A 288,358-nucleotide genomic window follows, 5' to 3' on the forward strand; every position below is an offset into this window, starting at 1 on the left:
TTCATGTCATTAGAGTTCCAGAAGGAGAGGTGCTAAAGTGTGATGTAGAACATTTTGAGGAAATAATGGCTGAATATAAAAAAGAACAAGATCAAAATTAGCTGGGCAGGGTGGTGGGCACCTGTAATCCCAGCTACTCAGGAGGCTGAGGCAGGAGAATCATTCCAACCAGGGAGGCGGAGATTGCAGTGAGCCGAGATTGCACCACTGCACACCAGCCTGTGCGACAGAGCAAGATCCATCTCAAAAACAACAACAACAACAACAACAACAACAACAATAACATCATGTCCTTTGCAGGGACATGGATGAAGCTGGAGGCCACTATCCTTAGCAAACTAACATAGGAACAGAAAACTAAATATCACAGGTTCTTATTAGTGGGAGCTAAATGATGAGAACACATGGACATATAGACGGGAACAACAGACACTGGGGATTATCAGAGGGTGGAGGGTGGGAGGAGGGAGAGGATCTGGAAAAATAACTAATGGGTACTAGGCTTAATCCCTGGGTGATGAAATAATCCATAAAATTAACCCCCTCGACAGAAGTTTACCTATGTAACAAACCTGCACTTGTACACCTGAACTTTAAATAAAAGTTAAAAAAAAAGAGAAAGAAATAATGGCTGAAAATGTCCTGTTATGGTGAAAGCTACAAATCCCAAAGCTCAGAAAACCTCCAAAAGGATAAATCCTGACAAATCTATTCTTAGACACACCATAATTAAATTACTAAAAACTAAACCAAGAGAAAAAAACAAACAAACAAACCTTGAAACGAGCCCAAGAAAAACAACACATTACTTAAAGAGAAACAATTATTTGAATGACAGCAGATTCCTCATAGATACCATGGAGGCCAGAAGTAAGTAGCACAAAATTTTTTAAATGTTTGGCAAAAAGAGACCTGTTAATTCAGAATTCTGTCCCCAGCAAAAATATCTTTCAGGAATAAATGTATGGTAAATACATTCTTCTAAGAAGGAAAACTAAGAGAATTCAGTGCCAGCAGATATGCTTGTAAAGAACTGCTAAAGGAAATTATTCAGATGAAATAGAAATGACCCCACATGGAAACTTAAAACATCAAGAATCAAGAAAGAACAGCACAAATGGTTAAAATCTGTGTAAATATAAAAAATTACTAATCGCTTCTTGAGTTTTTAAAAATATGTTTCATGTTCAAAGTAAAAAACTATGATAACGTTTGATAGGATTTTCAATGTATGTAAATGTAATATATTTTTTAAAACTACAATATAAAAAGTGGAGGGTAAAATAACTTATATGTTTAGAAAGTTTCTACATTCAATTTGATGTGATAAAATATTGATTCTAAGTATACAGCACAAATTTAAGTATGTTTAGTACAATCCTTAGACTAATCATGAAAAAACTATACAGTGTCATAGTCTGCTGTGCTGCTATAAGAAAATACTTGAGACTGGGTAATTTATAAAGAACAGAAATTTGCTTTTCCCAGATCTGGAGGCTGAAAGTATTGGCAGGTTCAATGTCTGGTGAGGGCTGCTCTCTACTTCCAAGATGGTGCCTTGTTGCTATATTCATTGGAGGGGACAAATGCTATGTCTTTTTGTGACAAAAGGCACACAAAGGCAGGGCCTAAGCTAGTTCCTTCCAGCCCTTTTATAAGGCACTAATGTATGCATGAGTGCAAAGTTCTCATGACTTTATCCCTTCCCAGAAGGCCCCACCTCATAATAACAACACAGTGAGGATTAAGTTTCAACTTATTAAATAATTTTGAATTTTGAAGGGGACACATTCAATCCATAGAAATAGTACAATAAAAAAGAAAAGAAAGAAACACAATAGATGCATTTAAATGGAGTACTAAAAGTATTCAGAAAACTCAAAATAGCTGAAAAGAAGGCAAGAGAGGAAAAACAAAGAAAAAAATTAACAGAGGAAAGTAACAGAAAATAAATAATAAAATAGTAGAACTAAAGCCAAACATATAAATAATGACATAAAATACAAATGGCCTAAAAACATTCAATAAAACACAGAGATGATCACAATCAACAAAAAATGAATCAACTATATGCTGTCTCAAAGGAATTCACTTTAATGATATAGGTGGGTTTAAAGCAAACGTTTGAAAATAATATATAGTGCTTACTCTAATCAAAAGCTGAGGGGCCGGCCGGGCACGGTGGCTCACGCCTGTAATCCCAGCACTTTGGGAGGCCGAGGCCGGTGGATCACGAGGTCAGGAGATCGAGACCACGGTGAAACCCTGTCTCTACTAAAAATACAAAAAATTAGCCGGGCGCTGTAGTGGGCGCCTGTAGTCCCGGCTACTCGGGAGGCTGAGGCAGGAGAATGGCGAGAACCCGGGAGGCGGAGCTTGCAGTGAGCTGAGATCACACCACTGTACTCCAGCCTGGGCGACACAGCAAGACTTTGTCTGAAAAAAAAAAAAAAAAAAAAAAAAAAGCTGAGGGGTTGTATTAATATTAAACAAAATATACTTCGGAGTGAAAAGTGTGGCAAGGGATAAACAGGGATATTATCTAATAATAAGAGGGTCAATTAATCCTGACAGAAATATCTTCAATGTGTATACAACTATTAGTTTGGTGCAAAATTAATTGCGGTTTTTGTCACTGCATAGCAACAAATCTTCAAAGTATATGAAACAAAAATGACAGATGAAATAAAAATAGTCCACAAATTTAGCTGGAGACATCAAGATTCCTCTTTTAGGAATCAGTAGACTCAGATAGAAAATAAGAATGTAGAAAAACTGAACAATACAATCAACCAACTGTATCTCATTGGTATTTATAGAACATGCCACCCAACAAGAACAGCAGAATATACATTCCATCAAGTGCACAAGGAAGATTTACCAGGGTATACCATATACTAGGTCATAAAAAGACCTTCATAAGCTTAGAATATAATAATTTAAATCTCTAATTATAATATAATTAAACTAGAAATCAATAACAGAGGTATAACAGGAACATTGACAAACACTTGGAAATTAAGAAAAAAAAACTCACAAATAATCCATGGGTCCAAGAAAAAGACTCAAGAAAAATTAGAAAGTATATTTAACAGGATGAAAATTAATAGATGACACATAAAATTTTGTGGGATATGAGTGCTTAGAGAGAAATTTATGCTTTTAAATGGTTATATTGGAAAAGAAAAAAAATGATCTCATACCAATTACCTCAATTTCAAACTTAAGAAACTAGAAAAAGAAGAGTAAAATACACCAACCAAGACAAGACAGGCAGACACAAAGACCCCCATCCCAGAGCATTCATATAGATCCTGATGACCTCATGCCAAAGGAAGATAGAGAAAGAATGCTCCAGTGGTAATCTCTTATTATTTTGGGAAAGTATCCCATCCATCAAGCATATTAGAGCAGTGTTATTGCCTGAATTGTGTCTCTCTACCCGCTACCCAAATTCATATGTTGAAACCCTTACTTCCAATGGGACTGGGTTTAAAAATAAGGCTTTTTAAGTAGGTGTGATGCTTAATACTGAGTGCCAACTTGATTGGATTGAAGGATGCAAAGTATTGATCCTGGGTGTGTCTCTGAGGGTGCTGCCAAAGAAGATTAACATTTGAGTCAGTGGGCTGGGAAAGGCAGACCCACCCTTAATGTGGGTGGGCACCATCTAATCAGTTGCCAGTGGGACTAGAATATAAAGCAGGCAGAAAATCACGAAAAGACTAGACTGGCCTAGCCTCCCAGCCTACATATTTCTCCCATTCTGGATGCTTCCTGCCCTCAAACATTAGACTTCAAGTTCTTCAGTTTTGGGACTCAGACTGGCTCTCCTTGCTCCTCAGCTTGCAGACAACCTATTGTGGGACCCTATGATCCTATGAGTTAATATTTTTTATATATATATATATCCTCTTCTGTCCCTGTAGAGAACCCTGACTAATACAGATTTTAGTACCAGGAGTGGTTTTAGAGGAACCGAATATTACGAATGGAGTTCTTTTGTTGGTTTGGGGTTTCTGGAGTTGGCCGCTTAATATGATTAGACCCAAAAATGCTAAGGACTCTACTTCTAATAGTATGGAGAACACTGATAGTCCTTGGTGTGAACTGTTTAGAGAGGTCTGCAAAATAAATGCATTTGTCAAGGCAGGTGGATCACATGAGGTCAAGTGTTTGAAATCAGCCTGGCCAACATGGTGAAACCCTGTCTCTACTAAAAATACAAAAATTAGATTGGGTGTCGTGGCACACACCTGTAATCCCAGCTACTCAGGAGGTTGAGGCTGGAGAATCACTTGAACCTGGGAGACAAATGTTGCAGTGAGCTGAGATTGCACCACTGCACTCCAGCCTGGGCAACAGAGTGAGACTCCGTCTCTAAAAAAAAAAAAAAATGCATTTGATACTCTTGACTCACCGCTTGTGAGAGGCAAGGAGTTTATTGACTCTATACATAATGCATTTGACCGTATGTGGAGAACAAAGGAACATAATGAAGCTGGTTGGTTGCTCCTAACTTCAATGGACAAAGTGATGAAAGAAGATGATGAATTCAGATATTCTGTCTCCCAGCTTCAGAAGCAGATACTGAGCATTAAATCTATTAAGATTGTCCTGAGTGAGAGTCTTATCTCCTGTAGAGAAAGAGCTGAAATTGTGGAAAAACAGACACAAGCTCTTATCATGCGAGTGGCTGACTTGCAATGAAAGGTGCATGCACAGCCTCATCAGGTGTCTACTGTTGAAGTGAAGGCATTGATTGGAAAAGAATGGGACCCTGAAACTTGGAATGGGGATGTGTGGGAGGACCCTGATGAAGCGGGGGACACCAAATTTGTAAACTCTGATAAACTTTTTTGCCAGAAGAAACAGCTTCCCCATCCCCAGTACTGGCAACATCCCCTCCCTGACCCACGCTGCCATCAGCCTTTCCACCTTTGTCTGAGGAGATAAACCTTGCTCTGCCTGAGGCAACAGTGATGGTTTCCCCTGAGGCAGTTGTCAGGCAAGATAATGTTGATTCTCCTCAGAAGCCACACCCAACACTTCTGTTTACTTCTAGACACATAACTAGACTAAAGTCCTGGTGGGACCCTAGAGGTGAGGTTGAAAGTGTGGCCCATGAAGAGGTGCACTACACTTGAAAAGAACTGCTTGAGTTTTCTAATTTATATAAGCAGAAATCTGGAGAACAGGCATGGGAATGGATATTAACATTGTGGGAAAAATGGTGGAAGGAACATAGAATTGGATCAGGCTGAATTTATTGATTTGGGCCCACTAAGTAAGTTCTCTGCATTTTATTTATTTATTTTTCCATAAGTTTTTAGGGTACAGGTGGTATTTGCTCACATGAGTAAGTTCTTTAGTGGTGATTTGTGAGATTTTGGTGCACCCATTACCCGAGGAGTATACACTGCACCATATTTGTAGCCTTTTATTCCTCGCTCCCCGCGACCCTTCCCCGCAAATCCCCAAAGTCCATTGAATGCTCTTTGTGCCCTCATAACTTAGCTCCCAAATATCAGCAAGAACATCTGATGTTTGATTTTTCCACTCCTGAGTTACTTCACTTAAAATTATAGTCCGCAATCTCATCCAGGTCACTGCAAGTGCTGTTCATTCATTCATTCATTTTTATGGCTGGGCAGTATTCATATATATATATATATATATTCGTATATATATATATATCACAGTTTCTTTATCCATTCGTTGATTGATGGGCATTTGGGTTGGTTCCACGATTTTGCAACTGTGAATTGTGCTGCTATAAACATGCGTGTGCAAGTATCTTTTTTGAATAATGGCTTCTTTTCCTCTGGATAGATACCCAGTAGTGGGATTGCTGGATCAAATGGTGGTTTTACTTTTAGTTCTTTAAGGAATCTCCACACTGTTTGCCATAGTGGCTGTACTAGTTTACATTACTACCAACAGTGTAGAAGTGGTCCCTGATCACTGCATCCATGCCAACATCTAATATAATAGATATATTTCTATTTTTTCAATTTTTTTGATTATGGCCATTCTTGGAGGAGTAAGGTGGTATCACATTGTGGTTTTGATTTGCGTTTCCCTGATCATTAGTAATGTTGAGCATTTTTTCATACGTTTGTTGGCCATTTGTATATCTTCTTTTAAGAATTGTCTATTCATGTCCTTAGGTCACTTTTTGATGGGATTGTTTGTTTTTTTTCTTTCTGATTTCAGTTCGTTGTAGTTTCTAAATATTAATCCTCCCTCAGATGTACAGATTGTGAAGATTTTCTCTCACTCTGTGGGTTGTCTGTTTACTCTGCTGACTATTCTTTATGCTGTGCAAAAGCTCTTTAGTTTAATTAGGTCCCAGCTATTTATCTTTGTTTTTATTGCATTTGCTTTTGGGTTCTTGGTCCTGAAATCCTAGCCTAAGCCAAAGTCTAGAAGAGTTTTTCCGATGTTATCTTCTAGAAGTTTTATAGTTTCAGGTCTTAGGTTTAAGTCCTTAATCCATCTTGAGTTGATTTTTGTATAAGGTGAGAGATGCGGATCCAATTTCATTCTGTTACATGTGGTTAGCCAATTATCCCAAGGCCATTCGTTGAAAAGAGTGTCCTTTTCCCACTTTATGTTTTAGTTTGCTTTGTCAAAGATCAGTTGACTCTAAGTATTTGGCTTTATTTCTGTGTTCTCTACTCTGTTCCATTGGTTTATGTAGCTATTTTTATGCCAGTGCCACACTGTTTTGCTGACTATGGCCTTATAGTGTAGTTTGAAATCAGGTAGCGTGAGGCTTCTAAATTTGTTCTTTTTGCTTAGTCTTACTTTGGCTATGCAGGCTCTTTTTTGGTTCCATATGAATTTTAGAATTGTGTTTTCTAATTCTGTGAAGAATGATGGTGGTATTTTGATGAGGATTGCATTGAATTTGTAGATTGCTTTTGGCAGTACGGTCATTTTCACAGTATTGATTCTATCCATACATAAGCATGGGACGTGTTTGTATTTGTTTGTCATCTATGATTTCTTTCAGTAGTGTTTTGTAGTTTTCCTTGTAGAGGTCTTTCAACTTCTTGGTTAGATATATTTCTAAGTTTTTGTTGTTGTTGTTGTTGTTTGTTTGTTTGCAACTATTGTAAAAGGGGTTGAGTTCTTGATTTGATTCTCTGCTTAGTTGCTGTTGGTTTATAGAAGAGCTACTGATTTGTGTACATTAATCTTGTATCCAGAAACTTTGCTGAATTCTTTTATCAGTTCTAGGCTCTTTCTGGAGGAGTCCTTAAGGTTTTCAGGTAAAAGATCATATCGTCAGCATACAGTAACAGTTTGACTTCCTCTTTACCAATTTGGATGCCCTTTATTTCTTTCTCTTGTCTGATTGCTCTAGGACTTCCAGTGCTATGTTGAAGAGGAGTGGTGAGAGTGGTCATCCTTGTCTTGTTCCAGTTCTCAGAGGGAATGCTTTCAACTTTTCCCCATTCAGTATTATGTTGGCTGTGGGTTTGTCATAGATGGCTTTTATTACATTAAGGTATGTCCCTTGTATGCCAATTTTGTTGAGAGTTTTAATCATAAAGGATGCTGGATTTTGTCTAATGCTTTTTCTGCATCTATTGAGATGATCATGTGATTTTTGTTTTTAATTCTGTTTATGGGGTGTGTCACATTTATTGATTTGCATATGTTAAATCATACCTGCATCCCTTGTATGAAACCCACTTGATCATGGTTTATTATCTTTTTGATATGTTGTTGGATTCGGTTACCTAGTATTTTGTTAAGGATTTTAGCATCTATATTCATCAAGGATATCGGTCTGTAGTTTTCTTTTTTGGTTATGCCCTTTCCTGGTTTTGGTATTGGGGTGATATTGGCTTCATAGAATGAATTACAGAGGGTTTCTTATCAGACACTTATCAACTTTATTAGACATTGAAAGATAGTCAAAGGTGTATGTCAGTCAAACTATAGCTTAACCAGATAAATGGCTACTGACATCTTCTTTAGGAAACCTTCGTGGCATTTTAACATACCTTGTTTAGTCCACATCCCCAGGAAGGTAGCAGCATTGAAGATCACCGCTTTTGTTCCTAGTGTAGGTTCTTGGTTCCAGATGAAGCACGGCTGACTTTATTCCTAAGGAATTGTAGTTATTAGTTCATCTTTAATTGGGGGAACTCCTAAAGACTGATATAGGAATTTGCCTTTGTTTTGCCTAACTTGGAACTTTCTCAATTGGAGATGCAGCTACATGAAGCACTTTCCTTTAAAATACTAAAAGGCAAATGAACAAGCTGCTTATATCTGGGACAAAATGTGAGAGTTGGAACAAACAATAGGCACACAAGAAAGAAAAATGGGGGAGATAAGATACTTTGAGGAAATGGAGCATTGAAAAGGTCCCACATATCCCAGAATATGTAGAAAGTCAAGTGAATACTCAGAACCAAGGGCATGCTCATATAAGACCTGAGAATACCTAATGCTTTCATCTCTTGCATGACCATTAGGCTCAGCACAACAGGAAATGAAGAATAAGGAAGAGTTTTGAATAACCTGGGCAAGCACTGAAGGAGTGTCACAACACAGAGCCAATCTGCAAAGACCTTAAGAGTCTTTTCTTTTCCTTTTTTTTTCATTTCTTTTTTTTCTTGTCTCCAGGTGTTTAAGGAAATCTCTGTCAAACCACTAGCTAAAGAAAAGAGACTTCACAGATGACACATGGCAATGAATGCAATCTTTAAAAAAATTTTAGAGAAGTCACTAAATGAACAACCAAAACTCGTAGAATGAGTCAACAAACTTTGGGGAGGGGAGAAAATCTGATTATCAGAGTTACCACATTAAAATATTCATAATGTCCAGTTTTCCACAAAAAATAATGAAGTATGCAAGGAAACAAGAAGGTATCATCAATACATAAGAAATAAATGAACAGAAACTCTCCCTGAGGAAAGAAAATGCACTCATTTGAAAAAGACTTTAACCAACTCTCTTAATTATGCTCAAAGAGCTAAGGAAAATCATGGGCAAATGACTACAGAAAACCAGGAGAATGATTTGTCAACAAATAGAGAAATTTAATAAAGATAAATTATGAAAAGAAACTAAATAAAAATTGTAGAGCTAAAATGTACATGAATAAAATAAAAATATTTCTACAGAAGTTCAACAGGAGATTTGCACAAGCAGAGAATAGAATCGATGAACCTGAAGATGGTCAACTGAAACCATCCACTATGAGGAGTAGAAAGATAAAAGAATGCATAAAAATGAACAAAGTCCAACAGACTTGTGGTACAGAATCAAGTGTACCAGTTTATACATACTGGGAATCCCTGAAGAGGGGAAACAGAGAGAGGGACTAAAGAATTTTAAATAAATAATGGCTGAAAACCCCCCCAACTGGATAAAATTCATAAATTTACATATCCAAGGAGTCCAAGTAACTCTCAGTACTTACAAGCACAAAGAGATCCACACCAAGACAAATTATAATCGTACTGTCAAAAACCAAAGAAAAAGAGGAATCTTGAAAGTTAAATGAGAGAAGTGACTTATTATAAGAGGAAAACAGTAAGATTAATAGCCAATTAGTTATCAGAAACTATGTAAGCCAGAGGCAATATGGCATATTTTTTTTTTTTTGAGATGGAGTCTCGCTCTGTCGCCCAGGCTGGAGTGCAGTGGCGCGATCTCGGCTCACTGCAAGCTCCGCCTCCCGGGTTCCCGCCATTCTCCTGCCTCAGCCTCCTGAGTAGCTGGGACTACAGGCGCCCGCCACCGCGCCCGGCTAATTTTTTGTATTTTTAGTAGAGACGGGGTTTCACTGTGGTCTCGATCTCCTGACCTTGTGATCCGCCCGCCTCGGCCTCCCAAAGTGCTGGGATTACAGGCTTGAGCCACCGCGCCCGGCCCAATATGGCATATTGAAAGTGCTTATTGAAAAAGTACACTGTCACCCAAGAATTCCACATCTGGCAAAACTATCCTTTAAAAAGGAAGGTGAAATTAAAACATGCTCAGAGAAACAAAAGGTGAGAGTTTAATGCTAGTAGACCTTCCCTACAATAAATGCTAAAGGAAATCTGTGATTCAGAAATAAAAGTATTCTAGACATTATCTTTAAGCCACCCTAAGAAATAAATAACATTAATAAAGGTAACTACACAGGAAATATAAAAGCAAGTATTCCATTTTTGGTTTGTAACTCCTCTTTTTTCCTATACAATTTAAAAGACAAACACACAAAGCAATAATTTACACATGCGTAAATGGGCTTGCAACATATAAAGGTATAATTTTTAACAATAACAATACACGTGGAGAGGAATGAAAATATATAGAAACAAAATTGTTGTATACTATTGAATTCAAACTGGGCTGTTATCAGTTTAAGCTGTTAATTGCAATCCTCTAGGTAATGACTAAGAAAATCACTGAAAAAATACACAAAGGGAAATGAGAAGGGAATTAAATGGTACACTATAAAAATCACCTAAATACAAAAGAAGGCAGGAATCTAGGAATTGTGAAGCCAAAATAGGGCATATGTAAAATAACAAAATTACAGAAGTAAGTTATTTCTTATCAATAATTATTTTACATGCCAATGAATTAAACATTCTGATTAAAAGACAGAGATCTGCAGCATGGATAAAAAAATGATCAATCTATATGCTGTGTAGAAGAGACTCACTTCAGATCCAATGACACTACTAGACTGAAAGTGAAATAATGAAAAAATATATATATTCCATACAAACAATCACAGAAAGAGAGTGGGGTAGCTATAGTAATATTAGAAAAAGGTAGATTTTTAAGCCAAAAACTGTTATAAGAAACAAAGAAGAGCATTATATATTGATAAATAGGTCAATCTGTGAAACAGATATAATAATTATACACACACACACACACACACACCCCTAACAACAGAGACCTAAAATGTATGAGGCAAGAATTGACGGATTTGAATGGAGAAATAGACAGTTCTACAATATGTGGAGACTTCTATCCCTCACTTTCAATAATGGGGAGAGCTACACAGGAGAGCCATAAGAAAACAGAGCACTTGAACAACACCATAAACCAATGAGAACTAACAGACACGTGTAGAACACCTTCCCAATAACAACTGGCTATGCATTATTGTCAAGTGCACTTGGAACAATCTTCAGGATAAAAGATATGTTAAACCACAAAACAAGTCTTGAAAAAATTAAACAGACTGAAATCATACAAAGTATATTCTTTAATCACAATGGAATGGAACTGAACATCAATAACAGAAGGAAAACCAGAAAATTCATAAATATATGAAAACAAAAGAACACATTTTAAATAAACAATGGTTCAAGAAGAAATCAAAAGGGAAATTAGAAAATGCTTGAAGACTAACACAAAAACACAAGATGCCCAAACGTTTGAGATGCAATGAAAACAGTGCTCAGTGGACAATTTATGAATGGATGCCTACATTTTGAAAAAAGAAGAAAGATCTCAAATAATCTAATTTTATAACATAAAGAACTAAACTAGAGGATCAAACTCACCACAAATCAAGCAGAAGAAAATAAATGATAAATATTAGAGCAATGAGAAACAAAATAGAGAATAGAAAACATAATAATCAACAAAACCAAAAGTTGGCTCTTCAAAGAGAGCAATAAAATACACTCATGAAGAAAAAGGAGACAAGACTCAAATAAGTAAAATTTGAAAGGAAAGTGGGGACATTATTATTGGCTTAACAGAATTAAAAAGGATTATATGAGAATATACTATGAATAATTGCATGCCAACAAATAACCTTGGCAAAATAGACAAATTCTTAGAAAGATACAAAGTACCAAAATTGACTAAAAAAAAAAAAAAAAAAGAAAAGAAAGAAAATCCTAATATACTTATTACAAGTAAAGAGATTGAATTAATTATATAAAAACTACCCACAAAGAAAAGGGCAGGACGAGAAGTGTTCTTTGTTAAGTTTACCAATGTTTTACCAAATATTTAAAGAATAATTGGTCAGGCATGGTGGCTCACACCTGTAATCCCAGCACATGGGGAGGACAAGGCAGGAGGAGTACTTGAGCCCAGGAATTGAGACCAGTCTGGGCAACATAGGGAGTGCCCATATGTACAAAAAATTTAAAATTATTTAGACATGATGGTGCATGCTTATAGTTCCAGTTACCCAGGAGGCTGAGGTAGGAGGATCACTTGAGCTCAAGAGGTTGAAGCTGTAATAAGCAGAGAATGCCACTGCACTCCAGCCTAGGTGACAGAGCAACACCCTGCTTCAAACAAACACAAATTAACATCAATTCTTCTGAAATTTTTCCAAAAACCAAAAGAGGAAGAAACACTTCCTAAGTCATTTTATGATGCCAGCATTATCCTGATACTAAGATATCACAAGGTATCACAAGAAAACCACATACCGATGTTCTCTATGTAGATGTAAAAATTCTCAATAAAATACTAGAAATTAAATCCCAGCATCATATTAAAAGAATTCTACATCAAAAAAGTGGGATTTAACCAGGAATGCAAAGGTGGTTCAACATAAGAAAATCAGTGTATATAACTCACAACATTAATAGAATGAAGGGGTGAAATCCACATGATTATCTCAATAGTTGCAGAAAATATATTTCTCAAACTCTATACACAAGAGATACAATCTTATAAATAGGAAATTTTAAAGAATCCACAAAACCAAATTGAGTTAATAAACAAATTTAGCAAAGTTTCAGGGCACATATAGACAAATATTAGCCATAGACAACATATATTATATAATAGAAATAAACAATCTGAAACAGAAATTAAGAAAACAATTCCATTTATACTAGCATGAAAAAGAATAAAATACTAGAAACAAATTTAACCAAAGAGGTACGAGACTCATGCAATGAAAACCACAATACACGACTGAAGAATTCAAAGACCTAAATTAATGGAAACACATATCATCCTCATGGGTTGAAATACTTGGTATAGTCAATGTGGCAATACACCTGAAATCAATCTCCAGGTTCAATGGGATTCTATCAATATTACAAAGGTTTTTTTTTTTTCACAAATAAAAAAATCAATCCTAAAATTCATATGGAATTGCAAAAGACTCAGAATAGCCAAAATAATCTTGAAAAACAAGAATAAATTTGGATATGAAAAATCCACAGCCAACATTATACTGAACAAAGAAAAGTTGAAAGCATTCCCCCTGAGAACTGGAACAAGACAAGGATCCCCACTTTGACCACTTCTGTTCAACATAGTACTGACAGTCTGAGCCAGATCAATCAGGCAAGAGAAAGAAAGGGCATCCAAATTGATAAAGAGGACGTCAAACTGTCGCTGTTGGCTGATGACATGATCATACACCTAGAAAACCCTAAAATACTCACCCAAAAAGCTCCTAGAAATGGTAAATGGATTTAGCAAAGTTTCCAGGTACAAAATTAATATACACAAATCAGTAGCCTTGGTATACACCAACAGCAACCAAGCTGAGAATCAAAAGAACTCAACTCCTTTTACAATAGCTGCAAAACAAAACAAAACAAAACAAAACCAAAACAAACAAACAAACAAACAAAAAAACAAAAAAAAAAACTTAACCAAGGAAGTGACAGACCTCTACAAGGAAAACTACAAAACACAGCTGAAAGAAATCATAGACGACACAATGGAATACTATGCAGCCATCAAAAAGGATGAGTTTGTGTCCTTTGTAGGGACATGGATGCAGCTGGAAACCATCATTCTTAGCAAACTATCACAAGAACAGAAAACCAAACACCGCATGTTCTCACTCATAGGTGGGAACTGAACAATGAGATCACTTGGACTCAGGAAGGGGAACATCACACACAGGGGCCTATCATGGGGAGGGGGGAGGGGGGAGGGATTGCATTGGGAGTTATACCTGATGTAAATGATGAGTTGATGGTTGCAGCACACCAACATGGCACAAGTATACATATGTAACAAACCCGCACGTTATGCACATGTACCCTACAACTTAAAGTATAATAATAATAAATAAATTTAAAAAAAAAATAAAATAAAAAAAGATTAATGATAGAATGATAGACTACAGATAAAAATGAATACATATATATTCACTGAACTTTAAATTACCATATAATACACAGGATTCTTATTTGCTAAATCTGACGACAAAAACTGAAAAAAAAAAAAAAAAAAGTGAGCCAGAACCATGCAGAGTGCAAACATTCTTTAAAATGATTCTAACAATTTCTGTTAATATTTTTATGCTATAAATACTTGTGTTATGATTATTACTTATAATAATTATATTGTGGATTTAAGATTGCCATAGGGAATCACTATCATAAGTAAAATATTATTAAAAATCTTTTTGTTATTTTTATTGCATGATAATGTGATGTAGTGTTTTGAAAACTGAGACTCCTAGTTTTAAAACATGGGCCACCCCTTATTAGCTTGTGTGACCTTGACTAAATTACCTAATATCAAAAAAAAAAAAAAAAGAAAGAAAGAAATCATAGACGACACAAATGGAAACACATCCCATGCCATGGATGGGTACAATCAATATTGCAAAAATGACCATACTGCCAAAAGCAATCTACACATTCAATGCAATTCCCATCAAAATACCACCATCATTCTTCACAGAATCCTAAAACCAATGAGAGAAAAGATGCAAATAACATATAAAGGAGCTCCACTTGATCTGGTAACAGGCTTCTCAACAGAAACCATACAGGCCAGGAGGGAGTAGAATGACATTTTCAAAGTGCTGAAAGAAAATATGAAACAGAGATAAAGTATTACCCGAAAAACAAAGCTGACAGACAGAATTCACTACCACTAGACTCATCTTACAAGAAATGTTAAAAGGAGTTCTTCAATCTAACAAACAAAAAAACAAACAAATACAGAAAAAATTCCACTAACTTGCACACAAACAATTAGGCACACAGACAAACCCAGAATACTGTAACACTAAAACTGTGGTGTGCAATTCACTCATAACTCCAGTCTGAAGCCCAAAAGACAAATATACCAAAACCAATAATGGCTAGAGCAACTTGTTAAAAGATAGGTAATACAAAAATATGTAAATTTAGACAATTAGAGTCAAAATGTGGGGGAAGATTAAGTTAAAGTATAGAAGTTTAAAATTTTTTTCTTTGTTTCTATTCTTCGTTATCTAAGATAAAACTCATGATTTCTCCAAAATAACTTCCTATATCTATAAGATGATTGTTATAAGCCTTGTGGTAACCATAATGCAAAAACCTATAATAGATTCTCTCAAAATTGAAAACAACAAATTAAAACTACCAGGAAAAAAGTCACCCAACCACAGGAAAGACAATAAGAAAGGAAGAGAGGAGTAACAAAACAACCAGAAAGTAAGAAATAAAATGGCAGTTGTAAGTCCTTATTTATCAATAATAACATTGAATGTAATGGACTCGGTTCTCCAACTAAAAGGCATGGAATGGATGAATAAACAAATAATTGAGTCTTATACAACTGAGGCCACAGAAATACAAAGAATCATTAGAGATTATTATGAACAATTATGTGCCAACAAATTTGAAAACCTAGAAGAAATGAATAAGTTTCTGGATACATACAACCTACCAAGATTGAACCGTGAAGAAATAGAAAGCCTCAATAAACCAATAACAAATAATGGGATCAAAGCCATAATAAAACGTTTCCCAACAGAGAAAAGCCCAGGATTTAATGGCTTTACTGCTGAATTCCACTGAACATTTAAAGAACTAATACCAACTGTGCTCAAGCTCTTTTAACAAGTTGGAGAGGAGGGAGAACTTCATAACTCATTTTATGAGGTCAGCATTACCCTGATAGTATGACCAGACAAGAGCACAGAAAAAAGAAAAAGAAAGAAAAATAAAACTATAGGTCAATATAACTGATGAGCATAGATACAAAAATTCTCAACAAAATACTAGCAAACGAAATTCAACAACACATTAAAAAAGATCATTCACCATGATCAAATGAGATTCATCCTAAGGATGCAAGGATGGTTTAACATGTACAAATCAATAAATGCTATACATCCCATCAACAGAATCAAGAATAAACACAACATGATTATTTCAATAGATCTTAAAAAAGCATTCTATAAAATTTAACATCGTTTATGACAAAAAATTATTAAACTGGATATAGAGAATATATACCTGTAAATTACAAAGGACAAATATGACAAACCCACAGCTAACATCACACAGAATGGGGAAAAATTGAAAGCATTTCCTCTACAATGTGGAACGAGGCAATGGTGCCCACTTTCACCACTTTTCTTCAATATAGTACTGGAAGTCCTGGCCAGAGCAGAGCAGAAAGGAATAAAGGGCACTCAAATTGGAAAGGAAGAAGTCAAATTAGCCTTGTTTCCATGTGACATGAACTTATACTTTGAAAAACCTAATAATCCCACCAAAAAACCTGTTATAACTGATAAACAAATTCAGCAAAGTTACAAGATACAAAATCAACATACAAAAATCAGTAGTATTTATATTCACCAACAGTGAACAATCTGAAAAACAAATCAAGAAATCAATCCCATCTGTAACAGCTACAAAGAATATAAAATATGTAGGAATCAATTTAACTAAGGAAGTGAAGGGTCTTTATAAGAAAAACTCTTAAAAGACTGATGAAAAAATTGAAGAAGACACAAAAAATGGAAAGACATTCCATGTTCGTGGCTTGGAAAAATTAATATTGTTAAAATGATCATATTACCCAAAGCAATTTACAGATTCAATGCAATCCCAATAAAAAACCCAGTGACATTCTTCACAGAAATAGAAAAAACAGCCCTAAAATATATATGGAACCACAAAAGACCCAGAATAGTCAAAGCTATCCTAAGCAAAAAAGGACAAAACTAAAGAATCACATTACCTGACTTCACATTGTACTACAGAGCTATAGTAACCAAAACAGCATGGTACTGGTATAAAAACAGACTCATACAAATCCGTGCATTTATAACCAACTCATTTTTGACAAAGTTTCCAAGAATATACAATGGGGAAACGCTAGTCTCTTCAATTAATGGTACTGTGAAAACTGGATAACTACATGCAGAAGAATGAAACCAGGCCCCTATCTCTAACCATACACAAAAATCAAACCAAATTTGATTAAATACTTAAGTCTAGAACTGAAACTGTACAACTACCTGAAGAAAGCTTATGGAAACACTCCAGAACATTGGTCTAGGTAAAGTGTTTTTGTTTGCTTGTTTTTTGAAATGGAGTCCTGCTCTGTAATCCAGGCTGGAGTGCAGTAGTGTGATCATAGCTCACTGCAACCTCAAACTCTTGGGCTCAAGTGATCCTCCTTCCTCAGTCTCCCAAGTAGCTGAAATAACAGGTGCACACTGCGACACCTGGTTAATCTTTTTTTTTTTTTTGTACACACGGGATCTCACTATATTGACCAGGCTGGTCTTGAACTCCTGGCCTCAAGCTGTCCTCCCAACTCGACCCCCCAAAGTGCTGGGATTATAAGCATGAGCCACGACGCTGATCCTTGGGCAAAGATTTTTTGTGTAAGACCTCAAAAGCACAGGCAACCAAAGTGAAAATAGACAAATGGGATTACCTCAAGCTAAAAAACTCTGCACAGAAAAAAGCATCAACAAACTGAAGAGGCAACCCATGGGATGGAAGAAAATATTTCAAACTACCCATCTGACAAGGGATTAATAAGAATATATGAAGCACTTAACCCAATAACAAAAAAGCTAATACTCTAATTAAAATATGGGCAAAAGATCTGATTAGAAATTTCTCAAAAGAAGACATACAAATGGCCAGCAGATATATGAAAAAATGTTCGGCATCACTAACCATAAGAGAAATGCAAATAAAATCTACAAAGAGATACCTTCTTACCCCAGTTTAAGTGGCTTTTATAAAAAAGACAGGCAATAATGGATGCTAGCAAGGATATGGAGAAAGGGGTATTCTCATACACTGTTGGTGGGAATGTAAATTAGTACAGCCACTATGGAGAACAGTAGGGAGGTTCTTTGATAAATTAGAAATAGAACTACCATAGGATCCGGCGATTCCGCTATTGGGTATGTATCCAAAAGAAAGGAAGCCACTATGTCAAAAAGACATCTACACATCCATATTTATTGCAACACTAACCACAGTAGCCTAGATATGGAATCAACATAAGTGCCCATCAGTGGATGAACAGATTTTAGAAATTTTATATGTGTGTGTGTGTGTGTGTAGTGGAATATTATTCAGCTATAAAAAGAATAAAATCCTGTTTCTATTTGCAGCAACATGGATGGAACTGGAGGGCATCATGTTAAGTCAAAAAATAAGCCAAGTACAGAAAGACAAATATTGCATGTTCTCAACTCATATGTGGGAGCTACAAAATGAATCTCATGAAGACATGAGTAGATTGGTGGTTACTAGAGGCTGGGAAGGGTTGAGAGGAACAGGGGAATAAAGATAAGTTGATTATTCTATACAAATACATGGTTTGATAGAAGAAATAAGACCTGGATAGATCAGTAGGACAACTATAGTTTAAAATATTCTATCGCATATTTCAAAATAGCTAGAAGAGGAAAATTTGAATGATTCTAGTATAAAGAAAAGACAAATATTTAAAGTGATGGATATCCCAAGTACACTGATTTGATGTTTTCAAATTATATGAATGCATAAAATTATTACATGTATCTTGAATCTATGTACCTATATTATGCATCAATAAAAATATATACATTAACTCTTAGTTTCATTTTAATAGGCAAAAATTACAATTTAGTTAAATTAATTAAAAATTAATAGGCAAAAATAAAATTGCAAGGAAACTACTTTCTTTCACAAGTATATATACATATTGTTTTTTTTTTTTTTTTTCGGTGACATCAGGGTTTCCTCTACTATTGTTTTCCAGCTCTTGTGTGCTCAAGTACAACCTTCAGTGGAATCAATATTCTATAGTTACGGGGGTTCTGTGGATCCTGTGAGTTCTGTTACTCCTTTGAATGTAAGTTATTCTCAATAAACCATATTGTAGCTACAGTGTGTGTTGCTAGCATTGTAGGTCCCCATTCAAATTGCAAGATAGCAATTAAAAAATTGGGAGATACCATCAAAGAGAAGGATAGCTGTAGAAAGTAATTTCAGAAACTTTGGACTGAATTGAGAGGAAAAGACAAGGAAGATCAGCATCAAATATTCTAATAATTATTCAATAAGTTTCAGGATGAAACAGCTTTTGTAGGCAGCAATAAGTACTTGTCTGTATCCTTAAAGGAATACGGCAGCAAAATTTACGGGACTAAGGCTCTAAAGAGAGGCATAGCAAAGATGAATCATGTTAAAGGGAATCCAGCCAGGGAAATAATAGAGTCTGGTCCTTAGTTAAATGTTGCTTTGATGGGAAAGTATCTCCTGCCTATGCAATTTAGAGAGGTGAAAGTGGACAAGATTTCTCTGCATAGTGGATGCTTTTGGAAGAATCACAGCTTATGTTTCATATCACTCACAGAGGATGACCCCACAGCACAGAACCTAGGATGATGTCTTTTTAAAAAAATGTCTAAGACAGAAAGCAAAGAGAAAGTAAAAGGAAGGAAGTCACTCAGAGTCAAAACACAGATAAAGAGAAGGGAGAGAAAACTTAAGGAGAAAATTCAACTGTTAGAATCTTAGCTGAGCCTTTCTGAAAGTACTAGAGAAGATGATGCAACACTTGAAGTATACTCCACTACTGCAGAAAACATACAGCAATTCAAAACCTGGAATCTTCAAAATATTAGGTAAAAATAATACAGTAATTAACATCATTGTGAGAAATTTCTTCCAATTGAGTTGTCATTTATCCCTTCCAGGCCTTTGTGCTTTTGTTATCAAGTGTTTTACTTCTACATATGTTACGCATCCCATTCTACAACATCAATTATCTTTTAAAGAGTTTTCAATAATAAGAAATCAAAATATCTTATGTATTTACATTTACCCATTCTGTTATTTTTGTAGTGCTCTTCATTTTTTGTGTATAGACCCATATTTCCATCTGGTATCATTTTTCCTTCTGCCTGAAGAAAATGCATTAATATATCTTGTGGTGTCAACTCTGGGTTAGACTGATTGAAGGATTTTCTTTTTTCTTCATTATGGGTTATATTTGCCTGCTTCTTTGCACACCTGGTAATTTTTCATTGAATGCCAGACATAGTGAATGTTGCTTTGTTGGGTACTGTATATTTTTGTATTCCTATAAATATTCTTGAACTTTGTTCTGGGACACTTTCAAATTACTTGGAAACAGTATCATCCTTTTGAGTCCTGCTTTTATGATTTGTTGGACAGGTCCAGAGTACTGTTTAGTCTAGGACTAATTCTTTCTCATTGTTGAGGCAAGACCCTTCTGAGTACTCTACCCAATGCCCTGTGAATTATGAGGCTTTCCAGTCTGGCCGGTTGAGAACAGGCACTATCCTCGCCCTGTGTGAGAACTAATCTCTATTACTTCTAATTCTTTCAGCTGGTTCTTTCTATGGTCTTTGTTATTTTCCTGACATGCAAGTGTTGATCAGGAACTTACCTACTAACTGCTAGGTTAATCAAGAGAGACCCTCTGCAGATATTCAGTTCCTCCCCGCACCCTCCCCCTCCTCCCCACCCCTCCAAACTCTCTGAAGCTCTCTCCTCTCCACTACACTGGCCTGCTACTTTGGTCTCCCAGGACTCTAAGCTCCATAACCTTAATTCAGGGAATCTGCCAGGCTCTGACTGCACTCTCCCTCCTGGCACCATCTGGAAACTCTCTCATGGCACTGAGTTAAAGCAATCATATGGCCAATCTCACTTGTCTGCTATGTTGGGAGGATCCCTGTCCTTTGTTGCCTAATGCCCAGTGCCGTGAAAAGCACTGTTTCATACATTTTGTTTGGTGTTATTGTTTTTCAGGCAGAAGGATAAATCAACCCCTTTTCTCCACCTTGGTCAGGAGTAAGTAGAATTCCCTGTTGAATTTAAGTTTGTAGGTCATCAGACTCTAATTTCTTTGAACTTTAACTCATAAAATCTAGAGAATTCTATGTCTAATTCTAATTCTAATCAATATTTACCTTTTTGTACTTAGACTTTTAAATTTTTTCTAGACTCTTCAAAATGGAAGGAGATTTGCATTCCAATTCAGAGCATCTCTATGCTGTTGGCTCTTCATTTTGATGTTTAATCTCATTGCACAAACTCTGGTGAACTATAATGCTTACCTGACTGGATACAATTTTTTGAGGGGAAATAGAACAGGTTTTAAAGACTTGGGGACTGCACATGGTGGCTCACGCCTGTAATCCCAGCTCTTTGGGAGGCTGATGTGAGAGGACCTCTTGAGACCAGGAGTTTGAGACCAGCCTGGTCAACATAGTAAGACACCATCTCTACAGAAATTTTAAAAATTAGCCAGGCACAGTGGCGCACACCTGTAGTCCCAGCAACTGGGGAGGCTGAGGTGGAGGATTGCTTGAGCCTGGAAAGTCAAGGTTGCAGTGAGCTGTGATTGTGCCCCTGCACTCCAGCCTGGGCAATGGAGTGAGACTCTTATCTCGAAAGAATAAAAAATTAAAAAAATAAAGCCTTGGGGCTTTAAGCCTCCGGCTCATTCATATATGTATACATGTGTAAATATATATTTGTATATATGTAAATATATTTGCCCCATATATACATATATGTATATACAGCCACATATATTCATACACCTATATATTATATACTTATACATATACGTATATGTCTATATGTATATTATGTCTATATGTATATTACATGTGTGTATATATACACACACATATATATAATATACATATAGACATATACGTATATGTACAATATACATATATAGGTATATGTATAAATGTGACTGTTCTCTCCTTCCTGGAACCATCTGGAAACGCTCTCATAGCACTGAGACCAGTCATATGGCCAATCTCACTTGTCTGCCATCTTGCAAAGATCCCTGTCCTTTGTTGCCTGATGCCCTTTGTTGTGAAAAGCACTGTTTCATATACTTTGAAATGTATGTTATAGATTTCATGTATCCATATATGTATATATGGATATATATTTGCCCCTCTTATATATGTATACAAACACACATATATATATGAGGGGCAAATATATATTTACATATATACATATATATGTGTGAAATATCTGCTATGTGCCAGGAACTGAAGATGAAGCAGTAAAGACAGAGACAAAAATCCCTGCCCTCATGACTCAAGTAGCTTGCATTTTGGGAAGAGTAGTCAGAAAATGCTAATAAGTAGGACAAATGAGTAAAATATATAATGAGTTACATTATAATAAATAGTAAGTAGAAAGAAGAACTGGGAGGGGGGAATAGTTCCATTTTCAATATGGTTTCAATATGGTGGTCAGGGAAGGCTGTACTTAGTAGGTGACACTTAAGCAAAGATCTGAACAAGATGAGTGAGAAAGAAAGCCAGGCAGTTGTCTGGGAGAAGAGTGGCCCAGGCAGAGGGAACAAGAATTGCAAAGAAGTGGGGGTGAGGCTTAAGGTGTTTGAGGTACAGCAAGGTGGCCCATGTGTCTGGAGAAGAGTAACTAAGGGGAGGAGCAGTCACAGATGATGGCAGAGAGGTAACAGGGAGTCAGATCATGAGGGAGATGGAAAGCCATTGGAAGCTTTGAGAATAGGAGTCATTTAAGTTTTAACAAGATCACTTTGGCTATTGTGCAGAAAATAAACTCTGGCAATGAGGGGGCAAGACAGAAGCATAAAGACCAGTTAGGAGTTTGTTGTAATAATCCAGAAGAGAAAAGATGGTAGTGTCAACTTGAGTAGTAGCAGTAGAAGTGGTAAGAAGTGATTGAATTGTAGACATCTTTTGAAGGTAGAGTCAATGAAAATTGCTGATGAATTATTTTTGTAAGATGTAAGGGAAAGACAGGAATCAGGATGACTCCAAGTTGTAAAGGGCCTGAGCGACAGAAAGAATGCAGCTACTATTACTGAGATAGAAAAGACTAGGAAAAGTAGATCAGGAGATTTGGACATGTTACCTTTGAGTTTTCAACTAGACTATCCAAGCAGAGATACCTAGTAGGTGGTTGGATATATGCGTGTAGAGTTCCATAGATAGTTCTGAGCTGGATATATAAATGTAGGTGTTATCAGCATGAGTAATAGCAGTTACAAAAGAGAAGTGGTTCCAGCATTGAGTCTTTTGCAACCCCAATATTTAGGGGCCAAGAAAATAAGGTGAAAATGAGCAAAGACATTCGAGAAATAACAGCAGAGAGGTAGAACATGGTATCTGCAAGTCAAATGAAGAGAGAATTCAAAGAGGAGAAAGCCATAAATGTTGTCAAATGTTGATGATAAGGTCAAATAAGATGAGAACTGAGAATCAATCACTACATTGAGAAGTCATTGATGACTTTGATAAACACTGATTGGAATGGGCTCATGAGAGAACGAAAAGAGAATAATTGGAGACAGGGAATATAGATCACTCTTCCAAGGAGTATTTCTGCAAACAGAAGAAAGCTCAGGCAGTACACTGAAGGAGGTAGTACATAGAGGGAGGGGTTTTATTTTGTTATGTTTTTAGGATAGGAGAAATACTTGAGTATGGAAAAACTCCAGTAAAAAAAAAAAAAAAAAAAAAAAAAAAAAAAAAAAAAAAGGAAAATAAGTGACATAGAAGAGAGAACAAAGAAATATTGGAGTAATGTCCTTGAATAGGGGAGAGGACATTGGCTCACATGTACAAGGAAAGTACCTTTGCTAGGAGCAGAAACGCGATGGCCATAGTAACAGGAAAGAAGGCAGACCATAATGAATGGGCTAGTAGGTGTATACATATAATGGTATGGGCTTATGAAAAATCTCTTCTGAGTCCTTCTGTTTTCCCAGTGAAATAACAAGCATGACCATCAGCTGAGAGTAAGCATGGGAAAGGAGTTGTTGCAGTGGGGGAGAAGATAGGAATAGTTGTCTGCAGGAGTGGAGAATGAATGAGCTAGGGAAATGTGTCATGACTGGCAGCAGAGGTAAGGAAGGGCCCACTTGAAATTCATTGCCATGAAGATAAAGTGAGATAAGATGTGTTTTTCTCTAGCCATTTCATCTCAGTTTCAGGCTTCATGAAATTAATGTATGGTTCTTAACCATTTCTAGAAGAAAAAAAAAAAAAAAAAAAAAAACTACATTGCGCACCAGTAACCCTAGTAGAATATTCCCAATGAGACCTGGTACTGGGCAAGTGGCCTCACAAAGGAGGGAATCTCAACAGGCCATTGATCTCCTTTCCCAGAGGAGGAGTCATATCCCTGGTTGGCCACATACTTAATGATTAAAAGAACAAAAAGCTAAGGTAACTTGGAGGGACACTTAACCCCCACCCTTCATGGCTCCATGTAAAGAGATTGCTTAACCACTCCTAGCCTCTTTCCTCATCTTTTACTCATTGTTCCCCACTGGAGGAGTGCCTTAATTAACCAGCAATGGTTGATTAACCTGGGTATCTCTGCTTTGCCCTCCTCTTCTCTTTTGGGATGCTCTCTGGTCTACTGGCTCCATGTTCCCAAAGGCTCTGTGGGGCAGGACATGCCTCTGTGGAGTAGACGTGAAATTTTGTGGGGGATATTTTCAATTAAGGGAGAGAGGGATATATAGCATCGGTTAGGTCTTCAAAGCTAAGCTATGTTAGCCCAACAGCTTTAGAAATAGTAAAGCTGATTATTTTGATTTCCATTTGCTTGACCCCTGGCTTTATCTCTCAGTTGGTTGTAACCTCAGGTAGGAAGCATAGAAATATTTATTAGTTCCCTCATACCCCAATACAATTGTTTACGTTGTTCAAAATCAAACTGATTATTTAAGGCAACGGGAAATCAATAAAACCATACATTGTGTAACTATGTAACTGTATGATGAAGTAGAAAATTACAAATCTGCTTGAAACACAGTGGGTGCTCATTATATATTATTTTATTTTATTATTTCCATAGGTTTTTGGGGAAGAGGTAGTGTTTGGTTACATGAATAAGTTCTTTAGTGGTAATTTGTGAGATTTTGCTGCATCCATCACCGAGCAGTATACACTGTATTCAATTTGTAGTCTTTTATCCTTCAACAACCTACACCCTTTCCCCCAAGTCCCCAAAGTCCATTGTATCATTCTTATGCCTTTGCATCCTCATAGCTTAGCTCCCACTTATAAGTGAAGACATACAATGTTTGGTTTTCCATTCCTGAGTTACTTCACTTAGAATAGTGGTCTTCAATTCCATCTAGGTTGCTGCAAATGTCATTATTTGATTCCTTTTTATGGCTGAATAGTATTCAATGGTGTGTATATAGATAACACAATTTCCTTACAATTGCAAATTGTGCTGATATGAACATGCGTGTGCAGGTATCTTTTTCATATAATGACTTCTTTTACTCTGGGTAGATACTCAGTATGGGATTGTTGAATCTTCTGGTAGTTCTCTACTTTTAGGTTTTTAAGGGATCTCCACTCTGCTTTCCATAGTGGTTTTACTAGTTTACATTCCTCCCAGCAGTATAAAAGTTTTCCCTTTTCACTGCATCCCCGCCAATATTATTTTTTGATTTTTTGATTATGGTCATTCTCTTGCAGGATTGAGTTGGTATTGCATTGTGATTTTGATTTGCATTTCCCTGAAATCATTATATATATTTTGAATCAATTTTGTATAGAGGTAGAGATAGCAGTTCGACCAGCTCAAGATTTACTACAAGCCTCACTTTGGCTATGAACAAAGCTTTAGGGGTATATTTTTACCTTGTTGCTAAAAGTTTTGCTGCAAATAAAAATTATAAATAGTTTTTTCCACAACCTTACTTTATAGTAAATATATAATTAGGTATATGCACATGAAGGGCCCTGATAATAATAGTGATGCTAGTTTTAATGAGAATCCCAGTAAGACCTAACGTGTATTGAGTGCTTGTTTTATGCCATGTGCTGTTTTCAGTGTTTCACATGCATTAGCTCATTTAATTCCCACAACAACTATATGAAGAGGGTATTATTTCTATTTTGAAAATGAAGGAACTCACACAAAGATAATTAATTTGACTAAGATCACACTGCTAGTAAAATGGCAGAGCAGTAAGTAAAACTCAGGACCTCTATTCCAAAGCATAGCTTCTTAACCATTAAATTATACTGTCCAATATATGCTTCCTAGTTACAGCAAGATTGCCAAAGTACATGCCATGAGGAGTTACTGAAATCTGAAAAACAAATCCTGGTTTTCAGTGGAATTTGTAATCTATGCTAAGCAACAGGAATGTACATTCCATGGATAACAAGACAAAGTATGCTCATGCTCACTCTGTCTTTCCTTGTTAGATAGGCTCAGAAATAAATATTTTTTGACATGGATTTAAAGAGACTCTAACCTCTCACCTTTAGTCATTAAAGTGACTCCTAATCTCCTTAATTTATAAATCAGCAGTGACTGAGAGGGCAATCCTAATCTTAGGATGTTGGTCAGCTGAAAGTACAGTTTACAGTACTGTATCTGGGAAAATATACGGAGACAGAAATCCTGTTAATGCTTCTGGGTCCATGGCAACATGTTCCCAGAACACAAGCTCTTCATGGTCTAGAGTGTGCACTGCCTTTTGCACTTTCAGCAGCGAATGGAAGCAGTATTACTCTTTTAAAAAATTATTTTACTGGTTTCTTTTAAAAGTTCTGGGATACATGTGCAGGATGTGTAGGTTTGTTACATAGGTAAACATGTGCCATGGTGTTTTGCTGCACCTAATAACCCATCACCTAGGTATTAAGCCCAGCATGCATTAGCTCTTTACCCTAATGCTCTCCCCAACACTGCTCTCCCCTGACAAGCCCCAGTGAGTGTTGTTCCCCTCCTGGTGTCCATGTGTTCTCATTGTTCAGCTCCCACTTATAAGTGAGAACATGTGGTGTTTGGTTTTCTGATCCTGTGTTAGCTTGCTGAGGATAATGGCTTCCAGTCCCATCCATGTCCCCGCAAAGGACATGATCTCATTCCTTTTTATGGCTGCATAGTATTCCATGGTGTATATGTACCATATTTTCTTTATCCAGTCTATCATTGATGGGCATTTGGGTTGCTTCCATGTCTTTGTTATTGTGAGTAGTGCTTCAATGAACATATGCATGCAATGTATCTTTATAATAGAATTATTTATATTCTTTTGGGTATATACCCAGTAGTGGGATTGCTGGGTCAAATGGTATTGTTGGTTCCAAATCTTTGAGGAATTTCCACACTGTCTTCCACCGTGGTTGAACTAATTTACATTCCCACCAACACTGTAAAAGTGTTTCTAGGAGAGAGATTCCAAGATGGCTGAATAGGAATAGCTCCAGTCAGCTCCCAGTGTGAGTGACACAGAAGATGGGTGATTTCTGCATTTCCAACTGAGGCACCAGGTTCATCTCACTGGGACTTATCAGACAGTGGGAGCAGCCTATGGAGCAGGGTGGGGCATCACCTCACCTGGGAAGCACAAGGCGTTGGGGAATTCCCTTTCCTAGCAAAAGAAAGCCGTGAGAGACAGTACCCGGAAAATCGGGACACTCTCACCTTAATACTGTGCTTTTCCAATGGCCTTAGCAAATGGCACACCAGGAGATTATATCCCATGCCTGGCTCGGAGGGTCCCACGCCCACGGAGCCTCACTCACTGCTACCATAGCAGTCTGAGATAGAACTGAAAGGTGGCAGTGAGGCTGGGGGAGGGGTGCCGGCCATTGCTGAGGCTTGAGTGGGTAAACGAAGCAGCTGGGAAGCTCAAACCGGGTGGAGCCCACTGCAGCTCGAGGAGGCCTGCCTGCATCTGTAGACTCCACCTCTGGGGGCAAGGCATAGTTGAACAAAAGGCAGTAGAAACTTCTGCAGACTTAAACGTCCCTGTCTGACAGCTTTGAAGAGAGTAGTGGTTCTCCCAGCACGGAGTTTGAGATCTGAGAACGGACAGACTGCCTCCTCAAGTGGGTCCCTGACCCCTGAGTGGCCTAACTGGGAGACACCTCCCAGTAAGGGCCGACTGACAACTCATATAGCTGGGTGCCCCTCTGAGACGAAGCTTCCAGAGGAAGGATCAGGCAGCAATGTCTGCTGTTCTGCAATATTTGCTGTTCTTCAGTCTCTGCTGGTGATATCCAGGCAAACATAGTCTGGAGTGGACCTCCAGCAAACTCCAACAGACCTGCAGCTGAGGGTTCTGACTGTTAGAAGGAAAACTAACAAACAGAAAGGACATCCACACCACAACCCCATCTGTACGTCACCATCATCAAAGACTAAAGGTAGATAAAACCACAAAGATGGGGAGAAATCAGAGCAGAAAAGCTGAAAATTCTAAAAATCAGAGCACGTCTTCTCCTCCAAAGGAATGCAGCTCCTCGCCAGCAACGGAACAAAGCTGGACAGAGAATGATTTTGATGAGTTGAGAGAAGAAGGCTTCAGATGATTGGTAAAAACAAACTTTTCTGAGCTGAAGGAGGATGTTGGAATCCATTGCAAAGAAGCTAAAAACCTTGAAAAAAGATTAGACAAATGGCTAACTAGAATAAACAGTGTAGAGAAGTCCTCACATGACCGGATGGAGCCGAAAACCATGGCACGAGAACTAGGTGATGCATGCATAAGCTTCAGTAGCTGATTTGATCAAGTGGAAGAAAGGGTATCAGTGATCGAAGATCAAATGAATGAAATGAAGCACGAAGAGAAGTTTAGACAAAAAAGAGTAAAAAGAAACGAACAAAGCCTCCAAGAAACATGGGACTATGAGAAAAGACCAAATCTACGTCTGATTGGTGTAACTGAAAGTGACAGGGAGAATGGAACCAAGTGGGAAAACACTATTCAGGATATTATCCAGGAGAAATTCCCCAACCTAGCGAGACAGGCCAACAGTCAAATTCAGGAAATACAGAGAAAACCACAAAGATACTCCTCGAGAGGAGCAACTCCAAGACACATAATTGTCAGATTTGCTGAAGTTCAAAGAAGGAAAAAATGTTAAGGGCAGCCAGAGAGAAAGGTCGGGTTACACACAAAGGGAAGCCCATCAGACTAACAGCGGATCTCTTGGCAGAAACTCTACAAGCCAGAAGAGAGTGGGGGCCAATATTCGACATTCTTAAAGAAAAGAAATTTCAACTCAGAATTTCATATCCAGCCAAACTAAGCTTCGTAAGTGAAGGAGAAATAAAATTTATTACAGACAAACAAATGCTGAGAGATTTTGTCACCCCCAGGCCTGCCTTACAAGAGCTCCTGAAGGAAGCACTAAACGTGGAAGGGAGCAACTGGTACCAGCCACTGCAAAAACATACCAAATTGTAAAGACCATCAATGGTAGGAAGAAACTGCATCAACTAATGAGCAAAATAACCAGCCAGCATCATAATGACAGGATCAAATTCACACATAACAATATTAACCTTAAATGTAAAGGGCTAAATGCTCCAATTAAAAAACACAGACTGGCAAACTGGATAAAGAGTCAAGAACCATCAGGGTGCTGTATTCAGGAGACCCATCTCACATGCAGAGACACACATAGGCTCAAAATAAAGGGATGGAGGAAGATCTACCAAGCAAATGGAAAACAAACAAACAAAAAAAGCAGGGGTTGCAATCTTAGTCTCTGATAAAACAGACTTTAAACCAACAAAGATCAAAAGAGACAAAGAAGGCCATTACATAATGGTAAAGGGATCAATTCATCAGGAAGAGCTAACTATCCTAAATATATATGCACCCAATACAGGAGCACCCAGATTCATAAAGCAAGTCCATAGAGACCTACAAAAAGACTTAGACTGCCACACAATAATAATGGAAGACTTTAACACCCCACTGTCAACATTAGATAGATCAATGAGACAGAAAGTTAAAAAGGATATCCAGGAATTGAACTCAGCTCTGCATCCAGAGGACCTAATAGACATCTACAGAACCCTCCACCCCAAATCAACAGAATATGCATTCTCCTCAGAACCACATCACACTTATTCCAAAATTGACCACATAGTTGGAAGTAAAACTCCTCAGCAAATGTAAACGAACAGAAATTATAACAGACTGTCTTTCAGACCACAGGGCAATAAAATTAGAACTCAGGATTAAGAAACTCACTCAAAACCACTCAACTACATGGAAACTGAACAACCTGCTCCTGAATGACTACCGGGTAAATAACAAAATGAAGGCAGAAATAAAGATGTTCTTTGAAACCAATGAGAACAAAGACACAACATACCACAATCTCTCGGTCGTATTTAAAGCAGTGTGTAGAGGGAAATTTATAGCACTAAATTCCCACAAGAGAAAGCAGGAAAGATCTAAAATTGACACCCCAACATCACAATGAAAAGAACTACAGAAGCAAGAGCAAACACATTCAAACGCTAGCAGAAGACAAGAAGTAACTAGGATCAGAGCAGAAATGAAAGAGATAGAGACACAAAAAACCCTTCAAAAAATCAATGAATCCAGGAGTTGGTTTTTTGAAAAGATCAACAAAATTGGTAGACTGCTAGCAAGACTAATAAAGAAGAAAAGAGAGAAGAATCAAATAGATGCAATAAAAAATGATAAAGGGGATATCACCATGGATCCCACAGAAATACAAACAACCATCAGAGAATACTATAAACAACTCTATGCAAACAAAGTAGAAAATCTAGAGGAAATGGATAAACTCCTGGACACCTACACCCTCCCAAGGCTAAACCAGGAAGAAGTTGAATCCCTGAATAGACAAATAAGAAGTTCTGAAATTGAGGCAATAATTAATCGCCCACCAACCAAAGGAAGTCCAGGACCAGATGGATTCACAGCTGAATTCTACCAGAGGTACAAAGAGGACCTGGCACCATTTCTTCTGAAACTATTCCAATGAATAGAAAGAGAGGGAATCTTCCCTAATTCATTTTATGAGGCCAACATCATTCTGATACCAAAGTTTTGCAGAGACACAACAAAAAAAGAGAACTTTAGACCAATATCCCTTAGGAACATTGATGCGAAAATCATCAATAAAATACTGGCCAGTCGAACCCGGCAGCACATCAAAAAGCTTATCCACCATGATCAAGTTGGCTTCATCCCTGGGATGAAAGGGTGGTTCAACATAAGCAAATCAATAAATGTAATCCATCATATAAACAGAACCAAAGACAAAAGCGACATGATTATCTCAATAGATGCAGAAAAGGTCTTCAACAAAATTCAACAGCCCTTCATGCTAAAAACTCTCAATAAACTAGGTATTGATGGGACGTTTCTCAAAATAATAAGAGCTATTTATGACAAACCCACAGCCACTATCATACTGAATGGGCAAAATCTGGAAGCACTCCCTTTGAAAACTGGCACAAGACAGGGATGCCCTCTCTCACCACTCCTATTCAACATAGTGTTGGAAGTTCTGGCCAGGGCAATCAGGCAAGAGAAAGAAATAAAGGGTATTCAATTAGTAAAAGAGGAAGTCAAAGTGTCCCTGTTTGCAGATGACATGATTGTATATTTAGAAAACCCCATCGTCTCAGCCCAAAATCTCCTTAGGCTGATAAGCAACTTCAGCAAAGTCTCAGGATACAAAATCAATGTGCAAATATCACAAGCATTCCTATACACCAATAACAGACAAAGAGAGAGCCAAAACATGAGTGAACTCCCATTGACAATTGCTACAAAGAGAATAAAATTCCTGGGAATCCAACTTACAAGGGACGTGAAGGACCTCTTCAAGAACTACAAACCACTGCTCAATGAAATAAAAGAGGACACAGACAAATGGAAGAACATTCCATGCTCATGGATAGGAAGAATCAATCTCGTGAAAATGGCCATACTGCCCAAGGTAATTTATAGATTGAATGCCATCTCCATCAAGCTACCAATGACTTTCTTCAAAGAATTGGAAAAAGCTACTTTAAAGTTCATATGGAACCAAAAAAGAGCCTGCATTGCCAAGACAATCCTAAGCAAAAAGAACAAGGCTGGAGGCATCATGCTACCTAAATTGAAAGTATACTACAAGGCTATAGTAACCAAAACAGCATAGTACTGGTACCAAAACAGAGATATAGACCAATGGAACAGAATAGAGTCTTCAGAAATAATACCACACATCTACAACCATCTGATCTTTGACAAACCTGACAAAAACAAGAAATGGGGAAAGGATTCCCTATTTAATAAATGGTGATGGGAAAACTGGCTAGCCATATATAGAAAGCTGAAACTGGATCCCTTCCTTACACCTTATACAAACTGGCTAGCCATATATAGAAAGCTGAAACTGGATCTCTTCTTTACACCTTATACAAAAATCAATTCAAGATGGATCCAAAACTTAAATGTTAAACCTAAAACCATAAAACCTAGAAGAAAACCCAGGCAATACCATTCAGCACATAGGCATGGGCAAGGACTTCATGACTAAAACACCAAAAGTAATGGAAACGAAAGCCAAAATTGACAAATGGGATCTAATTAAACTAAATAGCTTCTGCACGCAAAATAAATTACCATCAGGGTGAACAGGCAACCTATAGAATTGGAGAAAATTTTTACAATCTACCCATCTGACAAAGGGCTAATATTCAGAATCTACAAAGAGCTTAAACAAATTTATAAGAAAAAATCAAACAACCTCATCAAAAAGTGGGCAAAGGATATGAACAGACACTTCACAAAAGAAGACATTTACGCAGCCAACAGACATATGAAAAAATGCTCATCATCACTAGCCATCAGAGAAATGCAAATCAAAACCACAATGAGATACCATCTCACACCATTTAGAATGGTGATCATTAAAAAGTCAGGAAACAACAGATGCTGGAGGGGATGTGGAGAAATAGGAACACTTTTACACTGTTGGTGGGAGTGTAAACTAGTTCAACCATTGTGGAAGACCGTGTGGCAATTCCTCAAGGATCTAGAACTAGAAATACCATTTGACCCAGCCATCCCATTACTGGGCATATACCCAAAGGATTATTAATCATGCTCCTATAAAGACACATGCACACATATGTTTATTGCGGCACTATTCACAATAGCAAAGACTTGGAACCAACCCAAATGTCCATCAGTGACAGACTGGATTAAGAAACTGTGGCATATATACACTATTGGAATAGTATGCAACCATAAAAATGGATGAGTTCATGTCCTTTGTAGGGACATGGATGAAGCTAGAAATCATCACTCTGAGCAAACTATCACAAGGACAGAAAACCAAACACAGCATGTTCTCACTCATAGGTGGGAATTGAACAATGAGAGAACTTAGACACAGAGTGGGCAACATCACACACCAGGGCCTGTCGTGGGGTGGGGGGATGGGGGAGGGATAGCATTAGGAGATATACCTAATGTAAATGATGAGTTAACAGGTGCAGCACACCAGCATGGCACATGTATACATTTGTAACAAACCTGCACGTTGTGCACATGTACCCTAGAACTTAAAAAATAATAAAAAAGTGTTTCTATTTCTCCACAACCTTGCCAGCACCTGTTGTTTCTTCACTTTTTAATAATAGTTGTTCTGACTTGTGTGAAATGGTATCTCATCGTGGTTTTGATTTGCATTTCTCTAGTGATCAGTTATGTTGAGCTTTTTTTCATATGTTTGTTGGCCGCACGTATGTCTTTATTTGAGAAGAGAAGTGACCTTATTCTACATCTCCGGACACTGCAGAGTGATGTAGCATCACTATGCACATTTTCAACACTCCACTGACAGTAATTTATGGCCACACAAAGAAGGGGAAAAGATAGAAACGGAAAAGAAGAGGAAAGTAATAATTGCTGAGTTCCGTCATTATGTTACATGTTTCTTTTATCCTCTCTCATTTAATGAAGTGGGTTTTATCTCTAATTTACAGATAAAGGACTTGTGGCTGAAAAATGTTAATTGATTTGTTCAAGATCACACAGCCACCAAATAGCAGAGACGTGAATGACATCTGCGTTTATCTGTCTCAGAGCCTGTGTGTTCTCAATACTGCCTCTTTGAAGGAGCCTAAGACCTAAACAGGTCCAATCCCCTTACTTTAAAAATAGAGAAATTGGGGCCCAAAAAGTGAGTCGCCTTGCCCAGGGTCACAAATTTCACTAACTTTCTTGTGGGTATACTCTAGGAAACAGAATGAGGACCTTGCCAATCGCTTCAGGGCCCTATGCAATAAGAAATGTTGTCCCCTTCATGGAGTGCACATTAACTTCCTTGGCCACTAGAGTTAGAGTATAGTGGAAACAACACAAAGTATCTGGATGCCCTTTGGAAATAGTTTTTCACTGCAGCATGATAAACACTTTCCATGTATGACTCACAGGCCAGTATCTTTTCCTGAAAAGATACTGTGTGACTTGAATCAAATTTTAAGTAGAGAGTCCTATTTAAACTGAATTCCCAAGGTATGGGCATCTCTGAAAGACCAGAGCATGCAAGTTAGTTCTTGTTCCAAACTGGAAGAGAAATGAATGACAATGTAGGACTGTTCCTTCTTATTTCTCCCACTCCTCCAAGTCAAAATGTTTCATGCAAACAGTTTGCATGGGCCTTGCTGGAACATTCTTCGGGATTTGTGAAATTCTCTAGAAATGGATCTAGGAAAAAGGTTTTATAAATCTGGGCCAGAAAATTTTTTTGGCCCCCAGTGAGGACCAGGTTGATCAGTATCCATGGTTTCTTACAGAAATCCGAAAATTCAGTCGTTACTTAGGAACCAAGCACATACCATGGTTCCCATTACATTTATTAGTAAGTGGACATATGGACTTCACAGTCAGTGGGCCAAAATGCATTTATTGAGTGTCTACTTCGTTCCAGGATCTTTGCTATTAGACTGAGGTTATATGATGGTGAATATCACAGATGTGTTCCCATCATCATGGAGCTTCGTGTGTAGCATGGTGATCACCAGTAAGACAACTAGGAAGCCCCTTGCTTGAAAGGATGATGGAACTAAACTCAGTGGAGGCCCGTACAGAGAGATTAAAATGCTGTGCAGAGAAAATGAGGTCAATAAAAATATCAAGAAATTGATTCAAACTGGAATAGCTGAGGAAAGCAGTGAGCTAGGGAGTATTTCAGAAAGGCCTTAGAACAGGAAGTGGCTGCCGGACACAATTCCGGCAGGCTAAGAAGAAGACCCTAAGAAGAAACTTGTTAAGAGATGCTGGCAGAAATGTTGGAATGACACAGCCATGGAGTTGAGTTTAGCTTATCACCTAATGAGCAGTCTTGAACTGAAACTCAAACGGTGTGGCTGGAGCTGGCCTAGGAAGAAATGATGGGAGTTTCCCCAAAATTAGGAGTAAGGAACAGCCCACTAGCATGTGTGGGAGGAGTGGAGCTAGGTGAGTAGAACAAACTATTTATGGTCAGAACCTAATCATTGTAACCTGAGCTAACCTGAGAGGGGTCAGGAGACACACTTGTAATAATGGACTTTTTTCCGTTATCCCATCCCTCTGGCCCAGAATAGCAAAGAGGATGGTTCTCCCTGTAGTTTCATGAGGTCAGAAAAGATGCTAGTACTTGATATAAATAAAAGGAGATTAAAGTCCAAAGGTATGATGTCTTTTATGGAGAAACTTCTGGCCCCTAAGTGGAAAAGGAACCTTATCTGCAGATTACCCTAGCTGTAGGTAATCTGGGTACATCTACACCTGGGAGGCAGGGAAGCAGGCTTTGCTCCGGAGTCATCCAAATACTTCTGATAGTGTAAGCATTGTTTCACTTGCCCCAAGAATGATTTTGAAGCACAGACTGTCACAACTGGAGGGATCATTATAAATCATCTAGAACAGTGGTTCTTAACCTAATGACTCTTATTGATTTTTTTTAATGAAATGAACTCCTCCCATTATCCTGAAATGAAAAACACAGGTGATTCACCCTGTCTACACGAGTAATTTAAAAATAAAAATAAATAAATGATGGCCTGTGATATACAGGAAGTAAAAAAGGAAAGAGCTTTATTATAAAACAACATTAAAGACTTGGCACAATGACAAGAGAAGACAAACATGCTCCCCAAAGCCTCTTCTATGGAGCAATACTGTTGAGAATCACTGCTCTGGAATGACCTCAGTTCACACATGGACAATCTGCATCCCAGAGAATGAAAGGATCAAGTCATGCTGCCTTTCTTTCACTGGGCCACTGCAGCCTTTCAGTGGGGTCCACCTAGATTTTCTAAGCAGAAGTGTTCTGGAACTCCAAGCCTAGTATCAGGAAGCTCATGCTCTCTTTGGCAACTCTCACTATCATATAGTCTAATGATGAAAAGCATGGGGTTTAGAGGTAAAACGTTTGCATTTTGGATCTGCCACTTGGCAGCTCTGTGAACCTGTGTCAGACACTTAACTTCTCTGTCTCTCTGTTTTCTCATATGTAAACTGGAGTTAGTACTTACTCCATAGGACTAGGATAATATACGAAAGAGTCCTGATACATAGTAAGCCTCAATAAATGGTAGTTATTACTGTTAGTATTTCTGGCACACCATCAACTGCTTTCAACACTCTGTTAATGCAATTGTCACCATTCCATTGATGCTATCATTGTCATCATAATTGTTACAGGGATCCCCAAAGGGGAATATCTCTTCCCTTCAGTGAGTAACACTCTTGGTCAGCCCAATGTGGTCTATTCTCATGTTCACACTATCCTTTATTAGGAAAGAGACCCTGACTATTTTGGTTTTGTTCTTCCCTTTCTATGGAACTTATCCCATAAGGTCTGAGGGATGAGGCCAGAGGGCATATGAGAGTCACCATCTAGTCTCCCTCAAGTAAATTTCTCAATGTCCCCAAACCACTGTCACAAGAAGGAACCCAGGAACCTCAGTTCTCTCCTAATTTCAAGTGAGTTTCTGTCAATCTCCGTCAAATAGCCTTTGTCTCCCCTTCTTTGTTCACATTTATCCCAGGAGGCCTATGTGTTCTTATGCAAATAAGACTCCTGGTGGCCTACCCTTCTGATCACAAAGTTCCTGAAATAAAAAATTAAACGTGGCCCCCATTATGATGCTTGTCTCGGTAATTTGCATAAACTATATGGTTCCTTTATACAATAATGAACCTGCGATTTGGGGCTTAGCCAGCCTGCAAGCCTGCCAGGCTCACTCTCACTAGTCTGGAGACTCAAAACAATGGGAATTGGGGGCAGTACACTCAGACATATGTAGGGACCCTGTACTTTGGCAAACAACTGACTTCCATGAGCAGAGCATGTATGGCTCTCACACAGCTGTTGAGACACCTGAACACACACTCTTTTTCTCCTCCAACCCTTTCTGTCCCTCAGGTGTAAGCATATTTCCCCAATAACAAATATAAACAAAGGTCCTTGGGAAGTGTTTATAAGGAGTATGTGGGAGTGAGGGGTACTAGGTCTCATCCTTTCCAATTTATCCTGAGGTTAGATACCTGAGTGAATTTTACAGCAATCTATATGATACCCCCTAAGGGCCAAATAGATTAAAAACAGGTTTTATTCAATATGATTTCTCAAGTTTCTTTTTCACAACTCTAAGAAAATCACACAGCTAGCAGCCCTCAGGGTACCTGCTGGCGTCCTGCTGGGGGCTGCTCTGTGATGTTTCAATCACAGCAAAGCACAGGAGGTGGGGGAAGCAAGCACATGTGAGCTCTTGAGCGAGCACAGGCAAGCACACACACACACATCCACACTCACACACTCAAAACCCAGCATAAAGCATAGTTCTCAGGCCTATATTCAAAAGCAGCTTTTCTAAATCCTTAGGCACTCTCAGACAAAGGAACCTCAAAAGTCAGTTTTCTTACATTTGAAATATGCAAATCAGCATTATTAGAACCCCTTAAGCATGCAATACCATATACATTTGAACCGAGTCTTGAATACAATTTTCCTATCAATAGGCATGTGTGCAACCCAAGAGAAATAAGCTGAGACACACTAAACAAGCACACATGTGCACACATGCACACACGCACACCCAAATTGTTACCCAAATTTTGTGCCAATGGAACTCAGAACTGCATGAGAGAATGTTTAAAACCAGAGAATTAAAGTTAATGTAAATTGTACTTGAGCAACCAGGAGAAGAACCTAACTATAAAGTCAAGACTCCGGTGAGTTTGGTAAAATCAGGACATCAACAGGAATACTGAAGAACATAATCGCAGGAGGTAGAAGAGTTGGCTCCTTTAAATCCACATCAGCCACAGAATAGCAATTGCCACTTTAGACTCAGCAGTCCCATCTCTAATCATGTCATTCTTCCATGCTGTCTCCATCACTCCTTGAAGTTACTGAACTGGTTCTTCACCCTACCTGTAATATCTAATCACCCAGTACTTCCCATTTCATTTGAATCATGAACACATGATATGGTCACAACAGCCTCTCTTCCTAGGTCACACTCTGTAGTTAGCTAATTTAATGGTGCTCTCCTCACTACCTTGGAGTCTCTTCCCATGACTTTCCACTAAGCTCATTCCAACAATTTAAATTCTTGGTTATAGGAAGCAGCAGCAGCCCAGCATGATGATAACGAGTTAAGGCTTTGGAATCAGACAGAACTAGATTTGAAACCCACTTGGTAGCTGGATGACCTTTGGCAAGTTACTTAACTTCTCCAAGCCACAATTTTCTTTTCTAAAACATGGAGGTCATAATAGCACTTAGATCACAGGATTGTTGTACGAGTAATTGTATCATTCACGTGAAGTGCCTGGCCCAGAGTAGGCATAATTATCATTCCTGATTTCAGTGTGATGAAACTGTCCAGATAACTCTTACACAGAAAACTCCTTCCGTTTAACTCCAGGACATTCTGCTTCTAACATTCATGAAAGTAAAGAAGCTTCTTCCTTTTATCCTCTGATTCTAAGACTATAGATTCATTTAAGTTGCTATTCTATGCCCCGAGTTATGGTTATGCAAATCAATTCCCCAATTTTTTCTGGCAGTGACTATACAGAGTTCGGGAAAGCAAGGTTATGGCTCCTTGGGACACTGTAATGAAAGGTAGGCACTGCCTCCCACTAAGACCACATACAATACAGGAGTCCCCCAAAAGAAGGCTGGCAAACTACTTAGAAGGAGGAGTTCGGCTGGGCGCGGTGGCTCACGCCTGTAATTTCAGCACTGTGGGAGGCCAAGGCGGGTGGATCACAAGGTCAGGAGATCGAGACCATCCTGGCTAACACGGTGAAATCCCATCTCTACTAAAAATACAAAAAATTAGCCGGGCGTGGTTATGGGCGCCTGTAGTCCCAGCTACTCGGGAGTCTGAGGCAAGAGAATGGCGTGAACCTGGGAGGCGGAGCTTGCAGTGAGCCAAGATCGCACCACTGCACTCCAGCCTGGGTGACAGAGCAAGACTCCGTCCAAAAAAAAAAAGAAAAAAAGGAAGGAGGAGAAGGAGGAGGAGTTCAATATTGAACAGAAAAACCATGGCAAATGTCTACTACTTTAAAATACAGTATGAAAACTGCTGATGTAGATCTTAGGAACATAAATCTTAATGTTGGTCAACCTGTCCCTTCTTCCCACTATCCCTTATTCACATTGAAGAAGAGGAACACAGCAAAAGAGTCATAACCTTCTAGAATGCTAGGAGCCAATAGTCTGCTTCTTTCTTGTGATCTCCTCTCCTGGCAACCTCTCTTGCTTCTGTGAGGTCAGATAGGTAACAACTCTGTTTCTGTTTGCCTTCTTCTTCTCTCTCTTTTGGCTTGTTTCCTTCGGTGAGGTAGGAAGGTCAGAAGAGGATAGAGACGCAGAAAGACAGGGGCCAGTGTTTCTAGATATAGGGGAAAATGCTCTTGTTTTGATTCTCTGAACCCCTCTTTCCATTTTGCCCCTAAGATCACTCTCAGCTGTTAGATTTTACTATTCTGGTACCAAGAAAATACATGTCAGTGAGAAGATTAAGACAACAGAGTAAGAGAGCCAGAATCAGAGCAGCGCTGAACCCCAACCTTAACCCAGTAGCCCTGCATCCCATGGAATAAAAGCCCATTTGTGCTTCTCTTGGTGTAACAGGTATTGTTAGAGCCCCACCCATATCCCAGGCAAGTTCTAACTGCATTACTCCTTGCAGGCTCTTTTCCCAGAGCTGCAGAAATCTTTGTTGTCTATCTGTACAGCAATCTACAAATACCAGTGAATTAACAGCCCCCAGGAGCAGTGAGATGTGATTAATGAACTGATGTATAAATACCCAAACTCCAACCTGGGCAACATAGCGAGACCCATCTCTAAAAATTTCTTTTTGAAAAATTAGCTGGCCATGGTGGCACACACCTGTAGTCCCAACTACTTGGAAGGTGGAGGCAGGAGGATCACTTGATCCCAGGAGTTGGAGGCTGGTGAGTCATGATTGTACCACTGGATTCCAGCCTGGGTGAAAAAACAAGACTCTGTCTCCAAAAAATAAAAATTCCCAGCTCCCTTGCTCCTCAGGTGGGATAATTCTGACGTGCGTGTTTTGCACAATTTCCCAGAGTTTCCACATATGAATGTCAGTCCTTCACTGTGGTAGCTGGCTTAAAAGCACACTCTATTGACAGCCTTCATTTTCTTTATTGCTATTCTACCCACTTAGAGGTGTTACCTGCAATTCTCAAAGAAATCATTTTCACTGGAATCTTTGTCTCAGGATCTACTTCCTGGAGAAGCCATATAAAGATACCATGTCAATCTTGGGCCAGTCCATAAGGAGCCCTGAATGCGACAGAAACTTTTTTGAAGTGCTTTTTGGCATTTGGTCTTATAATAATCTCTATAAAGAAACTTTGGTTCTTAGATGATAACCTAATGAGAACGTATTAGCCCAATGGGATACAGAGAGAGTAACTATAGATCAGAGATAGTAGAATATGCTTAAATACTTTCCTCTTGATGATAGCAATCTTCTAAATGCAAGGGATATGGAAAATCATCATTTTAGTGTGGAGTAAAAATGTTAGGATCAGGGTCATTTTCACAAATTGAAAAATTAGAGGGATTAGGAAAAGCCACTCTGATCATTGAAAAATGTAAACATTTTCTGAATAATGCAAATGAATACTCAAATGCTTGCCAAGAGTTGTTTGAAAAATATTAACGATTAAGATTTCTGGAACAAGCTGAATATATTTTTAAAAATTAAGAACAAAGACTTCTGGAAGAAGCTGAATACATTTAAAAACAATTAAGGATAAAGATTTATTGAACAAGCTGAACGCAATTTAAAAGAAAGTATAACTAGAAGAACATGCTATCAGCTTCAACAATACATGAATGAGAAAATTAACAACAAAACTGTCATTTTTGAGTACTTATTTAAGTATAGACAATTTACTGTATATTTCATGTACACTATCTCATTTAATCCTTACAATAACTCTGAAAGTTATTGTTTTTATCCCCATCTTATACACAAGAAAACTGAGGCACAGAAAAGTTAGTAATTTTTCCGGGGTCACACACCTAGTACTTAGCCTAGATAGGGTTTGAAATCATGTTTTTCTGACTCTCAAGCTCATATGTTTTCTACTTTCATATATACTTTTATTACTGCATTTTTATTTCTCTTCGTATGCACCTATTACTTTCAATAATCAGACCATATGTCTGATGTGAGATTGATAAAATATAATTGTTATGTCGATAATGGGTCAACACAGCATCATATGCCCAATCAGGTCTATAGATTCTATACACTTGGCTTTTTGACAGAATCAAGTCTCGCATGATTTGCATACTTGATATGGCTTGTGAGTTCCAAATTGTCATTTTTCTGATTCAGAACCTAGCAGAGTGCCTTGCAAATAGTAGGCTCTCAATAAACGAATAGAAATAAATGATTGAATTGAGTCCCAAGTTTCTTTCGGACTGGTTTCCAGGCTTAAGCCTCTCACTTAAGCTTGAAACTATAATCAACTCTATCACCAAGATTTGAAGTAATTGCTTCTTCCCTCTTAAGTCAATGATAAGAAGCTCTTTCCTTTACACCCACCCCATCCCCTTCACAGCTTTGGACAATTTTCAAGGTGTTCTCCTGGGTCTTGAAGCTTGATTCCTGGGTCATCAGGTTTCTTCTCCTATTTTCCTGGGCACTGACAACAGATCCTCCTTACTCCTGAGAAGTGCTTCTTTCCTTCCTGCCTCTTTGCCTTTGTTCACAGTATTCCCTTGGACTGGACTGGCCCCCTCCCCCATGGCTTGGCTTCTGTTTGGCTCTAGTCTCAGATTCCTGAACCTTGCCTGAACCAGGTACAAATGTAATTTCAGCCCCAGTCTCCAGTCCCTGCTCTCTAGACCAACTAGGGGTACTTGTTTCAGGCTACTCGGGTCTCCAACCTTGACCTGACCCCTCAGATCTGGTGGCTGGCCTGTGTGCGCCTGATAAGGAGGCAGAGAGCCCTGAGAGGTCACCACCAGTCTGTCTTCGTCAGCTGGAGGCCTGGATTCCAGCATGTTCCTGCAAATATCTGACTTATTTACTCATCTTGCTTTTTGTTTGAGCTCTTTCAACACAGCAGTTTCCCCCAAATGATTTCAGACAGCACAGAAAGAGCCCTGCCCTCATCAGTCCATGAGTGAAATGACAAGTCAGGCTTGTAAATAGATTCCAGCCTTTTCTGAGGCTCAACTGCCTGTGGAGACATGCAGCCCCACAGCACATCATCACAGAGACACGTGGTACCAACTGGAGGTGGCAAGATGAGTATTGATTTGGTTTGTGCACCTCTACATGTATGATTCCATTTAAAACGGAGGCTAGCCACTTGGTGAGAGTCCTGTTGACTCCATCAAGGAGAGCAGTGATGTGATGTATTGTAATGAGTGTCCTGGTTGATAGGTGGCAATTTAGGAAATCCAGTCAGCTGGACTGAACCATGCCAACCCTCCACATACATTGGAAACACTATTTACACTTTCTTCTTTTATTGTCTTCAGAAAACTGAGCATGTTTTATAAACACTTCTAGAATATAAAAAGCAAAGCACTTATGTATTTGCCTGAGGTACATTTTCACCCATGGTCAGTGAAAGATAAGTCTGAGACCCTCTTCTTGCTACACTTGCAACTTCAGCTGGAAATTAGCTCTCCAGGTTGTTGGAACCCTAACCCTCCCTGTTAATGGGCCAGCAGAGCCCAGCAGAGGGGCTTCTTCCTTTATTGTGCCTTTCCAGGAGTACGTGTCATCACTTGCCTGGATGGTTGTTGTTTTGTAATTGCCTGATGTTGACTATCATCCTCTCCCTTCCTCACCAACTCTTCAGCCTCCTGCAGTCCTCACCATAGTCCAGACTTTCATCAGTGCCATTTCAAATGACGATAGCTCATATAAAATGATTTCTTTCAGCCCTGTAGAAACATTTCTACAAGTAAACGGAGGACAGCCTTTGATTTCATTTGTTTCCAGTACATTGGCATTTTTATTCAATACTCTCAAATTCTATTTGTTAATGCTGCATTACTGTCTTTATTAGAAATACCAGGAGGGCATGTTCTCTAAAGCCTCCCTTCACACAGTAAAGGACAACTCAAATTGGATTAGTTTATTTAGCGAATGTGTCAACTTTTCCCAGATATCAGTGCTTCTGAGACACCTCCTTCCATTTTAGGTTACCAAGTTTCTTTCTTCCTTTTATTTTTTGTCAACATGTAATAATATAATTATTATCACATGAAAATATTACTATATAAAAATATGTATAATATATACAATTACATATTGTATATGTTATATAATATATAGCTATAATATATAAATATGTATAATATTTATAGGCTACAGAGTGATTTTTTAATACTATATATAATGTGTAATGATCAAATGAGGGTAATTAGCATATTCCTCACCTCCAACATTTATCAATTATTTGTGTTGGGAACATTCAAAATCCTCTCTTTCAGCCCTTTGAACATACACAATAAATTATTGTTAACCATATTCACCCTAAAGTGTTATATAGAACACTAGAACTTATTCTTCCTACCTATCTGTAACTTTGTAACTGTTCTTGAGAAAGTTAAGATTCTTTTGAATAATCTGAGATGTGTGAAATAAGGTTAGTCACAGGATTTCCTGCCACAAGAGTTCACAAACAAACTTTCCTCACTTCCTCTTTTTTAAAGTTCAATTTAGGCTCACTGATCTAGTTGCTTTTGTTTTAGTGGTTACAGTCTCCACTCTGTTACCAATGGTTAAAAAGGGTCAAGAGAGCCTCAAGTGCTTGCTCTCAGTCTCTGTTTCCCTCTCTCTCCCTCTGTCTCTCTCTCTTATACACAAACACCCCAAAGGCTTATATTAAAATGGCAGACATTCTATCCACTAGAAACTTAGAAAACTTAGATTCCTGCAGTGTTGGTTTATTCCTCTCTCCTCCTCAGACATTTTGCTATCTGTCTTTTAATCCACAGAATCAACTATTTTCCCACCCTAACCCTTCTCTTGCCATTTTTCTCCCACTTCCCCAAGTGCCTAAGTTGTTAAATTGTCATCCCCCATGGAGCTCCAGGCTCTGAACTTTTCTGAGCCCCCAGCAAATTCTGTCTCTCTCTATCATCTTACCTCGTCGCACCTACACCGCTTTATAAGACAAATATTTCTATACCATCCTCATCTAAGGCCATGGGCTCAGCTAAACTGTGAGCTTCTTGAGGTTAAGGATTAGGTTTTATATATATGTGTGTCCCCTAAAACAGTGCCAGACCCTCAATATCTGTTGAATAAATGACAACAAAGCTAATGAATCTGAGAAAGTGTTAAATTCCTTGCAGGTAACAAAATTTTAGTTCAATCAAAATATGTTTTCACAAGGCTATAAAAGAACCAATCTAAGGGTGGGAATTTAGACCCTAAGGAATGGTTTCTCCCTTTTGGTATATCACTGGTTCTTAATATGTCATGTGTGATGGGAAAACGAGATCTCTTTTCTCATACATGTAGGTTCCCTTTTTTTACTAGTTTGTCTGGATTTTTTAGTAGCATTCCTCTCCTTTCACCTTGTCAGCTGAGGACCAGCTTAACAAGTATTTTGGATTTATAACTAAATTTTTCTGCAATATAAAGAAATTCCAAGCTATGTAGCTGTACAGTTTCTCCCAAGTACAAGTCACATGACTCACTTTGCACAGAGATAAGCTCTGGGTGGAACCTATCCGGGATCTATCTTCTGGCATTCCTTTTAAATCATAGGCCTTAGAGTGATGGGGATTCTGGTTGGTTCACTTTACTTCCACCCTCTAGTCCAGGGTGGAGCTATTGCCTTTGGGTCTCATGCTGGTTGCTGGAAACATAAGGTTCTGTTTTTGTTTATAACTTAGATGGAACACATTTGCTTCTAGGAGAACTCATTTCTGCCTATGCAGTCTGCACCTTCATCACCAACACAACTGATACATTCTGACTACTCTGCTCCAGAAATTTTGCTTCTTTTCACCTTCCTGTCCCACTCCTATGACACAGGTCTTGTTCTCTCTATGAGCTTTCCTATATATCTTATACTTTTCTTTTTTTGAGATGGTCTCATTCTGTTGCACAGGCTGGAGTGTAGTGGCATGATCATGGCTCACTGCAGTCTCGCCCACCTAATTAAAAAAAATTGTAGAGACAGGGTCTCCCTATGTTGCCGAGGCTGGTCTCAAACTCCTGGACTCAAGCAATCCCCCCACCTTGGCCTCCTAAAGTGTTGGGATTACAGGAGTGAGCCACTGTGCCTAGATTACTTTTCTATTTTAGGAAGTTTTGCCCAGTGTTACCCATTACTGTGTATCTAGGTTCCTCTGCTTTAGATATTCCTTTTTTTCTTTCCTAGCTCTTCAGCCAATCTCTTTCCCCCAGCCTACATTCTCCTATCATAGCTTGTAGGCTCTGTTAGTTTTCTTTAAATGCCCCAATTAATTCTTTATAATGCACCAACTGGGGATTAACTTCACTGCCTCCTCCCACTCTTGATTTAGCTAAGGGATCCCTGTACCACCTAACTAACAATTTAGGAGCAAGAGATGGCACCATTCCAAGATGGCTGAATAGGAACAGCTCCAATCTGCAGCTCGCAGCATGATTGACACAGAAGACAGGTGATTTCTGCATTTCCAACTGAGGTACCTGGTTCATCTCACTGGGACTGGTTGGACAGTGGGTGCAGCCCACAGAGGTGAGCCGAAGCAGGGTGGGGCTTCACCTCACCTGGGAAGTGCAAGCGGTCAGGGGATTTCCCTTTCCTAAACAAGGGAAGCTGTGACAGACTGTACTTGGAAAAATGGTACACTCCCACCCAAATACTGCATTTTGCCCAGGGTCTTAGCAACCGGCAGACCAGGAGATTCCCTACCATGCCTGGTTCAGTGGGTTCCATGCCCATGGAGCCTTGCTCACTGCTAGTGCAGCAGTCTGAGATCCACCTGCAAGGCTGCAGCCTGGTGGGGGGAAGGGCCTCTGCCATTGCTGAGGCTTGAGTAGGTAAACAAAGCTGCCAGGAAGCTTGAACTAAGTGGAGCCCACCACAGCTCAGCAAGGCCTACTGCCTCTATAGACTCCACCTCTGTGGCCAGGGCATAGCTGAACAAAAGGCAGCAGGAACTTCTTCAGACTTAAACATCCCTGTCTGACAGCTCTGAAGAGAGCAGTGGTTCTTGCAGTATGGTGTTTGAGCTCTAAGAATGGACAAACTGCCTCCTCAAGTGGGTCCCTGACCCCCATGTAGCCTAACTGGAAGAAACCTCCAAGTAGGGGCCAACAGATAACTCATACAGGTGGGTGCCCTTCTGGGACAAAGTTTCCAGAGGAAGGATCAGGCAGCAATATTTACTGTTCTGCAATATTTTCTATTTTGCAGCCTCCACTGGTGATACCCAGGCAAACACGGTCTGGAGTGGACCTCCAGCAAACTCCAAAAGAACTGCAGCCAAGGGACCTGACAGTTAGAAGGACAACTAACAAACAGAAAGGAATAACATCAACATAAAAAAAAAAAAAGGACATCCACACCAAAACCCCATCTGTAAGTCACCAACATCAAAGACCAAAGGTAGATAAAACTACAAAGATGGGGAGAAACCAGAGCAGAAAAGCTGAAAATTCTAAATACGAGAGTGCCTCTTCTCCTCCAAAGGATCGCAGCTCCTCACCAGCAATGGAACAAAGTTGGATGGATAATGACTTTGATGAGTTGACAGAAGTAGGCTTCAGAAGGTTGGTAATAAGGAACTACGAACTTCTCTGAGCTAAATGATCATGTTCTAACCCACTGCAAGGAAGGTAAAAACCTTGAAAAAAGGTTAGACAAATGGCTAACTAGAATAATTGGTGTAGAGAAAAATCTTAAATGACCTGATAGAGCTGAAAACCATGGCACGAGAACTTCATGATGCATGCACAAGCTTCAATAGCCAGTTCGATCAAGTGGAAGAAAGGATATCAGTGATTGAAGATAAAATTAATGAAATGAAGCAAGAAGACACGATTAGAGAAAAAAGAGTAAAAAGAAATGAACAAAGCCTTCAAGAAATACGGTACTATGTGAAAAGACCAAATCTACGTTTGATTGGTGTACCTGAAAGTGATGGGGAGAATGGAACCAAGTTGGAAAACACTGTTCAGGATATTATCCAGGAGAACTTCTCCAGCCTAGCAAGGCAGGCCAACATTCAAATTGAGGAAATACAGAGACCACCACAAAGATACTCCTTGAGAAGAGCAACCCCAAGACACATAATTGTCAGATTCACCAAGGTTGAAATGAAGGAAAAAATGTTAAGGGCAGCCAGAGAGAAAGGTCGGGTTACACACAAAGGAAAGCCCATCAGACTAACAGCGGATCCCTTGGAAGAAACCCTACAAGCCAGAAGAGAGTGGGGGCCAATATTCAACATTCTTAAAGGAAAGAATTTTCAACCCAGAATTTTATATCCAGCCAATCTAAGCTTCATAAGTGAAGGAGAAATAAAATCCTTTACAGACAAGCAAATGCTGAGAGATTTTGCCAACACCAGGCCTGCTTTACAACAGCTCCTGAAGGAAGCACTAAACATGGAAAGGAACGGCCAATAACAGCCACTGCAAAAACATGCCAAATTGTAAAGATCATTGACACTATAAAGAAACTGCATCAATTAACGGGCAAAATAACCAGCTAACATCATAATGGCAGGATCAAATTCACACAAAACAATATTAACCTTAAATGTAAATGGGCTAAATGCTCCAATTAAAAGACACAGACTGGCAAATTGGATAAAGAGTCAAGACCCATTAGGGTGCTGTATTCAGGAGACCCATCTCATGTGCAAAGACACACATAGGCTCAAAATAAAGGGATGGAGGAAGATCTACAAAGCAAATGGAAAACAAAACAAAACAAAAAGCAGGGATTGCAATCCTAGTCTGATAAAACAGACTTTAAACCAACAAAGATCAAAAGAGACAAAGAAGGCCATTACATAATGGTAAAGGAATCAATTCAACAAGATCTATCTATCCTAAATATATATGCACCCAATACAGGAGCACCCACATTCATAAATCAACTCCTTAGAGACCTACAAAGAGACTTAGACTCCCACACAATAATAATGGGAGACTTTAACACCTCACTGTCAATATTAGATAGATCAATGAGACAGAAGTCTAACAAGTATATCCAGGACTTGAACTCAGCTCTGCACCAAGCGGACTTAATAGATGTCTACAGAACGCTCCACCCCAAATCAACAGAATATACATTCTTCTCAGCACCACATTGCACTTATCCTAAAATTGACCACATAAATGGAAGTAAAGCACACCTCAGCAAATGTAAAAGAACAGAAGTCACAACAAACTGTCTCTCAGACCACAGTGCCATCAAATTAGAACTCAGGATTAAGAAACTCATCCAAAACCGCACAACTACATGGAAAATGAACAACCTGCTCCTCAATGACTACTGGGTAAATAGCGAAATGAAAGCAGAAATAAAGATGTTCTTTGAAACCAATGAGAACAAAGACACAACATACCAGAATCTCTGGGACGTATTTAAAGCAGTGTGTAGAGGGAAATTTATAGCACTAAATGCCCACAAGAGAAAGCAGGAAAGATCTAAAATTGACACCCTAACATCACAATTAAAAGACCTACGGAACAAGAGCAAACACATTCAAAAGCTAGCAGAAGGCAAGAAATAACTAAGATCAGAGCAAAAATGAAGGAGCTAGAGACACAAAAAACCCTTCAAAAAAATCAATGAATCCAGGAGCTGGTTTTTTGAAAAGATCAACCAAATTGATAGACCACTAGCAAGACTAATACAGAAGAAAAGAGAGAAGAATCAAATATACACAATAAAAAATGATAAAGGTGATATTACCACCAATCCCACAGAAATACAAACTACCATCAGAGAATAGTATAAATACCTCTATGCAAATAAACTAGAAAATCTAGAAGAAATGGAGAAATTCCTGGACACATACACTCTTCCCATGACTACACCAGGAAGAAGTTGAATCTCTGAATAGACCAATAACAGGCTCTGAAATTGAGGCAATAATTAATAGTCTACCAACCAAAAAAAGTCCAGGATCAGACGGATTCACAGCCGAATTCTATCAGAGGTACAAGGAGGACCTGGTACCATTCCTTCTGAAACTATTCCAATCAATAGAAAAAGAAGGAATCCTCCCTAACTCATTTTATGAGGCCCACATTATCCTGATGCCAAAGCCTGGCAGAGACACAACAACAAAAAAAGAGAGTTTCAGACCAATATCCCTGATGAACATCGATGCGAAAATCCTCAATAACATACTGGCAAATCGAACCCAGCAGCACATCAAAAAGCTTATCCACCATGATCAAGTCGGCTTCATCCCTGGGATGCAAGGCTGGTTCAACATATGCAAATCAATAAACGGAATTCATCACATAAACAGAAGCAATGACAACAACCACATGATTATCTCAATAGATGCAGAAAAGGTCTTCAACAAAATTCAACAGCCCTTCATGCTAAAAACTCTCAATAAACTAGGTATTGATGGGACGTTTCTCAAAATAATAAGAGCTATTTATGACAAACCCACAGCCAATATCATACTGAATGGGCAAAATCTGGAAGCACTCCCTTTGAAAACTGGCACAAGACAGGGATGCCCTCTCTCACCACTCCTATTCAACATAGCGTTGGAAGTTCTGGCCAGGGCAATCAGGAAGAGAAAGAAATAAACGGTATTCAATTAGTAAAAGAGGAAGTCAAATTGTCACTGTTTGCAGATGACATGATTGTATATTTAGAAAACCCCATCATCTCAGCCCAAAATCTCCTTAGGCTGATAAGCAACTTCAGCAAAGTCTCAGGATACAAAATCAATGTGCAAGTATCACAAGCATTCCTATACACCAATAACAGACAAAGAGAGAGCCAAATCATGAATGAATTCCCATTCACAATTGCTACAAAGAGAATAAAATACCTAGGAATCCAACTTACAAGGGATGTGAAGGACCTCTTCAAGGAGAACTACAAACCACTGCTCAACGAAATAAAAGAAGACATAAACAAATGGAAAAATATTCCATGCTCATGGATAGGAAGAATCGATGTGAAAAATCAATGTGTAATTTATAGATTCAATGCCATCCCCATCAAGCTACCAATGACTTTCTTCAAAGAATTGGAAAAAACTACTTTAAAGTTCATATTGGACCAAAAATGAGCCTGCATTGCAAAGCCAAAAGAACAAAGCTGGAGCCATCATGTTACCTGACTTCAAACTATACTACAAGCCTACAGTAATCAAAACAGCATGGCACTGGTACCAAAACAGAGATATAGACCAATGGAACAGAACACAGGCCTCAGAAATAACACCACACATCTACAACCATCTGATCTTTGACAAACCTGACAAAAACAAGAAATGGGAAAAGGATTCCCTATTTAATAAATGGTGCTGGGAAACTGGCTAGCCATATGTAGAAAGCTGAAACTGGATCCCTTCCTTACACCTTATACAAAAATTAATTCAAGATGGATTGAAGACTTAAATGTCAGACCTAAAACTATAAAAACCCTAGAAGAATATCCAGGCAATACCATTCAGGGCATAGGCATGGGCAAGGAGTTCATGACTAAAACACCAAAAGCAATGGCAACAAATGCCAAAATTGACAAATGGGATCTAATTAAACTAAAGAGCTTCTGCATGGCAAAGGAAACTACTGTCAGAGTGAACAGGCAACCTACAGAATGGGGGAAAAGTTTTGCAGTCTACCCATCTGACAGAGGGCTAATATCCAGAATCTATAAAGAACTTAAACAAATTTATAAGAAAAAAGAAACAACCCCACCGAAAAGTTGGAAAACGATATAAACAGATACTTCTCAAAAGAAGACTTCTATGCACCCAACAGGCACATGAAAAAATGCTCATCATCTCTGGTCATCAGAGAAATGCAAATCAAAACCACAATGAGGTACCATCTCACACCAGTTAGAATGGCAATCATTTAAAAGTCAGGAAACAACAGATGCTGGAGAAGATGTGGAGAAATAGGAACACTTTTACACTGTGGGTGGGAGTGTAAATTAGTTCAACCATTGTGGAATACAGTGTGGCGATTCCTCAATTATCTAGAACTAGAAATACCATTTGACCCAGCCATCCCATTACTGGTCATATACTGAAAGGATTATAAATCATGCTACTATAATGACACATGCACACATATGTTTATTGTGGCACTAGTCACAATAGCAAAGACTTGGAACCAACCCAAATGTCCATCAATGATAGGCTGGATTAAGGAAACGTGGCACATATACACCATGGAATACTATGTAGCCATAAAAAAGGATGAGTTCATGTCCTTTCCAGGGACATGGGTGAAACTGGAAACCGTCATTCTCAGCAAACTATCACAAGGACAGAAAACCAAGCACCACATGTTCTCACTCATAGGTGGCAATTGAACATTGAGAACACTTGGATACAGGGCAGGGAACATCACACACCAGGTCCTGTTGGGGGGTGGTGGGCTAGGGGAGGGGTAGCATTAGGAGAATTACCTAATGTAAATGACAAGTTGATGGGTGCAGCAAACCAACATGGCACATGCATACCTATGTAACAATCCTGCATATTGTGCACATGTACCCTAGAACTTAAAGTATAATAATTTAAAAAACGAAAAAAAAAAAGCAAGAGGTATGCTTTATGCTTCAGTTTCTCACACACAGCAATAAGCACAGTGTTTCCCCATAACCAGTACTCAATAAAGATTTGGTGATTTGGTTTTCTTGAATAATATCCCCTATATTGAGCTCCACAATGCACATCTGTGTGTCATTCTTTAAAAAGGATAACACGTTTTGTTTTCTTCTGACTCCATGGGCCTAACGTTCTTTGCAGCAGGTACTTAAAAACGATCATGATATAATGTTAATATCAGAAGAAAATCAGTGCAGATATTTCAAAATAGTTGCACCCTCCAAATTACTTCTTTTACAAATTGGATGCAGATGTTACTCAGTTTCTTTTGCCAGAAATCGTTTCAGTCTTTTCTCTATTCCCCTCATGTATTTTTCCCAAATGAAAAAAAAAAAATCAGCAAATCCTATTTGTTACCACTTGTAATATTAAATATTCCTCCTCTTTGACCTCCGTTCTATCACCCTGATGTAGAACATTCTGAGTTTTCCTGGATAACTACAACTGTCAGCTGTCTAGACTCCTTGACTTCATCCTACTGCATTCCCAACAGTGTTTTAATGATAGAAGAACTTTGGGACTATGAATGAACATGACATTCACCTGCTCCAGGCTATGCCATGCTCGTATGCTAAAGAGTTGTCACTTCTTGGGTTAATAGATGTGTTGCCTCATAAATATCTTGTTTCTAATATTGGAAAATAGGCTATAAATCTCAAGAAAACTGTGTGTGGTAGGGTGGTGGTGATGTGGAGAATTAAATGTGATTAGGAGACCAAAATATTCTCTATGACCAGCACTTCATAATTTCATCAACTTGAATTTGACTCCTCATAGCTGATTTTGTCTACTTTTTTTTTTTTTTTACTTCGTATAAGAGCAAATTTAACAGATGTTTAAGTAACATATAGGAAAATTAGTAATACAAATTTGTGGAGAATGCAAAACTCTTAAGCAAGTACTCTGCCTTTTACTCTACATTAAATGAATTGGTTAATATTCCCACTCTTCCATCTTAATTCAGGACTTATCCATTGGGTAAACTTAAGAGCTTAGTGATACAATGTACCAATCCAAGTGATGCTCTTTTTTTACATTTTTATTTTAGGTTTGGGGGTACATGTGAAGTTTTGTTACATAGATAAACACGTATCACGGGGGGTTGTTGTATTAGGCTGGTGCAAAAATAATTGCAGGTGTTGCTATAACTTTTAATGATGAAAACAACAATTACCTTTGCACCAACCTAATACATATTTTACATCACGCAGGTATTAAGCTTAGTACCCAATAGTTATCCTTTCTGTTCCTCTCCCTCCTCTCACCATGCTTCCTCAAGTAGACCCCAGTGTCTGCTGTTTTGTTCTTTCTGTTCATACATCCTTATCATTTAGCTCCCACTTATAAGTGAGAACATGCAGTATTTGTTTTTCTGTGCCTGCATTAGTTTGCTAAGGATGACAGCCTTCAGCTCCATCTATGTTGGTGCTGCCTTTTCAAGATGTAGAAATATATGTTAACAGAAATAATATGTGGAAATGAATAGGCAATTTGAGACATCATTTTTATTTCTACAGAATTTGAAGCAATTATTCAATATATACTAAACATTTATACAAAGTCTGACATTGGCAAGTGTTGAATGAGGTTAAATGGAAAAAAATCAGAAGAAAAACTGGACAGTGCCCATATTCCAGGAATACATTTTTTACTTTAGCAATTTAAAAAAAAAAATTAAAAGAGAGAAAAAGAGAATGGGAGAGAGAAGAGGGAAGGAAGTAAGGATGAAGGAAATAAAGGCACAGGAACAGAATAAAAGAACATGATGGGGTTGATGACTTTTTAAATTATTTATTCATGTACTTATTTATTTATCTATTTATTTTATCATATCACTGTCTTTTATTCAGAATGGGTATAGTTGAAATACTTTCTTCTATCATATATTTACTTAAAGAAGGAGCAGATTCAGATGTGTTATGTCAAAATGATTTTGGATGGATACTGCACAGCCAAAGAGCAAAATGTAGTCATGTAATCTTTCTTGCTCTCCCTATCATATATATATACATATTTTATATACTGATGTTTCCCAACTTACAATGCTTTGACTTATGATTTTTCAACTTTACAGTGGTGTGAATGCAATACACATTCAATAGAAACCATACTTTGAATTTTGATCTTTTCCTGGGCTAGCAATATGTAGTAGGAGACTCTCTTGAGATGCCAGGCAGCTGCAGCTCCCAGCAGACACATGAACATAAGGGCGAACAGCTGATACTGTACAGTGTACTGTGTTGCCTGATGAGTTTGCCCAACTCTAGGTTAATGTAAGTGTTCTGAGCATGTTTAAGATAGGCTAGGCTAAGCTAGGATGTCCAGTAGATTAGGCGTATTAAACTCTTTTTTGACTTATGATATTTTCAACTTACAAAGGGTTTATTGAGACATAGCCTCATCATAAATTGAGGACCATTTGCATATATAATATGTATCATATATATTTTATATACAATTACATATTTGATATATGGTATATGCGCTATATGGTATACTTCATTTATATACAATAATATATGTAATATATATGTTATACTTTCTCAGTTATATATGTTAGGTTGGCATATACTGTTGACATGTGTACTACTTTAATTTTAAATTTTATTGTGGTAAGAATATTTAACATGAGATCTACCCTCTTAACAGATTTTTAAGTGGACAACATTGTTCATGATAGACACAATGTTGTACAGCAGATCTCTAGAACTCGCTCATCTTGCATTACTGAAACTTTATGTCCATTCAATAGCAACTCCCCATTGCCCCCTACCCCTACACCTTGCAACAACACTGTTTTTCTCTCTGCTTCTATGGGTCTATTTTAAATACCTCATATAAATGAAATCATGCAGTATTTGTCCTTCAGTGACTGGCTTTTTTCACTTAACATAATATCCTTAAAGTCCATACATGTTGTGTATTATAGAATTTCTTTCCTTTTAACAGCTGAATAGTATTCCATTATATGGATAAACCACATTTTTAAAATCCAGTCATCTGTCAATGGACACTTAGTTTGTTTTTATATCTTGGCTATTGTGAATAGTTTTGCAATGAACGTAGTATGTTAGTATCTTCTGATTTCAATTCTTTTGGATAAATACCCAGAAGTGGGATTGCTGGATCATATAGTAATTCTATTTTTAATTTTTTGAGGAACCATCATATTATTTTCCATGGCAGCTGCACCATTTTGCATTCCCACCAACAGTGTATATGAGTCCCAATTTCTCCACATCCTCTTTAACTCATCTTTTTTTTTTTTTTTGATAATAGTTATCTTAACAGGTGTGAGGTGATACCTTGATTTGCATAATTTTGATTTGCATTTCTCTGATGATTAGTGATGTTACACAGCTATGTTTTAAAGACAATTTCAATTTACTTGAACTTTACTCGGCAAATACTTAAGGCCCCACACTTATACATGAAAACAGTTACTTCCAACCCTTTGTATTGATGGTTGGGGACTGTTCACAATCACTTTTGAGAGAAATTAGTTAGCTAACTGATAGTAAAGAGAAATATTTATACAGGTTGTGCTATATTCTTACAGAGAATGCAAGCCAGAAGCAGAAAAGCCACTGGCATACATTCTGCTTGAGTTCACTGGCAGTACTGACCTGGGAAATGCAGCCCAATGGGCACCACCAAATGTCCACCCTGATTTATTCAAACTTTAACTGGTTAAATGCAGCTTTATTCTCTTCAGTGAAGATAATGAACATGAATTCCCTTAATAAATGTATTCCAACAATGTCATATCCCAGACAGGTAGAATTATTTCTCCCAACACTAGGAGGCATTTACTTTCAGTTTCCGTGTACTTTTCTTGAGTCAGCCTCCTAGGAGATAGGACTCTCCTAGGGAGACTCCTAGGAGTTCTCCCTAAATAACATAAAACAATTTCACCTTTAGAAGGGCTTGGGTTTATTAAATCTGATTTACAATGAGTACTGTGACAGTTGCCAGATGGCAAATATTCAATTGCTGTTGGCCTTTCATAAGTAATCATCATTTCTAAAGAAAGAGGTGCCTTCTTAGTTTCAAATCTTCTGAACTGCTATAGACTTTCAGTCAGTACTACACAATCTCGCAGTTCTGAAATGTTTTATGCTGTTCCTTAGCAAAATGAATTATATAATTCTCTTTTCAGTAAGGCTTGGGCCTACCTCACTACATTTTATAGAGCTGAGCATATAATAATAGATAATCATTGCTTATAAGTTTGATGTAATAAACATTTTTTCTTACTCCCTACTATGTTACAAACACTGTGCTATGCAGACAGGCTTGCTATATGTTTCACAAAACATATCTTTGACCCTTATTTCAGAGTCTTGTGGGTCAGATGAATATGTAAATCAATAGTGACAACTAAACCTGTGAAATGTCATAGCAGGAGTTTATATAAAGGTGAATGGAAGCACTAGATCAGGATGAGAAAATCTCACTAAAGACATTTGTTATAAACTGTTTCAATAAAAGAAAGTAAACAACAGGGGAAGAAGTTTTTCCAGTAGAATGAAAAACATGGAAACAAACATCAAGAGATGTTCAGGGAAGAGAAGCACACTAGTTCTTGTCAGAGCATAGGGTGTGTAGGAAGAAGATGGGGAAAGGGGTGAGGCAGGGCCATGTTAAAGAATTTGGATTTTATTCCAAAGAAGTTGGAGGGCCACTTAAAAGTTTTAAGCAAGAGAGGGTCATGTTCACATTTGCACTTTTACATAGCCCACTCTAGCAGCAACATGGAGCACAGTTCAGAATATCATGAGCGGACTAATTAGCAGACTATTGGAATAATCCAGGTGGGAAACAATGATGGCTTATACTAGGATCATGGAAGTAACTACTGGAAGTTCAATAGTGATAAATTTGAGAAGCATTATGGAAGTAAAATAAACAGCATCTCATGACTAATACAGGAAAGAGTTTGAAGGAGAGGTGAGACAAAAGGTTTCTAGACTGGGAACCCTGGTAGATGGAGATGGTGTTAAATCAAGATTAGGTATGATGCCAAGAAGCTAGAGTTTGTAGTATGAGCTGGAACATTCACAACTTACCAGCTATAAGGTTTGGAGCAAGTCTTTTCCACCTGGGAAACTGTTTCTTCACAGAAGGAAAAATAGCTACAACTCACCTCACAGGTCTGTTGTAAAAATTAAATGCAATCATGTATATAAACATACATCATATGCAGGAAGATGAAGATGCTAAATACAAATGTTAATCATTATTCTGTTGACTTGAGAACTCACATTTCTTGAATCTAGCAGAATCAAACAGTGACTTTGCTCCTAAGAACCAGTTACTGATACTATGTCTCTCATAATTAAAGAAAATGTTGCTTATGTAGGACAGGTAGGCAGAAGGGATTATTCAAGTCATAATGATGAGTCAAAATGACAAGTCGATCACCCACACTCCCCAGCCCTCTTCCCTATGCTGCCAAGCAGGAAATGGTTGTCAGAGGTTACTGTGCAGGTGACAGTTAACAGCCATACTTTTAACATTCCATCAAACCTGGCATTTCAACCTGCTTTTAGTCACATAGGTAAGGATTCTACTTAGTCCTAAAAAAGCAATAGTTGTAACTTAGTAATTTGAGATTGTTTATACCTGCTAATCAGTGGATTCTGAACAGAAAAATGCCCTCAGGTTCAAGGAGGACACAAACACAAATGCTTTGAACACAAAATTCTTTGAACTGTCAACGAAAATTCTACATAAATAATAATTAACGTGACCTTTGACTTGGTCATCAGTGATGTCTTGCCCTCAAACTCGTATTCTGAAAAGGGGTATACACTTTCATTCTCTTCCTCTAAATTGTTCTGTGAAGGAAACATCATCTTGTCTTTACAGGTTGATCAGAGATCATGCAGAGTTTCTGGGTGAATAGGTAAGATTTGCTTTTTTCCAGCTTTGTTTCATCTGTGGATCTTCTACACTCCTCCGAGTTCTCATTAGTATTTATTCAGTTGCCAGCTATCTGCACTTGATTAGACCTCATATTTTCTATAGTATGACTTTCAGATTTTTGTTGGAACAAAGGGACCCTTCCATTTTCATGTATTTCTTGGGTCTATTTGTTGTATTACTTTGACCAGGATTATTTCCTTCAGCATCAGAAAAACTTGCTTAAGTGATTATTTTGAGGTAGCATAAATCTAACTCCACTGAAGCAATCTTCCACTAAAAATATATACACTCAAGAACAAGAATTCTTAAATTTCTATTTATATAGTAATAGCTAACATTTATTGATCACTTACTCTTTACCAGACATCCTACTAACTGCTTTACATGAACTATCCCATTTAATACTCAAGACAACCCTGTAAGTTAGGTACTACTAGTGCCCTAAATATTAGCAACTCAAGGTTCAGAGAGAAGAGTTGCCTAAGGCCACACAGCTAGAGAGAGGCAGAAGTAGAATTTGAACCCAGGTCTCCCTGATGTCAGAACTTGGCTTCTTAACTATTATAGGATACTGTCGATATAATACCATTTCATATATTCGTATTACTTCTGGCTTAAAGCCAAACAGGAATGTAAGAGAAGTTTGTCTTCTGATACCATTCTACTTCTCTTAACCCCCGTGAGTCCTATCCTATGCCTTTAGTGTGTCCTGTGACCAGTCAGGATGTAACCTAAGTCTATTCTTTGTGAATATGAACATTTGCCTCCACTATATTCCTTTCAAAAGGTAGCAGTTAGGTGTCTTCCTTAAGATACCACTTTTAGTTAAGTATTAGGCGGAAGGACTCTGATCAATTAATTCATACCTAGATAATAATGACTGACAATGATTTGTTACTCCTTTCAGAAATATTTGCATACAAACAATGGATTCTCGTCTTGACCTAGATAAATAAGAGGGAATCTTAAAATTTCAGATCTGGGTCTTCTCAGGGCTACTACACAGGTAACTTGCAATGCCATCTGTATAAAAAGTTAAACCTGATACTTATCACATCTTTGTGAATGAGAAAGCTGGTATTATCTGGAAAATATTGCATTATTCATTCAAAAGAGGAAGTAGAAGCTAATAAGTAGAATTATTATGGGACTTACCTGAAGCTCCATTAGTAATTGTTACCTAAGTCATCAGCAGAGATGGAACTAGCATTATTAGATGAGAATTGTAAAATTAGGAAACTACTACTGGAATAAGATATTTATGAACCATTTTTGAGGATCCTCACAGTACCATTTTGGAGAAGCATGCCATCTCCTTTTGACAAGATGATTGTTACTAAAAATTATCTGCATAACTGCATATACAAAAACCTATACAATGTTGTGGAACTCCAAGTATATTTACATTTTTAAGTAATAAAGATGGAGTCACTTTATAGACGTATCCATATTCTATTATCCAGGTTCCACTGGGATCTGCAATTGTAAAATAGCTGGCTGAGGTTAGGGTTACAGACTATGTCCATGTAACCTAATGCAACTAACTTAAACAAATGGGAATTGAACCACCAACTTTGACTTCAGTTACAACTTACCAAGTTACAACTTTAGGACATAAGTAGAATCCTTACCTATGTGACTAAAAGCAGGTTGAAATACCAGGTTTGATGGAATTTTGACTTTGACCTCCTAACATTTGCAGTTTAAATTTGTTTTAATTGCAAGCTGTAAACATTTGTGATATACCAGTATTCAAATAAGACTTAATGAATTGATTCTTTGGAACTGAAAGTTTAAATTTTCTTTAGGAGTACTTAATCTATTTACTTAGCCAAAGAGATCTAATACGTATGTAATGTTTAATATATCTACCTCTTAATATGTATCATTTACTATACATAAAAAGTACACTCTTCAAACATAGAGATAAAATAATATCTAATTCATATGGATTTTTTTTTCTGTTGCCAGGCTGGAGTACAGTGGTGCAATCTCGACTCACTGCAACCTCTGCCTCCTGGGTTCAAGAGATTCTCCTGCCTCAGCCGCCCAAGTAGCTGGGACTACAGGTGTGCACCACCACGTCCAGCTAATTTTTGTAGTTTTAGTAGAGATGGGGTATCACCATGTTGGCCAGGATGGTCCCGATCTCTTGACCCAGGTTGTTGTAAAATAGTTATATAAAAGCTGTGAAAATAATCTAAAGCACAATATAGATGTAGTAGATCAATATTATTGCCCTAATTAGAAGAATCTATCTTCTAAAAAAACCAGAATCATATGTATGATAACAACCAGTTATATACATGGGAATGAAAATTGTTAAGAAAGGGAATAACATGATCAGATCTGTATTTTAGAAAGATTACTTCTGGAACAGTGTGGAAAACGGATTGGCAGGGGATGAAGGTCATGGAACAGTGGAATGGGGGAGAAGGAGAAACTGGCGGCAGGGGCATTGGTTATTAGAATACTGTTGCAAACAGCTCAAGCAAGGGATGACGGGTTCATAAGATATTACAGAGGGCAGAATTAATAAGTCCTGGCAATCAATCAATGGGTCGGTTATTGGGAAAGATGATTATGAAGGACAGAAAGAAAGAAACAGTAATTTTTCAAATCAGAGAAGTAAGGACTACTAAATAGTTTATACTACAAAGCATCACCTTTTATTCTCATGTACTTCAGAAAATATAGAAATTCAGTTGGCTCTTCTGTCTGCAGTGATTGGGCAACCAAATTCCTTCCTTTCCATTTGTCTTCTCTTCTTCCAAAAGTGGTATCAAGAGGCTACAAATCTCTCAAGTCAGAGTTCTGTTCCCAGGACTGAGTGTACTAGGCAGGGGAACCTTCCACAGAGAACTGTGTGAAAGCATTAGGTCCCAGGAAACAGGCTGGTCCCGTTGGAGCACTCTCCCACGGATGACGGCAGTGTAGCCAACTGGAGAATCTGATTACTGGCCAAAGAGGACTGCAAAAGGTTCGAGTTGGAGAAGTAATACCAAGTGCCAGCCCCTAGCATGAGGCCAGTCAGTAGGAGGAGAAATGAGTCACGAGGTCAGAAATTAGAACAGACTGAAGAAGAGTTAGGAATTGGAGTATGAGATAAGCTGGGGTGAATGGTTCAGGACAGAAGACATGAATTCTGAAAGAATTCTGAAAGAATGAGGGAGGCCTGCTTTCATGTAATGTGGGCAGGTTGGTACAGGCAAACACCTGATAGCATAATGGCACTGAACAGGCCCAGGCACCCTATACGGAATCCCTAAGCCAAAATATCTCTGCCTCAGGAGCTTAAGAACCTTACATTCTTATAATTACAGTAGCTTCACATTTGTGTCTGTTTCCTAACATTTGCAGTTTAAATGTATATTCTCATTAATATGTGATGCCACAAGTTATTTCACCCCTTTGATATTCATGGGACAGATGATTTCTAATCCAGAAGTCTAAATCCAAGGCTATTTTTCTTTTTCTAATGGGTTACTATTTTCAAAGATAAATCCTCTAATTTATAAACACAGACTTCTTCATTAACTATGTTTAACAGGTAGCAGAGGCTTAGTTACTGACAACTGCCAGGTGGTGACTTGGAACACAGCTCTTGTTTTTCAAATTTGCTGTAACACGATACAGAGCACAGAGCACATACTTTACTTCGACAGAGATGTCTAATTTTGCTCAGTTTTTTTAGCTCAGACTGTCATAATCTGTGCATGCTGCTCTAGGCTCTCCAAGAGGTAGATGCTGGCATTGAGGTTGACAAAGACTAAAACAAGAGAGTAGGAAAAGTACACATAGAAAATATGATGAATCCTTCCCACATATATCCCACCCCCAAAATATAGTCATAGGTATAAAAGGGATAAAAAGCTTAAGCAAGAAAAAGCTTGTGAGGGAAAATCAAATCTTGGAAAGGCTCAATAATCACAGTTGTCTCTGATTCTTTCCTGTCTACGTTTTGCCCTTTGTTTTGCTCTAAGACCTCTACCCAGTCTTCCAGCTGGGGCAGTTGTTGTCACCACCATCCCTGGTTTTGAGCAGCCCTCTGATAGCCATAGCTCTCCTGGACCAGTTACAGGCAATTCCCCTTATTCTGCCAAGACATAGGTGGAATTTTTAAAGTGGATTTTTACTAAGAAAGAAAAAGAACCCCAAAGCAACGAAACTCTGATGCCTAGAACTGAATAAGACTATAGTCCTGAGATTCTTTATTCTAAGACAATGATGCTCAAAGGGGGCTTTCTAGACCAGCAGCATCAGCAACACCAGGGAATTTGTTAAAAATGCAAGTTCTCAGGCCCCACTCCAGACCTACTGAATCAGAAACACTAGGAGTGGGGCCCAGGTAGCTATCTTTGAATACGCCTTAAAGAGGATTCTGATACATGCTTGAGTTTAAGAACCACTGGCCCAAGTAAACTGCAACCTAGTCCTGGGTAGCCCCGACGGGTCCCACCTTGCAGAGCATATAGCCTCCTCTTTCTTTCCTTGTTGTCAATCGTGTTTGGTTCTGTTTGTCTCCGGCCTAGTCACTAGTGACTAACTCTACCTTTGGGCCAGTGGACTCCATGCTCTGGGCTAACATGTGTGCCAAGTGTTAGTATTACTACTAATCATTTCGGGAGCTTCTATATATATTTTTTGTTTCCCATGTGCTCTGCATTGCATTAACAACCCACATTGTATCTACTGTTGCACTTAATCCTCACAACAGCTCTACAAGCTAGGCGTTATCTCCATCTTCCAAATGAGGAAATGTAGACCCAGTGAAGGTGACTTGCTCAAGGAATGCAGGCAATAAGGAGCAGGGCCAGGATTCATACCTGGGTTTCTGTGGCTCCAGAGTCTGTACTCATAACCTTGATCCCATACTACCTCCTCATAGCCACATGGCTCCTGTACCTGGCACCATCGTCTGGGGAGCTTCTGTAACCGCATGCCAACTCACTGTCTTGGCTAGCTGATTTTCCCCTTTGTGCACTGGCCCTTTCACATATTATCTCAGGACAAGTTGCTTAACCTTGCTGAGCTTCAGTTTCCTTGTCTGTAAAATAGGAGTAATAATTATCTCAGAAGGTGGCTGTGAAAATTAAATAGGCAAACGTATGTGAAAGTGTTCCAAACTGTAACAGAAGGGAAAGGTATGATCTTCAGTTTACAGAAGAGGAAATGTAAGCTCAAAGTGGTTACCTGGCTTAAAAAAACCCTGCTGGCCTTCCACCTGTTATTTGAGGGTGCAAAGAGACCTCTGCCCCCATTATATCTCCATTGGCTACTAGAAGTAGAAAGCAATATTTAAGAAGTATTAACTTACTCTCTTTTAAGATGAAAACATTCTCAGTACAGGGCAACAAAAGGTCACAACACAGATACATTTTGATAAACGTATATAAAGGTGAGAACAGGCACTGCCTGGGGGAGTACTGACTTAGCTGCTAGCCACAGAAATGGACTTTGGGTAGCCTAGCCAGAGGACCCAGAATCAGAGTGAGAGGAGTGAGGGGAAGGCAGAAACTCTGCTCCAAGGAGTAGGAGAGCACAAGGATTGACAAGCTTCATCGTTTTATGACCCAACTACCCATATTACCATTTAAAGCCACATTTAATCCTATCTCCCTTTTTCAACAATTTTTCAATTGAAGTCTAACATGTTTACAGAGCAATCCTATCTCTTTTTTTAATTGAGACATAATTTGTGTATAGTAAATTGCACAGATCTTAAATGTGCAGTTCGATGAATTATGAGAAATGCATAAAACCATGGAATCTACCTCCTCATTAAGATAAAGAACATTTCCATCAACCCAGAAATTTTCCTCATGTCTCTTTTCAGTGAATTCTTGCTTCCAGTTTATAAAACACCTTCTTATATTAGGTTGGTGCAAAAGTAGTTACTTTTTTTTTTTAAGTTCCAAGGTACATGTGCAGGATGTGCAGGTTTGTTACATAGGTAAATGTGTGCATGGTGGTTTGCTGCATCTATCAACCCATCACCTAGGTATTAAACCCCGCATGCATTAGCTATTTTTCCTGACACATAGAGCAATCTTGTCTCTTTGTGTGTCCTTTTTCCCTTCCTCTGGAGGTTTCTGAACTCTCCAGTATCTTTCATTTTTCTTTTTGTACTTCCTTTCCAAAGATAAGGTTAGTTCTCTGTGAACTAGATGGTCATTCTTGCTCTTTCTTCTCTTCTGTTTCTTTTTCATGGTTTGTCCAGAATACATACAGTGTTTCAATTAGGGTAAAGGTCACAAAGCCAAAGGAGGATGCTAGTGTATTTTGTGGAAACCACCAGTGTTAGAAAAACAAGACAGAGGCAGCTTCAAGCAACACCAGATGAGTCTACTCTTGGGTTTCCTGAGGACTGAAGCCACTATGTGAGTTTTACATGGGGATTCTCTTTTAAGCTAATCTCCTATTTTCCTGACATGAAATGTATTTTCTCTGAAATGTAATTTCTTAAAGAAATAAAGCCATGAAGTAACCCCAGATAAATGCTGACTAGGTGATAGATGCCAAAGGGAAAATCCTCTACCTGCTTTCTTTCTGGCAATTCATTCTTCAGCAAGTCATTTTTCTGAAAGATCCCATTTCTACAGAGTACAAAGCTTGCTTTAAATAGGCTTCTGTGGAATTTAGGCTATCAATTAAAACAGATTCAAGCAGAGCATAAATTACAACCATCTTGAGATACCCACAAAGAATTCATGTACCATTCCCCAACTTATGTCGTAATTAAAAAGAAAAAACCACACTTGGCCAAATTTCTGGTCCACCCAGCCCAGAATTTTTATAGGGGGACACACAAACATGTTGGCAATGGGAGTGGAGAGGGTGTGGTTGTCCTCCTTAATGACGACCTCAAAGGGTAAAGACATTTTGGAAAGATAGCTTGATTGTATCTTCTACAAATCTAGTCTGACTCCTTTTTGAATATCTTTACAGATCAACTGCTACTGTTGCTCGAGTTGGTGTGTTCTGTAGGTTTTACTGCCTACTGTATAAAGTCTCACTTCCTTTTGTTTGTCTTGGATTGGACTCTTTTGAGTTTAAAGGTCTGTGCTGAGCTCTAGCCAGTAAATAGCTTTGATCACTATTTACTCCATACATACCCTTCATGATGCTTTTATAATGAAGAAAATAGTGGGACTTACCTCATAGGGTTGATAGGTACTGAAGGAGGCAGTGCATATAAAGTGCTCAGACCTGTGCTGGGCTCAGAGTGAGTTCTACACAAGTGATCATTATTAGCAGCCCTAGTATCAGTATTCACTTTGGCCATTGCCTCTATCTTCATCTCTTTGGTTTAATGAATGCTAATACTTTGAAGTCTGTTTCTGTAGAGCTCCTTCTCATTCTCTCATTTTTGCTGCCCATCTCTATGCCTGCTTGAGCTCCATTTTGTCTTTCTTGATTTGTGACCCCTTGAATTAAACATTATGTTCCAGATTTTAATCTTTTTTTTTCAAATATAGGACATGTCACGTTATTTCTAGTCTACTTTCTACTTATGCACAGAATTTTGTTGACCTTTCTGGCCAAAATGGCACAGTAAGTTGAAATTGTTCCAGAAATAACCTACAACTCCTAGATTCACTTTCTGGGGCCATAAGTAACAACAGATCTAATGATTTGTATTGTGCAGCTACTTTACTTAGTCTGTAAATGTTTTATCTTACTAAGATGATTCACTATTTCTTTTTCCCCACTTCCCCTATTTTGAGAGATTGTCTTGCCATTTATCCTATGTCAGCTTGGCATCTCACTACTGAGAAGAGCTTACTTAGTGCCAGGTAGAAACATAGAAATACCATTGTGTATGCCTTAGTGTAACCCGCTTATAATACTTCAACAAGCCTGGGCCCATGGTAATCTTAGCGCTGACACTGCTCCATCCAGAGCAATTCATTCATTCCGTAAGTTAGCTTGTTTTCCATGAAAAAACCTTTCCCCAATCCACAGGGAGTCATTGAATGACAACAAAAAGTCAACAATATAAAAGCTTGTGAAGTGCCTTTTAAAAAGTCTTTGTAGAACTTAAACAAATTTACAAGAAGAAATCAACCCCATCAAAAAGTGGGCAAAGGATATGAACAGACACTTCTCAAAAGAAGACATTTATGCAGCCAACAGACACATGAAAAAATGCTCATCATCACTAGCCATCAGAGAAATGCAAATCAAAACCACAATGAGATACCATCTCACACCAGTTAGAATGGCAATCATTAAAAAGTCAGGAAACAATAGGTGATGGAGAGGAGGTGGAGAAATAGGAACACTTTTACACTGTTGGTGGAACTGTAAACTAGTTCAACCATTGTGGAAGACAGTGTAGTGATTCCTCAAGGATCTAGAACTAGAAATACCATTTGACCCAGCCATCCCATTACCGGGGATATACCCAAATGATTATAAATCATGCTGCTATAAAGACACATCCACACATATGTTTACTGAGGCACTATTCACAATAGCAAAGACTTGGAACCAACCCAAATGTCCATCAGTGACAGACTGGATTAAGAAAATGTGGCTCATATACACCATGGAATACTATGCAGCCATAAAAAAGGATGAGTTCATGTCCTTTGTAGGGACATGGATGCAGCTGGACACCATCATTCTGAGCAAACTATCACAAGGACAGAAAACCAAACACAGCATGTTCTCACTCATAAGTGGGAATTGAACAATGAGAGAACTTAGACACAGAGTGGGCAACATCACACACTAGGGCCTGTCATGGGGTAGGGGGATGGGGGAGGGATAGCATTAGGAGGAATACCTAATTTAAACGACGAGTTAACGGGTGCAGCACACCAACACTGCACATGTATACATATGTAAAAACCTGCACATTGTGCACATGTACCCTAGAACTCGAAGTATAATAATTTAAAAAAAGTCTTTGTAAATTATATTCTTTGGTTCCTCCCTGTCCATATGTTATTTACTCTCTTGAGAAGTGCTAATAGTATTGTCAGACATGATTTTCCCTCATGGAAACCCTCCTGCTTTCCTTCCAAAAGGTCATGTTTGACTGTGACTCTAGATTTATTATTTGGCTATAAAACAGTGGTTCCAACATTTCCAGATTTTGCTTTTTAAGATTTTTTTTTCGTGGAAACACTAAATGTCAGTGCTGGCCCAATTCCCTTCATTTTATAATAAGAAAACTGAGGCCTAGAAAGGCATCTGCCAAATTTGTTTTTCTTATTAGTTTGTTAACAATTTGAGTAAAATTCTCATTCTGCATCATGCTGAAATGTTTGGGCATATGTTTTCTTGGATGTCTCAAATGGAGTGTATTTTTCTTAGCATGGAATACACAATAGATATCATTTATGGAAGGAAAAATGATTCCAAGAACCTAATTTTTGAAAAAACAAATAGGCTTGTTACATTTAGCTTTATTGTCATAGGCTTTACCTCAGATATTTGCTTTTGGTTTTATTACTCTTATTAAGAATTCTAACCCCAAAACATACCTACTTTCTTGTTACTGTTAACATCACATTGCCAAGCTTATATAGTGTTTACAATATGCCAAGCATTGTTTAAGCACTGTATGTAGATCCTCATTTAAAGTTCAAAAGGAGGCAATATGAATCTATGATGACTGAAGACAAGGAAGTGGATAACTTTGGGCTGGGGGAAGTAGTGACTGAATGGGAGCATCGAGATGACTTCTGGGGTACAAGTTTCTTTTTCTTGATCTAGGTGATAGATACATGAATGTGTTCACTGTGAAAATTCATTGGGCTGTTGGACACTTATGATTTGTACCTATAGAAATAGGTATCTCATGCTTTGATCAAAGTTTAAAGAAAAAATAAGGTTCATTTAAGCTCTTAAATCAATTTGATTAGGTAGTTCCTTTTATTATGCTCTTTAACAGGTAAGGAAAGGGAGGTATAGAGAAGTTAAGTACCTTGCTGATGATCACAGAGCTAGTATGTGGACAAAACTAGGATTTGAAGCTAAGTAGTCTGGATTCAGAGTCCATGTTTTTCACATGTACACTATATATCACCTCTCAGAATTGATTTTTTTCTGTAGCAAAGTTAGTTGCCTTCTAATCTTATGATCACTTTGTATTTAGTCCTAACTGCATTTACTTCTGTATCTCCCCTCATTATACATCACCACCCCCTGCTTCAATGAACTTGCACACACATACATACTTAGAGGAGAAAAGTAAGGAAAATGCCTTAATTACATAATTTGCCTGACTTTGGCATCTATTTTTGTATCTCTCTGTGTCCCCCAAAGATGCCCACGGTGAATCTCCCCATGAAACTAAATTATATAAATATCAACCTGAAAGTCTAAGAATATTCTCAGTGTTTTTTTTAAAGGCACCCTGAAAAATCCTTCCTACTAATCTCTAAGAGCACAAACAACACTGTAGTCTTTTGTTCTAACCCAAACATTTTAGGGATTCAGAAAATCACAGGAGGAAAACATTTTAGGCACTCTCGATTCCAACTGACTTTACCCCTGATTGTTGTGTAACTTTTGGACAAGCCAGAATGCTTTAGTAAATAAGGGTTAGATTTTTCAGAGATTCATGAGTGTTGCTCATAAATGGTGAGTAGTGGAGGCTCAGGTGAAGGGGCAAATAGACAGAGGAAAGGAACTACCACTATTTGTGAAGTGTCAAGTTTGTACCAGACATCATATTAGAGTGGTTTATATTCATTAACTCATTTAATCCTTACCATCACCATTTGGAGTAGGTAATAATAATTCCCATGTTGCACATGAAGAAAATGAGCCTCAAACATCAAGGTTACACAGCTAATAAGGTCTGTCTGGCTTTGAAACCCATGTTCCCCCATTACATTGTAATATCTTTCAAAAAGTAGATGTCATGTTGCCTGTTTTAGAGTAAAAATATCAAATGAAAAGAGATGACAACATGAGTAAAACTATATTTTTCTTTTAAAAAGCTCTTATTGAAGGAAAGCTTTATAAACAACATGTAGCTCTTTATAAACAACATGTAGCTGCTTTGTGATAATAGGGAAAGGTGTTTTGAACAACAGCACTGATCAGTTAATTCCACTCATGACAATGGATCATTACAGTGAATCATACTTTTTCTTTAATCTCTCTCCTTGGAAAGCACTGAAGGAAAAGGTGATTCAAAACTATTATAGATCTTATCACTTTTAGAACAAAGAACTCACTAAAAATACTGTGACCAAATGTTATTAACAATTAGAGCAAATTAAATTCAAAGTTATTATAGACCTATGATCCTGCCCATGAGGCTTAACTGTTAGTTGTGATTTAAAAATAAAAAACACTCCAGATATGGATAATGAAGCACTCAACTCTGCATTCCTTTTTTTTTTTTTTTTTTGAGACAGAGTCTTGCCCTATCATCCAGGCTGGAGTGCAGTGGTGTGATCTCAGCTCAATGCAAATGCTGCCTCCTGGGTTCAAGCAATTATCCTGCCTCAGCCTCCCAAATAGCTGTGATTACAAACTTGCACCGCCACACCCAGCTACTTTTTGTATTTTTAGTAGTGATGGGGTTTCACTATGTTGCCCAGGCTGGTCTTGAACTCCTGATCTCAAGTGATCCACCCTCTTCGGCTTCCCAAAGTGCTGGGAAAACAGGCATGAGTTACCACCCTTGGCCTCTGCCCTCCATTTCTTATAATCAGTATAGGTATAGGGGTTAGAGGCTACACTCCCTGAGTTCATATTCTGGCTTCACCCCGAATAACTTTGTTACTTTGGCCTGTAGGATTGTCACATTTAGCAAATAAAAATACAGGGCAGCCACTTATATCTGAATATCAGATAAACAACTTTTTAAAGTATAAACATGTCTCCTGCAGAATCATTCATTTATCGAAAATTCAAATTTAACTGGCATTCTGTATTTTATCTGGCAACTCTACCTTGGACAAGTTACTTAAGCTTTTTGTGCTTCAGTTTCCTCATCTCTAAAATGTAAATGATAGGATGATAGTGGTACCTAGCTCATTAAGTTGTAGTGAGAATTAAATGAGAATATATGGAAATTGCAACTATGCCTGACACACAGTAAGAACTATATACATGATACCTATTAAATAATTCCTCTATTTGAATTAATTCAAGTTTGGCTTGGGCTTCTGCTTTGAAAAATAATTACTTTATATCTCATATGCTATGTGCAGAACCAAAGTAGAGAAGTGATACTGAAGCACTTTACTAGGTATACTCACTTTCCATACCTTGCAATTTTACTAGGAAACATACTCAATAACCCAGCATTTTACAACCCAGACATAGTTTCTTCTGCTATTGTTCATATAAATGACCTTTCCATACAGCAATAACCTTTTAATGCTTTTAGAGTCTGGAAAAAATAGGAAAATGTATATTTTTAAAAACTATATTTCATGAACTAAATCCATCCTTCACAACATAGTAGGCACCCATTTCTCTATATTTGCATAGCAAGAATCTGTATATTGTCAGATGCTAAAGTAACATTAAAATTTAAGAGTTGGTACATTTCAGTTTCTTGTAACACTTGAGAAAAACCCAAACACATAATAAAATGCAGTGTACAAAACATTTGAAATATAATTTATTTGTATCTGCTTTCATGATCTCATACTGTAAATGTCTACCACTATTTTCACAATTTATATAGAAAGCATGATTTATCTATGTTAATTTCAAGTTGGCATTTAGCCATTTGAATGCTTACCTTCACACATGGTAAACTATAAGAATGTGTGAAGTTTCATAAAAGGTCAATAGCACAGAAAGAATGGAAGAACCAGAACAGTATGAATGATTTTGAAAAATTGGAGGAATATTAACTAAAGTTGCTATGCACTTTCACAGCAGGCAAATATCATGGTTTTGCCAGTAATCTGTGCTTTAGATTGCAATAAATTGTTCCTGTTTTTCTTTCCATTGTAGAAGACACTCACTTGGCTTCGTGAAACCAGGCATGCATGTCATCTCCCACCTCATTTTCTTTTGAGTGTAGGAAGGGAAATATAATACAAACTGTTCTGGTGCACAATAATCTATTTTACAGTTGCAAGCAAGAAAACCGTACCAGAAAAGCTGGCAACGTAGCATTCAGATCTCTTCACATGATTTCTGTTCTTTACTCCATTCTTTTCTTTACTGTCATTATCGTGCATTCAAAGGGAAATCTATGTATGCAGGAACACAGCAGAAATATTTAGTAACATGATCTCACTGACATGAGATTAACAATCATTACTCTGAAGGAAACGGTAGCCTTTCTGAAGATAGATATGATGCCAGTAAACACAGGACACATTTGACTGGCCCAAAACGTAGGACAATTATTTAAGAAGTAGTTTTCTAAATGGGAACTGAACAGTTCCAACTTGGTTTCTATTTTTTATGTCCTTTATTGACATCTTGACATGAGGTTACAAAGGATTTCTCTCTGCAGTTCTCAAATCTATATTTGCAGTCTGATCTCTTGCTATTTTCAACTGTCTTTTGGATATCTCCACTTAGAGGTTGTACAGGCACTGCAGACTCGGTGTACCCAAACTGAATTCCTTATCTTTTCCCCAATCCTGGTTCCCCTTCTACATTCTCTGGTGAAGTTCCAGTCGTTAACATTTATCCAGTTCCCCAAGCTAGATGTCACTGGTGTTTTAAACCTCTCCCTCTGGTGCTGTCCACATCCAATCAATTGGATGCTGTTGATTCCAACCGTAATTTGTTTCTGGAATCTATCCTTCCTCTTCATTCTCACAGCCATTAATTTAGTTCAGTCCCTCTTCTGTGCTTTTACAATGGCCTCCTAATGGTCTCTTAATAGGTCCCTCTGCTTCCAATCTCTCCCATATCCAATCTATCCTTTATGTGCTAAGCAGAGTTTTATTTTGAAAAAACAAATCTGGATCAAATTCCTTTCTTCCTTAAAGCCCCAAAAGACTACTGGGAGCCTAAGGGATCAAGTATAAACTCTTCAGATTGCCATACAAGGCTCACAGTCTGGCCCTAATGGATCCTTCCAGCCTCACTGTTAGGACACCTCATGTACTCTGTGTTTCTGCCTGTAAAATCAAATCAAACTATCAGCTAGTTCTAGAGGTTCTTAACCAAGAGTACCCAACATTATCACCTGGGGAGTTTTTAAAAAATAAAGTACAAGTGCCCTTTGTCTACCTCAGATGGACAAATTCAGAAACTGGATAAATGAACTGCAATAACTGTATTTTAACCAGGTATTCAGGTGATGGGGGAATACACAGGCCTGGTTTAGGCATTTGTTTATGCTGTTCCTTCTGTTTAGAATGGCTTCTTTTCTCCATCCCATATCCTCAATTCTCTACCTGGCTATCTCCCATTCATTTTTCAAGGTTTAGCTCAATATCACCTCCTCTATGAAGCCTTCCAGGATCTACAGAGGTAAAATGAATTGCTCTCTGGTGCCTGTTGCTGTAGTAATAGACTGCTATTATCATTTATTGCTGTGAATGCTCTTTGTTTTTTTGTGGCATTCTCCTGTGGGAAAGCAAACTCCTTGCATTTCTTTATATTCCGAGCACTTACCACAGCGCAAGAAATATGCGAGAAAAAGAAGAAGAAGAAGAAGAAGAAGGAGGAGGAGGAGGAGGAGGAGGAGGGAGGAGAAAGTAAGGGAAGAGAAAGTAAGGGAAATAAGGAAAGGTGGTGTGGAGTAGGCTGGACCTGGGGCAAAAGTGAAAGTATAAAAAACATTCTATCTTCTATTTTTCAGCAAAAATTCCCATTATAGTCTACAGTTGGACCCTTGCGGTGAGCCTCATGATATAAGATACTGAATGTTAACTAATCTTAACTATTGATGTGGCCCAGGAAAAAAAAGGAGGATGGGAGCTTTTCTTGTTTACAATGTTGAATTTCTGCCCCCACTAGAAACTTATGGTAGTCCCTGATAACATTCCTGCAAGGGGTGCCTGTTATTCCCTTATTCTGTTCACATTCTCTCAAGTACTGCAGTAACAAAACCATGGAAGTTTTTACCACAGGGTGACAGAGCCTCAGCCAAGCAATTGAAGGGTGGTAATTTTACACAACTGCCTTTCTTAGAGGTCCTGGCAACTTCCTTTTCCTCGGTGTGAGCTGATGTCAAAGTCACTTCCTATTTGGTCTCAACTGCCAGTTTTTTCCTGTTTTTAACTGCCACCTTTGACTAGAACTGTTTTCTTGAGAAGCCTACAAATGCAAGAACAAGTGGTCAATTCAATACATTTAAAAAAGTCAACTCAAAGTGGAAAATACCATTCAAATGGGTTGTTTAGCATCATGACACATGAAAAGCTCTCCTGTGAGTAAAAACTGCAGACCTGGAGAGCACAAGGGAACTTACCTGACCTCCTTACAAAGGGCCCAGGCCTCCAAAGAGTCTCTCCCAAGAAACTCCCCAGTCTCCTCAGGTACCTGTATGGCAAAATAAACTACCATTTTAGGATGGATGGTACAGTGGTTCTCTCAGCATTGAAGAGACTGTGAGTGAGCCTATGCATATTTCTGAGGGCCTTCACCTTAGGTCCAAGGCATCTAAAGGTCAACAGTCTGATTCTGTAAGTGAGAGTTTAGGCAGAGGAGCAAAACTGGAATCAGGAAGGGAGCTCTTCCATCTTTTGACTCCTGCCTCTACATGCGAATGAGTGTCCAGGCCAGCTTATCTCTCTTAGGTATGTAACCAATTGATAAAGGCCAGAAGTTATGAGTTCGATTCTTTTGGTACCTAAATGCAAACATTTCAAAGCAAGTAAGCATATATGTAAAGAAATGTTATAAGCAGGAAACTACTTAAATGGCAACTGCTTCCACCCACCTCCTCTGTTGTTCTATTCTGCTCAGCAGCATCAGGAAGTAAAGCTAGAGAGAATATTCAGCAGGGATGTCTTGGATAGCATAGCTTCCATTACATATAATACTACGATAGCGTGTTGTGCAAGCCACAAAAGGTACAAGGTTATTCAGGAGAATTCAGAAATCACACAGGTTTACTGTTTAATGTTCCTTGACCAGGGTCTGATTCAATAGGTTTCTCCTCGGGAGGCTATGCTGGAACAACAGCAACGATACATACAACATCTGCAAGAACTATCATAACATGGTTTCCAACTTGATGCTCAAAGAGAGTAAAGAGGAAATTTGAGGTATCATCTATGCTTTTATTAAAATAAAAAATGGCCCTTGAATGTTGTCCTTCCAAATATCAGTAGACTCCACGGCCTGAATCATAATATTCCCATCACTGGATGGTGAGCTTCTAGAATTACTCAGATAATTTTGTTTAGTTTCAAGTATTCAGGTAACTATTTCAATTTGCCATTATATTTGATACATATCTACATTTTATCCATTTCATCATAGTCACTAGGCTCAAAATGTGTAAGTCCAAAATGTGAAATCCTATCTTTAAGTTTTGTAAAGTAGAATAAGAGGTCAGATTTATCATGATGAGTTAACATATTTGAAGGCTAGGTAATGTCTGGTATATTGGAACATGCTCAGTGATTAATTTTTTAAAAAGAAATCATTAATTTTTTACCTAAAGTTATTTTCTGTTCAACATTATTTTTCATTAAGTTGTATTCACTTTTAGGGGGCAGACAATCTATGGCTCAGTGCAGAGGTAAAATAAGAATACTGCTTTATTTCCATTACCCACTTGATGTGGCCCAATATCTTATGAGTCTTTTCTTTATTTGGTCCCAGCCACAACACTGAGCTAAAATCTTCAGAACAATGATTTTCAAGTCTGTTTCTTGGTTAGTAGCTCCTAACACAAAAACTGTGTGGAGCATGGTGCCTCAAACCTTATCATTATTGACATTGTGGACTGGAGAGTTCTTTGTTGTGGGGACTGTCCTGTGCGTTGTAAGATGTTTAACAGCATCCCTGGCCTCCACTCTCTAGATGCCAGTAGCACCTCCCTTCCTATTTGTGATACCCAAAAATGTTCTCCAGGAAGCATAATTGCTCCTAGTTGAGAAACATGCCCTTATCTCACTGTCGCCTATATTAAAGTTTGGCTATTTCCATCTACCTACACTTTAGCTAAGAACCAGTTAATTCAGTAAATATTTGTAAACACGGGTAAAGTTAAATATTTAATACAGGTTGAGCATCCCTAATCTGAAAATCTGAAATCTAAAATGCTCCAAAATTGGAAACATTTTAAGTGCTGACATGATGTCACAAGTAGAAAATTCCACACCTGACACTTTTGCTTTCTGATGGTTCAATGTATACCAACTTTGTTTCATGTACAAATTAAAAATATTGTATAAAACTATCTTCAGGCTATGTATATAAGGTGTGTCCGAAGCATAAATGAACTTAATGTTCAGATTTGGGTACCATACCCAAGATATTATGTATATGCTATTATTCCAAACTCCAAAAATATCCAAAATCTGAAGCACTTCTCATCCTAAGCATTTTGCATAAGGGATACTCAACCTGAATAGAGGGTATGACATATGTCAGGAAATTGAAACCAGATGCCAAATTTAAATTATTAAGTTTTGAGGCCTCAAGAACACTGTCTAACTTGAAATTCATTACCCTTACCTAATCTGTGTATAATGTTACTCAAAACCTTACCTAATCTGTGTATAATCTTATTTTGTTTATATGGTTATTAAGTATTCACAGTCATTCAGGTCACACCAATCAAGCAGGTCCCAAATCCTCTCTGAGGTGCTATGTTACACTCTACGTGTGACCAAAATGCATAAGTTGTGTCTCTCCTTAAGAAACGTTTTCCAGTAAACTATGGGAATACACTATAATGTATTATCAGACTCTGGGCTGACTTTTTTTTTTTTTTTTTTTGGAGATGGAGTCTCGCTCTGTGGCCCAGGGTGGAGTACAGTGGTGCCATCTCAGCTCACTGCAACTTCTGCCTCCCAGGTTCAGCAATTCTCCTGCCTCAGCCTCCAGAGTAGATGGGATTACAGGCACACACCACCATGCCCAGCTAATTTTTGTATTTTTAGTAGAGATGGGGTTTCGCCATGTTGGCCAGGCTGGTCTCAAACTCCTGACCTCAGGTAACCTGCCCGCCTCAGCCTCCCAAAGTGCCAGGAAAATGGGTGAGCCACCGCGCCTGGCCTGCGCTGACACTTTGAAGTAAAATATTTAAGTTTCCTTTGTGTGTGTGTGTGTGTAACAAAAGCATACTTGAATTTCTTGTCATTTTATTTAAATTAAGAATTTGAGAAATAATGCAGTTCAAAGTGGAAAAAAAGTTTCTAATGCTCATAAAATTTGAATTGTTTTCAAATTTTGACACCTCCATAAGATTTAGTTTATACATACACACACACACACACACACACACACACATATGCACACACACAGGAAAAATCATTTAAAAGCCCACAAGCAATCCCATGCAAAAACTCAAGTGATCTCTATCAATTATAACAACAACTGATGCTTTATTTAATAGCAGTAAACCTAAATAAAGGATAAAAAGCTCACTAAGATCTCACAAGTAATGTCTTTTAGGAAATGTCTCAATATTCCAGGCCTCAGCATTAAGCTTTCATTCTTCCACATAGTTACATAACTCTGGCCCAGAATGATGTCAGAGAAAGTCGTTTCTCTGATATGCTTAATTTACTTATCTATCAAAATTATACAACTAGCTCATAAGTAGTTGTGAAATTAAAGTAGCAGGAAAGAATTTTGGAGACTAAATAATGAAAGATGTAACACACGATAAACTGAACAATTTAAATGTTCAGTAAGGTCAATGCCTAGGGGTTTAATCTGACATCAATAAAATATATAGTGTACACATTATGCACCTAGTAACCTCAGTGGAGAATTCAAAAGAAGTTCATTCATTCATTCAACAATTATTTATTGAGGGCCTACTATATGCCATGAACCTAGTCTCTGGGGATACAGCAATGGACAAAATGTATAAAAAGCTTGCCCTCCGAGTCTTGCCATCCTACCTGAATCATTCTCATGTAAGAGAGGCTGGATCTCTGGCCTCAAGGACCTAATATGGGCAGACAAAAGAAATGAAATACATGAAATAAGAAGAAAGAACTACAGCGTGAGCGCTGCTCACATTGGAGGAGTTTGAAGGAGGGCTTGGAGCAACTAGGAAGGGTCGATGGAGGTGAGATTTGAGACAGGTCTTAATGAGGGAGCTTGATTCAGACCCTTGCAACTTAAAAGTGTGATCTAAACATCATCACCATGTGAGAGCTTGTTAGCATTGCAGAATCTTAGGCCCACTCCAGACTTGCGAGATCAAAATCTGCGCTTTTGAGGGATCAAAAGAACCCTCGGATTTCTATGGACATTAACAGTTTAGGTGGTGCTGCAGGTTTCTGGTCAGGCTGGCAATGTTGTGAGCTGGACTGGTGGGAAATCGAGACTAGATTGGAGCCTAGCATTAGGTTAAAAATAGGGAAGGGCTGGACTTGAGGAACCAGGAGTAAGGAAAATGCAGTTGTACCCTTTATCATAATTAAACACAAACAGAAACCGTAGAGAAAGTAGTAAGTTTATCACCAGTCAGCGGGACCTGCGTCTGAATTTTCCAGCTGTACCATTTCTTAATTGTGTGACATTTAGGTCAAATTATTTAACCTGGTTGAGCCTTTTTCTTCATCTGTAATATGAGGGGAAATCTATAAGACTCCAGAAGGCCCTTGTAAAGGTTCAGTGAGGTATTAATAACACATAGAAAGCACTTAGCAGTCCCTGGCACAATGAAAATGACATCCATTAATAATATCGATATTGATAAGAATCATATACTATTCTCTGAAAAAGATTTAAAAGGAAGAAGAGAAACTACCGTTTACCACTAGAGGCCCCCCACAATGTGGTGCGTAGAGACCCATAACAAATTTCAAGGTAAGGAACTTCATCTTCATTTAAAAGTGGCACGTGACTATTCCGTTTTTAAAAAGTAATTAACCCCTTACGTGTTCCCAAAGGTGCCTTCATAATGAAATTCCTGTTGCTATTATTACCAGTCTTACTGTCGCTACTGTTAGAGTACTCTCAAAAGAGCCCGTCTCCCTCCTGAAGTGGAACTTAAAATGGGGCGGAGGCAGGGAGTTACCAAAACCACTGCAGTGTATGCTGAATTCAATAACCTGTACTGCTAACGATCCAATCTCATTTCCCAAACCTCTACTATCCTCATTAATTTTTCTGCCGACATACCGTCTGTTTTCCAATTTCCCGCTGCCTTACACGTGCAGAACTTATGGTAGAGAGAAGCCCCAGTTTGGCAGTTCTGCAAGTGATAGCCCAAGAGGTAGGGGGAATCTTAAGTTGAAGTCACCTGAAGCATGTCAGGGGTCAGGGAACTCGGAAAGCAAGAGTGTGGCCACGGATCTGCCAAGAAGCGCGACTCCCAACTGAGGAGACCAGATGGCGGGAAAAAGCGGGGGTCCACCGACTCCGCGGCTATCTGTGATCCTACCCTTGGCCAGGCCGGGGAGCCAAGAAAGACTTCCAACACTCCCCAAGTTTCAACTCAAGTCGTCTCCGAGGCTGCATGTGCCCCAGCCTCGCACGCCTCCCTGCAACGTGGCCGCATCTGGGGCGCCCTCATACCCTCAGGGTTTCCCAAACTCTTCCATTCTCTTCCCAGGCGCAGCCGTGTTCCAGGTCTCCCGGTCCCCGGGTTCTCCTCTTCGCGTGCCGGGAGAGTCTCCAGCTTCTCAGACTCCAGCAACCCCAGCCAAACCCCTTCGTTGCCTGGAGCCTCGGCTCCCGCGACACCGCCCGACTGCGGGGCGGGGGCAGGGCCAACGGCGGAACCGCCCCCAACCGCCTCCCCGGCCAGGCGAGCAGGCGGGTGGCTGGGGCGCCTCCACCTCCTCTTCCTAAAGCGGCGAGGCGCAGAGGAGCGGCATCACTCGAGCCCAGGTCCCAGCCACCACCACTCACAGCGCTCGGCGTTCAGGAAGAGGAGCAGCAGCGGAGGCGGCTGCTTCAGCGGCGGGCGGGCGCCAGAAAGGTAGACTGAGTCCCGGGCAGCTGCGCCGCGAACAGCCCACCTCCTAGCCCCGGGCTACGCGCCGCCAGCCCAGTAACCCCACTTTTGTGTGTCCTTCCAGGCCCCGATCGAAAAGCCTGGGAGGGCCGCCGAACTACCCCCGGAGGAGGAGCCAGTCCGAACCCAAGGCGCCACCGCCGCAGAAGCGGAGCGAGGCAGCAGTTGCCTCCATGGCCCACTCACCGGTGGCTGTCCAAGTGCCTGGGATGCAGGTGAGGAAGCGCAGGCCGCCCCCGCCGCCCACGTGACTACTTGGGAGCCCGGTGCGCTCTCGGTGCTGGGCACCGGCGACAAGGGACGGCCCCAGGGCTCCCCTGAGGGCAGGGCCGGTCACTCTGGCCAGGTGACCTGGGAGTAGGGCTCGAGGTGTTTCCTGGTGTGTAGGCTAAGTAGTGCTCTTCGCTGGGAAGGCGAGGCGGGACTGAGGCGCGCAACTAGGTGGGGATTGAGGGCGGTTGGGGGTATAAAAATAGGCCAGAGCCACAGACACCTGCGCCTGCTGAGCTTGGCACGGTTGGGGATGGGGGGCCGGAACTTAATCTGGGAGAGATGGAAGTGCCTTGGAATTTGTGGGGTAAAACGCGAGTAGTGAGTGACCTACACCCCCCACCCCAAACACACACTCAAGTTGGGGCGGGGCAAGACCAGGGGTGGCGGCGGCGGCGGCTTGCATTGGGCTCTTCCTGTGTGCGTAGGGTTAAGAGAGAGGTGACCTCTTTCTCTCTTTCGGTACTGCTGCTTAAGGGCAAAGTTGTAGCTTGCTCCCCGACCCAGGCCAACCCATAGTGTGGCGTGAGAAGTGCTGGTTCTGTTCAGAGTCGCTGAGGTGATGACTTCTCAGCCCCCTCTGTGCCTTTCCCACAAGATGACTGTTACATGTGGTTAAAGGAAGCTTTTTGTCTTGGACAAGGGACTACTGCATGGAACCCAACTTGTTACTCGAAGTCTACCCAGCCCAACCCCCTCCCATTATATTTTCATTTTATTAAAGGTAAGCTATGTCAGAAAACTTTTTATGCTGTTATGTTTTTAAATCGGTGCACTTTAGGCTATCTGCTAAATGTTACCCAAATCTACTAACTTTTTAAAGCGTTCATGTTCTATTTTTTTCCTTTGCTAGATGGCCCAAACAACCCATTTATGAATAGTTTAGAGGCTAAAACCACTAAAGCCTCAGTCCCTCATGATCTAAAATGTGAAAACAACCTTTTTTCAAATTCGAAAATAAAATGTTTAGTAGTAAATAGCTTATATTTCTAGTAGAAATCAAAGAGTTGTAGACTGGGGCCTCAATTTACTTGTTGATGCATGGAGTTCTTTTTTTGTTTGTTTTTCAGTGTTCTCATTTTATGAATGGCCACAAAAGTGATTTTTGAATTCTTTCCCAAAAAGGGATTATTTGTGCACCTAGAACTCCTGGTGTGTCCTAAACACCAGACATTTCAGCTGCATTTAGGGCAAGTCTGGGTTGAGTCTCAGGAAGTTAGTGTATATTAAATAAAGAGAGAGAGAGAGAGAAAGGGAAATAGGAAATAGTAGGGCTTAAAAAAGAAAAGATTAATCCACTCAAGCCTTGCAAAATGCCTCAAACTTTCTTCCTCTCAGGCGGCCTCCCCCCTCCTTCCCTCCCTCTTTTCCCCATGCACCCTGCCCCACACCCCATTCATTCAGTTCTGCCTTTGATTGTATCAAGGGAATTCATAGTTCGCAATACTAGTACAGTTTTGCTGTTTGATCTGGGAAAAAGTGACATTTTCTCACCGTGCTCTTCTTTCCATTCTGTGGAGAGTAAAACGATGCACATGTGAAGTTTGTCTGTGAGGGTCTCCATGCTTCTGGCTCCATTGTGTGCGCGAGCCTGCGTGCGTGCGTCAGCAGAGTGAGTGCCTCGCGTTCATCAAGTTTGTGATTCTGGGGAACTCTGTGTGCTGAGGGGAAAATAGTTTCTGATCTTTATTTTGTCTTGACCTTATTGAATTTATGTGGTTTAGGAACTGCTTGCTGTTCAGTATTTCTGATTGCTCCCTGCTTTAATTATCTGAGTTGCCTATCTCCTGAATTTTAAAATCTTAATTAATGTGGATTCGAATGTGAATCACATACTTTAAATTACAAATTCTGCCTTTCACTCTATGCCCTCTGAGTTGTGATTACTTTGTCCCACCTAATTTGAGTAGGGCAAACATCTCAATGTTAGCAAAGAAGAGAGGAATCTTTTTTTTTTTTGGTCATTCTCTTCATCTTAATGAAATGGTAAATTCTTAACTTCTTATTTCCATTTTCTTTCTAATATAGTTCTTAAGCACTTTGTGCAGCACACAATTTTTTCCATAGTTGAAATTGTACAATACCTAAATAATAAATTTGATAGCATGCAGTGTGACTCTTGAACCTAGACTATTTTTATTATTGTTATGTAGCAAAATATTGCGGATGAGATGCAGAAATCTATTGTGAGCTTGTAAAATTCTCCTAGAGTTTTATGAAAGCGTCAGGAGCAACTTTTAGACCTTTAGAAAACTTGAGTTAGCCATGTGTTCTTGAAATTACTGTATAGTGTTTCCACAAATCAGGGTGAGGTGGCCGACCAGCCTATAACTTTTTAACAGTTTATTTTAGAGAATTATGTAGATTGATGGGAAAAATGATTTTTCCAGAAATAAAAACAAAATTGCTTTCTCCACAATTTTTTTCTCCCTCTGAGGAGAGATGTGGAGTAGAAGCTCAGCTACCTGTTCTATCACTTAAGACTTCCAGCATTCCTGACTTTCAAACAAAGAAATTGCTGTTGCCACTAGTTTAAAATAGAAAAGAAACTTGGAGTGAAGAAAGAAAACCCAGGATTTGGTCCAGTTCAAATTCTTCCTTTTGAATTGTTACTCAAACTCATATTGTTGATATTTCTTAATATTGTAGTAATGAATATTTTTGCCATATTACACCAAATGTTGAGGGTATGAAGTTTTTTGTACTTAATTTGTGCTACTTCTTTAGTGTGTAACTAGAGGAATTTTCCATAGCAGTAGCTGAACTCTTCAAACTATTTAAAGTACACCTTAAAAAAAAAACCCAATAAACCTATCTCTTTCCACTCAAATATTTACTCTTTAATGATTCAAACCTGTTTTCTTTGAAGTTTTCAGTTATAAATCATACTTAAGTTTAAGATATTTCCCCTTAGAACCTACAATAGTATTTTTGAGGACAAATTTTCATTTAGAATATTGTTAATTGTTAAATATTTCGTAAGATGTAGGTGGGAGAATAAAGTTAAATGTTGAATTAGAGTACTAAATGTTATGCTTTATCCTGTGCCTCTTGTTAAAGAACTTTTAAAGCTTCTGCTAACGAACTTTAAAATTAGCCTTCATGTATCTTTAAATATGACCCAGGTGGTACAGTTTAAATCTAGTTGTCATTTGAGATGAGAAGCAGAAATGAAGTTTAACGATTAATGAACACTTTATTGAAGACTTTTATCTAAGTGGTGGGAAACATTGCCCAATGTTGGTGAACATAATCACTGGGTTCTGGGAAGCACAGTAATATATATTACATGTTCTGCCCTTAAAGATCTTAAAATCTTGTTGAGTTGTTAAAACTAGCACATGAAATATCAAATAATGCAAAATCTGTGAATTCACTGTAAGTATAATAGAAGTGTCAGACTGGAAGCATTGAAGGCTTCCAAAAAGTAAGCTGACCCCAAAGTCTTGTTAGGATGGACACCGAGCAGGGCATTTCCAAGCAAGGAAAAATCCCCAGCAGAGGTAGACAGACTAGGATTTTTCGACTTGACAATGGTACTCACACAACAATTCTGTTTTTCGCTTTCCATACAGTATTCAGTAAATAACATGAGATAGTCAACACTTTGTTATAAATAAGCTTTGTGTTAGATGATTTTGCTTAACTGTAGGCTACTGTAAATGTTGTGGACACATTTAAGGTAGGCTAAGCTATGATGTTTGGTAGATTAGGTGTACTGTATTAAATGCCTTTTCAACTTACAATATTTTCAACTTATGATAGGTTTATTGGGACATAACCACATTTTAAGTCAAGGAGCATATGTATACAATACAGATAAGGAAGGGTGCACTGCATTTGTGAGCGCATGCACACACACACATACACACACAATCTTTGAGAACAGGATAAAGTCATTTGGGCTGTCATAGAGAATTCCTCTAGAAAAATGATGCACTATAATATCAGAAAACTGGATTGAGTACAGATCATGATTGTCCTTAAATGCCAGGGAAGGATTTTGGCCTTTGAACTGGCCATTAAACAGTTCTGAGTAAGGGAGACTCAATGTACCAAGTTATATATCGGAAGGGAAATCTCAAAATTGGATGAATGAATCAACTGGAGGATTGAGAGATGTAAGGGAATTTGATCTACAGAGGCTATTTCTTCTTTTTTAACTTTTTTTTTTTTTTTGAGACAGGGTTTCACTCTGTCACCCAAACTGTAGTGCAGTGGCACGATCACAGCTGACTGCAGCTGCCACCTCCTGGATTCAAGCAATCCTCCCATCTCAGCCTCCAGAGTAGCTAGAACTACAGGTGCATGCCACCATGCCCGGCTACTTTTTATGTTTTTTTTTTTTTTTTTTTTTTTTTTTTGTGGAGACAATGTTTAGCGGTTGTCCAGGCTGGTCTCCAACTCCTGGACTCAAGCAATCCATCCACATTGGCCTCCCAAAGTGCTAGGATTACAGGCGTGAGCTACTGCGCCTGGCTACAGAGGCTATTTCCATGGGTCAATCATAGTTATACAGATGCAATGGGCCTTCCATGGGCAGGTTCCCTTCCATATGTTTAGTACTATGAAGAAAAATTAATTACCAGGCTTAATAATTAGCTAGTTTCAGAAGGAAAAGTTAAAGACTTTGTGGTGTTGAATATGAGGGAACTGGGAGACTTATGATACATCTGAAAGAAATTGGAATGTAATGGAGAAGAGCCAGATCTGGTAGGAAGTTAAGGATTTCTGTTCTAGACTTGTGAATTTTGTGGTAACAATGGGATGACAAAGTACATATGTCCAATAAGTAGTTGAAGATGTAGAACTGAAGCTTTAGTCATTCATCAGATATTTACTGAGCATCTACTCTATGCTGGGCACGTCACTTGAAAATGAAGGACTAGAGACATCAAGGAGGGAGAGGTTCATAATGCCAGAAAGAATATGTGGAAGTGAGGGCCCTCATGAGACAGGACACATAGGTTGTAAGAAAAGGAAGGATGGCTTTAAGATGTATGAAAAGATGAAAAAATGTGTCAAGTTGGAGAGTTAACTGGGGTGGGGTGCGCGGATTCTTTATTTAACAGTCATCAGGAAACCTACATTGGAGAAAGAATTCAGGTTGGTACCAGAGTCCAGTATGTGGAGTTCATACCTCCCTTACACCTCCCTACGGGGATAATCAGATTCGCAATTTGAGGTTGAAAGCATTGCTTTGCATTGGTGAACCCGAATTATTGTCCTTGTTGTTGAGTAGTTAATGCAGAGGTGTTGAATATGCTAATGATAATGGCAGAAGACCAGCTGGAACAAAATAATCAAAGACTGTTAGCTGAGAGAAGCAGGGGGGCGGCGGGGGGATAGTTAGAACTTTTAACACTAGGGGAGTAGGGACTGTAGGGAGAATAAACAGAAATTGGGTATGATAGGACATGTGCCTTCAACAGTAATCAGAGTTTAGAAATGGCACGTGAGTACAAAGGTCCATCATCATGTACTTCCCTTGCTTGAGTCCCAGAAAATGAGAGAATATAATTTAGCTGGTACTTAGGAACCATTGAACATTGTGATGCTGTATTTTTTATTCTGCTTTTCATTTATTCAGTGACCTTGAGTAAATCATCTACAAAATGGGGAATAATAAAAGCTGCATTTCCTTTGCCTCAATGAGAGGTTATTAGGATGAATTAACTATCATCTGTGGAGCTGGAGCTCCTTTGTAAAAGGTGTTATGATGTATGGGGGCAGTTCATCCTGCAAAACAATGCTTGGCTAATCACATGAAAACACTGTCATTATCTCATCTCTCTCCTTGATAACCCACATTTTTCTTTTGAAACCCAATCACCACCCCACACCACCCCAGTGAGACCCAAAGCCCTCTGCTCAGTTTTCTATACTTTTTGTTATATGGCTCGTCTCTGTAGATCTACACTTAGTTCCCACTACTTCCCAACAAGAAATCCCATTAATTCTACCATGCCAGTCACAGTTCAATAATCAATGATTGGCCAAATTCTACCTGATTTTCAAGGTCTTCCATCTTACCTTCTTTGTGAACTCTCTCTGAATGTCCCAGGCTATAGAAATCTCTTCTGTTTCCAAGCACCTATTCTGTCTTTTGTCAGTAGTAGATACTCTTGTCCTTAATGTATATACTGCCTTAGATTTTCTCTAATTATATGTGTTATACTTGTCTCCCAAATGAGGTTGTACATTTCTTGAAATCAGGGACCATGGATTTCAGTTTTCTTTGTACCATTAGGTATGAATTATATGTAAAAGTCTTGGCTAATCACTGTACTATAGAGTGGATGTGTCTCATTGTTTAAAATTCTGTTTCTTTAAAAATATTGTACAGTGCTTGAACTTTGTACGCCTTAAAGACTAATTTATGTGTGTACAATGTAGACTTTCTATACCTATTTAAATGATTTTCATGTATTATGTGTAATATGTCTAGCAAAATATTCTTGTAACTAATCATCTGTTCACACACACTGAAGCTCTCATTCTCTTGCCTGCCATAGACTTTGAGAGAAAAATGAGCTTCATTGCTTTCTTAGTAACCATGGCTGATTTCAGACAAATTTGTGTCTCCCCTGATCTCTTCTCCTTTTCTCCTTCCTTCTACTTGTTCTTTCCCATGGCTCTTCAAGGTCCTCTCACTGGTGATTTGGACCTATCTACCTCTTATTTCTTCCCTCTGCCCTCCCACTCCCCAAAAAACAAACATAAATAAAAAACTGTTTTACTTTCCTGTCTGAACTGTCACATTAGAAAGAATCTGATAATTTCACTCATACTAAGATGTTTTTGATTAATGGCTCAGTGCTTTACTTCTCCATGGATATTCACATTGTACAGGGAATTATACCTTAAGAAATGGAAATCTAATAGTAGAATTTCAGACATCTTGATAGCAATTTTGACTGAGTTCTGTGTTCTGAAAGAGTGGTGGTTTTACTGGTTTTATTTGTTGCTAGAAAAATGGTGTTAGGTGAACAAAAAATAACAGTATTATTAGCTATAGTACAACAAACTCCTTTTCATTTCTCATAATTAAGACTCAAAGAATTTCTACCACAGGCACATGTAAAACAATGTCTCTGAAGGAATGGCAGAATGTAACTCATTTTTTTAAAAAAATCAATTAAATACACAGAACTAAAATTTTGACCACTTCTTTCTTTCCTTTTATTTTAGTTGACATGTAATAATTATACATATCTATGGGATACAGAGTAATATATTTTTTTGTGAGACAGGGTGTCACTCTGTCGCCCAGGCTGGAGTGCAGTGGCACAATCACATCTCACTGCAGCCTCAACCTCCCAGGCTCAGGTGATCCTCCCACCTCATCCTCCTAAGTAGCTGGGACTATGGGCAGTCGCCACCGTGCCTGGCTAATTTTTGTATTTTTTGTAAATATGGGGTTTCACCATGTTGCCTAGGCTGGTCTTGAACTCCTGGGCCCAAGCGATCCACCATGCTTGGCCTCCCAAAGTGCTGGAGTACAGGTGTGAGCCATCGTGCCCAACCGAGAGTAATATTTCAATACATGTATATGATGTGTAATGATCAAATCAGGGCAATTAGCATATCTATCACCTCAAATATTTATCATTTTTTTATGGTGTGAACATTCCAAATCCTCCCTTCTAGCTTTCTGAAAATATACAATAAATTATGGTTAACCATATTCGCCCTACAGTACTGCAGAACAGAATTTACTCCTATCTAGCTGTAATTTTGTGTCAGTTCACCAATCTGTCCACATCTTCCCCTCCTGCTTCCCTTCTCAGCCTCTAATACAATTCTATCTATTTTCTCATATGAGTGAGAACGTGCAGTGTTTGTCTTTCTGTGCCTGGCTTAACATAATGTCCTCCAGTTCTGTCTATCTTGCTGTGAATAACAGGATCTCATCCTCTTTTTACAGCTGAATAGTACTCTCTTGTGTATACATACCACATTTTCTTTATCCATTCTTAACCCTATCTTCTGTGCATTTCTCACTTGGTCATCCGCCATTTTAGACTAAAGTGTTAGATGACAGGAACGACATCTTTGAATTAATGTTTGTAGAAATCAAATATTTATTGAAGATACTAACTAATTTCTCTTAATACTCCTATAACATAGAGTGATTCTGTAGGAAAATGCCTTCACATTTGGATTTAAACATAAAACTAAGGGCACATTGACAGCCAACTCTACCCATGATCCTCTTTGTTGTCCCTCCCTAAAACCACATATGATTTAGGAAAATCACCTATCTGAACATTCAGAGAAACCGGAAGTCCTATATATGGAACATATACCGTCCTCCATTCCTGCCTGCCTCTCCCCACCACCCCTCACTAGCATATACCTTGCTGGGGATAGAGCTACAGGATGCACCTAAAAACTCCCCCTCAGGCTGTTCTGGACTTGTTCCAGCCTTCCCGACAGCAGCCTGCTGGCCTTTCTTTTCCTCCATTTTTCATAGCATCGTGGATGAGAATGATTTGTGTCTCAAAATATCAGATTAACCACTGGTATGTCTTAGCTTTGGATAGTCTGGCAAAATTAGAACAAAACTGTGGTTCATACTTCCTGAGCCCCAAAGTAAACAAAATTGTAGATCGCTTAGATGAAACAGGTGAAAATAGTCTAATTATCTTTTTTATATGTTCACTTTCTCTTTTTTTGGTCAAGCATCTTAAAAAATGTGCCATTGAGGAAATCGAAGCCATTGTGTTTTTGCATTTTTCTCATGAAAAATGTTTACAGAAGAAGTTTTCAGCCTTTCTTTGTGATCCTTGTAACAGAGATTATGTATTGTCAACAGTGTTTTAAATTTTTCCCTCTCCTTCTATTACCTCTTAAAGAAAAAGTGGGGAAAAGAAATCTATACAAGTACAACCTTATTAACTTAAAATACAAAGGACTGAAATGCATTGAGTTCAAATCAACCATCAATGGGTTTTTTTCAATTTGTTTATTATGGAACAATAGGGTGTCTAACCAAAGAATTAACAGTTGCTTTGAATTATAGAAAAAGCTTCCCAGTATCAACTTAGTGAAGTTTTACTGAATTTGAAATCCATACTACACTAGATGTGTTAGGAAATTTCTAAGCATGCTAGTGAATTACTCTACCAGGTTTCAATCGTGCCTGGTAACACAATCCTAGGAGTGAATTTTTGGCAAGTGGAGGAAATAATTTAAGAACATCTAGAAGCATCCAGATTTTTCTTTGAAAATGCATTTTTGAGTTGCTCCGTTAGTCCCTTTTTAACCCTTCTTCCCACCCTCAGCTTTCCACTAAACCATTGGCTTTGAGACATATCACTTTACAGTATGTTATATTAAACTAGGTTTGACTGCTTGATGCACTATAGTATGAATAACAGAGCAGTGGGTGGTAGGGGAGGGATGGGCAATATAGATAATCAGGTGGAGCATAAGCTGTTATTAATGCAAGACAATTTAGGGGAGCTGAGCCAGTAGAAACCATAAAGTCAGAATTTCTTCCCAAAGCCTCTGGCTCATCATTATCGCTGCCCACTAGAGCTGGGAAAGTTTCTAAACTCCCTGATCTCAATTTCCTGCTGCCTGCCTTAACTTTAAGCAGAAGCACAAATGAAACCAATCAGCAAAGTACGCACACATGCTACTAAAAGTATGGTGACAGAAAATAGAACTTTGACCTGTTGTGGTTAAAGAGACTAAAGTCAATGTATCTGACAGCCTTAGGGAAATACGCATATTTCAAATGTATGCTTTTTAAGTGCTACTGGCCCCACGGGAAGAACACTTGGCAAACTCATTAATTAGGATCCTGTTTGAATCTCTAGTTTTAGTTCAAATCTTTTGTTTGAACTTAACGGTGAGCTTTCTTAAGTGCTTGTCAGTAAATGGTAATATATTGGACTTTACCAGCTTGGACAGTGGTGACCCAGGTTTTATATTTTTACACACAGAATCTACGAGGTTTGATTTAAGCCAGAAAATTATTAGCAGCAAAGTTTGGAAGGCCTACTTTGGGTAGGACAGAGTGCTTGCTGCCTATCTTTGAAATACAAAAAGTATTAGAGAGTTCTTGAGTTCAAGAAGTTTATACTCTAACCAGAGTGACTAGACACCTACACATTTAGAAATCTAACAATGCAGAACAGTAGTAATGAATCCCAAATAAGATAGAATCTGATGTAGAAGCATCCATCCCAAGGAAGCCTGGAGTAAGAAAGGAAACTATCCATTATAGAATACCTTTCTGCTAGGCATTCGTGTTTTGCTACTCCACTACATCGCTTCTCGGCAGGATGGCCTTCAACAGACCTTTAAAAGAGAGTAGGAGGCAAGCAGGGGAAAAGGCCCAAGGGGACACACACAGGCTCCTTGTATAAGAGAGATTTGAGGTAGGTACCTGTTGGTATGAATTGTGAGGGCTACACTGTAAAAGGCCTTGAATGCCAGATTGATACATTTATTCTTCACTCAGTCCATAACAAGGAGTTTTGGGTTTTTATTTTTTTATTTTTTAGCAATATAGTGAAATGATGGAATAACGTTGTTTGTTTTGGAAGATTGCATTAGGCTGTTGGAAACCTAACAGGGTAGGCTGGAGATAAGGGAAGGCTTAATTGATAAGGGTTTAATCTAGGGCAGTGATGGTTAAACTGGAGCATGTATGGGAAGCACCTGGAAGGCTTGTGAAAACACAGACTACTATACCCTAGCCCCAGAGTTTCTGATGGAATAGATCTGAGGTGAAGCCTGTGAATTTGCATTTCTCATGAGTTCTCAGCTGCTCTGCCAATTTGGGGAGCACTTTGAGCACCACTCAAGGATGACTTTAACAGACATTGGCGACCCCTTAAATGTGAGAAGGGAGGAAACATGATGAGAGAGTAGAGTCAGAGATAAGGCTGAGTTTGGAAGAAAATTGGTACAGTTTTGGGAATGTTGAATTTGAAGTGCTGGTCACACATCCAAGCAGAGGCAATCAGTAACACGTTTGTTGAAGAGAGGAGATGGAGATTGGTGAATCTTATGTGAAGATAGTAGATGAAATTGTGAGAGATGAAAACAAGAAGATTTCCAGTTATCTTTCCAAGAAGCCGAACTCAACTTTGTGTTAAGTTCTACAGCTTCCAAAATCTCATGGTCACCCATGACTTCTGTTTTCCTTAATCTAGGCAGGTTTGTGACTTAGCAAACACCCATCCTCATCATTATATAGTTACCATTGGCCCGTGTGTGCTGTTAAGTAGCCTACTTCAGTTTTTATTGATTGATTTAATTTTATTATTGTTATATAATTTTATTATAATAAATTTTACAATATTAATTTTATTGTTTATTTTGTTATATTTATTTTTATTGTTTTGGTCTGGATAAGCCCCTTAGATGACAAATTCTTACAAATAGAACCTTTCTGTGGAATGATGTTACCATGCTCAGTGTGGTTAGGTATTTACTGTAGTAAACAGTTCATTAATGCTTTTATCTTCAAATGCAGACCCTTATTAAGAACATGAAATCTGTTTATGCTTATAGTTGCTAAAATGCAACTTGGCTAAAGCAATATAAATGGCAGTATCTTAAATTCCAGTAAGTAGCAATATTTCCCCCACAGGTAGACATTTTTAGACTTATTATATCCCCCCTCAAAAAAAAAAAAAAAAAACAAAAAAACACAAAAAAACAGACTTAGTAGCTCTGGCTGCATATACACCACACACACACACACACACACACACACACACACACACACATTCACAATCCTGACATTTCAAAGCCGATTTGTATTTATATATGTAAATTCCTGGAAGGGAGAGGAAGTCACTTCTGAATCATTAAAGAAATATCAAACCACTTCCTAGATGGCCTTTCTGCTCTCTGAAATATTCTCGATACCTGTCAGATTCATATATTATCTTTTGCCAACAGGTACCCATAGGAAAACTCTGAGTTTAGTTCAAACAAAGGATTAGAACTGAAAATAAGAGAAGCAAGTAGGGCAACACCAAACAATGTGAGCAAACTTGATTTACCCACCTCATTCACCAACTTTGGACCTAAATCACTTTTCAATTTCTAAAATGAACACACAGCCAACAAAAATGAATCCATCCTTCAGAATCAAAGATTTGCTACCAATGAGGATGTGCAAAAGCATGTGAAGAAATATTCTCTTAAAAAAGTTTGGCTGGGCTCCGTGGCTCATGCCTGTAATCCCAGCACTTTGGGAGGCCAAGGTGGATGGATCACTTGAGGTCAGGAGCTTGAGACCAGTCTGGCCAACATGGTGAAACCCTGCCTCTACTCAAAATACAAAAATTAGCTGGGTGTGGTGGCGCATGCCTATAATCCCAGCTACTCATGAGGCTGAGGGGGGAGAATCGCTTGAACCTGGGAGGCGGATGTTGCAGTGAACTGAGATCACACCACTGCACTCAAGTCTGGGCTACAGGGTGAGACGCTATCTCAAAATAATAATAATAATTTAAGCTGTATTTAATTATCACTAGAATCCCTAAATGACTTGCTTCCTCTTCAGGGAGTTAAATTTATTTGGATGTAAAAATGCTGATATGTTTACCTTATACCTCACACTTTATTGTGAAGATTTGTTGGGGATAATGATAGATAAATGGATAGATGAATGAATGTATATATGCACCCTCAATGTGTATTGCACATGAAGTATATTTTACATTTGAAAATATTTTTAATCTATTTTTTAAAAATAAGGCTCAATATTTGCCTACAGAGTTTTTAATAAACTATACTAATAGTAGATACAACTATGTTTTAAAAGTAGAAAAATTCATTGTCAAAATAAAAATGAATAACAGGATGGTCACTAAGTTCAAGGAGCAGAAAAATATCATTTGAAAATGTCATTTAAGAAGGTCTGCAAATTAAAGGAAATCAATGTAATTTATGTAAAAATATGTATTCAGTAAAAATTGTGGTGTCCATGGACTTGCTAAATATTTTTATTATATGAAAATATATGGAAAATACATAGAATTCTTTACCTCATTTAAAGCCTCATTTACTGGAAGGTAAAAACATGTGAGTATGTACCTATGTCTAAATATATAATAGCATTGTCAGTATTTTACACATGACGCACTTTTATTGTAGCACATGTTGCATGTTTATCGTGGCTAGTTCTTTCTACCTTTGATATTTAAACTCTTAGTATTCCTGAAGAAATTGAACTCACAGCAGTCTATAACATACAGAGTACAGATCATGGGAAATGGTTTTTAATGAAATTCAATACCAATGTTAAGCAGTTTTAGTGAATTAGGATTGAATTGAACATTATCTAGGATTATATTTATCAAGATTTTCAATTCTTTGCTTAATTTTTCCTGTAGAATAATTTTGCAGAGAATCATTGCATTAAAGGAACTGTTTTGATATATATTTGTTTACTTGTTAGTAAAATCAGAGATATTTGGACAGTAAACGAATGACTTCTACTTCACAGAAACTTGTCATCATTGTCTAAGCTCTTATTTTGAAGCTCAAATTGTTATAAGTACTTAACACTATAGATTCTAAGGGATAGAGAATGGAAGGGACTAGGCATTGAATTCTGTTTCTGTGACAAAATCTTGTACCCGGAGAGCTGCGTTCTTTTTTTTTTTTAACTATTTATCTCTTCATGAAAAATGGTGACTGTCACTGAAAGATCTTTTTTACTCTGTCACAGGCTTCTCAAAGGGCACATAAAATGAAAACGTGGGATTCAGCTAGTTAAATAATGAATCAATTTCGAGGTTTTAGCATAGGTGACACCTCCATGGTCGTCTTTTTGGACTGTGATTTCTGGTAATAGCAAGTGAAAAAAAACTATTACGGCCGTTGCTATGGATCTTCTATCTGCTGAGGTTCAGGCATCGTTTTTGGAGGCTGCGGTGTAAACCCTGCTTAGGGAAGGTAGAATTTCATAATAACAGAGGATTACTGCTGCCTCATGAGCAAACAGAAAATGTAGGTGAGGGAAAAGGTGTTGGACTCTGGAAGAACAGAAAAACAGTATTTCCAAGGAAGGGGAAAAGTAATCCTTTGCTTTAAAGATTGAGAATTCTTTCTGTATTTTTTTAGAATGGGAAATTTCTCTACTTTCTGCAGAGATGAGAAAAAGCTAACAGAAAAGGAAATTGGGGAGGTAATAGTAATTCGTTTTTTCTTGTTGTGTGTGACTTTTGTGATAAAAGTGACATTACATAATTAATTTGTTATGGCAAGAAAATGTCTAAAGAGCCTTTTTGTTTGGTAGAAAGCTTGTGCAAGATCAGGGAAAAGATCTAACATAATGGGAATGGTGATTACAGTTGCTTTTCTATTTAAGATGTGCAATTTTGGTAGCATGTGTATTGGACCAATAAATTGTTTCTAGACACTTGGAGTCATTTTGGGTGGCTTTTTTTTTTTTTCCCTTGGTAGCCAAAATGAATACTTTTCATTAATAAAGAAAGATGCCAGAATATCTCTCACTTGATTTTACTTGGCTAATTTGAACTGCTATTTTGTGGGGAGTGGGGGGCTAAAGAGGAGGCTCATTTTAAAATGACTGGACTTAATATCATTGTTATTTTTCCAGTAAGTTCTGGCATTAAACGTCTCCCTTGGGGAATGATTAAAACAGTTCTGTGGAGCATTTCAAGGCTGAGTAGCATCTCATATATGCTCTAAAATAAGTTTGCCTAATGACTTTTTAGCACCACTTGATTTATGTTTTGGCTAAGAGTTCTAAATAGTAGTAGTCCAATTACTTTTTTCTAGGAATATTTGCAGATACTACATACTGTATTGTTTACATTATTAACTTTTAACTTTACAGTAGTTTAAAAGGTATAAATGTCTTTATGCTTAAAACAAACAAACAAACAAAAACACTGTTTTCTCTATCCTATTCCAAGATAGAGACAGTTCTCTCCCTTTGTCCACCCACATGCCTGGATTCTGGGTCAATCTGTGTAACTAGAAGTGTTTTAATTTGATTACTCTGGGGTGTATTTTTGATGGTAGTGCATCATGAAATTATAGTATAGGTGTGTTCTTGGTTGAAAGATAAAGCACATTTTAGGTATTTTTTAAAAATTTCTTTACCTGAAAAGATTATCTGTTAATTGTGAAAGAATACTTTTTATTTAATATGGCCAAGTGGCTCCAGAGCTTGATACTTTATTTTTTTTTTCCCTGATAGGACACTAAATCATTTCCTCCTACTAGAATGAATGAAGAATGTAGTGTATGCTGTTCCACTATACTGTGAAATTGCCTGTGTGCCTCTCTGCAAATGTAAAGTAAAGGGATTGCATAGGTAATCCTTAAGCTCTAAAACTGAGTTTTGGAGATTCTACTCAGGAGTTGGGACTAGGTTATTATTTGTAAAAGACAGGGTACACACAACATTTTATATATTGAAGGGATCAGGTACTCATTCCAGGCAAATTTTGAATTTGATGTAAATAATTTTTAACTGAAGCAATGAATGTGTAATTATGCTTTTACTGTGTGTAACGAATTTTCTGCTAAGAGGTAGAAAGGCTATAATGTTTGGCTTATGCTTTGGACAAAAGGAAAGTTCTTTGAAATTTTGGATTGTTAGGTTCTCCCTGACAAATATTTTGATTCCCTGTATTTCTGGAAAATAATGATCATCTACCATCTTCCAGTAGTGCTTTTGGAGCTTTGTTAATTGAATGCAGTCTTTCTCAACCAGAATTCCTCATCTGAACCATAAAACAGAAAATGATTTTAGTTACTGTCTTCTCAATTCTCTCAAGAAGGACATATAAGGAAGCCCAATTCTAGATGCACCATAGAGCAGTTAATTTTTTACATACAAGAATTCTTTAGGGTAGCAGTGGTCAAACTATATCTAAGGGCCAAATACTGTCTGTGACCTAGTCATGTGAGGCCTGCAAGCTAAAAATATTTTTTATATTTTAAAAGGGTTATTTTAAAAAGATGTGACAGAGACTCAGAGACTGTAAAGTGTACCTGACCCACAAAGCTTGAAATATTTAGTATCCGGCCCTTTACAGGAAAGGTTTGCCGATCCCTGCCTTGGGGCATTAAGACTGAGAATTGCTGATCTAAAGAAAGGAAGCATTTTATAGTACTTTCACTGAGGTTGTGGATATAGCATGACAATAGAGAAGATTTTCACTTTACTAAGGTAACTGACTTGCCTATTGCTTCCATTATTGTGATGCTTAATTCAAGGAAAGACCTCAGATCAGAGTAAATAGGCAGATATGTTTCTGTTTGCTTTTTAGAGATACACTTTAACCATGGAATTACATAGAATGTTGTATTGGTAATGACAATGAATGATAAATTACATTTATATGTTTGCATGCAGATACATTTAAATATTTTTCTCAGTTTCTAGAGAAAGAAAATAAAAGTGGGATAATTTTATAAAGTAATATAAAGGAGGACAGGGGAGAAGCTTAATTGCTTTTCTCAGTATTTAAAATTAGATGGCCACATCTATTAGAGAAGGAAAGTGAATAGGGAGTGTTAAGTGTCAGATATAATCACATTTGTTTCCTCCTTGTACTGAGTAAGTGTCTTCACCCTACAATTAACATCTCAGGTACCTTGTCTGAAGTAAGGAGGATAATACTTAATCAAAAATGCATAAAATTATTAGATCATAGCATATGAAGTAATCAGGCTTTACCAATGCCACTTGACTACTTGATTTAGTGGGGGAGGTACCATCCACCATAAAACACGTATTGGTATGTCACAGAATTATCAAAGGAAAGAAAATGACCATCAGCACTTATTTGTAATTTGCTGCTGATTTCCTTTATCTCCGTATTCAGTTAATCATGAAGTTCTATCAGTGTTTTTTCCTGCAAAATATCAGACATCATCTCTTCTTTTGTCACACCATTCTTTTGTCATTAAGTAGACTCCAGGCTGCGTGTAGACATGATGCAGTTACCTAAAACACAACCTTTATTTTTTCACTCATTTGCTGAAAGCTTTCAGCGGCTCCCTACTAGCCTGACCAGAAATTCCGAGGAAAGATGAGTCAAGCCAGGCTTGCTGAGGTGGTCAGGAAAGGCAGTACTAGATAGCTGAGCTGGCTTTCAGACTGGGTATAAATAAGGGAAAGAAAGGGGAGAAATGAAATTAGCCAAGGCAAGAAAGAACAAAAGGAATTCTAAGGTTTCATTTTCCAAAATGTTTTACAAGTCCTTTTGGTGTAGGCAGTGAGGATTTGTTTGATGAATAGTACTTTCTCTCTGGTTAGGATTGTGAAATGATAGGGTACAAACCAGCTCACCAGCTCAAGTTGTAGATCACTGATCTTTTTGGGTAGACAGTGTTCAAATGATTTTAATTACTTAGAATTGCTCATCAAGCTGATTTTGGCTATAGCAATTTAAGAACTTATTAAGGAACTTTGTCATTTATCTCCATCCTGAGTTTACTTATTTGTCATTGCTCTCCCCACTCCACCCCCAGCTAGAAATCACTCATTATAAAACTTTTTTAAAAGCCAAGTATTTTATAAGGGTCACTTCTGGTCTTACTGCTTTTTAACGTTCTTAAACTATATAGCATTTTTTTTCTGAAGGAAAAAGATCAACTTTTGTACATGTGTTTAGATTTAGTACTAGATGTTGATTATCACAATTGGAGAATTACAGTTTTGTTAAATTGATTTCTAAATAGACAAGGACTATAAATACCAACTAATATAATGCTTTGTATTTATATTAGCAAAAATTAACTTAGTCATATTTGTGTTGAGAACATGGAAATAGCTTTATGTTTGAAATGATATTTGTTAAAAGATTCAACTCATTAGTAGATATCTCATAATTTCAGTAGCATTTTCTCCTCTATTTGAACATTTGATTTGTCAAACATTTAATTTGTGCTTTGGTAATTTCAGCAATGTCAGCACAGATCAATGGGTGTAAAAATGGGTGAATTTGTACCTCTAGAGATTGGGATTAAGATATTTACAAGTGCTATTGACAATGGGGACAATGGAGTAGGATGGAGATAGGTTTCAGAAATCTTAAAGAAAATGTGGGGACCTTCAAGAGGAGATTAACTCACAACAAAAAGTAGAAGAGTCTTCTGAACTGGAATTATTTGGGAAAGTGAAAATATGACAATATTTAGTGCTTTTTCCCCAAAATGAGTGGTATTCCCCATGCAAAGGAAAGGGAACAGCAATAATAAAATTGTCAGTGAGACTGCTGAAATCTCAGCCCTGTGTTGTTAATGCAAGCTACTGTCTCATATATATTGACTGTATCATGGTGCATAGTACGGAGCTTTTCTGTTCATTTGTAGTAGTTCTTCTTAGGCTTTCAGGTACAACTATTTCACACATACACACACACATACCATTTTACTTGGTTTTTAAGTGTATTCTTATTTATTAATGCATTGTTCCAAATCTTTTAAAGAATTAGAGTAATAAAAACTAACAATAAAAATTTGTTTAGCCCTGCACACATATACACACACATAAACACAGACTTTGATGATATTTTTCACTTTGGGAAAATGAAAAGGTGGTTATTGAAAGACTAGAGACCATTCTTTTGTTCAATAACTTCCTCTCTTTTTGCCAAGATTAAAATCATTTGCTATTGATGCCATCATGCCATCAATATCATTTTCTTTTGATCATAAAATGTTAAAGCCAGCAGGACCCAAGAGATAATTTTCCCTAGTCCTATGATTCCATTGGGTAACTCTTAATAAATACTATTTGATTAAATTTGTTCAGAATATAGATTTGATTAAGGAGGAAAATGTTGGAGGGAAATTATTCTGCAGCCACTTTCTCATTAAGAATGAAAAGGTAAGTCTATGTAAAATTCCACTTTTTCAATCAGTGTTAATTTTCTAAAAGAACTCATGGTGTTAATAATTTAGTGCTGTGCTTACAAGCTTCAAACCTATTGATTTTAATTGGAGTTCCACATCTAGAAGAAAGATAGGCAGTGAGCAAATCAATTTTGTTTTAATCCAATGCATTTTAATAAGTGTGCTAAAGATTCACCATAACATTACCCATGATAGTTCGATATTTGCTATAAGGGGCTGCTGCCTTAGATTCTAACCAAAGGCATTTATTTCTGAAAGTACTAGAATGACATCCTTTTATTTTCCCTCTAATATGGATAGCATAAAATGAGGCTCTCAGCATCTGTCACTTCAAAGTGCCCTGTGTGGGTTTGATTAAATAATGGCCTGAATAAATTAGGATACCTGTTTTATCATTTATATATTAAGAGAGTCTTTGTCTTTCTTTCATTGTATGGCCTTTTCCCCCTTTCCAAATGAATATTTTATAGTTAGGTCTTGTTATCAATCCCAGGCCATATTTATGTAATGTCCTGTTTAGTCAGTAATAATTCCTGTAATTTTAACATTAATGCTCATGGTTAAACCTGACGCCTGGTTGAATTGTGTATTTCTATGTGTATTTCTATATGTATTTAGCACAATGAAATGAAAAGAAATTTACAGCAGAGTGGTATGCAAACTGTGGCTCTTCAAGGCCTCTAATCTTTGCATTAGAGTATGAAATCATCCTGGATGCTCCAGGACATACAGTAGTCATGTGGTTCTGGTTAATAGTGATTGCAGATGTGCTTCTAGAATCAGATTTTTATATACCACTGATATGCATCCTTGTGTGTGTGGCTACTACCAACTCCTCTTTGAGTATAGCTCCATATTCTTTCGAGAATTGCTGTTTTGCAACCCAAAGAACTCTCTCCAGTTGAAAAAAAAAATCTCAAAGTTGTGATTTCGCAAAGTTTTTATTATGTTAATCACATGAAAATAGGGATTGACTTAAAATTTCACACCTATGTTAACATCTGTCAGTTTATTGAATATAATCTCCCTTTCGCCAAAAGTCAGAAGTCAAGTTGCAAATGAAAAGACAATCACACACCAAAGATTTCATTTTAGGAGGGCCCCCAGGTAAATACCCTGCAATCATCCAACGGCCATGGTCTATAAAGGGCCATACTGGATACTGTGAGGATAGCTGCCACTGAGTAAGGCAGAGCCCTATCCTTAATAAACCTACTATTGAAAATAGAAAGTCATGGCAATGAAAGAGAATGCAAACATAATAAAATGTGTGCTCCAATGGAGGCACAAGTAAAGGCCTGTGGGAGGGCAGAAGATGAAGCAATGGATTGGTTAATCAGGTTCCCCTAGGGGGATGAGAAGGCTTGTTTTGTTTTTAATTAAAGATGCTGCAATTTTCAGAGATGGAGAAGGAGAAGCAAGGTATTGTAGACTGAGAAAATGGCATGAGTCAAAGGCTCAAAAATTTAAAAATAGAGTCATTTCCTAATGGATCACTGTATTTAAGTTTGTATGTCTAAGGTATTACCTACTGAAGCATTGGGCCTGAAATATGTTAAGATATCCCTGGAAATTTCCCTTTGGACACTTAGTTTCACTGGATGTTCAAATTCTCTTTATACACACACACACACACAGAGATCTACATATATATCTATATATATATATAGAGAGAGATCTATAGATATATATCTATATATACAGAGAAACATGTATATAGATCTATATAGAGAAACATATATATATATGTGTATATATATGTTACTTTCTGAGTACTACTTTATGTTCTGAGTGAATTTACTTCACACCTAAAGGAGAGAAAGACAAATAGAACTTTAGTTCCTGTATGAGCTGAACTTATTAGGTCCTTATTTAGGTCCTGTATGAGCTGTGTGAACCCCTTGATTTCCTCCGGGACAGTCATGTGTATATAATGGGACATGGCCAGTGTGAAAGATGAGAAATCAGTCTGGACAATGACTCATTCTGCTGCTCTTTATCTATTCTTGGTGTCTAGGCCAACTTCATTACAGTATTAGAGTGTTGGGGCTTGAATACGGTCTACTAGTGATTTTGAATTTCTTACTGGAACAATGGAGTGGTATATAATTTTCATTTGAGCTATTGTGTGCTGTTATAGGCTTGGCCACACGGCCAATACCAATGAATCCATTACCTTGTTTCAAAACTAGGGTTGGTGATTGCTAGTGATCAAGGAAGGAGAACAAAGGGACTTGGCTTCTAATACTTCACAGATTCACACAGCTTCAGAGCAGTAAGGAATTTAAAGATTGAATCCACCTCTCTCCTTCATACAGATGGTGAAATCGACATTAAATCACTGATTTCTTGTAATTTTCAAGATAAGTGAAATTAAGTCAATTTTTTCCTGACCTCTCTGCTCTCTTTACCTCTGTAGTACTTATAAGAAACCAGACCTCCTTTTTCCTTTGGAATGGCTGTAAGGTCAGAGAGGAATTAGCTAAATGATGCAATGGAATTTGCATCCAGCATTTATTGTGATGATAGCCTTGACTTTTGGTTTATTGAGAGAAAAATGTGATTGTTTGCAGGATGTTTCCTTCCCTTTACCCACGGATATAATTAAAGGTTTAAGGGAACTTCAGATCCCAGAGAGTTAGTTTAAAAAAAAAAAAATTAGTTATTTCTTTTCACTTAAAAGGGCGTATATCCAAAGGTGATTTACCTGGTTGAACAAAATAATCTGACGTTTCTTCTTTTAATTAAAATAACAGGAATGTAAAGACCTACATATTTGGGAAATGGAGCTAATGAAAGTGCTGCCTATTATTACTTTGGTTCTTGCTTGAGGATTTTTAAGATAAGGAAAGTTATTAAATTTATTCCCTTTCTATATTTCATTTTTCTTTGGAAAAATGTGATATGTGGTTAAGTGACAATAGAATCAAAGAAATGTCTCATTCTTCTTTACCCCATTGTAAAATGAACTGTCTTATAAACATGTAAAGAACAGCATTCTTCGCATCCCAGAATGTATCCTGCTTGCTTCCTTGTTCTTTTCCTCTGATCTGAGCTCGGGTAAAAAGAGGAATGCAAGTTAGGAGGCAGAGGAAGCTCTTCTCCTATCCTCTATTGAGTAGGAGGAATTAAGATGAAGGAATATTATCAATTATTCTTTTGTTCTTAAAGAGGAAGTAGACTCAAAATTATTAATCAGGAGAAACTCCTCAAACTGCTATGTTATTCATACGCTATGTCAAAATCTTTTGTAATAATTTAAATGAAATTATCCTTTACTAAAATATCTCCATTCTAAGTATTTTTGCTAATGAGATGCATTTAAAAATAAGAATAATAAAATAAAGAGAAGATGAAAAAGTACTTATACATTTAATTTTATTTCTGCCTTATGAACACGTTTTTCCTGTTGCTATGCACAAAATTGCCGAAAGTTTAAACAGTTGCCTTAATAGTACGAAATAATACTGTGTTAGACCTTTGACTTTATGCTTCACCATTGAGACCAGGGTTGGAGTGCTGTTGCCTCACTCATCTCAAAACTGCCTTTTAAGTGGGTAGGTAAAGATAAGGAGTCAACTGTGAGTTGATAAAACGCTGTCTGATGACCACAAGGAAGCCCAGGGTTGATGTAATGACATATTCTACTACATTTCATTTATCTCATTTCATGCATGTAAAATCTGGGAATTTGACTGCAACTTTATGTTGCAAAGGCAAGTTATAATAAACTTTGAGAAAGATGTAAAAATGTGAGTATACTGTAAAAATAGGTAAGCTAATACCATTTTCATTGTACACTTAGTTAAAATATTTTGAGTCCTTATAAATATGGAAATACAAACTTAAATGACTGTCCGCATAAAGAAATTTAACTTCAAGCCAAATTCTTCATGTTTAATTTGAAACATATACAGACATACTTAATTTTTATCTTAGTTCTTATTCTGTCATATGCAAAATATAGTGGAGCTAAGTATTTTACTTCAGAAATATAAATCATAGAGATCTCTTAAGAATTCCATAAAATTTTATCTGATAACTTGTAATATGAACCTGAAGTTGTGCAAAGTAAAAAATTACTTTGCTAACATCACATTCTTCAAAGGTTGAGAAAATTTTGTCAGGAGTTTATTTTATCCTTCTGATTATTAAAGTAATCTGAGCATGCATGGTCATTTGAACAATTCTAGGCCTGCATAAACCTAGCACAAAATTAACAGTTGATGCTAAATGTTGTTTTTTATTCCTGGACAATTTCATCAATTTGTGAGGGTTTTTTAATGAACAGAACTGGAAACCTTAGTATTAAGGGTTACTGAAGTCTACAACAAATCACTGATAAAGCTGGAATTGGAGCTGTTGGCTTCTTGACATTGGATCCTATGGGAATCATGATATGGAATAGCATCACTACTTTATCTCCTACACTCTAGAGGCTAACCCATTCCAATCTGGTTATTGACATGGAAAAAAAATAGTCTGAGAAACGCCAGAAAGTCAAGATTACTTACGGATCATTTTTCTTTAAAATGGTGATATGAAATATTTGGTAGTTGTGCATACATATGGGGGCCAATCAATTGCATAGTGGTTCAATAATTATAAAAAATTATATCATTTCCAGCAACATCTTTCCCACCAACCCCCAACCACCACAGTCTGGTTACCATTCTACTCTAGTTCTATGAGGTCAGTTTTTTAGATTCCACATGTGAGTGAGATAATGCAGTATTTGTCTTTCTGTGCCTAGCTTACTTCACTTAGCATACTGTCTTGCAGGATCATCCATGTTGTTGCAAATGATTGGTAAAAGGATACAAAATTTTAGTTAGGAGGAGTAGGTTCAGAAGATATACTATACAACATGGTGATATAATTAATAATAACATATTGTATTATTGAAAAATGCTAATGGAGTGGATGTTAAGTGTTCTCACCACAAAGATAAGAAATATAGCATGTAATGCATGTTAATTAGCTAGATTTAGTCATTTCACAATGTATATGCTGTATATTTCAAAACATCTTGTTGTATATGATAAATACATACAATTTTGTCAATTTAAAAATATTAATAAAAATTATATCAGTTGAAATATAGAAAAGTCCTATTTAAAATTTTTCCAATTCTTTTAAGTTTAAATTTTTCAAATTCTTTAAGCATTGGGATAGTACGGAGTAGACATTGGACAATTGTGTGATCTCTTTATAATGGAAAATAATTTTGGTTTTATAGCAAAAGGGGGTATAGTTTAAATTACAAATAAATCCAAGCTGTAGTGAAGGAACCTTAGACATGACAGTCAGGAGATTTGCATTCAAATTTAAGCTTTGCTACTAGTTAACTACTTATATCTTTGAACAATTTGTAACCTCTCCAGGGTATAGTTTCCTCCCTGTAAAAATAGATTTTGGACAACAAGTTTGCTAAGTTCCTGTTCATCTCAAAGATTATCTAATTCTTTTAACCTCAAGACTCTGTATCTCTTCTTAACTTCTCTAAGACTTACCTTCATTTTAACGTAAATGGCCTTAAATTACATAGCTTCCATTTGGTGATCCTAGCTTAGGACAAAACGGGTATACAATAAGTGCTTGTTGCTGATGGTGATGATAAAGAGTTGGATTGAATGACCTATATACATTTCCCTCCATTTCTAAAAGCCTGTGATTGAGAGAGCAGTCAATTGTATTTGGATTATATCTGGCACTTAAAAAAAGATAGTGTCCTGTTTTCTCCAACTCAGCACTAGTAAGAGTTATATGGCTGGTTGACTTTAAAATTCTGGGGTTTTTTTGTTTTTGTTTTTGTTGTTGTTGTTGTTCCTTTGTTTTTTGTTTTGTTTTTGTTTTGTTTTGTTTTGTTTTGAGAAAGGCTCTCACTGTGTTGCCCAGGCTGGAGTGCAGTGGTGCGATCATGGTTCACTGCAGCCTCGCGCTTCTAGGCTCAGGTGGTCCTCCCATCTCAGCCTCTTGAGTAGCTGGGACAACAGGCACGTGCCACCACGCCTGGCTAATTTTTTGTATTTCTTTTTTAGTAGAGACAGGGTTTCACCATGTTGCCCAGGCTTGTCTCGGACTCAACTAGGCTCAAACGATCCACCTGTCTCAGCCTCCGGAAGTGCTGGGATTATAGGCATGAGCCACTGCACCTGGCCTAAATCTCCCTTTTTTTTTTTTTTTTTTTAAAAAAAGAATGATATGTTGATTAGGAAACACTCAGCAAACATTTTAGGCAATGTTCATAAGGGCAAGTGAAAAATCTTAACACAGACGATCATAGTAGAATAGTAATTTAATTTGAGACTCATAAACCAACTAGAGAATGACTTTTATTTGTATGCATTCTGCTTCTTAGATGACAGGAAACTGTATGTACATGGAAGTAATACAGAAAAGCATTTCATCTCTAGCCTGGGAGAACTGATTTGATAAATTTAAACAGGTAGCTAACTAGGTGTATCTCTAGTTTAGTACATTGTTAGGCTGAAGTTTTTAGTTGCTCTCTGTGATTGTCAGGGCACTTTGTATTCACTTCAAGTCACTCCTGGTGTTCCCACTTGAGGATTTCAAGGAAGTAAGAAATCTTCTTTTAAGCCTTGATATCATTAGCACATTATTTGCTCATTATTTCCTGTAACACTCTTCCTCATCAATGAGTCACTGATAGGCCTACACACGGGCCAGTCTTTGTGAAATGCAAAAAGTTATTTTATAGCTAGAGCATTCATAGTATGGGCTTTATTAAGGTAGGAAGGCAAGTGCAAAACAATTCAACCTTACTCAACTTGGTTCTTAGTTCTGGAAGGTTCTTTTAGGACACCTGAGTTGAACCCTTCCAGGTCAAATCCTGTGAGAAATCTGCCTCCTCTTCCTTACATCTATTATGTTTTTACTCTCAGTCCCAGAGTCTTACTGGGGGTCTTAGTTAGCTTGCTCAAATTCAAAGAACTAGTTTTTTTACCTTGATTCTTTCTCACATTTTGCTCTCCAGGTCCCCATTCTGTGAGAACTCCAAGACTCATTCTGAATCTGTCTTCAATTTTCTTGTTTCTCCTGGCCACCAATTCCTAATGCCCTCCTCCACAAGTTGACCCATTTTCTACTAACTAGATCTAAACTTTTATCCTTCATCAGTGTTGGCTGTTATCCTCAAAACTGTGTCATCAATCACATCTTAACCTATTATAGGCCCTATCGATGATACATAGACTATATTGGGTGTAAACAATGTTTAATAATATGTGCACAAAGAGTATGGGATATATTGCTTGTGTTTTGACAAACATTGTGTTTCTAATCTTGAGTCATCCCTCGGGGTTCCAGGATACCTTCTTCTCCTGTGTATACCAAATTGGTGCATACTCAAGTCATGTAGTCGACCCTGCAGAACCCACATATATGAAAAGTCAGCCTTCCCTATACATGGGTTTCACATTCAGGAAATATTGTATCTTTGATCTGTGTTTGGTTGAAAAAAATTCGTGTGTAAGTGAACCTGTACAGTTCAAACCCATGTTGTTCAAGGGTCACCAGTGCTAATTTTAGAGACATGTCCTTAGAAGAAGTGTTGCAGACTTCATTTTTAAAAATATAGGTATGTATAGTAAATGCCAAAGTCCTCTTGGTTTTACTTTAATCTCCAAGTTGTCCACTTTTAGTGTACAAAATTAAATGAGACCCATATGCTTGCCTGGGAAAAATAAGGATAATTGGTTCCCTGTAATCACAGATACAAATTTCACATCCATCTGCTTAGTGGTTCTCAAGTGCTGATGTCAAGACTAATATTCAAATGACTACACAGGAATCATATGGGATGCTTTTTCAGAAGTATTGCTTGCAAGGCCCCAATCTTAGATAGGCTGAATCAGTAGTTTTGGGGTAAGGCCTAAGTATCCACATTTTAAAAGTGATATAAGCAGTTCTAATGTATAGCCAGGATCAGAGAGCACTTAGAGAACTTGTAAGAGTTCTTTCAGCTCTCTGTTTCTGTGGTTTAAGTATCCAAGAAGCCTTCTATCTGCTCCTGACTTTACACAGAAGACAAACAAGATGTTCACTTAACATTGTTTCCTTCTGGACTTTCTTCAGAGTATTTCCATACTAAATAGTTGTTGTTGTTATTGTTGTTTTAGTGGTAATGATACCTTCTGAATAAGACTTAAATTTCTAACAGTGTACTTAAAGCTGAAGAGTGCAAATTCAAGTTAAATAACAGGTAAAACAGGGCCAAGGAGTAATCTGATTGTCCTGAGGAGGTGTATCTGTGAGGTTTTCGTTTTTGTAGCCCTGTTTTGGTATGGCATGTGGAAGTCGTCTGCCATTAATAAGTCAATATGAGGTTAATTTAGCAGTTCCTCCTATTTGACACTACAGAACATAGAGCTCTTTTTTGGGGGCAGCTTTGAGAAGGCAATACAAACGCAGATAGAGTAATACATTGTGATTTTTGCAGTAGAGGTAAGGAATATTTAGAAATTTCAGTGTTTTTTATTATTATATTTAAGTTCTGGGGTACATGTGCAGAACGTGCAGGTTTGTTACATAGGTATACATGTGCCTGTTGGTTTGCTGCACCCATCAACTCGTTATTTATATTAGGTATTTCTGCTAATGCTATCCCTCCCCAAGCCCCTACCCCCTGACAGGCCCTGATGTGTGATGTTCCCCTCCCTGTTTCCATGTGTTCTCATTGTTCAACTCCCACTTATGAGTGAGAACATGCAGTATTTGGTTTTCTCTTCTTGTGTTACTTTGCTGAGAATGATGGTTTCCAGTTTCATCCATGTCCCTGAAAAGGACATGAACTCATCCTTTTTTATAGCTGCATAGTATTCCATGGTGTATATGTGCCACGTTTTCTTTATCCAGTCTGTCATTGATGGGCATTTGGGTTGGAATTTCAGTAATCTTAAACGAATATTTGATTTGGGAGCTGACTTTTCTCAGAGGTTCCAAAGAATGATGGGAATGATTAGGCAAACTAGATTCTTTATTTAAGTGGCTTTTAATTGCATTCCTTGGGATGTTTGCTATTTATTTACTTGATCTTTGCCCTTGTGCTAAAAACAGGAAGGAAACCTGTCTTAACAAAGACTTAGGATATTTTAGTTTAAAATGATGAAGGGGGAATTATAACTTTTGTATTATCTATCAGGGATTCACGATTAGTAAATGTGGCAGGGGTCTCTATCCCTTAGCTAGCTAGGGAAGTGAGGTTATATTAGTGAAATCTTGTTTTCATGATTCCCTCCACTCTGAAAGTTGGTGTTTTGTAGGAGCAGTGTTAGACCCAAAATAAAAGAGTAGGAAGTGCAAATATTGTGTAAATGATGGATCTTTCTCTTTTTCTGTGTCTAACTTGCTATTCCTCAATTTAAAATCTTAAACTATATCCATGGATTAGGGTTTACTTCAGTGCTTCTTTAAAATGCAAAATGTGATCTGGTTTTAAATTTTTTGATTTACATATTTGCAAGAACCCATTTATTGTAGGAAGCAAGGAACAGCCGTATCCTCCCTCAAGTTGACTGTTTCAATCAAATCCTTTTAAAACACTAATTAGGAAGATGAAGATTTCATTTTTGTTCCTTAACAACAGAAGATTCTTGTTTAAAGTTAATGAATACATACACTTCCCAGAGTGTCTTATCAGAAGATATATCCTATATGTCTTCAAATAAATGATACATTTCCAAATTTTAGAATTGTTTTATAACTGTGTCAGGAAAACGGAAATACTTTTTTTCCAAAGGAATTTATAAGGAGTGAACCCATCACCAAACTATGTAGTAAGTATTTTTTCCACAAGGTATTACAAAACCAAGAACCATCACCAAAAGTAGGAAGAGGTAACTGTGGGTTAGCCACTATGTATTAGTAGTCACAATGAAATACAAGGTATTGGTAAAAGAGGACACCAAGGAAATCAATACTGATGGCACTCAAGTTTTTGAGAAGGTATTATAACAAAATATGAGCATTAAAAATGCATTTGCAACCTACTGGAAGCCTAAACTATTTTTAAAAGCCCGTATGGAAAGCTCAAGATGTGTTTGTTCCATGTGGGTACTGGAGGTGGGTGGGGATACACAAGTAGCTTGCAGTTTCAGAGACTTCTATATGGAAAGTACAACTTTTAGAAATGGAAAAACATCCAATCAGAAAGAATGGGGAAGCTTATAAGGTAAACAGGTCATGTACAAACTGTATTTTAGGCTGTGTAAAAAGAGAACTTGGTGAAATTCTTTAAAAGCAGTCATGGGTCTTGGAGTTACCTCAAAAGGTAGTGGTTTACTGGAGTAGTAGTGTGTCCATTTGGTGATCATGGTGCAAAGAACTTGATAAGAGAAAAACAATATTTTCAGTGGCCTCTTTGTCTAATAAGGAAGATAAAAGGGACACGCTGACTCCATAATAGTCTTCTGAAATTGACGATGAAATGAAACTAGGTAACATTGTAGTAAATGAACAGATATTCTATGTACAGTTGACAAATTAGACACAGATAGCTCACCAGAACTTGATAGAATCCTCCTATATTTTGAAGAAACTCAAAGTTTTTGATTAATAAAGCACTTAATGTGCTTTTGGCAGGGTTGGCCATCTTGAGTTTCTACTTGATCAGCAGTATATTTCCAGCAATATGAGTTTAAGTAAGTATAAGTATATAAAGTTTGTCTTGGGGTAAAATTTTAATTCAAAATTGTATATTATAAGATACAGAATATTTCTGAATCAGGAAACAACAGTGAATTTATAAATCTAAGTCATGCCTATACATTTGTTAACCTTAAAAGCCTACGCTTATTCCAGATTTTATTGAAGTGTTAAATTATTCTGGATCTTCACTGTGAGATGAGTTGTGAAAGTTCAATGTATTACCATTTTCTCATGATTACTAGCAATTAGTACAAAGGTATAGAATCTTAGTTCAACTATTGATGATAACATTTCACATAGATAAGATTCCAACTAAAGAAAAATAAAGACCTGTAAAGCCTGGAGTCTTTTGCGGTCTGTATTATTTAGATGGCGGTTTGGAAGTAGAGCTAAGACGATTGGGATATGCGAGTTGGAGAGAGAGGAGAGTTAAAAGGTAATATTGGCAGAATGTTAGAAACTTAAAACAGTTCACCTTAGCTTAGGTTAGATATTCTCCCACTATTGCTACATTTGCATTAATGTGTAAACTGTGTATAATCAGCAGCTTTATTCCAAAAAGTGCCTGATGTTTTGGCATGCACCGATTGTATTTGCTGTGTGAGAATGTTTGTGGTAGCAGGATCAGCTAAGCTCAGTTAGTGTGTGTGTTTCACTAGAATATGGACTAGCTGCCTGTTTGGGATTACAGTTGTTCTAACAAAGCACATATGGGGAGTCAAAGAAGTTTGTATGCTTTTACAAAAATTTGTTATTGTCTTATGTGATTTAGTTTCCTTCATTAAAAAAATCTGATTCAAAACGTTTGTGTTCTTTCTTTTTCTCTCTCCCCACTCCCTTTAGAATAACATAGCTGATCCAGAAGAACTGTTCACAAAATTAGAGCGCATTGGGAAAGGCTCATTTGGGGAAGTTTTCAAAGGAATTGATAACCGTACCCAGCAAGTCGTTGCTATTAAAATCATAGACCTTGAGGAAGCCGAAGATGAAATAGAAGACATTCAGCAAGAAATAACTGTCTTGAGTCAATGTGACAGCTCATATGTGACAAAATACTATGGGTCATATTTAAAGGTAATGTGTGTGCTGTATTATTTAAGTCATAAGGTATTTTCATTAGAAGTTTTTTAATTCTATTTTTTTGAAAGGCAATGTCTTAAATTAGGATTTGGCAGTCTATGGCCTCCAGGCAGAATCCAGCTCCATTTATAGTGCCAAATAAACCGTTGTTAGATTTAGCAGCTGTATCCTGAATGCATCCCAGTACTCAGCTGCACCCCTTTTCCACACCTGAACTTTTGGTTTGACGGAGGAGCAGAAATGCAGCTGGTCCTGGAGACATATCCTTTGTCAGGAAAGAGCTATCCCCCTGCATTTCCAGACACTATTCTCAATGGTCTTGACTGTCTCAACCTCAGAATTGATGGAACATGTAAGTATGTCATTTATTTCATTGAGTTGTGGTAGTTATTTACACATTTGTCTCCCCCACCAGGTTGTGAACTCCTTCATAGCAGGTAGTTTAGCTTAATCAGTTCTGGTACTTACATCCCTTGGCACAGGGTATGGCACATCTTAAGCACGTGATAAATATTTGTTAAAATGGAATTAAGTGGAATAACATCTGCCTCTGCCTCCAAATAAAAGTTGGATTTTTACTGGTTCCAGGATCATGGGATTAGCAGATACCTAAAGTTCCAGCAGATGGAGATGTTACTACATAGCAGAAAACTGGTTGGTAAAACCCAGTGGTTCTTGGGTTCCATAGTTAGAAGTCAGGATTTGTGTCTGTTGAAATGTGAACAATAAATAGCTGAAAAAAAAAAGCCTCCACGAATTCTAGCTTAGTTTGCAGTTTGAATCATTTTTAAATTAAAACTGTTTATCCTTGTATTGCAGTTTTTCAAATGAAGACTGTACTAGATCTTTGCCATTCAGGGTTTAAAAGGAGGGAAGTGTTTGTTGTTACTGGTTGATCTATAGGCCAAAAAGAGTGTATCTATAACTAATTAAGCTGTTGACCTGCGTAAAAATTAATGCTATCATTTTATGCTCTGCTGACCAAATAAAACTTCGAATATCCATCTATACCTTTACCAAATAACCTGTCTTCAAGTTTACAGATTCTTTCTTCTGTTTGATTAGTTCTGCTATTGACACTTTATTGTATTGTGTCATTTCATTCATTGTATTTTTCAGCTCTAAAATTTCTGAGTTTTTAAAATGATTTAATCTCCTTGTTAAATTTATCATTTTGTTCTTTTATTGTTTTCCTGATTTCACTTGTTTCTTTGTATTTTCTTAAAGGTTGCTGAGCTTCCTTGATACAATTATTTTAAATTATTTGTCAGGCAGTGTATAAATCTCCATTTATTTGGAGTCAACTACTGGGAAACTATTGTGTTCTTTTGGTGATGAGATGTCTCCTTGGTTTTTCATGTTTATTATTGCCTTTTGTTGACGTCTCTGCAGTTGGTAGAGCAATCGCCTCTTCCAGACATTACAGGTTTCAATGTGAAAAGACCTTCCTCTGTAGGACGGTGTGAGAGCAATGGCTGGGTGGGTTGCAGTGGTTCTGGCTCCAATGAGGGCATAGGAGCATAGTCCCTGTGCAGCTTTGTCATTTGAGATTAGTGTTGACAAAGATTGCAGGGATCCCCAGTGGTCAATACCTTGGGTGTCTACAACAGTGGTGAGGGCTGTTTGAGGTCTTTGGTGGCGAGAACTGCTAGGGTCCCCCCAGTCTCTTTTTCTTCCACAAGAGAAATCATTGCTGAGTAGATCCCTTTTGGCATTGGGTCTGGCTTGTGGGCCCACTTGAGGTGGCACTAATGTCTAGTGAGTGATGCCCATGGAGTGGCCACAGAACTAAGGCTTTAAGCATAGGCATATCTGGAGGGACATGCTCTGGGGCCCAAGCCAATAGTAATACCAATGTCCTAGGTACAAATACCCACTACTGCTGCACAAGGCTACAGTGGCTGTAAGGGTGGGGTGGAGCCTAGCTATTTGTAGCATCTGAACTGGTGTCTGGAGCATAGGCACGCTCAGAGGTACCTTGTCTTCAGAGCCTGGGATGTGAGCTAGCTCACTATGCCAGTGATTGGCTCAAGTGTCTGAGCTGTGGGTGGGTGTAGTACAACCACTCAGCTGGTCTGGAGTCCAGAACTCAGGCTAGCTTTCAGTGGTGACTGTGTGGATGTCCGGAGCATAGGCACACTGAGAGAAACCTTGGTTCCAGGGCCCTGGGGTGTGAGCTAGCTCACTGTGGCAGTAGCTCCAATATCTGAGGTATGGTTGAGCTCAGAGAAGACACAGAAACTGGGTCTGTAGTGCGGGCACTAGTGGAGCAGCCATGACTTAGAGGTCAGGAGCCTGCACCAGTTTTGAGAGTGGTGGCTTCTTTCTCCATGTGGCTCAACAATGTCTTCTTCTTGAGATGAAAGAGTTTTGTAGTCATGTATCCCTCTCTGGGGTTCCCTGGCAGAAATGGCTGTTGGCTACCTCAGCAGCAAGGGAGGCCAGTGTCCTCTGCAGAGCAGGCCACTGGGGACCATGATGGCTTCTACTGTGTAGTGATACCAGTAGCCTCCACCTTTTATCTTTGTTCCTAGACATTTCCTGGCCTCTCAGGTATGCTGATCTCATCAGTGATCCTTTCTGTGGAGATATTCTTTCTTTTTTCTCTACTGTGTTGCTGCAGATTGTTAAATGGGTCCTTGAATCCTTCCAGGGTTACTTGGGTTTGTGGATAGCTGTCTATATTTGGGATTTTTTTTATGTATATGTGGAGGAAGGGGGTGATTAAAACTGGTATCTCCTCTGCCATCTTGGTGACTTTGTCATCACTTTCTTGATCTATCTGTATCTATATTCGTTAATACTGATATAGAAATTCATCACAAATTTCACTGCCTGTTTACAAAACCTGACTTATTCTAATATTAGATGTATGTGGAATGAATGCATAGTAGAATGAATCATTAAACAGCCAAACAACCACTAGGTATTATACACTGTATTAGGTGCTGAGGATAAAAAAATGATCAAACTCACTACTGCCGTCAAGGCACTCATAGTCCAGTATTGCACTGAAATGATGCAGATTCTATGGTTAAAGTATGCACAAGGTATAGATGATACACAAATAAATAAGTAGTCACTTCTGTCCTTTTCAAGAGTGGCATGAATAAAAGGCCTCCAAAAGGAGGTGATAATGCTAGTAATTTCTATCCAATTTCAGCATTTACTTATAAGTGTTAGCTCTTGCTGTATTTTACTACATACATAATTATCTGCTCCTTTGTGTGATAATTTTGCTGTAATATTTGTTCCTAAAAAGCTAATTCAGCCCATCATATTCTTTTTTAGAGATCTCATGAGTGATTACGCAGTCTCAGTAGTTTTAGGTTCTCCTCCTAATTCCCATACAATTCCTTGGTGGTACATAGCCCCAGGAATTTGTTGTCGTGTGTGTGTGTGTGTGTGTGTGTGTGTGTGTGTGTGTGTGTGATTTGCTCATTCTGGTTTACTCTTTCTGGATTGAATCCTGGTAATTCCAGACCCTCTCTAGGGCAAATCTGAATCCTTGCTACTTTTAGGCACCTGTGACAAATACACTATTTTTGGTTGCTGACCTAAAATATTAAATAAGCCCTATTTAAAATGGCTATTCCATAATATATTGAAAAATTGGTACTGATATGGTTTGACCATTTTATTGATTGCTTATTTATTCATATTCAATACTCCCATAGAAAATGAGTTACAGCTATATATTCTTTTCCTAAGATTTCATATAGGGTGTTTTTTAAGTAGCATAGTAGTATACATGTGCTAGTCACCCAGTATTTACTTAATCTTTAAATAATTAAAAACTAGTTTTTTGTTTGTCCCAAATTTTGATTGTAAAGTGTACTCAGACCAGCCAGTGCTGGTCTTGACAAACCATTGTCCAAGATAGCTTCTTAAGGGATTAAATTGAATTATTTTTATCTCCTTCACCCATCATTAATTAAACTCTATGATGTAAAACACTACTTTGAAGAACATGTTGCTTCATGATAAGATTGTAGAAATGTGCAGCTGGCTTATGTTATTTGTGTTCTGAATCTATTTAAAGTAAATAAATGTGTGTGTATATACATATGTCTCTCTACAAGACATATGTATGTACACACAGAGAAAGAAATATTCTGTAATCTTACAACATTTTCATACTATTTATTTAAATCACTTTCTTAAGTTGACCTACTCTTTTACTTATCATATATATCACAACATAGTATGACTGTTTGGGTTTGTATTTTTTTCTAAACTAAAATCACATCAAATACAACAGGGTTCTGTTCCATGTAGTCAACATAAGTCAAGGCTACATCCTCTTAGTACCATCAGGGAACTGCGTTATCAGTCAACTTACATACTTATTGTGGCCCGTTGTTCCATTTCAGGTAACATGGAGAATTTTGAGTCAAGTTAATTAAACAAACTGGGAAATGGGCTGTTCTTACCCAGGATGTCATCCATAACTAAGACCTCACTGTAAGCTGGAGGAAAAGGTTATTACATTTGAGAGAAAATTATATGCTCTTTGAAACTGTATGCAGTTGTAGTGATTTCCTTGAGACATGCAAAAAATGTAGTAGGTATTCATTTTGACTGAGCTCACTGTATAACTTCATTTTTAAAAACAAGAGTTAAAAACCAGACAAACACATCAGTATGACCACAGTGTTTTCCTTTAATTTTAGTTCACTGGGCAGATTTTCTTGACAAAGTTAGTCTTTATGAAGAGTGCTAAAATAAGCAAACCCTTCCCTTCTGATCTCATAATATTGGAATAATCTTTTATAATCTTTAAATATTTTTCTAGTTCAATGTAAATCTTAAAATGACACTCAGGCATTGAATAGAATTTGAATCATGCCTTTATTTGCTGCTGAAAATTGCCTTTAGATTTCTGTGTATGTTAAGGAAATATTGCTTCCCACCCACCATCACCAATATTTATGAAAAAAAGAATTGAATAAAGGAAAATATTTCAGAATCATCTGTATGACTTTGTGGCCTTCTCCTTATTTTTCACTGAAACTGTATGTGCTTACAGCCAGTGTATGTATGCTCAATGCCTCTGGAATATTCCTTTATTGTTAACATTTCTTTTGGAGTTCTCTTATAAAACTTGAAGAAAATGGAGGCTGGAAAGTTTGTTCCTTCTTAAAATGTTCTTTTCTCAAAATAGGAATAGCTTTAAACTTAATATAATATACCTCTAAGAAGCCCCATGTTAGATTCAATCCAACAGACGTTTATTTATTAATGCCTACTATGTGTATTCCTATTCTTTTGCATATTATGGTTAATCTCATCTACTTTGGTCTGACAACTTCTAAATTGATGTCTCTGGTTTCATCCTCTCTTCTCAGCCCCAGATATGTGTTTATAACTTGCCTCATATTAATAGCCTGCTTATCTGTGAGTACATCAAGTGCAATAACCCTCAAACTAGGGAGGTAGCATTTGAACTAAGTCTTGAGTATGATTTTGGTAGGGGTTGGAAGGTGAGAGTGGGGTAGGGACACAGCATTCCAAACGGGAAGAAAATGACTCAGAAGTGGTAAATTTTCTAGCCATATTCTTGGCAAGATGATCTCTACTGTCACTTCCAGTTTTATAAAATCTTACGTGCTGTATGTTTTTTTTAATCAGGCAAAATAAACACTAAATTTGCCATTTTCTCTGTCTCCCAAGCTGGAGTACAGTGGTGCAATCTCAGTCCACTGCAGCCTCCATCTCCCAGGTTCAATTGATCCTTCCACCTCAGCCTCCCGAGTAGCTGGGACCACAGGCGTATGCCACCACACCTAGCTAATTTTTTGTACTTTTAGTAGAGATGAGGTCTCACTATGTTGCCTAGGCTGCTCTCAGACTCCTGGACTGAAGCGATCCTCCCACCTCGGCCTCCCAAAATACCAGGATTACAGGCATGTTGTGCAGCCCTCACCACCACTGATTTCCAGAACAAATAAGGATTCCTTATTTTCAGATCTAGAAATTGAGTAGTTGTAATTTTAATGCTTAATGGTATATACTACTTTGTAAAGTCACATTTCAAGCTTTCTATGAACATGTTTTAGTGACAGTTGGCAAGCTTCTGTTTTGAATTAGTACAAACAAAAAGGCACACATTGTTTTTAACTTGGAAAACAGGTGCTTTCATTCATGCAGAACTGCAAAATAGACAGGCATGTTTTATAAGATCTTTTTCTTTTAAATGTCAGGTGAATGGGAAGCTCTCTGAATTCATATGATAGAGTATAGTACTTGTTAGAAACAAACTTGTGGCAAAAGAAACAATTTTTAACCTATCCACCATTTTAAGAACGACTTTTTTCTTCTCTTGCAAAAAGTGTAAAGATACGTCAGATTCACAATTCTCAGGTTGTGAGTGCCTAAGTTCTACACACAAATACAAGTTATATGAACCTTTCCTGGAACTCCTCTTCCCTCACCAGTACTGTGGGAATTTATTTCCTCTATTTCCTAATGTAGACTTCACTGCTAACCAAAACTCTCAGCTTTCTGCTCGCAGTGCATGCTGGTCATCTATGGCAGGAAGAGTGGGTATCAAGATTACTGGAGGAAGTGGTAGGGGAACACTGTTCCTCCCTTTCTCTTACAAATTCTACATAGTGTCAGCATACGGAAAGGAGAATCATTTTGTCTTAGTTAACTGAGCCCTGCCTTCATGGCCCAACCCTAGGCCACATCCCATTCTCCACACTACAACGTCAGTTCCACTCTGATTCTTCAACTCTCTCCCATCCCCTAAGCACTCATCATCATGTCACTGGAGTCCATTCTCTGCCTTGATAAAGTCACATCCTCATGGAGATGCCTGGAAATTTTAAATTGGACTCCTGAATACCTCCCAGGGATTTTTGAGTTTGAGGGCTACTGGCAGTAGCTTGAGAGTCTTCACCCCGCAGCTGGGGTTGTGAAGGTGAGAAATGTGTTTCTGGCATCCCAAGTTGAAGCACAATGCTGAATATATTTTTTCACTTGAAATATTGTTAAGATATAAATAGTAGTGAGTTTCCCTGGTACTTTTCATGCTATACTATGAATGAATACATTTGTGTGAAATTGTTTTTTGGGAGGACTACCCCAGGAACCTAGGCATTATTTTTATGGGAAATGCTTGCTTTTAAATTTCCCAACATTTTACTTAAAAATCAACTTTTGGAACACAGTCCAGTCACTACTTGGCTGCCACCAGTATAGTAAAATCAACCATTCTACTTCCAGTCAGTTCTGTGGTCCCACAAAAATTTAGAGAATACCACTCACGAAATGGTATGGAGAGAGAGGTGTCCCTTGTATTTCAAACTATAGCTAAAACAAAAAGGGTTTAATGGTTTATTCCAGTGTTTAACTGATGGTACTGAATGGTATGTGTGTGTGTACACCCGTTTTAGAATTTGTATACATATATTCCTCCCAGAAGCCCCATTTCCTCTTGTTCAGCTCACAGAGAAGTTAATTCCACCTGGAGTAATCATATGTTTTTGAAGCTACACCCTCCCTTTTTCTTATCCATTTACATCAGAGGTAAAATGAACAATATTCTTTCTAGGTTCCATGTGTGTACCAAAAATGCCTGTTAACCATAGCTGATAAAAGTTAGAAGTACATCAAAACAAATGAAAGCCAACAACTGAAATAAGGCAAAATGTCCATTGTCCTCAAACTCAAACCCAAAATTTGTACAAGCCCTCATTTACCTCCTCATTCTTTAATGCAACTGTATTTTCTTTCCAATATCATTCAAAATAATTATTTAAAGCTCTGTTTTTTTTAATAAAAATTACTAATAGTTCAATAATAACAAACAGTACTTTCATTTGTTTAGCTATATCATAGGCAAAATGGTATGGGGGTAGTCTAAGCTCAGAACTTAAATTTGGAATGTTCTATGGAAAAAATATATTCTGGGTTCCCAAGCAACCACTTTTAAACCTATATTTTGGAATCTGTTCTTTATTTTTTTTTTAATTTTTAATTTTTGTGGCTACAAAGAAGGTGTAAATATTTATGGGGGTACATGAGCTATTTTGATAAAGGCATATAATGTATAATGATCACATCAGGGTACATTTACTCTTTATGTTACAAACAGTCCAGTAATACTTTTCTAGTTATTTTAAAAAGTACAATTAAATTATTATTGACTATGGTCACCCTGTTGTGCTATCAAATACTAGATCTTATTCATTTTCTCTAACTACTTTTTGTACCCATTAACCATCCCCAACTGCCCCTCCCTACTATCCTTCCCAGCCTCTGGTAACCATCCTTCTATTCTCTATCTTCAAGGGTTCAATTGTTTTAATTTTTAGCTCCCACAAATAAATGAGGACATGCAAATAGAATCTGTGCTTTAGTATGTGAGATTTAATATTTTTGCTAGTATGTTATTTTGGCTCAGGTTTGTAATTATTAAATTGTTTCATGGCTTTACAGGGGTCTAAATTATGGATAATAATGGAATACCTGGGCGGTGGTTCAGCACTGGATCTTGTAAGTATTTTAAAATAATTACACACAGATGCAAATGTGTGCATATGCACATACCTTATTTTTTTTAATTGAAGATCAATGGCTTTTGGGCATGCTAAGTGGTTGCTTTAGTTAGTATGTTCAAATTAAATTCTTTTTTCATGACCACTACCTTATGTAGGTACAGATGTATTGTACGTTTGGACATGTTGCTGGCATCCTAAGACTACATAAGAATGCAAATACCTTAATAAAATAAAGTATCCCAAATTAGAAGGGGATGTGTGTGTCCGTTGCTGTCAGTTTGACTTTTGCAAGCTTATCCCTGAAAAAAACTGAGTTTTCTTACATTTTTAAAAATATGTAATTGAGATAACTGTCACTAAAAGTGATTTTTATGAACTGAATGTTTGTGTCCCCCCAAAATTCATGTGTGGACATCCTAACCCCCAATGTGATGGTATTAGGAGGTGGGGACCTTGGGAAGTAATTAAGTCATGAAGGTGAATTCTCATGAATGGGATTAGTACCCTTATAAAGGAGGCCCCAGAGAGCTCTCTGACTTTCTTTCCACCACGGGAGGATGCAGTGAGAAGAAGACCTTCTGGAACTCAAATCTGCCAGCCCCTTCATCTTGGACTTCTTTCCCAGTCTCCAGAACTGTAAGAAGTAAATATTGTTTAAGCCACCCATCTGTGGTATTCTGTTATAGCACCTGAATTGACTAAGATAGTGGTACTAGGGTTCTAACCAAGGTAGGCCTACAGATCCAGTTCTTTGCAGAGTTCTCTCTGCCCCTCTATAGGTTATTTGGAAATGTAATGGCATTTTGGGTTGTCACAATGACTTAGAAGTGCTCCTACCATTTCAGTGGTCATGGATCAGAATGCTAAAAATGCTAAAATCCTGCAGTGTGCAGGAAAATTCAACCCAATGAAGATGCATTCACACACAGAATGCCTTTGAGAAACACTGGTTGTTCCCCAATTTTGTATGATCCTATCAATGTTGAGTTTCTTTCCCATCCTTAAAAATCTTTATTAATATGATACTATGTTTAAAATTCAGTATGACTTATGAGAGGCAACTTAGTGTAGTAGAATGACCACTGGGCTGGCCTAGGGTGTTGAGGTTATAGGTGCCTGTGAACCAGACACAAACTTCCTGGACTTAGGTGTTCTATAAAACAAAGAAGTTGCACTAAGTTATTTCTAAGTTCCCTTCCGTCTTTAATATTATATGATTTTTTTATTTGCATGCTTCTGCCTTAGAAATTATAGCGTATGCTGTTTCTAAGAAAGTGTTTTGATTAAAATAATCAAGTAATATTTTAATTCTTATTTTTTTAGGTGGAGATGAGTTTTCCTAACTGAAAGTGATTAAATATTTTTAAAGGCTTTAACCCTGACTGCCAGTGACTCAAAGTTTCAAATAATTTTATGAACAGAAATGACCGTAAGAGATTTTCTTTCCTTTAGGCAGAACCATATTTAAACCATTCTAAAGAAATGGTAATTAAACTTGATGGAGAGCCTCATCTACTACTAGGAATTCATGTCAGTTTAATCAGTTGCTGAATTTGGTAATCTTTCCTTGTGTCTAATCTAGTTCTTATATCCTAAAGCCTGAGTTCATTTTTTTTTCTCTCCTCTCTAGTGAGAGAACACCACTGATGTTTCTTTGTGTAATAATCCTTCATGCATATGGAGTCAGGCTTCATTCTCCTCTTGAAGTTAAATGATCTCATTTTTATTTGTCTTGTCACAGAGTCGTATTATTCAATAGTTTTTTCATTAGCTCTACAAGAAGCCTCTCAATTGTTTCATTATCCTTCTTCCATTTTTTGAATATTAAAAGCCCTTTCCAAATTTATCAGTTGTCTTATCTGGTCCCTTAGGGTGCTCACTATGTCTCTTCCCCATTTTGGAAGCATTGGCAAAGCTAGGCGACTCTGTTTAACAGGATCACTGATAGCAATGTTAAGCAGTGAACACTGGCCTAACCCCAACCAACAACCCAAATCTGTGTCCCCTAGTAGTAGTTTGGTCAGTTTTATGAAATCTCCAAGTTAAATGATTGTGAGATCTTAATCTCATCCTGCTATTCTGAACTCTACTTAATAAAACAAATAGCCATTAGTATCAGTTTCAATGAATGAAAAATGTTGTTAGTACTGTATTGGTTAAGAATCAAAAAGCCTAGGTCGTAAACCCAGCACAAACACTGACTGCCTGGCAAATATTGGGCAGCCCTTTAGCCTCTTTTGTGTCTTAATTTCTTCACATGTTAAATGAAGAAATTGAATCAGTAATCTCTAATTTTGTGTTCTTAGCTCTAAAATTCAATAATATTGTGATTTAATTAGAAAACTCATTTAACTAGAGTTTCCAGGGAGAGCAGATAATGAGAAAATGTGCTATTCCCTTTTCATGTATATTCCTGTACAAATAAATGCTATCATTTGGGGGAATCTAAGACGGGATTAGGTGTAGAGGAAGGCTCTGCTACTAAGAACAACAGGAACTAAGAGGGATGTTTAGCGGAGAGTGTTTCTCACATTAAACTGGTGCCTGGTGCCTAACTAATGGAATAACGTAAGATTACAACTTGTCATTTATGTCAACATTATACGGTGTCTACCTTGAGTCACTCCCATTCTTGAAAAGCAATTTATTATATGTGAGCAGACTTTGAGTATATTGCACATCATTTTATTGTGTTTATTATGCTCCACTTCTTTCCAAAAAGAATCGTGGTGGCTTGCAACAAAAACATATATAGTAAGATGACTGGAATAAAACATGAGCCCCAAGAAAAAAGAAATAATATGCTAACCATAAGAGAGGGCATAACATAGCAGACTGCGTTAGGGACTGGCTGGAAGTTAAAGAAGTGTGACAAAGATCCACGAGTTCACAAATGTACAGTCTTTGAAAGAGTCAAGGTCCCTCTCTTGCATATTCTCACTTGACAACAGAGGCAAATTATACAAGGCAAGTACACTGCCCTGGGACAGAGATGTTATCTGTTAGAGACATGACAAGGTCTTCAGTTATTGAAGATAAGTTCAAATGAAGAAATGTGTCTCCTTGCCACAGAGTCTTTCTTCCCATCCTCCTCCAGCACCCAGTTAATTGAAACTTCACTTTTATTGAATTTTAACATGAACCTAAAATATAGCAGATAAGCTCATGAATCTTTAGGATCCCCTTTTTGTTGTTTTTACTTGAATATTTTTAAAAACTTCTGTATTAGCTAAAATACTGGCTTATTTATGTTACTTTTAGATATCCTTCAGAATGATAGCTAGTAGGCCGTACATTAATCTTGCCCAATCACTTAAATAACCAAGGATATACCTCCTCTGGCCTTGCTAATGTCCTATGATCAGATGATACTAATTACTGATCTTAAGTAGTGTGACGTTTGTCCTTCAGTTCTTTTGTAGTACCTCAGAAGTTCATTGCCAGCCATCAATAAAATAGTGTGCCATTTTCACCCTTTCTAGAAGACTTTAGAAACTACTTTAATCACAACTGTTTGAGTAGAAACTTTGGGGTGGAAGTTGATAGATTTGAAAGTAAATAGATAATGTTACCTAGGAAAGGGACCTGTTGAATTACAGACATCCCTGGAGGATACTATATACCCAGACCACAGTTAATATTAGATGGTGAGACCAAAGTATGAGTTCTAGTTTAAGCTGTTAAATTTCAACATGAAAGTGCCCTTTATTCAGCATAAATATGGCATTCATGAAAGATGAAATACACAAGGTGCCAAAGAGCTACGGATCCCTCCCAGTGTGAGGCAGAGTGGGCAATGTTTGATTTTCACCACCTCTTCCCTCCTTCCAGAAGCAAACAGAACTCTACCTCGGCTCTGACTTTAGATTCCCACCCTTTCCTGTAATAATATTGTACAGTCCACTGTTTGTGCTTTATGAGGTACCAGAATTTTAAAATAACCATTTATTTTAAAGAGGGATTTTCAGATATTCCATTACAAGTTCTCCTGAAACCTAATCATTGCTTTCCTTGTATTCCAGTTGGAACTATTGGCTTTGGTACAGGGATGGGGAAATAAAGGGATATGTGTTACATTTATTTGAAAAACATTATCCCTCCATGATTTATTTTTTTTACAATCATAGTCTGAATAGTTTAATTATTATATTCTTGGCTAAATTTACAATTTCAGTCTCAAAAAGGCTATTCTTTACAATATTATTAAAATACATAAATGCTGACTGATGTGATCAAATAGTTGCTGTGGAAATCTTATGGATTCTCTGACCTAAAAATCAGTTTCGTGTCAATATGTAGTAACTTTTTCACAGCAAATGCCAGAATTTAAGTAACTGATATCTCTTTTTTTCTGTCTAAAGAAAAGATAGTTGGTTCTGTCATTATGTAAGCATATTTGTTCCATCTTTGATGTAAATATTCAGGAACCTCAGAATCTGAAGCCTAGTATATAGGTGAAAGGGCTCATATTATCTTTCATTAAATTGAATCATTAAAAAACCTGTTCAGCCCTTTGATTGAATTCTTTTGCTTTCTTCCTTCACATTTTACATTTTTCCTCCCTTGTTTAGATATTGGTTTGATAAACAGAACAGCATCATGTGTTTAAGTGGTTTCTTCATTTCAAAGACACCAATTTTGAATTTGATGTTTCCAAACTTTTACACATGTGTGTATGTGTGTGTGTGTTTTTCCCCTTAAGCTTCGAGCTGGTCCATTTGATGAGTTCCAGATTGCTACCATGCTAAAGGAAATTTTAAAAGGTCTGGACTATCTGCATTCAGAAAAGAAAATTCACCGAGACATAAAAGGTATACAAAAATCTAATATGAACCTGAGAAAAATAGAAGCATTCTGAGCAAGCTGAGTTTTCTTTTCTTTTCTTTTTTTCCTCCTAGCTGCCAATGTCTTGCTCTCAGAACAAGGAGATGTTAAACTTGCTGACTTTGGAGTTGCTGGTCAGCTGACGGATACACAGATTAAAAGAAATACCTTTGTGGGAACTCCATTTTGGATGGCTCCTGAAGTTATTCAACAGTCAGCTTATGACTCAAAAGTAGAGTATTACCTGTTCAAACTGTTTTGGGTTTGTTAATAAATTGTATGTGGCACGCTATCCTAGTTAATACACTGCCTTATTTTTCCTTGTTTCACAAGTGTTTCTTAAGCTAGAGTTATGTCGTATTTTGCTGCTTAATCATAAATTCCCTCACAGCTAACTAATATTTGGACCCTATTCACTTCAATGGCTTTTCATCCCACATGGAATAAAATCCTAAGTCTTTTCTGTGACATATAAAGCTCTACACAATCTGGCCATTATCTGCCTCTCCAGTCTTATCTCCTACCACTCTCTTCTAGATTATTCGTCCACAGTGGCCTCGTCGTTGTTCCTCAAACATAGCAAGTACACCCTGGCCTCAGGACCTTTGCACCTGCCCTTCCCTCTGTCTGAAAAAATCTTCCTCCCACAATCAGGTCTGCTTAAACATCACTTACACAGAGAAGTCTTCCCTGGCCATCTTATGTAGATCTGCAACACCCTTGCCCCCATCATTCATTATTCTCTTACTATGCTTTGTTATTTTCTTCACAGAAGTTAACACCATCTGGCATCATATTATGTATTTATTTATTTATTTGTCTCTCTTATTAGAATGTAAGCCCCTTAAGAGCAGGGATTTTTGTCTGGCTTATTCACCACTGAAATCCTCCATTCTGAGAAGGGTACCTGACACAAAGTATGGAATTCATTATGTTTTAAATAAATGAATTATAGTAATAAAAATTTATTAACACCACATTTTCTTGAGAGACAAGTACTGTATGACCATTAGGTTCCACAGACTATTTTGTGGTAGTATATTGTAATGGAGTTTCAAGGTGATATACATATATATATTTGTTTTTCCTTTTATCTTAGGCTGACATTTGGTCGTTGGGAATTACTGCTATTGAACTAGCCAAAGGAGAGCCACCTAACTCCGATATGCATCCAATGAGAGTTCTGTTTCTTATTCCCAAAAACAATCCTCCAACTCTTGTTGGAGACTTTACTAAGTCTTTTAAGGAGTTTATTGATGCTTGCCTGAACAAAGATCCATCATTTGTGAGTATATATTGCTATCATTACTATTTATTTTCTATTATTAGATCTACTTATAGCAAAGGCAGCTTTTCCTGCAATAGGGAATACAGTGCATGTGAGAATTGTCTAAGATCCATCCAGGAACTTGGTTCTTCCTTCTGTACTGCTACTTCTATTGAGTTATTAACCAGATTCTTCATTCTTTTTCTCCTTACCCTTCATTTTTTTCTTGGTACCCAGCTTCCTCCTTATTCTATTCATTATTTCCTATTTCAGGGGGAAATAAATTTGAGAAGTAAAGTTATCTTTATATTATGTCATTATTAAAGTGCATATATAAATACAGTGATTTTTATTCAGCTGTTTTCATTTTTCATGAAAAGTTATGTTTGGGTTTAACTATTTTTTTTTTTGAGTCAGAGTCTTGCTCTGTTGCCCAGGTTGGAGTGCAGTGGCGTGATTTAGGCTCACTGCAACCTCCATCTCCCAGGTTCAAGCGATTCTCCTGCCTCAGCCTCCCAAGTAGCTGTGATTACGGGCACCTGCCACCATGCCTGGCTAAGTTTTGTATTTTTAGTAAAGATGGATTTCACAATGTTGGCCAGGCCAGTCTCGAGCTCCTGACCTCTAGCGATCCGCCCTCCTCAGCCTCCCAAAGTGCTGGGATTACAGGCATGGGCCACTGCGCCTGGCCAGGTTTAACTATTTTTATTTAGTGTTTAGAAACTTCACCGTGAAGTTGTATACTTTTCCTAGGCTAGTGAGCTCCATTCATTTACTTGGCAGATTCGATTACAGTTGTTTTACTGTTGTTGAAATAAAGCTGCCTTGTGATTTTTCGAGACGAGAAATACACAAGAGCAGTCCAAACTTGATATAACTATTTTTAAGTTGATGATAAACATTCTGATATTAATAAAGTGAAGGCGGGACATTCTCCACAGCACCTGGTGTTTGCATTTAGATGCAATAGACATTGATGTCTGATGGAGAAGGGATTATAAGATATGCGTAAATAATAACAAAACTACAGCCTTGCAAGTTTTCATCAGTTTTTTTCAAATTTACAGTAAATGTGATTAAAGTATTTTAGAACATTACTTTGAAATGTTTTTAAATGTTTACTTTCTAAATACTGTCATGTGTCTCTCTGCTTTTGAGAAGGCCCTGCCTGCCAGTTTGCTGGTGGGTAAGCCACCTGCTGCCCATTGGGCTTTAACAAATTTAGACGCCAAAGTAGTAGATTCAATGCAGTTGCCTTGAGCCACTTCAATAATAGAATTAGCTATTTTCCTACAGCATTTTAGTTGTTCTTATATCTACAGACATACCTTTATACCTTTCAGCTTAATAATTCAGATGATTTTTTAACCATTCCTTGTAATCATAAGAGTTCAACAATTGTAATATGCAGCCTTGATCTTTTTATCCTTAGCGCCCTACAGCAAAAGAACTTCTGAAACACAAATTCATTGTAAAAAATTCAAAGAAGACTTCTTATCTGACTGAACTGATAGATCGTTTTAAGAGATGGAAGGCAGAAGGACACAGTGATGATGAATCTGATTCCGAGGGCTCTGATTCGTATGTACAAATTATTTAATTTTTATGTAGGTAGCCTATTTAAATATTGTATATCTTTTAGCTATGATCAGTGTGCTTGTTCTAGCATAAAATATAAACCATATTTTGAAATTTCACCTTAGAAACTGTAAAAATCTTTTTCAATCACAGTCTGGAATACAATGAAGTTGGAAACATGTTTTTCTTGGAAGTGAATAGCTCTAGTTTTAAATGGTCTTGGTCTAACCCCTAGTGGATACTTGAGTATATTACAAAATTTTGGAGCAAGATTCAATTAAAAGTGTTATATTAGTTTGCCCAAAGTAATAAGGAGCTGTGTTTTCTCATACTTTGATGGCAACCTGCAAAATCCCTCTAAAGAACTTTCCTTTCCCACCTCTTGGCCATGTACCAAATCAAGATCAGACTGATACATTTGAATATTCATTTATGTGTAATTTTTATTTCTTGAAAAAGTTGTAGTGTTTTATAACAGCAGCGTTTACATTAAAAATTCAGCCTCTAAGTCCGTCAATTAATTTAGACTAGGAAAGTTTGTATGCTATGCCAGAATTTAGTCCTCTACCAGCTGAACTGGCAAAAAGGCAACACCAAATTTATTTAGATACTACCCTGAGATTCTTCCATTTATGAGAAATTGCTCAATGTTGGAAAGGGATAAAAAATATCAGAATAATTTGTGCCCTATTCTGATGGGTGTTAGCCTTAGCTTCCCATAAGAGTCACTCATGGAACCTTTTTTTTTTTTTTTAATTTTTTTATTTTTTTTATTTTTTATTTTTTATTTTTTTTTATTTTTATTTTTTAAATTTATTTATTATTATTATACTTTAAGTTATAGGGTACATGTGCATAACGTGCAGGTTTGTTACATATGTATACTTGTGCCATGTTGGTGTGCTGTACCCATCAACTCGTCAGCACCCATCAACTCGTCATTTACATCAGGTATAACTCCCAATGCAATCCCTCCCCCCTCCCCCCTCCCCATGATAGGCCCCGGTGTGTGATGTTCCCCTTCCCGAGTCCAAGAAGGATGAGTTTGTGTCCTTTGTAGGGACATGGATGCACATGGAACCTTAAAGCAATCACAAGCCACACCACTGGAGATCCTGATTCAATAGGTGGGGAGCAGTGAGGGACAGGTATTTACATTTGGTAGGAGGTCTCAATGAAGCACACATCGAGCTGAGAACCACTCCACTACCACTCTGTAGTAAAATGTAGTATTCACCTGAAGCTGAGATCAGATCTTTTTTGTACCAGGAGTTTTTAAACATTGGGACAATTATTCCTTTAGATTCTACATACATCGATTTGATATTTTTGCCAAGCTGAATCATTTGGTCACTTATAGAGGTATCTTTGGCAATCTCTTTAGGGAATCTACCAGCAGGGAAAACAATACTCATCCTGAATGGAGCTTTACCACCGTACGAAAGAAGCCTGATCCAAAGAAAGTACAGAATGGGGCAGTATGTATATGGAGACAATTACTTACTCTTCATACAGTTTTTCAAACTATGTAGTGAGATTATAATGGCCCAAAATTGTTAGGATTGAATACCCCAAATGCCTGTCTGCCTCACTGTGTTTGTAGTATGCTTCATTTGTCATTAGTTTTGAGCTAATTAAAAAAGTTAATAGAAGTTATTTAAGTGGCCATATTGGAATTTTTTTTTTTTTTTTTTTTTTTTTTTTTTGAGACGGAGTCTCGCTATGTCGCCCAGGCTGGAGTGCAGTGGCCAGATCTTGGCTCACTGTAAGCTCCGCCTCCCGGGTTTACGCCATTCTCCTGCCTCAGCCTCCTGAGTAGCTGGGACTACAGGCGCCTGCCACCTCGCCTGGCTAGTTTTTTGTATTTTTTTAGTAGAGACGGGGTTTCGCCATGTTAGCCAGGATGGTCTCGATCTCCTGACCTCGTGATCCGCCCGTCTCGGCCTCCCAAAGTGCTGGGATTACAGGCTTGAGCCACTGTGCCCGGCCCATATTGGTATTTTTTAAGTGCATTTCACCTAGAGATACATAAGCCCAGGGAATCATAGGTATCTATTGTAATCCTAGAAGTTAGAGGACTTCTGGATGATGAATGGGAATGAATGACAGGAAGAAAGCTTAGAGACTTGCCTTGCATACAATATTTTGTTTTCAGTGGGGCATTCAAATTAGTTCGTATTTGTTAAAGAATAAGAAAATCATAACAATTATTTTAATTTCATGTGTATAATCTGTATCATTTGTTCAAAGGAGCAAGATCTTGTGCAAACCCTGAGCTGTTTGTCTATGATAATCACACCTGCATTTGCTGAAGTAAGTACAGATTAATTGGCCTTGGATATCTGTTTGAAGTAGTATTATATTTTAAGTGTTTTAATTATTACTCTTTCTCAGCTTAAACAGCAGGACGAGAATAATGCTAGCAGGAATCAGGCGATTGAAGAACTCGAGAAAAGTATTGCTGTGGCTGAAGCCGCCTGTCCCGGCATCACAGATAAAATGGTGAAGAAGCTAATTGAAAAATTTCAAAAGTAAGTTGGAAATGTCATTTTAAAAATTATTTTGCATTTTCTGTTGTATGTTAATTTATGATGCAATGTAATTTCGTTGATTCAACCATTCCAATTATTCCTAACAAAGTCACCTTTTAATACATAGTTGTATACTTAAAAATAGTTTTTGTTTGTTGTGTATCTTAAACATTAGCTTTTGGAATTTTTAGGCATGACAAGGTAGTTTTCCACTGCATGAAATGGCCTGTTTTTCTTTCTCCACTAGTAGGAGTATGGACAAAAGGTCACTGAGCATATTCTCATTTGAGCTCTCATTAATATCATTGGGGAATGCTTTCTTTCTTGCCACTACCCTCAGAATTTAACAAAACACCACTAGTTGCATAATTTCCAGTGCTAAAGTTCCTACATTTGACCTCCATATGAAAAGTTAAGGAAAAGGTAGAGGGACTCAATCCAGACTGAAAAAGGGCTCTTATGTTCAACTTCAGTTTCTATGTTGTCTCTTGAAATATTCATTTGATTTTGTTCACATTCAAAAAAGTTCTTACATTTAATTTTTTAAAAAATTTTCAACAAGACTTTTGTATGCATGTACACACATATACACTCCTTAGCTCAAGCAAGCTATAAGGTGATACTAATTTTAGCCTTGACCTTGTTATATCTCTTCTCAGTGCATCTTTATATTTCTTTGTTTGTGATGCCACTGGGATTGAGTTGGAACAAACTCTGTGACCTGTGAAATCACACACTCTCAAAGATCTTTCTATCTGATAAGGCTCACTTGTACTCGTAAACCTAACCCCCTCTTAAAATCCCTTATATTTTAATGAAGACCTCCCATTTGAAAACAAATCAATTGGAAGTTGTGAAATCAGATACAGAAGGGATGTTTGAACTTGTTTATATTTTAACATCTACATGATGAGATTCCATAAAAACAATGTATCCCTTTTGTGGAATCAGTTTCTTCATTGCAGAGTTCATACAAAAGAGAAATATAAATATGCATAGTTGTACATTTGTTTACATTTTTAAAAAATTTTATAGGTGTTCAGCAGACGAATCCCCCTAAGAAACTTATTATTGGCTTCTGTTTCATATGGACCCAGAGAGCCCCACCAAAGCTACTTCAAGCTTAACAATGCTTAACCCATGAGCTCCAGGTGCCTTTTGGATCTTTGCAACACTGAAGATTTGGAAGAAGCTATTAAACTATTTTGTGATGGTGTTTATCATTTTATATTTTGAAAGGATTATTTTGTAAGGAGTAACTTTTAATACTATAGTTTCACCTGTATTCTAGTAAATGTTGAGACACCGTTTTGCTTTTAAGTATCCCTATTTCTTAAGTTAAGTTACTAAGATGAATACCTTTCACGTCTTGATCTTTAATTGACTACAGTCATGAAACGTACAGGTCTTTCAAAGTCATTCTCAGTATTCAGCTTTTGTAAAGTATCAAGCTTCAAAAAGTGTTGTTGTTGTTGTTGTTGTTTTTTAAACACGCGTATTCTAAAAATGACTATTGGTGGGGAGGTGTAAATAAGTCATACCTTCTTAAAACAGAAAATTTTAGTAAAGTCTTTTAAATGAAACCTGTAAAAGTATTGATTCTTCTACCAAGTTGGTATGATATTCCAGGCAGCTCAATGATTATCACATTTGAGATCCTGTGTTTGAAGCATTTACAGGCAATGTACAGCAACAGACGTACCTCTTGGTGTATAGTATTTACATTCTCTTTTAGGTAGAAGAGGCAATTTTACCCTTATTTAACATGGTTAGAAATTTAAAGCAAGATCATTTACCCAAGGATAGGTGTTTGGTAATGTTGGAGGAGTTAGTCTGGCTTCATGTTTTACATCTTCAACTAAAATCCCATACTATCTGCTTGGATTTTGAGAGCCAAAAAAAAAAAAAAAAAGCTGATTGTCATGTGATTAAATACCTGATCCATAGGTATGAATATAAGTTACACCAGCATATTTTTGCCATGGTAATGAATTGTCCTATAAACTATTTATATATTTTTGTTCTTCATAATTGTCACTAATAAGCATCAGTTTGTTGTTTTTAAAAGGATATTTAAGTGAGCATTTTCTAGTTCACATGAAAATAACCATAGTACAGGATGATTTCTGTCCACTCAAAGGTAAGTTAGATTGCACAGTTAATTTTCACTTATATTTATGGCACTATTATGTTGGTGATGCCTTTTTCTTTTAAGCCCAGTATTATGCCTGCCTAAGTTCTGAACTGGGGCTATATTTTAGTACTTGTAGAATTATTGATATTTAGTTTTGATAGTTAATGTTTAATTGTTTGGATCTGCACAATTTGGTTTTTGCACAAAAGTCATTTAAAAAAAATCTGAGTAATTGCCAAATATTAGACGAAAGATATTCTTCCTGTAAGGAATACAGTTTTTAGTCAAAGTGGCCATTACATCCTCTTTTTACTTTACATGGTATAGATACTTGAGAAGGTTGTTCTGGTGTTGTATGCCAAGAAAATTCTTTTTATTGGTGCCTATATTGTAACAATTATTTTTAATGCATTGTATTTTGAAGTAATGGTTCAGTTAAATTTTTCACCCGCTGTGTAACTGAAACACAATTACAGTTTATAATCTGTAGAAGTCTGGAGATAATTTTGCAACTCATGTTATGGGTTAAATGAATATTTTTGTAAAAGTAAAAGCAGCAAATTTATAAATTGATTATTTGAAACTTTACAACACAATTGCATCCCAAATACAAATTGTATTGCTTATTCATTATAGCTATTCGTCCTGTAAACTGTTTCTAGGTGAAGCATACTCCAGTGTTTTGGGGTTTTGAAAATAAATATTTAAATTTCACAGTCCTCAATGTTTGTTTTCCTTGAGATGGGGGTGTGGTATGGGACTTCAGTGTTTCAAATTATTTCTCCTTTGTCCTTTATTGTTCAAACACTAAAATCGAAGTTTCTGTTGGAAACCAGAAGATACTCTTCACATTTCATTAAGCATTAATTATAGCTACAGTGAACATCTGTCCTAATTTCTAAGCCTCCTGTCTTGACCAAATTATTAATAACGTCCCCTTTCACTTGAAAGTGTCCTGGGTTGAACAATAAATTATATGGTCACCCTGATTATTATATTATTAAGAGATCATATACAGATATAAACTTAGTGAAGATTTTTAGAAATTGATATGAGAAATACCATTAACATAAAGGAGTTTAAGTTTTTCCTAGAGAAGAGGTTGAGGGTGAACTTAACATAGCATTAAGGATCTATGGTATTAATATGTATTAATATATTCATATATTAATTATATAATATTTTAATATTATACTATATTATTAAGCCCAGGTGATTGGGTTTCAATATATTCTTATTATTAGATAGTTACTCTTGACTTGTGAGTTACTAAATATGAGTCCAGGAGCAGACAAGAAAGTGCTAGGATGGAGGAAAGGAGTGGGATGAGGTATATTAAAAGGGATTTTTCTGATATAAAGACTAGGAGAATAAGGAAACTATTCCATTAGTTTTTTTCTCCTTTAAGTTGTATAGAAAAATAACTTGCCTATAGAATTGCCTCCTTTCTTTGAAGTTTGTAGTAACATTATCTTGTAAATATGTTGGACTTTAAAATCAAACAAAATAAACTTCTCAAATAGAATGCTATACCTTCTAGGAGGACCATTAGAGAAATTTTGAATGGGTCAAAAATGGAATTCTGGTTCATTAACTCACCCTGGTATTAGTACCATCCTTTTTTGTTTCAGCTACCCTTCAATTCTACTACTTTTCCTCTCCTTGGCCATACATTTTCACTTGCCTCCCTCCTTTTCCTTGTTGTGTAACTGTCCCTTTCCTTAGTAAAATAGGCCAGAACCAATCACTTCTGAAATTGATTAAAACAAAAGGAAGAACATAATTATAATTTATTTTTTAATTACCTGGATTTTCCATCACACTTTATTACAATAACATTCATTTCCTGGCCTGCATACATGCAAGAAGCTATGACAAAAAATAAATTCTGGCAGGAAATATTAGATAAACAAACTGACCTGTTAATGTTTCTCTTTTACTAGATATAGTAGATAGTTAAGAATATAGAAGTTATAAGTAAAACAACAGGATATTTTTATCAGGTTTATGTCTGGCTCTAGAAATTGATTTAATTCATGAATTTCCTAGGTTTAGAATTCTGCCAAGTCCTAGATTAATTCTAAACTTGTATTCTCTTGAGAGGATCTATGCCACCACCTTGTTCCTGAGGCTGTAGGAGGGTCATGCTCCCCTTATATATGTTATAAAAATGGAAGTCTTTAACATATTACAAGACCATTTCTACTGGACCCCACACAAATAGTAAAGACTGAAATATTCGTTCAGTGTTTTTTAGGAGCACAAAGATCAACACATTCACAATCTACTAAATTACTAAATGCCATTAGAAGCCAATTCCAAATGCCAACCCATACTGTCACCATTCTTCAGCATTGAAGAACCTGATCTTCACTCACAATGTCTCTGTGTGGAAGTATGCAGTGGCGATGACAAATACCCACCTCACCTTGCCACAGTGCTGGGGAGGAGAGGGCATGTTCTAGAGTCCCTTCAGAGGTACTGGAAGAGTGAAACTCAAGGAACGAGGCAACAGCTGGATCTTTCATAAGGTAGGTGTCAAAAATGAGATTTTCTTCAGACCAATGAATATGTAGTAACCAAGAAAATGGTTTCTACAAGTTTCATTATTTTCTGCCTAAGTCGGTAACATGGAACTGGCTCAGAAATGTCCATAGGTTCACACTTTTAAGCTAAAAAGTAATTACATGGTTTTAGTGAAGTCCTGTCTTCAGCAGTTGGTGTGTTGAAAGAAGCATCTTCATCTTCTTCATCTAACTGTAGACTACCAGAAGACAAGCGGATTCTGGCCATGGGTGACCTTATTTCTTTGCCATACAAAGCATAGTAGTCTGGTTTAAGAATCTCTGATTCAGAATCACTGGATTCACTAGCTACATACCTTTCTGCTGTACTTTGATCCATTAGAACTGCTGGCAACTCCTGCTCTGCAAACATATATGTAAACAGGTCTGCTTTACGACTGAGAGCAGGACAAGGCCCTAAAGGTCTAAATTCTGACCCAAAAGGAAAATGAATAGTTTTCATGTCTGATTGGCTCTGGGACCTTTTAGGGGTTTGCTCTTGAATGTTAGATACAAATGCATCTTCCAAATTTGGGTCTTTCTCTTCTAGACCTACATTGATGTTGCTCCTAACACTAGTCCCGGCTATAGCTTCTTGGAGTCCTTGCAGGTCTTGCTGAAAGCTCTTCATTCTGATATTCCTTGGGCTTCTTTTGGCTGGCTTCATTGCAGTGGGCTCTATATAGCTATCTGGCCTTGTCCTTTCCTCTGCTCTGATTGGGGACCGTCTGGGCACCTGGAGTGGCTTGTCCACATAAAAAAAGACCTGGGGAGGCATAATACCAACCTGCTGACCTGTACAAGGAATATAGGGCACATCCATGTAAGTTAGCTGCTTTGCTGGACTCACTTTGCTTGTGAGGCCAGAAGATGTGCTCATGTGATTACCAGCAAACTTACAGCTCGTTTGGAAGGAGCTTAGAGGACTCCTCTCCGAAAAAAAGTCTCTGGGATCAGGGTTAGGATCAGGCTCAGTGTTAAAGACAGGGTCTGTATAAATAAAAGGGAAAGAGGAACTGCTTTGGGACTGATGTAGCAATGTGGGATCCGCTTCTGGTTTGGAATGCTCCAGTTCAGTTGCAAATGTCACCTCCACTGCAGAGTTCCTCCTCCTACTGTCCAGCACCGGCTCAGATGCGTGCACTCCCTTCACATTTTGGTAGTAGCCACCACCATATGCTAGTCTCAAATCTTCCACCTTGAGACAAAGGACACATTGGTGAAAGAAGGAAAAGGCCATTTGGTTAGGGCTGGGGGAGGGATCTAAATTAGCCTCAAAGTTTGAAAGGTAGTTCTTCATAAAGTCATTTAACAAGATCCATGTTCTATTCTAGGGTAGATAAATATATAAAGAAAGGGTAATAACTTGTACCACATCCCAGTGCATGTGTTAAAAAGTACATGTGACACTATTCTTTCTCAGTGCCATCCTACTTCCAGACTCTGAGTGTATACACTACAAGCAGTTTGGTTTAATAGCTATATTAGTGAACCAGGAGTCCTGCCTTTTAGTCCTGGCTCTGTCTCTGATTTGCTGTGTGACCTTAGACAAGTCTCCTAACCTTGTTGCTCCAGTCTCCTCCCTATTTTCTGTAAAATGGTGGGAGGAGGGCTATGAATGGTAGGAGAGGTTCATATACTAAATAGCTCCTTTCATCATTATGCTTCTGATGTCTTTTGGATAAAAACTGCCAGTGACTTGAAGGCTTGAGGGTTTATGAGACCTATAATTATTTTTTAGGGAAAGTAAAATAATAATAATTCACAATTTTCATACTAAAAATGTCAAAGGAAGTCATCGTCTCACAGTTCCAGGGGAACAACACTTTGTCCTTAACTTACAAAACTACACAGGAAAAGTACTCTAAAACTTTAACCCAAGACCTTATACCTTCCTCTACACCTTAAGATTTTCATAGGTAAAAAGATGGAGCTTTCAGTTTTGAAAATTCAAAGCCATAGAATTCATTTGGATCTGCATTTTGCAAGATGTTAGCAACACAGGTTGCAATTTGAAGATGTTCCAGAACCCTCAGTCTATAAGGTACACACCAGTGGTAGTTTACTAAATGGTCTTCTATTGGCAGGAAAGACTGAGCTGACAGACCTCCCCAGGAAGCTAACCTACTCGAACAGAGTAACCCTTTTACACACTGGGATTCTGACAGAATCAATCCTTGGAAGCATTTGAAATTTGCACAAATTACATTTATCTAAAGAAGTAGAAATTTTCAGAAACCTTACTTGTTTTGACACATCAGAGAGGAGGTCTGGTGAGGACCTGCACTGTCGTTCATGGTACTGAGATGGGTAATGTTTCCTGAAATCCCCAAGCAGAGAAGTCATTGAAATAACCTTCATGTGAATACCAGGATACATAGAAATCTCCAAATTCAACATAAAATCAACACGAGCAAGAGAAACAAAATGATGTACCTTTCAAATGGCAAGCTCTTCAGCCTCCCTTTTCTCCCATATTCCAAAAGTTGCCTTTGGGTTCTTCCACTATCATAAGGAACAATAAAAATCCTTAGTTCTAGCCATAAACCAATAGGGTACCAAAACTTGAAAGCCTCATTTATTGTTGAAATCAAAAGACTAGATGAATGACATATGTCATGAATCTTTGACTATCACAATGATAATACCCACTTATTCAAGGACCAGGCAGAGAACAACCTCAACTACTCAGAACGCAGGTATTTATTTTAAAGGCCTCTGAACAGGGTTATGTAACAGCTAAAAATTGTGGGCTTTACAAATAATATACCTGGTCTGGGCATGGTGGCTCACACCTTAATCCCAGCACTTTGGGAGGCTGAGGCAGGAGGATGACTTGAGCCCAGGAGTTTGAGACCAGCCTGGGCAACATAGTAAGACCTCATCTCTACAAAAATAATAAAAATTATCTGCGCATGGTAGTGCATGCCTGTAGTCCCAACCACTTGGGAGGCTGAGGTGGGAGGATTGCTTGAGCCCAGGAGGTCGAGGCTGCAGTGAGCAGAGATCATGCCACTGCACTCCAGCCTGAGCAACACAGCGAGACCCTGTCTCAAATAATAATAATAATAACAATATATTTTCCTTTAAAGGCTTTTCCTGTACCACCAAATCAGAGTCAACTGACTGATTTTCCATACTACTTTGAATGAGGTTACTTATCTGGTTTCCCAGTCCACAGCAGAAGAAAAGCAGCTAACTAAACAGTAGAAGAGGATTGTTCTAGTCAGGCATACACTAGCAAAGAAAGTCAGATCACGGCCAGGAGAAACATAAAAATAAAAAAAAAAATCACAAGAATTGGCCAAGCGCCATGGCTCACGCCTGTAATCCAAGCACTTTGGGAGGCTGAGGCAGGTGGATTACGAGGGCAGAGGTTCAAGACCAGCCTGGCCAAGATGGTGAAACCCTGTCTCTACCAAAAGTACAAAAATTAGCCAGCTGTGGTGGCCCACGCCTGTAATCCCAGCTACTTGGAAGGCTGAGGCAGAGAATTGCTTGAACCCAGGGGGCGGAGGTTGCAGTGAACCAAGATTGCGCCATTGCACTCCAGCCTGGGCAACAAAGCGAGACTCCATTTCAAAAAAAAAAAAAAAATCGCAAGAATAATAAAGCCTAAAAAGTCTGGACCATTTATCACCTAAGTACAGGGCCTTGACATGCCTCCCCTGCCCTGAGGCCATCATTGCACTACAGCTGCCTGCAAAAGATAATACCTGATGTTTATAATAACTCAGGTCATTAAGAAAAGGGCAAAATATGCTCAGTATCATCTGTTTAAGAAGGCAGAGATTTGTAGAATACAGATTGGAAAGATTCAATCAGAAATATGTAAGTTTCATAGATGTTAATTTTTACTGGGGTAGGATACCACTCTTTGAAAAAAAAATCCTTTATGGGGAAGCTTTTAATCAGAATTTAGTACCTTAGCTAAAAGTTTTGAAAACTTCCTCCAGTGGATTCCTAGGCTGATGTATTCAAGCAAAGACAAGATCTTAACCCAACCTTGCTTTGATTCCTCCAAAGTGTGACCTGTAGTGAGGAGCCTCTAGTGGCATATTGTTCAATTTTCTAAATCTCTTATCCCCTCCAGTGCTTTCTCACACTAGCTTTCACAACCCAAAGGATGTTGAGCTTTTCTTTCCATGGTTTGCATATAAGTTAAATATAAGAGAAACAGTGGGTTTATAGAACATGTATTCTCAAACTGCACACATCCACCCATCCTTGCTGAGACTCGGATCCTACCCCTTAGGTAAGGTGTCCCCCTCTTTAAGAGAAACAGTGGGTTTATAGAACATGTATTCTCAAACTGCACACATCCACCCATCCTTGCTGAGACTCGGATCCTACCCCTTAGGTAAGGTGTCCCCCTCTTCCTGCCTCCTAGTTAGGAATCATTGACTTAATGTGTCACACAGAGAATGAGTAGGAAACGGTGTGATCCTTGATGTGATTGAAATGGATTCTCTGTTGCTTCTAGAATGTGAACTCCTCCTAAACCTCCCGTGTTATTGAAAAGAAGCAGTGTAGTTTGCCTATGTGCATTGTTTAATTACCTATAGCGGAAACTGGAACCCTTACTGCAGAGTAGGGTTTTGGGCTTTGATTTGGGCTCTTCCGAAAGCCTAAAGAAAGCATGGTACTCCACACAAGTCTTCCAGAAAGCCTTGCAGGCATCTCGGCTGGCCATGGTGAACACCAAGGTATCCTTGCACAACACCTGTGTAAACCAATTTCCATCAAGTAAAACATCCTTCAAGAATATCAAAGACCTTCAAATCCCAATGCCTTCCAAACTATTGCTCCATTGGCCCATGCAGCTTCTGATTTTCCACTTGGCTCCCTGTAGGTTTCACACCTACTGAAACCTAATGATTGGCAACCTTTCGAGGAACAGACAGGGCAACTGCTCACAAACAGAGCCTTCTCTAAGAAGTAAATCTTGCTTTGCACTCTCCCCTCACCTTAAATACCTTTTTTACTCACTCTTCTCTGCCAGAAACATTTTTATAAAGTTGTAAATTAGATTAAAATGATGTCAAAGGGTATATCTTTCCAAGGTCAGGAGAAGTTATAAATGACCAACAGGAAACAGGAGGGAAGAGAAGATTTCCTTATAGATGGAAGGGTTTATAAGATGATTACATGTACATAAGTCTGTTGTTTCCTTGAGGCAAGGTGTCTGTTGCCCAGGCTGAAGTGCAGTGGCATGATCATCACTCACTATAACCTCGAACTCCTGGACTCAAGCAATCTTCCTGACTCAGCCTCCTGAATAGCTAGAACTACAGGCATGTGCCACCATACCTGGCTAATTTCTTTGTATTTTTATTGTTGTTGTTGAGATAGGGTCTTGCTATGTTGCCCAGGTTGGTCTCAAACTCTTGAACTCAAGTGATCCTTTCACCTCAGCCTCTTAAAGCACTGGGATTATGAATGAGAGCCACCACATTCAGCCCATGAGTCTTTTTAGTGTAACAGTTAGAAAAACTTTTTCCTCTATAGGCTGTCTTGTACAATGCTCTATATTGCTCATCTAGCATATTCTAATCTTGGCTTTCCATACCTAAAGTTCAAGTTTGCCCCATCTCCTGACACTATATGTACCCATCACATGGCATGTTTGCAGCCCTGTTTTCAGCAGCCCCATCAACCCACTGCACTGACCCCACTTCTCTCATTCCTTTCCAGGTTCCTGCATGTAGCCTCTGGGGCTCTCCATGAGCTTCACACTGAGTCCAGTTACTTGAACTGCTCAATGAACACTTTTCTGTAGGGTCAAGATGCAGAGAATAAAATCCAAACTGCTGGATCTTCAGTAGGTTAAAAATTAGTTGATACACACTTTTTATTTTCCTTATGGTCATAAAAAAATTCCTTTCTAGACTAAGTGGCTCATGCCTGTAACGTCAGCACTTTGGGAGGCCAAGGTAAAAGGATCACTTGAGGCCAGGAGTTCGAGGCCAGCCTGGGCAACATAGTGAGACCTTGTTTCTACAAAAAATGTTTTTAAAATTAGCAAAGTGTGGTGGTGCATGCCTGTAGTCCTAGCTACTCAAAAGACTGAGGCGTGAGGATCACTTAAGTCCAGGAGGTTGAGGCTGCTCTGAGCTATATGTCACCACTCCACTGCAGTCTGGGCAACAGTGAGACCCATCTCTAGAATAAAAGAAGAAGAAGAAGATCATTTCTAGCACCTTTGTCTCACCCTTTACTATGTAACCTTGCCCAATAATTGTTTATTTTGCTTACTTGTATACCTGACTCCCACATCCTGCTTGTTTTTGGCATATACTAGGTGTTCAGTAATTTTTGCTTAAGGAAGGTAATTAAAGATACTTTATAAAATGGAACAGATAACATCAAATCAATTTGTTCTTAGTCCTAGATCTGGTCACTCCCATTTGACTCATCAAATCCCTAAAAAATAGTTTCCAGGGAGACTTGCCTTTCAGCCCAGTTGCCCCATTTTCCTATTACTTTGTTAATTCTAAACTGCCAACCAGATTTCTTAGTGTTTTACCTTTAGTAAAAAATGATTAAAACTCTGGTTGATTTCATTAAAGGCAAAATAAAAGACACATAATCACTCAGGGCCAATCAGCTTTCACCATTTACGTTCAAACGATTTGCAGAAACAACCAAAAAATTTCCCAGTGAACAGAAAGTAAACGAATTTATTAGGAAGCTACTTACCAATATATTGGCATGAAGTTTGATGAGAAAATGCTTTCTCTTAAAACTCAACTTGCGGATTTTAGCCCAGTTAAAAGTATTGATCTTTGTATTTCCCTACAATAAAAAATGTGGCAGATTTCAGAATGTATTAACACGAGTTGGTTTGTAAGACAGTACAAACCTGATAGAAAATGCACTTCATAAAAGGGACCGCCCTTGACCCATCACTTCAACAGACTGATCCTGCTGCACTGGGTAGGAGCTGTGGTCAAAGAAGGCATTTCAGGTGGGACACAAGGATGCTCTGGAATGCAAGCAAGAAGGGGTATGCCTAGGGAAGGTTTCTAGCCAGCACAGGGAGATCACAAGAGGAAAGGATTACTACAATAGCTTCTCTAATCTCACCCCTTTCCCATGTTTCCCGATTCATCTGCTAAAAACAGTGTCTTCTTTTGCCTGACAGGAGCTCAAACACCTTCAATAGCTCCTCACTGCCCACATCACATCTTGGCCATATCTTGCTGCCTCATCTATATTGAATATATAACCTTTGTTTCCACTAATTCCAAAACACCCTTTCATCCAACTCTATACCTCTCTCCTGCAGTCTCCTCATTTTCCTTGCCCACAATGCCTTCCACATAGTCAAGCCTTCTTGCCAGCTCTGACAGACCCTTCTCTAGGCCAGTCTGTTTAATTACAGCAGCCTACACCCATTTCCAACTCCTCTAAACTCCCTTGGCTTTCTGGTCAGCCCAACCAGCTTTGTTTTTGCTTGTCTGTTGTTTGTTCAACAGGTCATCTATTCACGTGGTCTGAAAATCAGAGGTATACAAAAAGATATATATAGAAAGAAGTCTCACTCCCACCACTGTCACCCCTATTTCTGTCCCCATCTATCCATTCTCTACAGTTAACTACGTTTATTAGTTTGTCATGTACACTTTTCATGCAACTACAAGTAAATATGATTGACCATTTCCCTTTCTGGCTGGTGATAATACTGAGGGGTGAGATCACCTTGGGAATGGACACCCAAATTTGAGCCAAGATAACCACCCGTCACTAAAGCCGAAGGGCTTGAAAGGAAAGAGATTTTACCCGTAACACCAGTACTCCCATGTGAGCAACAGCCAGGTGAATCTGCATCCCTTCACCATCACTGGCGGGGTGAGGCCTGATGCCATACATATCCAGCTTTCTTGCTATGTCCAGTAGCAGAATGTCAGATTCTGCTGGGCTCCTGCCACTGAAAGGGGAAAGAATTTATGAGCCTAATAAATGCCACAAGAATGACATTTCCACTCTGAGAGCTCCGTGAGGAGCTCAGCATTTCATGGAGCCTGAAACTTCTCAGGTTTAAGGGCTTGCTCTTAAGAGTCCATCCCCAGCTTTAGTGTTCTCTACTGGGGGAAGCAGGTGCCAGTTGAAAGTACTTACATGTGCTTCTGATGAAAGTGCATGATCTTGCTCTCTAAACAGTCTTGGTTTGGTAAGTACCGAGTTTGTGCCAGATGCTTCCTATCTGTTTCTTCACGAAAGTCTCCAAGTTCTGCTGCATGACAGGAAAAAGACATTTTTCACATTACCTCTGAGGAACTTAGCAATGGAGCATCCAGTATACCCTTGTCCTCCATCAAACAGCCCTTTATTTGCAGCCAGAGCAGTCCAAAGCCTCCAACCCCACGCTTTATGTATATTTATGTTTCTATAGGGGCGTGTGTGTTTGGGGGTTCTACTGGCTCTTTTTCTGTTTGGAAGCATTGCAGTCTTAGTACAGGAAGTCACAGACCAAGTATAGATCTTAAGGGCTCCAAGATCACAGTTGAACATTTTGTTAGATTTTTCTTCTACCATATTGTATATATGATCTCTCTTACTTTCAATCAGCCACCGGTATAGGTGGAACTATGTCCCTACCCTCTGCCAAGTTCATATGTTGGAGTCCTAATTCCAGTAGCAGAGAATGTGACTATATTTGGAGATAGAGTTTTTAGGAGGTGATTGAGGTAAAATGACTCCATTAAGGCAAGCCTTCAACCAATCTGATTGGTATCCTTATAAGAAGAAGAAATTTGGGCACACAGAGAGACACCAGGGATGTGAGTACACAGAAAAAAGACCAAGTGATAACACAACAAGAAGGCAGCCATCTGCTAGCCAAGGAGAAAGGCCTCAGAAAAAAACAAACCTGCCGACAGCTTATCTTGGACGTGAAGCCTCCAGAATTGTGGAATATACATTTCTGGCATTTAAGCCATCCAGTCTCTGGTATTTTGTTATGGCAGCCCTAGAAAACTAATACAGTCATCCAACCCCACTCCATCCTGATCATATATTATCAAGAAAGAGGAGTATAAATGCCAACTACATTGAAAGCCAATTCATCACTCTGTACATTGGGAGTCTAGTAAATCCTCAGCTATCTGAAATCCCCAACAGATGAATCATTCTGAAAATCATTCTGGCTTTTCCAAATAGCTAGCAGTTTATCCATGATCATAATTTGCTCTTTTCTAGATGCCTCCACTTTATTTTTATAAAACATCTATTATAGCACTATGTTTACAAAGGCATTTAGGACTATGTGCCCTTAACCTAAATTGCCTCAGATTGTTTTGATTTTTGGATTCTTTTTTCTTCTTTATAATTTGTGTGCCTTTTTCCTCTCTGTCAGATTTATATGAATCACTTCCTGGTCACTGACTTCCCCTGAAGTCAAACTTTAGAATACTTTGTTCTCAAGTGAGACATGTAATCTAACATAAAATGAGAAAGCAAATATCCAAACCTGTTAGCATTCTATATACTGTAAGAGTAAATAGATGTTCCATGGAATCCTATGGTGCTCTTCTATTGAATAAGATACATGGACAATAGTATACCTATTTTGAGTGCTGGAGGGCTGTTTTTTTTTTTTTTTCTCTTCTTTCTTGGTTTTCCATTTGTGTTTTAGACAGGTGGGTGTATATCTGTATCTCAAAAATCACAATATAATGAAAATCTCCATATAGTAAACATTTTTTAAAAGACCAAAGAAATGGCTCATTAATTTATTAATTTAGTTTTACCAATACTGATAAATGTACAAATCACATTAAAATCCAATAAGGCTCTGATGGTTCCACTGATTAATTCTATCAAATATTCAAAGAAGAAATAAATACCAATTCTTCACAAACTCTTCCAGAAAATAGAGGAGTAGACACTTAGCAACACATTCTATGAGGTCAGTATTACCTTGATACCAAAACAGGACAAAAACATCTTGAGAAATGAAGACAACAGGTCAACATTCCTCATAAATACAGAGGCAAAAATTCTGAACAAAATACTAGTAACCTGAATTCAGCAGCATATGAAAAATATTACACACAATGAGTTGAATTTATCTCAGGACTGCAAGGTCAGTTTGACATATGAAAACCAATGACTAGAATACACTATGATAATAGAATAAAGGACAAAAATAACCCACACATTATCTTCTCAAGAGGTGGAGAAAAAGCATTGCACAAAGTCTAATACCCACTCACAATCAACAAAACAAAACAAAACACTTAACAAACAAGGAATATACCAAATGGTGAGAAGCTAAATGCTTTCACTTAAGATCAGAAATAAGGTAAAGATATCAAGTGCCTGCCACATCTATTCAACATTGTACCGATGGTTCTAGTCAGTGCAATCAGGCAAGAAGAAGAAACATAAAGAATTTGCACTGAAAAGAAGGTGGTAGAACTGTCTTTACTTGCAGTCAACATGATCCTGCATGTAGAAAATCCCAACGCTGAGCATGGTGGCTCATGCCTGTAATCCCAGCACTTAGGGAGGCCAAGGCAGGAGGGTCGCTTGAGCCCAGGAGTTCGAGACCAGCTGTGGAAACATGGCAAGACCCCATCTCTACAAAAAAACGTAAAAATTAGCTGGGTGTGGTGGCATGTGCCTGTGGTCCCAGGTCCCAGCTACTTGGGAGGCTGAGGTGGGAGCATTGCTTGAGCCCAGGAATTCAAGGCTACAGTGAGCCATGGCCATGCCACTGCACTCTAGGTTGGGTGAATGAGTGAGGCTCTGTCTCAAAAAAAAAAAAAAAAAAAAAAAAAAAAAAGGAAAAAAGGAAAAAAAGGAAAGAAAAAAATCCCAAGGAACCTATGAAAAACTACTAGAACTAATACATGAGTTCAGCAAGGTAGCATGAGATAGAAGATCAATATAGAAAAAGTAATTGTATTTATATATACTAGCAATGAATAATCTAAAAATGATATTTTTATAAAGTTCCATTTACAATAGCATCAAAAAAGAATAAAATAATGAGGAATGAATTTAATAAAAGAAGTGTAAGGCTTACACACTGAAAACTGCAAAATGCTGCCAAGGGAAATTTTTAAAAGATCTATATAAATGAAGAGATAGTTCATGGTCACAGACAAGAAGATTCAATATTGTTATGGTGGCAAGTTTTCCAAAAAATGATCTATAAATTCAATGCAATCCCCATCAAAATCCCAGCAGGCTTTTAAAAATAGAAATTTACAAATGACTTTAAAATTTACATGGAAATGCACAGATCTCAGAATAACCAACCTATTTTGAAAAAGAAGAACAAAGTTGGGCAATGTGTACACCTCCTTATTTCAAAGCTTACCCCAAAGCTACAGTAATTAAGACAGTGTGGTAATGGCATGAGAATAGAAATATAGATCAATGAAACATAACTGAGAGCACAGAAGTAATTCCTTACATTTATGGTCAATTGGTTTTTGACAAATGTGCCAAGACAATTCAATGAAGAAAAATAATATTCTTTTCAACAAATGTTGCTGGGACAAATGGACATCCATGCACAAAAATATGAAATTGGACCCCTACCTCACACTATACTCCATGCAAGCGCACAAAAAATTAACTCAAAGTGGATCATAGATCTAACTATAAGAGGTAAATTTGTAAAAGTTCTAGGAGAAAATCTTTTTGACCTTAAGTTAGGCAAAGAGTTCTTAGATACAGCACCAAAAGAATGATCCACTAAAAATATACAGAAAGTGAAATTCCATCAAATTTTAAAACTGTTGTACTTCAAAGGATATCCTTACAAAATGAAAAGCCAAGCCACATATTAAAAGAGAAACTTGCAAATTGTGTATCTTATAAAGGACTTTTAATCAGAATTTATAAAACCCTCTTAAAACTCAATAATAACATAAAAACTCATTTAAAAATGGGCAAAAGATTTGACTAGGCATTTTACCAAGGAAAACATTGGAATAAGCACATGAAACTGTGCTCAACATCATTAGTCATTAGGAAAATGCTAATTAAAATTGCAGTGAGATACTTCATACCCATTAAAATGGTCATAATCAAAAAGATATACAATACCAAGTGTTAGTGAAGGTGTGAGGAAATCAGAAACCCTGTACGTTTCTAATGTTATTGTAACAATTTAAAAAACAGTTTGGCAGTTTCTGAAAATGTTCAATATAAATATATCATAAGACCCAGCAATTACACTGCTTGGAATGTACCCAAAAGAAATGAAGACTTGTATCCACAAGAACACTTGTGTGCCAATACTTATAGCGTTATTCATAATAGCTAAACTGGAAAAGAATCCAAATGTCCACGACCAGGTTAATAGATAAACAAACTGTGGCTCGGCGCAGTGGCTCACTCCTGTAATCCCAGCACTTTGGGAGGCTGAAGTGGGTGGATCATGAGGTCAGGAATTCGAGAGCAGCCTGACCAACATGGTGAAACCCTGTCTCTACTAAAAATACAAAAATTAGCCAGGCGTGGTGGTGCCTGCCTGTAATCCCAGCTACTCAGGAGGCTGAGGCAGGAGAATTGCTTGAACCCAGGAGGTGGAAGTTGCAGTGAGCCAAGATCGCACCACTGCACTGCAGCCTGGGCGACAGAGTGAGACTCCGTCTAAAAAAAAAAAAAAGGGGGTAAATCCATAAATGGAATACTACTCAGCAAAAGAAAGGAACAAACTGCTGCAACTCATGTTAGAGTATGCATTAATTTAAAAATCATTATTTTGAGTGAAAAAAGTCAAATGCAAAATACCCATATTTTATCATTTCATTTACACGAAATGTCCAGGAAAGGCAAATCTATAGAAACAGAAAGCAAATTAGTGTTTGCTTGGGGCTGAGCGTGGGAACAGGGCATGACTGCAAGTAGGGATGGATGAGAGATGTCTTTTGGTGTGATGGAAATGTTTTAAAAGTGGATTGCGGTAATGATTGCACAACTTTGTAAATTTGCTAAAAATCATTGGGTTGTGCATTTAAAATGGGTGAATTTTATGATGTGTAAATTATACCTCAATAGAGCTGTTTTTTTTTAAATAAATCACATGCACAAACATACACACACACCCCAATTTTCCAGTTTATTAACCACAAATCCCATGTTGACCCTAAGAAAAACAAAAGCACATAAGGCTGTGCTTATTTTTCTCTCCGTACAAGACTATAGCAACCTAAGAACACAATTATGACATACGAATGAGTAAATATCTCCAGTAACAGAAGGTGACAAATGTTATAAGCACCTTCACTGTTACCATGCTGGTCCAAACTACCATGGTCTCGCTCTCCCGTAATATCCTTTTATCTAGTCTCCCCACTTCCACCATTTCCTCTTGAGGTCTGTTTTCACCACAGCAGCCAACATGACCCTGTCAAAACCTAATTCAGATTATTTCACTCCTCTGCTTAAATTGCTTCAATGGTTTATCTGCTCATTTAGAGTTATGCTATAGGTCTTTAATACTTTTTTAAAAAAAAGAGATGGCCAGTTGGATGTGCACTCCTGGCCTCAAGCGATCCTCCCACCTCAGTCTCCCAAAGTGCTGGGATTACAGGCAGGAGCCACCACACCTGACCCTTTAATATGCTTTTAAGGCCCTCATATTTATTCTCTTCCTCTCTTACTGAGCTCCAGCCAGCCACAAAAGCCTTTCTGATGTTTCTTGAACACCCCAGTCATGCTCTCACCTCAGGCCCTTTGCACTGGATATTCTCTTTGCCAGGATTCTCTTTCACATGATTTTATTGCATAGCTTACCCTCCCACCTCCTTCAAGTCTTTGTTTAGCTGTCATCTTCCCAGTAAGCCTACCCTGTCCACCTTATTTAAATATTTATGCTGGCTAGGCACTGTGGCTTACGCCTGTAATCCCAGCATTTTGGGAGGCCAAGGCGGGAGAATCACTTGAGGTCAGGAGTTCAAGACCAGCCTGGTCAACATGGTGAAACCCTGTCCTTACTAAAAATACAAAAATTAGCCGGGTGTGGTAGCATGTGCCTGTAATCCCAGCTACTTGGGAGGTTGAGGCAGGAGAATCACTTGAACCTGGGAGGTGGAGGTTGCAGTGGGCCGAGAACAGCCTGGCCGATAGAGTGAGACCCCATCTCATAAAATAAATATTTATGCCAACGTTAACTCTTGTCCATAAAAGAAGAATAAAATTTAAAAATATAAATATTCAGTATCTGCCCGCAGAATTCCTCCATCTCCCTCTTACACTTCATTTTTCTCCATTGCTCTTATCACATGCTGCCACGTATTATATAATTTATTTACTTATTTTGGTCATTGTCTGATTCTACCCCACTGCCAAAATGTGAGCTCCACAAGGGCAAGGACTTTTGTCTGTTTAGTTTATTGCTGTGTTCCCAGTGCCTATAATAGTATCTGGCATGTGGTAGGTACATGATACAATTTTCTTGAATTAACGACCAAGAAGAGTTACTGAGGGAGTTCATAAAAGAGGGACGCTTCATTTGAAATGCACAACTTGTGTTTGGGAGGGAGTGTCTGGCTAGAGTAGGAGGTGTGTAAGTGAAACCAAAGGAGACAAGAAAGTTGGAATGTGGAGGTTCTTGAATGCTTAAAATATAGCGGGTATCCAACAAATATTAGATGAATGGAAAATTAGACAAATCTAGTTGTGTTCTGCATACCACGTTAGAGTTCGGTGAAATAGTCTCACTGGGATCAATTGCGAAGAACTACCTAGTTGGAACTTTAGCTTTTTTCCATGGAAAGAGTTTCTACTGACAAACAATATCCTCTAGAAAAGCTCAAGTGCTCTGTGCTATGCCTGAAATGGCCACTAGGGAATGCTCAAATCCTTAAGGCAGAACTGTTAAGCATGAAATTGGGCTCCCCCGTTAGAGACTGCTTGGGAGCCCCAATCCTCTGACTGCTGCCTCAACAGGCAGCTAGTGGAGAAGGATGTCTTCTAGCACTGTTTCCTCTACCTGCTCTACCCTGTACTCCCACCCCAGTGCCAAAGTACAATACTGGACATGACGGTTAGTGTCCTCGGCATTCAAGACCCTTCAAAATGGTGCATTTTCCATCACTTCTTCTAAACAGACCCTATGTTTGGGCTATACTGGGTCATTTTTCATCCTCTATATATGCCACTTATTGTCCAACCACCATTTTTGTTTTCATGCTGTTTCCTTTACTGACCAGTACTTACCCAATTCCTATGTGTCCCTTTAAGGCCCAGCACAAAAGCTACCTTCTCCAACAACCTTCCATGATTACCATTTCTCTTACTGCCCCCTGCCTTTCTGAGATCTTAGAGCTCTCATTGCTTGTCCCTGTCAGGAGTCACTTGGTAAACACTTATTCAGATACTGTCCCTATCTAAGCACTGCATTCCGGGGCTCTGGGGTGAAATTAGAAATCTGCCATTTCTGGACTATCAGAAAGGTAAAGTACAGAGGTAAAAAATGAACTTAAGATACAAAAAATGAAATTTTGATCCTGCAGGACTAGTAAGAAACAGCCTATTCTTTGGAGGCCTCTCTAGAAGGGAGAAAACATCCAGCTGGCTTTAGAAGAGATACTATCTCCAGCTGCCTACACCCTGCCCTTGGGGCTGTAGGAGCAGCCTGGCCTGCCAGGCATCACCCCTCTCCCTGCAAGGCCCCTGCTATTCTCCAGACCACTTTCTACCTACCTTCGTTATTCAGCCTAGTCCAGCTACTTGTTGGTTGTTAGGATATGGGGAACGCTAATAAATGCCTGGGGCTTTTTTCCCTTTTAGCCTCTCACTGCCTGCTGTACTCTGTGCTTTGTTCTCTGAAATCATGATAAAGAGCAACAGGGAAATCACAACAAATGTGACTATGTGCCACAGAGAGCATGTATCAGAGAAGTATCCTGGGGCAAGCAGAGGGAGTGGGGACCTGTCTGGCAAAGCCCATGCCCAGATTAGCCCAAACCAGCTCCTGGACAGCAATTCCAGAGACGGTAGGAGGGTAAGGTTGGACTGGGGTAGAAGAAAATCAGCATTTACATTTAATCCACAGAACCAAAGGTATTCTTGTCACTATTTTAAAGACAAGGAAACTCAGGCTCAGGCTATGCTGTTTCTCTGTATCTTATCCAGGCTTTCTCTCCTCTGTAAACCCTAACACAGTGATGGGCGTGTGTGGGGAGCTCAGCTCCTGTGCTTGGTTCTCTACCTGGCTGATAGGTCCCAAAGCAGACAGACATTTGCTACTTACATTGTAAGATGTGAGATACCATCAATGCTGTACAGTTGTCACTGCATGGAAGCCTTCCTAGAGCCAAATCCTTCTTTATTTGAAGAGTAAAAAGATACCTGCAAAGAAATTGGGAAGAATCTCTTGAGAAAGAAACAGGAATAAGAAAGAAGCATTTTCTTTCTCCCAGATCCAAGATGATTCAAGAAAGGAATGGTGCCCCCAGTCAGTCAGATGCCTTTTTTGGGGTGATGAGTAATGCATAGGCTTTGCTTCAGCCCCAGACCAGACCTGGACCACAACTTGGCTGATCGAACACTTTGGCAGGCCTCACAGCCATTAGGAATCACCCTGGCCAAATCCTCCCGCCAACTTGAGGAAGTTGGCCAATCATCCTCTGGTGGTTTCTGCCACGTAGCAAAGCCACATTCCCAGCTAGAGAGAATAGGAGATCCAGCAAGAACAAATGCACTCAGGAGGCGAGTAGTGTACAGTTTACAAAACGCTATCAAGTACGCACTACCATAACAACTTAGGTTGGTGGAGCAAGAAATGATCACCCCAGTTTACAATTATAGAAAGAGAGGTGCTAGGTGATGTTGACAAGGTCATATCATCCACGGATAGTGAATCTGTGGCTAGAACTTAGGTCTGCCCCTGAATTCAGGCCGCCTCCTGTCCAAAAGACTGTGTTTCAGAAATGAAGAACTTGGGGCTATGCTTCTGCCTGTTATTCCCTTTGCCTGGACCACCTTCTCTGTATCACCAGTGCCCAACACATAATTTTACAGAGTCAGTATAATTAATGTTTGCTGAAAAGAACTAAACCAAACTGCCCTTTTTCCCACCAAAAGCTCATCAGGGACCTATGAAATGCAGCTTGGTATCTAGGGCTCTGCTAAACAGATAACATTTATCGCACAATTACAAAAAAGTCATTCTCAAAGGAGAATCAAATTTTGGAAAGAAATGTGTATAATAAAGACTACCTACCACTAATTACCTTCTTACATGGTCCAAGATTGGTTCCAATATTTTATTTATTTATTTATTTATTTATTTATTTATTTATTGAGACAGAGTCTCGCTCTGTTACCCAGGCTAGAGTGCAGTGGTACGATCTCAGCTCACTGCAACCTCTGCCTCTGGGGTTCAAGCGATCCTCCTGCCTCAGCCTCCCTAGTAGCTGGGAGTACAGGCATGCACCACCATGCCCAGCTAATTTTTGTATTTTTAGTAGATACGGGGTTTCATCACGTTGGCCAGGCTGGTCTTGAACTCCTGACTTCAGGTGATCCCCCAACTTTGGCCTCTCAAAGTGCTAGGATTACAGGCGTGAGCTACTGCGTCTGGCCCCAGTATTTTGTTTTATAAATTAAAACACTGAGTACTGTGGGTATTTCCCTATAAAAATGTGATTTTCTAAATAAAGGTCTATGTGGACTTCCTTTTTAACCAATTAAGCCTTGAAGGCAATGTAGTGAATCAAAATTAATCACAAGTGATACATGAAAATCTAGATTGAAAAAACAGATAAATTAGTAGGTGATTATTCAGTTTACAAAAGTGTTCATCATTATACTCCTTCAAATTATGAGCTCCCCTTATACATTAGAAACCATTCAATTAGAAAAATTACATTTGCACACTACTCTCAGAAACCCACGTATTAGCCTAGACAAGGCATCCTTGTAAACTCAACTACAGTTAAGTATTATTTAAATGGACCAATGGGAAACAAATAAATGAAGCCTAACCTTTGCCATTGCCTGTTTTCAAATATAGTTGTAAATGAGAATAATCAGCTTGAGTTGCTAAAGGAAAGGTGAATTTCGTTTTGCTCCTAGCATGAAAGAAAGGGAACTTCTTGTCATTTGACACGTTCCTTGCTGTTAAGAAGGCAGCTGCCTGCTACAAATACCAAATCCTTGCTCTGAACAGCTGATGAATCATTTATCATCACATTGATTTTCCCGTTCTTTCTTTATTTATTTATTTTTGGAGTGGGGGGAGTTTATCTCAATCAAAATTGGTCACAATTTGAAACTCGACTGAAATGGGTTAGCAAATGCACATACATATATATACCAAGGTATCAAGTTATTTGGGAAAGTGGCCTGTAGCTCACAAATGTGAAGAGAGAATTAGGGTAGAGAAAGAGGGAAAGACAGGCTTGTAAAAAGCGACTTTTGCAAAGGCCATTGAGAAAAGTCTTTACAAAAGGGGCAAAGATTGAACTGGCCATGAACTCTTTTCGGGGGAAGACATCAAGGAGAATAACTGGCAACCTCCGGCGATCTTGGACAAGTCATTTTAGCTCCCATGACCTATCTCTTCATCTGTAAACTAAGAGGGCTCGATTAGATTATCTCTCAGACCTCTTTCATGTATAAGAGTCTAAATCTAAGCCAGGTATGGTGGCTCATGCCTGTAATCCCAGCACTTTGGGAGGCCAAGGCAGGGGAATCATTTGAGTTCAGGAGTTCAAGACCAGTCTGGGCAATATAGCAAAGCCCCATCTCAAAAAAAAAAAAAAAAAAAAAAAAAAAAAGTGTAAGTTTAGAAAATAGAATAAGGTTTGAGGAGTGTTTTGTTGACAATATGTTTTTGCAGAAGTAGGTTTACTTTGTAATTCTGAAGGACATTTTTTCATAAGTATTTATCATCATTACAGAATATTTTGTCTTCCGTGAAATACATTCACAACCCCCACATTTTCAGTTTCCATGGAAATCGGCTGGCATTATACCTGTGCTGTTAAGCTGCCCTCTCTGACTGAAACACAGGTGTCATGAAGGACAGCACACTCATTGTTGTAGTAGTTAATGGCATAATCCCCAAGTGGATGCCCAGGCTTGAACTTCTAGAACACCCCTCTTTCTTCCTGTAGTCTCCACCCTTTGGAAGATGAACACCTGGGGAACCAGCTAGGCCCACCCTCTCTCCAGATCCTCACCATCTCCCAGAGAATGACTTAAAGCCAAGTTTTGTGAGAAGGGCCAGAAGCACTTGCCCCCAATAAATGGAGAATAATGATTCTTAAGTAACATCATGCAGAGATACACAGGTAATCACTATACCTTGTAAGTTCTTCCCGCAGATGTCCAGGGTCCACTGGGAAAAATTTCACCATAAATTTGAAAACAATCTCCTTAGGATCTTAAAACACAATATCTCCATAAGTTTTATTTAAATGTCCATCACAACAGTTATAGGTCCACACACACACACACACACACACACCCCTCTCCTCTTCCCTCCCCTCCCCATCACTCCCTCCTACAGACTTCTATGTTTCCATTTATCACATGTATAAAGTGTCACAATTTCTGGATTGTGTCTCTATGTGTACAGCGATTAGGAAAGTTCTCCCACCCCTCTTTCTACCCTGTCTTCCTTTGAGTTTATTTGTATAAATGTGCCCCTTTGGGACCTACTATGTCCTCTCCTAAGAAGTATCCCATTTATAGAAATATAGCACTTGCTAGTTGGGATTCTGCATTCCTGACTGAGAGAAGGGTTCAACTTCAGCTGAGGCAGGTGTACATTACCAGGCCTAAGTATCTCATAAAGAGAATTCGAAGCACGATGGACTGATGCCTCTATCTATCTTATAATATACATTAAGAAAACACATATGCTTATCTTCACACCTGCTTGCATTTGAAAATTAACTTTTACACAAAACATAAATGCACACATGCAGCATTAACACCATTGATTCAGTAAATATTTGTTGGTGTCCATTATGTGCAAAGCAGGTATTGGGAGTAAAAAGACAACTAAGAGCTCACTGTCTAGTAGAAGAGACAGACATCTAGACAATTACAACACCCTAAAATGCTATAAGCACTGAGTGCTGGGGAAGCAGAGAAGGGAGAAAAGAGTTTGGAGGAGGTCAAGGATGTCCTCCTAGAGGACTTGAGACCCGAGTAGAATGGCCAGATTTAGTGAATAAGAAGTGCAGCACTCCCAGTTCAATTTGAATTTCAGATAAACAACAATTGCATGGGATGTGCTTATATAAGAAAATTATTCTTTGTTTATCAAAATTATAATTTAATATGGCATTCTGTATTTTATCTGCTAAGCCTCCATCTGAGATTAGTTTTGTCAAAGTCAGCAGAGGTAGAAATACGAAGTGGCTAGTGGCAGGGACGAGGCTAGGAAGGAAGCCAGATTTCAATGCTTTGTGTACCATCCTAAGGAAATGGGACTTTATTGCTTGAAGGGTAGGTAGTAGAGAGTCATGGAAGCATTTTAAGAAGAAGAGTGATGTGATCAGGTTGGTATTTTCAACAGATTTCTTTGGGAGTAATGTAGATGATGAATGGGGGGAATGGGTTTGGAAGCTGTTGGAATAATGTGACAGGTGATACTTATGCAGTGGGAACAGACAGAACTTTGGGAAGCACTAACATGTAAAGAGCAGGCAGTGGAAGATGAACCAGTAAAAGAGACATTAAAACAGTGCAAAATCCTGAAAGAAATCCGCCTGCCTCAGAAACATCTGTGGAATTCTGTAAACATGCAGGTTGTTGGCAACCCAGGAATAAGGCCCAGGAATCGGCATTTAACGAGAAACTCAGGCAATCCTAATGCACACTGAAACTTGAGATCCATCACACTAGATTGTAAAATATAGGGAGAAAATATTTCATACATAGTAGGCACTCAAATATGAACTAAAGCGAATGAATAATGCTTGTGACAGGATATAACTAAAGAATCTTCAGGCAGACAGTGAATGGCATTGCAGATTGACATCAAGGATGCTCGAAGATTTGCAGTGCCAGAAAATGAGATATATTCCTCAAACCAATCCACAGAGTACTGTAATTACCAGAGTTCTTCAGATTTACTCAAAGATCCACCAGCATGATTTCTTTCATCTCAGGCAAAATTAAAATAATTTTCTAAATTGCTGAATTCACTGGATGTATTAAGGATTGAAATAATATCTCAAAGCCCTTTTCTCCCCTTATATTAAAATGAGAAATTGTGTGAGGTTGCTGAAACCTTTTTCAAGCTCTAACTGTGAACTCTATTCCTTAAATGCTTTTCCATACTTACTTTTTACCTGCTTTATTATGGGCTTCAAAAGTTCCAACCAAACCTGTAATAACATTAATGAAAAAATTGGTAGAGCATGGCACTGAGCAGAGTTTTTTTTTTCAGTAATAGATAAAGATTAACATGAAATAAACAAGTACCAGGACTATTTAGACTTCTAAAGGTAGAAACAAACAGCAATGTCAAATAGGTGGCATACCATGTTTAATCTGCCCCCTTATATTTTCCCAATGACAGTGAACACTGTTGATCTATAAACTCTTTCTTGTTGACATTTGAATCACTGCTCCACTGCCTTAGTAGGATGACAGAGGTGTCACATACATGGCTCATTAGTTGCTACAAAGACTAATGAAGGCATTTGGCTCCACATTTGAACCCTCCAGTCCCCAAATGCCAGTCTAATAGACATAATGAGCCTTTCTGGGAAGGTGCCAGATCACAGATATACCAAGGCAGGACACAGCAGAAGAATATCACGAATGTTAGGGCCTGAGAAAGGAGAAAGGAGATTCCTCTGAATATTCACTGGTGAGGTTAAAAGTCTTAATTCTGCAGGTTGAGGTCCAGGCTCTGGAAAGGCAAAATTGCTAAAGCATGCATAGCTGCTCACAGAGTGACAAAACAGGAACGTGGGGTAAAAGAGTTTGTGTTTGGCAAACTGAGGTGACTTGTTGTTGTTGTTGTTGTTTTGAAACAGAGTCTCACTCCGTTGCTCAGGCTGGGATGCAGTGGTGCGATGTTGGCTCACAGCAACCTCTGCCTCCCAGGTTCAAGCGATTCTCCTGCCTCAGTCTCCCAAGTAGCTGGGATTACAGGCATGTACCACCACACTCAGCTAATTTTTGTATTTTTAGTAGAGATGGGGTTTCACCATGTTGGCCAGGCTGGTCTTGAACTCCTGACCTCAGGTGATCCACCTGCCTCAGCTTCCCAAAGTGTTGGGATTAGAGGCATGAGCTACCGCACCTGGCCAAGGTGACTGTTAATAAACAAAGAGGGAGGAGGAACACTAGTTATTAAATCTAATCATGTTGCAAGGGTGCACATAGTTTTTCATTTTCAATCAGGGAATTGAACCCTGTATACCTAGCCGCAAACTGCGTTTAGAAGCAATGCTAGACACAAAGAACCCTATAATGAAACCAACTTACATTATTTCCAGAATGGCTGCAGAATTCTAATCCAAAATACTCCTTTTCAGCAAGATTTAGATGGCTGCAACTCAGGTTAAACAATGCCTTCCCAGATGACTTTTGCTAAACAAAACAAAAAGATGATAGCACAATTTGCATTCCTAACCCGATACTGTTACTGCAGCACAGAATAAAGGGTAGAAGTCACAAGACTCTCTGCAAGCCCTGTTTCCTTTAAGCACTATTTAGAGGACCTGCATCCTTTTAAAAGATGTTGACCTTTACAGATAGATCCACGTATCTGTCTGTATGCTGTTTTAGCGACATCCCTAAAAAAGTCTCATGACAAACCATCTTGGAAAAAAGAGAGCCTTGCACTTAACTATGGCTACATCTGCAAATTTACCCTTTCAATGGAATTCTTTAATCAGTTCATCCCATGGGCAATTTGAATGATTTCTTCCAAATTGACAGATAGTTTAGTCAAGATGTAAATCCGACCCTATTACTCCCCTGCTTGAAATCCTTCAGTGGCTCCCCCTCAGGATAAAGCCTGTACTCCTCAGCACAGGAGACTCAGCTCTCTCTCCCTCCTGTGGCCATGCCTGCCCCTCCAGCCTCTTGCCCACCTCCTCCTGACACTTTCCTCTCTAATAACTGCAGCCTGCTCTTAGTTCCCCATACCTGTCCAGTCATTGTGTGCCTACATGCCACTGCTCATGTCATCCTTCTCCATCTATCACTCTTTCCACGTTTCTTTGGTTTGGCTTACTCCTACTCAGCTCAGATGTCATCTCCCCAGGGAAGCTTTCTTCAATCCCTATCAGCCGCAGGCTGAGCCAAGGGCAAGCTCCCCTACGCCTCCAAACACCCTCACTTACCTCAAGCCTAGCACTTCTTGCCCTGGATGTCTATCTTCCCCATTAGACTGAATTTCTCCATAGCAGGGACTTTGCTTTATTTTTCTTGTTACTCACCAGTTCTAATTCAGAGACTGGCACATAGTATTGGGCTCCTGAATGTTTGTTGATCCAACATGAAATTGACCATATGATTATATGAGCCCCTTGAGTAGATTTCATTTTGTAGCTTTGCCCACCAAATCTGCATACAGCATACTCTGTTCACATAAGGCCACAGATTTTTTTTCTTCATAAAGCCCACACACACTGTGAGCACAAAACAGTCCCTTTCTTATATTTCTCTGAGAACAGGAGCTTTGAAGAGCTCTCTGTGAAAAATTTCTTTGAGCTGAGTATGGCTGGGGCTGATTTTCAGCCTCCACTATTGCTGAACCCAGGGGTTGCTGTTGCAGGGAGGACCGTGATGGGAAAATTGAGCCCTGGCTGATAGGCACAAAGACAGGCTGCTGAAAACCCCTAGTTAAAGCCGAGTCACGCGGTGCCTACAGTACTGCAAAGGAAGCCAGGCGCGGGGAAATGTAGTTGGAAATCACCGACCCATAGAATTAACAGCAACCTTGAGAGGTCAGAGAGTCCATCCACCACCACCTCCTCCCTCCCTCAAGGCAGCACCACACTGAACAGAGCCCACATCTGGGATTTAATAGCTTTCAGGAAGGCAACCTACCTCACCCCCTTCCCCCACTGACAAAAACTATGCCCCTCTCCTCATGGACTTCTCTGTACTTGGTTTTACTGCCCAGAGCTCCACCGACTCAAGATTCATTTGGGTTAACCGGGGTGCTATTTTTAAATGAAAATAGGCTGCAAAGGGTGAAACCTATTTCATCCCTTGCACCTGGAGACAGAGCTGCTCTACCGAGGGAAAGGGGGTTTGATTTGATGTGGGAGATCACAATGGAGCTGTAGTCCAAGAAAAGGGGGTCAGTTCCCCTGGGGGGGCACCAAGGGAATGGGGTTGCCAGGGAGGGCCTGTTTATAGAGGAGAGGGGTACATTTTTGCCTGTGTGGCAACCTTGCCTAGGGCAAGTGCTGACACAGACCATTGCAGACACATGAAATCGCTCCTATTTTTAAAATCCTTCACGGACAAGGAGCTGCCACGGGATTTTTATTACGAAAAAAAAAAAAAGAATTTCTAAAGAGAGAGATGACAGCAATACTTTTTCTAACATCAAAGAAACATTTCAGTCATGAGGACCAAATTCTGTCATAGACTCCAGTTTTTTTGCAAGCAATTTAAGAAGCTCAATATTTTCCTTTCTCCTTTTCATATTTTATTCTTATTTTCCATCAGGGCACTTAATCCTCCCTATCAACACTGCCATGTTCCATGTGTTTGTATATTTACATGTTTCTGCAATTACAAAGAATATGTAACCATTCTTTTAAGGTTTCTAATTAAGGCTTTATTTTTGTTTCCTTCGTAAGATCCCATACTATGTTTATAAGAATAATTCCCTGATTCTTCCATCCCTGTAAGTGTTGCCAACTGGCTCTAAAAGCCTTTGGCATTTATGCATTTGGAGGTCAGACACTCATGAAGCTCAAGCTTTCCACCCCCATCTCTGCGAGAGGCATTTTTCTTCAGTCCTCCATAGCGTACATTGAAATTGGCCAGCTTTGTGGAATGTGTTATGTAATAGGTAAGGTCTTGGTTCTGTCTCAACATGCAGCCTTTAATTTTTTTCTATCATTATGATCAAATTTCTCAATTTTGATGTTATGATTCTCTTTCTCGTAATACCGCCTTATATACAACTTTCCTGTTTTCTCTTTCTCTTTTCTGTTTTCTCTGGACTTCTGATTCTCTGTACAATTGCTTGCTCTTTTTTAAGCTGGTACTTTTCAATATCCTAATCAAGCTCCTTAGCAGATCTAAATTCTTTACCACCCGTCAGTCCTCCCACCCAAGGAATTGGAACTCCAATCCTGAATCCTGTCTCATCCTAATATCTGCCTTTAAATATCTATCTATCTATCTATCTATCTATCTCTCTCTATAATTTAAACAAATCATTCATAACTTGGATTTATAATCTTTAATTTACTGGTTCATAACAATTAGACACTGATTCCTGGGGGCTCCAAACTCATCTTCTCATGGAAACAATAATATTCAAAATGGCTAGCTCTAAAAACAAATCTACCAAATTTTCTGTGCACCTAGGACTGTTATATACCAATTTGTTAAAATAAATCAGGATTGTAATCTTTCTCTATTCACTTACTAGCTGGACGAACTGGGGCAAATCATTTAGCTCACAGATTGATCTACCTCTTCTAGATACCTGAAGATAAAAACCATGTGTTTGAATTTTTGGAATTAAGTACAGTGCCTGGCAGAGTGGACATTCAATAAATGTTTACTGAATAAGTGGATAAATGAACCCAAACATTTAACTTGATTCATGTACATTAGTATAATAGTCCTCTTAAGAGGGAGACAAATTAGTCATTACGTGACCTTGGGCAAATTACTGAACCTTTCTGAGCCTCAGTTTACTCATCTGTAAAATAGAGATAATAGTGATATTATCTCATAGGGCTGTTGTGAGGATTAAATAAAATAATTCACATCAAGGTATTAGTACAGTGCCCAGCACATCATCTGCACATGCACATATGCATAAGCACTTCAGCAATGCACATGTATAGATGCATGCATAGTAATAAATCTGGAAGAATATATACCAAATTGGTAACAGCAATATTCCTAGAGAGGAGATAGAATAAGGGGGACTTTAACTTTTTACTCTGTACATGTCTGAATTTTTTTTTAAATAAACAAGGATGGTAGAAACTTTCTTTACCAAACTTCCACTTAATAATGCACATATAATGCTTTCCATTCTCTCTTTAAAACATTGGCAGATGTGGGCCAGGCGCGGTGGCTCATGCCTGTAATCCCAGCACTTTGGGAGGCCGAGGTGGGCAGATCACAAGGTCAGGAGATCGAGATCATCCTGGCTAACACGGTGAAACCCCGTCTCTACTAAAAAACGCAAAAAATTAGCCGGGCATGGTGGTTGGTGTCTGTAGTCCCAGCTACTTGGGAGGCTGAGGCAGGAGAATGGTGTGAACCCGAGAGGCGGAGGTTGCATTGAGCTGAGATCGCGCCACTGCACTCCAGCCTGGGTGACAGAGCAAGACTCCATCTCAAGAAAACAACAACAAAAAACAACAAAAAAACAAACAAACAAACAAAAATTGGCAGATGCCCACATTGTGATGAAAGCTCATGGCTAGTAGGCGACTCGAATACAATTGTACACTTTGACAGAGACCAATTGAGTCCCATGCTTACTAATGATTACATTGTTGGAAATATTTTGACAAGCTCTACTTATTATTATAATTACATCATTTAATTAAATGGTATGTATATAAAAAATTATAATGAGCACTAATAGCAAGAGTTGTTTCTATGAAACTTAAACTTATATTTTTGTAAAGACCCAATAAGGGGGAGTCCCCAAAAATGTGCTGCCAAATTAGTTTTGGATATGACAGCAATAAAAGATTGAGGGAGGAAAGACATCAAAATCCGGAAAGATTCTGTACTTATGCTTTGCAAGCATTTATATTCTTGTTCCACAGTTAATAAACCAAGACCGGAAATCATTGACGACAGATTATGGATGTGGTTTATGGAAGAAAGACAAAAGGGAATACAATCAGAGAAGTCCATACTAAAGAAAAGGTCTTGGCCCTATATCAAACAGTTGGGATATGAATAAAATGTATACATTTTATGTTAAAATGAAAAATTTGAGATGTCTGTATGTATATATATATAACTTGTTATTAGTTTTTGCTTTAGCAAATTTTGTCAATTAGCTGATCAACAACAACCTTCGACAACATTTGAAAAAAGACATTCTCAATATCATTAAAATGGCCATACTGCCAAAAGCAATTTAAGATTCAATACAATTCCCATCAAACTACCAATGACATTCTTCAAAGAACTAGAAAATTTTTTTTAAATTCACATGGAACAAAAAAAGAGCCCGAATAGCCAAGGAAATCCTAAGCAAAAAGAACAAAGCTGGAGGCATCAAGTTACCTGACTTCAAACTATACTATAGGGCTACAGTAACCAAAACAGCAGGGTACTGGTAAAAAAGCAGGCACATAGGCCAATGGAGCAGAATAGAGAGTCCAGAAATAAGGCTGCACACCTACAGCCATCTAATCTTCGGCAAAGCTGACAAAAACAAGCAATGGGGAAAAGACTCCATATTCAATAAATGGTGCCTGAATAACTGGCTAGCTATACACAGAAGATTGAAGCTGGATCCCTTCCTTACACAATATACAAGAATTAACTCAAGATGGATTAAAGACTTAAATGTAAAACACAGAACTATCAAAACCCTGGAAGACAACCTAGATAACACCATCCTGGACATAGGAATGGGCAAAGATTTCATGACAAAGACACCAAAAACAATCTCAACAAAAGCAAAAATTGACAAGTGAGATCTAATTAAACTTAAGAGTTTCTGCACAACAGAAGAAACTTTCAACAGAGTAAACAGACAACCTACAGAATGGGAGATAATATTTGCAAGTTATGCATCTGACAAAAGTCTAGTATCCAGAATCTATAAGGAACTTACACAAACTTACAAGAGAAAACCAACCCCATTAAAAAGTGGGCAGAGAATATGAATAGACATTTTTTCAAAAGAAGACATACATGCAGCCAACAAGCATATAAAAAAGCTCAATATCACTGATCACTAGAGAAATGCAAATCAAAACCACAATAAGATACCCATCTCACACAAGTCAGAATGGCTATTACTAAAAAGTCAAAAAATAATAGATACTGGTGAGGTTGTGGAGAAAAGGGAACACTTATACACAGTTGGTGGGAGTGTAAATTAATTCAACCATTGTGGAAAGCAGTATGGCAATTCCTCAAAGAGCTAAAAGCAGAACTAGCATTGGACCCAGAAATCCCATTACTGTATATACTCAGAGGAATATAAATTATGATACCATAAAGACACATGCACACAAGTGTTCATTGCAGCATTATTCACAATAGCAAAGACATGGAATCAACCTAAATGTCCATCAATGACAGATTGGATAAAGGAAATGTGGTACATATACACCATGAAATACTGTGCAGGCATAAAAAAGAACAGGATCATGTCTTTTGCAGGAACATGGATGGAGCTGGAGGCCATTTTCCTTAGCAAGCTAACACAGGAACAAAAAAACCAAATAACACATGTTCTCAGTTATAAGTGGGAGCTAAATGATGAGAAATTATGAACACAAAGAAGGAAACAACAGACACTGGGGTTTACTTGAGGGTGGAGTGTGGGAGGAGGGAGGGGAGCAGAAAAGATAACTATTGGGTACTGGGCTTAATACCTGGGTGATGAAATAATCTGTACAAGAAAACCCTGTGACACAAATTTACCTATGTAACAAACCTTCACATGTACTCCCAAACCTAAAATTAAAAGATTTTTAAAAACAGAGAAATTTTAATGTATCTTACATATTAATTGTGTGCTTTAAAAAAATACAGACTATACAATTAAGGTTTCAGGAAAAGATAGATTGGAAGGAAATATAGCATATCATTAATAGTAGCATAATGGGTTATTTTTACTTTTTTCTTATACTTGTTATATTTTCCAGAGAAATACAATAGGTATTCTAAAAGTTAAAAGCATAGTGTCATACAAAATGTCTTATAGATGCTTCCCCTGTTTCCAATGCTGACTCTAGCATTCAAAATATTTCTTACGCCCCCTTCAGGAAATTATTCTCAAAGTCACAGATGTTAATCACTCATTCTCCTGACTTAATGGTTATGCTTCATTTTTTATCCCCAAATATGACTGTTTTAGCCAGTTCAGGCTACCATAACAAAATACCATAGAGTGGGTGGCTCAAACAATAAAAATTTATTTTCTCACATTTCTAGAGGCTGGAGACCTGGGATGAGGGTGCCAGTATGGTTGGGCTGTGGTAAGGGCTCTCTTCTTGGTTTGTAAATGGCTGCCTTTTCACTACATTTCTACATGGTGGAGAGAGAGCGAGAGAGAGCGAGAGAAAGAGAGAGAGAGAATCTTCCTCTTCTTATAAAGCTACCAATCTTATCGGATAAGGACTCCATATTTATGATATTATTTAACCTTAATTACATCCTAAAAGTCCTAACTAAATAAAGTCACACTGAGGGTTAGAGCTTCAACATATAAATTTTGGGAGAATACAAGTCAGTCTATAGCAATGACCCAGCTTGATGGTCCACTTTAGTTACCATATTTGCTCTTTATGACTTTTGGCTCTTCTCAAACACTAAATTCCCTCTCAAATAATGAAGATTTGTGAGGCATTTTGGAAAGAATGTGCCCAGCTACAGAGGGCCAAATAAGAGTTCCAAGAATGTGCTGAGCCTTTGCAATAAATATGAGGTGGCAGCACAGCATGGTGGCTAAGAATGTTTGCTTTGGAGCCAGACACACCTGGGTCTAGTTCCGACTCCTCTACCCAGTAGAAGAGTGATCGTGGGCAGACTAATCTCTCTGAGCCTCAGTTTCCTCAGTTGTAAAATAGAATTGTCAGAAGCCAGAAAGAAAAAGTCACATATTATACGATTCAATTTCTATGAACCAGCCAGAATAGGCAAATCCCTAGAGACTGAAAGTAAGTTAGTGGTTTCCAGCAGCTGGGTGGGAGTGACTAATAATGAGCATAGAGTTTCTTTTAGAGGTGATGAAAATATTCTGGGATTAGATGGTTGGGATAGTTGCACAACATAATGAATATACAAAAAAACCACTGAATTGTACACTTTAAAAGGATGAATTTGATTAACTTACTGTTATGTGAATTGCATGTCTATTTCAAAAGGGATCATAGTGAGCTTCTAGTGAGAGTATTCATGTAAAGTACTTTACACAGTGTCTGACACATAGGAAGAACTCAGTAAGTGTTGACTACTTCTAGGTGCCCATATAATTTATGAACCTAACCTGGACACTTTAGAGGATAACAAGGGGCACTTGTAATAAGGATATTGTCACAACAGGTATAAACCAGGCCTGTCTTGGACAAATCCTGGTGTGTGGTCACCTGATGATATGGTTTGGTTCTGTGTCCCCACCCAAATCTCATCTTGAATTATAATAATCCCCACGTGTCAAGGACGGGACCAGATGAAGGTAATTGGATCATGGGCAAGGTTTCCCCCATACTATTCTCGTGACAGTGAGTGAGTCTCACAAGATCTGATGGTTTTATAAGTGTCTGGCATTTCCTCTGCTTGCCCTCATTCTCTCTCCTGCAGCCCTGTGAAGAGGTGCCCGTCCGCCATGATTATAAGTTTCCTGAGGCCTTCCCAGCCATGCGGAACTGTGAATCAATTAAAGCTCTTAAAAAACAAAATAAATTGCCCAGCCTCGGGTATTTCTTCATAGCAGTGTGAGAATGGATTACACCTAGCTATTAGCATTTATACCATCTGAGGGGTCTGTTTTGACAAGGGCAATATTTATTTGAATGTTCAAGATCTGCAATATTTAGAATCACATACATAACTATTGGTTTTCTCTCAGATAAACCAGTATCAGCTGATCATTTCTCCAGGTGGCAAGTAAATAAATTACCTTTTGGTCATTTTAATCTTCTGATTCCACATTTTCATAGGTAAGTCTCAGCCATAACAGCCACACACAAAAACAGAGACAGAGAACTGTTTCATCAGTCTTAACCTTCTCCTTAATAAACACTGTAAAAGTCAACGCCTCATCTCTCCTTTAGCATGCTTTTTACTCTATTGTTTGTCTTTTTCGAGCTCTTTTTCTTTTCCTGTTTGTAATTTTTATCTGCCAAAACTCTGGGCTTAATTTTCATGTGCTTGCCCTTTCCTTTTTGTGTATGCCATTACCCTTTTGTGATCCTTTCTACTGTCCCTTCAATTCAACACAGATTATTGAGCACCTGCTTATGCCACATACTCTTCTAGGCTCCGGGGACACTGAGATGAACAAGACATAGGAATTACCACCAAGGAACACATAGGCTGGAAGACAAGACAGGCACATCCATGGTTAATCACAGCAGGTTGAGCTAAGTGATTTTGTGGAGGGATGTATGCAGGGGGTAATGTGAGATCACCTAACCCATAAAGATGGGTGAGAGCGTAGTAGAAAGGATTTCTAACAGATGGGACATCTAAGCTGAGGTGTGAAGCAAGAATTGGAGTTAGCCAGGGGAAAGAAGAAGAGTGTTAGAGGCAGAAGAGATTAGAAAACCTGGTTTGAACAATGAAACTGCAAGCAGTTTGGTTTTGCTAAAGGAGAAAGTGAGACCCTGGGCCTGGAAAAGTGGGCAGAAGTCATACCAAGGGGAGCTGTTTGTGGCATGTGAAGCCATGTGCCTTGAAGGTGAGGTACAGGGTGGGGTTAGGAGTAGCTGGATGATATTCAGCAGGGACTTGACATGGTCAGAGTTGTGTCTTAGAGACACCAGCCTAAAAGTAGTTAGGGCATTGCTGCCCAAGCTCTAAAGTGCATATGATTCACCTGGGGATCTTGTTAAAATGCCGGTTCAGATTCTATAGATATGTGGTGAGGCCTGAGAATATACTTTTCTAACAAGCTCCCAAGCGAGACCGATGTTGCTGGTCTGTGGACTACACTTTGAGGAATGATGGTTTAAGGGATAGGTGGAGGAGGGGGTAAAACAGGTGACAGGTAGCCAAGTTGGGGCTGCTATAGTTCAGGTGAGAAAAGATGGTAGCCTGGATTAAGACAGTGGTAGTGAGAATAGAAAGAGGTAAAAATGGGAGAGATGGTTCTATAGTAGGTGCAATTGGACTTGGGGAGGTTAAGAGAGAGGGAGTGTCCTAGAGATTCCTGGTATTCTCTTTACAGGTCCTACAGGCTTGCTCCCCTTTTGCCTTCTGCCGGGATACGTGTTTATGTGCATCATCCCTGAGTTTAGGCTTCATTTTACCGTCTTTCATTCACCTTTATGCATCACTTTGCTCATCCTTGACATTTGTTTCTTTACCAATTGGCCCACAGACCACATGCACAACAAGGGGCTACCCAAGCAGTTTTGCCTCGCGTACTCCCCATCCCTTGTTACTGAATTCTCCCCACACCAACCTATCTGAGAGTGGGGATGCTCAGAATATTCCTCACTAATGTGTGCATGTATTTGAACCCCTCCTTCAACACTCCCTAGCATTTGCACAGGTCTGAAAAGAAAATCATGGCTTCTCATAGCAAAAGCTTTCTGTGGCATTAACTTATAAAATCTCCTTCTGACAACCTATTTTGTTCACCAATTCCTTTTAAAGTCACCCACCTGGGCCAGGCACAGTGGCTCATGCCTGTGATCTTAGAGCTTCGGAAGGCCAAGGCAAGAGAATTGCTTGAGGCCAGGAGGTCAAGAGCAGCCTGGGCAACATAGTGAGACCATGTCTCTATAAAAATTAAACAATTAGCTGGGCATGGTGGTGCATGCCTGTAGTCCCAGCGACTCAGGAGGCTGAAGTGGGAGCCCAGGAGTTCAATTGCAGTGAAATATGATCACATCACTGCACTCCAGCCTTGCTAACAGAGCAAGACTCTGTGTCAAATAAAAAGAAAAATAAACATAAAAAGTTAAGTCCACCACCTGGCATTTTCTTTTTTTAATTTTTTAATTTTGTTTTTAAATTTTTTATCTATTTATTTACTTATTTTGAGACTGGGTTATAAGACTGGCTAATTTTTTTATTTTTGGTAGAGATGGGATTTCGCCATGTTGCCCAGGCTGCTCTCGAACTCCTGGGTTCAAGCAATCCACCTGCCTCAGCCTCCCAAAGTGCTGGAACTACAGGCATGAGCCAGCGTGTCTGGCCAACCACCTGGTATTTTCCTTCTGGTCTTTTGGTAAACCTCAGAGCTTCCCCATGTATTATCCCTTTTGTAACTTACACCAATCACCCACTCTGACACTGGCCCAGAACCGGTTCCATCCATAATAGTATAAGCTCATTGTCATTCAGCATATTTGTGGGGACAACTGTGAACTAGTTCCTTCTGGCTAATTTCCATCAGTCATTTACTCTTCAAATCCTGAACTCCAAATAGCATTTTGGAAGCCAGAACCAAGTAGAACACTCCACTGAGAGGATTGGACTTGTGTTAATTAGAACAGAAAGTGTGGAGATAGTTCTACATTTTGATACCATTTAGTGCAATTTTAGGCTAAGCATGTTTTCAGTGATGCTGATTTAATTTCAGCCATCTGGTGAAATCTTGGTCTGCACTCCTTCAACTCGACTGAGCTCTGTTTATAAACATCAATAGGTGTGCACCTTATTTACAGAGAGCTTAAACCCCTCTGAAGGTAAGACTTTTTCTGCAGGCTACATCCAGGAATCTCAGAACTTCTTGAGGGATAAACCCTAGGAGGGATTCTTTTTAAAGACTATTTTACTTTTTGGTAAAAATGCAAATATTCTGACATTTTTTAAAAAGGTTCATATTTTACACATTTACCAATATAGTCAGCTGCAACAAGTTTTCTAGGAAATAAACTGAACATAATTTGAAAGTCTGCACTCAGTAAATCACCTAGGGAACTAGGAAAGGGAGCTCCTTCAGGGCAGAGACAGAAGAAATTCATTGACCAAACTGTAACCCTTCCTGGGGTTTTAACTCCTGGTAAAAGGAAAACTGCTAAGAGTGGTGAGAGGCTAATTACCAGGTAGCAGCAGTTCCTTCTAAAATGGAGCTCTCTCTGCAGGCAGTCTAATCTTTTAGCATCTGGTGGAGAGCAAGGTGCAGTTAGACACATCAAAGAACAAAGAATAAGTAGGAAGTGAACCAAGGCCCTTTCCCCAGAGCCCACAGGACTCAGCAATAAACCTTTGAGGGAAGCACAGTTTGACTGGGTACTTAAGGTTTCCTGGTGGGGGTAAGGAGAGAGAACAAGCCTTTTAGATGCTTGTGCACGTGTGAAATTCACACCAAATTACAACTGGTTTTTATTTTATTTCTGAAAACATAAAGCAGTTCAAAGTGCTGCATGTGTGAAAGATGGAAGGCTTAACGTTGCTTAGGATTAACTGCCCAGAAAGATTTCTGGCCCACGTGACTATCCTGGGGGGTCCTGGAGAATCAAGCTGAACAGCTGCCTGACCACCACCCCCTATGCCCACAGCCATATTGACGCCTACCAAACCAAGCTAGGAAGAGAACTCTGGAATCAGATAGCTAGTCCAGCACCTGATAGACGATACCTTCTGTCAGACACCTTTTCAAAGCTACAAAGAAGTGATTATGTATAATTGCCTGAGACCTTATGCAGGCCTGACAATGACCTGGACAGGTTGCATCTGATTCACATTCTTTGGTGGAGTAACTGGATGGAGTCTAAGAGACTCTCACTGCTCAGTGTTAACCTTCATACTAAGGGTGGGGTTGGGGGGAAGGGGGGAAGAACAAGATTACCAGCAAGATTATCAGCTTAATAGCAATCTTGTCTCCACTCCTGGGACATTGAAATTATCATGCCTAAATTGGAAAGACCGTGGAAAAGTGACAGTGTAATAACAGCATTCTTAAGACAGTGCTCCCAAGTCTTATAGAAATTACTAGCTACTCTGGGTAATTAAAACAATTATAATTGTTTGTTTCCACATAACGCTTTAGCATTAAATCCATGTGGTGGGCATGATGCACAACCAAATTCTAAATGGTACTTGGAATTATATTTTAACGTGAAATTGATTCTGTATATACCTAGCAATAGGAGACACCCAGGACAAAACAGACCGTTAGATATCATGTACTCCAAGCCCATATTTTACAAGTGGGGAGATTTAGATCCAGAGCAGGTAAGAGACTTGCCTAAGATCTTTCAGCAGGTTAATGACAGACCTGGGAGTGGAACCCAGGTCTTCTGGCCTCCAGTAATGGGCTCATTTCATTATACCAGGCTCTCCTTAAATGTAAAGAGAAAACTAATATCTAGGTGTATGAAGGATAAGAGAGAGATAAACAGCTAGAACTTGTTTTTTTCATTCATTTCTTCCTGTCATAGTCATTCTGTTTACCTCACTTTACATTTTTTAATTTTTGTGGGTACATAGTAGTCGTATATATTTATGGGGTACAGGAGATGTTTTGATACAAGCATGCAATGTGAAATAAGCACATCATGGACAATGGGGTATCCATCTCCTCAAGCATTTATCCTTTGAGTTACAAACAATCCAATTACACTCTTTAAGTTATTTTAAAATGTGCAATTAAGTTTTTATTGACTATGGTCACTTTGTGCTATCAAATAGCAGGTCTTATTCATTCTTCTATTTTTTTTCCTACTGATTAAACATCCCCACCTCCCCCCAAGTCTCCAACCCCCTACTATTCTTCCCAGCCTCTGGTAACCATGTTACATGACTTTATTATCTTTTCTCACCTTTGGACTGCATCCTTGACTCACTTTTCCTGCCTTCTGCTTATGACTTCAATGTTTCACCTTCTCCTTTAGCCTCCCTTTTCTCACTTGCTCCCTGAGTCTGTCTCTTTTTTCCTAGAATCAGCTTTACTCCATTTAGAAAGAGTGCTCACTGTGTTGCCCAGCAGGGCGGTGAGCAGGTTGGAAGCCATGCTGTTCTGACAGGTTGTGAATTTCACAGAAACCCTATAAAGAAGTAATCAAGGAATAATGCCTTATAAAACATCTACTTACTAAGAGGCCACGAAAGCCAGCATATTAGGGTTACTGTGGGGAATCTGCATTGACTGAACAGAAAATCTTTTTGAATATATTCAGGAAACTATTCCAAACTAAATGGAATGGGGAGGCACATGTGGAATTTAGGGATCCATTAAAGAAGTAGAATTTCAATGTATAAAATGCACACCAAAATGCTAAAATCTTGGTGGTAGGATTATACTTGAAATTTATTTTCTTCATTTGCTTACCAGAATTTTCTCATCTATTTATAATGAACTTAGGTTCTACTGTTTTTGAAGCTGGATATACAATTTTAAATTAAAAATATACAAACTCTACAGGATTCAAACTGATTAGCAAAAATGAGAGGTCATATGAGCTATCACTCAAGCTGATCTCCCTGTCCAGAAGTGTCTTATTTCTCACCCTTCCCACATCTCCACGTTAGCCAGGTGTGCTTGCTTGTTGACACCTGTGGACTACACTAAGGGACCAGTTCTGCCCTAGAACAGGAAACCTAAAAGAGGCCCCTGCCTCAGTCTTGACTTGGCTTCTTGCCAAGCTCCACCCTTGCAGCAGTCACTTAGGACCTGTTATTTCACTCTTCTTTTTCTACCCACACATCTACCCAAGTCCCTAATCCTGATGTTCACCTAGTCTCTTCACTTGGGTTCCTGCTGGTTGGTACTAACTTGGACCTACAATGGCAACCAGTTAGGTTCCACTTAGGTCTACTCTCCTCTTGACCGATTGCCAAATATGTCGTGCACACCGTAGGTGATTCTCAAAGATTTGTTGAATTTCACTGCTGGGCCTGCTTACAGCTCAGCAGTGTAACTTAACTCCGGGGCCTGCTTTACAGCTTTCTGCCCCTTTTCTTTTAGCCTACACCAGCCTGTAGTCATCCCAGTCCTAAGTGCTAACTCACACTTGTGAGCCTTGGAGTGACTTGAACTTGTAAGCCTAGTGATTACAGATTCTTCTCAGTCTGGATTAGTCTGGGGCTGGCCCCAGATTTAAGGACCTCTGCCATCCTTTCTCCTCAAGGCTATTTAAATATGGTGGCTCTATTTTTAGGGTATGCAGCATAACTCAAAACGTTGTCTGGAATTCTCTAATTGTACCCACGTACAAGTACAGCCAAACCCAGAACATTTTTAATTCGTGTATTTCTTTTAAGTACTACACATCTAAAAGACTAATGCACAAGACAGAAAGAGAAAGCATGGTTTAACTTTCTAAATGTAGAATTGTGGGAAACCTGAGAAGGGAGTAGTGGTAGGATTTGTAACTTATTAGCAATCTTTAATGGGAAACTACATCCCAAGGGATACTAACCTTTGTGTCTTAAAATTAGTTGTACACTCCCAATGCAAGTTCTTACAATACTTTTCTCCTTTAATTGCTTAGGTGGAATTATTTGTACAGAAGGATCTGGTTAAGCTGACTCACTGCTATTTAAAAATCAAAACCAAAGATATTCTTCCCTTCTGAATGTTGAATTTGACATTTGCTTTTCTCAGCTTAGGAGGCTCTAGTCCACATTCCTCCAAATGCAGAAATGAACAAACAGGTTCACGGTGGCTTCCACAGAGAGACCTGAGGAGTCTTTGTAGATTCCTAGGAGTAGAAATGACCTCTCATTTGTTATACTTTGGGTAAGTCTGAGGCAGGGCGTTTCTCATTTATTCTGGCAACCCCATTTCGAATAGTCAGTGAGGGCATACTGCGACCACACAGTTTCACATGTGTGCAGGGCTGGTCCAGGAAAAAAATTATTACTGCAATACATGAAATGTTTGCACCACACCCCTTCCGACTTAACACTTAACTTCCTAGAATGTTTTATCGACTGACATTCTATCAGCTAACTCATTGGAGCAAGGATTAGCTGCCTAGCAGCTGAGAGCAAGAACAGAATCCACTCTTACATTGATTTAACAGATATTTACTAAATATCTATTATGTTTCAGAGTAAGCAGTAACTATTCAACAACTATTGCTTGCCTTCTCAAAATCAAAGGAATTTACTGCATCCTTTTGACCTCATAACCCCACCCACTGAGCTCCAAAGAATGACCTTTCTTTCTGGCCTCATATGATTCTCAGATGCCACGTATTTTTCTAACTTTGTCCATTTCTCTGAACCGTTTCCATTTTCCATTTGTCCTGTGAAAGCTCTCTTAGAGCTCTTACAGGGCCCACTTCGCCAGCAACTGCTGACCCTGTGTTTTACACAACCACTCCCAACACAAATAAGAGCCATTTAAGATATAACGTGCTGAGATACAGCAAACTAACACAGGAACAGAAAACCAAACACCACATGTTCTCACTCATAAGTGGGAGCTGAACAATGAAAACACATGGACACAGGGAGGGGAACAACACACACTGGGGCCCGTTTGGGTTGGGGCCGGGGGAGGGAGAGCATTAGGATGAATAGTTAATGCATGTGGGGCTTAATACCTAGGTGATGGGTTGATGGGTGCAGTAAACCACCATGGCACACGTTTACCTATGTCACAAACCTGTCCGTTCTGCACATGTATCCCGAAACTTAAAATAAAATAAAATTTAAAAATACAATAAAATAAATAAAATCAAATGCTGAGATAACTCCAACATGGTGGTTCTTGAAGGGCTAGCTTCAAAGAGTGGATGGAGTGGTCAAGTGCATGCGCTCTTAATCCAGCTTGTCCCTGTTCAAATCCTGTTTGTACCACTCACTATTCTGTGACCTTGGGAAAGTTACTTCACTTCTTTCCAGTTAGCTCATCTGTCAAATGGGAATATTGGTAACACCTACTTCATTGAGGATTTCAATGAGCTGATACATGTAAAATATTTAGACTAGTGTCTGGCACATAATAAATATTCTGTTGACATATATTAGCTATTACCATTACTACTTAGGTTGGAAAAGAGTAATAATTTTAGGCTAGTGGGGAATGGGGTTGATATTTTGGAGCAATTGCCTCAAACCTATACATATCATATAATGTGGCTATGAGCAGCTGGGAAAGTGTGGCCCTACCGTTATGAGAGGCTTTTGACTGCTTATGCAGGTAGTGGATCATATACAGCAACTGTTTTTATTTATTTTTATTTATTATTTTTAATGGATGAATAAAAATTACATGTATTTATCATGTACAACATGAAGTTTTAAAATATGTAGATTATGGAATGGTTAAATCGAGGTAACATTTGCTTTACTTCACATACTTATCATTGGAACTGTGTTTTCAATGAAGATTCTTTTATTGTTTTCTCTTTTTTGTTTGTTTGTTTTTTGGCCTCATTCCAAAAGCAATATATGCTTATTTAAAAAACAGGGAACAAAAGAAACAGAAAAGCAAGAAGAAATAAAGTACTCCTAATCCCACCTATCAAGAGACAGCCATTCTAAGGATCACAGAGTAAAGCTCAATGCACGTGACATAATAATACCTTTTGGTGACCGACTTCAAAATAAATTTAGTATTATATTGTGAATATCATCATTAGTTTCTGTTACACGAAACTACCTTGTTGGATATGTAAGTTGTTTTCTCCCTTGAGCTATTGCAAAGAACACTAAGATAAACATCTTAGTACACAAAGATGTACATGTATCTACATACAACTTTATTTCCTTAGGATATGTTTTTCCAGAAACTGAATTTTCCCAGCTTATTTGGGGTACATTTTTGGTTGTCTTGTTTTTGCTTGACACTTTGAATTAAATACTAAAATGTCTAACTAATTTTTTTGTGTAAAACTTTAATTAAATATGGAAATATGAATACAAATTATGGGAAGGAATGGTGGCAGTGGTAGTTCTTGCTTGGTAAAGCAGTGAAAAAATTATATGAACCCAAACTGTGCATCAGAATTCTGGAGGCACCAAACCATAGGCGAGAGAGTTGGGGATTGGAATTAACACATCTACTTTTAATTCCTGACTCTGTACTTACTTACAGTTGTATGACCTTGAGCTCATATTTTACCTTGCTGAACCTTGATTTCTTTATATGAAAAATCTTTTTTATGACTTTGTGGTGCAGAATTTTGCTCCTTAGTTCAGCCAAAACCAGGTTCTTGTCACACGACCAGGAAAATTGGGCACGCAGACACATTGAAGAGTGAGTAGGGCAGGATTTTATTGGGCAAAAAGGGAAAAAAAAGAAAAAAAAAAAACAAAAAAAACTCAGCAAAGGGAGATGGCGCTCCTGCTAATAGGTCCCTGACCTCACAGAAAATTGAATCCCAGACCACTGCACAGGAACTGAAGAGGCCAAGCTCCTCCCCCTGCCCATGGCTCTGCCCTATTCTCCCAGTGTGCATGTGGGAACGCTCAGACAAGGTCCTGGGCAGGTTCCCCCATCTGCACAAAAGCGACTGAAGTAAACACTTCTGGGGTGGGTCAGAGATTCTCTGGGGAACCCCCTTTTTTTTTTGAGACGGAGTCTTGCTCTGTCACTGAGACTGGAGTGCAGTGGCACGATCTCGGCTCACTGCAAGCTCCGCCTCCCGGGTTGATGCCATTCTCCTGCCTCAGCCTCCCGAGCAACTGGGACTACAGGCGCCCGCCACCACGCCTGGCTAATTTTTTGCATTTTTAGTAGAGACGGGGTTTCACCGTGTTAGCCAGGATGGTCTGGATCTCCTGACCTCGTGATCTGCCTGCCTTGACCTCCCAAAGTGCTGGGATTACAGGCGTGAACCACCGGGCCCGGCTGGGGACCCCTTTTTATCTGCCTAGGCATTTAGCTGTTTCATCAGTTCCTGCTTGTCTCTCCTGTCTCAGCCCTCAGTCTCTCACAACTCTCTCTCAGCCCCCTCTGCCCTCAAGTTTAAGATTCAATCAGATTAATCTACTCCACAAGCCTTTTCCTGCTTCTCCCTCTGTCTGGACCAACCTTCATCTCTGTTTGCCTACAGTCCCCCAACTCCCCAACACATACCTAAATAATTAGTACTGGCTATTTGGGGCTCAGGTTAGACATCACCTTCCTTAGAAAACTCTGCTTGTCTGTCCCCTCCACATACACATTTCAATCTTGGTTAGATGCCCCTCTTTTGCTGTGCTAGAAAAAAATTATCCTTTCCACTGTCATTTGTACACATCACACCATAATATACATACCTGGTTATATCTCTGATTCTTCCCCTAGCCCATGAGCTCTTTGAGATTAGGTACAATTTCTCATTCATCTCTGCATCCTCGATAGCCAACACAGTGTGTGGATTCAGTGAGGGTTCATGAGGACTTGTTAAATGAGTGATGAATGAATGAAGGAGCATAATCATACCTATTTCACAGATGTATTAAGTTATGATTGTATGAAATAATGTAAGTGGAAATTCCTGGCATGCAGCTAGGTCAGGAAATGATATCTCATAGCATTAAAGGCAATTGACGGTAACTTTGTCACAAATCTCTTACAATCACTTAAAACGTTCTGAGTGTGAAGTTCTGGAGAATCTTTGTCTTTTTAAAAGTCTGTTGAAAGGTGAATTTCGTCATCATAGAAAGAATGTCAGAGGACAAAGGACCTCTTGTTTAAGACAACTAAGCCCAGCGATTAGTGGTGAGGCGCCATGCCTAAGTGCTTCCAGGGCCTGGGGTCAGCTCACCCAGGCAAACCTCCCCTTTCTGGCCCCACACCTTGGACACAGAAGAGGAGGAAGTGAGTAAAGAGGATGAGACGGAATAAAGAAAAAGGGGCTGGAATTAGATGATGTGGGGGTAATAATTGTAGCTTTTGCACAGCAGCTGTGTTTAGAACCAGACAAGCTATATACATCAGAGAGTTCCACAGCCCCCAGAAAAATGTTCCTCGGAACACCTGTCACCTTTCATTCTTCCTGAGTTTTGCAGCCTTCAGCAGATCTTCTCAGTGGTGCCTTGCCCTAGCACCTCATTGGCCAGCTCAGCACTACCTCCTGGGGTGCAAATGAACTGTTAAGGGTGGTTCTTTCAGCAGTAGAACTGGTCTCACGGAATGTTTTCCAGTTCTGACAGTCTGGCACAAAGCTGCTAAGAGGCACCTAGTATCACAAAAGCTAGGCGCTGCTCCCTGCTGCTGGGCTGGCAGTCTCCAGGCTCTTTTAGGAAATTACTGGGCCAGTCCAGCCGCCTCCCAGATGATTTTCCCCTCAGGCCATGCCCTTTTGACCCCAAGACAATTTGGACTCAGCTCAGTCAGTTTGAATAATTTCTCCAAGTTGCAACTGACAGCTTCATTGTCTTAAGGCACAAATTAAAGTTAAGCCATTATTAGAATAATACATTTGTGTTTGTGACAGGTCAAAACAATGATGCAAATGCAGGATATTTAAAAGAGAGAGAGAGAAACTCCTATAGAATTCAGAGGAAACTTCTCCTCTGGTGAGTCTAATTCAGAGGGACGATCTGCAGATCTTTCTGGCTGCAGGGCAGTGAACCAACTTCTGCTACTCCTCCCCAGCACCAGGCAGCAGGCAGGCCTTCCCTGCGATGAAAGATGAAGAGGCAGCAAGGCCCTGACTAACTGAAATTTTCACAGAGATTCCCACGAGTGCAGACTTGAACAAACACCCAACCACCACCCACCTATAGCTCCAAAGTCAGTTCCCCAATCTCCTCCACCATAGCCTCAAATGTTCTTGCATTCAGGTTCCCTCCTCCTTTCAGCTGTGGGGTTGGGAAGTCAAGGGGCAGGTAGGAGTGGGAGTGGGAAGGCTGGAGGCCCTGCCTTTGCTCTGAGCTGGAGCAGGAAAGCAGCCTGGAAGCCATGTGACAGCAGAAGATGTGGGGCTCTCAGAGGGTGGGGCAGGCAGCGCCCAAACCATGCTTGACCCACTGCTCAGCCTGGCCTGGGTCCAGAGGAAGCACAAGCACTTTTTTCTTTTTCAGTTCAATTTATTCTCCCAATCAACAAACCTCAGGATATGAATGACAAAGGAAGCTCAGTTTAAACAAAGACATTCACCAGGCAGTACGGGTCCCCTGCAATGATAAATGAATATCTGGCAAAGAGACAGCCAACATTGGCTAGGTTGGAATGCTATGATTCCAGGATGATCTTTCTGACCTGGGTTTAGAAGCTCCTTCACTTGGCTTTCTTTGTACAGGCACGGGGTGGTGGTGAGCTGATCTGCTCAGTCTGTTGGTTAGTCTATCAACAAACATCGATTGATCCCACCTAGCATGGGGCAGGCTGCTTAGGCAGGCTGCTTGTGATGTATCTGCTAGAGGATACATCACAAAGTCCTGGAAAACCAGGAAGTTTCACTGCATATATAGAAATCACACTTGAGTAAGAAGCCTACCATCTAATCAATGACCAGACAGGACTTTGAAGCCAGACAAACTGGGGCTTGAATCCCAGCTCACTTGCTAACTTAAATAGCCATATGACTTTGGGTAAGTCAACCTCTCTGTGCCTCAGTTCACATACTCATAAAATAGAGATAAACATAATATTTTAGGCCTAGTCAGCTTGGAATATTACTGCTTGGACATAAGAAGCAGGACGTGTTCACTATCTACAATTGGAGCCAATTCCATGAGGCATGAGTGTAGCAAACACTTATATAGCACTTACTAGTACTAGTCTGAGTGTTTTACATATATTAATCATTTAACCTTTGTTAGGACCCTATGGAGCAGGTACTAATATTATCCCCATTTTACAGACAAAGAAAAAAAAAAACCTCAAGGCACAGAGAATTTATATAACAACCCTAAACAGTGACACTTATTTGATGTGTGTGAGACTTATGTAAGGTAGTGCATAGGAAATACATCTAGAAAATTGTTGATAAATGCCATTTGTGATTATTATTCAGTAATATTATTGTTATCATTATTATTAACTGTGTTACCCTAACTGTGAGTAGTGACCATGGAACAATTTAGAATGTAGTCAAATGCAAAGGGTTTGGCCATTTCCATCTGCTTCCTCGAGGAAGCCCTACATTATTTTAGGTAACTCTAGGGAGTTCTTATGGACAGGATTAATGACTCCAAAGGGAAGAGCAAATCTCTTGGGGCTGCTGACTAAACAGAGGCCAAAGTATGCAAAAAGGCAAGATAAATTAACCCTACAGGAAGCTCAGAAATGGGGGAGCACAGCTCTATTACCTGCAGGTGAGTTGCAAAATCAAGCATTATCAAAAGAAAGTCCAAGTTGAAAGTGAAAGAGTGTTCTGTGTTGGTTTGCAAAGTATGGAAATAAAGAGGTCTGTAAGCCAGGGAGATGGGGAATTAACAAGTTTGAGCACCCGCTTTGTGTCAGGAAACTTATCCCTGATATCTCATTTATCATGACAATGACCTCATGAGGTAGGTGCTAGGATTATCTCCATTTTAGTGATAAGGGCATATCCTCAGAGAGCTGAAGTGATCCACCTGAAGTCTCACACCTTCAAATTGTTGGGGTTTGGTCTAGGATTCAGGTCTGCCCTACTCCAGATGTGTTTTTCCTTCCATCATTCTATCTATAAATCTCAAACAAAACCAATCATTATCCCTTCTAAACTTGCTCCTCCTATTCTGTTCTCCATCTTGGTGAATGGGGCCATCATCCCACCAGCCACTTAAGCCAGAAACTTGATGGTCATTTAGATACTTTCTCACATATCTCCCATATCCAAAAGGGTGGCATCAAATGGTTCTAGAAATTCTACCTCATTAGCATGTCTTTTATTTATCCTTCCTGTCTGTCTTCACTATTGACTAAGTTCAGAACCCTAGTAGGCTGCAATATTGATGTTTGGGCATATGTGTTTGGATATAGTTTGACCATCTAAAATTGGGTCCACTAAACTTGATGGGAACATTCAGATTCTACCTGGCATCTCTAGCACTTAGAACATAGTTTTATTAAATATAGGCTGAATGAATAAATGCATAAATTAATGAATGATGAGCAGAGGCTAATGTCCCCACTTTTAAACCCTTTAGTGGTCTCTAACACCTTCAGGATAAAGACTACACTTCTTTGCATATAGAATACATTGCCTGAATGGTCTAGGTACCAACCTCTTTTTCAACTTTGACCTCCAGTCACTCCCATTTTCCTTTCAATACTCCATTCTTCACTCAGATTGGCCCTTTTGTTCTGTGAAAGGACCATGTTCTCTTTTGCATATTGGCCTTCGCTCTTTCCTTTGTGTAGATCACCATACTTACCCCCACAATCTACCTCTCGATCTTCACCTTCTTAACTCCTACTCAGCAACTTAAATGGTTTGTTCTTCTGGAAGTTTTTCGTGACACCCCAAGTCTAGGATTTACAGTTGACAGAACTAAGGCTCAGATAGCCTAAGTGACTTGCCCATGGCTCCACAGCTTGTCAGTGGCAGAGTCAAATCTATCCTGGTTTATCAGACTCCAAATATACATTACCTCATTTGTATTACTCCTCGCAACAACTCAGCGAGCTAAGGAGATAAGTGATTAGTCCAGGATTACATAGCTAAAGTGGTGGGGTTTTTTTGGTAGTTTTTGTAGTCCCAAATACAGGTACCTTCTATCACACCAAAGCAATATCTTTTCTTTTCTTTTCTTTTCTTTTTTTTTCTTTCTTTCTTTTTTTTTTTTTTTTCTGAGACACAGTCTCGCTGGTCGCCCAGGCTGGAGTGCAGTGGCGCGATCTCGGTTCACTGCAAGCTCCACCTCCTGAGTTCACGCCATTCTCCTGCCTCAGCCTCCAGAGTAGGTGTGACTACAGGAGCCCGCCACCACGCCTGGCAAATTTTTTGTATTTTTAGTAGAGACGGGGTTTCACCGTGTTAGCCAGGATGGTCTTGATCTCCTGACTTCGTGATCCGCCTGCCTCAGCCTCCCAAAGTGCTGGGATTACAGGCGTGAGCCATCGCACCCGGCCACACCAAACAATTTCATATCATTGAAGTTGGAAGAACTTTGCCTTATGAAGTGATGGAATCGGTTATCTGTTTCACTGTTGACCAAACTACTAAAGATCCTTCATCATTACAAATTTAAAAACCAACCCCTGGGCAAACATCCCAAGGGTAAATTCCACCACTAATAAATTTAAAAATCACTGTGCTTTGCTTTCCTACTTAACTTGAGCGGTGTTCGGTCCTGGCACTGCCTCTCCTCTGCCTCTTTTCAAAAATGAGGCCTAGTGGCCTTTATCATGGACTCCCAAGGGAATTAGGTGAGCTAACTTACTATATTCTCTTACTTGGTACCAACTGCATGGCCAGTACAATCACTTAGCAATCAGGTAAATGTGAAACTAGAGATGTTTTAACATCTTGTTTTGACTTTAGGCTCCAGAATCCATCAAAGTGAAACATCATTTTGGAAATTCAGAAATAACAGCTTTTACAAAGACAGAAATGCAGCAGCCTAAAAGGGATATCAGATAGAACTGTGTCAAATACGGTGATGGGATGACCATTTTGTACAACTCTCTATGTAACCTGAGATGAGCAAACAAGAGGTTGCTCTCCAAAGGCACTCATCACTACTACTAAATGTGTGTGAGAAAGTGTGTGTACACATGTGCATGTGGGTATATTGAAGATTCATAGTCAAGCTAGAAACTTGACCCTCTATTGTTTCTAATATCTCACAAAGCTTTAACTTTGGTCTTATCTTCCTTTTTTCCATCGAGAAAAGTTCTAGTCTCCATGTTGAAGAAGCAAAAATAAATATACAATTAAAACCTGCAATTAATTTGTAAATCATGACCTTATTCAATTTTTAGTCCCGCTCACCCACTCCCATCATCATTCTAGAGAGCCTTCCTTGACAGTCTAAAGATAAGCTGTCCATGGTAAGATCAGCCCTAAGAATAATGCTAATATTTGACAATGATCAGTTTTATAAAATAAATATGAGGGCTTGAAAAGTAAGATGACGTTTTCACGAAATTCATTTTCTTCATTGGATTGTACTTTAGTAGGCACATTCTAGCAATTCTGAAGTCCCATAACCTATCCTGCACCCCCAAACACTATTGGAAGTTCATGAAAGAAAAGGTTGACTAATATTTTCAGAGAATTTATCTGTAAAATCAACACCGAGTGACTCAGAGCACAAACATGCAAAGAAACTTCAGGAAAACAAGATGTATTTGGGAGCAGCCACTCTTTCTAATAAACTAACTGAAAGTATTAACAAGTCAAAAACAGTAAGATGATCAGAAAGCAGAGTTGTCAATCATGCAATGAGAGAAAAAGGAATAACCAAGGCCAAAATTTGTAGCATCCAGGCAGTATTGTCCAGACCAGAGTGTGCTCTTGCTCACGAACTTTACCTATCAATATAGGAAAGTCTACTGTCCCCAGAACAGGGCCTGGGACATATTAGGTCCTCAGTAATAATTTGTTAACTAAATGAGTTAATTAATGAATACATGACTAAAAGGTCTCAATGCCATGGCCTCTGTGGACATGGATGCATTACCAAGCCATCGAATGTTAGGATCATATATCTAATTCCTCCAGATCTGGCTCTTCTGAAATCATTTGGCATATAAATGATGAGAGGACCCCAGTGTCCCCAATCCCACTGTAAATGGTGACACTAGCATTCTAATTTTAAATGTCAGTCTCTGACTCCAGTTTTTGTGGAGTACTGACAAAACAGGCTTCTTAGGAGGCCTAAGTTAGACCTTGGACACCGGCAAATTCAGCAAGATAATAGTACTAGGGGTGGAGGAAGGGTTCTGGATGTCAATGAGCTTTCCCCAGGTGACATTATTTTATCTGATCATGAGTCCTTTTTATATTTCTACCACTGCACTTTCTGTAAAATCAACACCAATACCCAAGAGTCCACTATTTTCCCTTATGCAACCAATTATTTTCTTGAATCTTATCTTGAAGGACGATTTTCCCTGGTTATGATCCATGCCTCTCGAGACTTCAGTTTAGCATCAAAAGGTCCTCCATGTGGCCTTCCTCAGCTATTAATGGGTTCTCTTTATTATGGTTCCAAGCATTTCCTCATCAAATTTGGACTGTTAATACTAATAAAATAGAGCATTCTTTAGGTTGCTTTTTAAGTGTTTGAATAGATGAAAAGATTCACACCATTGTCTCCCTGACCTTGAAGGAACACTGTCCCACATAATTCTTCAACCATGATTAAGAAAAGAAGGATCTACTAACTGGTTCACAGTAGTCATCAAAAGCTCACTGTGTGCCAAGTTCTATGCCTTTTAAGGTCATCAGAAAATAAACAATGTGCATCGGCAATACTGAAGGCTACTGACAGATGAGTCTTCTGGTTACAATTGTATATGAAGGAGAGGGCAGAGTTCTGGATTGGAAGTCCAGCTCTGCAATTATATGCTGTGTGGTCGTGCACACGTCACTTAAGTTCCCTGAGTCCCCATCTTTTAACTTACAAAATGGGAAAAGATCTTTTTCCTACCTTCACTCACAAGGTAGAATGGAGGATCAAATGAACTAATGGATGTGAAAGTGCTTTGTAAATTTTAAAGTGCTATCCACAGATGACTCACTACTGCTATCATCATCATCATCATCATCACCACTATTATCATCATCACTATCATGATCATCATCATCATCATCATCATCATCAATCTACTATTGTTAAGCAGAGAAGGTACTATTGGATGACTGAATGCTAACTTAAGCTTCTAACTCCTCTGGACAAAGCCACTCACAGTACTGCAGCCAGTGCTATTGCCACTCTGGGTAACACCACGATTGCTACTTACAAAGCAGTCTTCCATAGAGCAAAAGGGATCACATGCTTTGACACCAGAATTGCTGGGTATCAAATCTCTCCCATTATCTTTCTAAGGAACACAATGTGTTGCAGCTGGAAAGAGAAAGTTTGACTTGAAGCCAAATCAAGTCTTTAAGTTGCTGGAACTAGCTCTTCTGTGGGTGAATTTTGTGAAGATATAGTACTGTGTTCCCCATCCACCCCCCACCCCATTTAAATGGATCTGAATTAGACTGCACATTCAAAAAACTCTTCTGTCACTTTTTGTCAAAGATTTCTCTTTGAGTTCCTTGAAATATCTATTGAAAACTTAGCCTAAAGCAATATCTTTTGAATACCCAGCTCACTAATTCAGGTACTGCAGCACTGTGAGCATACACCACCGGTCTGCAAATGGATAAACTACTCAAAAGATATTTTCCACCCCTTAAACATAGTTCCAAGAAATAATAGGAAATGCCTCATACCTCTAATGGAAGCTATTTGCTACAAAAACAAATCATTCAGGTCCATGGACCTCAAAATGCCTTTTGCGCATAAAACTGAAAGGAAGAGACAGCAAAACAGCAGCTGAAGACATGAAGTCATCACTCACAAAGCACATGATTCAAATAAAAATAAAATACTCATTGGAAAAATGGGCTACCCACACACCCAACATCATGGCTGAGCCACAGCAGTTGTCAGTTCATGTATAAAAGAAAAGAACCAACATTTTGTATGAATTTCAAATAAAATAATCTATTTGTCTCTTGTTAGTAGCTAAGGTAAATATCAAAGCAAATAGCATTTTTGGTTCCAATAAAAACATAGAACTTTTCAAAATCCTCATACATAAATCCTGACATCAAAATGTACATATCTTAAGATGTTGGAACATGAGCACCAAATGATGTGCTTAATACATTTGTTCTTTCTTGAAGAGATGAGGTATAATTGTATGCAATCATCTTGTAGCTAGGAATTTATTAAGAACTCTGAACTATAAGTACTAAATCAAACTAAATAGTCTCTTATCCTATTTTTCTCTCTCATACTTGTCATTACTTCCTGAAGTTCTCATTACAACTACATAATTCTACCCCTTGTAACCCATAGGTTTTCTTCAGAAAAGGAGGATAGCTTCCCCCACTCCTTTCCCTCAGAACAACAGTTTTCTCCCCACAAATGCTCATGGGGTGAGACCCACAGACATAATTTCAATGAACAATAATACCTTATTGGGTAAAAGAACTAGTTTATTGCTGCTTTGCTTTTTGCAAATAGTTATCCTGTCTTTAAAATTTGCTATTGTTGTCCCTTGAGAAAAGACAACTTGTTCTAAGAGAAAGGTTAATGGAAAAATATGAACTACATTGTGATGTTAAATAAAGATTATTTTTCCAAAGCTAAAAATCACAGTCCTCCTTCATTCGTTCCTAAAGAAGACATAACATTGCTGTCTAATGGGCTGTTCACAAATGACCATTATTGAATGAATAATGAAGGAATAATAGCAATGTGATTTCCACTTACATCAACCACAAAAATCTTCTGGGAATCATCCAAAAACTGCACTTTTAAATGTAGCATTCTCAGCGAGGCCGTTGGGCTGCAAGCAGGTTCAGAGTGCTGTGGGTGCTTTCTCCAGGAATTTCACTCCCAGCTGGATGTGGTGCACTCGGGTCCTCCCACCCCCAGCCAGGCATCCCCACACTCAGCGGGGCACACTTCCGTTTGCTTGAAGTAATGCACACCCAAGGGCGTTTGTGCTGCTGAGTGCAGGGGATCAATAGCATCTGGGCAGTCTCCTGTTTGGTCAATATCAAATCCAACTGGACTTCCTCTAGCCTTCTTAAACTCAGCTCCTTTCTTCAAAGAAAAATATAAAGAAAGCAAGCATTTGCGGTCCCTGGGGATTTTCTTTATTTCACAAGGGCACAATTTGAAAACCCTAGATGAAGCTTTAACAAACTGAGAATAGCCATTTTCAAAAGTAAAAAGATTAGAGTTAATCTCAAATTGTACTAGAAATTTCACAGCCAAGCTAGGAAGCATCTATCTATTTATCTATCTATCTATCTATCTATCTATCTATCTATCTATGCTTATATATATATCTATATAATTACATATAGATAATTACATATATAATTACATATAGATATAATATATCTATATAACTGCATATTACATAGAAACATATAATATAAAATTAGATATAATTTTAATTATCTGAATTCACATGATTTAGAAATAAAAACTGTATAAAAAGGTACATGGAAAACTTCACTTCTACTCCTGCTCCCTCTTTTCTGTGTCCCCAATACACCCTTATTGGTAACCAATGTTTTTTCTTTCTATTCCCATAGAATTTATGTGCTTACATCTATAAATAAATGAGACAAGGAATACAATTGAGGTTGAACCCCATCTCAGCTGTAAATAACATTCATGTATTCTTGGATAAATGAACTAATTAGGATAAAGAACATTCTAAGAAAATCTTCAAAGAATTATATAAATATCATTTTCATTATATACCAATAATTACGATAACATTTGTTCTGGACTGAGATAATACTTAAAGCAAGAACTAAAAAAACTTATTTCCATTTATATTTTTTGTGACAAGAAGATAATGGGTGAATGAGTAAAAGATGCCAAGCACAGTAGATTACATCATGATAGGATTCTCGACTGAAAGTGGTATGGAAATATAGAAGGAGAAAAGCCAATTTAAAATGTTCAACTACTAAAGAACTAGCTCATTTCTTTTTATAAATGAATAAAGGGTGTCAAACTGTTGTGATATTTAAATTGTACTGGATATGTTTAAAATACTGATCTAACAGTTTTTATTTTAAAATACTAATATTTACATGACACCAGCAAATACATACTTTGTCAACTATTTAACTTCCCATGACAAATTTTAGATGCCAACTTAGGTGGGTGAGGGGATACATCATTTTTCAAAATACTTTTGGGGGCCACATGAGCAGAATACTTTGTGGACCACTGCTTTAAAACACTATTTCTCCAAGTGTGGTTGAGGGACCAACTTACAGAATCACCTGGGAAGGGTGGCTGACTTTTTAAAAAATGCAGATACCTCAGCCCCATCCCCAAATTGGGTTGTTAGGTTTGGGGTGGACCCCAAATAGATCAATTTTCAACATGCACCCCAAGTGGCTCTCATGCAAACCATTTAGGAGGCACTACTTAAAAAAATAAAAACTAGCATTTTACAGTACTGTAGCCATGGCTGAAAGGGGAAACAACCTTGCATACATTTCTGGACTGAGGATAGAACTAAAATAAATGCTAAGCAAGAGCCGGAGCTCACAAAATAGCAGCACCCGTGGAGGACCCTAGAAATAGGAAATGGTCCCCAGGGAAGGAAGGCACTTTCCCCGGAATTCCTAGTACGGTCAAAGAACAAAATGGGAATGGAAGGGCTTAGGCAGGCTAAGCCCACTGTGGGCTCTCCACTGTGGTTGCACTGTGGGAGAAAACAGAAGAAAGTCCTTTTCCATCTTGAACCAGCCTGAGGAAAGCCCGTGTTTAGGAGGGTCGACCGTCACACCAAAACAAAACATCCACTAACGGAAGCTGATTGCAAAGCAGGTGACAGAGAACACTTTGGGAAGCACTGCTGGAGGGGGGCAGAGGGGTACTTGTCATGAAAATGCCCTCGGGACCCTCTGACAACACTGTTGGGATGGTTGAGGCACCTGTTCCCTTTTGGTCCCACTGGTGGCTTAAAATGTGGTCTGGGAGTACTTGTCTTCTGCCTGCTCACTGAGTGGGGCTTGCCAACATCTGTTCTCTCTTCCTAGGATCACAGAAGAACGGCAGGTTCCTGGGGAGCAGTTTCACCTCCACAGGCATCACTTCATACTCCTCACTGTCAATGCTAAAAGTGCTCCCTGCTCCCTCTGGGACAAGCAAAGTGCACTGGCTAGCTTGGAGACACTTCATGCCCTCGGCGTCCAGCTTGGCGTTTCTCACCTTTCGACTTCCTATAGTTATAAAGTTTCCTTTGCTGATGGTGTCGGCTTCAATGCAGATGTTCATAAAATCTTCTTTGCGTGTTGGGTCAAGCTGATTGTTCTGTGTTGTGATGGACAGTTCAATGGTGGACAGCTGCACGTCTTTCCAGATCTCTCGGCTCACCTCTTGGGAAAGGGCATCCTGTGGTTGCGCCCAGTAAGATGTAAGCCTTCGTAATATTCTCCTGTACAAAAAAGGCCTTTGTACAGGGGTCTCCTTTGGTTCATTGGGAGGTCTCTCTGTAGGTCCCATATACAAGATAGAGGTTTCACGAGTCTGAGGCCACTCCTTAAGAGTGCTGAAGAAGTGGGCTACATTGATTTTTAGAGGCCCAAGATATCAGTACCTACTAACTTTGATGCCAGCGTCTCTGAAGGATCCCCATCAAAGACCGGTCGTTGCAAACACAGGCTGTTCCTTTTCACCCTTGATCTGCAAGACATCAAATGGAACTGTCTCTCCGTTCACAATGGCAAGTGTAGCATCAGTAATATGTTGGAGTTTGCTTCCACTTTCAGTAAGGAGGTTATGACTCAAACTACTGGTCTCTCCCAGTGGGATAAATCCAATGGGAATCTTACTGAAGGTAGCCTCATCTGTTTGTCGAAGAACTCCAGTAACAACCTCCTGCAGTGTCCCATCTCCTCCTGCAACAATGATCACATAAGTGTTCTCCATCAGTTCCAGGAATTTCTTGGCTTGTACCTCATAATCTGCCTTAACAATAGTCACACCTATGCCAGGATAAATGTAAAATCAGGGCAGCATTTTTTTCAAATAGAGTCCTGGCTTTGCCTTTGCAAGCTGCAGGATTCAGAAAAACAGTTTCCTTCTTCACTTGTGCATTGGAAGGAATGAGTTGATTGCCAAACACCTGAGCTTCTTCACAGGCTGCTCTCCTTAGTAGGTTATCACAGTGTTTTCCATAGAGCCACTGACCTCCCCAGGTCAGCAGGCAGAGCCCAGCAATAGCTTTCTTCCAATGATTTTGAAGTGTTTTAAATTACACTGTCATCTAGAGATTTGCATGGCTGATCCCGCTCGGTAACCACTTTTATTAGCATTTTGTTGTAGTTGTTCAGCCTTCAGTGTTTCCTTATGCAAATTTTATACAAGCAAATACAAATGTACTTTCCCCGGAGTATGTAGGTAGCATACTAGTATTACACTGTTTTGTGCATTCTTTTTCCTCATTTATCATGGAGATCTGCCCTTACCTGTGCATGGAGAACTTCCTCATTTCTTTTCACAGCTGCATAATTTTGCACTGTGTAGACAAACCAAAGTTCACTCAACCAGTCTGAAATGAATATTTCAGCCTCAACAAGACTGAAATGAATATCTTCATACATATGTCAATTTATATGTGTGCGGGTATATCTGTAGGATAGATTTCCAGAAGTCGAGTTGCTGGTCAAGGATAATGAATTGGTAGTCATGATAGCTATATCTAGATTTCCTTCCATAAGGGTAATTGTGGGTTGAATTGTGACCCGTAAAATTCTTATATTGAAGTCCTAAGCCCTAGTAACTCAGAATGTGACTGCATTTGGAGAGAGGGTCTTTAAAGAAATAATTAAGTTGAAATGAGGTCATTAGGGTGGGTCGTAATTCAATTCGACTGGTGTCCTTATGAAAAGAGATTAGGACACAGACATGTAAAGAGGGAAGACTACGTGAAGACACATAGAGGAGAAGATGTCCATCTATAAGGCATGCAGAGAGGCTTCAGAAGAAATCAGTCCTGCCAACACCTTGATTTCAGACTTCTAGCCTGCAGAATGGTGAGAAAATTACTTTCTGTTGTTTAAGCCACCCGGTCTGCGATGTTTCTTATGGCAGCCCTACCAAACTAATAAATGTTGTACTAATTTGCAGTCCCATTAGTAATGTATGAGAGTGACTGTTTTCTATACAGGCTTGACAGTGGAGTGTGGTATCAAACTTTTGAATGTTTACCAAACTGATAGGTGAGAAAAAAAATCTTGGTGTAGTTTTAAATTTGAACTTTTCATATTATGAGAGAAGTCAAACATCTTTTCATATGTTTAAGGGCCATTACATTTTATTTTTTTATTTTTAAATTTTTAAAATTATTTATTTATTTATTTTTTGAGACAGAGTCTCACTCTGTCTGCCAGGCTGGAGTGCAGTAGCGTGATCTCTGCTCAATGCAGACTCCACCTCCCAGGTTCAAGCGATTCTCCTGCCTCAGCCTCCTGAGTAGCTGGGAATACAGGTGTGCACCACCACACCCGGCTAGTGTTTTTTTTTTTTTTTTTCTTTTTTTTTTTGTATTTTTAGTAGAGATGGGATTTCACCATTTTGGCCAGGCTGGTCTGGAACTCCTGACCTCAGGAGATCTGCCCACCTCAGCCTCCCAAAGTGCTGGGAGTACAGGCACGAGCCACCATGCCTGGCCCCAGTGCCATTACATTTATATTAATTTCTTTTTTGTGTGTGGATTTCTTTTACTGTGAAAGATGTGTTCATTTACTTTGGCATTCCCATTTTATTTTTCTTATTTAAAAGATTTTGTATAAAGTTTAAGGAGTACAAGTGCAATTTTGTTACCTGGATATATATTGAGTACTGGTGAAGTCTATGCTTTTATTGTGTCCATCACCCAAATAATGTACCCATTAAGAAATCAATTGTACTGGTTAAGTAATTTTAGCTTATAAGGGAGAACATGTGGTATTTGACTTTCTGTTTCTGGGTTGTTTCACTTAAGATAATGGCTTCCAGTTCCATCCATGTTGCTGCAAGAGACACATTTCATTCTATTTTGTGGCTGAATAGTACTCCACTGTGTACACATACCACATTTTCTTTATCCAATCATCTGTTGATGAACATTTAGGTTGATTCCATGTCTTTGCTATTGTGAGTAGTGCTGCCATAAACATAAACATATGAGTGCAGATATCTTTTTTTAATATAATGATTTCTTTTCCTTGCGGGTAGATACTCAGTAGTGGGATTGCTGGATTGAAGGGTAGTTCTATTTTTAGTTCTTTGAAAAATTTTCATACTGTTTTCCATAGTGGTTGTACTAATTTACATTCCCACCATCAGTGGACAAGCACTCCCTTTCCTCTGCATCCTCACTGACAACTGTTATTTGTTTGACCTTTTAATGATAGCTATTCTGATTACTATAAGATGATATCTCATTGTGGTTTTAACTTGCATTTCTCTGATGATTAGTGATGGTGAGCATTTTTTTCATATGCTTGTTGGTCATTTATATGTTTTCTTTTGAAAAATGTCTATTCACATCTTTTCCCCCAAATGTGGTTGGTTTTTTTGTGAAATTGTTTGAGTTCCTTGTAAATTCTAAATATTAGTCCCCTGTTGGATGCATAGTTTGCAAATATTTTCTCCCATTCTGTAGGTTGTCTGTTCATGATGTCGATTATTTCTTTTTAGGTCTCCCTGAAAAAAAAAAAAAAAAAAAAAAAAAAAAGCTTTCTTGTCTTTTCTCACAGATTTCTAGAAACTCTTTAAAAATTAGGGAAATTAGCCTAGTCCTTTGTCTGTGATATCTAAGTTACAGATATTTTCCCTATTTCTCCTTTGTCTTTTGACATTGCTCATGGTCTTATGGCGTGTGTGTGTGTGTGTGTGTGTGCGCACGCGCTCACATGTGTTTGCCATAAGTTTTTCTTTTTTGTGTAGCACAATTTGTCAATCATTTTAAAAAATGGCCTCTGGATTTTGAGTCATGGTTAGGAAGGCACTGACTTCAAGGCTTTCTTTTAAGTGCTTTTATGGTTTAGTTTTTTTAAAAAATTTAAATCTTCTATCTATTTGAGTTTTATCCTGACATATGGCATGAGGTATAGATTCAATTTAGTCTTTTTTGAAATGGCTTCCCACTTGTCCTAATATTGATCAGAAAGTTTATTTCTACCTCCGTTGATTTGAGAAGTTGTTTTTATCATGTATTAAATCATCTTATGCACTTGGGTCTATTTTGGGATTTTTATTCTCTTCCAGTCATGCACAAATACCACACTGTTAATTTTTGAGGCTCTAGAGTATGTTTTAGTATCCAATAAGGCTGCTCCACACCCCATTACTCTTTCATTTTCCAGAATTTTCCTGACTCTTCTTGTTTACTTATTTTTCTGCATATGCTTATTCAGTTCCAGGAAACGAATGTTGGTGTATTTATTGAGATATGTTAAAATTGTGAATTTGCTTAGGGATAATTAATATCTTCCTGATGGTGCCTATTTATGGGACATGCTATATATGTTTATCTGTTCGGGTGTACTTTGTTGTTGTTGTTGTTATTGTTGTTGAGATGGAGTCTTGCTCTGTCGCCTAGGCTGGAGTCCAGTGGCATGATCTCGGCTCACTGCAACCTCTGCCTCCCGGGTTCAAGCGATTCTTCTGCCTCAGCCTCCCAAGTAGCTGGGACTAAAGGCATGTGCCACCACGCTGGCTAATTTTCGTATTTTTAGTAGAGATGGGGGTTTCGCCATATTGGCCAGGCTGGTCTCAAACTCCTGACCTCATGATCTGCTTGCCTCGGCCTCCCACAGTGCTGGGATTACAGGCGTGAGCAACTGCACCCAGCCTTGGGTGTACCTTTATGTCCTCCTCTGGAATGTTGTTGTATTTAATACACATTTTTATACATACACAAAAGCAAAGGGTATAGATAGTACTATAAACTCACATACACTCATTATTCAAAATTTTTATGTCAAAGCCCTAACACCCGGTACCTCAAAACATGACTGTATTTGGAGATAGGCTTTAAAAAGGCAATTATGTTAAGATGAGGCCATTTGGGTGGGCCTTAATCTAATCTGACTGGTCTTCTTGTAAGAAGAGGCTATTAGGACAGAGAAACATGTGCACAGAGGAAAAATCACTGAGGACTCAGCAAGAAGGTGGCCTTCCATAAACCAAAGAGAGAGGCTTCGGGAGAAACCAAACTTGCTGACATCTTGATCTCAGACTTCCAGTCTCCAGGACTGTGAGAAATAAATTTGTTGTTTAAGCCATGCAGTCTGTGATATTTTGTTACAGCATCTGGCTATAGTTTAGATATGGTTTGTTTGTCCCCACGAAAACTCATGTTGAAATTTGATCCCCAATATGGCAGTATTGAGAGGTGGGGCCTAGTGGGGTGTGTTTGTGTTATGGGGGCAGATCCCTCATGAATGTCGTGGTGCTGTATTCGGGGTAATGAGTGCTTGTTGTAATGATACTGGATTAGTTTTTGTGGGAATGGATTCTTTCCTGAGAGAGTGGCTTGTTGTAAAGCCAGGATGCTCTTCAGGTTTTCCCCTCTCTTTGTATGTGCCCACTGCCCCCTTTGACCTTCTCTGCCACATTGTAACATACATGAAAGCCCTTGCCAGATGCCAGAGTCATGCCTTGAACTTCTCAGCCTGCAGAACATGAGCTAAGTCAATTTCTTTTCTTTATAAATTGCCCAGCCTGAGGTATTCTTTTATAGCAACACAAAATAAACTAAGACACACCCCTAGCAAGCTAATACAAATAATATTAAGATTTTTCGATTTCATCCTCTATCTTTTCCTCTCTCTCTACCTCCCACAAAAGATTTTAAAGCAAATTCCAAGCATTATTTCTTTTCACTCCCTAAATATCTTTAGTATGTGTTTCATTAAAATGTGGAAATTTTCTTCTATTACCCCAAAGCCATTATCCCATCTAACAAAATTATTAAACACTCTCTTATTATCATATACAATTGACCCTTGAACAACATGGGTATGAACTGCATGAGTCCACTTATACATGATTTTCTTCTGTCTCTGCCACCCCTGAGACAGCAAGAGTAACCCCTCTCCTCCTCCTCAGCCTACTTAACATGAAGACAACGAGGATTAAGACTTTTATGATGATACACTTCCACTTAATGAATAGTAAATATATTTTCTCTTTCTTATGATTTTCTTACAACATTTTTCTCTAGCTTACTTAATTGTAAGAAAGTAATACATACAACACACAAAATGTGTGTTAATCGACTGTTTATGTTGTTGATAAAGCTTCCAGTCAACAGTAGGCTATTAGCAGTTAAGTTTTGGAGGAGTCAGTGTTATATGCTAGTTTTCAACTGTGCGAAGGTCGGCACCCCTAACCCTTGCATTATTCAGGAGTCAACTGTAATACATACTAAAAGTTTCTCAATTGTCTCGAAAAGTTTGTTTTATTTTTTGTTAATTAGTTTGCGTCAGGATCCAAACAAGGTCCACACATTACATTTGGTTGTTACATCCATTGATTCTTTTTGAATCTAAAGCAATGTCCTTTCTCCATTTTTATCCCTTCAATAAATCAATTGAAGAACCTGGGTCAATTGTCTTCTGGAACGTTTCATATTCTAGATTTGTCTGCTTGCTTCATTGTGTCATTTAATTTGTTCTTCTATTCCTTATATTTCTTGATGAGATTCACTTATTTGTTAAAGATATTTCATGGTTGATGCCGGGTACTTAATATTGGATCAGAAGGCATATGTCTGGCTGTTTCATTTTTAGTGATTCTAAGATTGATCAATGTGTTTAGGTGATGAATATCAAAGTGTTTGAAAGTATTCCTCATAAAGGTTTGTAGATTTCTTATATATTCACTACTATGTATGTAATGTTTTTGGCTGCTTTTTAACATGTGATCTTCCCTGCCATTATATCTTCTAATTGATAGTTGCTTGCATATGTGAAGGGAATTTATTTTTATACATTAATTTTATATTTTACTAATGTACTAAATTTTGTTAAATGTTTGTAGTAGTTGTTTACTTGATTCTTTGATTTTCAGGTAGAAGACAATTCTATTATATGTGAGTAGAAATGTTTTTATTGCTTTCTTTCCAATTCTTAAAATAGTTATTTTATTCTATTTTCTGGTTAGGGTACCTAATACCTTCAATGCACTGTTACATAATAGTGGCAAGAGTGAGCATCTTTTTTTCCCTCTTGATTTTAGTGGGAAGGCTCCCAGTACTTCCACATTAAGTAAAACAGTGGCTTTTGAACGAAACCCTTTAAAAAGTATATTTAAACTTGATTAGGCAAAAAGCCCAAATACCACCATTTGTCTTTATTGAACCAACTTACTCTATGTCACTAAATAAATAGGCTGGTAAAATTAGACTAATAAAATGTTGTCATCTGATGAACAAGGGTGCATACCTTTGCTAATAATTTGACTGCTTATAGCACAGTCTCCACAACAACTTCAACTGGAAAGGCAACTGCAAGGCTGGTAGGAAAAGCAGTAGCTCTGGTGACCAAAGACTCTATTTGGAATCTAACCAACACTGTGACCTGGGGCAGATCACTTCCACTCCCTGCACTTCAGTTCTTGACCTATAAAGTAAGGTGACAATTTTTTTTTTGAGGTTGCTCTGTCGCCTCTGTCGCCCACGCTGAAGTTCAGTGGCAAAATCATAGCTAACAGCAACCTTGAACTCCTAGGCGCAAGTGATCCTCCTGCCTTGACCCCCCAAAGTGCTTGGAATATAGGCATGAGCCACCACATCTGACTGACAATTCTACTTAACAGGGTTGTCATGAGAAAGAAAAGATGTACATTGGTGAAATCATATATTTCAGTGCCTGGCACACAGTAGACACTCAACAAATGTTTGCTGAATAGGTGAATATTAAGAAAATACACATGTATAAATCACTTTTTTGTGAAAGTTTAAAATAATAACTGAGTAAATGAAGAATGGATTATCTCTTTCCTCTCTCTTTTTCCACCTAGACTTTATTCCTTCAGATTTACTGGCAAAATTTTTACTAAATAGACTGTGATCTAAAACAGGAAACTGTCCTAAAGGGAATTTTCATATTCTACTTTAAAGTAAAAATCCAAAGTTGAGCTCACCCTTGGAAAAATTAGTCTGGCCAGTCTGTCTTCACTTAGTCTCTCTACACATAGGGAAGTGGAGCAGGAAAGATGGGCAGGAGGCCAGAATAGCAGCACGAGGAGATTGGGAAATGAATTCCAGGGTTTGTGAGCCGGATAGAAATAGAAGAGTGAGTCTACATAGATTTTACCATTATCCTTTAAAAATAAATAAAACAAACTTAAATAAAAACTAAAAAGCACCACACAACTGGTTTTACCTAAGATTCAAAGAGTAGTCTTTGACCACTGTGGTGTAACTTGGAAGATATGAGTTAAAAATCCTGATAAAAATTATGGCCCCAATTCCTGGCATCTCTTCACTAGCGCCTTATTCCTTTTGGGGTTAGTCTGTTCGTTTATAGGGTCCCTTATTAAACTGCCAACACTCTTGGATGTTAGTCAACCTTATTATTTAATAGTGAATTTAATTAATATAATGTGACGTTAATATAATGTCACAGCTTAAAGGGTCTTTCTTATGTGTATTTTTCTTTATTTCCTGTACCCCCATGAAAATAGCTTTTTTACTGATTATGTACAAAATAGGACAGATGCAGTGGCTCACACCTAAAATCCCAGCACTTTGGAAGGCTGAAGCAGGAGGATTGCTTAAGCCCAGGAGTTTGAGACCAGTCTGGGAAACATAGTGAGACCCCATCTCTACAAAAAATGAAAAAACTTATCTGGGTGCAGTGGCACGTGCATGTGATCCCAGCTACTTAGTAGGCTGTGGTGATAAGGATCCCTTGAGCCCGGGAGGTGGAGGTTGCAGTGAGCTGTGATTGCACCACTGCACCCCAGCCTGGGTGACATAGCAAGACCCTGTCTCAAAAAATAAAAATAAAATCCATTTTTAAAAAGTTTCATAACCCCAAAACACAAAGAAGGAATTAAGGTCACCTGAAATTAATGACACCAACCTGAGATAACCACCATTAATATCTTGCTTATACACAGTCATGCACTACATAATGATGTTTTGGTTGATGACAGACCACACATACAACAGTGGTCCCATAAGATTATAATATGGTATTTTTACTGTGCCTTTCTATGTTTTGATATGTTTAGATGCACAAAAACTTACCATTGTGTTATAGTTACCTACAGTATTCAGTACAGTACCATGCTGTAAAGGTTTGTAGCCTAGGGACAATAAGCTATACCATATAGCCTGGGTGTGTAGTAGGTTATATGATCTAGGTTTGTGTAAGTATACTGTATGATATTGGCACAATGACAAAATTGCCTAACTTTGCATTTCTTAGAGTGTATGCCCATCATTAACTGACACATGACTGTATAAGTATATGTATTACATGTATATCATTGCATACATATAACTATTGGTAACCATCATATATATGTATGTATGTAATATTATATTTATATAATGGTAACCATTATATATACATATATTACATATTATATGCTGTTTTATTGTAAATGCTGATCTCCTATTCCACTTATACCTCTCCAAGTCATGTTAATAATGTTATGTGCTCCTTTCAAACTCCATTCCATTCACAGAACCCTACCGCCTCTGTGGCAGTACCTCCTATTGTAAAAGGACAGGTAGAAAGCATGAGTAACTTGGGATCCAGTACTACCACTCCTACTTCTACTGGACCAGATCAGATTTTATTTTATTCTTTTTAAATATTAGAATTTCATGGAAAAAACTTTTAAGAAAGGTTTTTTTTTTTTTTTAACTTTGAAAACTTCTGATCACCTGTGGTCAGTTCAACCTTCTGCATTTTAGAGATGAAGAAACTGAGGTGGAGAGACTTGCTCAAGGACATTTAGCTAGATAATAGAAGATTTTGCCTTTTGGCCACAGTTTACTATCTTCTTACAATTCATCATATTTTCTCATTTATCCAAGAATTATGTGTGTTTTTCAAAACATTGCTTGTCTATAAAAAATGTAAAGATAACATAATAATTAATGGTAAAAGACTGATTCTTTCTCTATAAGATCAGAGAAAAAGACAGGTTGTCTGATCTCACCCCTCCTATGCAATTTAATACAGGAGGTCTCAGCTCTTGCAGTAAGGCAAGAAAAACTAAAAGCATACAGATTTGAAAGGAGGAAGTAAAATTACCCACTTTGCCAATGGTATGATTGTATGCAAAAAATGCTAAGGAATATACAAAAAGCTATGAAAAGTAATAATTGAGTTTAGGAAAGCCAAAAGATAAAAGTCATTCTAAAATATTTATTATAGGACAGGAATTCTGGCATGACAGGAGGTTGAGAAATTCTCTCCTCAAAAAGCAACTATAAAGCTATACAAGATAGTGAAAAACAACCATTTCAACATTCTGGAATTCAAACAAAGGTACAAAGCAAACTGAGAATTATTTGTGAAAACTACTGAACTTTGTACAAGAGCAGCATGTTTCTGGTATTTTTGCCTGGGGATAGTTCTAGACACCATCTCCCAGCTCTGTATGTGGTGTAATGAACCCAGGATGAGGAAGGCTGTGCAAACCAGCAGTTGTGATGCCTCAGTGGGAGGGGCTTACTTGATTGGCAGCATTCATAGCGAAAGTGGCAACCTAGGTAACAAGTGAATAGGAAGAGCTAATGGCTCCATTAGCCTGAGGTTGTGTGCCTATTTTGGGCAAGCAAGATACCAGTGGACTAGCTAGGAATGTAACAAGGTTTTTGGGGAGGTGACAGACATAGGGTGCTGATATGTTTTCCACATATCTTGGCTTAATAAGATGTGCACATGTGCAGCAGAGATTGTAGTAGACTTAAGCCACCCACACATACCTGGTTGATGGAGACAGTAAACACCCCCAGAGGAATCATGAAAAAGCCTGGCAAAAAGCAAAACCTTTGGAACACTTCAAAACAGTCTGAAGTTTAAATGTTTTCCCAGCACACACACACAGATCCATCCGCAGAGAGAGAAAATCTTTCTGGCATAAGATGTTTGAACACAACTACTAACCAATATTTGGTCTATCAGAAGCTATGAAGGCCCAGTGATCACCCTTAAAAATCCAGATTTTAAAATAAAAACAAAGGGAAAAAAACTAAATAAAGACACCAGTGGCTGCACATCATTGGGGTAAAAGATTGTAAAGATTTAGCCCAGTCAACAAAGAAACAAAACAAACAAAACAAAACAGAACAATAACCTTGGGCTGGTCAGAATTGAGAATTGCTATATTATATTATCCAAAATATCCAATATTCAACAACAAAACTATAAGACATGCATAAAAAGAAGAAAGTGTGACCTATACTTGACAGGGGAGGAATCAGTTAATAGAAACTGTTTATGAATATTCCCAGATGTTAAATTTAGCAGAGAAGACTTAAAAGCAGCCATCATGAATATGTTTAAAGAACTGAAGCATATAACTTATGTTTAAAAAATTAAAGGAAAATATGATGGCAATGACACAGAAAATAGAGAATCTCTATAAGGACGTATAATTTATACAAAAGCACCACATGCAAATTTGGGAAATGAAAAGTAAAATAACTGCAATGAAAACTTCACTTTAGGGGCTCAATAGTAGATTTGAGCTGGCAGAAGAAAGAATCAGTGAACCTGAAGATAGAACAATAGAGAAGATACAATCTGAAGAACAGAAAGAAAAAGGAATAAAGAAAAATGAACAGAGCCTTAGAGACTTGTGAAAACCATAAAATCTACTAACATATGTGTAATGGAAGTCCTAGAGGAGAGGAGAAAGGAACAGAAAACATTTTAAGAAATAATGGCTGCAATTTTCCCAAATTTTATTTTAAAATTAATCTATACATCCAAGAAATTTACTGACCACTCCAACCCCCAGCAGGATAAACACAAAGAGATCCACACCTAAAAATATCCATAGCAAGCTATAAAAAAACCATAAAAATATAAAATTTTGAAATGAAAGCAGCAAGAAAAACATCAGGTACATAAGAACAACAATATGATTAATGGTTAACTTCGTATCAGAAATGATACAGACCAGGAGGTAATGAGATGACATATTCAAAATGAGTGAATAGAGGAGAGAGAGACTCTTAACCAACTATTCTGTGTCTAAGAAAACTATCCTTAGAAAATGAAGGTAGAACAAAGGCATTCTCAAATAAACAAAGACCGGGAGAATTTGTTGGTCACTAGCCTGCCTGAAAGGAAATTCTACAGGAAATCTTCAGGCTGAAAGAAAATGACAGCAGATAATAACTTGAATTTCCAGGAAGAAATAAAGAGTTATGGAAATGATATACCTGTTGGTAAATACAAAAGTTTCTATAAATATATTACTTCTAATTTCCTCTCAATTTTTAAAAAAGACATGCAATTGTGTAAACTAATAAATATAACACTATTATTGGGTTTATAACATATATTGATATACTATATGACAGTAGTAGCAAAAGGCAGGAGGAAGAAAAAGAGACATATTTGAGTAAAATTTTATACTTTACTAAAATTAAATTAGCATTATTCTGAAGTCAACTGTAATAAGCTAAGATGCATATTGTAAATTCAAGACCATTAAGAACATAATTGAAAATAATATAGTAAATAACAAAGCAATAGATAAATTAAAATTATACACTAAAAATATTTATTTCACCTAGAAAAGCAAATGAAGAGCAACATATGCATAAATAAAATGAAACAGATGAAAAACATGTGACAAAATTGCAGACATAAATCTAACCATATCAATGTGTATTAAATGTGCATGAAATAAACATCCCTTTCAAAAGTCAGAGATTATCAGCCAAGACAAAAAAAAGCAAGCTCCAACTATATCCTGTCTAGAAGAGATACCACTTAGAGTCAAATAAATACATAGGTTGAAAGTGTATAAAATGATGGAAAAAATTATCCCACATAGAAACCATAAAAATGATATTGGCTTTATTAATGTCATAAAAAGACTTTAAGACAAGAAATGTTACTGCAAACAAAGAGAGACCATTTATATGATTAAAAGGTAGATCCATCAGGAAGATGTAAAGAGTATAAACATATGTTTATAACATATGCCCTTAGCAACAGGACCTCAAAATACATGAAACAAAACCTGACAGAAATAAAAGGAGGAATAGGTAAACAGCAATAATAGTTAGATATTTCAATATCCCACTGACATAACTTATAGAAAATAAGCAAAGATATACAGACTTGTACATCACTATTAACAAACTTGCCCTAATTACCATTTTTAGAATGCTACACCCAATGACTGTGGAATACACATTCTTTTAAATGCATATAGAACGTATTCTAGGATATACCATGCACTGGGCCAGAAAACAAGTCTCAATAAAATGGAAAAGATTGCAATTATTTAAATATGTTCTATGAGTGCAAAAGAATTAATTTAGAGATCCACATCAGAAAGGAACCTGGGAAAAGCCCATATATTTGAAAATTAAATAAAACACTTTTATGAATCAAAGGGAAAAATTAAGTCTCAATAAAAGAAGTCTCAATAAAATTAGAAAGATTGCAATTATTTAAATATGTTCTATGAGCACAACATAATTAATTTAGTGATCTACATCAGAAAGTAACCTGGGAAAAGCCCAAATATTTGAAAATTAATAAAGCACTTCTATGGACCAAAGGGAAAAATCAGAAGAGCAATTAAAATATTTTGATTTTGGAGATAACAGCAGGAGTTGATTACAGTTAAAAGACTGACAAGGCAGGACTGGAAAAGGGGACCACTGAGGGGAGGAGTCAGAGGACCTGACCACTGATTGCTAATCCAAGGCTGCATGCCCAGGGAAGAGGAAGGGTGTGAAAGAGTCAGTGAAAACCCCAGTCAGACATACTGAATCATTGAAAAACAAAGAAGAGGGAGGTGTCCATCCCTCCTTGGTGACCAGAGAGCTGGAGGGCAATGACTTCATCAACTTTTCTGCTTTCTATCACAGTCCCAGGGTCAGACACAGAATAAAAAGTTGTGTGTCATGTATAGCTGCTCTTCATTATGGATATAAGTGCCCATAAGAGGAAGAGAAGGTTTGGGGACTAGAGCTCCTGAAATGTCACCCAATACTCCTGCATTTTAACAGTCTCTATGTCTCTCTTCAGAATGCCGAGGTTTCCACAAACTTTATAAGCATGATATTCCAGGATCATCACCCTATGGACATATGTAGACAGAAGGGGAGGTGAGATGGATGAACTAAAAGCTCATCTCTGGATTCTCAACATCTTGCATAGTGCCTTGAATACAATTATCATGTGTTGGATAATTGATTAATAAAAATAACTAGGATTCAAAAAAATATTTTGATTTGAATAAAAATGATTTAATATATTCAAACATATGAGATGCAGTTAAAGCAGTGCTTGGAAGGAAATTTATGGCTTTAAACATTTGTATCAGAAAAGAAAGATGTCAAATCGATAACCTAAGCTTCAACCTTAAGAAACTGGGAAATGCCGAGCAAACTAAAAACCAAAGCAATCAAGAGGACACAAATAATAAAGATTATAGTGGGAATAAATGAAATAGAAAAAGAAAACAGAAAAACAACAGGGAAAATCTAGGAAACTAAAAGTTGGTTCTTTGACAAGATTGGCAAAATTGGCAAATCCTTGCTAAACTGATGAAGAAAAAAAAGAGAAGATCAGGAATAATAGGGGCTATCACTACTGATCTTACAGAAATTAAAAAGATTATAGGTAGTATTGGAAGCCAATTTATATCAATGAATTAGACAATTTAGATGAAATGAGAAAATTCTGAAAAGAGACATAAATTACCAACACTGACTTAAGAAGAAATTTAAATTTTGAATAGACCCACAACTACTGGAAAATTGAATTAGAAACTAAATATTTTTCCATGAAGAAAAGCCTAGGCTAGACAAATTAACTCAAGATAAAAAATCAATGCTTCACAAATGCCTTCAGAAAATTGAGATGAGAATATATTCTAACTCTTTCTAAGAAGCCAGTATAACCCTGGTACAAAAAGCAAAGACACCACAAGAAAAGAAACTCCAGAGTAGTATCCTTTTGAAGAACATCAAACTCCATTCAACAATATAAAAAATGAATTATAGGACATGACCACGTGATATTTATCCTAATAATGAAAAGCTGATTTAACAACTAAAAAATAGATTAATGTAACACAGGTGGTAGGCAGAATAATGGTTCCCCAAAGCTACCCATGTCTTAATCCCCAGAACTTGTGAATATGTTATACTACATGTCAAAGGGAAATTAGGTTGCAGATGGAATTAATGTTGTTCATCTGCTGATCATAAAATAGAAAATTATGCTAGATTATCCAGGTAGGCCCAATGTAATCATAAGAATCCTTAGAAGTGGGAGGAGGGCAGAGAGGAAGTAGAATGATGGCCACATGAGAAGGACTGAACCTGTCACTGCTGACATTGAAAATAGAAGAAGAGGGTCAGGAACTAAGAAACATGGATGACCTCTGGAAGGTGTAAAAGGCAATGAAATGGATTCTTCCATAAAGCCTACAGAAAGGAACACAGCTCTGCTGACATCTTGATTTTAGCCTAGTGAGATCCTTATTAAACTTCTAATGTGCCACACTGTAAGATAATGAATTTGTGCTGTTTCAAGCCACTAAGTTTGTGGTTAGTTGTTACATCAGCAGTAGAAAACTAATATAGATTTTGATACTTAGAAGTGGGATGCTGTCATAACAAATGTGGAAGTGGCTTTGGAATTGAACAGTGGGCAGAGGCTGAAAGAATTTGAAAAGCTTGATTTTAGAAACTTAGGTTGCCTTGAACATACTGTTAATAGAAATATGACATCAAAGATTCTGCTGATGAAGGTTCAGAAAAAAAGTGAGGACTGTGGTAAAGAAAACATATATCACCTTAGTGACTACATAAATAATTGTAAATATACTTTTATTAGAAATATAGATGTTTCATGGACACATGGGGGGAATAATACACACTAGGGGCTATTGGAGAGTGGAGGGTGGGAGGAGGGAGAGAGTCAGGAAAAATAACTAATGGGTACTAGGCTTAATGCCTGGGTAATGAAACAATCTGTACAACAAACCCCCATGACACAAGTTTACCTATATAACAAACCTATACATGTGCCTGTGAACTTAAAATAAAAGGTTAAAAAATGAAAAAGAAAATAAATGTGGATGTTTAAGGTGACACTAGTGAGGACTCAAAATGAAATGAGGAAAACGTTCCTGGAAACTGGGAGAAACGGAGTCTTGTTATACGGTGGAAGAAAACTCAGCAGAATTCTGCGAATTTGGACACTGCGCTGAGGTTTCCAAACCCAGTATCAAAGGTACAGCCTGTCTTCTTCTTACTGCTTATAACAAAATGTGAGAGGAAAAAGATAAACTGAGGGGGAAATTGTTACAATACAACGAGGACTTGGTGATTTGGGAAATTACCAGCCTATCCAGATTGCAAAAGATAATACAATTAAGATTTACTTACAGGAAAGTGTGTTCTAGAACAAAAGCTGAAGCTGTGGCTGGACAAATTTTTGCTCATACCACGAAAAGATTAACAGATCAGTGTGTTCCACCACACTGAAGGCTCTTCAAGGAGATTAGAGTGTGACTCATAGATACCCTCAGCCATTTCTGCAAAAGACAAAAATAGAGATAAGATAAATTAGAAAAGATCTGTGAAGGAGCCTCTTGCTTAGTGGAGTAAATCGCTATGACAAACATAAGAGACACACAAGGTTTTTGAGAATTTTATACAAGCAAAAATGCTGCCAGCTTGTACTGAAAAGGACAGAGAGAGTATGAAATGAAAAAAAGGGCTGTCAGAGTCCCAACATTCTGCATGCAAGAAACAGGCTAATGAAAGTAACCACCTGCAAACGTGCTGCACTTCATGAAAAAGATGACTGACAGCATGGATGCACGAACCCAGATGTCAGAACTGCTTGCCCACTGGATGAAGCCACTGGCTACAGAGGATTCTTTGTAGGTCTTTAAAGCAAATCAAGTTTGCTTTCATTGATTTTGAAAATGCTTGAGACCAGTGACTCCTTTTTTAACTTCATTTTTTCCCGTTTTGAACAGGAATGTTTATGACAGCTATCCCATACCGTCATAATATTTTGGGAGCCAGTGTTTCACAGGTGCATAGATTGAAGAGGAATTGTGTCCTAGGATGGATTATACCCAGAGCCTCATCTATACTTGATGTAGATTGTTAAGGTGATGAGATTTGGGATTTTTGAGTTGATAATATTTAGATATTCTTTAACTCTGAGTTAATAGTGCAATGGGATGAGACATTTGAAGACTTTGGGATGGGGTGAATGTATTTTACATATAAGTTAAACATTTACCTTTCAGGGGGTCAGATGGCATGTGTGGTAGGAAGAATAATGGTTCCCCAAAAAATCCATATTTTAATTTCCAAAACCTGTGAATATGTTACATCACATGTCAAAGGGAAATTGAGGTTGCAGATGTAATTAAGGTTGCAACTCAGATTACCATAAAATCAAGTGATTTTGCTGGACTATCCAGGAAGGCCCACTGTAATCACAAGCATCCTTAAGAATGGAAGAGGGAGACAAAAGAGAAAGGAGTCAGAATGATGCCATGTGAGATGGATTGGACCTACCTTTGCTGGCTTTGAAAGATGGAGGATGAAGAACATGGACCAGGAAATGCAGGCAGCCTTTGGAAGGCATAAAAGGCAAGGAAATAGATTCTCCCATAGAGCCTTAAGAAAGGAATCCAGCTTTGCTAACATCTTAATTTTAGTCCAATGACACTTATGTTGGGCTTCTAATATACAGAACTGTAAAACAATAAATTTGTGCTGTTTCAACCTACATATTTGTAGTTAGTTGTTACAGCAGCAATATAAAATTTATATACCATAAAAATAGGATAAAAGACTAGTAAACCCCATAATTATCCTAATAGATGCAGAAAAATCCAATGCTCATTCATGATTAAAACTTAAAAATACTAGGAATAGAAAGGAAAGGTAGTTTCTCAACCTGATAAGAGGCATTTATGAAATACCTACAACTAATAACATTCTTAATTGTGAAATAGTGAATGCTTTCCTCCCTAAAGTTAAGAAGAAGGAAAGAATGTCTACTCTCACCATTTCTATTCTACATTGTACTTCGGATTCTAGCCAGCACTATAAGGCAAAAAGAAAATATAAATAATAAATGAAAGGAATTAAAGGAATCTAGAGAGGAAAGAAAGAAATACAATTCTCTTTGTGCATAGATGACATAATTATTTATGTAGAAAATCCTTAGGAATTCACAATAAAAGTACTAGATCTAATAAGTTTATCAAGTGTATAGGATATAAGAACATTATACAAAAATAAATTTGGTTTCTATATACTAACAGTGAAAAATCTGAAAATGAAATTAAAAAACAGTTTCATTAAAAATAGCATTGGAGCATGGAGTCTCATGCCTGTAACCCCAGAACTTTGGGAAGCTGAGGCAAGAGGATTGCTTGAGGCCAGGAGTTCGAGACCCAGACTGGACTGGGAAACGTAGCAAGACTCTGTCCCTAAAGAAAATAAAAAATTAGCTGGGCATGATGGTGTACACCTGTAATCCTAGCTATTTGGGAGGTTAAGATGGGAGGATCACTTGAGCTCAGGAGATTGAAGTTGCAGTAGCTATGACAGCACCATTGTACTCCAGCCTGGGTGACAGAGAAAGACCCTGTCTCAAGAACAAAAAAGCATCAAAACTTAGAGAGAGAGAGAAAAATATATATATATATGCACACCTTTTTTTAAGACAGAGTCTTGCTCTACTGCCCAGGTTGGAGTGCAGTGGCATGATCTCAGCTCATTGCAACCTCTGCCTCCTGGGTTCAAACAATTCTCCTACCTCAGCCTCCAGAGCAGCTGGGATTACAGGCGTGCACCACCATGCCCAGCTAATTTTTTTATTTTTAATAGAGACAGGGTTTTGCCATATTGGTCAGGCTAGTCTTGAACTCCTGACCTCAAGTGATCTGCCTGCCTTGGCCTCCCAAAGTGCTGGCATTACAGGTGTGAGCCACCATGCCTGGCCAATTTAGGAATAAATTTAGTAAATGAAGTACTTTATTTCTACAGTTAAAACTACAGGATAGTAAAATAAGTTGAAATCAGATCTAAATAAATGGATAGACATTCTATGTTCATAGCTTGGAAGACTCAGTATTGCCAGAAAGAAAGTCTCCACAAATGGATCTATGGATCAATATCTATGTTCAATGCAATCCCAGCAGAACTTTCCTAAAAATTGACAAGCTGATCCTTACATTTTTATGGAAATGCAAAGGATCTAGAATAGGCAAAATAATTTTGAAAAAGAAAAACAAATTTGCAGGACTTACATTACCTGCTTTCAAAATTTACTATAAAGATACAGTAATTAAGACAGTATAGTACAGTATTCACCTATGGGTAGACATAGATTAAGGGAACAGAATGGATAATTCTAAAATAAACCCTTACAAATGTGGTCAATTGATTTTTTTGACAAGGTACCAAAAGAATTCACTGGGGAAAGGATAATCTTTTCAATAAATAGTGCTGAAATAACTGACTATCCATATAGAAAACAAATTAACTTTGAACCTTACCTCGCACTGTATGTAAAATATAATAAACACTAATACCATAAAACTTACGTCATGCAAAAATTAGTAAATGCTAATATCATGAGGAGAATCTTCCTGAATTTTCTATAGTCAAAAATTGTTAGGTAAGTCTGACATGGTTTGGCTCTGTGTTCCCAACCAAATCTCATCTTGAATTGTACTCCCATAATTCCTACGTGTTGTGGGAGGGACCTGGTGGGAGCTAATTGAATCGTGGGGGTGGTTCCCTCATACTGTTCTCGTGGTAGTGAATAAGTCTCATGAGATCTGAGGGTTTTATCAGGGGTTTCTGCTTTTGCATGTTCCTCATTCTCTCTTTGCTTGCTGCTATTCATGTAAGACGTGACTTTCTCCTCCTTGCCTTCCACCATGATTGTGAGGCTTCCCCAGCTGTGTGGAACTGTAAGTCCAACTATACCTTTTCTTTTGTAAATTGCCTACTCTCAGGTATGTCTTTACCAGCAGCATGAAAATGGACTAATACAGTAAATTGGTGCCAGTAGAGTGGGGCATCTGGGTAACAGGCGGAGGTTGGAACAGTTTGGAGAGCTCAGAAGAAGACAGGAAAATGTGGGAAAGTTTGGAACTTCCTAGAGATTTGTTGAATGGCTTTACCCAAAATGATGATAGTGATATGGACAATAAAGTCCAGGCTGAGGTGGTCTTGGATGGAAATGAGGAACTTGTCGGGAACTGGAACAAAGGTGACTCTTGTTTTGTTTTAGCAAAAAGATTGGTGGCATTTTTGCCCCTGCCCTAGAGATTTGTGGAACCTTAAACTTGAGGGAGATTATTTAGGGCAACTAGCAGAAGAAATTTCTAAGCAGCAAAGCATTCAATAAATGACTTGTGTGCTGTTAAAAGCATTCAGTTTTAAAAGGGAGCACAAAAGTTTCAGAAACAGAGCACAAAAGTTTGAAAAATTTGCAGCCTGACAATGTGATAGAAAAGAAAATCCCATTTTCTGAGGAGAAATTCAAGCCAGCTGCAAAAATTTGCATAAGTAATGAGGAGCCAAATGTTAATCCCCAAGACAATGGGGAAAATGTCTCTAGGGCATGTCAAAGGTCTTCATGGCAGCCCCTCCCATCACAGGCCCAGAGACCTAGGAGGAAAAAGTGGTTTGCTGGCCCAGGCCCAGAGTCCCTGAGCTGTTTGTGGCCTAGGGACTTGGTGCCCTGCATCCCAGCTGCTCCAGCCACGGCTGAAAAGGGCCAATGTAGAGCTCAGGCCCTGGCTTCAGATGGTGCTAGCCCGAAGCCTTGACAGCTTCCACATGGTGTTGAGCCTGCTGATGCACAGAAGTCAAGAATTGAGGTTTTGGAACCTCCACCTAGATTTCAGAAGATGTATGGAAGTGCCTGGATGCCCAGGCAGAAGTTTGCTGTAGGGGCGGGTCTCTCATGGAGAACCTCTGCTAAGGCAGTGCAGAAGGGATATGTGGGGTCAGAGCCCCCACACAGAGTCCTTCCTGGGGCATCACCTACTGGAGCTGTGAGAACAAGGCCACCATCTTCCAGACCCTAGAATATTAGATCCACTGACAGCTTGCACCATGTTCCTGGAAAAGCTGCAGACACTCAACGCCAGCCCATGAAAGCAGCCAGGAGGGAGGCTGTACCCTGCAAAGCCACAGGGGGGGAGTTACCCAAGACCACAGGAACCCCCCTCTTGCATCAGTGTGACCTGGATGTGAGACATGGAGTCAAAGGAGATCATTTTGTAGTTTTAAGATTTGACTGCCCCAGTGGATTTGGGACTTGCATGGGCACTGTAGCCCACCTTTTTTGGTCAATTTCTCCCATTTGGAACAGTTATATTTATGCAATGTCTGTACCCCCATTGTATCTAGGAAATAACTAGCTTGCTTTGGTTTTATGGGTTCATAGGTGGAAGGGACTTGCCTTGTCTCAGATGAGACTTTGGACTATAGATTTTTGAGTTAATGCTGAAATGAGTTGAGACTTTGGGGGACTGTTGGGAAGGCATGATTGGTTTTGGAAGGTGAGGATATGACATTTGGCAGGGGCCAGGGGCGGAATGATATGGTTTGGCTCTGTGTTCCCACCTAAACCTCATCTTCAACTGTACTCCCATAATTCCCACATGCTGTGGGAGGGACCTGCTGGGAGATAATTGAATCATGGGGGCAGTTTCCCCCATACTGTTCTCATGGTAGTGAATAAGTTTCATGAGGTCTGAGGGCTTTATCAGGGGTTTCCACTTTTGTGTCTTCCTCATTCTCTCTTTGCCTGCTGCCATCCATGTATGACGTGACTTGCTCCTCCTTGCCTTCCACCATGATTGTGAGGCCTCCCCAGCCATGTGGAACTGTGAGTCCAATTAAACCTCTTTCTTTTGTAAATTGCCCAGTCTCAGGTATGTCTTTATCAGCAGCATGAAAACAGACTAATATAAGGTCACAAAAGCATGAATTATTAAAGGAAAACTATGAAAAATTTAAGACAACTGTAAAACCTTTTCAAAAAATACCATTTAAAAAGGAAAAGACAAGCATCAGACTGGGAGAAAATATTTGCAACACATATCTCACAAAGGGCTTGTATTCAGAATATATAAAAAACTCTTACAATGGAATGACAAGAAGATGATTCAATAAAATATAGGCAAAATATTTGAATAAGGAATTTAAAATAAATATACAAATGACCATAAGCACATTAAAAGATGTTGAACATCATCTAATCATCAGGAAAATGCAAATGAAAACCACTACAATATGATATTTTATATCAACTAGCATGGGTAAAACTATAAACATTGGCCCTACTAAGTGCTATCAAAGATGTAGAGCACCTGGAAGTCTCACACATTTCTCATACAATTCATACATTGGAATACTAAGTGAAACAACCACTTTCAAAAAATTCAGCAGCTTTTATAAGGTTAAACATATATGCAACCCAGAAATTCTAATTTTAGGTATTTACACAAGATAAATAATTTCCACACAGAGATAGCACATGGAGGTATATAGTAACTTTAGTGAGAATAGCTCCAAACTGGGGAAAAAAAGCCCTGAATGTTCATTAACAGATGAATGGATAAAACAACTGTGGTATGTCCATACAAGACAGTACTACTCAGCAGGGTAAAGGAATCACCTACTGATATAAGCAGTAGTATGGATGATTCTTAAAAATGTTATTCTGATTTTAAAAAGCTAATGAAAAAGAGTACATACTGTATGATTTCATTTACAACAAAATTCTACAACATTAATTTAATCTCTAGTAACAGAAAATAAAATATTCATTGTCTGGGGCCAGCATTGGGGAGTACTGAACACAAAGAGGGAGGCACAAGGGAACTTTTTGAGGTGATGAAAATATTCTATATATTGATTGTGTTGGTGCCTATATATTTGTCAAAAGACATCAAACTGCACTCTTAGAATTGGTCTATTTTTCTACATGTATACTTTACCTCAAAAAGGTTGATTTTTAAAAAATTGCTGGAATAAAAGAAGCCAAATGTTTGAACTGTTTAACACTCTTTTTACCATTCTACTTTCATTTCTCTTATTCCCTTTACTTGAAAGCAGTAGTCAAGAGATTTTGAATTTTCGCTAAAATTACATAATGTCAGAGGCTTATGGAAAACATATGAAAAAGTAGAGAACTATTTTCCAGCCAAATTCATTGTGGTAATGTACTAGCCCAGGAATCAAGAAATGTGATGAATCAGTTAAGATGTCTTGGGTTGCAAGCAACAGAAAGCCCAACAAAAACTGCCTTAGGCAACAAGGGGAATGTATTAGTTTCTTTATCAGGAAAAGTCCAGTGGTATATAGATATCAAACAATATTTGACCAAGTGTCTCGGGCAGCAAAGATCTAGTTTCTCTCTTTCCATATCTTGTCTTTATCCATGGTGTTGGGTGTCACTTCTAGCAGATTCTCCTATTATATTCCCAAGGTGGCTGTCAGCAGCCCCTGGGGATACAGCCTTTGTCATTCACACCCAAAAGGAAAGAGTTCATTTCCTCTAATATTTTTAACAAAAGTTTTGTGTCTTTAGCCCTTATTGTTCTGAATTGGGTCATGTGTTCATCTCTGAACCAGCTACTGAAGTTACGGGGATGGAATATACTGATTAATTTGAGCCTATCCATGGTGACCCCAAATATATAGGTAGGTCCCATTTGGTAGAGGGTAGGGAGTAATAGATGCTAGGTAGGCAACAAATGAATATCCACAGTCACTGAGTTCTAGTCCTGATAATGTTGCTTACCAACTAGGTAGCTTTTGATGGATTGCTCTCTAAGCCTGTTATCTCACCTGTAAAATAGAGACAATGAGCTCTGGGTAGAAAACATTGTCAGTGCTTTACCTACATCCCCTCAGATACCAATTACTGCTTTATGCACCCACCTTCCCAGCTTCTGTTTGTTTTGCTTTTTTTGAAAAACAACAACAACAACAACAAAACAACTTTTTTTTTTTTAGAGCAGTTTTAGTCTCACAGCAAAATTGAGGGGAAGGTACAAAGATTTCCTGTACATACTCTACCTCAGTGGTCCCCTGCCCAGGCTGTGGACTGCTACAGGTCTGTGGCCTGTTAGGAACCAGGCCACACAGCAGGAGGTGAGCAGCAGGGCGAGCGAGCATTACCACCTGAGTTCTGCCTTCTCTCAGATCAGCAGCAGCATTAGACTCTCACAGGAGTGCAAACCTTATTGTGAACAGCACATGCAAGGGATCTAGGCTGTATGCTCCTTATGAGAATCTAATGCCTGATGATCTGAGATGGAACAGTTTCATCCTGAAACTATCCCCAACTTGATCCCCATCCATGGAAAAATTGTCTTTCATGAAACAAGTCTGTGATGCCAAAAAGGTTGGGGACTGCTGCTCTACCCTCCACACACATAGCTTCCCTCATTATCAACATCCCCCATTATCAACAACTCAAATGTACACCTGAGTGGTACATTTATTGTAAGTAATAAACATGCATTCTAATTACCGCAAGTCCATAGTTTACATCAGGGTTCACAGTTTTATGGGTTTGGACAAATGGATAATGACATGTATCCATTTTTAAAGTATCATTCAAAATCCTCTGTGCTTCACCTATTCATCCCTCACCAACACCTGGCAACCAATGATGTTTTTACTGTCTTCATAGTTTTTGCCTTTTCCAGAATGTCATAAAATTGGAAGCATACAGTATGTAGAAATTTCAGATTGGCTTATTTCACTTAGTAATATGCATTTAAAGTTCTTTCATGTATTTTCATGGCTTGATAGCTCATTTCTTTTTAGCGCTACATAGTATTCCATTGTCTAAATGTAATACCATTTATTTATCCATTTATCTATTGAAGGACATTTTCCTTGCTTCCAAGTTTTGACAATTATGCATAAAGCTACTGCAAACATTCCTGTGTAGGGTTTTGTGCGGACATACATTTTTAACTTCTTTGGGTGGGTAAATACCAAAGAGTGGCTGGGCATGTGGTTCATACCTGTAATCCCAACATTTTGGGAGGCTGAAGCAAGAGGATTACTTGAGCCTAGGAGTTTGAGATCAAACTGAACAACATAGCGAGACTCCATCTCTACAAAAATTAAAAATTAGCCAGTCATAGTAGTGCATGCCTGTGGTCCTAGCTACTTGGGAGGTTGAGGTGGGAGGATCACTTGAGCTCAGGAGTTTGAGAATGCAGTGAACCCTGACTGTGTCACTGCCCTCCATCCTGAGTGACAGAGTGAGAATTTGTCTCAAAATAAAATAAAATAAAATAAAATAAAATAAAAAATAAAAAAATAAACAACAAAAAAACCAAAGAGCATAATTGCTGGAGCACATGGTGAGAATATATTTAGTTTTGTAAGAAACTGCCAAACTGTCTTCTTATGTGTTTCATTTTTAATGGCCAACACTTGCAAATCTTTTAAAAGAACTGCACTTGAGTGTTTGGAGCCAGTTTTCTCAAAAGCCCAGGAAACCAGAAGAACCCTGGAGTTTACATCCTTGCAGGGCAGCCTTCAGCCAATTACTGAGAGGTACAGGAGTATAAAAGTCCAGCTGTGATGTGTAATTTTACATGCCAGAACTCCCCTGAAAGATAAGGTTAAGGCTAGGACTTAGTCTGAATTTATACCCTTTCTTTGCGTCTTCCTTTTTGTATCCTACTTTCCCTACTCTATTACTCAGTTCTTCCAGGAGCAATTGATTAATAAACCATGTGCATGTGACTCTCCATCTCAGGGTCTGCTAGTAGGGAATTTACCCTAAAATACCCTGGTTGCTTATCTCACAGGTAGTTATCAACTGAAGAAAGTGAAAGTGGCATGTTGCTAGGTCGTGAGTCCTCCCATGATCATCCTTTCTGTTTCCCTCTTCAAGGATGAATTCCACATAGGACTGACTTTCGAGGTCCATATGGAACCACCTGGCTAGAAGTGAATCTCTGCCCCTGTTCAGAGTTGGAGAAACTGCCACTTTTTTTTTTTTAGACAGAGTCTCACTCTGTTGCCCAGGCTGGAGAAAAATGGCACAATCTCGGCTCACTTCAACCTCCACCTCCCGGGTTCAAGTGATTCTCCTGCCTCAGCCACCTGAGTAGCTGGAATTACAGGTGCTTGCCACCATGACTGGCTAAATTTTTTTTGTACTTTTAGTAGAGATGGGATTTCACCATGTTGGCCAGGCTGATCTGGAACTCCTGACCTCAAGTGACCTGCCTGCCTCGGCCTCCCAAAGTGCTAGGATTACAGGCGTGAACCACCACGCCCAGCTTGTCACTCTTTTTAATCCACTATTTCTTTCCAGTCATGAGCACCCCAGGAATGCCAATACTCATAACTACTACATATTGAACTCCTACCATATCAGAAGTTTTGAATATGTTATTACACTTAGTCTTCACAACAGCTTCCTGATGTAGGAATTCATATTATCATCCCCATTTTACAAATGAGGAAATGGAGGTCCAGAAACAATTAAGTACTGGCAAATGGCAGTGCTGGGATTCTAACTTGGGTCACACATGCATGACTCAAGAACCCAGCTCTTGACCACTAAATTATATTGACTCTCACTTTTTAGCATCGCTCAGGGAACTCAGGAATCCCGGTTTTCCCCCCTCTTCTCCTGTGTGTGCACCAGAATTTCATCACTTGAAATATGTCTCCATTAGATCCCAACATTTGCCCCTGAACTCAAGACTCTTAATTTCTGTGTATTTATCTTTGATCTTTGCTTTGGGACTTCTATATAGAACAGTTTATCTTTAAATGATTGTCTGGGACTTTCAGAGAAAGAAGAGAGAGAAGATGAGCTTTTATAGAGTGTTCTCTATGTGCTAGGCATTTTGCTAATCAGTTAATTAATCAATTCATTTAATTTCCACACAAACCAATGATAGGGGTACTATTTTTATCAGATAATGAATAATGATTTTTTGGAGGTGGCAAAACTGAAGCTTAGGGAGGTCTTACCCAACAGGTCACTCAATCAATAACTGGCAAACCTGGAATTTGGGGACCGTAGACTCCAAAGTTTGTATTTGTTCTTTTCCATCAAGCTGCCTGTTAGCTTTAAAAATCCAAGTCTCAAATTTGACTTGCTGGCTACAGAGCTAAATATGTTGCTTCTGTTCTTGCTGACACACTATTATTGAAGAGAGTGTTTGCTCAATCGTGGCACATATTTGTTTTGCACCAGGTGCTCAGTCTGATTTTTGCAAGTTGTCTAATTTGCCCGGAGCTGTTTGAGAAGGTGGAAAAAGAGCTATGAAACCAAAATCACTCCGCCTGGTGTCTCTGCTCCCTGCACAGCCTCATTACATACCTGACCTTCTTAGGAAGGATTTTAGGAGGCAAGAGAAATGACAAGGTAGGTGGGCGATCAGAGAAGGCCTAATTCTTTTCCCAGGCTGAAGATTTTATTCTCACAGCAACATCACATCGCTCAACTTTCTGTGGGGTTTTTAGATAGGTAAGAGGCACTAAGATTTTCTTAGGTGCTTATTATGTGCCAGCCTTTCTTTTTATTGTATTTTATTTTATTTTATTTTATTTTATTTTATTTTATGTTCCAAGGTACATGTGCAAGATGCACAGGTTTGTTACATAGGCAAACTTGTACCATGGTGGTTTGCTGTACAAATAAACCCACCACCTAGGTATTAAGCTCAGCAGACAGCCTTTCTTATATACTACTTATCCATCATTTGATCAAAATTATCTGTTGAGTCCTGTCAATCAGGGCATTGTTGTAGACACTGGGGATGCAGCAGTGAACAAAACAGACAATATACCTACTGTCTGAGAGCTTACATTCTAGTGGGAACCAAATAGAATCTTGCTCCTCTTCCTCCAGCTCCAGTCCCAGCTTCTTTTATTTATTTACTATATTTATTTATTTACTGCATCTTTTATTTATTTACTATATTGGGTTTCCAAGTGAAACTTCATTTGTAAAAACAATCCTGCTCCCTAGAAAATAATGAAAATTGAGAAAGACCACTCTAAACAAATGAGATAAATAGATCTAAACTAGATCCATAATTCAAACATAACCCTTTGAATCTTTAAATACCTCTTTCGTTGCATACTAAATAAATGCTTTTTTGAGGGCAGAACGTCATTCTAAGTATGAATTACATCTGAGTAAGGACTTCGGGCTTACACAGCAAGAGACTTGAACTCTTTCATTGTCAGGACTGCAGTAAAGCCCCAAATAAATAAAAATGTTCTACTTTAAAATTACCAAGTGAGAGTTATTTACAGCAAGATTAGTTTCTCATTTAATTTTTATTGCAACTAGATAAAGTAGGTACTATGATTATCTGATCCTGCAGATAAGGAAACTAAAAGTCAGGAGCAGAAGTAGCAGGGCTTGATTGGTGTGTGTCTGTATCTCGTCCATGCAGCCAGTATTTGGAAAAACTGGGATTCAAATCTTAATCTGTTTAATTCTAAAGCCCAGGCATTTTTTTTTTTTTTACTGGAACAAATACTCTCTTTTAAGTATGAACATGTCTGTGTTTTTGCTCCCAACACTGCTACTAATTAGAGGCAATATTTAAGATACCTCACTGATATTTTAGCTAAAGAGCAAGAGCAGTATGGATTCACTGCATGTGTCTGGGCTGGGCTGCCCATGGAGTCATTTGACTTGAGACTCCTGGGATTGACTATGCCGGGGGGGCCTATATTTGAAGGAAGTCAGTCTTGCCTCCCGTCAGATTCCAGGGATTGAATTTCAAAAAGCTGTGAAGGAAGGGATAGCAATTTATTAGTTCCTTTTCACAGCTTGAAAATTGTCTGTGGTCCCTGTACAGGCAATCCAGGTTCACAGAGGTACAGTGAAACTTTGTAGGAGAAGGGATGTTGCGGGGCACATTGCACTGCTGAGAAAAGCCAACCAAACAGTGTATATCCAACTGACTGTATACCAAGATCTCAACTTTGAATCATGAAGCATAGTACATTATCTCTTATTTGCCCTCCAACCCTGGCTTCCTCAAACCCCGATCCCAAAGTCAGTATGCGGCTTTGTTCTGCAAGTCATGGATGCCCTCAATTGGCAAAACACAGCTAGGTCTTTGAGAGCAGATACAGTGGAATCCACCAGATGGTGATATTTCCAAACAAGGTGATGTGGAGCATGACTTTGAACCGTCTGGGAGGTCTGAAGTGTTTACTGATGCCAAACTAAAAGAACATTTCAGATGCTGGTTCAACAGTCAAAGGGCACCTCTAAAACCCATGTAGATGATGGGTCTATGCAGATGAAAAGAACAATCTGGTACAGGCTGTTTAACAACAGAGATCAATCATTCATTCTCTAGACAAGGAACCCTTTAGTTGGCCAAGGACTAAACCCACACTCCCTGAAGGCCCCCAGTACTTTATGTCTTGGAGAAAGAGATACATGACTAAAAACTAGGGCTGATGTCAGAGGTTGCAGCAAGAAAGCAAGTTCCAACATCTATCCTAAGATCAGCCCAGATGAGGCCCCACGTCCCGCATGATCTATATCAGCGGTTGGCAAACTTTCAGAAAAGGCAGGCCACAGCTTTATTTAGCCCCTCTAATTTAAGGTTGTGCATGCCAGGAATAATTTGAGCATTTGAGGTCTCCCGACTCAACCCTTCACATATGTACAGGAAATATGATTTCTTAAGTATTCAAGGACTTTCTTTTAAAATTCAACTGCAAAGGCGATCTGGCCAATTTTGTGTGATCCCTGCCTTGACTTTTTCTTGCAGAATGTCCTCATGGATGCTTCACCTGCCTTGACAAAATGTAGCCCCCAGCAGTCACCTTCCCCCTGGCCTATGCCACACTGCCCTGCAATTTCCCAGGGATTAGAGGATTTATTTTCAAAGGCCAAGCCCCTGGTATTCTCTTTTCCATGGCCCCCAAGGCCCTTGTCTATCAATTGTAGAGCACATGCAGTACTTCCCTGTAGGCAGCCTCAATTCCCACTAGGAATGTTGTGCAGCAATCTGAACTCCTCAGCCCTAGCAGAGACCACTGAAGCACCTAGGTTCTCTCACCCTCTTCCTTGTTGTTTTAGCACTCTTCCACAGGCTAATTTACTCAATCTCCATGCCACTGCTTAAATGTCACTGCTGCATAAATGTCTTGCCTGATTCGCTGAACTAGATTTCCCTTTTATCCAGACTCCTAATCCCCTTTGTAGCACTAATCACAATTCTAAACTTAAAATTGTTTAAATATGGTTTCATGTCCTGTGTACAGGACTTTAAGATCCATGAGGACAGGGGAAATGTCTATTTTATTTGCCATTATATCTCCAGTAGGTAACAAAATTAATAATTATAATATTTACTAATAACAAGCAGTTGCCTGTGCCAGGCATTGTTCTATGTGTTTACATGTATTAATTTATTTAACCTTCACAACAATCCTATGAGGTGTGCAGTATTACTATCATTTCTTGGAAGGCAAAGAAATTAAAATATAGAGAGGTTAAATAACTCTCCTAAGGTCACGTAACTAGGAGGTAATTGAGCTGGGATTTGTACTAAAGTAATAGGTCTTCAGAATCCATATATTTATTCACTATACTCTAGTGCTTTTCCCTGGGATTAATACATGAATGTGAATAAGGGAAATAAAATTACCACCTCTAACATATTCCCCAGCTATGATCAGAAATACTGCTCTTCTTGGACCTCAGAATGGCCTTTGGTGTTGGAAGCTGGAAGTCATACCAAGGAAGTACATATTGATTGGCAATCTCAGTTCAGAGGGGTCCACCAAGTAGAACTGCTTTCTGACAGGCTAGTGAGAGAACACCTTGGGCTCATCTTTCTTTATATCACATATTGAAAACCACATCCTTAAAAGTCAAACAAGGATTAAGGCAAGATCTGATCTATAAGACAAGACAGAAAAGGCTGAACTATACTGGATTATTTGGGATTAAGCTCAGTTATGAGCAATGGAAAATCCACAAATAACAAAAGTTTTCATCTCTTTCATGTTCAATAACTTCCAAGGCCATCAGTCCAGGACTGGGGCATGGTGTTTCACAGTGACAGGGGTTGTGGATAAAGACATAGGCCAGGGAGCAGGAAAACAAAAGATTGGAGCTCAGTCAGAGGTCTGGACTAGTTCTACAGAATGAAAAGTCAGCAACAAAGAGAGAGCAACCAAAACCCTGGGAGTAGGAGACCAAGTCCCTTCTCTCTTGTTGCTCTGCCACATATAGCGTTCATTCCCAACGTCATCTTGTGGTCCAAGATGACATGTAGAGCTCCAGCAATTTTTTCTTCTATTCTGGTCAGCAGGAATGAGGAAGGAAAGAAGAATGGCATGCCGTTCTATCTTTAAGGACACTTTCCAAAAGTTGTGTATACCAGTTTTACTTATAGCCCATTTGTCAGAACTTAATCATAGGGCCACATATACCTGCAAGGAAAGCTGTGAAATGTAGTCTTTATTCAAGGTGGCCACATCCCTTGCTTAAAATTGAAGTTTTATTATTAAGGAATAAGGGGAGATCTGATATTGTGCAACAACTGGTGATCTCAGCCATAAATATAATAGATTCTAGACAAGGAAAACTCCAAGGAATACAAAGGGGCAAAAGACATATCTGGTTAAGGAATCAAGGAGAAACTTCATAGAGGAGTGTATGATGAAAATGGGCTTTGAAGCATGTAAATAATTTTGCTAAGGGAGATGAGTTGTAAGAAGGACATTTTAGATAGACATAAGAGCAAGAACAAAGGTATAGAGATTGAAATGAACAGAACTAGTTGTCTTGTTTGACTGGAGAGCTTAAGATCCAAGTTGAGGAGCAGTGGCAGGCAAGGCTGTAATGGAAGGATGGAGTCTCTTGGAGAAGGGTTTGAATGTCAGAGCAAAAAGTTTGTGTTTAATTTTCTGGTCAAAGAGGAATAACTAAAGAATTTTGTGCAAAGTAACTATGTACTTTGAAATCTACTGTAGCAAGAGTGTTACAACTTTTGAGCAGAGGAGGAATGAGATCTGAAAACTATTATACAGCAAAAATATGTAGTTTACAGTAGAGGGAGCAGAGAGACACAGTGAGGTTGTTGTAATAGCTAAATGATAACACAGGTCTGAATCAAGCAGTGACAGTGAGGGTGAAGAGAAAGAGACGAATACAAGACATATTGGAGAGACGGAATCTACTGAAATTCACTATTGATTGTGGAGTGAAGAATGAGTCAGATGATCCTAAGTTATTGAATCTAAGTGGCTGGAAGGAAAATGGACTATTCATCACAACAGGGAACACAAAAAAAGAAAAGTTAGGAATGGGCATAGAAGGGAGATGGAGAGTTCTGTTTGAAGTCTGAGTTTGAACCACCTTTAGGGTATCTAAATGGAGATATATATCAGAAAGTAAGATATGAGGATCCAGAACATATAACAGAGAGTTGGACTACAGATACATTGAGCATAGAAGCAATAACAGAAGCCCTTGGACAGATGAGATTTCAGAATTTGAAAGTATAAAGAGAGAAAAAAAATAGGCCAATGTCATGAGGTTTTCAAAGAAAGAGCATTTCGAGAAGGAGGGGAAGAATGGTCAATAACATCAACTGCTATAGGGAATTCAAGAAAGATGAAGACTGAGAAAGAACATCAGAGGTAACTAGTGAAACTGAACTGAACTATCTTGGGTGGTAAGGCATTGTAAGAAGCATTGGGGAGATGTGGGTGACTAGCAAAGCTAGGCAAAAAGCAGATAGACCCAGATTGCAAGGTATCAAGTGATAGTGAATGATAGGGAAGTTGAGGTGCTGGTTGTAGACCACACTTTGAGTGTTTGGTGTGTGAGTAGGGGTGGGCAACAGATGTGCTCACATTCAAGACAGCATAGGATGTCAGTACTGGAAGGGCCCTTAGAAATTGCATCTAATTTCCAACTGAACAGTATTAAGAACAAAATCTATATTCACAGAGAGAAACCTAAACACTTCAGCCCTTGGCTGTTACTAACCAAGGACAAGCCTTTCTTTGGCCCCATAGGAACTCATGTGAACAGGACTTTCAAAACACTCTTTAATCAGGGAGTATTTCCGAAGATTCAAAGTTTGACACCAGGGAACAAATTATCGGTCTTCGCTGAGGAGATACAATATCCCCTCTGGGGACACTGATAGAGAGAGATGTTCCAGTTACAGAAAACAGTATCCAGAATCCCAAGACAGACAGGATTGTTGGTGCCTACTAGGCCTTGCAAACTGGTGGGCCTAGTCCACTGGCTTCTCTAACTTACCAGGGGGCTTCCTCAGATCAGTCCTCAGATATCAAGGATGTAGTCAAGGATGGTGACCTCTGTGGATTTCCAGAAAGCACTTTCAGTTAGTTCATGGCAGAAGACCTAGAGACCAGGCAAGAGCTTTGTTCTTTATACATGTTCCTTTCTGACCACCTCCAAAGGAAAAAATCAGGCTCCAAGGCCCTGCAGATCATGGTAGAAGGCCACATATTATAGGAGGAAATAAAGACCACACATAAGAAAAAAGCAATGTAATTTTTAAAAAATTAAAAAATGTTCCACCTACCTGATTTTTTAAAAGTCAGAAGTGGAGACATAGAACCACTACTATTCAATAAATTCAACAAACACAAAAATACCTTAGGTCATCTCAAACAGAAACTCAGTAACCAATAAGCAATGACTCCTCATTTCCCTCTCATCTCACCTCCTGGTAACCTCTAATCTACTTTCTATTTCTATGAATTGACCTATATTAAATATTTCACACACATGGCATTATATAATATATGGCATTTTGTACCTGGCTTCTTTCACTTAGCGTAATATTTTCAAGTTTCATCTACGGGGAAGAAGGTGAAATGGGCATGGGAGTTGGTGATCACAGAATGAGGAAAAGGATTAGCCAGACCCTAGGGAAGATGGAAACAGATTGATGAAGACAGAGATTTTAAATTATGCGCAGGGACAGGGAAAGAGGAGACTGGAGGAAATTCCATCTTAGAGCTGTGAGAGGGTTTAGGTCTATGAAGAGGGTGGACAAAGATAAAGTGCCAGTCCCAGACTTAGCAAAGATGTATCACAGTAATCACTTTGCCTTTGAAATGCTCACTTGCTCTGCAACAATCCAGGGTCCATCATTTTCCCACTGGAACATAGTTGTGTATTTATTTTCAAACTGAAAGTTTATTTTTGAAATAAAAGTTCATTTACCCATGAAATCCTGAAGGCTTTACATATTTATGAAGGAATGTCTTGGTTTGTAGAGATATCCTTTAGAATCTTAGGGGTGTCAGTTTTTTAGCTTTAAGTTTAGCTGTTTATTATTGAAAAGTTTATTTCCTAAAACAACAATGAGACACCACTGCATATCTGTTAGAATGGCTAAAACCCAAAACATTGATAACAACAAATGCTGATTGGAATGTGGAACAACAGGGACCCTCATTCATTGCTGGTGGGAATGCAAAATGGTACAGCCACTTCAGAAGATAGTTTGGCATTTTTTTGCAAAGCTAAACACATTATTACCATACAATTCAGCAATCACACTTTTGGTATTTACCCCAATTAGTTGAAAAACGATATCCACACAAAAACCTAAACACAAATATCTACAGAAGCTTTATTCATAATTGCCAAAACTTGGAAGCAACCAAAATATCCTTCAATAGGTAAATGAATAAACAAACTGTGGTGCATTGATACAATGAGATATTATTAAATGATAGAAAGAAATAAATTATCCAGCCACAAAAGACATGGAGGAACCTTAAATGCATAGTGCTAAGCGAAAGAAGCCTGTCTGAAAAGGCTATATACTATATGATTCCAACTTCATGACATTCTGGAAAAGGCAAAACTGTGGAGACAGTAAAAGGTCAGTGCTTGCCAGGGGTCCTGGGAGAGGGAAGGAAGAGTGAGCAGGTGAGGTACAGGGGACATTTAGGGCAGTGAAGCTATTCCGTATGATACTGTACCTGACATTATGCATATGTCATATGTATGACACTGTATATGACATTATGTATTATGCATGTCATATGTATGACACTGTAAATGACATGTATTATGCATATGTCATATGTGTGATATGCATATATTAGCATTATGCATATGTCATATTGTGATACTGTACATGACATTATACATTATGCATATGTCATGACATTTAGGGCAGTGAAGCTATTCCATATGATACTGTACATGCCGTTATGCATATGTCATAACTGGTAGAACTGCACAACACAAAGAGTGAACCATAAAGTGAACTATGGACTCTTGTTAATAATAATGTATTAATATTTGTTCATCAATTGTAACAAATTTACCACATTAATACAAGTTAATAAAAGGTGAAACTCTGTGCCTAGTCAGAAGGTGGAGGGGTAGGGAAAGGGAATATAAGGGAACTCTTTGTACTTTCTGCTCATTTTTTCTGTAAACCTAACTACTCTAAAAATAAAGTCTATTAATTAAAAGAGAAGGGTAGATAAAAAGGCAATAAAAAGGCCATGTACCCCCTAAAAATTTATTTCCCCTTTAATTATCTTGTGGTTATTGCTATTTATTATCCCTATAAGGATACAACCTAGACTAAAAATCTGGATTTGATTTGTAATAAGAAAAACACACTCAAAACAAAGACATAAATTTTTATTTCCAGTTCAAACTTTAAAAATTATGAACCCAGGTAGCTTAAATCTCTCCAAGAACAAAGATCATCTCAAATCCTTGGAATGTCACTAAGTCTTATACCACTTAGCTTGTCAATTCTTCTATCAGGTAGCCAGATGTTTCCATTTGAATGGAATCTTTGCAATAACCCCTCTTTGTGGGGATTTATTCTATTAACTGGAAGCTTGTCCCTAGAGCAATGACACTCTTTTATACTTGCTAACTCTATTTGTTTCCAAAACAAATATAGGTTTAGGGGTGCCCAAACAAATTACCACAAACTGATTGACTTAAAACAACAGAAATGTATTCTCTCACAATTCTGGACACTAGATATCTAAAAGTAAGGTATCATCAGCAGGACCACGCTCCCTTTGTGACTCTGGGTAGAATATTTCCTTGTTTCTTTGCAGCTTCTGGTGGTGACCATCAATTCTTGGCATTTCTTGGCTTAAGCTGCATCACCTAAATCTCAACCTCTGCCATGGCATTTTCCCTGTGTGGCTCACTTTGTCTCTTCTCTTCTTATAAGGAAATCAGTCATGTTGGATTATGGGCCTGCTCTACCCTGTTATGACCTCATTTTAATATGATTATATCTGCAACAAATGTATTTCCAAATAAGGTCACATTCTGAGGTACTGGCGGTTAGGGCTTCAATATATTTCTTAGGGGGACACAATTTAACTAATCACACTAACAGAATAATGAGGTCCCATTGTAAGCATGTTTTGGCCTTGGTTCTAAAGTAAGGGCTTCTCAAAAAAATGACAGCTTTTACTTAGTATAGCTGTGGGACTCCAGAAAGACCAAAAGTCCAACTCTTTCTACCATGCCTAATCATGTTTCCTCAGTTACCAGGCTGAACAATTATTACAGCATTTTTTACCTAGGCCAGGAGCTCTGAAGAGGTTGCCATTACCAGCCTCACTGGGCAGGAGTGTGCAGTTCCTTGAAGTCCTTGAGCCTGCCAGCCCATACCACATTCCTACCAACCAAAAGTAGGCCTCTAACCCCCTAAATGTTTCACAGCTTTGTTTCCGAAGTTCTTACTCTAATTGTTCTTCCCCACTTACTTCTGACTCTTTCTGCTTCTGATCTCATTATTCCTTTTACTGATGGTGGTTTTACCTGTCCTTTGGACCAGATGTTCAGCACCATTTCTCCAGCCTTCACCAATGTGTTTCTTCCTGGGCTCCAAATTGAATAATGCTGAAGACTTTTTGTAGTCACACATTGTGGGTAAATACTCACATATTCATTTATATGCAAGCACAGCCATCCACAGAAAGCACTCCCAGCAGGTCATACCACTCTCGTGAACCACAGCCAAATATCAAGTCATGATTTCTAAGATTCTAGGCCATCCCTAATGCTACCAGAAAATTTTGACCTTTTGCTCTGGGAATGTACTGCTGTATTTATTTTCAAACCTTAAAGTGTATTTTTTAAAGGTTTATCATGTGACCCAGCAATCCCATTATTGGGTATATACCCAAATCGATATAAATTATTCTATCATAAAAACACATGCACACATATGCTCACTGCAGCACTATTCACAATAGCAAAGACATGGAATCAACGTGAATGCCCATTAATGATGGATTGGATTAAAAAAAATGTGGTACATATACACCATGGAATACTATGCAGCCATAAAAAGGAACAAGATCATGTCCTTTGCAGGGACATGGATGGAGCTGGAAGCCATTATTCTCAGCAAACTAATGCAGGAACGGAAAACCAAACACCACATGTTCTCATTTATAAGTGGGAGCTGAACAATGAGAACACATGGACACAGGGAGGGGAACAACATACATTGGGACCTGTCAGAGGGTGGGGTGGGGGGAGGGAAAGCATTAGGAAAAATAGCTAATGGATGCTGGGCTTAATACCTAGATGATAGGCTCTTAGGTGCAGCAAACCACCATGGCACACATTTACCTATGTAACAAACCTGCACATCCTGCACATGTACCCCAGAACTTAAAAATAAAAATTAATAGGGCTGGGCATGGTGGCTTATGCCTGTAATCACAGCACTTTGGAAGGCCAGGGTGGGCAGATCACAAGGTCAGGAGATTGAGACCATCCTGGCTAACACGGTGAAACCCCATCTCTACTAAAAATACAAAACATTAGCTGGATGTGGGGTGGGCGCCTGTAGTCCCAGCTACTCGGGAGGCTAAGGCAGGAGAATGGCATGAACCCGGGAGGCGGAGCTTGCAGTGAGCTGAGATCGTGCCACTGTACTCTAGCCTGGGCAACAGAGCAAGACTCCACCTAAAAAAAAGAAATTAGTAAAAAAACAAAAGAATGGTGTATTTGCCCATGGAATTCTGAAGGTTTCACATATTTATGAAGGAATATCTTCGGTTGCAGGATCTTAGCAGTGTCAAGCTTCTGCCTTCACAGCTTCCCTGGAACAACCCTAGGAAAGATCCCCAATAGCCTCCTGATTACTGTGTTAAATAAGTTTTGGTTTTCAGGCCTCATCCTACTTGACTTCTCAATGCCATTCAACACTATTGACCACTCTTCATTTCTCAAAAATCTGCCCTCTCTTGACTTTGAGAAATAACATCTGCTACCTTCTCCAACTTCAATAAACCACTGCTTCACAGTCTCCTCTGATCTCTCTTCTTCTGGCCATCTTTTAAGGATTAGAAATTTCTCAGGCTCTCTCCTTGGCTTTTGGTTCTCATGCTACACACTCTCTGTGGGTGATCCCACTTACTACCATGGCTTCAGTTATATGTTAGTGATTTCCAAATCTGCATCTCCAGCCTCAGCTTCTTTTCTGAGTTCCAGACCTGTTCATCCAGTTACTAACTGGGCAATCCTGCTGGGTAATCTATGAGCTCCTCAAACTCAAGATATCCAAACAAATCTCACTGATTGCCTCTATTGCTTATGTCAATGAAAACCCCATTAGTCTAGATTTGTCTTCCTTTGTTTCTGCTCTAGTCTACAAGTTCTGCCTCTCCTAACTGACCATCTCTCTGTACTCACCATCTTTACTCTTGTCTGAGTCTTCATTATACTTTGTCTGGAACATTTTAATAGCCTCCTGTGTGATTTGCCTCCCACACCAAACCATTCTCCACCCAGCACCCAGAGTGAAAATATCATAGCACGAAACTGGCTGTTTCACCGGCTCTCCACTGCCTACAGGGTAAAGTTCAGTTTCCTTAGCAAAGCATTCAAGAGATGGCCTTTTGGACTTTGAACCTCATCTTTTGGTTTGGTTTGTTCCACCACTTCCTCAGAGCTTCAGTCATATCAGACTACTTATAGGACCCCAATGTGCATAACGATTGCATGCCTTTACTTAAACTTTTCTCTCTGCCTGGAATATCCTCCTTCTCAACTCACAACTACTTAGGAAAAGGCTAAGGGCCAGATCTTCTGTTTGAAGATGAGATAAGAGAGGCAAACCTATGCGAGGGCTTACTTACTCTTGGGGGAAGTTCCAGCCGACTCGCTGTTGGTAAATTGCACCTTTTACATCTGGGCTCTGGAGCCCTATGGCGTGGTGACCCTGGATCCCTTCCAGGAGCTGCAGGGCAAAGACAACTTCTGTGGTGAACTCTTCTGGATGTGTGTCAGTTCCGGGTGAGGCTGCAAGGCTGCCAAGTTCTCAGGCTGGATCTCCTGCTGGCAGGCTGACAGTTTCTCCGTGCCCCAGGTGCCAGCATTATGAAGGCTTCTGCTGGGGGTTGCAGTTCCCCACAGCTCCACAGACAGCTAGACCTTCCCTTGTCTTAGGGCCTGATTCAAAACAGATGGGTGGATGGGACCATTCTCATCCCTATTGGCTCCTAGGCATGGCACTCCACCTGCAAAAGTGCTGTTGTTTCTCTAAATAACTTATAGGATAACTTCTCTCTCCCTCTCTCTCAGCATTTATTCAATCAACCAGTATTTATTGACTAACACTTATACAGTAGGCATTCTACTAAATACTGAGGACATAGCAATGTACAAAACAAGCAAAAAAGCACTGCCTTCTTTCAGTCTGCAGTCCAGTATGTGAGACAGACATTAAATAGAAAAACCTACAAATATTTATTTAATGACAGTTAAGAAGGAAAAAGTGCAATAAAGGAAAAAGGCAGGGTTCTATGAAAGAACTGGGTCTTTACAGCCTGATTTGTGGAAGAAATGACATTCCTCAAATGAGCACAAAGTAATGGTTTTTCTTGACCTTTTAAGTTTTTCTCCTCTATTTGTATGATTTTTTAAATACATTAAAGCTATATATTTTTTTTTTTTTGAGATGGAGTTTCACTCTTGTTGCCCAGGCTGGAGTTCAATGGTGCGATCTCAGCTCACTGCAAACTTCACCTCCCAGGTTCAAGCAATTCTCCTGCCTCAGCCTCCCGAGTAGCTGAGATTAAAGGCACCTGCCACCATGCCCAGCTAATTTTTTTTGCATTTTTAGTAAAGATCGTGTTTCACCATGTTGGCCAGGCTGTCTCGAACTCCTGACCTCAAGTGTTCCACCTGCCTTGGCCTCCCAAATTGCTGGGATTACAGGCGTGAAGTTATTCTTTTTACCATTATGTTATTAAGTATTTTAAGGACTCGTTCCTCACCCTGCTTAGACTGCAACATCCCACACCAGGCTGCCCCTCCATGGACACCATTCTCACTCAGGAATGAACAACCTCTTTACCCTGTTCAAGCTCTGGCCCCACACCATGCTGAGCTACTCCCATGTGTGGACAGTCTGACCACCCTGCTCAGACTCTGACCCCCTGTACCTGCTTGGCATCTGTATTAGTTCATTCTCACACTTCTAATAAAGACATACCGGAGACTGGGCAATTTATAAAGGAAAGAGGTTTAATTGACTCACAGTTCAGGTTGGCTGGAGAGGCCTTAGGAAACACAATCATGCTGGAAGGGGAAGCAAACACATTGTTCTTCACATGGCAGCAGGAGAGAGAATGAGAGCCAAGTGAAGGGGGAAGCCCCTTATAAAACCATCAGATCTTGTGAGAACTCACTCACTATCATGAGAATAGCATGAGGGTAACTGCCCCCATGATTCAATTACTTCTCACCAGGTCCTTCCCATGACACATGGGGATTATGGGAACTACAATTCAAGATGAGATTTGGGTGGGGACACAACCAAAACATATCAGCATCTGACTCTGCACACCATGCTGGGGCTCTGCAGGGACACCATTCTCACTGTGCTCAATCTCTGACTCCTCCCTCCAAACTGCCTTTCCATATACCTTGCTCCAGACCTCATGATGGCCTGGGCACTGAATTATTCAGGAAGAGAAGGACAAGGAAGGGAAGAGGAACAAGTAGAATTCTACCCATTTAACAGGCTCCAACCACTCTGCTGCCTTTAGTTTCTGAGGCCACCATACCTCTCACCCAGGATTACCTGAGTTACTTCAAAAAGCTCCACCTTTTAAAAGAGTCATTTTAAATGTCATCTCTTTATGAAGCATTTTCTTCTCAATCTATCCACATGGCATGGACTACACTGGAGGCAAGAAAGACGAAGAGAAGCTGATGGATATAGAATACACGATGGAGGTAAAACTGACAGGACCATTTGATGGATTTTTGTGAGAGGGAAAGAGAAGAATCAAGAATGATAGGTCTTGGCTTAAGCAACTGGGTGGTGCCAATAACTGAGACAGGGAAAATTGGGAAAGAGAAAGGTTGGGGTGGAAGGGGGAAGTCTAGAATTCTATTTTAGCAAGGATGAATTTTGAGTTCTATCAATCAGATATCCAAATTGAGAATGTTAAGTAGGCAACTGGATATAAATCTTTGAAATTTACTCCATTTTAAAATTTCTGTCATACCTGCCTTGCTAATCCTCAATCCTGGACAAACACAGTTATGTCTCTTTTTTAAAATTTGTTCCCTTTATGGGGTTCATGAACCCTCTGAATTTGTGTAAGAATTTTGTGTAAGAACTCTCTGAATTTGTGTAAGGATTTTCCATATATGCATGCATGTACAATTATATGGATAGACAATTCATCATAGTTATCACACTTGCAAAAAATCCAGGATGTAAAAAAAAAGTTTTAGAACAATTGCATTCAATGGCACTGACACATATTAAAAACAAGCCAGAACAATAATTAGTCTCATTGTAAATTCATGTTATTCAAGCTTAGCTGGTTTCTTAATGTTATTTAGTGATTTTTTTTTTTTTTTTTTTTTTTTTTTTTTTTTTTTTTTTTTTTTTTTTTTTTTTTACTGCTTACTCCTGTTAAAAGTTCAGGTGTTGGAGATATTTGAAGATAAAAATATAGGTTTTTTGAGACAGGGTCTCACTCTGTCACCCAGGCTGGAGTGAAGTAGCACAATCATGTCTCAGTGCAACCTCTGCCTCTTGGGCATGAGCAATTCTCCCACCTTGGCCTCCCAAAGGGCTAAGATTATAGGCATGAACCACTGTGCCACCTATACTATTATACTGAGGTTGATTCTTTGACTTATAGATGTTTCTCAAGGTATGCTGAATATTCAGCTAGACAGAGTAGAGCAGAAAAAGCATGGAATCAACTGACCCAAGTTCTAGTTCCATATCTGCCTAAAACTCAGGGTGTGTGTTTGGGCAAGTCATCTAACTACCTCTAAGCCTCACTTTCCTCATCTGCAAATAAATATAATAATATCTCACAAGGTTTTTAAAGGTCAAAATTGTAACCAATATTTATGAAAGCATTTAGTGCATATCTAAACTTTAAACCACATGCTGAAAATGAGAAATGTCTTAATTTTTGATGGTGTGGTTTGAGGAACTGCTAGACTGTTTTACCTGGGCAGTTTTTAGAATCTACTAATGCACTGCCCACCTCACTCATCAAAATCAAAATTTCCCCTTTTACAACAGGTTGAGAAGAAGGGTCACCAGAGTGAAGGCCTGGAAGCAATAGAAAGTGGACTGAAAATTCATAACTAGCAATTGATTCAATGTGTTTTGGTGTAAACATACTCCTGGAAATATTTTTGATCTTTAGCTGTAAATCTCTAGGCACTAAGCTGGGGCAAACAGGGAGGGGTTCTCCTTGGATAAATGATGAAATCCAGGATGTGTCTTTTTGACCCTCTCATGCCCTCCCCACCCCCACACTCCATCCCTGCCCTCAGTGTCCCCTACTGGCAGAATCAGAATATATCTCACCCTCCAGAAATGTGGGAATGTGGAACAGCCTGAGGGCCGAAAGAGGCAGAGAGAAGGCAAGCAATCGTTCCTGCCAATTTCCCTTCCCTTTACCTCTTGCCCAAAAGAAGTCATGTCTTTACCTGGTTCTCTCTCTGTCTGTCAACTTCCTTTCTGCCAGGGAGCTTTGCAGTTTCTTAAGAAACTTTTGAAGACCCATAATCTTTCCAGGCCCAAATGAAGGAATTTTTTCATGGTGTTATTCTAGGTAATGTGACAAGCAGTATGTGGAAGCCGGGCTTTCTCAGCACATTGAAAATTCAGCCTGATATTTGCTGTCTTTCTTTCCTGCTTCAATGATGAGTCTTGGTGACAGAAAGAGAGCTATAAGTCTGGAAAGTCCTAGTCAAACCTTCTCTTCCCAGAATTATGTCACTAAGTTAGTTGACTTAGCTAATGAATAAATATTGAAGCACCACTGGCTTCTTGTTGAACCCTTGCAGTTGATAATTATTCAAAAATAGCTAATATTAAGTAGTGCCATGTATCAAATGTCATTAAGATTACAGTGTATTGCAATGGTGCTCAATGCAGGGTGCACAATGGAGTCTACTTGGAGGGTAAATTATTGGAATCAAGTGACACCCAACCCGAGCAAGTATGATTCATTTGGTCAGGGTTGGGGGATAAGTGAGGTGGGCAGTGCATTAGTAGATTCTAAAAACTGCCCAGGTAAAACAGTCTAGCAGTTCCTCAAACTATTAAATATAGAGTTATTATATGACCTGGCAATGCCAGTCCTAGGTATATGCCCAAGAGAAGTGAAAACATATGTTCACACACAATATTGTACACGAGTGGTTTATAGCAATGTTATTCACAACAATCAAAAGATGAAAGCAGCCCAAAATCTATCAATGGCTGAAGGGATAAACAAAATAAGTACATACATACAATGGAGTATTATTTGGCAATAAAAAGGAATGAAATACTGATACATACTGCAACTTGGATGAACCTTGAAGACATTATGCTAAATGAAAGAAGCCAGTCACAAAAAGTCCGGATATTATATGATTCCATTCACATGAAAGCCCAGAATAGGGAAATCTATAGGGATAGCCAGGAGATTAGTGGTTGCTTAGGGCTGACTGTGGAGGATGGGGGATATCAGGGTGATAGCTAGTGGGTATGATATTCCTTTTTGAGGTGATGAAACATTCTAAAATTAACTGCAGTGAGGAATGCACCTATCCGTGAATATATTAAAGCCATTGAATTGTACACCCAAATTGTACGGTGTGGATTATATCCCAATGGATTTGATTTAAAGAGAGAAAAAAATACTCCCCAGATGATTTTAATGTGCAGCTGAGTTTGAGAGCCACTGATGTAGTTGAAAGAGCATGCACTTGAAGTTAGACAGATTGGAACAAAATGACTGTGTCATTAGGTGACCCAGCTGTGGCTTTCTGAGCCTCATTTTCCTCATCTGGAGAATGAGGATAATAATTACTGTCTCATAGGCTTTAGAAAGAGGATTTGGTGTGGAAAACAAATGAAAGTATGTGTAGTCTGACACTTAGCAAGCCGGTACTCTACCAAAGGAAGCTATTGCCATCATTGTTTTTCTTTTCTGCCTGAAGGCTCACAGGGCCAGCATTAGAAATATGCGTCCTCACTGCACTGACCCGGGAGAAGGTGATCTGGAGTAGAGGGGACCAGGCCAAATGCATTATCTGCATGCAGACTCAATAAATGTCCTCTGTGCTCATAACAATTTTTTTGGCCCCATCACAAAGCCCACATTCTTCCCATGAGTAAGACTGCAGCGTCATTGTTCTCTAAGGAAATGTGATTGCTTTTGTGTGTGTGTGTTTTTGTTTTGTTTTGTTTTGTTTTTTTGTTTTTTGTTTTTTGTTTTTTTTGCCATTAAAACTTATGGAAGACCAAACACAGGTCCGCAGTGGGATCTTACTGGTAGGCCCTTGCCTTTCATAATATATTTGTCATCAAATTCTATCAAATCTACTGCTATAATACGCCTCTCAAATCCAGCCACTTGTATCCATTTCCACTGCAACTACCCTAGACCAGGCCTCTAGCATCTCTTACCTAATAATTCTGATCTTCTTTAACTGCCTCTACCTCTTTTCCCCTCCAAATCCTTCTCCGCACTGCAGCCAGAGTGATTTTTGTAAAATGCCAATTTGATCAAATCTCTCATTTAAAGACCTTAAAATGGCTTAAAATCTTTCAATGATCCCCTATAGCTCTAAGAGTCCAACATCTTTCTAACCCTCCAGCCTTATCTCTTACTACTCTCTGTCTCCTAAATATCTTTTGAAATTGGCCATTTCTTTGTTGCTCTACACCGTGAGTCCAATCTGCCATCATACTCAATCAGGGCTCTTGAACAGCTTGCAAACAGTTTTTCCTAGCTTCAGCCGTGCCCCCTTTGAATCCACCTTCCACACAGCAGCCAGTTTGACTCCTTTGCTTAAACCCTTTTTATGTCTCCCAATTTGCCTAAAAACAAAGATCAAGCTTCTTATCAGGGCTATAAGACCTTCCATGATTTGACCCTGCTGACTTACCCCCTTCATGCATAATTACTCAGTTTTCCGTACACATTACTTCTTCCTATCCACAGACCTTTGCAAACATTCTTGCTTTCTGGAATTTCCTGCCTCTGTCCTTGCACGTCCAAGTCCACTACATCCTTCAAGGCCTAGTTCAGATAATACTGTATTCAGGAACTCTCCCCCAACTTCCCCGAGGAACAGTTCTTCCTGGCTTTTAGACATCTCATTTTGCATTATCTTTGTCTCATCACTTTCTCATTTAGTTTATCATCATGTCTAGTATGGATCTCTCTGCCTCAAATCTAAGATTGTTGAGATTTAACCACAAATTTTGTTTGAGCCACAAATAACTGAGTCTTAAACAAAAAAAAACAGAGGATCTGGGCAATACCTGAAGGTATTGATTGGGGGGATATGGCTATGCAAGTGTGAGGAGTAACAAGCTTAAATATATAAACTCCTTGGATTACTAAAATAGATTAGAATCATCTCGGCTAGGTGGTCCAATGTGTGAATTTAGATCGGCGGGGAGTTAAATCAAAATGAGAGAAGTTGTAATAGAGTTGAAAAACAAAAATCAAGATCGGTGGCAAGGAACTAGATCTAACTAGAAATGTGTTAGAAGGATGTGCTGGGCGTGTACCACTGAATGTGCATATGTATACATAAATGTGCACATGCATGCTTTTTTATAGGTATGAGTGATTACATATATATGTGAGTTTAAGTGTATGAATGCATAGCTCTACACGAACAGACATGTATGTATCTGGATACGGTTATGAATATTTTAAATGTGGTTTTATATGTGTGCATAGTTGGGGAGCAGGGAGGGTCCTAGCTTGAGCCTAAGCTCTGTCAATTGCTGACATTCACACATGCCTGGGCATGGCTGGGAAACTGGTGGGGCAGGCCCGTCAGAAATATATTTGTATTGAAGGACTAAGGATCCTCCTGGGAGATAATTTATCCTGGAAAAAGAAAGAGGTATACAAACTTGGCCCAGTTAGAAAGCTTTAGTCACTAGAGGGGAGGGACATTTCTGAGTAGAGCACAGTGGCTGTCACTTGAGTTTGTCTACAGACTTAGCACCATAGATTCAATGTCTGAGCCTTATGGGTATGTAAGAAGTTGTAGTCAATAAAAACAAAAAGAGTTGTTTTACAAAAAATATTTTGTCATTAGGCACATGCATGACTGCTTTGGGACTGTACTAATTCATTCATTTTTTTCAGTCAACAAATATATTTATCTAACACCTGCTCTGTACCAGATACTGTGCTAAACATTGGGGATGAAGCAGTAAACAAAGTGACAGCTTACATTTGAGTGTAGCCCCCAAAAGAGAGGCATTTTCTGCCACATCTTCCCAATTATCATATACCTGGACATCTACAGGCAGAGTTACAGCTAGTCTATACTGTATCTGTACAAATTAGAAAATGGCACTTGCTCTAGGCAGCCCCAAATCTTGGAAAGGGGACAATGCACTCTCTGAGCAGGTGAATTAGAAATAGGTATCCATCTTCTCCTCTAGGACAGATTCAACTCCACAGGCATACTGCATGACAGGGGAACACGTAATGAAATTGACAACTCCTTGTCCTCTCAGAGAGGCATCTCTTGTGCAGTGTGCAATCTGCACAACAGTCCATGGTGACTGTGGCTGCAAGTCTTCAAGGTGTCAACAGTTGCTCTGGGCACAAGATAGTGATGCCCAGCACTAATTTTGGTGGGTATCTTAGAAAAGCTACTACTAAGGGAAACTATTATTACTCCATAGAAGTAACAGCAGTTTCTACTGTGAATTGCAGAAGCCAGCAGAGGCAGCTGATATCCAGTTGATGTGGTACCATGCCTTCCAAATGCAGCATTACACAGCCTAAGTGTCAGCTCTGCTTAGAAAATATAGCAATGCTTAGATCACATAAGAGCACCTAGAGGATATAAGCTGGAGCACAATAATGGGAGAAAGAAAACACAAAAGCCATGTACTTATTCTGACACTACACATTCATGATCATGTGTGAGAACCCCCCCATAAACACCCAGAGAAAATTTATTGTGGTACAAACTCTTCAGGGGGATAAAGGAGAAGGCAAGAACTAGGAAAGTGTGTGTGTGTGTGTGAGAGAGAGAGAGAGAGAGAGCACACATGCATGTGTGCAAATATGTGTGTGCACAGGCAGACCAGGGGCTTCTCTTTGCATTTTGCATAAAGGATAGAGCCCAAAATGTGTAGCTATAGCTTTCCAGCCTCTCCAAGAGGAGGGGTAGTTTTCCCTTGAGTAAAATAAAATCCATTTGTTCAGCTATGCAGAGAGTTTTCCTCAATACTGGTTGAACGATTGAATTTAGATCCACAGGACTCAAAGTACTATTGATAGCAATATTAGGATATTTATATCTAGAATCTTAAGGCTTTGTTTAGATTTATGCGAGTTCTTTGTATAATAAGAATATCAACCATTTAAAGAACTGCTGTAAATATTCACGGTTTTTCCTAATGTGTTGCTTTTTATTAACAGACTCTTTTCTGATTTTAAAAGCAGTATATGCTAGCCTGAAGAGTATGTAAAATTTATAAAGAAGGAAATAAAAATTAGCCATAGCCCCACCATCTACACACACACACACACACACACACACAAATGCTATGTAAATAGTTGTTATACTACATTTTTTATTTTCATTATTTTATATATATATGAATAGTTTTGATCAGCAGTTGGTTGATTCCACAGATGCAGAACCCATGGATATGCAATCCATGGTTACGGAGGGCTGGTTGTATATATACATATATAATCCATATCCACAGATTATGCTGCTATATACAATTTTGCGTTCTGATTTTCACTTAACCTTATATATATATATACAATCAGCCCTCCATTTCCATGGGTTCCATATCCATGTGTTCTGCATCTGCAGAATCAACCAACCGCTGGTCAAAACTATTCCAAAAATATATATAAAAAACAATAAAATAATACAAATAAAATATATAGTATAACAACTATTTACATAGCATTTTCCTTGTATTAGGTATGATAAGTAATCTAGAGGCAACTTAAACTGTACGGGAGGATACGTATAGGTTATATGCAAATACTATACCATTTTATATCAGGGATTTGACCATCACAGATTTTGGTATCCACGGGGGTACTGATAGCAATCCCCTAAAGATACTGGGGGACAAGTGTGTGTGTGTGTGTGTGTGTGTGTGTGTATCCGCTAATATTGTGATGTTTTCCCCTGCATACACACACACGCACATTGGATTATGCCTCTATATACAATTTTGTGTTCTGATTTTCACTTAACCTTTTATCGAGAACATTTCTCTGTGTCAAATTGTATATTCTATTTTTTTTTTTTTTTTTTTGAGACGGAGTCTCGCCCTGTCACCCAGGCTGGAATGTAGTGGCACAATCTCGGCTCACCGCAACCTCCACCTCCAGGGTTCAAATGATTCTCCTGCCTCAGCCTCCCCAGTAGCTGGGATTACAGGCACCCGCCACCAAACCTGGCTAATTTTTGTATCTTTAGTAGAGACGGGGTTTCACTAAGTTGGTCAGGCTGGTCTTGAACTCCTGACCTTGTGATCCACCCACCTCGGCCTCCCAAAGTGCTGGGATTACAGGTGTGAGCCACCGTGCCCGGCTGTCATATTGTATATTCTATAAAATATATTTAATAAATGGCTGCATAGTATTTCATTTTATGAATATGCCATAAAGATTTTCTTTTGCTATTATAAATAACATTTCAATAAACATCCTCAAATATACATGTTTATGAGTGTCTTTGCTTAGTTACTATTACATATTATTGGAAGTGGAATTATTCGGTCGAGTTGATGAACATTTAAAAGATTCCCGATACATATCACTAAAGTGTCCTCTATTTAAGGTTAAGCTAATTTACACTCAATGTACAGTCTTAGCAGTAGTGTATAAGTACTCTTTTTACCCCATGTCTGTTAATAATGAGGATTATCTTTTTATAAATATCTTTATTAATTTCACTTATAACAATATGTATGTTTTAGTTTCAAATAGTATGGCTGTCTAGGAATTTGGACATATTTCTGCAGGCAGAAAATAGCTAAAACTGCTGGATAAAGTATATGCATATTATGCTATGTACAGTGTATATATACATACATAGATAGTGTATATATGATATGTGTGGAGAAAGAGAGAGAGAATCTTGTTGAAAGTGTCAAAAAGCTAATGAGATGGAAATTACCAGGCACGGATCTAAATGAAGGCAGCAACCCAAAGAAATAAGCCAAGACCTGAAATTTTTCCCTAAGGACATTTGCCAAAACAGCCTAATTTGAGCTTTGCTCTTTTGTGTCTATGTGATTTATCCAGAGATGGGGACAGAACATAAAGCTCAGGGCTCTACCAAGATGGGGAAACTAATTAGGAGTCCCTACCACCATAAATCTAGTGTCCTAAAGGGTTATGTTCTTAGTGTAAAGGTGAACCAGAAATAAATACATATCCTCAGGAAAATGTAAGGAAAGTTTCTTTGTTGCCTATCACAGCTAGTTGGTGGGAAAAGGCGAATAACCATTCCTGGTAAATTATGACCACAATTTAGTTCTTGTGTGGGTTTATTGCCCCAAATTTACATTACAAGTGAGAACATGTGGTATTTGGTTTTCTGTTCCTGCATTAATTCATTTAGGATAATGGCCTCCAACTGTATTCATGTTGTTGCAAAGGACTTGATTTCCTTTTTTACGGCTGCATAGTATTTCATGTATGTGCCACATCTATGAAAATATCTTTGAATCTTGAGGATAAAATACAATTTTCAAACAGAGACTTTGCCACCAGCAGACATACAATATAATAAATGATAAAGGATGTATACTACAGGCAGAAAATGATTTTTGATAGAACATCTGAATACCAAGAAAGGTTGATAAGCAAAGAAAATGACAAATATGCAGGGATAAGGAAATATTAACTATATAAAACAATAGTATCTTGTGGAGTTTTTTAAAAATAAGAGAAGTTAAGTACACTATAATGAAATAATATTTTGCTGTTGTATTATTTGCATATTTTTGTTACCAGCAAGCTTGAACAATTTTTGTATGTAGCCATATATATCTTTTCTATGAAATATTTTCTTTGTCTAATTTTCTCTTGAGTTTTAAAGTTTTTCTTCTCAATTTGTATGAGTTTTAAAAGATAGATTAAAGCTATCAATCCCTCATTTATCATATTTGTTACAATATTCTTCCAAGTTTTAAAAATCTAGTACAATCTAAAAATCTTTTGTTATGTCATCCATTGCTTTTAAACTAAAAAGGTTTTCATTATTAGCAGATCTGATGAACAGTCTTTTTGTTTTTTTTTTTCTATTGTTTCTGTTCAGTTCTTCACATTCCCTTTTTTAGATCCTTCTGGATTCTATACTGATACATATTGTGAGATGAAGCTCTAAAGAAGCCATGTTTGCTTATTTTTGCTTGCAAGCATAATTTCACAAATACCCTGACTCTGTGATAATGTGCATCTCTCTGGAAAGATGCTTTGAAGACAAAACAGGATAGAGCACATAGTCCCCCACTTCTCTTGCCTGAGACCTATATTCCTTAAAAGATGAATGACCCTAGTCCTTGCCTTTTCAGCACAGAAGATAACATCTGACTGGGTTAGTGATTATGCCTCTGTATTGATAACCATGTGTATTCTTTATTTATTTATTTTTTTCAGACGGTGTTTAGCTCTGTCACCCAGGCTGCAGTGCAGTGCTGTGATCTCGGCTCGCTGCAACCTCTGCCTCCTGGGTTCAAACCATTCTTCTGCCTCAGCCTCCCAAGTAGCTGGGACTACCGGTGCACACCACCACACCTGGCTAATTATCTGTATTTTTAGTAGACATGGGGTTTCACCATGTTGGCCAGGCTGGTCTTGAACTCTTGACATCAAATGATCCACCTGCCTTGGCCTCCCAAAGTGCTGGGATTACAGGCATGAGCCACCGTGCCCAGCCCCAGATGTACTCTTATACCCAAACAGTTATATGATTGGAATGTAACTTCTGAGCAAGTTTAACCCCTACAACCTGTATATAAGCAATAGGCTGAAATACAGTATTTAGGCCTTGGTCTATAGTCCTCCAGAAGACTAAATAAGACTAACTTCATTAATAGGCTTGACTTTTTTCTTTAGTCAACAATAGTTATCTAATTATCCAAGCACTATTTGTAGTATAATTTCATACTTCCCCACATATGTTAATACCTTCTTATAATGTATTACATTATATGAACAAGAAATCTTTGGGGGGATGATCCTTCTGTTTCACTGATTTATCTGTTCATTCTTACAGTTGTGTCAACCTGTTTTAATTACTATAGCTTTGTAGTATATTTTCATGAATGCTAAGGCTAAGGCTTTGTGCTTCCCATTACTCTTAGTTTTCCAAATAATTTCAAAATCAAGATGAACAGTAAATTGGTTTTCAGAAGTATGTTGATTGATTTGATCTTGAGGCCATCTAATTAAATGTTAATAGATCATCAAGGAGATAAAATACAAGGTAATTAATATGCCTTCACAGAGTGTGACAGAACCAGAATAAAACATTATATCTAATTTACCTGTCTTAGGATACCCAGAAGAACATGAGACTTGGGGCAGACAAAAATGGCCTTTCCTTCCTTATGCTAACTTTTAGGATCATAATAAACTCTAAAAGAAACAAATGTGTTATTGTGAAGCTAGTACAGTGTACATGATCCTGATCTTAGGTGGAGGAAGGCCCTGAGGTAGCTAAGTGCAGAACTACCCATGTGGAGAGGTGCTGTTTTTTAGTCAAAGAAGGTCTTTTAGGTGTAGCCTTGTCTTCTTTATGGTATATTTCTATAATGTCCATCATGGGGTTTCCTAACGAGACACATTTAGAGAACAAGGCACAATAGGATGAAATCCTATGCTAGACAGTGTAGATGCATACTATAGGATGACTATCCTCTACAAGGTGGGTGATCTCTACACTCAATTTTATAACACTGCTATATATTATTTTCTAACAGCAAATAAATAAATATATCAGAGTCAGAATTATTTGCCAAAGGCAATGCATATATTAGTTTCTAAAGCCTCCATGGAAACCTTAATAGGAGGCTGAAGCCCTTAAGTTTGTTTACATCAATGAAAGATACTTAAGCACATCCAAATAAAATATGGAAAAATACTCACTCACTCAGTAACAGACTAAGAAGCATCTTGATTTGTTGGAAGGAAGGGAAAGGGAAAGCGGGACTGGAATTTACCCATAAATGTGCAAGGTTTGCAGCAATAAGAGATCCTGATATTAGCTTCACTTGACTTTGGCTACAGCCCCACTTGAGGCTGATGGAAGAAAAAAAATCTTTATCATCCTATTCCAACCCCCATCTTCAGGCACAGAGCCAGAGGCAGAGAGGACTAGAAATTTGGCGTGGCTGACTTTTCCACACTGGGTGTGGATTTGGTGTTGATGTAAATTGGGAGGCTGACATCCACCCTTCTTAAATAGAAACGGTGTTTGGGTCTGCTTTAAGAGTGCCACTCCATGAATGGGCAGAAGACAGAGGCTTGTCCTTGAGATAATTAGGGAAAGTACCCACCGCACCTCCCCACCTGTCACATGCAGTTCGCCATGCTCCAAGCTGAAATTACACACCCCTTTCACCCATTAACTTCCTTTTGCAGTACGAAAGGTCTACTGATAGTATTATCATCTACCCAGCTGAGTTCAGTTCAAAAATCTTTATTGATCATCTATTTTGTGCTGGATACTGAGATAACTAGTAAATTACACATTAACCTTTCTCTTTTAGAGCTTACAATCTAGAAAAGGAGACAGACAAGCAATTTCAGTGTATGAGTAGAATAGGAGATAGGCAAAGAAGAGGAAGGAAGTTTCATATGGAGGAAAGACACTAAGCAAAATCTTGAGAGTGTATGCAAGAAGCTATGAACTCATGTGATAGTCAAAGGGAAAGTGTGAGGATAGAAGCAGTGGAAAACAGAGACGAACAAGTAGTCAGGGGCCAGGTCATTCTAAGAAGTCTGGACCAAGCCTGATAGTGATAATGAGACACTGGGGAGCTTTTGACTGGGGAGAGTCAGGATTATATTGACATTTGTAAAAGATCACTGTGGCTGTTTCATAAAGAAAATACTAGACTGGATCAAGAGTTAAAGCAAAAATACTTATTTAGAATCTAGATTATTTAGGCCTGTCCAGTTACCCAAGCTAGAAATTGCTTACTTTATACTTCCCCCTTTTCATCATAGCCAATAATCACATCAAGTCCTCCCAGTTCTACTGCCAAAATTCATTTAATCACTCAGCGTTTATTGAACTCTTCTATGCATCCAATGCCATGATAGGTGAAAAATAATTCATTTTTCTCCTGAGAGGCTGATTGCCTTGTGGGAGTGGAAAACATGTAAACAGGTAATTTTGAAATAATATAATAAGTATTTACTGGGTGCTCTCCAAGCTGGAAGTGTAGAGAAAGATGGGGGGGGGGGCGGTGAGAGATAGAGAGAGAGAGAGATAGAGAGAGAGATTCTCTGTGAGGAGAATGAGAGAGAAAAATAAGGGATCCATGGAGATGAAGTATGAGTTATAAAGATGAGTAAGAATTCCCTAAGGGGAGGAAGTTGGGAAGAGGGTATTGCATGTGATGGGAATAGCTCATGCAGAGGCATGGAAACATGATTGAGTAGGGCTTGGTTTAGGAACCAGCAAAAAGTTTGGAGTCGCTGAAACTGGAGCTTAGGTTATGAGAGTTAGCATAAAAGGTGAGGTTGGAGAGATAGGCCAAGTTGGAATGTGAAAGCCCTCATGTGATGAGGTGAATCCTGGAGAGTCATGAGAGATTTTTAAGCTTAAGAATGTGATTGATCAGATTTCAGACTTGACTCCATATCTTAGGCCACTATAATTTATTACCATCTCTTCATTCTCCCTAATTGTGCCCTATGAAAGCTCTTGCTCTTTCTCATTTATATGATTGCAGTGGTCTCCTTACAGATCTCCCTGCCCCAGGTAAACCCCTCCAAACTATCCTTCACTTTTGTGTCTTTCTAAAACCCCAATCTGCTCCTACCACTCTGCTGCAGCAGGCCAGTGACTCCCCATCGTTGCCAGGAGAAATCCTCAAAGGCTCAATATGGCATGCAAGACCCTCACGTTCCAGCCTGTGCTGCTTTGTACCCTCATCTCCCATCTCTCTTTCTCACTCTTATTCTAGTCAGCCCCTCTTGACATCCCTGCTAACTCCAGGTCTTCCAAACCTGCCAGGCACACTCAGGACTCCACGCCTTTCCTGAGTCTCCTCTCTCAAAATCTATCTGGAGATGTTCTTACTGCAAATTGCTCCTTAATCTTCAAGAATCAGCCCACAAGGCAAGTTCCTCTGACCTTGCCTTGACTCCTACAGGAAAAATAAATCCCTTTCCTTCTCTGAGCTCCCTGGCATATGGCACATGCTGATATTAGCGCATACATCACATTGTCTCATAATTGTTGCTTAAAAGTTTGTGTCTTAGGCGAGAATATAAGTTCTACCAGAGGATGAGGCCATATCACATTCCTCCTATAAACTCAGCTCATAGCACCGTGCCTGGCACATACTTAGAAGCTTGGCAAATGTTAAAGACATTGATCTTCTTGTCCCATTTTTGTCTGGAATCTAGAATCTTCCTCACTAAGCAACTACTTCCTGTCCAAGGGAAGTCACTCTTTTTTGGGCTAGGTTTCCATCGCTAGGTCACTGCAATTATTCTCTTTAACCTGTCGGACAGCAAAAGGCCTGTAGCTGAGACATTTTTTGAGTTAGAGAGCACGGGCCTCATTCTCCATGCCATAGCTTCCAGAGGGACTCAAGCACCCAACGCAGTCTCAGCTTGCAACCAGGCAACATGATAAAGCCTGTGTTTGTCTTTTAAATGTCCACCCCTTCCATTCACCTCTGTATATTTTGGGGCCCAAGCAAAGGACCAAGAACATTCTCAGAGCTATCATGGAGCATGGCATAACGTCTATACTTCAGCTGAGATTTTTCTAAGGATAGCCACACATATGTCCCAAAGAGGGATTACAAAAAACCAGGGGAAACTATGTCTGCTAGTATCCAGGCTTCCTATGGCTCTCTCTTAAATGGAGGAACAACAAACCCCCAAACTGGGGTTAGTTGAAGGGTCAGAGCCCTCAGAAATCCTTCTATTTCTCAATTGTGGATTTAACATCCACCCACTTTCAAACTCCAAGTAAAGTTCAGCAAGGGCTCTAAGCCACCCCCCACACCATTCCCTCAACTTTTAACGCTTACAGCAGCTGGTAGGAACTTCAAACTACTAAGCCCAGGGCACTCCCTGGAGCTTACAGCGTGAGTAAGAATGTATCTAGTGCCTCAGGAGCCAATTCCTGGAGGGCTTTCTGGGGCACCCAGGAGTCTCTGGTTACTTGGCAGACTGCACAGGCTACTCATATTGAAGCACACATGTAAGGCTAACATTTTGGGGGGTAACCTTAGGTCAGTTTAAGGGCAGCCTGAAAATGTCTGTAATTATTGCTGTCAAAAGAGTTGAAGACTGACTTTGGGAGGCCAAGGCAGGCGGATCACCTGTGGTCAGGAGTTCGAGACCAGCCTGGCCAACAGTGAGACCGTGTTCCTACTAAAAATACAAAAATTAGCCGAGTGTGGTGGCAGGTGACTGTAATCCCAGCTACTTGGGAGGCTGAGGCAGGGGAATCGCTTGAACCCGTGAGGCGGAGGGTCCAGTGAGCCGAGATCACGCCACTGAACTCCAGCCTGAGCGACAGAGCAAGACTCTGTCAAAAAAAAAAAAAAAAAAAGTTGGAAACTGAGTCTTGGGGCCTGTGGGAAGCAGAGTAAGAAAATTTTACTTCCAATAGCTTTAGTGCTCATAAAACTATCCATGATTCATATAGAAAAAATGGAAGGGACAGGGTAGGAGTTTAGTTACATGAGCGTACACATTAGTTTGTGGGTACAATGAGGGAATGGGGCAGAGACAAAGGAAAAGCAGAGGAATTGACTGCAGGGAAATAGGTGGGGGATCACCTGAAATTTTGGAAGGTTTGAAGAACAGGTATTATTGCCTCACTAAGAGGACATACTTAAGATGTTTTAGGAATCCACTATAAACATTTCTCTGATTTGCCTAAGAATGAAGTAGGAACAGGTCCGGGTAAAAGCTTCAGGATCTACTGGAGAGGAAACCCAGGCATGGATAGCAAATACCCTTTCTTTGATTGTATTCTTGTCCCTATAGTCTTAGGGAATTTAGTTTTAGACTCAAGGCCCTCTAGTCCATATTCACAGTGTGACTGTATGGACCATCTCTCTATAGTATACATTTTCCCTGGAAGTGAGTTTAGAAACAACTATTATAAACAAAAACAGGAAGCAAAACAAACAAGCAAATAACAATTTAGCACTGCAGAGGATGGGGGAGAGAAAATGCACTTCCCACACTACCTAAATGTTATAAATTTAAAAAGACCAGCAGAAAATGGCAAGGTTAGGATTTTCTAAACAGCAAACACCAACTGCTTTACTCATTCTGTTACTATAACTTCATTAAATATTTATTGAACACTATAAAGTACCACAGATAAGCACTAAGGATGAAGAGGTGACTTAAGCAAAGTCCTTACCTTCAAGGAATTCACAGTCTATGGGAGAACACTCATAAATTATAACACCATACCAGGACCATTGAGCTTGGGAGTGGGATGACCTCACCCATTGAGACCAATGCTTTTAAGCACAGGGATATGGCTCTGTGCTGACAAAAGATGAGTTGAAGATCAGCTGCACTTCTGGTTCTCCATTCAAACTGTAAGTTTAGGTAGAAAAGGGGTGCAGCTGAGCTTTGCGATTGATTCAGAATACAGCTGCTAAATCTAACTACAGTTCTTTTGGCACTGCTTACCAGGTTGGATTCTGCCTGGTGGTTAAAGGCTGCCAAATCCTAGATTTAAGACATTGCCTTTCCAAAGAAAAATAGCTATAACGAAAATAGCTTATGACTTACATAAATTTTAGTAATATAACACACACATTACCTTTAAAAAGGATGCTAGTATTTTGTTACATATGGACCATCACACTGACTTAAAATAGTTATTTCCTGCTGTCTTTTATCTTGTTTCCATAAGCTTTATAATTTTAATAGTACCCATCTGACTCTACCTAATGATACATTTTTTTGAAAACTTCTCCAAAAGAAACTTTCTCAACATTTTAATCATTTGACCTTACCTTTATGAACTTAAGGCACAACTTTCCTGAGCCTTGGTTTCATCAACTATAAAATGGGAACAATAAACTCCAAAACACCAGCTAGCGGTAAAGTTCAAATGCGATTAATATGTGTACAAGCTGAAGTTTAACTGAAAAATGGTCTCTACTTTAAATCTAAATGAGAAATCTTATAGCCTTGAAGCTTGACCCCAAGATGCTATAACCTGGAAAAGTGTTAAGACTAGGTGAATCTTTTCCCAGGATAAGAATGGCACGAGGAGGACAATGGGGAGGAGATAAAGGTAGTCGGCTCTGACAGAGTCCCTTACTGATATTCAATGCTGATTTGGCTCATCAGGCTAGTTTTCCTTAGCTCTTACCTTCCTCCGTCCTCTCACCCTGTTACTCACTTGGTTAAACACGTTGACCTTGCTGGATGAAGGGATACCACTCCTTTAGTGGAAAAAAGGTGGAAGGCCCTGAAATCCTGAGTGCCTTCATTTTAGAAAAAAATTATGTATTGACTGCAAGGACAGCATCTAAGGCAGCACATATGGAGTGTCTGGAGCCCAACTGAAGGCCAATAATTGATGATGATAAACAATAAGATATTTTCTATATGATACAGGTACATACAACTACCCATTCATTTACAAATATTTTAAAAATGAGTCCACGTACATTCGGATAGACAGAACTGCCCAACTTCAAAGAAAAGATTGATAATGATTTTTAAAAATTAAGGTTAAAAAATCTATTTAACAATTTAAAAAATATTGAATTGGACAGCGAATTAAAGTGATTGTCAAAATGTTTCACTGGATAAAACAAAATAATTGTGTTAGATTTCCTTAACATTTTCAAATTTAATTATATTGCTTAATATTGTCTGAAATCTGGGCTGGACATGGTGGCTCGCCCCTGTAATCCAAGCACTTTGGGAGGCCAAGGCAGGAGGATTGTTTAAGCCCAGGAGTTTGAGGCCAGCCTGGGCAACATAGTGAGATGCCCCCATCTCTACAAAAAAATGGAAAAATTAGCTGGGCATGGTGGCAAGCATCTGTAGTCCCAGTTTCTCAAGAGGCTGGGGCAGGTGGATCACTTGATCCTAGAAGTTCGAGGTTGAAGTGAGCTATGATTGTGCCACTGCACTCCAGCCTGAGTGACAGAGCAAGACTGCCTCCAAAAAAATGTATTGTCGGAAATATTTTATACATGGACAATTCCCAGTGAACAAATTTGTTGTTTGGCCACTTTCTGCATGTAGATCAGGTTATATACATCATTCGTTTTTAGCCATTGTCTATAATTTCTGACTTATTTACAAATTATTCAAATTGATTACATATTATATTTTGGGGCATATCATTCTCAGTTTTCCCCAAAAATATGCCAGAATGGTAATTAAGGAAACAGGCAAATGAATGTTTAACTTTGTTTAAACATGTACTGCAATACACATGATCATTTTGATAAAAAGCAATGACTTTCAGTTTTGAGAAAGATTTATAAGTTAGCAAATCCAGAACATGAAGCAATACACCAAATAATTAAAGAAACCAACCTCAGTAATACAGATGTCTATTTTATTAAAAAAGTTACAAACAGGTGGACTGCAGGGTCGTCTTACAAAATGACAAGAATGAAATCTATTGGAAAAATTTTACTGTTACAAATCTTTATAGGTAATTGTTCAATGTTTGTACTTGTTATTTGAGATTTTACCTTTCACTGATAAAGTTACAGTACATTAGATCCATGATAATAGGTTACATTATTTTATTTGCAGAGCCCTACTGCAGTGATTTGAACAACTCCTAAACAGATGCCATAGTAAAGACAAGACATATATTGCATTTAATATTAATTTATTATCCTAATAAGCAACATGCAATCTATTGAGGAAGCTAAAATAACTTTTGGTCCCTTTTCTTAAAATGTGCTGGAGAAACCACCTTTAAAATCACTTTCCCCTGATTCCTGTGATTCTAAGTGAATTCAAGTCAAATTTGCTGCTGAGGTCAATGACAATGAACACTGTAATTGAGAGAGAGAGAGAGAGAGAGAGAGAGAAACAAGAACACAATCTATAGGAAAGAAACACTACAAAAAAATCAAAATCTCTAGAAAATTTAAATCATGATGAATTATTTGATTCCTTTAGAATTTCACAAAGCCACAAAGCTAATAACAATGATCCATGATCACTTAACCTACTTTTAAATGAGTGTTTGGTTTTAAGTTTGGTATTAAAGTGCAAACTTAAATTAAGTATTCATTTCAAGCAGTTCATAAATAAGGAACAATGTTTCAATTGCCTCTATCTTTACAATCTCACCATAAAATTCAAAATTTAAGAATAAGAGTTCACTTTGAGGGAATTTGCTCAGGAATCAAATGCAACACGATTTAAAAAAAGGAAATCAAAGTTTAATCAATTTCTACTCAATAATTAATGGTCATGCTGACCAATAAATCACATGAATGTAGATACCACTTTATTTGAACATCACACACAATATAAATTTAAAATTGCCACACCCTTTCATAAACCATCACTGCATATATTAGAGCTTTCCTTGACAAAGTTATTGAGCTATCATTATAGATCAAAAGTATAGTTTTGGTTTTGTTTTGTTTTATTTTATTTAGAAGCATGTTCAAATGACTAAAGCTGGGCTCCTAAAATCGAGAACTTTGGTGCAGTAGATGAGCTGCAGTTACTAACTTCTGCAAATGAAAAGCACACAACTAAAACCAAATAAAAACCCAACAATAAAATACTGTCAAACTTATACAATTTAAAAATCATTGCTAGAAAAAGCCCTCATTGTCACGATGTTAAAACTGAACCAAAATATTACTCTTCATAAGTTTCCTTTCTGATTCTATACCTGCGTTACTGTTAAAATGTTCAAGTATTCAGACAAAATGTGCTGATTAGGTAAACAACATGGAAGGCAATGGCTATTAGAAAGCACGTTTGCAAAAATAAAAAATAGCCCAGAGACTTGGCGCTATTCTCCCTCCTGTTACACAGATGTTGTCTCTACTACGAACATGCTTCTTGAGAAATAACTAAAAAGCAATTGTGATAGTGCAAGAAAACTTTAACAAATATTGCTTTAAACTATTATTCAGAAAGACAAATATTAAGAACTAGAAAGTGTGTATGATTTTATTTGAATTCAATTTTACATGTGCAGAAGTCTACTAGATGTCAATTACAAGCCTGATAGGCAAAGATGAGCTATCTCTGTTTAGGTATACAATTAATTTACCATGGATACAATATCCCTTTTCAAAGGCATTGCTAAATAGGTCATAACTAAATTTAGAACTTCACAGAAAGGAAAATGTTACTGCCGCAATTCAATGCTGTAAATGAGATTAACACATGTGAAAACCTAATGGAATTGAATGCTTAACTCTTCAACTAAATGCTCTACAGTCAATTTCAAATATCAATTGTAACTTTCAGAACATGTTAATTACAAAAAAAAAAAAACAAACAAAACAAAACACACACATCACAAACTGCACTTGAAGAAAAGGGATATTCCATCCATACAGGTAAAATGTGATCTTTAGTTTCTTTTTACAACACTGCCACACGTAAACAAAGTCTCAAAGTATTAACCAATAATTTTAAAGGAGAAAGATTTTACAAATAGGATGAAGCACTGGTACGAGGTAATATACAGAAGTAACCATTTGTTTAAGGCTCAATTTTTTCTCCATTATAACTTTCTTTTAAAAGGCATTGAGTAGGTAATACTGAGTTTGAGTATTTAATAAATACAAGTCGAGAAACTGATTAAAGAAATCAATTAAAATATTAAAAATTAACCCTTGCATATTAGCCATCAATAAGAACTTAGAAAGCTATAAAAGGACTGATTGATAAAGAATAGATTTTAAACGTATGGTAAACGTGCTAAGCATTCCTGTTTAAGGTCGATGGATCTTGAAGGCCAAAGACCTTACACACTTAAATAGATGTATGGCAACATGCTGTAATAGAGACAGGTTTACCAAGGCTCAGTTCTGCAACCCAGGTTGTAAAGTTCTCCAAAGCAGCATCTGTGCAAATTTCCTCTGAGTTTTATCTGCAATTAAGATAAACATGTCATAAAAATATAGAAATATATAGTTTAAAAAGAGAACACTGACAACAGATCTATATACACAGAGAAATGGTAACAAAAAAAAAAAACACAGAAGTGATGCACTGGATATAATGTACTTTGTATGTGCATGTGTGTAGCTATCCTAGCTTATTTTTATAATATTATTATGCCTTGTACTTGTATTATACTTATGCAATATTAAAAATGTCCTTACTGGTTTAAATGATCTTACAGTATAAAAGTTGTTGCAAATGCTGCTTCTACTTTGAACTTGATCGCTTCACATTTTAACTGGAAATGGTATTGTTATCAAATGCATGTTAATTATGAGTTAATTGGCAGTATGTTAGACTTTTCCCAAATCTAGTTTTTTTAAAGATTAAAATGAGAAAATGTCATTCAGGCCGGGCACAGTGGTTCATGTCTGTAATTCCCGTACTCTGGGAGGCCAAGGTGGGAGGACTGCAGAAAGAAAAGAAAAGAAAGAGAAAAAGGAAGGAAGGAAGGAAGGAAGGAAGGAAGGAAGGAAGGAAGGAAGGAAGGAAGGAAGGAAGGAAGGAAAGAAGGGAGGGAGGAGGAAGGAAGGAAGGAAAGAAGGGAGGGAGGGAGGAAGGGAATACAATTCAATCGAGGTCTAGATATTGAGCACCTACTAGGTGCCTAGGTTAGGTCAGATGCTAGGTGATAGCAGCAGTTCACATTTTCCACTTGGGTTTTCCGTTTTTGGGGGACATCCTCCCAACCACAGGATCTTCTTTTATGACTGGAATTCCTCATTTCCTGCTGTTAGAGCTCACAGATTTCTGCCCTTCCAGCTAATACTAGGGGAAAAAAAAAATCTATCGTTCAGACAGACAGAGCGTCCTTCAATTGTGCTGAATCACCAAATAGCTTCTAGGGGAGTAGAGTTATGTTTGTTTTCGAACGCATGAGATAAAAAATGTTATCATAAAGCCAGAAACAAAAGTAGAACAGCAACTATGAAAGAATGCCAAGGGAAACCAGTTTATAATCATTTAAGGGCTCTACCAATGTTTATAAATGCATAATTTTAATTTCATTTGACAGCTACACTTGTATTAGTGTTCAAAGTGCCTGACATAGTGCTTTATTAGCAGCTATATCATAAAAATGATTATTATTAAAGGACATCACTCTGCTCATTATTGAAATTCTGCTACCTAAACACATTAGGAAAAAACAGAACAAAAATCTTCCTCTTTAGAAACTATTATAGAAACATTTTTCCAATTAAAAGACATTTTGCATTAAATTGTTAATTAGGACACCAGTTATTTAAGCTTGGGCATGTCCGGTTTCCTCATCATTGAAAAACGGATAAAAATACTTTCTTCACAGGGTTGCTGTAAATTTGTTTTCCTTTTCCAACTATGTTATAAATTTCTAGGAGACCAGGATTGTACTTTTGATATCTAGACTAAGGACCTTTATATTTTTTAGCCTAGCTGGAATTTCTATACCTACTTGAACACAACAGTATTTCATTACATATGCAGTATTCATAATGAATAAAAAGTATTCATTATGAATACTTTTTTGTAATTTAGACAAGACTTCCTTCAATTAGTTTGAATTAATGAATTTGCTATAAATTTTCATTTCCCTTTTTAAATCAAACAATTATAAAGATGTTGGGATTTTCAAAAATGATTATTTCTCTTAAATATTGAAGACCTGTTCAAGTATTCTCTAAAATCAAATTGAGAAAGTAGTTATTTCTAGCCAAAATATTAATAATCAAATCATTTTACTAACCATAATCTATATTGAATAAAACGTGATATATTAATCACCTCCCACCCTCTAAAAACCTGGGTAACATTTGGTCTATCCACATACACAGGATGACAATACTCCTGTGAAATCAAGAGCTATAGATAAATCCTGAGTTAGGCTCAATAATATTAATATTAGGCATACCTTTAAGCAAATAAAGTATTAATACTAGCTACTTTTCAAGAGAGTAATAAATTATAATTATCTGCAGTAAAAAATCCTGAAGTAAAATGCTTGCATTAAACAAAAACAACAGTCTCTTTCAGATTAGAATTTCAAGTGCAAATGTTCTTGCTTCACAGTGACAGCAAAATTTTCAATATACTAACACTCTGATGTATGTAAAAATAAATCGCTGAAGGTTTAAAGGCAGCTGGTCAAATCAGTACTTTTTAACTTGCAGGATATCACATCCAAGCACGCTGCAAAGGTATAACTTGCGGCTTTCAAGACAGAACCCAAGTTATCCTCGACCTCGCTCTCAAGTTTCCAGCAAGACACTCAACAAATCTTAACTCTGGAAGCTTCTATTCAAACTCTTACTTGTTTGGTTCTACTTTTTTAGCTTTTTACTAATGCAATATTATAGGAAAGTACAAAACAAAACAAAAAACACACACTAATCCAAATCTTTTGCTCAGGAAATTATGAAATAAATAGGGTCTGTCAAGTGGGGTAAATTGGTATATGACAGTACCAAACATAGAACAAAAAGGAATAAAGATCATTATTTATGTCAGCCTGAAGAAAAAAAGGGGATTTTTGATTCAAAACTAGCACATCATTTCACATGGCAGCAGAATGCCTGGTATGTTAACAAAGGCTCCTGAAAGGCTTAGCAGTTTATGAACGTCTTTTTAGCTTAACTGGACTTAACTTATCTAAATACAATGGTATTTACTAGCACTGTCTCTCTCTCTCACACACACACACAAATATTAGCGTGTAATCATAATCACTTTTAATTTTTTTCTAGTTTTAGGCATATGATATTCTTGGGATTTAACCAAAATACTTTTTTTGAAAACGAATTTCCTTTCATGTTTAATTATCATTTTATATACAAGTTAAAAGTTAGTTGTATTAGCAAAACATCAGGCTGGAATTATAATTTTCATAAATCATTATTTTAATAATAATGTTAATCAAAAGTGCTATTTTAATAAATCATTAAATTATTTTAATAATAATTTTAATCTCAGAGACAGGATCTTGCTCTGTCATCCAGGTTGGAGTGCAGTAGTGCAATCATAGCTTACTGAAACCTGGAATTCCTGGGCTCAAGAGATCCTCCTACCCCAGCCTCTTGAACAGCTAGGACTACAGGCACACACCACCACTCCCAGCTAATTTTATTTTATTTTATTTTTTGTAGAGTCGGGGGTCTCATTACATAGCCCAGGCTGGTCTTGAACTCCTGGCCTCAAGTGATTCTTCCACCTTGGCCTCCCAAAGTGCTGGGATGAGAGGTATGAGCCACTGCATCTGGCCTTAGGCTGGAATTCCTCTGATACAGGTTATGTTTTTGTTAAATATCTTTTGTTTTGTTTCTCTATCCTAATGTGCATAGTACTCATGAAGCTTACTGGAGTTGGAGTGGGAGGACTAGGTCTTTAAACGTGTTCACTGTCACCCATTAAACACAGAGAGCAAAGGCGGAACCTATGGCATAGAATCCTTGAATGGAGATGGAATCACACATGAAGGAAAGCAAGCTCACAAAATGTTTATGGTGAACCCAGGGTAGAAGGGATGGGATTAGCTATTTTTATGTACTAGATCTAAAATCTCTGAATGTTTAAATTAATATGATAAGTTCAATTCTGAGATCTCAAATATTATAACCAAGTCCAGTGATAATAAACAGCAGTGTGAGCCCAATGATCCAATTCCAGTTGCTAGCTTTGAATTAGACCAGGTAAGTTAGTACACCCCTCAACTCTAAATTGCTTTTTCTGAAGTTGATATTCCTAAGATTGGCTAATCAAAAGAACTTGGGAGTATGTTTTTGATTGGATACGTTTTTCTAACAGCTGACAGGACTTAAGTTTTTCTTACTGATACTATCTTCTGAATTGTAGAATTCTGCTGAGAAGTAATCCCACGGGGACAATCTTTTCTGTAGTATGGCTAGAACACTTCCTTGGTGGCAATTCTCCAACTCCATGATGCAATTTTTGTTACTTCTACCGATGGTTCATTCTAAGCCAGAGAGGTAATGGAGTAAAACTCAATGGCTCATATGCATTTTATTCTGCAATAAAAGCCTAATCTTGAGGTTAAAAGGAAGCAATTAAAGAGGGAACAGATATACAAAGAGTCATTCTAATCACCACACACCTCCAGATCTACAGCAGGTCTAACTAGGCACCTGTCCACTCTCAAGTCTCAAACCATGAACCAACCCTACGAATTCAGTGAAGGTCTGGGAGAATTAGGGGTAGCAGAAAGGGCAAGGTGGCTTTGTTTTTCCCTTTTACCCAAGGTTCGCTGAGGGCCTTTATGGTACATACCACCCCCAAAGCATGCTTCTTCCTCCATTCAACTCCTCTGCTCCACTTTGACTCACCATGTGAACTGGATGACAGATGAGCATTTTAAATAAGCCATTTTCCCCATTCAAAGTGATATGCAAATAGAGCAGTGGGAAAAAAAGAAGTATCTAACAAAACTATAACTTCTACAACAGAATTCCACCCCAGCATTTTACAGATATTATTAATATTTACCTTGTATAGGAAATTATAAGTACATGATGTGATTTGAGGATTTTTCTCCTCACATTTGCTAAAGCCCCAGCATACCATAAAAAATTAAAAACTAAAATTAAAAGCTAAAAAAATTAAAAACCATTCTGATTCTACTTTTTTTATTTTAAAAAAACATGAAAATGTTAATCAATTCCACTGTATTTAGGAATAGTAAGTCTAGCTAGACTAAAATGATGTTCAAATATGGTTTAGCCTTTCAGTAGCCTTTGTTAGCATCTCAGGCATTCTGCTGCCATGTAAAATGATGTGCTAGTCTTGAACCGAGAACCCCCTTTTTCTTCAGGCTGAAATACATAATGAACTGGGGCTGACATAAATAGTGATCTTTGTCCTTTCAATTTGCTTCCCTGTGTTTGGTACTCTTATGCACCATTTACTCTAGTTGGGAGGACCTGTTCCATAGTACACTGAGAAAAATGGTATAAAATCTTACAGGAGACCTTCAAACCACAGTGAATAACACCCTTTGCCCCCATTTTCTTTCTTTATCACTTTCATCAATACTGGACTGACATAAAGGAATCCTTGAAAAATCATCTTTAAAACATTCTATTTGCCAAAAGGATATATCAAGCTGTCACATTTAAGAGACATCTTTACTGCACTTCCCCCCTTCCTATTAGGGAATCAACAGAATATTTTAGGATATGATTATGCTCCTTCTTGGCATTCTTTCTGTTTGAAAGTCAACACTGACACCCCCACCCCCACCACCAATCCCCTCAAGTCCTACCCATCTTCAAAGCCTGATTCAAATGCTATTGCTCCCAATATCGCTAACTCAGTGGCTCTTAACTAAGGGCAATTTTTGTCCCAAGGGGGCATCTGGCAATTTCTGGAGATATTCTTGTCATAATGGGGGATTAGTAAGATGCTACTCTCATCTAGTGGGTAAAAGCTAGGGATGCTGCTAAACATCTGACAATGCACGGGACAGCCCCAAACAGCAAAGATCCCAGAATGTTAAGAAACTCTGTTCTAATTGGTTGTGATCTCCCGTTTCCCTGAACTCCCACAGGACAGTGATTTACTTCTTTTATAGTATTACGAGATTATTAACAAAACATTGATCTTTCTCCACAAAAATATACCAAAACAGTGAACTGCCAATAATTTATACTAGCACAGAAGAGCTATGACATAGTGAATGAAACCAGAACAGGGAGACAATGCTGACCTGAGTTTCCATTATACTGCTGCCATACAGCAAAAGAAGTCCCTTCAAAGCACTTAATCGTACGCTCCTCAGATCAGTAAAGAAATCAGGATGATGATGGCAGTGTATAAGGAGTCTGGTTATGCTTCCAAACTTACACTAAAATTACTAATGGGAGGGTAAAAGGTGAGGAAACAATCCTGGGAGCCATGCAGATAAACAGGTGTTAGGGAAGAGACTAGTGACCCAAATTGAAAGGTGTTAAGACATAAATGTGAGGAATTATCAGAAGCAATTCTTAGAGCATTAATAAATTTTCCCTCTCAGTTAAAAAACAACCAATTAACAACAGTAACAGTGTTTCTGATTTACATCCTATTATTTCTAACTTGGACAAGGTACTCTTCTAAATATTAGGGACAAACATTTCTCAAATCACCTTTACCTGTCAAAATTTGATATTCAATTTAGATCTGGGTCTAATAGATTTCAAAGCTCCATGACTCAAGCTATAGTATTCAAAATCCACCATCTATTTTCTTTTCTTTTCAGGTAAATGGTGAACAAGGACAACCACAAATTTTACTAGCCTCAGATTAGAGATTCCCATACATGGGAATCAGTTCAATTTTATTCGATGTCAGAAAAAAAAAACAACAACCCTGCATATAGTGCACTTTGTTCTAAAAGATCTTGGTCAGGGAGTCCCCCTTAGTATTTTTAGAAATTCAGCTTATTGGATATTTTATTTCAAGGCTAACATCTTCATTTATATATTCTGCTTACAAAAACAAGCAAAAGCCTACACACTATAAAAAACTCACTACTATAAAAATGAATAATTATAGGTATTAATAATAATTTCCATTTTTAGTATGTTAATTAACCAAAAATATATAGTTGGCTTGAGATACTAAAAAAAAATCTATGTACTCATTCCTGTAGGTAACCAAATAGGTTAAATATAATTCAGATCACAAAAAGTTACCAAATGAAATAAACTCAGAAATGATTCAGAAGAAAAGAGGTTCAAAAATAGCTTTAGAAATTATTCACCTGCCAATTTGGCTGAGACAGCTGGCTCTTGACATGTGTGAGACCAATTTTATTCAGTTAACCTCCTATAGCTGTCTACACTAATGATGGAAGGAAAACTGAGAACATTTCGTGGGAGTTGATTAATTTTTAAAAAGATGATAAAACTAACACAAAATGTGTATGGACACTTACATCATCTGCCCAGTAAGTGTCAGATAGAAAAATAGAGCAAAACAGTAAAGATGCAATCACCACACAGAACTTGTTCAAATGTGAAGCTGGCTTACAATTTAAGGAGAGAGATTACAGCAGCAAGAATATGGGACTTGATCCATAAGCCTCTCTCCTCCTCAAAAGACTATAATGCAAGTGCGATGCTATCAACCAAACATAAGCTGGACTATGGTCTGAAAAGTGACTTTATAAAATAATAGATGTAGCTAGACATAAGAAAATAAATGAGTTTTCACCATATTCTGGTATGCGAAAGGCTGATGAGTGAAAGCATTTTAAATAAAGCATTGTTGTCATCCTTCATTTTTAAAGATGACATTATCTGACAGGAGACCTTGTCTGAAAAGATAAATTAGGGACCGTTAGTCTTTTCTCCAGGGAGCATACACAAAGCCAGACCCTTGATTAGGAATCATTGCTCCAATCTGAAATGCCTGTTGCCATTTGCAACACTGCCTCCTAGACTCGAGGTCAGCCTTGGCTCAGGAAGATCAATTTCATTCCTGATACTGCCAGGCTAGTCTGGCATTTGCTGCGGTTTCTCAGTCATTCACAATATTGGCTGTTCTATCTTATCATCTAAGTGTTACTGTCTAAGTGAGACTATTTGCTCAATTACAATCTAGACTAAAAGATCATGACATGAATAATCTTGTTTTAAATGCTTCGTAGGTTTTACATAACCTTACTTTTAAAAAAAGTATGAGTTTAAAAAAAAACTCATTCATTTAAAAAACTTGTAAGTTATTTAACTCAGTGAAAGGCCTGAAGGTTTGTTACTGTTCCTATTAATCTCATAATTTATTAAACTGAATAAATTTTTTTAATGCATGAAACTGTTCCTTCTAACACATCACAGATAATTCAACCAGATTATCATTTGGACTGTATATTTATAATGAAGTCAGGGTACACTGTGGCACTACAATTTGTTATTATCAGAGGTCACGTAAGTCCCTCAAGTGTTAGGTACAGATGAATTTGATTAAATAATTGTACTGTTAATCAAGCACTTGGTGATTAGTAAACTAGTGATTTTAATTGCAGCAATTTGCTTGCTCAGGACATAAAAACATAAAAGGATAGAAAATACCACAAAACTTCTGAAATTATTACTGAGTGCTCTCCTGTGCATTTTGGATGCTAAATCAGAAGAACAGGGAAAAAGTGTGTTATGGTTTAACTCAACCCAAAGAAATGTTACCAATAAAGCAGAGAAGGAAGAACAATAACTCACTTAAAATCTTGGTGATGGGAATATAAGCAATTTTTTACCTACGCTTTGCTTATCTGCATTTAAAAAAATTTTCTTCATTGAATGTTGACTATTTTGTGTGATGGAAAATGTTATTTTAAAAATAAAGAAATTTAAGACAGTGCCATGTGTATTAACACCAACCAGCTTTTTGTTATACTTGATCAAAAAACAAAACACTACCTGATTCACACAGTTCCATCAAAAACTAACCTGCTCGGTATGGCCATGATTGAGGTTATCTTTTTTACTGGACGACGCAAGTTGTACAACACTGATCTTGCTTCTCGGGCAGGGATGAATAGTTCATTTGCCTGACGATCTCAGCAAAAAGTTCATCCACCATTGATTTACTTTTTGCCGATGTCTCCATGAAAGGACAGCCCCATTCTTGAGCCAGAGCTCTGCCTTCTGAAGACATAACCTCTCTTTCTGGTTCCAGATCCACTTTATTTCCTACTAGGATTAGTGGGACTTTTTCATATCTCTTCACTCTGACAATTTGATCTCTCATTGGCTTGATATCCTATTCAAGCAATCACAAAGAGAAAGAAAAACATTATGCTGTTTGTATAACCATAACAGAAATATTACAGTATTACAAAAAGTCATACCTCAGTGAGTATACAAAGCTGAATCCAAAATGAAATCACACCTAAACAGAGAAAACGTCACCATTTTGTCCACAGGAGTAAGAACTAGATAATTTTCACAGACCCTACCTGCTGGGTTTGTCAGGAATATAAAACGTGGGTTGCACACTAACCTTGACTCATATAATCACTTTTACCCACCCCCAGTCTATACTGATTTAAAAAGCAAGTTTCCAAATGATTAATCCATTCGTACATAAGGATGTTTGGCCATCTCCCTAAACCTGCCTGCTTGTCATCACTCCTTGTAACACCTGTTATCCTAGCACAGGATTGCAGCATCTATGCATTCCTAGCCATGTAGCAAGAGGGCTTGAGTGAAAGTGTTTTAAGTGGGAACAAAAACCACTCTGTAATGCCTAGAAGAAAAGCGTTACAACCAGATGGATACACTTAAATGTTTTATTTTAAACTGAATGGTATGCATTTATTCCAGTAAAATCAAACACCTTAAAATACACTTAAATTCGCTAGAAACTACTGTAACAGTTAGTAACTCCTGGGAAGGACAGTGCAAGGGGAGTCTGGGTGGGAAGAAGACAGTTTTTTTTTTCTTTCTTTCTTTCTTTTTTTTGCCTGTGTTTGTTTTTACTGCTTGATTGTTCTCCCATGCGTATTACTCTTTCCAAGTAGTTACAACGAATTACAAAACATAAGAGCGTTAGCAATCCTCCAGTAGCATCAATTTTGGGAGGTGGGAGTAAGTATTGATTTAAGACAATATTATAGATTTAATTATAAAAAATCACCATTTTTTGTAATATTTCATAATTTTAAAAGTTTGCCTTAAATAGAAAATGTATGTTTAATTGGAAGTCACAGTAAGCACAGAATATTCACATGTGGGTCTATGGGAAAGCAAGGGACTATGAAAATCTATAAAAATATAGTTATTTGATATTTACATCAATTTGGTTTGATCATGTATCAACTCAGTCTTCTAGGTTACGCTTATTTCCCGTTGTCTTTATGGAAACATAAATTCAGCTGAAAATCCAAACTTATGGCATTTGGGCTCAAAGGAGTTTACATCTCCACTGAAATAATGGCACAGTTTTTCACTCCCAATTCATGTCTACAACAGAAATGGATATAACAGAAATCTTATGAAACACCCTTCAAAAGACTCTCAGCCTCCAGAGAGTAAGCTGATAGAATAACAAATCTCCTGAGGATCCTTTAGGGAAAAAAATGCCTGTCAGACAGCACCTTCAGTACTTTGGTACTTTCTGGGGGAAAATGCTTTTATGATACTATTGTTTGGGAATTTACGCCCACATAAAGTGAATTTAGTTTGGTCTCAATAGCTTTGATTTATTTCCCCAGAATTTATCATCTTAAAAAAAAAATCTCTGAAGTTGTTCTATCAGGTTACTGGAAAAGTTCACTATAGTACTTTAATTTAAAATACTAAAGAAAGTGGAATTAGCACATTGTATTGGATAAAGCACTTAAGGTCTCTTAAGTAAGCTACATTAAGCGCATACCTTTAAATGCAGAAAAAATATATCCATTTCCTAAATCAATGGAGGTCAATATAATGGGTCAATATGAGGTTATTTATTTTCAAGGAATAAATAGAAACATACATCGCATCTCCTAAAATAACGTTAAACCTTCAGTCTGTTTCCCAGTGAAGGACAAGACAGATTTTCTAAGAGATTGGACCACATCCAGTTTGGCCACCCAGCCGGAGTAAGAAATCTGCACTTGTTCAGTGTTCCCAGACCCACGTATTTTCTGTAAATACAGGCAGTTACCAGAAACAATTTGGATCAACTGCAGAAAAGGAGTCATCCCTGATTTTTGTTGGTTATTAATTCTAGGTACTAGTCTTTTCTATTAGTAACTTTCCTTCCTACTACACGCCCCAAGTAATTAAGTAAAATGCCTAGAAGGCAGGTCTTGAGTTCTTCATTTTGCAACACTAAGATTTATGAATCTAGTTGAGAAACTTGAGAGAGAAGGGGAGGGCGGCGGGAGGGGGTGTTGCGGGGTGGGAGGGGAAGGTGTGGGTGGGACAGACAGGACTTATCTGTGCAACAGATAATCGGCTCCAAATAATTTTTTCCAAGTGCTCTATTTACCCGAGATTATTCGTTAGATGTTTTGTTGAGTGAGTTAATCAATACTTGTTGAATTGAGCAAGCAACTTCAGAAGGTTATATTCCAGGCGAAATATACACAGACATTTTTTTCACTTTTCTTTCACTTAAAAATAGCTTTAAAATATTTGTTGACGCTTATTACTTTACTACGCTCTATAGAAACAACCCGATAGTCTTCCATGCCTGGAGTAACCTCAAAAATGCGTCATGTCTAACTTTCAAAAGCAAAACACAGTCATTAATGCACGTTTCAAGCAACCCAGAAGTCGATGTCGGATTACCACACCCCCTTCTAACAAATTACGAGACTTGGTTTGGTTACCTGAAAAGACTGTTGATTAACCAGGCTATAAACCAGGATGAAACCCTGGCCGTTTTTGATGTAGAGATCTCTCATGGAGGCAAACTGCTCAGTTCCTGCGGTGTCCAGAATTTCCAGCACGGAGGGGGAAGAGTCCACTTCGATCTCTTTGCGGTAGAAATCTTCAATGGTGGGGTCATATTTCTCAATGAAAGTCCCAGTGACAAACTGCACAGTAAGGGCAGATTTGCCAACCCCTCCGCTCCCTAACACCACTACCTTGTATTCCCTCATGAGTCTCACCTTCACCAACTCCTACCAGAAGTGGGGAAAGATCACCCCGCTAGCTGTGGCGCGGCTAGACTAGGCGGAAGGTGGGCGGAAATCTGCGAACTGGGGAGGAGAGTGCAGAGTAGCAGAGGGCCCAACCAGGGAAGAAGAGGAAGTTACAGGAGGGGGAGGGGAAAGAGCGTAGAGTCAGGGAGGGTGGGGAAGGGATGGTAATGCCCTTCCTATAGGAACTGCGGCCCGAGCAGGGGGCGTGGGGAGGAGGGCGAGTCTGGGAAAAGCCCGGCTAGGGTGGCGCGCGTGCCCCCGGGAAGGAAAGGGTGGGGGCCGCGACGAGGGGACCCCGCGGCGAGGCGGACGTCAGAGTAGCCCGCAGCCCGGGGCTGCCCGCAACCCTCCCCCGCCCTTCACACAAAGGGGCCCGGGGACCCCGCTTCCAGCTCGCGCAGCCCAGCCGGCCCAGGCCTGCGGGCTCCGTTCCAGTTACTGCTGCCCGGGCGGGTTTCTGGGCCCCGGCTCCCGCGGGGGTCGTCCGGCCTGTGAAGGGGAGAAGGATGCACATTACCCGGCTGACCCCCGCCCCGAACCTGCGGCGCCGGCCGCCGGCTCCCACCCGGATCAGGCTACCGCCGCTTACCCCGCCGTCCGCACCCGCCCGGCCGCCGGGGAGGCTCTGTCAGACCAAGGCCATGGCCACCCGCTGTCTCCTCTGTCTCTCCGCTGCCCCAGCGCTGCTGCTCGCGGCGGGGAAAGGGGCGGGGGCCGTCCGGCGGCGGCCGCAGGGACTCCAGGCGAACCCACCTCTTTTTTTTCTCACTCACCCCCCCACCCCCCCCCCCCCCAGCACACACCCGGAAGGGTTTCCCTGACACACTGGCTGAGGTGCCCCAGTTCCCCGAGACTGGACGGGATCACTTCCGGTGGGGAAAGTCCCACCTCTTCGGGGCGAGCCGGGTGGCTCTGGGGCCGCGCCCTGCTGAGCGAGCGCGCCGGCCAGGGACGGTTTCGGGTCGGGACTCCGGCCTCGGGAACAGGCCTCTGGGAACCTGCGGCGTCAGTCCTTACTCGCCCGCGGCTGCCGCGGACCATCCCACCCCCAAACCCGTAGAAGCGCCTCCGCCCCGCAGCCTCCAGCCGCCCGGCTCTAGGACTTGAGCCGCTCCCTGGCCGTTGCGGGACTGCGGGCTAATAATCTAGCGACCGGGAGAACGCCAAACATCCCTGGACTAGAAGTTACAGGGGTAATCAAACAGCCCAGAAAGTTTATTCTCCTTGCTGGTATTCTTTCCACTTGCTATTTTGCTGAGAGATGCATGCAAACTACCCTTAGACTTCGGACGCAGTGCGTTTTACTTAGCCGTGCCTGACAAACACACACAGTACTTTTACCGTGTGGTAGACCCGCCTTGACTTTAACAGCGAATACTAAAGTCACTTAAAAAAAAAAAATCACAAGACTCGAAAACAGCAGCATTAGAAGTAGACTTTATGGTACTCTGCTCAGCTATGTTCTCATTTGATTCCAACCACTACACGGCAGAAAAGGTAACCAATATTCAGGAAAGATTTGATTGGAAACGGTTTAGACCTAAAGAGTAATTTATTTTAATCGTTGATTATCTGTATGTATAACGATTTGCTTGGCTGGCTCTTACATGCTGAAGTTTTGTTTTAAAGGCCATCCTTTGTAGTCTTTGAAATTCAAAAGCAAGTAGTAACTCTGGTGTTAGATTCTAAGTTTCTGTTTTTAGATAAAATTGTTACTTCCGACTATATTTCCCTTTGCTAGCTTTCTATTTGTAAACTGTGTCGAATCCACAGATCCCCAGGGCCAGGAGTCTAGGCTGTATTTTAGGTATGTCACTTTCTTTTCAGTTCAAGCATGTACCCAGAAACCTGCGAGACTCGGTGGCCAGCCTAGCAAAAATGACTCCAAATTCCCTTACTTGCAAGCCCTAAATGGTCAAACTCTATAAAAAGAGATGTATTACTCAGCCTAAATTGTTAAACATTAGAACACAGACGAATCACAGTAGTGTGAGGTCCCACTGTCCCTCCCTGAGTATTCCCCAATGTCACTTACAGTCTTCAAAGGAGAGTTTAGTTCAGTTTCTCCTTGACCTCAGGCCGGTGCTATCTCTCCAGCGAAGTTCCCCGCTCTGGCTCCAGCTGGCCTGGGCCCTGTCTCATATCAGAGGCACTGCCCTCTGCTGGAAGAGGTTTGGTCTGTGAGTTATGAGTTTCCCCACAGGTCACTGCTCCTTTCACACGTGCTGTTGCCTGATTTGGAGCTCTGCTGCTCATCTCCCTGTCTAGCTGTCTCCAGACTGTCTGGTGGGATTCACAGCCCTCCACCAGCGTGCTTGTAACTGAGTCTGGAAATTCCTTTTCTGATCCAGCCAGTGTTGAGCAATCGTGGCAAGTCTTTGCTCTATTACTAAACTGTCAAAACAAGGAGTTCTTTTTCAGGTCATCCCACCTGTTGGCAATCCTAATATCTCTGAATGTGTTCGTCATGCTTAGGAGAGAGCTCTTTGTTTCTCCACGCAGTGAAACATACTCCTCCCCTCAGTACAGCGTCCTGTGGGGTTACTCTCGTCAACTACAGTGGACAAATATCACACTCAGTCTAAAGATCCTTCTAAACTTTCTTAGGAAGGGTATTTATTACAGCATTGATTAGGAAATCAAACAATTGGGAGAAGCTTAAATGTCCTTCAGCAGGTGATTTTTAAAAGTTTATAGCTCTCTATCTATTATCTATCATCTATCTATCTATCTACCAACCTACCTACCTGCAGGATATTATGCAGCTACTTTAAAAGAGAAAAGTAGATTTGTAAGTGCTTGTATAAAAAGATGGCCAAGGTATACTGTAGGGCTGAAAAAGCAAGATACTGAACAAATGTCTAGTTGCTACTGTTTATGTAAAACGCGGGTGTGTAATAATTACATAGCCATTCAAATCTGAAATAAAGTAATTATGGGTGAGGACTATTATGAAATAGCTTTTATTTCTCCATATTATTTTAATTTATAAACAATAATCAGGGGAAAAAGGAAGTAAATATAACTTTATAATATTTTTAAAGGAGGAACAAAAGAAAGTTGTTGATCTAAAAATCCTGACTGTCTAGGGGTCAGTGGACAGGTCTGCCCAATTTAAACAAATTCCCTACCCCTGCCTGCCCTACCCAAACATCTCTATACTTAGAAAAGTATTTTCACATACATTATCTCATTAGACTCCAGTTGTTTTCAGTGTACTCTCATTAAGCAATGAGGGTATAAAGAGCAACTAGAAGAGTGTGGCCTGGCAGTTGAGACCTAGGGCTCTGAAATGAGACAGAAGTACATTAAAATTGCAGCTCCCCCACATTCTAGCTCTGTGTCTCCAAGCAAGTGATTTCACTTGTCTGAGCCTCTAACTCCTCACCTGTAAAAAGGAGATAAGAAGTTAATGTGAAAATGGGGCTTAGCATAGTCCCTTGCACATTATAAAGCCTCAATAAATGCTATTTGGTTTTTATTTAAAAGATTTAATGAAGTGTTAATTTTTTTAAAATAGCAAACATGGGGGAACAAAATTTTAAAAGCTCAAATATCTGCAAGTGGCACGAAAATAATAATTCAGTTACTCTTCACAAAGGTATTTATTGTTAGAAGCTTCTTATGTTTTTTTTGGAGGGAACATTATTCACATGTCAGTATATCAATCTACCTTCTATATATATATTTAAAAATTACTGCACTACAAAAGTAATCACACTATACACACTATTCTGTAACTTGCTTTTTAAAATTTAATTTATTTTTTTTTAAGACAGTGTCTCCCTCTGTTACCCAAGCTGGAGGGCAGTAGCATGATCATAGCTCACTGCAGCCTCGACCTCCTGTACTCAAGTGATCCTCGCACCTCAGCCTTCTGAGTAGCTAGGACTACAGGTGCATGCCACCACACAGAGCTAATTTAATTTAATGTATTCATTTTTTAAAATAGAGATGGAGTCTTACTATGTTGCCCATGGTGGTCTCCAACTCCTGAGCTCAAGGGATCCTCCCGACTTGGCCTCCCAAAGTGCTGGGATTACAGGCATGAGCCACCATGCCTGGCCTTCTTAATTTTTATTGCATGACAGTATCGTAAGTTAATTAGCCAGCTCCCCTTTGAAGGACGCTGATTGCTTCTGGGTTTTTGCACTAAACGCCTTGGACATATATCATTGTCAGTTAATGTTTAGGGTGAATTTCTAGTAATTCAATAATTGAAACAAAAGGCACTTGCACTTAAAATTCTTCTGGTAAGTATTGCCAAATTGTCCTTCAGAAAGGTCACACCAATTCACATTCCCACCAATGCAGTATGACCATATCACTTTATAACCTCACAGTAGGTATTACTAATTTTAGCATTTCATAGTGATTGTTACTTGCTTTAGGGTATTTTCAGGACTAACAAATGCAGGGAAGTGTTTTAGAAGGAATTTGGGCTTCAGAGCCAGACAGTCCTAACACTGCCCTTCTGCAAGCTACACCTCCATTCCTTCATTGGTAAAGTTGGGCATAATAGCAGTATCTAACTCGTAAAGAATAAATGAGAAATCAATTCAAAGCATTTAGCCTTCCAAATACTAATTGCTCAATAAATAGAAACTGCTCAAGTAATAATTTTCCACTCCAAAGGCTTGAATATGGGAAGAGGGGAATGAAGGACTTCTCTAGAGATCATGCCCTCGAGATTCACAACTTTTGCTTTAATTCTGCATCAACCTCCTCTCCAAAGTATTGCTCAGGTATTATTTTAAAGAACACAACCCATTTTTACCATAGTGTGAAGAAACCACAGTGTGTGCACTATATGCAGATAATACAAGTAATAGGACCATAATCTCATTTTGTGAAATTAGTTTGGCACAAGTTTAAAGTGCTGGATGTTTGCTACAGGTGCCAGTTGCTTACTTATCCCTTTCTTGTTTTCAAGTTGTTACCTCCTTAAGTTGCAATCCTTGGAGCCACCAACTGCCTGGGATATTTTACCCTAACTTTTCACTCTCCAAATGAGCCCTCTTGCCTTCTAGGTCCTGGGAAAAAACCCATGGCTATCCATCTATTTTCTATACATGGCTATCTATTTTCCATCCAGACTCTTGCCTTCTCTTTTGCTAGAAGTTGCTCTTGAATTACCAGAAAGCTTGAGCCAGTAGTGTCCTCAATCTTTGCCTACAGAAATCTTATTTCAATGCTTTAGGGGCCCCATTGATATCAGCTAAATTGTCCTGGATTCTTTCTAGCTCCTACCCTCTAAGATTCCAATCTTCTCTTTCAAATCCTGCCTCCAGCTACACCAATCATTAGTTAATCATTAGTTCTGTATGTCAGGCTCCCCCAGTACACAAAACCAATTTTATACCTTTATTATTATCTTTTTCTCATAAAAATAATGTTATTTGCAAAAAAAATTATAAAATAAAAGTATAATCCCACTACTTGGAGAAAATTGCTATTAACATTTTAGTGTCTTTCACAGTTTTTTTTTTTCTGGAGAGAGTTAAAGAACTTTTTTTTTTTTTTTGTAAACTAACAATCGGTTCAGATAAATTTGTGAATGGCTTCTTTCACTTACGGAAACATCATGTCTGCATAAAGCACTAAAAAATACTCGTATATCCCTTATCCCCTACATGAGTAAGCCTTTCTTCCTATAGCTTTAGCTTTCCTACAGCCTCAATGAGAATTTAATCACATTCAATTTTGCTCACCTGGAATCCTTCATCCAACCAATGAGATTTCACTAGAGGTGCTGCTGACCACAGAGGACACTACCCCAACCTGGCCAGGCAGACACTCCTACAAAGACACAAATTTCCTTTTCCATGTGTGACTGCTGACAAAGTTAGTTTCTCAGAACTGAGAGGCGTACTAAATAGGGATGTGTTTAAAATAGATCTGAATTCCTTAACGATTTTTCCCTCTCCATTTCATCCTTGATTTGAAAGATAGTAGTTAGAAAATTATTTTGTAATCTATCAAGTACCAAATAAATTTAAAGAATTAGTGCTAATAATAACTATACCCCTATACTCCTAATATATGTACATCAGAATCACCTGGAGGTGATGTGAAACCACAGACAGCCAGGTCTCAACCCCAGAATTTTTTATTCAGTAGGTCTGGGTCAGGATCTATAATTTGCATATCTAAGTTCCCAGATGACACTGTTGTTGCTGGCCCAGGGACCACACTTTAAGCACCACTGTTCTATAAAGCGGTAGGACATTATTTGGGGCTTTCTTGCTTGATATTCATTAATGTATCCACTCATTCATTTATCACACATTTATTGAATTCCTACTCTGTGCCAAGCACTTTACCAGCATTTTTGAGGAATATAGGCAATACAATCAACACTTACAGTGTAGCGTGGCACATCCTGTGATACAGATATCAGCCAGGGTTTTATGGGAGACTTAGGAAGGGTATCAGGGAAGATTTCCTGGAGAAGGTGATTAGGCAGTAGGCAAGGAGGCCAGAGGAATCGGTAGGGGCTCGAACCATAGGGGAAAGCCTTGAGTAATAAGCTAAGGGGTTTGACTTTTCCCCTGGAGGCTGTAGGAGGCCATGGAATGTGTTTTTACAAAGATCTGAACTGCAATACACAAAATCAGGGGCCAGCAACATCCATGCCAGGTTCAACCATTGGCTGTGCTGCATATGTAGCCTGAGGCAGGTTACTTCTTACCTTCTCTGAGCTTCCCTTTCATCATGTGTGAAGGGAAAATATTAATAGATTAAGTAAGAAATTGTGAAGGTATTGTGAAGATTAAGTAAGAAAAAGTGCCTAAGAATCCAGCATATGGTAAGTGTTTAACAAATGGTGATTATGATCAGGTTTAAGCCACAGAAAGAAATGACATGTAAGACATGCTTCTCAGATTATTAAAATCCATTTGAAATTGCCAAGCTAGTCTCAATATCAAGGCCATATCTGATGTGAAGATTAAGTAAGAAAAAGTGCGTAAGTACCCAGCATATGGTAGGTGTTTAACAAATGGTGATTATGATCAGGTTTAAACCATAGAAAGAAATGACATGTAAGACAGGCTTTTCAGATTATTAAAATCCATTTGAAATTGCCAAGCTAGTCTCAATATCAAGGCCATATTTGATGTGGTGGCAAGTCGGATGATTTAATCATGCAATGATAGTAATTTATCTTGTCTTTTGTTTTGTTTTGTTTTGTTTTGTTTTGTTTTGTTTTGGAGACAGTTGCTCTGTCGCCCAGGCTGGAGTGCAGTGGTGCAATCTCAGCTCACTGCAACCTCTGCCTCCTGGGTTCAAGCGATTCTCCTGCCTCAGCTTCCCCAGTAGCTGGGGCTACAGGTGCACGCCAGAATCCCTGGGTAATTTTTTTGTTCTTGTTGTATTTTTTAGTAGAGATGGGGTTTCACCATATTGCCCAGACTGGCCTCCAACTCCTGTGCTCAGGCAATCTACTTGCCTCAGCCTCCCAAAGTGCTAGGTATACAGGTGTGAGCCACCACGCCCAGCCTGATAATAATTTCTTGATTACAGATTATTTGCCAGGCACTGTGCAAAGTGATTTACACACATCATTTCATTTAATCCTAGCAATAACCTTGAGTTAGGTATCATTATTATTATTTCCAATTTTACAAATGAAGGAATTAAGGCTCAGAGAAGATTAGCTTCTCTGATCTAAGATTATGTACAAGACTGTGTACAAGATTAGCTTGTACATAGTGGAACAGTTGGGTAGTGGTAGAGTTTGAATTCAAACCTAAGTTAGTCTGAGCCTATCTTATATTAGCCACTTTGTTCCACAGAAAGCAGTTTTGTTTCTTTGAAGGACAGGGCAGTGAATGGGCAGTGAGGCAAGGTTAAAGAATCTAGACTTTATTACCCTGTTTCTCTGCTCTTGAGTAAGACTGACTGTTCATACTGATTTCAAGTGCCCTCTGGAAACATGCCTCTATGACCTCCCAGGGGCCACTTGACCTTGGATCTGTGGCATCTTGTACTGAAGCTGAGGTGGTCATAGTTACTTTCCAAGGTGCTCTGGAACATTTACAACAGGAGCCCCGTTCTTTTGACAGCATTAGACTCCATAAGAGGAGGCATTGGGGTAAGCCTAGTTATTTTTAATGCTGCTATTACTGCTATTGTTTATTGAGCACTTGCCATGTGTCAGAAATTCTGTAGAATACTTCAATCCTTACAGCAACCCTATAAGGCAAGCACATTATCATCATCATCTCTAGTTTAGCGATGATGAGGAAACTGAGGCTCACACAACTAAGTTCACACAGCCAATAGATGCAGATTCAGGCAGAAAACTGGTTCATTCATTTTTACAAACCTTACATTTTCATTTCTTCCTTTGCCTCCGTAGCTATAACACCATCAAACACAGATGTAATCCTCCTGAATTCTTTTTCTGCCCACAAGTTTTAGTTACCACAAATAGTTTAAGCCCTATTTGTAATGATGTATATACAAATCGTGTTTCTCCTCAAAATTATTTCATACCATAAGAAGTCACTCTTCCCTCCCTTTATTTACAAATTCATTCCCCTTTAGAAATGAGCACTTATAATAATTACATGAAAGGCTAAATGTTTGCTGTTTAGTGTAAACCCATAATGTGAAATTGAGAATGGTTGAAAAGCATGGTTATGAAAACATCGTGGACTCCAGACTCATCCCATACGATTTCCAAGGGGAATTTATTCTAAGTGCTTTAAAACTTACAAAGAGTTAAATTCTGAACTACTTGGGCCTCTATGCACTCTTAGCAACTCCCCCAGCAGGGAACCAAAAATGAGAATAGGAAGAAATTGCCTCAACATTGAATTCTTAGACATTTAGAAGGCCTGGAGTCTGAATACTTTAAAAGGCTGTTATTTAAATGTGGGAAATGATGTGAAAAGTATAATGTAAAGATAAGATAAATATTGTTTGCTAAAATAAATCATCTTTTTTGTCAAATTCATGGTAATTTAAAAATCCTGTTAATTCTATTTATTTTTTTCTTATTTGGAGCAGGTAGCTGAATATGCAGAGTTCTGGCACTAGGTGTCAGCAAAAGATTAAATTAAAAACACCCACTGTGGGTTTTCTTCTTTTCTTTTTTCTTTCTACACATATGTATTTGAGATGGGGTCTAACTCTGTCACCCAGGCTTTAGTGCGGTAGCATGATCATAGCTCACTGCAGCCTCGAACTCCCTGGGCTCAGGTGATCCTCCCAACTCAGCCTCTGGAGTAGCTGGGACTACAGCCATGTGCCACCATGCCCAGCTAATTTTGTGTATTTTTTTGTAGAAATGAGGTATTGCTATGTTGCCTGGGCTGGTCTCAAACTCAAGTAATTCTCCTGCCTTGGCCTCAAGCAATTGAGAATTGCCTGGCTCAAGCAATTCTCCTGCCTTGGCCTCCCAAAGTGCTGGGATGAGCTACCGTGCCTGGCCTAATCTTCCATATATTTCAAACTTTATAAAAATAAAAATAAAATACATAGTCTGGATTTTAAAAAGAAGAGAAAACACACTTCCTTGTTGCCATGACAGTGTCAGCATGAGAGAGGCTGGGTTGCTGCTGCTCAAGTAGGCACCTTATAGAGATACTCGTGGCTCAAGGAATTCACTGTAAGGCTAAGTTTGACCTTTAGCATTGAATGGCTGGGGACTTAATGACTTTGTGTCAGCTAGAAAGCTGGGGAATGAGAAGTTTGGAGGGTTGGATGAAGTGGTGAGGTACACTCCTGTAAACAAGATCCTGAAAGTCTAAATATTAAATTATTTTACACAGAAATGTAGTGTTCAAACCAACCACAGTGCTTGTGCAGACAAATTCAGTGGATGCTTTTCCCACATGGACAAGATTAACAAAATTAGCTTAGAGGCTAGCTTTGAGAACCCAGGCTGATTCCAAGGGTTTCTCAAACTTACTATGTTAATATTTAGCATATCATAGGGTTTTTTTTTTCCTTTTAATATCCAGAGCTTTCCCCCCTTCTTGTGTTTCGTGTCACAGTAAATGGTGCTACCATCCAGCAGTCGTTGAAAGTAGAACTTAGGGTAGGATATTGTGTTAGGTCATTCTTGTGTTGCTAGAAAGAAATACCTAAGGCTGCGTAATTTATAAAGAAGATGTTTAACTGGGTCAAGGTTCTGCAGGCTGTACAGGACACATGGCACGTGCATCTGCTGGCTTCTAGGGAGGCCTTGGGGAGCTTTTACTCATGGTGGAAGGTCAAGCAGGAGCAGGCAGGTGACATGGGGAAGGCAGGAGCAACAGGCCGGAGGTGCCATACACTCTTACACAACCAGATCTTGCAACAACTGACTCACTATAGCAAGGACAGCACCAACCCATGAAAGATCTGCCCCCATGATCCAATCACCTTCCACCAGGCCCCACCTCCAACACTGGGGATTACATTTCCACATGAGATTTTGTGGGGACACAGATCCAAACCATATCAAGTATCACTCTCAACTCTTCTTTTATCCTCATTTCCTATAACCAAACAACCATTAAGTCCTGCCAAGTCTACCTCCTTAGTCTTTCTTATATCTGTCCTATCCTATGTCTGCTCTAGTGTGTAGAGGGACTGGAGAAACATTTGTATGACAACTCTTTCCTGAATGTGGTAATAGCCTCCTAAATTGTTTGTATGTCTCTGGTATTTTCTGCATACTTTTACCACTGTTATGAAACAAGTCTGTTTGAAACAAGTCTAACTACATATTTCTGCTCATTTCAACAACTCTCTATCAGAAACTAAGCCCAAGTTTATATGCGTGAAATATAAGGTCTTCTATATTCTTATCCCTACCTATCTTCCAAGCACATCTCCCACCTTCACATCCTTTATGTTCTAGTACAAATAAAATCATCATGGTTTCAGTGAATTTGCACCCTGTCTTATGGCTTTATATCATCCTAGAGTCCTCTTTTCCCCTTATGCCATGCAATCCAACCCATCTGGAGATACTGAAGTTCTTACCTTCATAATATGTCCAAAATGTGACCATTTCTTACCACACCCACTGCTTACAATCTGGTCCAAACCACCATTTTCACTTTTCTGAATGATTATTGTATTCTTCTGGTTGCTCTTGCTGTTTGTGAACTTAGCCCCTTCAATCTATTCTCAACGCAGTAGCCAAACTGATCCCGTTATAGCCACAAAATCCTACAGTAATTTCCCATCTCAGTCAGAGCAAAGTCAAAGTCCTTACAATAATCTAAAAAGCCTTACATAATCTGGCTCTTCATAAATGATAGATATATTTTTACACTAGCCTTTGTACTTGCTGTGCCATCTAGAACGTTCTTCCCCCAGATTCACTGTTTCCTTCCTTTCTTCAGCTGTTTTACTCAAGAGCTCCTACTTTGTATAACATTGCACCCCCACCTCATGCAATACCTTCAAGTCTTATTTATTTTTTTCTCATTAGCACTTAAACACTTTTCTAATGTACTATGTTCTTTAGGGATTTTAATATGTTTCCTCTATTACAGTGTAAGCTCCACAAGGATAGGTACTTTTGTAAATTTTGTTCACTGCATATCCCATGGTCTAGAAAAGTGCCTGCAACATAGTAGGTGTTAGTGATGACGTTATTAAACTGTTTACACTGTTCTGCACATATTTTATTTGCATGTGCCTTATATGTATTGCCTCTGCCCAGAGGGCTTTCCCCTATCTTCATTTCCCACGCCCCCCCCCATGGATTGGCAACATTCTTTTTTCTTAAAAAAATCAACTTTATTGAAATATAATCTACACACCACATAATTCTTCCCTTTAAGGTGTACAATTCAGTGATAGTATTATATTCACAGAGTTACGCAACCATCACCACATTTTTTTTCTTCAAATTCTATTTTAAGTTCAGGGGTACATGTGTAGCATGGGCAGGTTTATTACATAGGTAAACATGTGCCACGGTGGTTTGCTGCATAGATCATCCCATCACCTAGGTATTAAGCCCTGCATCCATTAGCTATTCTTCCTGATGCTCTCCCTACCCCCACCCTCCCCTCTGACAGGCCCCAGTGTGTGCATCGACACAATTTTAGAACATTTTTATCACCTCAAAAAGAAGCCAGGTACTCTAGCTATTGTCTCTCTATCCCCCATTCCTGCAGCCCTAACCAACCACTAATCTACTTTCTGTCTCTCTAGATTTGCCTGTTCTGGACATTTAATATAAATGGAATCATATAATATGTGGTGTTTTGTGACTAGCTTGTTTCACTTAGCGTAATGGTTCTAAGCTTCATCCATGTGAGATCTTGTATCAGTACTTCATTCCTTTTTATAGCTATATTATATATTATATTATATTATAATATATTAATATACCACATTTTGTTTGTCCATTTTTCAGTTGATGTACAATTGGGTTGTTTCCACCTTTTAACTATTATGAATAAGACTTCTATAAACACTTGTGTACAATTTTAAAATGTGGACAAATTTAAAATGTGTTTTCATTTCTCTCTCTCTCTCGTTTTTTTTCTTTTGAGATGGAGTCTCACTCTGCTGCCCAGGCTGGAGTGCAGTGGCATGATCTCAGCTCACTTCAACCTCTGCCTCCTGGGTTCAAGCAATTCTGCCTCAGCCTCCAGGGTAGCTGGGATTACAGGCACGCACAGATCATCTCATCCCCTAGGTCTTAAGCCCAGCATCCATTAGCTATTCTTCCTGATGTTCCCCTTCCCCGCACCCACACCTGGCTAATTTTTGTATTTTTATTAGAGACAGGGTTTCACCATGTTGGCCAAGCTGGTCACAAACTCCTGACCTCAAGTAATCTGCCTGCCTTGGCCTCCCAAAGTGCTGGGATTACAGTCCACCATGCTCGGCCTAATTTCTTTTGAGTTGAGAATTGCTGGGTCATATGACAACTCTAGGTTTAACCATTTGAAAAACTGCCAGACCATTTTCCAAAGTGGCTGCACCATTTCACATTCCCACCAGTAGTGTATGAGGGTTGAAATTTCTCCTCATCCTCTCCAATATTTGTCATTATTTCACTCTTTGATTCTAATCATCCTCATGGGTGTGACATGGTAACACATTGTAGTTTTGATTTGCATTTCCCCACTGACTAATGATGTTGAGCACCTTTTCATGTGCTTATTGGTTTATTTGTATATCTTTTTTGGAGAAATGTCTAGATCCTTTGCCTATTTTCAAATTGGGTTCTTTTTCTTTTTATCGTTGAGTTGTAAGAGTTCTTTATATATCCTAGATATAAGTCTGTATTAATCTGTTCTCACACTGCTATAAAGAACTACCTGAGACTGGGCAATTTATGAAGAAAAGAGGTTTAATTGGCTCACAGTTCCACAGGCTTAACAGGAAGCATGACTGGGAGGCCTCAGGAAACTTACAATAATGGCGGAAGGTGAAGGGGAAATAAGCACCTTCGTCACATGGTGGCAGGAGAGAGAGAGAGAGCAAAAAGGGAAGTGCCGCATGCTTTTAAACCATCACATATCATGAGAACTGACTCACTATCAGGAGAACAGCAAGGGGGAAATCCTCCCCATGACCCAGTCACCTCCCACCAAGTCCCTCCTCTGATTCAACATGAGATTTGTGTAAGGACACAAATCCAAACCATATTCAAGTTCTTTATTAGACATATACGATTTGCAAATATGATCTCTCATTCTCTAGGTTGTCTTTGGTTGATAGTATCTTTTGGAGCACAACATTTTTTAAGTTTGATGAAGTATAATTTATCTATTTTTTTCTTTGGTTGCTTGTGTTTTTGGTGTTGTATCTAAGGATACTTTGCCAATTTTGAGGTCATGAATATTTACCTTATATTTTCTTCTAAGGGTTATATAAGTTTAGCTCTTACATTTACATCTTTGATTAATTTTGAGTTAATTTTTGTATGTGGGGTAAGGGTACAATTTAACTCTTTCACATGTGGCTAACTAGTTGTTCCAGCAGTTTTTAAAAACAACTATTCTTCCCTGTTGAATGGTCTTGGCAAAAATCAATTGACCATAGGTGTATGGGTTTATTTCTGTACTCTCAATTCTATTCTATTGTTCTATGTCTATCCTTATGGCAGTAAAACATTGTTTTGATTACTACTGCTTTTTAGTACATTTTGAAATCAGAGGTGTGAATCTTCCAGGGTTTTTCCTCTTTTTCATGATTATTCTGGCTATTCTGGGTCATTTGCAATTTCGTGTGAATATTAGAATCAGCTAGTCAATTTCTAAAAGGAATCCACCTGAGATTGTGTTAGGAATTGCATTGAATCTATAGATCAATTCAAAGGGTATTGCCACCTTAACAATATTAAGTCTTCTCATCCACAACCATGGGATTTTTTCAATTTATTTAGATATTCTAAAATTTATTGAACAATATTTGTTAGTTTGCAGAGTGTAAGATTTGCACCTCTTTTGTTAAATTTCTTCCTAAATATTTTATACTTTTTCAATGCTACTATAAGTGGAATTGTTTCTTAATTTCATTTTGAATTGTTCATTGCAAGTGTATAGAAATAAAATTGAATTTTGTATATTGATTTTGTACCCTAAAAACTTGCTGAATTTGCTTATTAGTTCTAATAGTTCTTTTCAGATTCCTTAGCATTGTCTACATACAAGATCATGTCATCTGTGAATAGAGATCATTTTATGTCTTCCTTTCCAATCAGGATGTCTTTTATTTCATCTTCTTGCCTAATTGCCCTGCCTAAAACTTCCAGTACAATGTCGAATAAAAATTGTGAGAACAGATTGATGTCTTTGTCTGGGTTTCCATCTCCTGGAAAGCATGCAGTCTTTCACCACTAAGTACGCTGTTAGCTGTGGGTTTCTTGTAGATACCCTTAATCAATTTGAGGATGTTCTTTCTAATTCTAGTCTGTGGAGTGTTTTTTAAAATCATGAAATAGTGTTAGGATATTTGTCAAATGATTTTTCTGTGTCTACTGAGATGATCATGTAATTTTCTTGTTTCATTGATGTAATGTATTATACTAATTGATTTTCAAATATTGAACCAAACTTGCATTCCTGTGATAAATCTCACTTGGTCATGAAACATAATTCTTTTTTGGATTTTGCTGGATTCAGTTTGCTAGTGTTTGTGGTGAGTTTTGGTATCCATATTCATAAGAATATTGGTCTGCAGTGTTTTTTTGTAATTGTGATGTTTTTGTCTGTTTTTTCTCTCAGGATACTATTGGTCCCTTAGAATCAGTTGGGAGATGTTCCTTCCTCCTTTTTAATTTGGAAGAGAATGTGATGAATTGTTATTAATTTATCATCATATATTTGGTAGAATTCACTAGTGAGGCTATCTGTGCCTAGGTTTTTCTTTGTGGGTAGTTTTGCCTTTTTTTGTTTGTTTGTTTAACTATCTCTTAATTGTTATAGGTCTTATTTGTTATCTCTTACTTGTTATAGGTCTCTTCACATTGCCTAACTTTTCTTGAGTAAATTTTGGTAGTTTTTGTCTTTCTAGAAATTTTTTCATTTAATCCAGGTTATTTATTTTATTGGTAGACAATTGTTCATAGTACACCTTTATAATCCTTATTCCTGCAAGGTCTGTAGTAATGTTCCCTTTTATGCCTGGCTAATATATATTCCTCCTTTGAGATCCAACTCACACATCACCTATTTCACAAAGCTTTCTTTCACACTCCTCCTACCCCTATCCCCACCCCAATAATCTTTCTGAAGTAATATTCTAATACCCCTCTTCATTCCCTCATCATATCATTTTACAGACTGTATTATTTCCTCTTTATTATGTCTGTTTTCCTCCTAGACTGTGAGAAACTTGAGGAAAGTAACTTTGGTCTTAATGACACACGATGCTTAGTGAATGTTTTTGGAAATTAACTAAAATTAGTGACTGTTATGAAGCTCCCTTAGCCTGATGCATCTATATCTACTATTGAACTACATTTGCTATTCCTATTTTCTCATCAGTGTCCTCTCTTATTCTTATTTCTGATCTCTCTCTTTGCCCTTCTCCATGATGACCTTTCTCTCTCATCCACAAGTTGCCAAGAACTTCCTTAAAAAGCTAAATCTCAGTTATCCATATTCCACCCTTCTAAATCATTCATGGTTCATTGTAAAATCTCTGGCTGAAAAAAAAACATAAAGAGCCCTAAACTCATGAAAAGATACTCAGTCTCACTCCATAATAAGAAAGGTGTAAATTAAAGCCACACTGAGATACTGTTTTTCACCTATCAGATTGGCAAACGACAAAATGTTTAATAATACACTTTGTTGGCAAGTGTGTGGGAAAACTAACACTCAGAAATTGATAGTGGGACTGTAAACTGTTAACTTCTATGGAGGGAAATTTGACAATTTCTATCACCATTAGGAATCTACATATTCTTTGATCCAGCAATCCTAGTTCTAGAAATTTATCCTACAGATATATATACATGCATTTTAAATGACCTCAAAGCATTTATTATAGCACTGTCTAAAACATCAAAATATTGAAAACAATCTAATTGTTCTTCAGTATTGGACTGGTAAATCATGGCCATGTAGTGGAAAATTATGCAGCCATAAAAGAATGAGGAACTCTTTAATGATTGGCAATAATCTTTAAGATGTATCATTGAATTTTTTTAAAAAGTGAAGTGCAGAACTTGTGTAGAGTATGCTGCCATTTGAACAAAAGTGGAGAAAAGGTATGCACACATATTAACTTATATGTGCATGAGATATTTTCAGAATGATAAATCAGCTAAAATCTTTGGTTGCCTCTAAGGAGACGTAGTGGACGTCTGAGAGACTTTACTGTCTCTTTAGTTCTGCAATTTGAATTTTGACAATATCAATATATGCTTGTCTATCTTGAGTCTTGAGTCTGTGTGATTAGGGAATTCAAAGTCATGATGTATTAGTTTGTAACCAAATGAGACTAAAACATGATCCTCATGGCCTGTCTGCTGCAAAAGATATGACCTATTTCACTAATAGTCCAATGGTTCTCAATGTGTGTTCTCCAGACCTGTAGCATTGGCATCACCTGGGAAACGTGTTAGACATATAGTCTCAGGTCTCACTGCAGACCTACTAAATCAGAAACTCAGGGGTTGGGCCTAGCAATCTGTGTTTATCATAAGCCCTCCAAGTGATTCTTATGCAAGATCAAGTTTGAGAAGCACTTCAAAGTCAAATCACCTGATGAGGCACATGTACTTAATGAACACCTGTTGTGCAGATCATCTCCCTTTCCCTCTTTCACTGGGTCGGGCCACTGAGTCCTGTTGACTCTTCCTCTGAAATGTCTCCTGCATGCATTTGCCACTGCCTCTTCTCATTCTCAGCCTCACCATCTTAGTTCAGGTCCTCATCACCTCACATTACAAGAGCATCCTAATTCCCCACTCTACTTCTAACACTGTCCTTTCTAGTTCAACCCAAGATTCCTAGAATACTGTTCTAAAAAACTAGTTTGTCCACATCAATCAGTGCCCTACTCAAAAAAAGTGATAAATGCTTCATCTGCCTCCAAGATGAGGCACATCTTTTTCAATTGAGATTCAAGGATTTTCTTAATTTAGCTTCAAACTGACTTTAAAACATTTTTTCTTTTATGAATCCTCAACTATATATCCAAATTAATCCTTAAATTATACCATGAGAACTTTTGCCTGTATATCTTTCCCTTCTCAACTCCTTTCACCCCACACTCACCACCCTTCCCAGCTAACTCCTACTTATCCCTTAGATTTTAGCTTAGATGGGTTCTTCTCTTTCAGGAAGCCTTCCTGGGTGCTTCAGACTAGGTGAGGTACCTCTGGACTCCCATAGCACCCTGTACCTCCACACTATATTTTAAATATCTGGTTATCTTTCTCCTCCACTAGTATGTAAACTCTCTGATGGCAGGAACCTTGTTCATTAACTCAACAAATCTTTACTGAACACTACTATGTATCAGGCCCTGTATCCCTGGCACCTAGGAGGTATTCAATAAATATTTTCAATGGATTTAAAGAAGGTTTATTCTCTTTTTATGTTTTCCCCTCCAGTCACATATTTCTCTGTTAACCATGATTTCAACGGATAAATTTTTGGACACTTAAGATCACATCCAAGGGCAAGTAAGTGGTATAAAAAATATAAGAGCTATGGAGTTAGTAGCAAAGAGGAAGGGAAGGAAAGAAACTTGTAACCATCAAGCAACTACAGTGGACCAGGCACATTACAAGAAATAAGTGATTGATTTCCTCCCTCTCCATATTTTATGTGAAGTTGCAAGCTAAAATGAAGTATGTACAAATAAAATAAATTTTGCTTGAAAAGTAAGTTATTTCTGGATACATATTTGTGTATCAGAAAATATGAGTGTTTCATATTAAGATAAGGAAAGAGTGTGAATTAGGTTCAACTACACATAATTTACAGATAGATTATAAATCTTTTTCCCTGTCTTGCCATATGCTCCTCCTAATCCTCATTAGTTAAAGACATCAAATGAGAATGCATGTAATTTAGAAAAAGATAGTAGAGAATAAAAAAGAGGATTTCAATGAGTTTTCAGACAACCTGGAAAGTTCAGCCTCCTTTCAGTGTGATCAGGAAAGACTGAACTATGAACAGGATTCCAGGTTCATCTAAAGTTAAGGTAGAAATTTCTAAAAGTGGGGCTGTGGATCTCTTAGAGGCTTGCAAATCCCTACATTGAATTGTCTGTACACAATAAATAGATCTGGTATATATGTGCAATGTTTTAAATTTATATTGTTGTTATTGTGAAGAATAAAATATAAATTCACATATGTTTTTAAAAATTTTAGTTTTTTCTTTTTGCAAAAGCAATACATGCTAATTGTCAAAAACTATGGACTGGCAAGAGGAAGAACATAAAGTTCACCTAAAATTCTACCACCCAGAAGTAACCATAGTTGTATATTTTTTGATAGAAATAATTTAGATTTACAGAAAAATTGTGAAGATAGTATAGAGTTCCCGTATAATCTACACCTAGTTTCCCCTGTTATTAACATCTTATGTTAGCATGGTACATTTGTTATAATTAGTGAATCAATATTGATTCATTATTATTAACTTAAGTCCATACTGTGTTTGAATTTCCTTTGTTTTTACCTAATGCCTTTTCTCTGTTCAAAGATCCCATCCAGGATACCACATTACATTTAGTCGTCATATCTCCTTAGCCTCTTCTTGGCTGTGACATTTTCTTTGACTTTCCTTGTTTTTGATGACGTTGACAGTATTGGTTAGATATTTGTAGAATGTTTCTCAGTTGGATTTGTCTGATGTTTTTTCATAATTTGACAGAAGTCATGGAGTTTGAAGAGAAAGACTATAGAAGTAAAGTCCAATTCTCATCAGTAAAATGCCATTCCCATCACACCATATCAAGGGTATTACATTATATGTGTGTGTGTACATTACATATATGTGTGTATGTGTACATTGTAATGTGTATGTATATGTAATTACGTATAATTACTTGTAATTATATGTGTATGTATATGTAATTACATATAATTACAATGTACATACTGTTTTGTACTCCGCTTTCACTTAAATACCTGGCATGAAACCCTTTCATGTCATTAACAGCAACATGTTAATATCTACAAGTTCATTTTAAAATGTTAATGATTTCAGAGGAGGTTTATGTCTCCATGTCTTTCCTCAAATGATGGATTCTCTGGGTCTACTTCCTATCATGTGGAAGACAGTGTCATTTGTTTACATTATAGAAGGGGGTCTGATTGAAGAGTTTGCTTCCTAGACTCTGACACTTCTCTTTGAGGCTGTAGGTTGTGTTGGGTTTTGTGAGCTATTTTGAATATTTTGAATTCCTTTTAGGATCAGTGATAAGTGAGGAGGTAAGAGAGATAAATATAGAGGATACGCTATGTAGAGAATTCAGAAAAACAAGAGACTTTTGGATTTATATCTAAAGGGAGATAATCCAGTTCAGAGTCACTACCTGAGATACTATTGGAATTGACAGTCTCCAAAGGCTATGTTTTGCTAAACCACAACATATTTCCAAGAATTAGGACACAAGGGATGGGAAAGATTTGTGGCATTAGATATTTGCGTCATTTAGAAATGTCAACTAGAACTCATGGTATTTTTTATGAATTGAAAAGTGACCCCAAATAACTAGCCAATTTGTACTTTGTGGTAGCATTTTATTAAATATTAAAATTTAGCTCTTCTGGGTGGACTTTTACCTAAGATAATAATTACAATATATTATCATTTAAACCAACACTGTGGTTGAACACAATGTCATATTTTGAGTGTTACTGCTATTTGGACAATGTTTACTTACTACTCCCTATGGGTTAGAGGTAAACTACATTATTTGTTTGGGCTTATCTCTGCTTATGTTGATCCAAAAGATGTCATTAATTTCTGCTAACATTATTGTTTGAATGAAGTCAAATTAAGGGTATGTTATGATGGCTAATAGGGTGAATGTATTTATTCATTTATTTATTAAGTATTTGAGACTGACTCCTGGGGATTACAATAGGAGATTCTGCTGGCTTTTGCCTACACATCAAGAAAAGTATGTATGCAGTATCATGCCAGGAAATCAGTGGCAGGGGCTTGGACTGGGAACATTATACCAAGTGTAATGTATTTGCAGCAGTAAACTAGAGGCCAGGGGAGTTACAAAAACAAGACTGCCAACTCACACCGAATGTCTATGCAAATAAGCAATTGAGAAACCTTAGTTTATTTATTCAAATGTGGTATGCTGACAACAGCAGTGGACTGAGAAGTATGAAGGTCTGAGTTTGGAAGACTTCTCCTATAACACCAACTCCCTGTGTAATCAAGACTCATCACCTCCTCTTTCTGAGTTTTCCACTCCCAAGGCTCTTTCTAGATCTAGCAGCCTATGAATCCTATGATTCTACTAGGTGTGAAGCACTAGGTGCTTTGTGAGAGCCAAAATTATAGTTCTTAAAGTTCTTTTTTTTGGAGGCTGTATATTTTTAATAGAAATATTAAAAATTTCTCTGTTGTTGTGTCACACTCTGTCACTGTGTCACCCAGGCTGGAGTGCAGTAGCACAATCATGGCTCACTGCAGCGTCAATCTCCTGGGCTCAAGCAATCCTCCTGCCTCAGCCTCCTGAGTAGCTGGGACTATAGGTGCACACCAGCAGACCTGGCTAATTTTTGTATTTTTTGTAGTGACAGGGTTTTGCCATGTTGCCCAGGCTGGTCTTGAGCTCCTGGGCTCAAGCGATCTTCCCGCCTTTGCTTCCCAAAGTGTTGAGATTACAGGTGTGAGCCGCTGTGCCTAGGCTCAAATTCTCTCTCTCTCTTTTTTTTTTTTTTTTTTTTTTTTTTTGAGACAGAGTCTCACTCTGTTGCCCAAGCTGGAGTGCAGTGGTGAGTTCTTGGCTCACTGCAACTTCTGCCTCCTGGGTTCAAGCGATTCTCTTGCCTCAGCCTCCTGAGTAGCTGGGATTACAGGTGTGTACCACCACGCTCAGCTAACTTTTGTATTTTTCGTAGAGATGGGTTTTCACCATGTTAGCCAGGCTGGTCTCGAACTCCTGACCTCAAATGACCCACCTGGCTTGGCCTCCCAAAGTGCTGGGATTACAGGCCTGAGCCACCGTGCCTGGCCCTGGCTTCAAGTTCTTAAAAATCAAAGTAAGGAATTGAATATTCCATAGATATTCCACAAATATTTGCTCACAGGACTCAAGAAGGCCCCAAGTACTGAGGCAGAGACAGAGCACATAAGTGGACAGTTACACAATTCTAACAATGAAGCAAGGCTACAATGTTTGTCTTCGCTTCAATTCCATTTGTTTTGCTCCAAAGACCTATCTATACACAGCTAAAAATTAGTGATAACATTGTCTCTTATCTGTTTTGTGCTGCTATAACAAAATGCCACAGACTGGGTAATTTATAACAAACAGAAATGTATTTCTCACACTTCTGGAGGCTGGGAAGTTCAAGATCAGGTGCTAACATCTCGTGTCTGGTGAGGGCCTATCATGCTTCCTCACATAGCAGAAGAGCAGAGAAAGAGCAAACCCACTCCACAAACCCTTTTTATAGCAGCACTAAACACCTCTCATTAGGCTGCACCTCCCAGCAGTGTTGCATTAGGGATTAAGTTTCAACATGCATTTTGGAGGGAACAAAAACATTCAAACCATAGCACATTGGTTTAAAACCAATATACCAGAACTTAAGCACAGTGTATCATCTCTTTGAAGTAATTGAACAATTATTGAAAGACACTTGGAAACTGCCTACATAACCTGTGGTGCATGTTCACATTTACTTGATTGGGATAAATTTTGGTCATTGGAGAATAGAAAAGGTGTGTGGGAATAGTCAAACATCACTTAGAGCCAAATGAAGTGAATATGATGAGTGATAGACTGGGTGCAGTGGCTCACACCTGTAATCCCAGCACTTTGGGAAGCTGAAGCAGGTGGATTGCTTTAGGCCAGGAGTTTGCAACCAGCCTGGCCAAAATGGCAAAACCCCATCTCTACTAAAAATACGAAAATTAGCCAGGCGTGGTGGTACGCACCTGTAGTCCCAGCTAATCGGGAGGCTGAGGCAGGAGAATCATTTGAACTTGGGAGGTTGAGGTTGCAGTGAGCCGAGACTGTGCCACTGCACTCCAGCCTGGGTGACAGAGTGATAGACCTGGTCCATAATAAAAAAAGAAGAGTGATAGACCTGGTCCATAAATTTTGAGTTAAAAATGAGGTATGATAATTAAGAAATGAGATTGGTTTTCTTGAGGGCCTTGTAATTGGCTCTGAAGGCAAGTCTTTTTTTTTTTTTTTTTAGATGGAATTTCGCTCTTGTTGCCCAGACTGGAGTGCAATGGCATGATCTTGGCTCACCACAACCTCCGCTTCCTTGGTTCAAGTGATTCTCCTACCTTAGCCTCCTGAGTATCTGGGATTACAGGCATGCGTCACCATGCCAGGCTAATTTTGTATTGTTAGTAGAAACTGGGTTTCTCCATGTTGGTCTTGAACTCCCAACCTCAGGGGATCCGTCTGCCTTGGCCTCCCCAAGTGCTGGGATTATAGGCGTGAGCCACCGAGCCCGGCCAGCAATTCTTATTCCTACAGATGTTTTGAGCATTACAGAAATAAGTAGACTTCCTCCCGAGGGAGGACACTTTGAAAGGCAACAGTCCTTATCTGACAAACTTATGATTTCAGAGTTGATTTAATTAGAAATAATAGCTGTGTTATTAACGGTTACCTATTGTACTTCACTGATCCTCATTGTTAGATTTTTGGTAGAAGTAATATCTTTTACTTCCGAAGGAAAAAAAAAATTTAAAGTAACATTTACTGAATCTCTCCACCATTCAGCTATTCATTATATGTTATATGCTAAGCTAGATTAACTCCCACAGCAACTCTGTATGAAGTAGATATTCATTTTCCCCATTTGGCAAATGAAATGGCAAAACTGAGGTTCAGAAAAGTTAAGTGGCATCTTGGTAAAAATAAGAATCTTCCTTCAAGTTTGCCAAAAATCTTTTAAAAACCCACCTCCATAATATATTTCAGAAGTTCTTACACAGTAATTAGCAATGTAGCATTAGTACAATTGACTTTTCCTTTTTTTGGTATTTTAATACCATTTTAATTGACTAGAGTACACCATTGCTTCCATACCTCCCCACCAGAGACTAATGTAACAGAAATAAATTTTCATTGATTTAATAAATAGATGAACAATAACACTGTCACATTTGTCAGTTATCTACAAAGGGTTTCCCCTCTTTTGTTATGTGGTTGGTTTGTTTTATTGAGCTTCAAGTGTGTTTGACCTATATTGTATATTCTTCTTAGCTACCGAAAAAAATTATTTTGAGTAGTCTCTAGGTTTCTGACTTTTTTTTTACAACCAAGAAAATAGGAACTATCTAACCCTAGGTAATTTATGTAATCATTCTGAACCGGTGTTCTTGTCTTTCACATGGGGATAGAAATGTCTACCTTACTGCCCTTCAGATAATTGGTAGATGGTCTGAATGCAATACTGTATTTGAATGAACATTGAAGAAGTAAAATTTGTGGTACAAAAATGCACAGTATCATTTTTTTCACATTGATTATGTGATTGACTAACCACTAAGTCAATGTCTATGTATTCTGATGTAATTTGATCTACATTCTGGGATGGCTCCAGAGAAAGATTACTTTCTCCTGGTAGCTATAGAAAACAGAAAGAAGTCATACATTACAAAAGTCCAGGCTCTGAAAAATTTCCTTTTGACAATCAAGCACAGCAGCTGTTACTACTCACCGTCTAAGACATTCAGTGAGGTGGTTCATATCAATGGAGTGAATGGGGACATTTCACCAAAAAGGCACCCTTGCACAGAGAAGCTCATCAGTCTAAGCAAAGATAACAAGGAGAAGGAGTAAAATATCTCAGTGCAAGGAGCAGGAGGCCCCCCAGGGCTTTCAACCCTGATTCTTGCCCACAGTTTGAAGGTGAGTCAGGCTCTGTCACATTACGATAATCAGTTTCTTTGACTAAAACAAGATGAGGGACAGAGAGAATGATACTTGCTTTACTTACTCCATTGGGGTACTGTGAAGAGCTCTGCCAGTTGTAGAGACCTACACACAAGTAAAGAATTAACTCAACAAATGTTTATTCAGTACCTACTGTGTATAATGCACAAAAGGAAACATTCATCTGCCTTCAAGAAACTATTAGCCTGCTAGAGAAAGAATAAAATATATAAAAATGAGAAATGTGAGGTAGAAAATCCTAAGTGCCAAAATAGAGGTAACATTTCTGAAAATATTGCAGTTACTACATTTCTGAAAATAAATTAAGTAGGTGGTTATTGGAATTGATCAATACAATGACTACGACTATAAAAATGATCTTTTTAAGGTACACAGCTTTAGCATCACATTTGCTTTATTCCCAGTACTTAATTAAATCATTTTCACCTGACAAACATTTGTTGAGCAACTACTATGAGCTGGTCCTTGTCCTAGGAGCTGGAGATAAAGTTAAAAATGCATTTCCTTGCTCTCGATGAACTTATAGTTTAGTAAGGAGAAACAAACATGCACAACAATGATAAAAATTTACAGGTGCAGTGGGGGATAACATAAGGGAAGCAGTGGTTAGTTTTAGCTGATGGTGGAGGTTGAGCAAGGATCTGGGAAACTTCTTGGAGAAGGTTGTGTTCAGTCTTGAAGGAGAGGGAGGACTCCCTGAAGCAGGCAAGAGGCAAGGAGCCACGGATATCTCTGGCAGAGCGAAGGGCATGAACACAAATGCAAAACTGCAAAGAGCCTGGGAGTGAGGGCAACTGTAAGTGGTTTCCGGTGGCACTATTGAAGTAGGCTGAGGGAAGAGAAGAGCCACGGAAAATATGAGACACCTTTTGATTTATTTACAACTTTGCCCAGATTCAGGCCTGTAACCATCCTTCAATCTGAATTCCTTTTGTTTTATATAATAGCTTCAAGTCTGAATGATGTGCTTTGGTTCTGTGTCCCAACCCAAATCTCATCTCGAATTGTTATCCCCACGTGTTGAGGGAGGAAAGTGATTGGATTATGGGGGCAGTTCCCCCTGCTGTTCTCGTGATAGTAAGTGAGTTCTCACGAGGTCTGATGGTTTTATAAATGGTAGTTTTCCCGTACTCACTCACACTGTCTCTGCCAACATGTAAGATGTGCTTGCTTCCCTTTCTGCTATGATTGTAAGTTTCCTGAGGCCTCCCAAGCCATGCAGAACTGTGAGTCAATTAAACCTCTTTCCTTTATAAATTACCCAGTCTTGGGTATTTCTTTACAGCAGTGTGAGAACAGACTAATACACTCACTTACACACAGTTGAAAACACCTGCATTTGCCAAAAAAAAAAAAAAGTTTTCTTTCCAAAATGTATTACAAGTATTTTCCATGTGAACATGGTGTTGAATGGCACAACTGGACTTGGGGTAGTGCATTACTCTCTACTGCATATTCATCCAAGCTGGTTAAAGGCTTTCTGTGTGAACTTCTTTTCTTCTAGGAAAAAAAAGGAGTCTGAAAATTTTTAATTAACCATTCAGGTTTCTAGAGCTCTGAAACAGTTGTTAGCTCACTAAATATTAGTATTATTCTAAAACATTTTTCAACTAAAGTCTGCATTTTCTGTGTTTCCATTCCTTTTTTCCCCTCACTCTATGGCTTCACCTGCTATATTGCTTTCAAGTTTGGTGAGAATGGATCCTTTCCCTTTTACTGTGGGCCAGTTATTATTGTGTGTTAGAGCTCACTGGAATAAATGCTTGGTGCCCCTAAGAAGTCATGTTCATGCTCTTTTGTGATATACTCCCCACTCAAAATTGGAGTGCCTGCCTGTATCTGCTGTTGACTACAGGCTATCTTGCATGAGCATCATTCCTGCCTTTTGAACAGGAGCTAGTCTAGCGCAATAGCCATTTGCCATAGGGGAATTCCATTACCTCTCCTTACCAGGAGGATGGATTCTGTCTGGTGTTTACACTGAAGATGGGGGAAATTTAATTAAATTCTTTCAAGTGCTAGATTTACTTACACTATCAATTTACTGCTAAAACCACCATTCTCATTTTGGAGAACGAGAATAGGACCATATGTCTTAAACTTATCAACTGTCAACACTTCCAGTAATAGTTTTCTGCTTAGAATCAAAGAAAGATTTGGGTTTTTGAGTTCCCAAAGCCCTCTAGTTAGAACCTTATGGACCTCATGATTTGGAACTGAATTTACTATACATTTTTGCCCATTGGAATGAGTTTTGCAATAAATCTAGTATCTTATTTGGAACATGTCTCGGGGTGAAGTTTGGCAGCTTCTTCAAAGAGTAGTTTGTTCCTCCCATCATTGCCTGGTAAAGACTGCAGAAATTAGATTAAACAACACCACTGCCAATAAATCATCCAGATGTTTGGCCAAATAACAAAAAACTGGACTATGGGGAAAGCTAGTGAAAGCTAGGATAAGTACACACAATAATTGGCATAAAAATAAATCAGTATAAAGAGAAACATGGTAAAAATTTCAGATGCCAGAGATAAAGCATTCTTAATCCTGTCCAAAAATTGATATTATGGGAAAACTACCCTTGAGTTTCAGTTTAGATCACTATTTGAAGATGGAAAAGGAATACATATGGATTTTGTTTGTAATTTGTTTACAAAATGTTTGACACTTGGATAAAAGCTGAAAAAAATCTATCAAAAATCTAATCGACATGAAACCTGTTCTCAAGTAGCTTATAACATAGTTGAAAAGATAAGACTTCCACACTTGGCATCTTTAAAGTCAAAGAAAGCTTTCAATGATGAGTGAAATGCATATAACTTAGTGTAAACCTGCATGATACAGACACACATCAAAAGCCATGGAAATTCAGGGAAAGAAAGGATTAATGAGGAGCTCGAGTCTTGGGAAAAGCTTCATGAGGGATGTATGATTTGTGTTGACTTGGAGGCTAGGCACTAGTCTCAGTTTGGGTGCACAGAAGGGAGAGAGAATGAGATATTCTGATTGAAAAGGGGGAAGAAAAAGAGCAAAGGCATGAGAAATAGAATAAAATTGGTGGGCAGAAGGCAAAGAAGAGGCCAGGCTACCTAGGGTAGAGTATGTGAGAAGGCTGGCATGGCCGGGTAGACTCAGACTTGGCAATGCAGGCTTTAGAAGTTAGTTTGAGTTCCAAAGGCAAAGAAGAGCCATCAGGATCCATTGAGCAGCATAGTGACACAATGAATGCAGTGTTGTGGGAAAATTAGACCAGGATTTATGGGATTACATATGGCCATCCAGATGGCAAACACACCAGTTGCAAAGATTCTTACTTGCTGGTGCAATGAATGTGAAGGGAAAGAGGCTGAAGGCTGGCATGAAATCAGGCTATGATGGAGGCTCAGATCAACCAGAATAGATTCAGATGGAGGGTACAGATAGTTTCTACTGGCATATGAGAGAGGTGAGATGAAATATTCTGATGTAGAGTACCCAAAAGAAACTAAGTGGAAAAAAGAAACCAAGGAGAATGAGAGAGCTGGAATAGTTAAGGTCCATTATTATCTGGCTCCTGCCTCTGACTCCAGCTTAATTTTCACGTGTCTTCCATTCATATGGAACTGACTATGGTTCTTTGAAATCAATGTTTTCTCATCTTTCGAGGGTTTTTCCCAGAACACCCTTTCTCTAATTTTTTTTTCCTGAATGCATTTGTTGTAAGCAGAATGGCCTCCAAAGATATCCAGGCTCTAATCTCTGGAATCTGTGGTTATGCTGCATCACACAGCAAAAGGGACTTTGCAGATATAATTAAGGTTACAGTCTTCAAGATAAGGGAGATTATCCTGGATTTTCCATTTGGGCCCAATTTAATCACATGAAGCCTTAAAGG

At 38.5% G+C, this 288,358-nt stretch overlaps 3 protein-coding genes and 1 pseudogene across 5 annotated transcripts; 1 reads left to right on the forward strand and 3 right to left on the reverse strand.

The window, feature by feature from the left end:
* The first annotated feature begins 79,118 nt into the window (after window positions 1–79,118).
* STK26 (serine/threonine kinase 26) lies at window positions 79,119–131,794 on the forward strand. 2 transcript variants are annotated; one of them, XM_050775232.1, is made up of 12 exons: window positions 79,119–79,304; window positions 79,405–79,555; window positions 109,998–110,228; window positions 118,680–118,736; window positions 123,444–123,552; window positions 123,640–123,797; window positions 124,665–124,850; window positions 126,265–126,413; window positions 127,795–127,888; window positions 128,661–128,723; window positions 128,805–128,941; window positions 129,977–131,794. In XM_050775232.1, the coding sequence occupies exons 2-12, from the start codon at window positions 79,514–79,516 to the stop codon at window positions 129,999–130,001; spliced, it is 1,251 nt and encodes a 416-aa protein (XP_050631189.1). In that variant the 5' UTR covers window positions 79,119–79,304; window positions 79,405–79,513; the 3' UTR covers window positions 130,002–131,794. The 2 variants fall into 2 exon arrangements, with proteins under 2 accessions (XP_050631189.1, XP_050631190.1); XM_050775233.1 differs by lacking the exons at window positions 79,119–79,304; window positions 79,405–79,555 and adding an exon at window positions 80,276–80,334.
* Window positions 131,795–132,858: 1,064 nt separating this feature from the next.
* Window positions 132,859–184,146, reverse strand: FRMD7 (FERM domain containing 7). Of its 2 annotated transcripts, none has more exons than XM_050775235.1 (12): window positions 183,914–184,146; window positions 156,065–156,169; window positions 154,911–154,953; window positions 152,918–152,951; window positions 149,859–149,956; window positions 141,761–141,875; window positions 141,422–141,569; window positions 140,339–140,434; window positions 138,199–138,362; window positions 136,076–136,144; window positions 135,884–135,959; window positions 132,859–134,837 (listed from the first exon to the last, which is right to left on the reverse strand). In XM_050775235.1, the coding sequence occupies exons 1-12, from the start codon at window positions 183,968–183,970 to the stop codon at window positions 133,743–133,745; spliced, it is 2,100 nt and encodes a 699-aa protein (XP_050631192.1). In that variant the 5' UTR covers window positions 183,971–184,146; the 3' UTR covers window positions 132,859–133,742. The 2 variants fall into 2 exon arrangements, with proteins under 2 accessions (XP_050631192.1, XP_050631191.1); XM_050775234.1 differs by having other exon boundaries at window positions 152,918–152,996.
* A 2,032-nt stretch (window positions 184,147–186,178) lies between these two features.
* LOC126945705 (acylglycerol kinase, mitochondrial-like) lies at window positions 186,179–187,448 on the reverse strand (annotated as a pseudogene).
* Window positions 187,449–245,721: 58,273 nt separating this feature from the next.
* On the reverse strand, window positions 245,722–262,075 carry RAP2C (RAP2C, member of RAS oncogene family). The gene is made up of 4 exons (XM_050775272.1): window positions 261,971–262,075; window positions 259,621–260,424; window positions 256,751–257,063; window positions 245,722–248,265 (listed from the first exon to the last, which is right to left on the reverse strand). The coding sequence occupies exons 2-3, from the start codon at window positions 259,891–259,893 to the stop codon at window positions 256,785–256,787; spliced, it is 552 nt and encodes a 183-aa protein (XP_050631229.1). The 5' UTR covers window positions 259,894–260,424; window positions 261,971–262,075; the 3' UTR covers window positions 245,722–248,265; window positions 256,751–256,784.
* Between the last annotated feature and the right edge of the window lie 26,283 nt (window positions 262,076–288,358).

The sequence above is a fragment of the Macaca thibetana genome, chromosome X (genome assembly GCF_024542745.1).
Source record: "Macaca thibetana thibetana isolate TM-01 chromosome X, ASM2454274v1, whole genome shotgun sequence".
Lineage (NCBI taxonomy): Eukaryota > Metazoa > Chordata > Mammalia > Primates > Cercopithecidae > Macaca > Macaca thibetana.

Excerpts from the sequence above, each read along its gene's own strand:
- STK26 (XM_050775232.1), top strand. The coding sequence starts at position 79,514 with ATGGCCCACTCACCGGTGGCTGTCCAAGTGCCTGGGATGCAG. Across the intron at positions 123,553-123,639 it reads AATTCACCGAGACATAAAAG|CTGCCAATGTCTTGCTCTCA; the intron begins GTATACAAAAAT and ends TTTTCCTCCTAG. Across the intron at positions 124,851-126,264 it reads TGAACAAAGATCCATCATTT|CGCCCTACAGCAAAAGAACT; the intron begins GTGAGTATATAT and ends TTTTATCCTTAG.
- FRMD7 (XM_050775234.1), bottom strand. The coding sequence starts at position 183,970 with ATGCTACATTTAAAAGTGCAGTTTTTGGATGATTCCCAGAAGATTTTT. Across the intron at positions 152,997-154,910 it reads CATAATAAAGCAGGTAAAAA|ATCCTAAGGAGATTGTTTTC; the intron begins GTAAGTATGGAA and ends TTGTGTTTTAAG. Across the intron at positions 135,960-136,075 it reads AAGAGCTTGCCATTTGAAAG|GAAACATTACCCATCTCAGT; the intron begins GTACATCATTTT and ends TGGGGATTTCAG.
- RAP2C (XM_050775272.1), bottom strand. The coding sequence starts at position 259,893 with ATGAGGGAATACAAGGTAGTGGTGTTAGGGAGCGGAGGGGTTGGCAAA. Across the intron at positions 257,064-259,620 it reads TTAATCAACAGTCTTTTCAG|GATATCAAGCCAATGAGAGA; the intron begins GTAACCAAACCA and ends TTGCTTGAATAG.